The 219,272-nt window shown below is 46.1% G+C and overlaps 10 protein-coding genes, 1 non-coding gene and 1 pseudogene across 34 annotated transcripts; 6 read left to right on the top strand and 6 right to left on the bottom strand.

Annotated features, from left to right (window-relative positions):
* The first annotated feature begins 17,876 nt into the window (after positions 1 to 17,876).
* Positions 17,877 to 25,837, top strand: SLC39A13 (solute carrier family 39 member 13). 3 transcript variants are annotated; one of them, XM_059931570.1, is made up of 10 exons: positions 17,877 to 17,980; positions 19,463 to 19,771; positions 21,666 to 21,779; positions 22,086 to 22,210; positions 22,597 to 22,701; positions 22,813 to 22,902; positions 23,689 to 23,739; positions 24,067 to 24,199; positions 24,371 to 24,470; positions 24,562 to 25,837. In XM_059931570.1, exons 2-10 carry the CDS (start codon positions 19,471 to 19,473, stop codon positions 24,635 to 24,637), a joined length of 1,095 nt encoding a protein of 364 aa, XP_059787553.1. In that variant the 5' UTR covers positions 17,877 to 17,980; positions 19,463 to 19,470; the 3' UTR covers positions 24,638 to 25,837. The 3 variants fall into 3 exon arrangements, with proteins under 3 accessions (XP_059787553.1, XP_059787556.1, XP_059787554.1); XM_059931573.1 differs by having other exon boundaries at positions 24,067 to 24,195; positions 24,562 to 24,651; XM_059931571.1 differs by lacking the exon at positions 22,597 to 22,701.
* A 2,147-nt stretch (positions 25,838 to 27,984) lies between these two features.
* Positions 27,985 to 34,267, bottom strand: PSMC3 (proteasome 26S subunit, ATPase 3). Its single transcript, XM_059931578.1, has 12 exons — positions 34,053 to 34,267; positions 33,698 to 33,781; positions 32,945 to 33,070; positions 32,074 to 32,178; positions 31,902 to 31,964; positions 31,497 to 31,634; positions 30,918 to 31,061; positions 30,646 to 30,794; positions 29,655 to 29,751; positions 29,283 to 29,428; positions 28,329 to 28,410; positions 27,985 to 28,173 (listed from the first exon to the last, which is right to left on the bottom strand). The coding sequence occupies exons 1-12, from the start codon at positions 34,077 to 34,079 to the stop codon at positions 28,063 to 28,065; spliced, it is 1,272 nt and encodes a 423-aa protein (XP_059787561.1). The 5' UTR covers positions 34,080 to 34,267; the 3' UTR covers positions 27,985 to 28,062.
* A 5,003-nt stretch (positions 34,268 to 39,270) lies between these two features.
* Positions 39,271 to 49,093, bottom strand: RAPSN (receptor associated protein of the synapse). 3 transcript variants are annotated; one of them, XM_059931576.1, is made up of 8 exons: positions 48,742 to 49,093; positions 47,827 to 48,165; positions 42,658 to 42,816; positions 42,006 to 42,104; positions 41,807 to 41,929; positions 41,255 to 41,308; positions 40,030 to 40,229; positions 39,271 to 39,581 (listed from the first exon to the last, which is right to left on the bottom strand). In XM_059931576.1, the coding sequence occupies exons 1-8, from the start codon at positions 48,931 to 48,933 to the stop codon at positions 39,509 to 39,511; spliced, it is 1,239 nt and encodes a 412-aa protein (XP_059787559.1). In that variant the 5' UTR covers positions 48,934 to 49,093; the 3' UTR covers positions 39,271 to 39,508. The 3 variants fall into 3 exon arrangements, with proteins under 3 accessions (XP_059787559.1, XP_059787558.1, XP_059787557.1); XM_059931575.1 differs by having other exon boundaries at positions 41,210 to 41,308; XM_059931574.1 differs by having other exon boundaries at positions 41,198 to 41,308.
* A 6,507-nt stretch (positions 49,094 to 55,600) lies between these two features.
* On the top strand, positions 55,601 to 58,808 carry LOC132370209 (cytochrome c oxidase subunit 7C, mitochondrial-like; annotated as a pseudogene).
* Positions 58,809 to 60,313: 1,505 nt separating this feature from the next.
* CELF1 (CUGBP Elav-like family member 1) lies at positions 60,314 to 132,427 on the bottom strand. Of its 14 annotated transcripts, none has more exons than XM_059931587.1 (17): positions 132,271 to 132,307; positions 95,689 to 95,729; positions 91,897 to 91,968; positions 90,486 to 90,637; positions 81,841 to 82,028; positions 80,257 to 80,339; positions 79,839 to 79,887; positions 77,227 to 77,358; positions 76,615 to 76,694; positions 76,130 to 76,291; positions 73,612 to 73,675; positions 71,977 to 72,105; positions 71,139 to 71,252; positions 70,210 to 70,395; positions 67,243 to 67,386; positions 66,637 to 66,803; positions 60,314 to 63,293 (listed from the first exon to the last, which is right to left on the bottom strand). In XM_059931587.1, exons 4-16 carry the CDS (start codon positions 90,554 to 90,556, stop codon positions 66,676 to 66,678), a joined length of 1,530 nt encoding a protein of 509 aa, XP_059787570.1. In that variant the 5' UTR covers positions 90,557 to 90,637; positions 91,897 to 91,968; positions 95,689 to 95,729; positions 132,271 to 132,307; the 3' UTR covers positions 60,314 to 63,293; positions 66,637 to 66,675. The 14 variants fall into 14 exon arrangements, with proteins under 14 accessions (XP_059787570.1, XP_059787572.1, XP_059787566.1 ...); XM_059931589.1 differs by having other exon boundaries at positions 71,139 to 71,249; positions 132,271 to 132,306; XM_059931583.1 differs by having other exon boundaries at positions 73,612 to 73,687; positions 132,271 to 132,306.
* On the top strand, positions 69,402 to 69,508 carry LOC132371188 (U6 spliceosomal RNA). Its single transcript, XR_009504809.1, has one exon. It is a non-coding gene; the product is annotated as a U6 spliceosomal RNA (small nuclear RNA).
* Positions 132,428 to 138,309: 5,882 nt separating the features above from the next.
* On the top strand, positions 138,310 to 142,752 carry PTPMT1 (protein tyrosine phosphatase mitochondrial 1). Its single transcript, XM_059929677.1, has 4 exons — positions 138,310 to 138,839; positions 138,941 to 139,021; positions 140,977 to 141,168; positions 142,467 to 142,752. Exons 1-4 carry the CDS (start codon positions 138,444 to 138,446, stop codon positions 142,623 to 142,625), a joined length of 828 nt encoding a protein of 275 aa, XP_059785660.1. The 5' UTR covers positions 138,310 to 138,443; the 3' UTR covers positions 142,626 to 142,752.
* A 422-nt stretch (positions 142,753 to 143,174) lies between these two features.
* KBTBD4 (kelch repeat and BTB domain containing 4) lies at positions 143,175 to 147,826 on the bottom strand. Of its 6 annotated transcripts, none has more exons than XM_059931594.1 (4): positions 147,733 to 147,826; positions 146,191 to 146,811; positions 145,217 to 145,323; positions 143,175 to 144,769 (listed from the first exon to the last, which is right to left on the bottom strand). In XM_059931594.1, exons 1-4 carry the CDS (start codon positions 147,749 to 147,751, stop codon positions 143,909 to 143,911), a joined length of 1,608 nt encoding a protein of 535 aa, XP_059787577.1. In that variant the 5' UTR covers positions 147,752 to 147,826; the 3' UTR covers positions 143,175 to 143,908. The 6 variants fall into 6 exon arrangements, with proteins under 6 accessions (XP_059787577.1, XP_059787582.1, XP_059787578.1 ...); XM_059931599.1 differs by having other exon boundaries at positions 146,191 to 146,829; positions 147,629 to 147,795; XM_059931595.1 differs by having other exon boundaries at positions 146,191 to 147,013; positions 147,629 to 147,795.
* A 30-nt stretch (positions 147,827 to 147,856) lies between these two features.
* On the top strand, positions 147,857 to 152,681 carry NDUFS3 (NADH:ubiquinone oxidoreductase core subunit S3). Its single transcript, XM_059931601.1, has 7 exons — positions 147,857 to 147,984; positions 148,093 to 148,158; positions 149,308 to 149,405; positions 149,739 to 149,888; positions 150,787 to 150,912; positions 151,045 to 151,164; positions 152,430 to 152,681. The coding sequence occupies exons 1-7, from the start codon at positions 147,906 to 147,908 to the stop codon at positions 152,595 to 152,597; spliced, it is 807 nt and encodes a 268-aa protein (XP_059787584.1). The 5' UTR covers positions 147,857 to 147,905; the 3' UTR covers positions 152,598 to 152,681.
* Positions 152,682 to 154,256: 1,575 nt separating this feature from the next.
* Positions 154,257 to 155,843, top strand: FAM180B (family with sequence similarity 180 member B). The gene is made up of 2 exons (XM_059929678.1): positions 154,257 to 154,354; positions 155,413 to 155,843. The coding sequence occupies exons 1-2, from the start codon at positions 154,282 to 154,284 to the stop codon at positions 155,841 to 155,843; spliced, it is 504 nt and encodes a 167-aa protein (XP_059785661.1). The 5' UTR covers positions 154,257 to 154,281.
* Positions 155,844 to 156,981: 1,138 nt separating this feature from the next.
* Positions 156,982 to 162,456, bottom strand: C1QTNF4 (C1q and TNF related 4). Its single transcript, XM_059929679.1, has 3 exons — positions 162,180 to 162,456; positions 161,138 to 161,566; positions 156,982 to 158,123 (listed from the first exon to the last, which is right to left on the bottom strand). The coding sequence occupies exon 3, from the start codon at positions 158,116 to 158,118 to the stop codon at positions 157,144 to 157,146; it is 975 nt and encodes a 324-aa protein (XP_059785662.1). The 5' UTR covers positions 158,119 to 158,123; positions 161,138 to 161,566; positions 162,180 to 162,456; the 3' UTR covers positions 156,982 to 157,143.
* Positions 162,457 to 177,634: 15,178 nt separating this feature from the next.
* On the bottom strand, positions 177,635 to 200,506 carry MTCH2 (mitochondrial carrier 2). 2 transcript variants are annotated; one of them, XM_059931602.1, is made up of 13 exons: positions 200,208 to 200,506; positions 197,917 to 198,001; positions 197,662 to 197,768; positions 189,980 to 190,006; positions 189,719 to 189,781; positions 187,774 to 187,831; positions 187,153 to 187,204; positions 186,654 to 186,761; positions 185,412 to 185,505; positions 184,393 to 184,440; positions 183,399 to 183,466; positions 181,124 to 181,199; positions 177,635 to 179,168 (listed from the first exon to the last, which is right to left on the bottom strand). In XM_059931602.1, the coding sequence occupies exons 1-13, from the start codon at positions 200,292 to 200,294 to the stop codon at positions 179,082 to 179,084; spliced, it is 960 nt and encodes a 319-aa protein (XP_059787585.1). In that variant the 5' UTR covers positions 200,295 to 200,506; the 3' UTR covers positions 177,635 to 179,081. The 2 variants fall into 2 exon arrangements, with proteins under 2 accessions (XP_059787585.1, XP_059787586.1); XM_059931603.1 differs by having other exon boundaries at positions 186,654 to 186,713; positions 200,208 to 200,504.
* Positions 200,507 to 219,272: the final 18,766 nt, after the last annotated feature.

Genomic DNA, 219,272 nt, shown 5'->3' on the forward strand with positions numbered 1-219,272 from the left:
TATGCAAGTGTACGTCTAGGATAAATTCCCCAAAGTTGAAATACTGGGTCAAAGAGCAGTGGTTTTGTTTTGGTTATTTTTCCAGGGACGCTAGAAGGGAGTGTCCACTGGAATAGTTGGGGGAAGATTTGAGTTAAAGGTCGTTTGCTGGGCTGGATGGACTGTAGTGCCGGCTCCAGGTGGCGGTTCTCATGCTTTCATGTTTGCTTGCTTCTAAAAAACATCCTTCAACAGTAAAGAACAAAACATATTTTTCCGCCTTAAATGAAAACTATGTAGGAGAAAGTCCTACTTCTGCAGAAGTAAATGTTCAAAGGGAAAGAAAGTAAAATGCTATAAATTCTTTCTCTATATTTAATTTTCCAAGTCTAATTTTGACTATTAAGAGAGTGATAGTGAAAAGAAAATCACCGCAACCAAATGCAGGCTGAGTCAAAAACCCTTGTGCACCTCCCTGTAGACACTAATAAATAGGATCAGAAGTTACCTAAAATAGAAATAAAAAGTCCTTCAATTATAAGTAATATGGAAAATGGTGGATGAATTGGGAGATTGGGATTGACATATATACACTAATATGTATAAAATAGATAACTAATAAGAACCTGCTGTATAAAAAATAAATAAATAAAATTCAAAACAAGCACAACAACAACAAATAGAGAAAAAAAAAAAAGAAAATGGCATAGCTTTCGATCTTAACTCACTGGAAAAGAGACCAGATAATTATTTAGATGCTCTAATGTAGGTGCATGGAAACTTTTTTAATTTAAAAATTTTTATTTTTATTTTTTTATTGAAGTATACACAGAATTTTTAAAAATATTTATTTATTTATTTATTTGGCTGAGCCAGGTCACAGAAATTTTTGACTCACCTCTTTTGATGTCAAAGGAGACATATTTTTAAAAATTGAGGTATAAATGGCATATAACACTGTATTAGTTTTGTGTACTGCATTTTTAAAATTTTATTTATTTTTTTGTCTGCATTGGGTCTTCATTGCTGCACTCAGGCTTTCTCTAGTTTCGGCGAGCGGGGGCTACTCTTCGTTCCGCTGCGTGGGTTTCTCATTGCGGTGGCTTCTCTTGTTGCCGAGCACGGGCTCTAGGCGCACGGGCTTCAGTAGTTGTGGCTCGCAGGCTCAGTACTTGTGGCACACGGGCTTAGTTACTCCGCGGCATGAAGGATCTTCCCGGACCAGGGCTCGAACCCGTGTCCCCCGCATTGGCAGGCAGATTCTTAACCACTGCGCCACCAGGGAAGTCCTGTACGGCATTGGAAACTTTTAAGTAGGTAGGTAGATAAATATAGAGATATTGTCACGTTGCCCTGGATAAAAGTTGTAGCAACTTACACTCCTACCAGCAGCACATGACCGTGCTGTTCCCCACCCCACTGGACGAGTGGGTGGCCATGTAGGGCTGGCCCTGCAGAGTGACAGGGAGGTCAGGCAGGCCTGAGTGGTGGAGCACCAGGTGTCCTTTGCCCCTACTGGGCTGGGTGGCTGATGGGGTAGGCTGGGTGCTATTGCAGTCACAGGGTAGACAGGCAACAGGAAACATGGGCACTGTGTCCTCGAAGCTGTGTCCACCTGGGGGACATGATCCCTCATCACACAGACCCCTCAACCTCAGCCCAAAGAGCTCTAAAAGGAGGGAACAGCACTCCCCTCACCCCCGCTTCCTAGCCACCGGTCCCCATGGGGCTTGACGGGGCGTGTGGGAAAACTCAGGCCTCAGAGCATGAGCTGGGCAAGTTGACCAAAAAGAGCTGAGCCCGTGTACAGAAATGGCCGTCTTGCAACTTCCTCTCACAGTTGAGACACTGGGAGAGGCTCCTTGGGCCCCTCCGAGCTCCTCGAGCTCTGGTCAGAGTGCTGGGCTGGCTCTTTAGCGCATTAGGACATCCAACAAATATTTGCTCAGGGCCTCTAAGGGCCAGGTGACAAAACAGGCAAAAATCCCTGTCTTCCTGGGGCTTGTTCTGGAGCAGGGAAGGCAGGATATATGCAGAGTAGGTGAGAAGGCAGCAAACGCTATACGAAAGAGGATGACCCAGCTGGGGAAGGGGGCGCCATGTGCAGAGTGAAGAGGGCAGCAAGGGCAGGCCTCAGGGAGAAGGGGACACCTGAACAAACCCTGGGGACAAGTGAAGGAGCCAGCCAAGCAGACACCTGGGAGAAGAGCTCGAGGCAGGGGGACCAGCAAGGGGCCAGTGTGAAAAGAATCAGTGGTAGGAGGTGAGGGAGGTGAGGGTCTGGTCAGGTAGGGCGCTGGGGGACGTTGTGTGTTGTGTGGAAGTTGGTTTTGATTCCGGGAGATCAGGAGCACCACTGCAAAGTTCATTTCCTTATTCAGATCTGAAGTTGGGGCCGTTATCATCCCTGTGGTACAGATGAGGAAACCGAGGATCAGAAGGGGCCCATGATTCAGCCAGTCGAGGGACAGGCGAGGCTTAAACCAGGTCTGCTGGAGACCCCGGGTGGTATCCACCGCAGGCTCTCACCAAGTGCCGCGAGCCAGGACAAGGCAAGGCGAAAGGCCCAGCATCGGCTGAGGTGATGCAGTCAACCAGCATTAACTCGCCCCACCTCCCATGACCCTGTGAATTTACTGTCAGTGCCATTTTAATGACAAGGGTCACGTGGCTCAGCTGGTGAGAGGACTGCCCAAGGACACACACAGCTGGCCAGGGGGTGGGAGGTGACTGCCACTCTGAGTGGCCCTGGGACATGGGCTTCCGCTGCTGCCTCTATCTCGAGTTTCTCCCATGGGTGTTTCCCTACCTAAAAATTGTCCTTGGCTCTGGCTTGTTCACAGGCTGAAGTCCAAAGCTCTGAGGGCTGTGCTGGAGCCCCCAGCACCCAGGAGTCCGGCCAGCATTTCCACCCTCCGCCACCCCAAGTGGACCAGCCCCACCCCCACCTCCAGCCAGAAGACACTACTCAACATTCCCAGAACCTCTTTCTCAATCTCCCACGGCCTTTGCTCACAGTCCCACCCCCTCCCACACCCTAAGATCTCCCTCCATCTTTTGAGGGCTCGCCTCCTCCAGGCTGTCCCCCCAGATTCTCCTTTCCCAGTTCACCCCCATCTCTCCCCAGCCTTGCTGAGTCCCTCCTTGCACTCTGCGCCAGCTCCTGCCCCCTGCTCCCCAGCCCCAGTGGCCAGTAGGCACAGATTTCCAGAGCGGCCTGACTTCCTGCATGCCCTGAATCCCATTGCCGGCCCCCCCCCAGACCCTTGTCTCCTGCTGACCAGACCTGCAGACAGGGAGCTCACCTCCCGGCCACATCACTCAGCCTCCGGCACCTCAAACCCACCGCCACCCACAGCGACTTCCTCCTGCTCACCACGGGCATCACCCCCCCACTCCCGGCTCGCTCACTGAGGACAGGAGCCACTTTCCCCCTCTAGGCCCCCTCTTCTGTGAAGCCCCTGACACCATCCTCTTCTATCTAGGTATCCCTGGCTCCTTCCTTACGATTGGCTGTGTGGCCTCTGGGCAAGCTCTTTCCCCTCCCCGAAGCTCACATGCCTCAATTCTGTAGAGGGGCCAACAAGACCCAGCCCGCAGCATTGTACAGAGGGCAGAACGAGACAATCTGTGTGAGCCTTCCCTTTGTATACAGTAGGGTTTCAATCAGTCCACGTTTCCCTCGTTGGCCTCCACAAATGCTTACTGAGCCTTGTGGAGTTTAGGACTATGGCTCTAGAGACCTTGACTCGGATCCTATCCCTGCCCTTTGTTTGCTGAGTGGCTGAGGGCAAGTCACTTCTCAGAGCCTCGGTGTCCTCATCTGTAAAATGGGGGCAATAACAGGATGCACCTCACCGGGCCGTGAGAATTAGAGGAGCCCACATGTGAGATGTTCATGTGTGACATGCACACCCGGCATCCCTTGGAAGGAGGAAGGCTCGACCCTGTCCCTGAGAGCTCAGGATCTCTGCAGCCCTCAGCTCCTTGGAGCTCCTGTCCCCTGGCCTCTCCAAAGCCTCCTTGGAAAAACTGAGAAATGTGGGGAGTCGAGAAGCTGGCGGAGGAGAGCCTTGAGACAGCAGCATCTCGCCCTTCTTTGCTCTGCCCATACTTCTCTCCTTCTCCCTGCCTGAGCAACCAGCTCTCGGGAGGGGAAAGCCAGCCAGAGAAAGGGGGCCCAGGTCTGGAGTAGGGACCTTGTGATAGGATGAGGGGGCCTTTGCAAAGAAGGAAAAGTAATCATTATTGAGCTCCCATCATGGGCCCAGCACACTGGATCTTTACAACAAAGCTATGGGACAGGAATCACCTCAGTTTTATAGATGAGAAATGGGTCTCAGAGCATATACTTAAACTGCTCCAGGTCACAAAGCAGAAAGGGCCAAAATCAGGTTTGGACCAGGCTTATCTTACTCCAAAGCCTGTGCTCTCAGCCCAAAGCTGCCCCAGTGTGTGTGCCAGGAGCAGGTGTCTCTGTGCATAGGATGGGAGTAGGAGGGCCCTGAGGAGGCCAGTGAGTGAGGGGCTGACTTGATTTCCAGGTTGTGGAGCCCAAGATTAGTTTGAAGCTGCCTAGGGGTCCCGGGTGGGTGTGAGGGGCAGCCCAGGGTGCAGGAGTAGGAGGCACGGACCCGGAAGGAGTTAAATGCATAAGGAGCCTGAGTGAATCAGAGGCTCCACAGGCTGAGATGGAAATTCCCTGTGTATGGCGTGTGGTCACCCAGAAAAGGGAAACGGTGCTTTTCGGAGCAGAGGACGGTGGGGGCTTGAGCCCGGGAGCAGATGCCTGCCTGGGTGGGGCTGGTGAGGGCATAGTGACCGAGGAGGCCTGACCTCCGGGTGTGCTCAGGTCCTGGGTGGGAAGAGGGAGGTGAGGAGCCATCAGGCCAGACCAGGCCTGGTCATGCTGTGGTGTGTCCATGGGTCCTGACAGATGGATAGGAGTTTACCGGGCCCAGAGGAAGGAAGGGCACTTGACTCGGACCGTGGCAACTACTAGAGCCAAGGCACAGGGGTGTGACTCAGCATGGAGAGCCAGTCCCCCAGCTTTTGTTGGGGAACTCTTTCCTATCCCACCCCAATGGCACCCTCCTCACCCCGGGAAGCACTCATCACTTGTTCTTGGTGTCTCACAGCCGCAGTTTCCCTCTCGGAGTACTCAGGATCTTGTAACTCATCTGCCTTCTCCACAAGACTGTGGACAGGGCCATGCCCTAGTTCTAGAGATTGCTTGCACCCAGCCTAGGGCTGGCATCAAGTAGGTGCTCTGTGTTTGTGGAATGACAATTCATAGAAGAGGATTCTGAGGCTCAGAGAAGTTAGGTGAAAGGCAGCCAGCTGACTGTGGCTGAGTGGGGCTAGGGCTCTGCCTCAGCTGGGACTTAGTGGGAGGCAAGGAATGGGGCAGGGAAGGCGGCACTGGGCACTGACGAACCCCATCTGGTAACTCCGCTGTCCAAGGCCTGCTTCCCCCTCAAGCTTCGGGACAGCCCCGCTCCTGCCTTGTCACAGTGCTGGGAAACTCCTGTCCTCCTGGGCAGGAGACTGAGGGATGAGATGGAGCGAGGGGCAGTCAGACGGAGACAGAAGGGGACTGGACGTCAGGAAATCTTGAATCTCAGTCCAGACACTTTCTAGCTGTGTAGCCTGGGGCACGTGACCTCCCCTGTGAGCCCGTGTCCATTTATGATGGAGATAATGGGACAGGCTTGTTCTGGGGACAGAAAGAACTGACTTCCTCTGCACCGTCGCAAGGGAGCTCGTCTATTATTAGAAGTATTACTTATGTTGTCTGTTGTCTCTCCCTGGAATAGGCCCCTGCTACGGCACCATCCTGCCTGCCACTTCCTAAGCAGCGTGTGCCGTGGTCTCGGGTCCAGTGTCCGTCTGTTCCAGCTCAATTCTGACCTGCACAAGGGCCTGTGACCCACACCAGCCGGATGAGTGGGCCGAAACCAAACTCAAAGAGAGAGATGGCTGGGGCCTCCTGCCCAGAAACATGCCCCCTTAAGGCCCCAGGTGCCCCAAGTTCCACCACAGCACCCCAGATTACTTGGCGCCCCCCTTGAAGGTCAAGGTCCCCTGGAGAAGCTACCCTCAGGCAGGGCCGGGCAGCATCATGGTGGCCATTGGTGCTGGAGCTTTTCCAGCCACGAAGGGGAACTGAGAACTGTGGGAATGTGCTTTGGGCAGGCCACGGTGGGCTGGGCCTGGGTGGGAGGGGGCTGCTCCAGGGAGCCCAGACTGATGGGGTCCTGGGGGGTGAGGAGTAGAAGGGGATCCCCCCCCCCAGGCAAGTGGCCATGGGGCCGGGGGTCACCATGAAGTACTGGCAGGTTGTCCAGAGAGACCTGGCCGGGCAGCGGGAGGTTGGGGAGCTGTGTGGGGAAGGAAAGAGGAAGCCATGAGGAGGGGGGATGGGCCTGCCGGGGATGGAGCGGGACTGGGGGCTGGGGGCCTGGAGCCACTTTGGCCGCAGCCGCTTCACTTCTCCCGGTTTCGGTTTGTAAATAGCGGCTGGCTCCGGGCAGGCGGGATGGGCCCTGCCCCTTCCGTGGCCTGTGTCCAGGGAGGTCCAGGTCTGAGTAGCTGCAGACACCCCAACCCTGGATTTGAGGACCCCTGCAGGCATCAAGGCTGGCCCAGCCTTTGGCCTGGGCAGGCAGGTTCTGATGGGCCTGGTTCTGGGCAGCCCCAACCTGTGGTCACTGAGGTAATGCAGCTGGGACAGAACTTGATGACTTGGCCACATTGGGCTTATTTATAACTGGGCCTCCGTGGGCAGAAGCAGCTGCTGAGCCGCCAACTCAGCACTTAGGCTGACCCAAGGCACCAAGGCAGGGGACAGGACGGTGGGGGCCAGGCTGGCCTGATGGCCCCTCAGGCTGGGCCTCAGAGTTTTGGGATCCTCAAGGCCTCTTTGGCTGGAACCAGTCCTTGGCTGTCTATGATGGGCAGGCCTTGAGATTTAGGAGGAACCACTTGTGAAGTGGGCACCTCAGAACCTCCTGGGCCAAGTGTGTGGCTGAACTCAGTCCGTGGACTGGTCAGTTCCCAGGGGGCTCAGGCCTTGGCCTTCCTGCAAAGAAACTCTTCTTCCAGAGGTCAGATGCTGTCAGCAAACTCAACAAGAAGCAAAGTCATCTCCCCTCCCCTTCTTGCAATAGCAGCTTAAAAACAAAACAAAACACATTCGGGAACAGGGCAACGCCAAATCCTAAGGCCTCGCCTTAGGTTCGGAGAAAGGTTCGGATCCCTCCTGAGGCCCCTGCATCACAACACATGGGCACCCATCTCCTTGGTGAATGGATGAGAAGGGCTAGCCCTGCCCCCCACCCCCATTGCCTTTCTTCTGAGGAAGAATGTGAGGGGGTATCAGACACTTTCCTAACGTTTGCAGGAATAAAGAGGATCCTAAAATTCTTCTCCTGCTTTGAATCCTTCCAGATCAACCTTGTCGCCTACCACTCTCCGTCTGTCCCATCAACACCCTATCTCCCAAACCCAGTCCCGGCCTTCCCACCTCCATGCCTTCTTCTAAGTCTGGTTCCCCCACCTGGCGTGCCCTTCTCTCTCCCCAGTCTCTCCAAGCCCCTTTCTGTCAAGACCTATGCCAAGCCCCCCTCTGAGGGTCCCAGCCTCAACCCTGTCCCCAAAGCTGAGGCTGTTGGGATGGAAAAATCAAGGGAGGTCAGAACTGGGGCAGAAATGGGTGAGGGATTTTAGATGATGGGTGCCATGATCACCACACAAAAGAGGAAATCAAGGCCTGGATCGGGTCAGGGATGGCCAAAGGCACTCAGTGAGCAAAGGACAGAGCTGAGACCAGAGCTCCCACCCTTGGACCTCTGACCTCCTGGACCACCTGCTCAGCCTTGAGTGATAGCCCTGCCTGGCCCCTTCCTCTTGGCGGAAGCTGTTGGGGACAGGAAGGATGGGGGCCTGTGGTGGTGGGGGGGGGTGACTCGGGCCATCCACTGCCCTGGGTCGGGACCTGGGCTGATGGGCCCACTTAGGCCCCTCTGGGCAGGGTCGGGGCGCCCGACCTGGAGCCACCCGGGCTGCAGCTGCCCCTGTTTCCACATCGGCAGTAGCAAGTCCGGCGCCTGAGAAAACAGGAAGCGCCCAGTCACCACAGGAAGCATGTGTGTGCAGCCTCCCCACCCCCGGCCATTGCAAAACGCCAACAGCCCCGTTACCACAGGCGCTGCACAGCGGCGGCCAGGAACGCTCCGGCCGCCAGGCCCGCCAAGGGGCCGGACAGACAGACTCCAGCCCTCACCTGCCTGCACTAGGCCACGGGGTGAGGTCCAGCGGTGGCCTTGAGGAGCCCCAGGTCTGGGCACGGGGGCCTCACGCCTTCCTCTGGGTTCTCAGCCCCATCCCCAGATGCACCTGCGCCAGGCCTGCTCTGGCCACCATTAAATCCGAAGATGGCGTCAGGGGTTGCAGAGAAGCCATTTCTCTGACCTGGTGGGTAGCGTTCGAGGACACTGCGTGCAGCCCTCGGACCTGCCAGGACTTGAGAGGCCATTGGCCCAGAGCCTGCCACCTCCACAACCCCAGGGAGCTGTCTGCTGTCAAGTCCACACCTGCCACAGCCTCTGCCCGGCCCCAGCCCTTCCCAACCGAGACTGTGCCGGCCCCTGCGGTCCTGCCCAGGCTAGCCTTTGGGGGGTCGGGGTCCCTCCTCGTCCCTCCCTTCCTGCCCTGACTCACCTCTCACTTCTGGGCCCCCCAGGCTCAACCTTTGGAAGGAGATGGGAGTCCAACAAGGCCAAGGCCCCGTGCCTGGGAGGCCTGTGCTCCTCCAGCCCCGGGGACAGCAAGGAAAAGAGAAGAGAGTAGAGCATTTCATGGCTATAATAAATCAAAGGGGGAAGTCGGAGCAGGAGAAATAAGAAACTTCCCTACCCTGGGCACAGGGACCTGCCAGGCGGCAGCCCCCGGCACCCCATGGCCTTCCCTCCTCCCTCCTGCATCCCTGGCTGGGGCCCAGATCTGGTGCCCTCTCCCCAGGCTGAGGCACCCCACCTGCCCAGAGATCCCCCTGGGCATCCAACAGCCCTTCTCATTGTGCATCCTGGAGGTCCAGCATCTCTCAGCTCTGCGCCTCCGTTTCTTCCAAATGGGCATGGAAATTCCCCAAGTCCAGTGCTCCTCTGGGGAGGTGAGAGGTCAGACTGGCCAGCAGAGAGGGCTGAAGACGGGTAGTGTCTCTCCAGACAAGGACCCTCAGGGCATGAAGAGGGGGGTGAGACATTCTGAGAACTCCCAGCGGGAGAGTTGGACTGGGATGGACAAACCTCTGTGAGAGGAGATGGGAGAGCCAAAGCAAGAGGCAGGAGCGTGGAGCAGAGGTGGGGAGAGCCCTAGACCGAAAACAGGCAGGGCCTTGACCTCAACTCTGTCCCTGCACTTTCGCAAACCAGACCAGAGGGCCAGGGCATGGGGTCCACGGTGCAGGCAACAGATACACACAGCCAGTAGAGGCACCACGTCTTCCTGGACTGTCCACTCAGATAGAGACTGAGAGTGGAAACTTAGTTTAAAAAAAGAGGAGGGGGAAGCCCACATATTTAAAAGGATACAAATCTGTATGAATTTTTAAGATAAAAAGAAGGAATTTCAGAAATATTTTGGCTAGCTTTGGCCCCATTATGAGTCATGCCTCCAGATTCCCAGCTGTTGCGGAGACACGGGATGCCTCTACTTGAACCCTCCTGAGATGGCGTGCTCGCTCCCTTACTCCAGGGGTCTCTGCTCTCACTGTGAGCAAATTCTCCTGCGCCCCTGTCCCGGGTCTCCTGGTGATGTCTCCTGGACAGCTGCCAGCCTAGAGCTTGGGGCTCCTGGGAGACAGCGGCAGGGTCTGGGATCCCTCTGAGCCTCTGAGATCACGCTGCTTCACTCACAACCTTGTCAGGCAGATGAGATAAGAAAGTGGCTGTGACTGTTGGAGTCCAGGCTGCAGAGCCAGACAGACTGGGGAGCCTGCAGTGTGTGACCCTGGGCAAGTGATCTCACCTCTCTGAGCCTCGGTTTCCCCATGTGGGAAATGCCTAACTTGAAAGTGTGCAATGAGGGACAAAGGAGGTCATGGAATGGGGCCTCGGGGTGATTGTGTGGCCGGCATCACACAACAACCGCCACTCCCATCTCCTCCCAGAAGCCCCCACTTCCTCCCTCCTTTCCCTTTCACCTGCTTGAGAACCTTTGCTCCCTGCTCTTCTCTGAGGCCCCTGACCTCACTCTGACCTGTCCTCATCTGGGAGAGTACCAGAGCTGGGGTTCCCAGCCCTACCCCAAAGCACTCCATCTGTGAGACGGAGACCTTAGAAGCCCAAACTCCTGCCCTCGCAGGACTCCCCACTTCTGCTTGCACACCTCCTGCCCTCCCAAGACACCCCCTTCCATCCTCAGACCGCCTGTTTTAAAAACTAGTAACATTTACCAGGCACTCTACGTACACAACATATTGTAATCCTTGCAGCTGCAGGTATTCTTATCCCCATTTCACAGATGAGGAAACTGAGGCTCAGAGGGGAGGAGTGACTGGTGTGAGGTCAGCTGGCTAGAGAGGGGCAGCTCTGAGCTGAGAACTCAGTTCTCTTGTCCACCAACCCAGGAGAAATCCTATGCAAACCATGAGGCAAAGTAGCGCCTCTTTGTTTGGAAGAAGACTTTGAGTCCTTTGGGATGCCACTGCTGCCCAGGCTCATGGTCATGGCCTATTCCCAGCTCCCCTGCCCTGTCTCCATCACCAGAGTCTCCTGCTTCTCCTGGTCCAGGTTGTAGGATGCCAGAGTTAGAAAAATTCCAGCCTCAGGTGCCCATGAGAGCAAAGAGATTATAAAATCCAGAAAGGTGAGCAACCTCCTGAATCAAATGTTCCCCTTGGCTCCCTGCCCTGGGCATGCACACCTAGCAGTGGCACTTAACTCCCAGGGGAGACAGGCCCAAGGGGGCAGTGTTTCCTGGTGGTTAGAATCAGGGCATTGCTGCCAGACATTCATGGGTTTAAATCTCAGCTTTGCAACCAAGAGACCACCCCCTGGGTAAGTGACTTAATCCTAATATGGAGAGAAAGATGCCTCTCCTGACCTGGAGATTTCACAGAAGGGAAATTTGCTTCTAAAAGCCAAGCTTCGTCATGCATGGCCTCATTTAAGCCTCATTACAGCTCTGACAAGTAGGTACTATTATTACTCCCATTTTACAGATGAAGAAACCGAAATGAAGGAGTCTTCCCAAGGTCACACGGCCTTGCAGTGGCTTAAAACTCAGTCCCGTGTGACTCCAAGTCAGATGCACTTACACTGCCTCAGGCAGGTTCCCCCTTCCTTTTTTCCTAGGAATTTTCCCTACCACTGCCAGCCCACAGGGTCAGAGGCCCTGAGTGGCAAGTAAACCTTGACTGGCTGGTACTCAAGGGTTTGGCCCTGCCCAGCTGTGATGCAGTCCCCAAATGCCTGCCCGCTCTTGCTCTTGGGTTGGGCTGGCAGAGGGTTGCCTAGGCATATGCAAGGGGTATACGCATATGCTGCCCAGCTGCAGCGGGGACTCCTCCAGGCCCCTGCTGTACTATCTTGAGCCTACCCTGCAACTATGTTGGTGTCTGACCCTCTCCTGGAGGAGGGGTGTAAGCCCTTCCAGGGGGCCTGCAGGGTGAGGCCAGGAAACCAAGAAGTTGGACTTGCGCTTCTCACTTACTTGGGCCTCTTCCAAGGCCCTGGGAGAGGCCTCAGCAAATTTGTATTTGTGATTTTGTAATCTTTTTCTTAAAGAGGGCCCCCAGATTGTAGAGTTCCATTCCCCTCCCCACTTGCTTCCTGCTGGCTGGCTCTGTGACTTAAGGCAAGTCCCCAATTTCCCATCTATACAACGGGGATGAAGCCTGGAGAGTCAGCGGGTACAGCAGGGGCAATGAGAGGAACTCAGGGTACCCATCCTTTACAAAAGGCCCAGATCTACGGAGGGATTTCACCAGCCTGCACCTGTTCCATCCCTAACGGCCCTGGGGGGTAACTGGAGACTCCTACCCCCATGTTCCGGCTGCGATGACTGAGGTTTGGAACGGAACGAGCAGGCCGCCGCACCATCCCTCACTGCTCTCTGGGATCAACGCCCAGGATGTCGAGCCCCGGGTTGCAGGGAGGGGGCCGCTGGGCCGACCGTGGCTCGGGGAGTTGGGAGCAGAGGGTGCGGGGGCGGGCTCGGCGGAGGCAGCGTCCCGCACAGTCTCGCCGCAGGACCGACTTCGGCCCTTATCTGCTCGGGCAGCTTCCGCCCCCCATCCCAGCCCCCGCCGCAGGCCTGGCCCCCGCCTCCGCCTCCGGAGGGGCCGGCCCGGAGCGCCCCTCCCCCGAGGCCGCCCGCCCCCAGGGAGCGCCCGAGCTGCCGCGGGCTGCTGCCCAGCCGAGCAGAGAGGCGCCCGGCCCCCAGGTGAGGAGCCGGAAGTGATAAATAACTCCTGGGGGGGGGGGGAACCATCGCAGTGAGGCCCTCCCTGCCGCAGCGTGCCCACCCCAAGCAGACTAGACAGGGGCTCCCCATCCAGGCCGCCTCAGCCAAATCTGGGAGGGAGATTAGGGTCCCTTAAAGCCCCAAGGAGCAGGAGGAGCGGTGGGGTTGGTCTGCACGGCGTTCTGAGGGACACGAGCCCCCCATCCACACACACGCGCACTCGCGTCCCAGGCCCAAGCGTGGGAGGGAAGAGAGAAGTGGAGACACCTTTGAGAAAGTGAAAAGCAAGCCACAAACTGGAGGAGACGTGAGACGTCTGACGTCTGCCATGTACAACCCGCAATGGATAACCATCAAAAACACATAAAGGTCTCTTGGAAATCCATGGGAAAAAACAAAAAACAAGTAATCCAACAGAAAAATAGATAAAAGACGTGAACAGGCCTTTTTACAGAAGAAGAAAACACATTTGTCCAATGAACATGTAAGGGACGCACAAGCTCATTGGTGACGAGGGAAATGCAAATGAAGACCACAATAAGATGCTATTTTATACCATTTGACGGGCAAAAATTAACGTGTCTGACAGCACCAAGTGCTGGAGAAGAGGTGGAGCCACGGACTCTCCAGTGCATTGTTAGTCAGAGTGCAACTCCCTACAACCTCTGGGGAAAACAATCTGGCCTTATCTTATAAAGCCGAGGCCCAGCAGATCCCCCTCTAGGCTTAAAATCAAGAGAAACTTGGGCATGTGCTCCAAGAGACAGAAGGGAGAACATTCAAAGCTGCACTGTTCTGAACAGCAAAAATCTGGAGAATAACCCAAATGCCCACGGACAAGAGAATGGGTAAATAAATTACAGAGGATTCATTCACACAGTGGCACATCGTTCAGTAGCGCAAGCAAATGAACCAGTTTCACCCCGTATCATGAATGAATCTTAGTACCCGTATCGTTGAGTGAAAAAGCCAGTCCCAGAAGACAAATACTTCCTATGAAGTTCAAAACCAAGCCAAACCATATCTCTACAAAAAACAATGTTGGTTCCTTCCTTTTCATACTTTTGTTATTAGGAGCTGACATGATTACCCACCTAAAAGACTCAAGAGTAATACTGAGAAATGATTAGAACCAGTAAGAAAATGTAGTTGGCTTACCAGGTATCAAAGGGATACATAAAAATAATTTGCCTTCCTGTGCACTACATTTAAAATGTAATGGGAAATATGTTCTTTTAAATACCCACAAAATGTAAAATACCAAAAAGTAAACTTATTAAGAGTTATGCAGGACCTATATGAGAACAATTGTAAACATCACTGAATAACGTAAAAGAAAACCTTAAAAGAGCTTTTTTCCTTATTTAAAAAGAAAGGCCAAACTGGACAGAATATTGTCTGTTATGTTTATTAGGGGAAAAAAAGGACTGTTAACATTCAGATTCTTCCAAGAAGGAAGCAGTGAGATGGGATGGGGAAGGGGTAACAAGTAAGCAAATCTATGAATAAACATAAATTAAATAAAAGAGAGCCCTGCAAAGGCTCAGACTCCTGTGCATAGTGCACAGGAATTTCACCCCACTTTGTGCTCCTGAGGCAGGAGAGGGGAAAGGGAGACATTAAATTCATTTGAACAGACTTCTATTCAGGGTATAGGCAAGAGCTTGTCTTTCTTTCCGGAAGCCCACAGCGGGAATGGGGGTTGGGAGGGTGAAGAAGTCCCATTGTGTTCAGGGTACAGGGCTCAGGGCTCCAAAGACACAACACTGAGGGCCTGGACAGACCCAGAAGGCTTCAGAGAGGAAGTGGCCTTGTAAACGGGTGGGATTTCAATCGACAGAGATGGTGGAAGGGGAAGAACAGGCCAGGCCTGCCAGGGCTGGGGTGGGAGTTACAAAGGGGGTTGTAAAGGCAGAGAGGCCAGACAGAAAGTAGTGAGGCTGGGCTGCCCAAGGAAGAGTTGCTGAGGGTGGGGGAGGGGGCTGCTGTGGAGTCACTGGGGCATCGTCAGGCCAGGGCTGGAAATTCAGGGGAGAAAGCACCCCAGGAACTCACGAGGGAGCTAAGGCTGCCCTGAGAAGAACAAGCTGAGAGAGGGTTAGGGTCAGGGGTTCCAGAGGGGCAGGTCCAGTTTGGAGAGGCAGAGCTGGAGGCCACAGTACAAGCAGCAGGGCCCTGGGTGAGCACTCGGCTCTGCCTCACCTCCTCAGGGTGACCTTGGGCACCCTGAGCCTCAGCTGCCCTTCTACAAGAGCTTGCTGCCTACCTGCAGACCCCCACGGAAAGCCCTGAGAAGGCGAAGGCCTGCTTTCTCACAGGAGGCCATACTCTGGAAGCAGAAGTAGTGTGCCCATCCCAGAGCCTCTAGCCCTTGACCGCCAGAGGAGGGGGAGGGTTGTCAGAGCATCGGCAATGCCAGTGCCAGGCTGTGCTGGTCTCACAGCCGTCGCCTGGTCAGTAGGCCCAGGAGCAGTCCCACGTTCTAGAAATAGGGGGCTGAGACCTGGTTGCTGAGAAAGGCCAGATCAGAGAAACTGGTCTGCAGCCCCTCCAATCCCAGACGCCTCCCAACCACGCAGAGCCAAGCAGTGTCCAGGCTCACCCTGCCCTGCTGTGGTTTGTCTGCCCAGTGCCATGACCCAGGAAGACCCTGAGGCCTTCAAACCAGTTGATAAATGTGTTGGAAAACATTCATCTGTGCTCAGCAAGGAGTGGAGAGGGGTGGCCCCCACCCTGTGTCTTTATCTGTTCTTTTCATTACTGTAATACTTTCTTTATACTCACGTGTCCACACATGTAAATAATAATAACATCTAATCCTCAAGTAGAACTTCCCATGTGCCAGGCATTGTTCTAAGTGTTTTCTGTGTTCATTCAATTTACACAACTACTTGATATAGCAATCCATTTTACAGATGAGGAAACTGAGGCATAGGGAGTTAAGTAAATTAATATATATATCATATATATTATATATTTAATTTACATATGATATATATAAAAGCTTTTACATATCTTTTTTTACATAATTGCATAAATTATGATCATATACATGTTTTAACATGTTTTTACAAATTTTCCTTTTATATTTTAATATTTTGTTCTCCCCCCACCATGGAATCCATGGTACCATTCTGACGTGAGATCTTCTATATTTTTTATTTACTCACAATTATAAATGGACTTATATATGCTAATACCGATAGTCACATGTACCTATACAAGTTTCCTTTTTGTCGTTATTTTAAACTAGTGGATTATAGTAAAAAAAATTTCTGCATCTCTCTTTTCTCACTCGCCCATATTTGGAAGCCCCTGGCAGATCTAATTCACTGGTTTTCTTTGTTTGTTTTTTCCTCCAGAACTCTTCTTTTTATTTATTTATTTATTTATTTATTTATTTATTTTTGGCTGCGTTGAGTCTTCGTTGCTGTGCGTGGGCTTTCCCTAGTTGCGGTGAGCAGGGGCTACTCTTCATTGTGGTGCACAGGCTTCTCACTTCGGTGGCTTCTCTTGTAGAGCACAGGCTCTAGGTGTGCAGGCTTCAGTAGTTGCGGCGCATGGGCTCAGTAATTATGGTACGCAGGGCCTTAGAACACGCAGGCTTCAGTAGTTGCAGCATGCGGGCTCAGTAGTTGTGGCACACGGGCTTAGTTGCTCCGCGGCATGTGGGATCTTCCTGGACCAGGGCTCGAACTCGTGTCCCCTGCAATGGCAGGCGGATTCTTAACCACTGCGCCACCAGGGAAGCCCCTAATTCGCTGTTTTTAACAGCCACACACTAGTCCACCGTCTTTCTACTTGGCCCTCCCAGCTCATGGTCATCCTCTAGAGTCCCATCCCCACCCCCCAATACATTAGGGAGTCTGATGGTGGAAATTCCAGGCCAGGTGAGAGGAAAGGGCAGTGAGAAGGCAGCAAGTGGTGTTTCTAGCTGGGTCTTGCCCATCCCCTTGCTGGTGGCCAGCAGCCCTCAGCTCCTAGAGGCAGGAATGCTGTGTTATTGTGAAATCATTTGTATATTGTGAAGTGCTTTGCATATGATGGAGTGATTTGCATATATGGGGGGCGCATCTTAGAGATCCCTGAGCAGCATCCCTGGGTGTCTTCCTCCCTTTGCAAAGTAACCAGCTCGGGGCTTCCACTTCAGAACTCAGGGAGCAGAACAGGAGGGCGTCCCTGTAGACCTGTGGGCCTGGCGGGTGAGGCAGACACGGGGCTTTCAGAGGAAAGCTGATCCCGCCTGGTAGGAGTTGGGGGTCTAGGAAGGGCAGATGTTGGAGTGTGAGGTGGAATCGGGCAACTGGTGCAGCCTGTGAGAGCCCTGTGCCCTCAGAGCCCCTGGTAAGGGAGAGTGACACAGGACGGACGAAGGAATTACCACATGAGGCAGATGAGGGTCAGAGGCTGGGAGACTCCCACCCTGTCACAATCTCTGCCCCAGTGAGTACCCAAGTGCCCCTTGCTGAGTATTATATGGTCCTGGCTGAGAAGAATGCAAAGTGTAAATGCCAAGGCAGATTCCCATGACCCTATAAGTGAGAGGTGCTATCACATGCTCTGGGTTCAAGGACACCCAGGTTTGAATCGTGCTTCTGCCATCTGTGCTATTGTGTGACCCTGGGCTAACAGTATCCATCTCAATGGGATAGACTGAGGATTCAGGGAGACAATACACGCAGAGTGAATGGCACGTCGTAGGTGTTCAGTAAATTGCAGTTATAATAATGCTATTGTTTGCTGCCCCAGTCTGAGGTGAGGAAAGCACAGAGCCTTTGCTCCCCCAGGTTTGGGGTTACCAGCAGCAGTGTCAGGCCACTGTGCATTGGACTCCAAAGGGTTACAAGCCCTGGAGACAAAGGCCTGAGGTTCCCAGTGAAAAACCAAAGCATAAAAATAATTCGATGAGTAAGAATAAAATTCCCTCTTCTGAGGTTCCCGGGGCTAGGCCCCTCCCTGCGGCAGGCACTTCCCCTTTCCCTTGCTCATGGAGGAGCCAGGCCGGGCTGACTCAGAGCAGGAGCGCCACAGCCATCCTCCTACCCCGACCCCGTCCCGGGACGGCGCAGTCTGGTAGCAGAGCGCGCCCCCGTGCGGCCGCGGCTGGGGCTGCCGCCCGAGAGAGGAAGCGGCGGGCAGACCCGCAAGCGCAGCCACCCAACTGCTCGCAGTCCCCGCTGGGCCGCCGTCTCCGCCCTGCGCAGCCGGACTGTGCTGTGTACCCACGGGGCCCCCACTTCCGCCCGACCCTCCCCGCCGTCCCGGGCCCGCCCGAGCGGAAGTGCGCCAGCCTCCCGGGTCCCCCATGGCCTCGAGGCGGAAGCGCTCTCCCACCGCCGCTCCCCACGACCCCGCGGCGCTCGGCGCGTCGGGTTCCGGGCAGGTCCCGTGTGACGTGGCCGCACGCTGGGGGCGGCTCCGGGCCGGGGGCCGGGCGGCCAGGCCGGGCGGGGCCGACCCGGGGCGGGGCGCTGTGCCGCAGCTGGATGGCCGGGGCCGTCCGGAGCGCCTCCGCCGCCGTCGCCGCCGCACGGTGAGTGACCGCCGCACCCCCAGGGCCAGAGTCCCTGACGAGACGGACTCTGCCGATCCCCTTGCCCCCGACCCGGCTTGTCCAGATCAGACCTGGGCCTCTCGCCCAGAGCCCGGGAGTTAAACTTCCTTGGGCTCTTCTCTCCTGTCTCCCCACGCGTCGCTCCCCATCTCTCCCTCTCTCTCCGCCTCCGCATCCGTCTCTGGTTTTCTCACTCTTGGCTCTCCCGCTCTTGCTTTCTGCTTTCCCTCTGCTCTCCGACTCTCTCGGTACCCCCTCTCTTGTCCCAAACTTGTCCCCTCACCTCTCCTGTCCTCAAACTTGTCCCCTGACCCGCCTCTGCCTCCAAGTCCGGCCTGGCGCAGTCCTGCCTTTGGTCCCCAATGGAGCCCAGAGGGTTTCATCAGGGTCCCGTTAAGGCCTGGAGGTCCTAGACCCGAGCATCTTCTCCAGCTGCTTTCCCTCCCTCCCACCTCCATCAGCAGATGAGGAAACTGAGGCAAGGACATCACTGGCTCAAGGTCACAGCCAGCATGAGGGAGGGCAGACCACAGTTAAACCTCATGCCTGAGTTTCCAGGTTGAACTTCCCTCTTGGTTGACTCACATCCAGGTCCTGTGATCCGCCCGCTGGGTACACTCCTGCTGCCTGGTGCTCCTGGGCTCCCGCAACATAAGGAGGGTTCTCTGTGCCTCCTCCGTGCCAGGCACGCTCACCTGCTTAGCAAGCTCATCTCATTTTCACCACTGTGTGAGGGAGACAATACTTATCTCCCTGCTACAGACGAGGAGACTGAGGCTCAGAGAAGGGCTTTAGGGACTTGTCCGCAGTCAAGCAGCTGTAAATGCAGAGCGCAAAGTCAAGGGCGGGTCTTCAAAGCCTGTGCTCTGCACATCTGTGAGGCAGCTCCTAACTGAAGAATCCTCTTTCTTCATTCCCACCTCCTGTCTGTCTCCGTGCCCCAGGGATATTGGACTCATTTCCTAGGAAGAAGCCCTGATGGTCTTGACCTAGCTCAGCTGCTTGGTTTCCCCACCTGCACCTCCTAACATTGCCCCATCAAGCTAGACTGTGCTGGCCGCCATCCCTGGGGGTGTCCTCACTGGGGCGCATCCTGGCAGCAAAGCCTCCCCTGGCAGCCAGACACCCAGCTGGGCCAGGCCTACCGGTGCCTGAGGGGAACCCAGCCAGCGCCTCACCCTGTCATTAAGGAAAGTTTAGCCTCAGGCGGACAGGCTGACACACAGCCTGGAACTGGCTCCCAAGGAAAAAATGTGTGCTCCTTGGGAGTGGGGTGTGGAGGAGCAGAGCCTTTTTGCTCTGTGCACCCATCATTGGGCTCCTCAGAGGCCCTGGGGGAGGCAAGCAGGAGGGCGGGTGCCATGGCCACTGGGAGTGGGGGGAGGGTTAAGATGCCACGTTTCCTAAGCAGGTGTGCGGCCAAGGGTGGCAGCTCACGTAAGTGGCCTTTGTGTTTTTCAGCACGTGGCATGCCTGGATGTCCCTGCCCTGGTTGTGGCATGGCGGGACAGAGGCTCCTCTTCCTCGCTGCTCTTGCCCTGGAGCTCCTGGGAGGGGCTGGGGGTTCCCAGCAGGCCTTCCGGAGCCGGGGGGTGGCAGCGGCCTGTCGCCTGGACAATAAGGAAAGCGAGTCCTGGGGGGCCCTGCTGAGCGGAGAGAGGCTGGACACGTGGATCTGCTCCCTCCTGGGCTCACTCATGGTGGGGCTCAGCGGGGTCTTCCCATTGCTCGTCATTCCCTTGGAGATGGGGACCACGCTGCGCTCAGAAGGTGGGTGACCCTCCTCTGGCACCAAGGGGCAGCCGATGGCACGGGAAACATGCTGCTGCTCTTCCTGGGAGAGCCGGGTCTCTGGTCCCAAGTGGCAGTGTGTCTGTGGTGGAGGGTGGGGACCCAGCACAATTCCTCACCTTGGTCCAGTGAGCCAGGGTACGCCATGCTCATTTGTTCATTCGTTTGTGCATCTGTTTATTCTGAAAGATGAAAGTCAGCAAACATTCACTGTGAAGCAAGAAACAAGGCTGGAAATAGGATGCCGGGCTGCCTGGGTTCAAATCTTGGCTCTGCCACTTACCAGTTGGGTGGTATTGGGCAAGTTCCTTAACTTCTCTCTGCCTTAAGCTCCCAACCTTAAACATGAGGATAATAATAGTATCTACCTCATAGGTGTTATTGTGACGATTAAATGAACTAACATCGGCAAAGCACTTAGGAGACTGCCCGGTGCAGGGAAGGGGCTCCGTGTTCACAAGCTGGTGCTGGGTGTCAGGATGCAGCGGCAGCGTAGCGCTGCCTCTCCCTTCAGTCCCTGCTCACAGCGCAAAAGGGCGCTCAGACCCAGAGCCCCTGGGGCGGCCTTACCCAAGAAGACGCGAGAGGCTGGTAGCTGGCCTGCCTCTGGAGAGGGGGTCTGGGAGGTGGGCGCAGGCCTGGCAGAGGCTTTTCCTTGGCTGCGCGTGTGTCCACAGGTGACATGCTATAATGAAAGATAAAGAAGATCAGATGGGGAGCTGCTAGAAATGCAGGTGCCTGTCGCCCCCACCCAACAGTATGACATAGTAGGTCTGGACCAGGCCCCGGGAATCTTTGAAATGAGGGTCCCCCAGGGGCTTGTGCTGCCTGCCAGGCTCCAGGAGCTGTTCATTCAACAGATGGTTATGAACACAACTGTGCCAGGCACTGGGCTGAGGGCTGGTGCCCCAGAAGTGAACAGGGCCCTCTTCTGCTGTCTTGCCTGTGTATCAGTTCAGCCCCTCTCATAGCATCCCTGAGAGGTCAACCTAGGGAGGACTTGGATTATTAGCTCTATTTTACAAATGGGGAAGCACAGGCACAGAGAAGTTCTTGGAGGAGCCCAAGGTCACACAGCCTGGAAGCAGCAGCTTCCCCCCTGGGATCCCACCCCACCACCAAGCTACCTCTTCCTTCTGGGCCTCAGTTTGTCTATCAAACCAAGGGTTTCGACATGGCCCCCTTAGGGCACTTCTAACTCTGGATATTGCACATCTGCACAAGTCCTCAAATCTCTGCCACTTTTCTGAGAGTAACAGTGGCCGAGAAGAGAAAAATTCCCACTTAATAAGCACTTGCTATATGTATTGTTGTTTAATTCAGGGGTCCCCAACCCCCGGGCCGCACAGCAGGAGGTGAGCGGTGGGCAAGCGAGCGAAGCTTCATCTGCCGCTACCCGTCACTCGCATTACCACCCCCGTCCGTGGAAAAATTGTTTTCCATGAAACCGGTCCCTGTTGCCAAAAAGGTTAGGGACCGCTGGTTTAATTCACACAAGATCCCTATCAGATAGATAACAATTGTCCCCAGTTTACAGATGATGAAATTGAGTCCCAGAAGTAATCTACCCAAGGTTACCAGCTGGTGGGTTGGGGAGCTGGGACCTGTCAGGCTCCCAAGCCCAGTCTCTTAACCCTGAAGCAGTAGTGGCTCCACGGTCGGCCCGCAGGTCGTGGTGTATTCCTGCTGGGCACCAGCCCTTGCTGGGACTGAAGGGTTGGGGACCCAGGAAGGCCAGCAGCCCATGTCCAGCCTTCCGGAGACTTGAAGTCTGGTTGGGACCACAGTAGGAGCCCAGTAAGCTGGGTGGGGCAGAGGTCAGGCCAGGGGCTCTGGTGCCTCAGCTCCCAGGTCCCGCATCTCTGCCTTGTAGCTGGGGCCCGGCGCCTGAAGCAGCTGCTCAGCTTTGCCTTGGGGGGACTCCTGGGCAATGTGTTTCTCCACCTGCTGCCCGAGGCGTGGGCCTACACGTACAGTGCCAGCCCTGGTGAGTGAGGCCACAGGCTGGGGGCAGGAGGGTGGCAGGCGATAGGTGGGAACTGGTGCCCATGCCCAGGGATGGCCTAGGCCCTACCTGCTCTGCAGAATGACTGTGAGGGGGTTCTGGACATCTGGCAGGGAACTTGTCCTGGTCCCAGTGCCCTGGTCCCTGTGGGAGCTTCTGGGGCCCAACTGCCCCACCAGCCAGTCCTGGCGTCCTGCCCCTGTCACTGCCCTGGACTAGGTCCCATCCCAAGTGGCCCCCGTTCTGTGGCCCTGGCTTGGCCTGGTGTGTCAGTGCTGCCCCCTGCAGGTGGTGAGGGGCAGAGCCTGCAGCAGCAACAGCAACTGGGACTGTGGGTCATTGCTGGCTTCCTGACCTTCCTGGCGCTGGAGAAGATGTTCTTGGACAGCAAGGAGAAGGAGGAGACTAGCCAGGTGAGCCCCAACCCCCAGAGCCTACACAGGTCAGCCTCTGCTCTGTGGTGGTGCCAGGGCCTGGAGGCCCAAGTTCTGAGTCAAGCCCTGAAAAGAGTGTCTCTTGGCCCTTTCCCGGGAGCTCTGGGAGGCTGGGCCAGCTTGTTTGGAAGGATCTGGGCATCAGCCCCTGCCGTGGCTTGTTCTCATAGACTAAGAGTGATAGCAGTGCGGGAGGCAGAGGGTCTGCTGGGTTTGGGGGCACCTGGCTGATTGAGCAGCAGAGTCCAGCCAGATAAAAGGGGTGTTCCCTTTTTATCTGTTCTCCATCTTTCACTCCCTTTCTGTCCACCCTGGCCAAGTGGGGGGCATCTAATGTCACGTCTCCCTCCTTCTCCTGGCCCTAGGCCCCCAGCAAAGACCCTGCAGCTGCGGCCGTGCTCAGTGGAGGCCACCATCTGGCCCAGCCAGCTGCAGGGCCCGGCCTGAGCGCCGTGGTCCGGAGCATCAAAGTGAGTGGCCCGCCCAGGGCCCCCTCCTCCTGCAGCCGCCCCACCCCGAGTGGCCGGCCCGACTCAGCCCTGCCTGCCTGGCCCAACCCAGCTTTCTCTCCCCTCACCCAGGTCAGTGGCTATCTCAACCTGCTGGCCAACACCATAGACAACTTCACCCACGGGCTGGCTGTGGCTGCCAGCTTCCTTGTGAGCAAGAAGGTGAGTGGGGCTGGGGCAGTGGGACCCAGGCCGTTCGGTGGGTAGGGCGGTGCCTGCGTTAACCAGTTGGCTCTGCCTCCAGAATAGGTCCCCAGGCATCTCCTCCTTGCTCCCTCCATCACAGCACCCTCATCTACGCCTCCCTGCTGCTCTCCTGGACACGGCCTCCTTCTGTCTCCACCACTGACTGGTCTGTTCTTGCTGCGAACACTCCTTGTTGGGATCACAGGCCTCTGCCAGGCTGCTATGCTTGGCCCCTGCCTGCTTCTAGATGCTTCTGCCCCCCACCTCCTCCCTCTGCCCTCTGCGCTTTGGCCCCAGGCTCTGCCTACTCTTGAACTGGCCAACCTCTTTCCCCTCTGGTAGCCTCCAACTCACTGTTGCCTCTGCTTGGAATGTTCTTTCTTCCACTCTTTGAACTGCTAGCTCCTCATCCTTCAGGCTTCAGCTTAAAGTGTACTTTCTCAAAGAGGCCTTTGCTGACCCCTCATCTCAGTTAGGCCCATCATGTCCCATGGCACCCAGTCCATCCTTTCCCCATAGCACCTGCCATGGTGCGTGATCACATGGTTCTTTGTCTGTTTACTCAATCCTTGCCTCTCCACTCCAGGCTGTTAGCTTCTTGAGGGCAGGTTCCCTGTCTGTTTTATTCACTGCGATATTTCTAGCAGCCAAATGGTACCCAGCCAGGGCACCCAGAGCAGAGTAAATGTTTGTAGAATGAGCGGACAAGTGGGTGCCCTAGCCCTCAGCACAGACCCCACAGACTCCCTCCCCTCCCTGCAGATCGGGCTCCTGACCACCATGGCCATCCTCCTGCATGAGATCCCCCATGAGGTGAGTGCCAGAGGCTTCCCATGATCAGCCATGTGGGTGTGGAGCTGGCGGCAGGGATTCAGGGTGGGACTACCCAGGAATGGTGGGCTTGGGCGGCGGGACCACAGAGGCCGGGAACTGCTCAGCCTGCGAGGCTGCAGCCACTGTTTCAGCTGTGCTCCAGCGTGCTCGGGACGGGGAGCCCAGCCGAGGGGATGCGGGCTGGGGCACGGGGTGGTCCCAGCTACGGGGCGGGTGCAGGGGGCTCGGTGTGCGTGTCCATACCTGAGATGCTCAGGGGATCTGGCCCCACTGGGGCCCAGAGTGATCGTCTGGACCTCCCCTCAGGTGGGCGACTTTGCCATCCTGCTCCGGGCCGGCTTTGACCGATGGAGCGCAGCCAAGCTGCAGCTCTCGACGGCCTTGGGGGGCCTGCTGGGCGCCTGCTTCGCCATCTGTACGCAGTCCCCCAAGGGAGTAGGTACGGGCGTGGTGGGTGGTGGCGGTCAGCAGAGGGGCCCCAGCCAAAGGGCACAGCTGCCCTGACCCTGGTGTCCAGGCCAGGTTCTGCCCCCGGTCCACCCCGCGGGAGGGAGTGTAGTACATGCGGCTCCCCTGGACCCCCAGCCAGTCAGGGCTTCTCCTGCTGCAGAGGAGACTGTGGCCTGGATCCTGCCCTTCACCTCTGGCGGCTTTCTCTACATCGCCCTGGTGAACGTGCTGCCCGACCTCTTGGAGGAAGATGACCCATGGTGAGCTACCCACTGGCACTGCCATTCGCGGGCCTCTGCCCCCCGCACCTCGGCCAGTGCCCCCCCTGAGCCCCTGCCCCTCTCCCCACAGGCGCTCCCTGCAGCAAGTGCTTCTGCTCTGCACGGGCATTGTGGTGATGGTGCTGTTCTCGCTCTTCGTCGAGTAACTGTCCCTGACGCCCCACCCCCTGCACAGCGATAAGAGACTCAGATCGACTCTGTGACCGTGCGTGTGTGTGTGTGTGTGTGTGTGTGTGTGTGAGGCAGAGAGCGAGCGAGTCCTCCGACCTGACAAGAGGACGGGGTGTGTGTGTGGTGTGCACATGTGACCGTGTGCAAGACCGACACTGTGATCCCTCGTGTGCTGGGCCCAGGGCCCGGTGCCCACGCCTGCCCCCAGCCACACTGTGGTCTTCTCTCCTTGCCACCCTGTCATCTTGCACCTCCTGGAGTCGGCAGTGAGGAACAGGAACACTGGTCCCAAGCAGAGGCCTCTGCCCACCAGGACGCCAGGAGGAGTGAGAGCAGCCCAAGGAGGCCAGGGCTGCAGGGAGCCCCAAAGCTGTCTCCTGCTGGGGCCTCATGGGTCCCTGGCCTGAGGGAGTAAACCTCTCTGCACATGCACCCAGCTCTGGGCAGCCAGAAAGCGAGGCTGGGGCGCCTCCTCTCTGCTGTGTCCAGTGTTCTGGCCCTTCCTTCACCAGCTCCAAGGCCAAAGAAAGGAGAGGCAGGTGCTCGTGTAGCCCCCAGCCCCACTCAGCACTGACAGTCCTACCCCTCCCAGCATGGAGCCGGGAGATGCTTTCTAAGACCTTTTCCCCGTGGCTGCTTGCCCTGGCCCAGCTCCTGTTCCCCCAGGGAATGCTCCCTGGCAACGCCAGCGGCTCTGCCACCTCCAGCTGCCAAACAGCAGCCAGCAGGGCAGCGAGCAGCCCTGGGCCAGAGGCTTCCCAGTCGGCTCAGGGATGCTCGTGCCAGCACAGGGTCCAGGCAGACACGCTGGGGGCAGGAAGAGAGTGAGCAGTGGCTGCCTGCCCCTGCCCCTGCCCCTGGCTTGGGCCCCTCTTCCTGTCCCACTGTGGGTGGGGTTAGGCGGGGGTGGCGAGGGCTCCACGTTGTCAGCACTCAGGAATGTGCTCTGGGGATGCTGAAGCCATAATCCCCAGCTATTTCCCTTGGCTGACGCCCAGGTACTCAGCTGGCCCACTCCACAACCAGGCTCCAGCCCTGCTGCTTGACCGTGGGCGTCTTGAGACGTAGCCGTCAAGAGAGTCTGAATGGTTTTATGGCAGTTTTGCTGTGGTTCCATTTGTATCTGTAAATACCTGTTCTATAGATGAGATGCAAATAAATATACACAAACTGGCTGCCTCTGTTCTGCATACTAGAGCCGATGGTCGAGCAGGGCTTTTCCGGGCCCCCCGTGCTCCAGCCAGGTTGGCTGCTCTGCGGGCCCCAGCTCCTGCAGGCCGCCCAGCTGGTCTCCACTGTCATCCCCGCCTTCTGGTCCTTCTGCTTCGTCTCTGAGCTGTTACTTTTGGGGTGCTTCTCAGAACAGGGTATACATTTCATGTTTCCCTGGTTTATTTCGTTGTTAGCTTTTTATGCCAATAAAACAAGCCTGGCTCTAGGCCGTTACAGCCCGCGTCACCCCCAAGGGTGGTGTCCTCATAGACCTACGAACCAAGGGCTTTTTCCTGGCCTGCCCCCTGAGTAATTTTAACCACGGACGGGAGCTCCATCCACAAAGTCATCTCCAGGTTTGGCCTCCATGAAATAGTTATTTTTCATTAAAAAGAAAGAAAAGAAAAAACGAGATCTTTATTCTAAACCATACCCTCACCTCCAGTGAATAGGCTGAGAATGAAGACAGCATCAGGCACGGGGGGAGCTGCTTCCCCAGTGCTGTTAGGAGAGAGCAGGAGGGGGAAGTGGAGTCCCACTTCCTCTCCTACCTTCCGCAGGCTGTCGGTAGACAGCGCGTCCGCGCCACAGCACGGAGGCCGACACGGGGGCTGCGAAGCCCCGATGGGCTGTATCCTCAGCTGGGAGTGCCTGGCCCTGACTCAGCATTTTCAGCAAAAAGGGCTCTGCTTCACCTGATTGACACGCCCAGGACCTGGTGGGTCCAGGCCTGACAGAAGCGAGGAAGGAAGCCAGGGCTGTCCTGGGGCTCCTCGTGTGTTGGGTGGCAGATGCACGTGCAGTCATGGCACTCAGCCTGCTGGAGGCAGTGGGGCCCCATTTATAAATGAGGACCCCAAGGTCAGGGGTGAGGGCGGTGCTTGCAGCTTCATGCAGGTGGGCGCAGGGGGTCGGGGTGAGAGATGCAGGAGCGGGGGCAGCTAAGCCCAGGACAGGGCCAGAACAAGAGCACTTCTGAGGCCGTGCTGGGGCTGCTCCGGGGGATGGGAAGTCAGTGGGATCACCAAGGAGAGCGCAGTGGGGGTGCACCCTGACACTCAGGATGGCGGCTTGGAGGCGGTGGGACTGGAGAGAGGGTAACTCCAGACAGGCCGGCGGTCAGTAGCTCTGTGACTGTGGGCATGTCCCTTGAGGGGAGGTGACGGGAAAAGGAGGGTAAAGGGCTTCTGCCAGGGGGCAAGTGAGAGCTGATGGAGAGTTCTAAAGGGCTGCTGCTTTGAAAGGCCATTCAGGGGGTGGTTAAAGCTGCTAAGACAGCACAACATAAACTAGGCTTTATTCTTAGTCCTGGGTTTGAAGCCTAGCTATGCCATCTAAGAGCTGTGCAATCCTGGCCCAGTTGCTCGAAATGCATCTATAAAGTGGGGCTACCCTATTGGTAGTTACTGTGATTAACTAGATAAAATCATGCACACGACCTGCATAGCATGTGGCTCAGGGTGAGCGCTCAGTGAACAGTGAACCACTAGGTCAGATTCCAGGTCGGGGAGCTGGAAGGCTGGTAGAAGAGGACCAGCAAGATGGTAAAGGAAGCTGACAGGATATGGGGCCTGACGGCAGAACTGGGGGTGGGAGAGAACACAGCATGACCACGCTTAGGCCTAGAAGGGCTCTCAGAGCAGATCTTGCTCAACGTTCATTTTTCAGCCAGAGGAAACGGGCCAACAGCTAAAAGGAACGTATAGAGAAACAGGAGGCTTGGGGCCAGGAAACAAGGGAGCAAAGACCCAGAGCCAGGGCTTTATAAGGAAGCAAGGCCTGGGGTCAGAGCACCAAAATTCAAAAAAGAAGGGAAAAACTAGTTTGGCTTCCCTTCATGCCCCTCATACTAGAGCTGCAGCACCACAGGCCACAAAAGCTCAGAGAGGCGGGTCAGGGAGGGTGGAGAGAGAGGTCTGGAGGGACATGACGGGGGAGGCAGAAGACCCCGGGGAACAGCTGTGGCACACACCCACCCCTCCAAGAGGGCCTCACCCTGGCAAGGCGTTTGAGGCCCCCGGCTGTCTCGAGTAGCAGCACCTGGGGAAGGGGCCTCCTGCATCTGCCGCCACTCCTCTACCCAGAGCCCAGGGAAGGCGAGCCAGACAGGTGGCAGGAACCTGAAACCATCCTTTATTACGAATTTTAACCAGCAAGAGGCCAGAGAACAGGTGTGGCAGGCGACCCCTTAGGCGTAGTACTGCAGGTTGGCTTTCTTCTTGGCCTGTACCTCCAGGATGCCCTCCATGTAGTCCTCGTGGGTGAGCTCTGTGGCGCCCCTGCGCAGCGCGATCATGCCCTGCACCCAGGACAGACAGGCTCTAGGGTGCCTCCCCAGACCCCCAGCCTGGCTCCCAGAGGCCTCCACCTTCTCAGCCTCTTCCCCTCAGCAGCCTCCAGCAGCCTGTGCAGGGGAGGAGGCACGAAGCACCCACCCGCTCAGCCCACACTCACCGCCTCCACACACACGGCCTTGCACTGGGCCCCGTTGAAGTCATCTGTACAGCGGGCCAGCTCCTCGTAGTTCACATCAGGACTGCGAGGTGGAGGGGTATCACAGGACTCAGCTACTTACAGGGAGCAGGTGGGAGGAGCCCACGTCCTCCCACGTGCCTCCATCAAGCAGCGAGGTCAACTCGCCGTGATCACAGGCGAGTCCCTTCCCCACTGTGCCTTGTTCTCTTCTCCACACAAGAGGGGGAGAGGAACACAGGTTGGTCAAAGCAGATTAGACCAAGTTACTTCTAGTGTCTCTTGAGCGCTAGCATTCTAGAAGTCTGCACCTGAGACTCGGGAATTCAGCCTGAGGCGGGGGAACAGGAGGTTGTGGAGACAAAAGAGCCATCTCTCTGCCTCCCAAGCAGCGCGGGCCCTGCATCAGCACAGCACTGCTGCTGCCACTTACTGATGTCATGCGCCAAGTACTGCACTTGACATTGCTGCAACCCCGTGAGGTCGGAGCCCTTATCCCCAAGTCCCAGATAAGAAAACTGAGGCTTAGAGAGGTCACGCCACCTGCTGATGGTCACACAGATCTGAACCCAGGTCCATCTGGCCCCTGGCAGGATTGCCCTGGGCCATGCTGGGCTGCGTTCATCTGCTGGGGCAGGGGTGGCCAGGAAACAGGGCCTCCAGCCTGCACACCTTCCAATCCTGGGGGAGGGCTGTGGGGGGGGTGCAGGCGGACTTGGAGGAGCAGAGCACCTTCAGTTAGGGCCGCGGGCCCAGCACGATTCGCTGTCAGGCACCCGGGGAGAAACGGAGGCCCGCACGTGGAACAGCGCTCTGTGTGAGAGGGACACGGAGAGGGGGAGAACCTAGGCCTGGGGAAGCTCAGCACAAAGAGGACAGAGACGGCTCTGCTGCTGCCCCTTCAGGTCGCAGCGCCTTGCTCGTGTCTTTGCCCACCTGACATTCATCTTTCGGGAGTGGATCTGCATGATTCTGGCCCGGGCCTCCTCGTTGGGCATCGGGAACTCGATCTTGCGGTCCAGGCGGCCTGAGCGGAGCAGGGCAGGGTCCAGGATGTCCACCCTGTTAGTGGCTGCAATTACCTGAGCAACAGGAGAAGCGGAAACTTGAATTGAGAAGGAAGGGTTCACAGACAGGCAACAGTCATGGCCACGACGGGCAAAGAGGTAGCTCAAGGGTCCACATGAAACGGCAGGGAATATTCAAGACCGACCCCAATTCTAATTCTAGCTCCATCAGCTAGATGACAGAGAAGATCCCCTGACCTCTAAGCCCCACGTTCTTCACCTGTGAAGTGACAATACTCACCTTCACTTGGGTGTTCGGCTGGAACCCGTCCAGCTGGTTCAGAAGCTCCAGCATCGTCCTCTGCACCTCCCGGTCCCCGGCCTTCTCACTGTCAAAGCTGGGGCACACAGGAGGCCCAACACACCGGTGGGTGAGGACACAGCTCAGGGAGAGCCCTCCCCTCCTCCACCACCAGAAGCCCAACCCAACCCATCCAGGGCAGGGAAAAGTCTCACTCAACTTGGGGCCCCCAGCCCAGGGACCAGCACAGAAAAGGTGTCAGGGACTGAAGAAGCTCCTGGGATCAGGTGCTGGGCTTAAGATAAAACAGTGAGCAAAACCCACTGCCTGGCCTATGACCATGATGAACGTGTCATCACATCTGAGCTAAAACTTAGAAATACAGAGATCTGGCCCAGACTTGGCACGTAACAGGGAGCCCAGGCAAGCGTCCCTGAGGAAGTGTCCCTCAGGCTGAGATCTGAAGGCTGAAAACACATCGGCTGGGCAACCAGCCAATGGAGAACAAGGGAAAAAGAAAAACACATTCCAGAGAGGAAATAGCAGGTGCAAAATCTCTCCCACCAGACTGGGCCTGCAAACTGAGGGGACACTGTGGAGGGAGTCCAGAGGGAAGGGGAAGGGGAAGGGGAAGGCAGGGACAGCATGAAGCTGGAGGGGAGCAGGGGCAGCCACACGGGGGCCTTGCAGGCCACGGCAAGCCCAGCATTTATCCCAAGAAGCAATGGGGAGGCCCAGGAAGGGAAAGCAGGATCTGTTTGCGTGAGGGGCTGTGGGTGCAGCTGAGTGAAGTTTTGAAAGGAACATGCTGGCAGCTGTGAGGAGAAAGGATGGTCAGGGGAAAAGAAACAAAGCAGGGAGGCCAGTTAGAAGAGAATTAAGAAGTACAACCACAAGAATAGAGCTGCCACCATCCCAGGGGGAGCAGGGAACAGGGTGGGAGAGCTGGAATTGAGAACAATCCCCTTGGTGGCACTCAGCACCCCCTTACCGCTTGGTGCCGATGGCATCCAGCTCATCGATGAAGATGATGGATGGAGCTTTCTCCTTGGCCAGGGCAAAAGCATCCCGGACGAGCTTGGCACCATCCCCAATGAACATCTGCACCAGCTGGGGGCCAGCCAGCTTCAGGAAGGTGGCCTGGGGTGGGGGTGGGGTTGACAGATCAGGCCAAAGGCACGATGAGAAGCCCCTTCGATTTGAGCCCATTGGCAGAGCTTTAGCTCCCGCCCATCTCCTCCTCATCCCTCCCAAAGCACTCACCTTGGTCTGTGCAGCACAGGCCCGGGCCAGCAGGGTCTTCCCCGTACCTGGGGGCCCGTACATTAGCACCCCCTTTGGAGGCTGGATCCCTAAGTTCTCAAACTTCTCCTTGTGGTTCATTGGCAGGACGATGGCCTCCACCAGCTGCCAGGAAGAAGTCCTAGGTGAGGAGAGTGAAGCCCTATGGGCTTCTACAGCCCAACCCTGAATAGCTTCAACCCCTATCTGTAACCCTCCAATTCAGAGACACTGCCCTCTCCTTCCCCCACATCCAGAGGACACAGAATGCTCACTCCCACCAAGGCTGGCTATGGACTCCCCAGGAACAGATGGATATGGCAGAAAAGACACTAGGCCAAGAAAAAGGAGCCTGAGTTCCAGTCCTGGCTCTGACCCTAACCTTCTGTGATCCTGGGCAAGTCATTCAGTTTAGGAGATCTCAGTCTCCTAAACTGTTACATGGTCTCCTCCTTGCCTCCCTAGGATGCTATGAGTATAAGACGCACACTGGGGGAAAGTGCTCTGGTCACTGAAGTAGAGAAATACAAAAGGCTGGTGAGGCTGCCACGCCTCCTTAACCTCCTGAATCTGCTTATCCAGGCCCCCGATGTCACTGTATTGCTCTGTGGGCCTCTCGTCCACCTCCATGGCCTTCACACGCGAGTCGTACTCTGTGGGCAGGGTCTCCAGGATCAGATAGGAGTCTTTGTTCACACCCTGGGGACACAGCACGAAGACTTCAGATTTCTCTCAGCTCAAGGCCTACCTAAGTGGCTGGGTGACAGGTGTCTACAGAATGAAAGGAAAGATATGAGGGTGGGCAACACAAGAATCAAAGAGCAGGCAGACATGCTCTCAGACTCTGCAGGCTGCTCTGCAGACATTCAGGACCAACAATGACCTGGGCCTGGGGCAGGGGCTCAGCTAATCAGTGGGAGAAACCTCGCTGGAAAAGCCCTGCCTGGGCTCAGGGACACCACTCACCACCAAGTCTCCTGGCTTCAGCTTTTCAGCATCCACCAACCCAATCACAGGCAGGAAGTATGTCTGTAGGAAAGATTCCAGGTGCAGCCTCAGTTACTGCCCTTAGTAAGGCTCCCTGTCCCGCATCCACCCCTCACCTTCCTCAGTTCTCCTATGGCTGGGCCAGCCTCACCTGTCGTGTAGAGGTTTTGATCACTGCACACTTGCCCTTCCTCTGGGAATCCAGGTCAATATTGGCACCATCTTCCTCTTGATCGTTGGGATCAACATCTAGAAGCTGCGAAAGGAAAAAGCTCAGATCAAGAGGCCCACGGGGCTTCCCTGGTGGCGCAGTGGTTGAGAGTCTGCCTGCCAATGCAGGGCACACGGGTTCGAGCCCTGGTCTGGGAGGATCCCACATGCCGCGGAGCAACTGGGCCCGTGAGCTACAACTGCTGAGCCTGCGCGTCTGGAGCCTGTGCTCCACAACAAAAGAGGCCGCGATGGTGAGAGGCCCGCGCACCGCGATGAAGAGTGGCCCCCGCTCTCTGCAGCTGGAGAAGGCCCTCGCATGGAGGCGAGGACCCAACACAGCCATAAGTAAATAAATAAATAAATAAATAAAAATTAAAAAAAAAAAAAAAGAGGCCCAGCTCAGCTCCTTGAACTCTCCAGAGCCCAGTGCTTCTGAGGCTGAGACAATCTCAACACTGGCAGGGCTGGTCATCCCTACCTCACTCCTCAGACTAGCCCTGAGCCCAGCAATGGTGTGGTTAATAAACCAGATTAGTAAGATCTCTGCTCAGGTGTTGCTTCTCTGCACGGAGCTCATCTACCCCCAGGGAAAAATAACCAGTAGAAAAGGAAACATGTGAGGCTTCCAAGGCTTTTTCAGGCCCTATATATCTCCCTGGAAATGCACACTGGAGAGGAAACCCTAGGAGGTTTAGCTCTTACATGCAATTTAGGCCTCAAAACGCCCACCCTCTCTTTCCCCAGTGGGCCCATCGCAGGCTGTCCCAAGCCCCACTGACCCCTCTCTTCCCCTCCACATACACACACACCTCGATGACGTTGGAGACCAGGTACGGCAGAGTCTTGTTCACCTTGATTTTCTCACTGTTCTCTTTGATTTTGTCCTTCATGGCTTGGAGTTCGTGGGTGACTCGCAACACTTCGCTCTTCATGATCTGGGATGAGGGTGATTGGAGGCAAATATTCAGGCTTAGCTCAGCTTATCCTAGGGCCTTGTAATTGGTGAGCCTTATCCAGGCTGCCTGGGGGACCCTCCTGCCCCCCTTCACTCAGCTCTAAGGCTCTCTGAATGCTCAGCACCTGTGTCCACAACCAGCAGAGGTCAGAACAGGAGGCCAGTGTGGAAACCTCCTGGTGAAGTATTAGTTGTACTAAAGGGAAAAGAGGAAGACTTTGAGTCACGCAAACACAGATTTTAGGTTCTGCCTTTTGTTACAGGCTGCATACTTCACCACAGTAAAGCAAACAAAAACTCTCTGAGCCTCAGTTTCCTCATCTGTAAAATGGGGATTTCCTAAAAGAAGGATTCTTGAGAGGAATATTTAAAGACCTTGCTGGGAAAGGCAGTCTGATGATTCCTTCTCTCAGGCCTGGTTTCCCATCACCCTGTCCCTCTTCTGGTCCCTTTTAAAGCTTAGTTTTCTTTTTTCCTGGTCCGAGAAGGAAACCGCGGTCCCCACGCCTCGTCTAGGGAGGCCGAGAACGACGTGAGCGAGGCAGGTGGTTCACCAGGGCCTGCTGTGTGCGGGCTTCACTGCCTACCATAGGGGCTGTGCGCCCACCTTGATTTCACTGTCCAGCAGCCGTGTGCGCTGGATGATCTCTTCTGTGGACATCTTGAGTACCTCCTCCCCGATTCCATCTTGCTGTGAAAAACAAATTTTTCTTTCTTAAAGTCAGGGCAGTTAACTCAGGACTGTGATTAAGCCCACTCACAGCCTCAATTAGCCCACTCCCCGCCCATAAAACCAGAATGGAGGAGTCGGGACGCCTGCCCACATCCCAAGCGGTCCCAACCCCGGGACCGGGTTAGACCTCGAACCCCCCCCCCCCCGCCCCAGCCACCGCCTCCGCTTCCGCCACGTGCGTCTCTGCACTGGCCCCGGCTCCAGGGCCCCCAGCTCTCCCGGCGCGCACCTCAGCCTCATCCCACACGGTCGCCATCTTCTCCTGCCGAGTCACTGGATTCTCGAGTTTCGGCAGCAGATTCACCTCCTGCAGGAGAAGGCCGAAGATCAGACTGGGCAGTAGCTGGGGCGAAAGGTTAATATTATCTCTCCCACACCTGCTCTTGACTAGTGCCAGACTCCTTCTCCAAGTCCTGACTCTTGGCGGAATTAGCTTAGGCCAGTTGCCACAGCGAAACTGCTTCTCCGACTTAAAAGATGAAGCCGAGGCCGCAGGACCCGCCCCCACGGCTCCTGAAACGTTCCCGCCCTCGTCCTGTTGATGCCGGCGCGAGAGGCGAATTCGCTATTGGCTGGCACGAGCAGTGGGGCGGGGCCTGAGTAACAAATGGAAAGGGGAGGGAGAAAAGACGACAGTCCCCCGCAGGGCCCTTGGGAAATGTAGTCCTAATCTGGCGGGTAACGGAAAGGGTGATTTTGAAGGGGGTTTTCAACCTCAAAATCTGGCCCAGTTAGGAATTAGGGGATTCCCTAAAGTGGGTGGGCCTCGTCCAATCAGTTGAAGGCCTGAATAGAACAAAAACCTGACCATCCCCCTAGATAGAGGGACCTCCTCCTGCCTGACGGCCTTGAGCTGGGACATGGGTCTTTTCCAGGCTTGGGACTTGAACTGAAATATCATCTCTTATAGGGTCTTGTGTCTGCTAGCTTTCAGACTAGAATTTACACCATCAGCTCTACTGGTCCTCAGGCCTTCTGATTCAGACTGGAACTAAACCATCAGCATTCCTGGGTTTTCAGTTTGCCAACTTACCCTACAGACCATGGAGATTTCCCAACTCCATAACTGTGTGAGCCAATTCCTTATAATAAATCTCTTTATATATATTATATATGACTCCTATTGGATCTGTTCCTCTGGAGAACCCTGATGAATATACTTCTTAGAGTCTGTTATTGTGAAAAATGTTAAATATATTAAAAATTTGAGAGAATAGACAATGAGTGCCTGTATATCTTTCACCTAGATTCACTAATTGATTACATTTTGCATTTGCTTTTGCTCTGTTTGGGTATGTGTGTTTTTCTGGACCATTTCAAAGTAAGTTGAAGACAGCATGACACTTCACTTCTAATATTTCAGCTTGTGTCTCCTAAGAGTAAAGACCTTCTAATACGTAACTACAACACATTATAGCATAATATATTGTCATACCTAAAGAATTTAATATATTGATGCAATAATATCTAATATATAATCCATATTAAAATTTCTCCAGTCATCTCCAAAACATTCCTTACAGCCTTTAAAAAAAAATCCTGTATCAAGTCAAGGATCATACACTGCATTCAGTTGTCAGGTCTCTTTAGCCTCCTTTAGTCTGGAACAGTCCCCCAACCTTTTTTGCTCTTTCATGACATCAACATTTTTGAAGCATCCAGGCCAGTTGTCTTGTGTAGTCTGTTCTCAACACAGCAACCAAAGGAATTATTTTAAAGCCTCATCAGATCATGTCACTCCTCTGCTCAAAACCCTGCAGCAGCTGCGAGACTCACTCAGAGTAAAAGTCAAGGTCCCTACAACGGCCCCAGGTCCCTACAAAGGCCCCAGGTCCCTACAAAGGCCCAGGGCCCTGCAGGTTTTTGCTTTCCCATGATTTTCTCCAGGACCTCGACTCCCACTCCTTTCCTCCCTGCTCACAGTTACAGGGCTCCTTGCTGCTCCATGACCAGGCCAGGCCAGCTCCTATCTTGGACTCTGTTCCATTCTCCTGGAATGTTCTTTCCAGGATATTTTCTTGCTTCACTCCCTTACCTTTGCTCCTTCAAGTCTTTGCTCAAATACCTCCTTCTCGTCCAGACCCACACTGACAGCCTTTTAATGCTGCAGCCTGCCCTGCTGGGTCCCTCCTGTCCCCACGCTCCTTAACCCCTTACCCTGTGCTGCTCTTTTTTTTTTTAATTATATATTTTTAGTTTGAAAATAATCTCAAACCTAAAGAAAAGTTGCAAATACAGTGCAAATAATTTTTTTTCTTGCATCATTTGAGGGAAAATTGCTGACGGGATACCACATCACCTCAAATACTTTGGTGGGAATTTCCTACAATCAAGGACATTTTCATACTTAAGCACAATACAACCTTCAATATCAGGAAGTTAACCTTGATATGTTTCTAGCATTTAATCCTCAGACTCCATTCAAATTCCACTAATTGTCCCAATAATGTCCTTCACAGCATTAAAGGACATACTGGATCCGGACTTGGATCCAGTCCAGAATCAAGACCAGAATTAGGCATTGTATTTAGTTGTAGTTCTTTCGTTTCTTTCAATCTGGAATTGTTTCTCAGTCTTTCCTTGGCTTCATGACCTTGACACTTTTGAAGATTACAGTTACTCTGTAGAATATTTCTAAATTTGTGTTTATCTGGTGTTTCCTCATGATTTTACATTCAGGTGATTCATCTTTGCAGGAATATCACAAAAGAGATGCTGAGTTTCTCACTCCATTCATTCAGGTAGCAGTTGATTTCATTTTGTCCCATTACTGGAGATGTTAACATCTCTCACTTGATTAATCTCGTATCTGCAAACCTTCTCCACTGTGAGGTTAATTGTTTTCCCCTTGAAATTAATAAGTATTTTGTGGGGAAGTACTTTGGAACTATGTAAATATCCCATTCTGCTTCATCAAATTTTTAATTTATTCATTTATTTATTTACATCAGTATGGATTCTTGTTTTATCCAATAAATCATTGCTATGGACTGAATGTTTGTATTCCCACCTCCAAATTCATATGCTGAAGCTCTAACCCTCAATGTAAGGTATTTGGAGATGGGACCTTTGGGAGGTAATTAGGGTTCAATTAGGTCATGAGGGTGGGGACCTCATGATGGGATTAGTGACCTTATAAGAAGAGGAAGAGAGGAAGATCTTGCTCTCTCTCCCTCTATACATAAGCACAGAGAAAACGCCATGTGAGGACACAGTGAGAAAGTGGCTGTCTGCAAGCCAGGAAGAGGGCCTCACCAGGAACCAACCCTGCTGGCACCTTGATCTTGTACTTCCAATCTCCAAAACTGTGAGAAAATAAATTTCAATTGTTTTAGCCACCCAGTGTATGGTATTGTGTTATGGCAGCCTGAGCTGATTAAGACAGTCATTATTAATGGGCCAGTGGGAGCCCATTCATTCTGGCTCCTGTGTCCTTTTGGGTTATCTTCATCATTCTTTCAGCTTTCTTTGCTTTCTGACATAAGATATTCCAGGTTCATTTTGTACTTTCCCTGGTCCAGGCCTAGAATCAGCCATTTCTCCAAAGAGTCTTGGTTCTATTAGTGGAACATGGTATTTAGAAGCCAATATCTGGGCGCTAGATGTGCTCATTGTTACTGGCATGTCACTCCCAGGCACGAGTGTTTGCGCGCACACACACACACGCACATTTGTAACTATATTTATTTCTCTATTAAGTTATATATTTAGAAATCCAATCGTTCACACTAATCTCTACAATTCCAATTCAGTATGACTGGGTCCCTTTGGTTTTCTCCCTTTCCTTATTTGTAACTCTCTTCTTCCATAGTGACCTGTCACCCATTACCTTTAATATGTTTACTTATTTGATCAACCCTTCTATGTAATCAAATTCTCATTGCCACTCCCTTCCAGGCACAGATCTTTCTTCAATCCAAATGCCCCAAGTGCATGCCCTATTTGCTCTACTCAAGCTCTGACAGGGAATTCCCTGGTAGTCCAGTGGTAAGGACTCTGTACTTTCACTGCTGAGGGTGCGGGTTCGCTCCCTCATCAGGGAACTCGGATCCCACAAGCCACGTGGCTCTGCCAAAAAGTTAAAAAAAAAAGAATGAAAGAAAGCTCTCACACCTCACACCCAACCTTCTCCCACTTGGGTGTCTCCTTAGCCCACTTAGGCCCCAACAGCCCATGCCAGCTGCCCTCCTTACCTGACTTGGTCTCTGACACTCTGCACTGGACCATATCCCACCCACCACCACCACGTGGATGCTCTCCTCACCTTGTTCAGGCGCCTATGCTAGGCCTTTCTCCTCCAGGGTGTCCTCATCACCCTGCTCTGACTCTGACACACCACACCAGTCTGCCCTGTGCATAGCTACCCTCCTTGCCCTGTTCAGGCTCCAGCTCCCAGACTGCCCACCTGCATGGATGTCTGCCTCACCTTTCTTGGCCCCAATACCCAGCACCAGGCCTTGTCCTCATGTGAACTCCTTTCTCCCCTTACTTGGGCTCTTACACTCCAGGATGAGGCACCCATGTGTGTGGGGACCCTTCTCTCTCCACACAGGCTCTACCTCCCCACACTGGGGCTTCCCTTGTGTGGACACTCTCCTCACCTAGTTGGGCTCCGATATCCCACACCAGGTCACCCCTCCACATGGATGCCTGTCTTGCTCTATCCCACCTAATGGTTTTAGGACTGACAAGAAGAGAAGGGAATGAAGATGAGGAAGAGGAATGCTGCTCTATTCTTTATTGTTCCAAAGCACTTATCACTTTTGTATTAGTCTGCTAGTTTTTGCCATTAGCTTCACCATAACAAAATACCACAGACTGGGTGGCTTAAACAACAGAAATGTATTTCCTTACAGTTCTGGTGGCTGGGAGGTCCAACATCAAGGTGCCAGGAAATCAGGTTTCTGGTGAGACCTCTCTTCCTGGCTTGCAGATGGTTGCAGTAAGACTGTGTCCTCAGTCTTTTCTCTGTGCAGCACAGAGAGAGAGAAAGCTCTCTGGTGTTTTCCCCTCCTCTTATGAGGACACCAGTCCTAACAGATTAGGGCCCCATCCTCATGACCTCATTTAACCCTAATTACCTCCTTAAAGGCCCTGTCTCCTGATATAGTCATGATGGGGGTTAGGGTTTCAACACATGAATCTGGGGGACACAATTCCGTCCATAACATCTTTCTAACAGGCTTTCTACGTTGCTGGTTTACTACGTTTACTGTTCATCACATCTTCCTCTCCAGCCCTGCATGTCAGCATTTAAAGGTGCTCCTCACCTGCAGTATCTTGCCTCTGGCTCACGGTGGCAGCCCCAAAACCTGGAAGGGCAGCTGGAGGAACTCCTACATATGGGCATAGAGACACGTGTGTCTGAGGAAGCTCACATGGGGAACCTCACTCCCACTCTCCTCCACCCGTCAGACCTCGGGCAGGGAAAATCAGAATTGCTGGGACCAGGTACAAACGGTTTATTTTTCTGTAAAGATCAAAGTACAAAGGGGTGGGGGAGGGCAGCTGGGCCTGGAGGAGCAGCAGTGGGCAGGCCCCAGGCCCTGGCTGAGGCCAGAGGAGGCCCTGGAGGCTGCCCCAGGAGTAAACAGGCACTGGAGGCGCAGCTGGTCAGGGCAGCCTCCAGCGTGAGGCTAGAGAAGAAGCAGGGGAGGCGAGGCAGAAGCCCACGACCTGATGGGGTCACACAAAGCCAGGCTTCATGGATGACCGGTGGCAGTTGGGGCAGCTCCGTGTCCCGTTGTTCTGCAGGCACCTTGGGAAGCAAAGGGCCCTGTCCACTCAGCGGGCCTGTCCTCTGATCCTGGGCCTGGCCCTCTCTCCTCCCCCCTCCTCTGCAGGTGCAGGAGGTATCCACAGCCCCCAGGCTCCTGCCAGCAGCCCTGCCGGCCCCTCGCACTCTGCCTGGGGAGGCCTCCAGGGCAGAGCCTGGGCTGGGAGTCAGGAGGTTGTGATGGAGGCAGCTCTGGCCCTGGGCATCTAAATCCCATGACCTTTGAGATGCTTCTCTGGTCCTCTTTGGGGAGAATAATAGAATATCCACCTCATAGGGCTGCTGGGAGGATTCAATGAGTTAATAGGAAACGCTTAGAACAGGCATGGGATGCCGAAAGCACTGTGTAAGTCTTTGCTGTTCGTATTACTATTGTGACGAGGCCCCAGAGAGGCCCCGAGTGCCTCGTGCCTACCGGCGGGGCACTCACCTGAGGTGGAAGATGTGGGAGCAGGGCAGAGCCTGCAGCCGGCTATTCTTCTCGCCGATGGACTCGCCGCACAGGCCGCAGTAGAGCTCTGTCTCCTCCACGCACTCGTGGAAGCGCACGACGTGGGCGCGCAGCTCCCGCTGCAGACCTCTGCTGCGGTAGATGCTCTCGCTTAGGCAGTGCAGCTTGAGCTGACCCAGCTGGGGCCGGTGCGGCCAGGAGAGCGGGACGTGGGGATGAGACAAGCCAGTGCTAGTGAGCAGCTGCCCTGCTTCCCTCCTTGCCCAGTCCAAGAAGCTGTCCCCACAGGGCCACCGGGTGGTCAGTACACAGGGGTCCTGTCTTGGCTGCATCCCTGCCTTGCTGGTGGGCCTAGGAAAAACGTCTTGCCCTCTCTGGGCCTTGGTTTCCCCTCACGCAGAAAGGTAGGTGAGATGGGTGATCCTTACTCCTAGAACCCGCTGGGGACTCCATGTTTTTGAAGGATTTTATTGACCAAACCTGCTGCACTGACTTCATAATAATTAATTTTCTTTCCTGTCTTTGTTAATTAAATACACACAGCAGCTCATCAGCACTTCTGAAGAGCCCGCGATATCTGAGTAAACCGGAGCAGCTATCATCCAGCCAAGGCACATATATCTGGCATGTTAACTGGACTGTAGACCTGATCCCTGAGAAATGCACATCTTCTAGAAGACTTTGAGAAACACTGAGGTTATTTTCAACATTTAAAGGTTTGGATATGATTATCAAATCTGGAGAGGCCACATATACTATGAAAGGAACACGGGCTTTGGAGTTAAGACAGACCAGTTACCAGGTGTGGGACCTTGAGCACATATCTGAGCCTCACTTTCCTCATCTGTAAAATGGGGCTTGCTGTACCCACCTTGAAGGAAGCCAGTGAGGCCTGGAACCGATACCTAGAAGAGCCCTGTGATGCCCACCTCTGTATGAGTGGAGGCCACTGTTAGGAGTTTTAATGACCATCAAGACACCTCTGAGTAATTCTGATATCCCCTGAGCTATGGAATTCTTGCCCTGCCCTCTGAAGTGCTCTCTGGGTGGAAGAGAAACAGCCAGGGTATGGGAATGATGGGGGCAGCTCCTGGAGATCAGGAGGGGCTCAGGGCATGAGCAGGCTCAGGGGGGCCTCCCCACGCACCCAAGATCCCACCTTGGGCTCTTGACTCCAGACCCAGCAGACGGACTCAGTTCTGACCTTGTTCCCCACCTCCTCGGCCAGGTCCTGGGCTCTCTCGATGGCATCCAGAGCCTGGAAGGTGAGCACAGGCCAGAGCTGCAGGCAGAGCTGTCTGACAGAGGCCTTGGCTCACAGGGAAGGAAGGGGTAGGGAGGGGTGGGTCTGAGGAGGGCAGCACCGCTGGGCAGCTGCCCTGTGTGTGAAGGTAAGAGGAAAAGGCTGGGGTACACTCACCAGAGCTGCCTCAGTTTACTCAGATATAGAATGAGAAGAACATTCCTATTTCATGAGGTGTTGTGAAATCATAGGAGGCAGTTAAAGTGTCCTGAGTGCAAACCCCAGGCCTGGCCCTTTACTAGCTGTTAGACTGGGCAAGTCATGGACCTTCTCTGAGCCTGGAAAATGATCTGAAATCCCCTGGCCTCATGGGACCAGGGTGAGGCTGATGTTAGACAAAGTGTCTGAAAGAGTCCAGCCCAGAACCAAACCCACACGTTGTTGGTTGACCTACTGGCCTCAAGTGGGAGCACTGGGGGGAGCTGGGGGCTGCAGGAAAGGGGTCCACCTCACCTTGTCCAGCGCCTTCCTGGCCACCCAGCACTTGGCCACACCCAGCAGCACCTGTACCTGCCCCAGGCGGTTTCCAATCTCGGTCATGATGCTCATGGCAGAGTCGTACCTAGGGAAGGCTGTCTGCACAGCCAGGTCAGGGGTGGAGTCAAGCCAGGCCAGGCTCGCACCACCTCCCCCTGCATCCCGGTGACCTCACCTCCAGGTCCCCACGGCTCCGGTGGATGTCAGCAAAGCAGAGCAGGCAGAGTGCCTGCAGTGGCCGGTCCCCATGCTGCAGTGCAATCTTCATAGACTCCTGTGACAGAGGCCGGTCACTCAGACCCGCTCGTCTGCCCCCCACCACTGGGGTGCCTCCACCCATTGGGCCCCTCTGATGGGCAGTCCAGGGTCACCAACATCCTCAGAGCCCAATACACCTTTCATGGTGCTGAGGCCCATGCACTGAACCACTGAGGTCTGACAGCACTGGAAACTGAGGCTCTGAGAACAGAAGTGACTTGACCAAGGTCACCAGGTTATTAAGTGGCAAAGTTGGGATTCGAACCCAGATCAGTGGAACTCCAGAGACTGGCTCTCTTCCTACTTAAAGTGCCCCATAAGGGCACTTTTTCTGGCAGGGGTGGGCGGCAGAGGGAAGTGCCCTCCCCTGAAAACAGACTAGAAGGGAATGAGGTTTGGGGCAGGGGGACTGGGGAACAAACACATCCTTCAGGGGCACAGCTGTAGAGAGGAGGGGCCAGGGGCAAGGCTTGGGGGCCTCAGTGGGCTGAGTTGGCAGGAAGAGGCCCTGGGCCCAGACCCCGCCTACACTACCGCCCTCTAACTGCCCCCCTTCCCCGCTGCCCCACCTCACAGCACTCCATGGCACTGCCCAGGTGACCCAGCAGGCGATACGCCACAGCCACGTGGTACTGGCTCATGGCCCGGTACTTGAGGCTCCAGCCTTTGCCATAGTCGTTGACGAGCTCTGCAGCCTTGCAGGGGAAGAACAGGGCTTTCTCGTAGTCCTGCAGGGGACACAGGGAGGGGGTGGGATGGGAGGCGGCGCACTGAGTGGCAGGAGCTGCCCCTAAGAGGAGCGCTCCACTGCGTGTTCATTCCTTCATTCATTCATTCTGGTGTCCAGGGAAAGAGTGATCCAGACAGAGGGAACAGCCAGTGCAAAGGGGTGGGCTCCATGAACACAGGGGTTTTCATGTGGTTTGCCGATGTATGGCAAGAGCCTAGCACAGTTCCTGGCACTTAGTAGATGCACAGTAAGTATTTAATGAATGAATGAATGAGAAGGAAGAAAATACAGTTGGCTTCTCCACTCACCCAGTCCCAGTTGGGCCCCTCGGCTTCAGAGACACACAGAAGGGTGGTGGTGGGGATATCAGAGCCCACTCCAACCCCACTGGAGTTTGCCTCCTGGCACCCAGTCGTCACTGAACGTTCGGTGACTGCCAGCACAGTCAGCTCAAAGAACATTGGGACAGACTCACTGAGGCAAAGAAATCATCCTCTCACCCTTTCTTTCTCCTCAAGCTTCCAAATGTCTTCTCAACGTGTCCATTATGAGCACATGAGCTCACCTTATGCACCATTAAGAAAACAGAAGAGGGACTTCCCTGGTGGCGCAGTGGTTAAGAATCCGCCTGCCAATGCAGGGGCCCTGGTCCAGGAAGATCCCACCTGCCGCAGAGCAACTAAGCCCGTGCACCACAACTACTGAGCCCGCACGCCACAACTACTTAGCCTGTGCGCCACAACTACTGAAGCCCGCGCACCTAGAGCCCGTGCTCCACAACAAGAGAAGCCACCGCAATGAGAAGCCTGCGCACCACAACGAAGAGTAGCCCCCAGTCGCTGCAACTAGAGAAAGCCCGCGTGAAGCAACAAAGACCCAACGCAGCCATAAATAAATAAATAAATAAATAAATTATTTTTAAAAAAGAGAAGAAAATCAGAGAGGAGCTCCCTTATCCACCTTATCCATCAAACCCACCAGATCTGTTCCCACTCTGCCTCCTTCCTGCTACTCCCTGCTCCTATCAAATTAAATATGACCCCCTCCATGTGGGCTCTGGAACCCCCTCCCCAGTCTCTTTCTACTGAATCATTCCTATCAGTGTAAAATCACAGCCTGGCATTTCTTATCTCATTTGAAAACAAAAATAAAAATCAAATAACCTTCTTTGACCTCATGTCCCATTTAGCTACAGCCCCACTTCTCTGTTCTTTTTTGTAGAAAACCTATTTGAATTTTTATTTAATATCTAACAAGTTAATATGACCAAAAGAGAACTCTCAGTAACCCTAATAAAAACCTGTTCCTAACATACTTAATTTGTACTATGTACTTTTTATTAATTTATTTATTATTTATTTATTTATTTTTGGCTGCATCGGGTCTTAGCTGTGGCACGTGGGATCCTCGTTGGGGCATGCGGACTCTCGGTTGCGGCACGCATGCGGGAACTAGCTCCCCGACCAGGGATCGAACCCGGGGGCCCCCGCATTGGGAGCACGGAGTCTCACCTGGACCACCAGGGAAGTCCCTACTATGTACTTTTTGATTTGAAGCCATGTAAATGCTTTACAGACTTTAAAATATTAAATTTAATTTTAAAAACCCTAAAAATAGAAAATGGAAACAAATGACCTTAACTGTATATCATTATATTAATATTATAATCAATTCTAATCATAAGTATATATTATAATACAATCAAGGTATATTATAATATTATATCATAGTATATTATGATTGTTTTATAATATATATTAATATATTATATATTATATATGTTATATATGAATATAGCCATACAGAAAAGTTATTATTTCAAAGGACCTTAAAATATATACTTGAACAGTTCAGCCATAGTGGGATATATTATAAAGACAAAAGAATGGCAAAGAAATCAAACCTCATTCGTCATTTTTTTTTTTTTTTTGAGTAAGACAATATTGGTGTTGTCCTTTGAAATTATTTTATGTACTTTGTAGGATAAAGTAAATATTTAGAAACCAAGATTTTCAGTCTAAGAGAAAAGAGAATCAAGTCTGAAATGAATCAAGGCAAATCCTGCAACACTGGATTTGAATTGGAAGTATCAGTATACAGTCCAGTTGTCCTCACAACGGGAGAGATTTAGTACCAACAACAACCCAGTAGCCATGAGCATCCTGAGAGCCCACATTTGGTCTTTAAATACCATTTCCTACTAAAAAAGGACCCGGAGGAATGGCTGGCTCCAGGTTTGGAGCAGGAAATAGAGTGGGCCCTCTGTATTCGAGGGTTCCACATCCTTGAACTCAACCAACCGAGGGTTGAAAATGTTGGGGGGAAAAAAATCCAGAAAGTTCCGAAAAAGCAAAACTTGAATTTGCCACACACCAGTTTATATTTACATAGCATTTACATTGTATTAGGTATTGTAAATAATCTAAAGATGATTTAAAGTATGGGGTGGAGGGAATGTATGTAGATTTTATGCAAATACTACACCATTTTATATAAGAGGCTTGAGCATTCCCGGATTTTGGTGTCCTGGGGGATCCTGGAACCAATCCTCCGCAGATACCGAGGGACGACAGTACACAAAATGAGTGTGGGACAGGCTATTGTGCCAGAAAACAAGAATGCTTTCTTTCAAAGACTAAATGAAGTCTCGTCAAAAGGACACAGGAGCCATACTGAAGAGAATTCCACTGACTAAAATTAAGATAATATGAGCATCAAAAGGAACAATGATTGCAACTGACTGACGAGTACTGAATATTTTTTTAAATCCATGATTTCACAACGATACTCCAAAAAGAGGAAGCAAAACAAGTAAGTGTGATCATTGAAGGCAACTATCACATCAACTCATTATTCTGGAAAGTGGTAATTAAAGGAAAGGGAAAAAGTATTTATTCTGCCTTTCCTTAAGGAACTGTATTTCAGAGTAATCAACTAGCTCCAATTAATGAGGGAAAGTTCTTCCTTATAGAAAAATCCCAGCTAATAACTGCAGAAGGCATGACAGAACTTGGAAATCACCATTTCATGAGAGTTGAAATGAAAGAATTGATTCAGGCAACAAACATCAATGGATGCTCAAACCATTACGGAAAATGTTGTTGCAGAACTGAATATTCACAACCGAAGTGTCACCCCACAAGTTAACCTACTGGTCGTGAAAGGAAGACGGCAAAGCTGAAAACAGTGGGATCAGGTGGTCACTCCCTTAACTACCGACATGATGTAACATGAAGCACGCAGCCTCGCTTGTATAGTATTCTCACCAAAAATGCGTGACCTAAATCCTACCAAGTCATTATGTAAGTTCTAGTTCATAGAGAGTAATGGAGACAAAGAAACAACTTACATGACTCCTTGAGGAAGCAATGAGACAAAGAGATGGAACATTCTACAAGGCAATTAATCCGGCTTCTTCAATAAACCATGGAAAATAAAGGGAAGGGTAGGAATTTTCCATAGAAAGAGACTCGGGAGACATAATAACCACTGCAATGTGTGGTTCTTGTTTGTGTTCCAATTCAAACAAGCCGAGGATAAAGGCATATTTTCAGGATAAGTAGAGAAATTTAAGAGATAATTGTTCACTGTGGTGTGTGTGATAAATAGTATTGTGATTATGTAAGAAAGTGTCCTTATATCAGAAAATGGTCTTTTTTTCTTTTTTCTTTTCCAGAAATGCATACAGAATTACTTCGGGGTAAAATATCATGATGTCTATAATTTTGTATCACAACACTTCAGTGAAAAATATGTAAGTCAAATATGGCAAAATATTAATAATCGTTAAATCTAAGTAGTGGGTATATGGAGATTCATTATATTATTCTCTCTGCTTTCCTGCATGGTTAATTTTCTTCATAATAAAAGAGGTTATAAAACACCCCTATCCCTCTCCAATCCGACTGCATCTCACTGAATGGCTTCCCCATACATCTAGTTGCTGAAAACAAAATCCTCAGTGTGATCGTGGATGACTCTCACTACCTCATACTTCCACCTCTGATCCCTCAGCATTTACACTCTCCAGGATTTGTTAAGCAACTACTATGTGCCAGGCACTAACATCCCCCACGGGCCAAGCACAGCCTAGATGCCTAGGGGGAAAGAGAGCAAATGCTCAGGACCAAAAGCCTGAGGTCACTGACCCCATCAGTTTCTTCCCAATCTGCCATCTCCCTTCCCCCTTACCTCTCTGACCCCACCACCGCCTACCTTCTTCTCACACACCTGCTGCAGCCATGCTGGCCTCCATCCTTCCTGGAACATACTGGGTAAGGTCCCCCAAGGGCAGCGCTGTGCTTTAACTGTTCCCTCTTTTTCATTCTTTTGCCAGATTTCTGCATGGCTCACCCTCTCATCTCCTCCAAGTCATCAGACATCACCTCTACAAGGCCTTCCATCCACCCTGTTTGAAATTGCAACACGTCATCCTCAGCACTTCCAACTCCCTTTCCCTACTCGCCTTTTTCCTAGGCACTTTCCACCATGCTGTATACTTGATTTGCTGATTGCATTTATTTGTCTTTCTCCCCCAGCTAGAATGCAAGGTTCATGAACCCAGGGACTTGTCTGTTGTTTTCACTGCTGCACCCTAGGCCAACAGTGCCTGGAATATCATAGATGCTCAGTACATATTTGATGAATGAATCCTTACAACCACGCTGTAAGGTGGGTTCCATTCTCCTTCATTTCATAGGTTCAGAGAGGAGAGGTGACTTGCCCAAGATCACACAGCAAACACGTGGCAGTACAGGTTCACGGCCTGTCCTCACATAGGAGCTTCCCATCCCCCCAGGAAGTCAGACAGATCAAGGCTTGAATTCTGGCTCTGCCCTGCCTGGCCATGTCCTTACTTCCTGGCTGTCTTTTCCCTCCCAGGCTTCCGTCTGCCTCATCCCTACCTAAATGGGAGGACTGAACGAGGTGATGCAACAGGGAGCGTGGCTCACGGGAGACTCTCGGGGAGCCCGAGCCTCTACCGCCCTCCCTGGGGGACCGGGCCCACCTTGACCTGGGCGTAGAAGCTGCCCAGGCTGCAACAGACGCGGCACTCGAGCATGGTGTCATCGTTGTTGTGGGCATAGCGCAGGGCCTTCTCGAAGCTCTCCAGGGCCTTCTGGAAGAGGCTGAGGCCCAGGAAGGCGTTGCCCATGCTCAGGCTGACCTGGCCTCCGAGCTGGGTGGCTGCCCTGGTTCCGGGCAGGCCGAGGCAGGTCTTGCAGTAGGAGATGGTCTTGTGAAACTCACACAGCTTCTCGTTGCTGCGCGCCAGGTTCAGGTAGCTCTCCAGGAGGAAGTCGGCATCCTCCAGCTCCCGAGCCGTGTCGATCTGTACCACAGCAAACTGCCCGCCAGGGTGGCAGGCCGGGAGCGTCAGCCTGGACCCTGAGCCTTGGACCCAAGCCTCCGTCCCTCCAAGCCTCACAGCCCAAAGCCTCAGGCCCAGAGCGTCCACCCCCGGCCTCAGATGCGTTCCCTGCTCCCCAGTCCCAGAAGCCCCGGAAGCTGCAGCCCAGGAGCCTCCACCTCCCAAACCCAGACCCACAGCTTTCACCTCTCCATCCTGAGCCTAGGTCTGCAGTCTCCACCACCCACCCGTCCCCAGCCTCAAACCTGGAGCCAGCGCCCCCTAGGCTCAGACTCAGAACCCCAAACAGGAAGGCTGGAACCTCGACTCTGAGACCTGGCCTTCAGCTCCCCGAACCCTGAGGCTGAGAACCTCGGTCTCAGAGCTTCAGACACCAGAGCTCAAGGCCACAGGCCCAAATCCAAAGCCAAGACCCAGTGGGTTCAGAGCCTCAGGCCCCAGCCACTAGCCTGTGGGATACAGGGGAGCCTGAGGAGGTGGGAGGCGGGCTGGGAGGCCTGGGAGAAATCCCGCCCCGGCCCCACCCTCCCAGTCCGGCCGCGGCGCTCCCACCTTCAGCATCTCCTTATAGCGGCCCATCTCCGAGTGGGCCGTGACCAGGCAGCCCAGCACGCGGAAACGCCCCACGAGGTCCGAGCTCTTCTCCAGCACCTTCGTCCACACCTGCAGCGCCTTCTCTGTCTGGTTAGACTGGTATAGCTGGAGCCCCTTCGCGATCTGCTGCTTCGTCTGGTCCTGCCCCATCCTCCCAGCGCCCCGAGCCCCCTCCAGAGAGACCTTGGTGGCTCCGTGCCTCTAGACACTCATGGCGGGGGGCCCACGGCGCCAGCTGCCCACCGAGCCCCCAGAAGGAGCAGGGCCTGGATGGAGAGCAGGCGCCACCCTGCGAACAAAGCTGGTCCGGCCGCTGTCCGCAGCTGTCCCTGCCAGTTGGGGCCACGTGGCCGCCAAGGAATGTCAGCCACAAGGTCACGCGGGGCCTCTGCCACACCCAGCCCCGAGCTGGGAGGAAGGTGCCTGCCCCCCGGGCATCCCCTTGGGTGTCTCTTCAGCACCTCTGACACTGGCCCGGAGCCTCCTGGCAGGGTAGACCCTCCTTGCAGCCTTACCAAGGAGCCGCCTCCAGGGGTGGGCTGAGAGCTGGAAGAAGCAGGGATGAGGCTGGGCACACAGGCAGCAGGGAGGCTGGGGCCTCTCCCCATCACAACCTTCCCCCCAGACCCACCGACCCCAGCTCTGTCCCTGTGAGTCACTGGGCGCCGAGGTCCCTTACCCGTGCACATGCCCACACCATCCCAACGTGTCCTAACCCGCAGTCCGACCCCAGCCAACAAGTCGTTCACCTCTCTGGGCCTCAGTTTCCTCATCTGTAAAATGAGGCTGTAATAGGCTAATAAACCCTAACCCACAGGCTTGCCATGAGCAGCACAGTGTGGTGGGTAACAGCGTGGACCCTGGAGTCAGGCTGCCAGGGTTTGAATTCTGACTCCGCCGTTTATTATCTGTATGGGCAGCGTGACTTTGGGCAGGAGAATAAGGGTTCCTACTTTACTGGATTTTTTTTTTTTTTAAGATTGCTTTCTTTTTGATGAGGACCATTTTTTAAAGTCTTTATTGAATTTGTTACAATATTGCTTCTGTTTTATGTTTTGGCTTTTTGCCCACGAGCCATGTGGGACCTTAGCTCTCTGACCAGGGATCGAACCCACACCCCCTGCATTGGAAGGCGAAGTCTTAACCACTGGACTGCAGGGAAGTCCCTTTACTGGACTGCTGGAACTAAATGACTTAGTAATTGACAAGGACTTAGAACAGTGCCTGACACACAGGAAACACTATGTGACAATAAGCAAGAGGTTATCTAGAGCTGCGTCCGTATGCTCCATGGCAAACTGCCCATGAGGAACAGAAGTTGCTCTTTGAAGGTTTAAAAAATACCCAATTCCAATCCCAGTCCCAGTTTGAAAGTGTCCCTTACAATGAGTTTTAATGCCAGACACAGTGGAGAAGGGCAAAGTCTTATATAGGGAGCAGACCAGTGAAGTACTGGGGCTCATGGGGTTGAGAGAGGCTCCTGCCATCCCCACCAGCTCGACTCACCCCATCTTTCTCTTCCCTCTCTGCAAACCAGACTCCTTCTTGCCCCAGGGCAAATTTGTCCTTTCAGAGTAGACAGTGGCTTTTAGTATACAAGCATACCTCGTTTTATTGCACTTTGCAGATATTTCGTTTTTTACAAATTGAAGATTTGTGGCAAACCAGCGTTGAGCAAGTCTATTGGCACCATTTTTCCAACAACATATGCTCACTTCTTGTCTCTGTGTCACATTTTGGCAATTCTCTTTTGGCAATTCTCATATTTCAAGCTCTTTCATTATTATTGTGTTTCTTATGGTGAGGTGTAATCAGTGACCTTTGATGTTATTACTATGACTCACTGAAGGCTCAGAGGATGGTTAGCATTTTTAGCAATAAAAGATTTTTTAGTTTAGGTCTGAACATTGTTTTTTTAGACATAATGCTATTGCACACTTAATAGACTGCAATATAGCACAGACGTAACTTTTAGGTGCACTGGGAAACCAAACAATTCATGTGACTTGCTTTATTGTGATGTTCGCTTTACTGTGGTGGTCTGGGACCAAACCTGCAGTATTTTCGAGGTGTGCCTGTATTCACAAATTTGTGCATTGATCAGCACTAATATCAGAACATTTTCATCACCCTGAAAAGAAGTCCTGTGCTCATTAGCAGTCACCCCCCATTCCTTCGTGTTATGGGGTGCTGAATTGTGCCCCCGTTCATATGTTGGTGTTGGTATGTAGACCGCACCCCCCAACCTTGGAATGTGACTTATTGGAGACACCATCTTTTTTTGGCTGTGCCACCTGGCTTGTGGGATTTTAGTTCCCTGACCAGGGATCGAACCCGGGCCCTCTGCAGTGAGAGTGAGGAGTCCTAACTACTGGACCGCCAGGGAATTCCCTGGAGACACCATCTTTAAAAAGGTAAAATGAGGTCATTAGAGGGGGCCCTGATCCAATATGACTAGTGTCATAAGAAGAGATCAGGATATAGACACACAGAGGAGGAAAAAGAGGGTCACCAACAAGCCAAGGAGAGAGGCCTCAGAATGAAACCAACCCTTTTAACACCTTGATCTCTGACTTCTGGCCTCCAGAACTGTGAGAAAATAAATTTCTATTGTTTAAGCCCTCCAGTCTGTTGCACAGTGTTATGGTAGCCTGAGCAAACGAATACACCCTGCAACCACAATCTACTTTCTATGGACTTGTCTATTCTGGACATTTCATATAAATGGAATCATACAACATATGGCCTTTTGTGACTGGTTTCTTTCACTCAACATAATGTTTTTAAGGTTCATCTATATTGTAGCATGAATCAGAACTTCATTCCTCTTTATGGCTGAATAGTATTCATTGTACAATACACCATTTTGTTTATCCATTCATTAGTCAATGGACATTTGGGTTGTTTCCCTTTTTGGTTATTATGAATAAGGATGCTATAAACATTCATGTACAAGTTTTCATGTGGACATATGTTTTCATATCTCTTGGGTATATACCTAGGAGTGGAATTGCTGGGTCATAGGTAACTCTGTGTTCAACTTGTGAGGAACTGCCAACCTGTTTGCCCCAGGGCCTTTGCCCCTCGTGGTCCCTTTCCTCCTCCCTACCCTGACATTCTGCCCAGTTAAGTCCTAGTTGGGGTGGATCAGCTTATTACACTCATAGAGAATTACATTCCATTCTGATACAAGATTGATCATATTCATTAATGAGGTTATTGGCTTAGTGTCTGTTTCCCCCACTCAGATGTGTGGGCAGGGACTGCATCTCATTCATCACTGACTATGTCTCCAGAGCAAGACCTGGCACACAGTGGCCACTCAATAAATATGTTAAATTAATGGGGAAAAAAAGGGGAGAAGTGAAAGTTTAATTTTGAAATTTAAAGCAACCGCTCCAGGCTTACAGCCGATCTGCCATGTCTGCCTCATCCTGGGGAAAATGAGTAGAGGCAGAGATGACTTCCTGTTTACTGCGAGCAAAATGGGTCCAGAGTGGGGCAATCTGGGAGTGGGGCGGGGGTGCATGCTCAGCATAGGTCGAGGGGATGCAGGAGTAGGCCCTCGGGACTCGACAAGGATACTGGGACGCCCCAGGGGAAGTGCTCTTGAACCGGGACCACAGGAAGCTGGGAAAGCGGGGGACAGTCGGGGAGCCACTGGCACAGGAGAGTTGGCTGGGATCTTCCTCTCAGCTGGGAAGGTGGGTCCTGGGTTGAAGTTAACCTCCAGAGGGGAAGGAAGCTGGGCGCACAGGGCAAGTGCTGAAGAGCCAGCAGATTCTCTCCCATTTGTAGACCAGATATAGTCCAGTCACGAGTTTGAGTCGAGTCTTTGACAGCAGGGAAGGGAGGTGGGCAGTCTGCCTCAGCATCCCAAAGGAACCTGGAACCACAGCCTTACGGGTACCTGGGAACACGAATGATTGCAAAACTCAAAAACTTGACAGTTTCCTCTGCCCCAGAGTCAGCAATTTACTGACCACTGCACACAGTTAAGTCAAGGTCATGCTCCTTTAGGGCAAGGGTGTGGTCTTTGTACCACCAGCACCTGCACAGCTCCTGGCAAAGTGAGAGGAGACCAACAGAAGTGTAAGAACTAACATTTCCTAAGCTGAGCATTTCTTCCAGTTTACAGATAACTGGGAGGCACGCAGAGGTAAAGCCACCTGCCCAAGAGCACACTGCGACCTAGAGACAGAGCAGGGACTGAACCCAAGCAGTGTGACTCTAGTGGTCGTACTCTTAACCATGATACTGTCCCGGAAAAGAGGAGAGGGAGAAAAGTGAAGGGGAACTGGACAGCCGCCTTCAGGAATCATAGTGATTTTCATTGGACACACTCAAGCCCACTGGGAATGCTGTCCAAGGCTCTGGCCTGGGTGAGCAGAAGAAATGTATACAAAGAAGGCTAAGGAAAAGGTGAACGGAATCAAGCCTTGCTCACCAAAGCCCAGCAATGAAGGCTGACAAAAGGCCCCCGGAACCGGGAGGGCGAGTCACAAAATGAGTCTCTTCTGGGCCACTTAACCTCACAGGGTGATGGGACAGCAGGAGCCTGGGGGCTTGTTCCAAGTGCCCACTGTGTCAGGTACCAGCTACGTGGCCTGGTACACTTTATTATTTTATTTTATTTTTATTTTTTTCTGGTACACTTTAGATCCCCGTTTTAGAATCGAAAGTAGAAAATGAAGTTTGGGCCTGAAGCAGGGCTCACAATCTGGCATGCAAGGGCTGATGATTTCCAAGTTGGTTGGCTACACTTTTTATCTGGGAGATTTCATATAAGAATCGGCATTTCCTGCTTCTGCTGAAGACTGGAAGCTCAAGCAATCCCTGGGCCCATGAGTCTGCATGTCAACCAGTCAAGTGGTTGGTGTCTGGCCTCGAGACCAAGAATGTCTCTCGTTCGCCCACAGTCCCCACCTCTTGCTATTCTTGCCTTGACACTGAGCCAATTGTCACTTGTCATCTTAGATTGGCCTTCTTTCACATGCTTGCATCACCTGCCTGGCCCCTGCAGGCACCTGCACTTATAGCCCCTACACAACAAATGTAACTGGAGGGGACAGTCCCAGGCCCCTTCTGCCACGATTAGTGGGATCCTTGGGACATCTATCCCTCTCGACAAATTCGTTTTCCTAGTTGTAAATGGAGCTTTACCTTTCTGTCAAAGTTTCTGTGAAAACCAAATGAGACGATAAAATAAGAACTTGCTTTGAAAACAAGATGTTGCACTAATGCCCCTCTAATGGACCTCCTGAACCTTCCTTGAATTGGCTCTTACAGTTTATAATAGTGAAAAATCTAGAAATAACCTGTGTCCAATAGGACAGTCGTTGAGAAACCATGAAATGCTATGTAGTCTCTAAAAGTGAAAATGGTAGATTCCAGTGTACATGTCCAGATGGAAGGGTGCCCGTGACAAAGTAACTGAAAAAAATGCAAACATTCTGTACATTAAGGTATGATCTCATTTTTATTAGCAAACATCATTATATGTGTACATATTTTTGTATACAGAGAGAAATTCTGGAAGCGTACTCCCCCATCTGTTTGACAGTTATCAAGGGGCTATGGGATGGGGAAATGCTCACTGTTAACTCTGATGTACTTAGGGTTGCTAGCGACTTGAATGAGCATGTCTGCCAAGGGTGGCAGTGTGCTAAACGTTGGAGACACGCTCTCATCTTCCCGGCCCTGCTGGGTGGGTGTTTTCATTTCCATTTGGCAGGTGAGGAATCTGAGGCTGAATCAAGTCACCTGCCCAAGGTCACACAGCTGGTATTATAATCAGATTAAGAGACTCCTAAACCCAAGCTTTTCCCACCACACGCTAAGTCCTAGTCTATAACATTATGTTTTGGGGAAAAAAAACCTCAAACCTTAAAATAACTTTAAAAAAAAAGCCATTGTGTCATGTAAGCTCCAGGCTCTGGGCACTTTCCACTTCAGGAATGACCAGGTCGGTGGCACTCCCAGGGCTGGAGGACCACACGTAGGTTCCCCTCCACCAATTTCCTCACAGGGCAGGAAGCTGTATTAGCAGGATTCTTGTAAAGTGGCTCTAAGGGACTTGGCCATCCTTTGTTTCACAGCCACTGGGGGCCTACAGAGAATTTGGGTACTGGCTGGTAGCTAGTATCTATAAACAGGCATGAAAATAAGTTATTCCCTTTCTGGAGTGGATAGAAATTTCTAAATAAAACTCGAATGTAATGTAGTTGGGGAAAAAAGCATGTCCGGAAGCTCTTGGACAAAAGCAGTCACCTTTTGATATTTATTTGTTCATTTACTCACTCATTAAACGTCTCCTGGATGCTTATTATCTACCAGCCCCTAAGGCTCCTGTGAAGAACAATACGTACATGGTCCCCGCCTTCATGAAGCTCCACTCTAAAGGTGGAATGTAAACCAGGGCCCCCAAGGTCCACCATTCACTCCCAGAGGAATATGCTCTGCAGGGTTACTGGAGTCAGGTTGACCAGGGTGAAAATCCAACTCTCCTAGTAGAGCTGTGACAGAGAACTGCAGTGTCTCTGTCTCAGTCTCCACCTTCCTATGCTGCCAGTTGCTGGGTGGATGAGTACAGGGGCTACAACTCATAAATGGTAGCTGTTCTGTTTTCTTAAAAGCAAAGTAACTCCCCAGAACAGTCCCAACCACCATACCTGACTGTGACGATGGAAATGTTCTTTGTCCTGCACTGTCCGACATGATAGCCACTAGTCACGTGTGGCTTCATGGTGAAACTGAGAGATGAAGTTTTTAATTTTAATTAATAGCTACAGTGGCTAATGGGTAATCGTACTGGACGATGCAGGTAGGTCTAGAAGACTGCCAGACTCAGGGTGAGGCAGATGACACGGCAGGTAACAGGAGGAGCTGGGAGAAGGAGAAGGGACAGGGCGCTGCACAAACACGGCTGGAGTGCGAGGAGACGAGCTCAAAAGCGCTAGAAATGGCAGGAGCAGGTGGTCCAAGGCTACTGCTGTGAGCAGTTTCCAAGCATGGGGAGGGAAGAAGAAAATGCCGCAGGAGGTAAGGCTAAGTGAAGGCCAAACGCAAAAGACACGTACAGTATGACTGCATTTATATGGCAAATCCAGAACAGGCAAAGCTACGGAGCAGAAAGATTAGTGGTTGCCAGGGGCTGGGAATGGGGATGAGGAGGGGAAGGGGAGTGACTGCTAATGAGTATGGGGTTTCTTTTTAGGACGATGAAAATGTTCTAAAATTAGGTTGTAGGGATGGTTGCACAACACTCAAAACCAGACCTGGATGCTTTAAGTGGGCAAATTGTATAATGTGTGAATTATACCTCAATCAGACAGTATAAAAACACCCAAAACCTCAGGAGGCCTCAGGTCACTGGGACCCTGCATGGGGGGATGGGGGTGTGGGGAGGGAAGCAGGGCCAAGGTCCTATAGACTTGGCTGCAGGAGTGTCGGGACAGCCGTTCCCGGCTGAAATGTGTTCATTTCCCCATCCCAAGATCTGACTTTGATTGAAAAGAACAACAGTCCTCTCAACAGCTGGAGCCTCTACCAGTAAAGAGAAAGCCAATGTATGCAAAAGAAATTAAACACCAGATGGTGGCGGGGGGGGGGGGGGGGGGGTAGGAAAGGACTCCCTAGAGAGAAGGAAAGAGCTTGAAAAAGGCAGAAGGTAAAAGAAAAAGCCATCTATGATCCCTCCTGGAAGGACAATGTTATCAGACATTAGTTTGACATTCCGAGAGGTGAAGGAACAAACCTGCTCTTTCATTTCCTTCCCGATGGCTTTTCTTCATCAGGGACTGAGATGCTCAGGTGAGCACAGCATGGAAAGTACCTGGGAGAGTTAGGGAGGCCATGTACTGACCGAGAAAGCCAGTAAGCCGGGAACCAGGAGTGTGGCAATTAGGTGCCTAAGGAATCTATTCAAAAATAAAAGGTGACTGCATGTGGGTTTTTAGAAGAAATAGTTTAATTAAGACACAGATATATGATTATAAAGATGCACAAGTCTAAATTTTTTTTGAGGTTAAAAATAGTATCTTTGGCATAGTCCCCTTTTTTGGTAAATTTTAAAGAGAAACAACAGCCTTTAAGTATGATGTTAAACTGGAAGATATTCAAATTGTACTTAACATCCTTTTTTTTTTTTTTCTGGCCGCACCACACAGCATGTGGGATTTTAGTTCCCTGGCCAGGGATCGAGCCTGCGTCCCCGGCATTGGAAGCGCACAGTCTTAACCGCTGGACCCCCAGGGAAGTCCTCATTCTATTTTTATATCAAGTTCTATCTCAGGAATACAGGAGTCCTAAGACGAAGATCTACCACCTCAATTGTGAGTTACAGAACATCTGTGCTAAGTGGGAGACAATTTCTGGTTCAACCACCCTCTACTCATAGAGGAAACAGATACGGGAAGGGAGTCCATGGGGAAGCCCCTGACTCTCCACCCTGACTCAATTCCCCAAAGTGTGAAACAGATCTCTTTGAGAAGCCACCCCATGGACATTTTATACATACTGATGGTTATGCAGGTTAATGTGTATTTTATTTTATTTTGGCTGCACCGCTCGGCATGCGGGATCTTAGTTCCCCAACCAGGGATCGAACCCATGCCCCCTGCAGTGGAAGTGTGGAGTCTTAACCACTGAACCATCAGGGAAGTCCCTTAATGTGTATTTTATTTTACATTTTTAAAATGTTTATTTATTTATCTTTGGCTGCGTTTGGTCTTCGTTGCTGTGCACGGGCTTTCTCTAGCTGCAGTGAGCGGGGTCTACTCTTCATTGTGGTGCGTGAGCATCTCATTGCGGTGGCTTCTCTTGTTGCAGAGCACAGGCTCTAGGCGTGTGGGCTTCACTAGTTGTGGCACGCGGGCTCAGTAGCTGTGGCGCACGGGCCCAGTTGCTCTGCGGCATGTGGGATCTTCCCAGACCAGGGCTCGAACCCGTGTCCCCTGCATTGGCAGGCGGATTCCTAACCACTGTGCCACCAGGGAAGCCCCAATGTGTATTTTAAAATAATGTGTATTTTACAATTAGGACACCAAACTTGTAACTTCACAAATACTAATGGTCAGAATGAGGTGAAGTTATAAAAGGTGGATTTCAAGTTGATTTAAAACATTAGGTGGTGATGGTTGTACAACACTGAATGTACTGAATGTCACTGAACTGTTTACTTAAAAATGGTTAAAACAGAAAATTGCTATATGTATTTTTACCACAATGCAAAAAAAAAAAAAAATTAAAATAAACACGGGGTAAAGAATAGCTTCGGTGGCAACAGATCTAGGAAAGAACTGCGTGGCAGGAGTGACATTTAAGAAGCACTCCAGTCCTCATGGGAAGTGGCACCTTGCAGGGGCATGCTGACACCAACAACTTGGAGCGCTGAGTTACCCCTTTAGCACCGAGACAGCCGCTCTGAGGGCAAAGCTGAAACGATGCACCACCGAGGGAGCCACAGAGCTGTAGGCGCCCTCAAAGGTCCCTTCCCTAGAGCCTAGAGGACAGCATGCAAACAGTGTGTGATGGGACTGCGCAGGCTAACTAAAGCACACTAATTCGCATTTACCGAGTTACTTCTCCTTGGGAGTAGTTAAGAGAAAGGGCTTGGAAGTCAGGAGGACCTGGTTTGACTCTCAGTGCACACCACTTTCCAGGAGCAACCCAATTTCTTCTTTTTAGTTTGCTCCCAGTCTTATTTTTAAAATGTGTGTAGGAAAAAGACTTAATGAAATCTAATAGTAACTTTGGACACAGGGGAACAAGGAAGGTCATGAGGGAAGGAGGTCTTGGTGTGCTGCCGCCATTTCTTCTGCCTTCAGTCTCTGCGCCTGGGATAGAGCATCTGGAGGTTCACTACCTCTGTGGTCCGTAGGAGCCACTAAGAGGAGAGTCCAGGGAAGAATTTGCCATTTTCAGTGGAAGACAAGTGGCGGTTACTGGCTATGATGACTTTGTACTTTGGATCTCGATTTACTGCACCTTTCTTTATAGTAAGACACCAACTGCTTAAAAAATAATCCATGAGGGAATTCCCTGGCGGTCCAGTGGCTAGGACTCCGCGCTTTCACTGCCGAGGGGCTGGGGCTCAATCCCTGGTCTGGGGACTAAGATCCCACAAGCCCTTGGGTGTGGGGGGGGGCGGTGTGGGGATGGGGGGCGGGGAATCCATGAGACATATGAAGAGGAGCATTTTAAGAGGTGCACTCTCTTTGAAAAAAGGATCAAACTGTTGAACTCAACATACTAGATACGTTTGTAAATAAATTTATGGCATAAAAAAATAGTAACTCTGGTTATTTTTGGGGGGGGAGGGTGGGATTAATGCTTTTTTTAAAAAATACAACCCGATTTTTTTTTTCAAATAAAGTATTTTTATTATTTTTATTTATTTATTTGGCCATGCCATGAGGCATGCAGGTTATCTCAGTTCCCCGACCAGAGGGATCAAACCGTGCCCCTTGCAGTGGAAGCACGGAGTCTTAACCACTGGACCACTGCGGGATTCCACAACCCCATTTCTTTTAACCTCAGTTTGCTCATCTGCTAAATGGGGATGAAAACCGTAGCTCCCTCCCAGGGGCGTTGTAAAGACTAGAGCATATAATGTGTATCGAGTGTTTCCCACAGCACTAGGAGGGTGGTGAAGAGTCAATAAACATTAGCTAGGACAATTACTGCATAAACATTTCATGGGCTAGTACCCAGTACAACCCCCACTGGGAAATACTACTCCAGACACACCCCCCACAGAGCGACTCTGATGAGAAGGTTGAGGCCTGGCCCACCCACAGGCCATTGCTGGTTGCATGCCCCTAGACAGGCACCAGCTTCACAAAGACTGGCCTCCCGGAGGATGAGGATGGCAGTGGCAGCTAAGGAGCAGACAAACTTATAATTCAGCCAGAGGGCCTGGGACTCCTGGCCCAGGGGCTGACTGAATCTGCAGTTCACAGAGGTTTGAGGAGGCCCAAGTATGGGCCTCACTCAGAGAGTGACCTAGAATTACTGAGTAGTAAACCCAAGAAGTCTTAGAAATGCCCTTCTGTGACCCTGTTCTGAGGTCCAAATGAGGGGAAAGGAGCTGCAGCACTTTGGCCTGGAGCGCTGAAGACCTAGAGAGGAAGAGCCCCACGCTCTGGGCCTCAGTGCTCGCTGGCTGCCTCCCCAGGTGCAGGAACTCCACAGCAGGAAGGGACGTGCACTCACAGGTCTGGGCCAGCTCTGCAAGGCGGCAGCCACTACTGGCAACAGAAGAAGCACAAAAATGAAGGCTGCCAAAAAATTGTAAAGCGCCTCCCTATTAGCGGGGATGCTGAGAAGAATGCAGGATGACAGAGAAGGCAGTTTTCTGGAAGAAATTCTGTTCTTTCAGGAGCCTGGGGTGGCTCCACTGCATGTTAACAGGTGCATCAAAATGAAGCCGCACCGGGGCGCCCACCCCTTCCTCAGGAATGCCGCCGACCCCTCCAGCCCCAGGGCTGCCACCTACCCCAACAATCAGTAACTCTGAAGACAACGTCAGTTCTTCTCAAACAGTTTAATAGCAAATAAACAAAGGAAGGTACCACACTTGGCAGATACAAAATGACTTTTTGTCCGTGTGTCTGTGCAATTAAAACAGATTTAGGTTCCCTATTGGGACAAAAGGAAAAACACACAGAAAAGGAAGGAGATTCCTTTTAGACACATACTCCCTTGCTCCAAACTGGTAACAATTTTTTTTCTTTTTTAATCCACTACACAAACTCTGTGATCAGGTCAGAAAAGCGACAAGGGCTCTTCTTGCCTTTTTTTTTTTAAACCATTAAAGTAAAATCCATAATTTTCTACATAGTACAACACAAGTTCACACAAAAAAGACATTTTCTTTTGCAAATCAAAACAGAAAAGAAAGGAAAAGCTCAAACAAGGTAAAGAAAAAGCATTTCTACGGCTGAATCACGACTTTGAGTTGATTGAATCCCATTGTTGCTGCAGAACAGACTGTGCGTTTGGTCATAGTGGCAATTTTTTTCTCTTCACATTGTGAAATCACTTTACATTGTTTTCTAGTAGAAAAGGCAAAAAACTGTACAAAACCCCTAGTGTTAAATACAACGTTTGTACCAATAAAAAACTCACACAGGTTTGTCTCCAAAATGTAAAGTTTCTTTTTTTTTTTTCTTTTTAAATTATTCACAAAAAGCAGCTGGAAATCAGAAAGGCAGCTGCCGCTCCAGGGTCTCAAATCCATTAAAACCACCACAGAACAATTAAAACAATCAGAGAGAGAAAAGGAAAAGGAAACAACGTCCAACGTTTGGCATTTGGTTTTATCCACAGGTTTTCCCAGAGCTCCTCTTGGAATTGAAAGCAAAATATATTGGCAAACATGGGTTCTGAACACACAGGAAGGGGAGCCTCAGCGCCTTCTGCCAACAGAGGCAGCTCTGTGCAGTCAGACTGTGGGGTGCACGGCAGTCTCGCTCAGGCTGGGGTTCCTGGCCTCTTTCCATCCAATCACCCCTTCGAAGAAATTAAGCAGCCTACCGTACGCTGGGCCTCCACCTGGCCGCCCTTTCCTTCTAGTAAGAGTGGCTTCAAGCATAATACTAGGCAACCTGCCAGGTCCCAGAGCAGAAACTCTGCTGAGATCCCTTCCTTTATCAACCCCAGCATGGAGGACGCTAACAGTGCTTCTACCTTCCCACCCCCCGCCCCCGAGTCCCTCGGCTACCCCTCTCCATCCTTCCCTGGAAATCCTACTTCGCAGCTCTCTCACCCACCAGCAGCTTAGGCCTGGGTGGGATCTATCCCAAACTCCTCCCTCTGCAACCTCTTACCTCCACAGATCCACCTTGTGACCTCTCACCTCCTCTGACCTCTCCCTCTGCCCTTCACATTCTTACTCAAGTCCCTAAGATCCTGAGGCTGGATGGTGCCACAAGAGAGGAGGGCAAGTTCCCCTCAGGGAACCAAGGAACTGGCTTGCCTGGCACCCAGGGACAGTAGCTATTTGGCTCTTCACCCAATTAAAACAAAACAAAACAAAACAAAAACAAAAACAAAACCAAACCCGCCCTAACCCCCACCCCACTAGCTGAGCAAGAGCCGAGCTGCAGTGAGGAGCCAGTGTGGGGTGGCTGGTGCCCAGGGCTGTAAACAGTGTGAAGACTGTAGTATTGTGCTTGTCACCTAGGAGAAGCGCTGCAGATGTACTGCCACTTGGGGCGCAGACGGCCTCCTGCGAGTGGCTAAGAGCGCCCTCCTTCTTCGGCGCTGAGGGTGCTCACTAGCCTCTCGCCCGCCCACAGCCGCCTTCTGAGTTCTACCTCTGCCCCTGTGCCTCTCTGGACCCTCTTCCCACCCGCCTCTGAGCAGAGCAACCGGCCTCCTGAAGGCCCCGCCGAGACCCGGAGGCCATATGAGGTGACAGTCTAAGTGCACAGGCAAACGCTCTAAGGGCAATAGAGGAGAAAGTTGCCACTTCAAAATAAAAATAATACAATCTTGGAAAAAAAAAAATTAACCCCACAACAATTTAAAACAGCTTCTTTGAAACCCTTTTAAATCGGTCAGTTTCTGCACAAACTATAGAAAACAGAGAGGTGAAGGTGATATATACGAAGGTGTGAAGAAACAGCAGGAAACATGCAAAACTTGTTTTTTCTGGGCATAATCTTAGTAGGAAAGGAAAAAATTCAAAACAAAAACACAAAAACAATACAAAAACAAAAAAATCAAAGCATCACATTTTGCTGTGGAGACTGTAGGAAGAAGCATGGAGGTGGGCACAGCAGGGCTGAGGGGAAGGGGCCAGAAGGATCTGCAGACTCCCGGCAGGGTTGCTCCAGGGAAGAACCACAAAAGAAAAAGGGCTGGCTGGGGCCCAAACTGCAGCCGGTGGTCAAAAAGGAAAAAGGGTTCAGGTGTTTTCTGCAGTTGAGAACTCAGAAAAACAAAAATAGGAACACATGCGGTCTCCTCAAGCCCCACAAACTATATCAGCAAAATGTGCTCAGGAGCCTCAAAGGTTTTAGTGACATCTTTTATTTCATTGTTTACTTCAAAGTTGTCTTTAAAACTAAGCACACAGAGAAACAAAGCCTAGAAACAGACTGGCTGTGTGTTCACAGAAATACAAACACCACGCGGTATGTGCTAGTAGGGCTGCTCTGAAGACAATTACAAAGAATTGGAATCACAAAATCAAGTGGTTCTTATGAAGTTCTAGAAAAATAGATTTTTTTTTTATATTCAAATGCAAGTTTAAATATTTCCCCTTCAGCAGTCGTTCTAGCAAAACCAATTTGGCAGCACAAAAGAAAAAAAAAAAGGAAAGAAAAAAGAAAAAACAAAGAAAGAAACAAACATAATAAAAATACACGTCAGCATCAAAGGTCAACACAAGGTCAAAGGTGAGAGTTCAAGCATCAGAGAAGCTGAAGAGACAGGGATTTGGACGATGTACTTGACGCCACATCGACATGCTTTAGGCACAACGATGAACAAACGGCAGGAATCTAGAAAAAAAAACAAACCAGAAAGAGGGAGACCCACTGAGTTACACAGAGCAATACATCCAAACAAAGAGAGAGAGAACAGGAACACTCACTGTTGTACAGCCCTGAAATGAGGAGGCGGGCGGGGTAGGGGCTGGGTAATGACAGGGAACTTTCGCACATGCTAACAATGGACACAGGGAAAAGTCAAAAAAGGACATGGAGGACACCGAGAAAACATCCAACTGCCAGAGACAGAGGGAACCTAAGGCTTGGATTTCCCAAGAAGCGCCCAAACACATCCGAAAAGGTCTCTCTGGTGGAGCAGAGCCTCAGCCTCTCCCTCAACTCCTGGTCAAGACTCAGGGAGAAAGTCAAAGCTGCAGGCTGGGGTGGGGAGAATTCTTTAGGGAAGAGGGCCAGGATTTCTCCTCAATCCTACGGGGATGGCCCTTTGTTCCCGGAAATCCAAGCTCTTAGCTTCCACGCAGGCCCTGGCCACTCATGTTGGACCCAGGAGACAGTGTCTGGCTGCATTCAAGGTAAATCACTTTCATGATGAAACCCAAGTAAGAAACAGAACTACAGCAGAAAACACTTATACACGTGAGACCCCCACACAACAGAAAAGGGCTGCTTAAGACTTGACTGCGAGTCTCCACTCTCCGAGCTGACGCTTTCACACTGTGAGACTTGTAGGGAAGCAGCTTCTTCACAAAACCATCTTTGGCCTAGGGAGAGAACTGTGCTCAAGGGCGGCACTGCTGTGGGAATTCGCTGGGCAGGGGACAAGAGAACAGAGGGAAGCGCCTGGGCTCACCAGCTGGCCGCTGTGGCAGCCCGGGCCCTGCTGAGGTGCACGCTCCTTTTAGAAACAAGAACCCACAAGCAGGTATGAAAACCTCAGAGTGTGGTATCAAAGTGGGCTGATTACACCTTTACCTTTCATGTCAATAGGGAAGGGGTTTCATAAGGTCCTGGAGCCCAGGGCAAATCGTGTACAAATAATAGTGAACTGGGAGAGGAGGGAGAGAAAGGGAAGAAAGTGGGAAGAAGAGTGGAGTTCTGGGCTTTGGAAAGCCCCACAATGGCCAAGGAGGGAGACAGAACAGATTAGCGATCACAGCACCGGCAGCACCCTGGGGAGCACAGCTCTCTCCTCCGCCAATTCACAGCATTAACTCCTTCCCCCTCTGGCAGATTAGCTGGGCTGCAAACGGCCACAGAAAGTCAGTAGTTTCAATCATACACAGCACCCTGTGTGTACAACAATCACATTCTGGATTCTACAAAATCCTGGCCTTTTCCAGAGATATAATTTAGGTAATAAATATTCTCCACCCCGGAGCTGTATAAAACTTCTATAAAAATAGAAACGACATTCTTGGTTCCAGCTGGTTGGGATTCAGAACAGCGCCTCCCCAACCTAGCATTTTTTTCTTTTTTTGTTGTCTTTTTTCTTTTTTATTTTTATTTTTTGCATTTATTTAAAAAATCCCATCATGACCCTAGAAGCCTTTGGAACAGTTTTATCCTTGAAACACAGGACACATTTCTCCCAGTGCGTGGAATTCAAGTTTACGTGGTTCAGCTTAAGAAGTACGTTTCACGTTTCTTAGAGGACAACAGACCCAAGTTATCACTATGAGAAGGGAACAGCTGTCCCAGCTTCAATGGGATAATCCAACACCACCAACTACCTGCACAACAGCAAGACAGTCAATCCTTGTCTGTGGCCCAAATGGACAGCATGACAAGGAGAGAGCCCCCATCTGACTTAATAGCCAACCAACCCCTTTAATCTCACCTCTGCTGCTAGGGGTCAGGACTGATGTTTGTGAGGTTTAAGATCCCAGGGACCCGGCCCCTGGCCTTGGCTAAGATCGTATCTTAACAGGGCCACCTCTGCCCAGGTACACATTCCCAACAGCGTGTTCTTTCTGGCTCTCCGCCCCCGCAGCACTTCTGGGAGCAGAGGCAGAGCCCAGAGGCTGTGTGGGTCACAGGCAAGGGCTGCAGTGAGACCTGGGGGAGGCAGCAGGGAGCTAACTGTAAGCACGAGGACAAAAACGAACACGGTGATGCTGAGGTAAATGAACACTAAATCCATATGGAGGTTGTAAACGTCCTGTTGTCTCCTCTGTCGCCAAGAGCAGAAGATGGGGCTGGAGCGGGCAGAAGAGGGGCCTGCCTCCGTTTTGACACTACATCTGGGACATCTCAACCAAGGAGGCAAACATGGATTTCTTAACCCTTTTAAGGGCTGAGCGCTGGCCACTGGCAAACGCAGCACTGGCTTAACGGGACCTTACGATTCAGGTACACCAAGAAGCAGGCTCCTCCTCCCCCAGCGTGATGGCTTTTGGTCAGTCTGCTCAGGAGAGATGCTCCCTTCAACTAGATGCTGTAAGCCCTTCTTGGATCTACCCTCGTGAGAAACCTGTGGCTGGGGATGGAAGAGACATTCCTCACTGTGGTCAACTATAAAGAAGAGACCAGACAGTGTCTTCCCCAGAGGCCTTCTTTAAAGGGACCTGGTAGAAATGGGCCACGGTCTAATAGTTTGGTGTTGAAGTAAACTAAAAACGACCTCTTTGACCGGCTGCTGCTTCCTAACAGCCACCAGCCAGGAGGGCAGGGCCAATCCAACACCAGTGGCTGGCTGGGAAAGCTGGTAATGGGTGATATATCCCTGCTTTTTGCACATATCAGGCTAATTTAACAGGTGCTTTATTTCCAGAGAATTGTTAGCCCCTTCTTAGGAAAGAGGGGCAGAAATCCCAGACAAGAATCTAAAAAATAGGTGGCAAGAACTCAGTATTTCCACAGAAGGCAGCTATGGAGGAGTTTCAGCCTCCAGCTCCCAGGGCTGCTGGGTGTCAAGTCACTCTCACTCTCCAAAGCCAACCCCACCTCCTCCGCCCCCCAAAAGCTCTTGGATGTCAGTTCTCATTTCACCCACTCTCGCGCTCAGGAAGATTCTGGGGGTCAATTTTTTGTTTCACTCAGTCCTCTCTCTTTGGGTAGTTTGGGGCAAATTCTGATCTTCTTTTTTAATGTTTCTCCATTCCCCCTCCTCCCCCAGGGCAGTTTGATGTTGGTCCTTCTCAACACACTGGTTACAAACACAGCAAACTTTTAAATAAAGAAAAAAAACTCAGGATATGGCACCTAAACTCCAAAGTAAAACACTGGAAACCAAAGCACAAACTTGTCCTCTGTACGAAGCGAAATTCCCACAGAAGGCAGTAGCCGAGTCTTCAGGGCAAGCTGTGCCTGCGAGAGTGGCAGGGATCAGGGTCCAGGGCTGTCAACACACAGCCTTAGGGCTTCGAATCATTAAGGGTGCTCCTCCCCCACTTACCAGAAGACCCTCTCACTCCAGTCTCAGAGGGGAGCACGCTCAGTAGGGCTTGCTGTCATTCTTCGAACGTTTGAGCTGCACTTTAAGCCGCTTCATGCCAATCTGAAAGCCGTTCATGGACTGGATGGCAGCTTGAGCCGAAACAGGATTGTCGTAACTTACAAAACCTGTGTGTCCAAGCAGAAACCTAGGTGAGGGGCATAACGAAGCAGGAAGGTTCTCAATCCTCCTTATGCAAGAGATACCTTATGAGCTTAGTCTCAAATCCCAATTTTTCTCAGCAGGGACAAGAATTCTTGAAATTATATCACATGAAATAAATCAGGTTGCTAACAGTAGCAGTTGACATCTACACAGTACCTTAAAGTTTTTTTGGCCAAGCCATTTTCCATACATTATTTTTACCTCTGGAGTGACAGTGTGGGTAGAAATCATCATTCCCACTCCAGAAATGAAAAAACTGAGGCTCAAAAAGAGGTAATGTAACCTGCCACGGGCTAAGTTAAACTATAAACTCAAACTCAGCTCTTTCTGCTATCAGCCCCTTCTCTTTCTAACTGGTAAAAATACTTAACCCTCCCGACACCAGAAGAAACACCAACATACCAAAACACTTGCTCAGGTTTGTCTGCTTGTCTATGAAAACCTTGGCAGACACGACATTCCCAAAGGGCATAAACATCTGCAGCAGGTCCTGGTCTCCAAACTCCTGGGGCAGGTGGTAGATGAACAGATTGGCTCCTTCTGGACCTTCAAAATCCCCATTGATTGAACAGGTCAGTGTCAAGCACACTCATCCTCTGCACCAACTGACTCTCATTTCCACCTGTGCTAAAACTCTCAGCATCCCAACAAACAGAAATTCACCTGGAGAACTAAACAGATTCTCTAAATACAAAGCAGGGAGCTGAAGCGCGATCACTGAAACAGGTTCCTGCCCTCTTTCCCGTTCACCATTCTCAAGCTCTGTCTCATTGACAGAGGTCAGAATTCGACCTTGTGGGAGGATGGTGTGCTGGGACAGTAAGTAGGCAGATTTGCGTGTGGTGCAATAAAACCAGAGACTACAGGGTTGTAGAGGAACAACAGAAAAGGAGGTAGAGCTTATAAATAAAACAGGTTTCAAAATTGTGCCTAGAAACTATAGGGACAGCAAAGAGATTGGTAACTGCCAGAGGCAGGTGGGGCAGGGACCTACTACAAAGAGACATGAGGGAATGTCTAGGGGTGATAGAAATGTTCTACATCTGTGGCGGCAGTTACGTGACTACGTGTGTTCGTCAGAGCTCACAGAGCTATATTCCCAAAAGGGTGAATTTTACCATACGTAAATTGTGCCTCAGTAAAAACATATTTTTAAAATGTGCCTATGATAAACAACTAAGCTCAAACCTAGAATACGCTTTCCTCTTCAACCATTTACACTCAGTGATTTCCTGACCAAAGAAGAGGTTTTTTAAAAAATTTTTATTGGAGTATAGTTGATTTACAATGTTGTGTTAGTTTCTGCTGTACAGCAAAGAGAATCAGTTATATATATATATATACATATATCCACTCTTTTTTAGATTCTTTTCCCATATAGGTCATTACAGGGTACTGAGTAGAGTTCCCCGTGCTGTACAGTAGGTCCTTATTAGTTATCAATTTTATATATAGTACGTATACGTCAATCACAATCTCCCAAATTATCCCTCCCCACCCCCTTTCCCCCTGGTAACCATAAAGTTTGTTTTCTACATCTATGACTCTTTCTGTTTTGTAAATAAGTTCATTTGTACCATTTTTTTAGATTCCACATATTAGTGATATCATATGATACTTGTCCTTCTCTGCCTCACTTACTTCACTTAGTATGATAGTCTCTAGGCCCATCCATGTTGCTACAAATGGCATTATTTCATTCTTTTTATGGCTGAGTAATACTCCACTGTATGTATGTGGCACATCTTCAAAAAAGAGTTTTATTACAATCGCAGTCCAGCCAGTCTCCAGCCACCCTGGCCTCCCTGCTGTTGTCAAACACATACAGAACACTGCTGCCTCAGGGTCTCTGCACTTGCTGTTCCTCTGCCCCATTACTCTTCTTCCTCTAGATATATGCATGGCTTGCTTCCTTCCTTCCTTCCTTCCTTAAGGTCTTTACTTAAACGTCAACTTAGAGAGACCGCCTTCTCTATATAAAATGCTATCTTTCTGGCACTCTCTACTCCTCCTTCCTGCTCATCATTCTTCAGAGCACCATTTGGAACACCTCATGCTTCTGTTTATTGTCTGTCTCCAGAGTTCCATCAGTTCCCCCACTACCACATCCTAGGGCACATAAATGTCCAAGTTAGAGCTGGTAAGGATGCACTGCACTAAGGCTCCTTGCTGCTAAAGCAAGAGAGGATACTTGTCTTTTTCCTACATTCGTGCTTAAATCTTGCCAGCTCCTGGTTATGAAAACCCAGTCATATATGAGCACAGAGATGTTGGCAGCACCTTCTATTCATACAAACCACTTTCAGGCCTCTTTCTGCTTAAAAAGCCTCTCCTGAATTTAATACCATTTATGTCAAAGCACATACCTCCCACTCCATCAACCCCTGGGCCATAACTCTTCCTGTCTCATCACCTTTCAGTTTGTCCCCAATTAGGAAAAGCATAGATCAGAAAGTGAGGGAAATGCCAAACGACAGAGCTAAAAGGGACACCTAGACAGAAGATATCCTCTGACAATTTATAATCCAGAGAGAAGACTTCCTAACAAAGACAGACTGCCAGTGCTCGCTTCAGCAACACGTATACTAAAACTGGAATGATACAGAGAAGATTAGCATGGCCCCTGGGCAAGGATGGCACGCAAATTCGTGAAGTGTTCCATATATTTGTGAAGTAAGCCGGAAAGAGAAAAACAAATATCATATATCAACACATATATGTGGAATCTAGAAAAATGGTACAGATGAACCTATTTGCAAAGCAGAAATAGAGACAAAATGTAGAGAACAAATGTGAGGACACGGTTGGGGGGGAGGCGGGGGTGTGGCATGAAATGGGAGATTCGGATTGACATATGTACGCTGCTTGGTATGAAACAGATAACTAGTGAGGACCTGCTGTACAGCACAGGGAACTCTACTTGGTGCTCTGTGGTGACCTGGATGGGAGGGAAATCCACAAGGGAGGGGATATGTGTTTACATATGGCTGGTTCACTTCGCTGTGCAGCAGGAGCTAGCACAACATTGTAAAGCAACTATACCCCAGTAAAAAACAAAAACAAACAAAAAAACAGACTGCAGACTGCCAAATGGTGTCAGACACAATAAAGCCAGTATGTTTCTTCATCTAAAAACTGCAGCCCCATCTCAGGAGAGAATACAGAGGTTCTGACCTGAGCTACATCCAGAAAGCAGATCACAGTTTCTCAGTCTACCCTTGACACTGCCAAAGAGAAGTGTTTAAAAAAAAAAAGAGAAGTGTTGGCCTGACCACCTACATGGCTCTCCTGGGCTTTGCCCTGCTTTTCAGTGCTGGTCAGATGGAGCACCCACCCCTGTCCCTGACTCCAGTTTCCCTTGGCACTCACCTTCCTTCTGGCTTCCAGCAGCGCCAATACTCTGCTGTGTCAACAAGTTCTGGTTGTACAGAGTGGGGAGCGCCGCTGCAGCATATTGCTGGATCCCCGAGTAGGCCTGCGTGAGGGCCTCCATGGTGCTCCCAGTGCCATTAGAAAGGCCACTGCTGCCCAGCCCACCATTTAAAGCAGCCATCCCTTGGTTGGGGGTGAGGGTGGGGGGAAGAGCAGGATTAACAGATTGGAAAGACTCAAGCGATGCCAAAGACAAACTCCAAAGTACGCCCTTTCATCTCCTTCTTAGCTTCTCCCTGAGGAGGAATATTCCTCTGACTGGTCAGATTTTGGGACACTCACCAGGCCTTGTGGCTAATAGGGACATTTAAAAATGCCACACCTAGGTGCGGCTCTCCCCATTATCTTCTTCCAACCTGTGCAAGAAGTGATACCACTTATACAACTTGCCCCATTTTTTTTTCTTTGGCTTTGCTGCCATCTTCTCACAAAGAGCTGGAACGTGGTAAAATAAGAGCCCCAGGACTGGGGACTAAAAGGGATACATATGGTCTATGACAAGATGTGGGCAAATCCTATCATCAAAATAGCTGCTAACATTTATTGAGCACGTACTAGTTGCCAGACACTGTACTAAGTAATGTGCTCAGCACTTTACCTATGTTCTCATTTAACTTAATAACCCTCAAAGTATTCTATTCCCACTTCACAGATGAGAAAATGACCTTAGAAAGGTGGTCTTCAGTTATAGGTAGTTAAGGGGCAGAGATGGGATTTAACTCAGGTCTGACTCAAACTCCCATGATCACTTCTAACTTCACTGGGCCACCCCAATCATTCATTCTAACGGCACCCCTACCAGAATTGTTTAAAATGTGCTATCTGCACAAAGAATGGCTCGATGACATCCAGGGACTGGCCCTCACCTGCCAAAGAGCTGACGTTGAGGCCTGCTGTTGCTCCAGCTAGTGTCTGTAGGGCTCCAAGGGAGGCGATGGGATTGACAGAGCTGCTGCTGCTGGAGCTGGGTGAGGACCCTGCTGTCAGACATCCAGGAGTTAAACTCAGACCAACACTTACCTTCTCAGGTCAACAGGAACCAAAGCACAAGTTATGTTACTCAAGTATTCTCTTTATAAAGAGGTTTTTCAGTTACTGATTTTTTCCCCCCAGCTGCTGATTTTGATAACTGTCCCTGCAGGACATAGAAGCAAGCGATGATTACAACAAACTAAAAACTACGAGATTTCTCTTAAGTCAGAAGATGACATCTGAGGGCTTCCCTAGTGGCGCAGCGGTTAAGAATCCGCCTGCCAATTCAGGGGACATGGGTTCGAGCCCTGGTCCAGGAAGATCCCACATGCCGCGGAGCAACTAAGCCCGTGCACCACAACTACTGAGCCGGCGCTCTAGAGCCCGCGAGCCACAACTACTGAGCCCGCGTGCCACAACTACTGAAGCCTGTGCACCTAGAGCCCGTGCTCCGCAACAAGAGAAGCCACCGCAATGAGAGGCCTGTGCACCGCAATGAAGAGTAGCCCCCACTCACCGCAACTAGAGAAAGCTGGAGTGCAGCAACAAAGACCCAACACAGCCAAAAATAAATTAATTAATTAAAAAAAAAAATGCCATTTGAAAATTTACTGTACGTGATCTGACCCCGTTGGAAATGGGTGTTAACTACTCTCCAGAATGACACGCTCCTCTCTTGGGCTTCTGCCCGAGGCACACAAGGGCACACTGGCCCCTATTATACATGCTTACCTGAACTGGTGAGTACGCTGAGGGGACTGCTGGATGTAGTGAGAGCATTGGTACCACTTGGTGTGTTCTGAGCTGCACTAGCTGCAGCAGCTAGTGCAGCCAAATTCTGTAACTGCATTGCATTTAACCCTGCAACATCCAAAGCAAGAGATCAGCCAGCAGATAAGGGTGCCTCATATCCACTCCAGCAATGACCGTGCACACTGGCAGAAGGCTGGTCCCAAAGAGGAATTGTTCTAGATACAGGCAATACTACAGAGCTCCAAAAAGATTCAGATCTCACTCAACTCATTCAGACACTGAACATTTCCTCAGATAAGAGATGTCTAATCCAATTGCATGCCAGCCCAAGTGAGCATTAATAAACGGATGGGCAATTAGGAAACCAGAAAAGAGGGGTGGATCCTACGGCCTACCATGGAGCCTGGTGTCTAAGAGAGCAATGCCGAACCCTGTGGCAGAGAACGGGTCTGCATCTGAGCCCCTCACTCACACTTTACAGGGGCTCTGTTCTCTGCAATGGAGGTGAAAACGCAGAAAATGTAGTAGAGATCCAGAAGGCAATGGAGGAGATGACAGGGGGATACACGTGAAAACAGCAATAGTAGAGAGAACAAAGAAGAAACCACCACTTGAATAGTAGATTAATTATCAGAAAAAGAAGAGAGAAAAAACACTGAGGAAAAGACTTCCAAGTAGAACCTAGGCAACACAGGTAGAAGGAGAGCAAGAAATCTGAACTACACTGACAATGTGTGGCAAACTTTTTACTAGATAATGGAAAGGCAGGTGGGTGAGGGTGGAGAATTAATGAGAATAAAAAGGCTACAACACAGATTTACAATCTAGCAACTTTTCGAAAACACAGCAAACTTTAAGTCTCTGGGACAAAAATGAACCACTGTCAAACTTTTCCCAGTGGCATAATGCAGTTTTCCTAAGACTAGCCCTTCCTCAGATGCACCTGCCTAGCCCTATCCTGCTGCAGCAGAGCAGAGGCAGGCAGCTCTGGAACGGTCCCCTCCCTGCCTCCTTAACTTTCCTGACAGCCCCTGCCTCAGGTTTGTCTGTGGAGCCTCCTTTTGTTATAAACTCAGGTATCTGCCAATTAAGTTTTCTGTGCATGTTAACACCAAAAAACGTAATTCACCTAAGAAATAACATGTATAAGACACTAACTGCCTGGGTTCTAGCAGCTTCACGGAAAGCCATGCACACTGAAGCCATCTTAGACTTTTCCTCAGAGAGTCACTGAAAAAGTCACTTTACTGTGGAAATAAAGAATTCCTGCAATTTTCTCCTTATCAAAGTAGCTGCAGATAGTCTGCAGATGCTAACAGCTCCTCCTTTCCATCTTTCCATCCTCCTTTCCAGCTTTCCATCTTCCTCCTTAATAGAGACTTAAGGGGGTGAGGAGCAGCAGACAACCGCAGAGCAATACGACATCAACAGCTAAAAGAGACACCTTCTACAGACAAGGTAGTTGAATCCTAGGATGTTCATCTTATGTCAGGTTTACGTAATGAGTGGAAAAAAATTTTTTTTCTGCACAAACGGTAGGAAACCCTCAGACTGCTGTTAGCCGGGTCTGCTGGCTTGGCGGCTGCCGCTCCTCCGCAGCAGGGAGACACTTACCTCCCATGGGGTGGAGGCTGCTCAGGGTGTTGAGGTTCCCAGAGGAGGCAGTCTGCTGAAGGAGCTGCAAATAAAGCTAGACATTACACCAAAAACAGAACAAGAGTGAGAGTGAGGGCTGGTTCTGCATCTGGGGTAACTCTACAGCACAGCAAAGCGAGAGTGCAGAGGCCCCCAGAGAAGAAAGTTGAAGACAAGAACCCAAGCCAACACAACAAAAACATGAGGCTATGACAGCACAGGACAACACAACACAGCTAAAGCCCTGGCCCAGAAGACAGTTGTGTTTGTTGAGTACAAAGCCAAGCTCAAGTCCCTGGCAACAGAATGCAGCACAGCAGAGGACAGAGGTAGAGGAGAGAACTAAACTCAACTCAAGCAGCCATGTAGTCCACTTAGAGGAGTGTCTGCATATTAGTGACTGCCATTTCTAGTTCCTCTCCCAAATTCTCCTTTGTTAGGTCCACACATCTTATTTTGTAAGTTGTTCCCACCTGGAGACCTAATTTCTGCTTCACACAACTATTTAAAATACCAAACCTGACCATTTCAGAGTATTTCTTGGAGTCATCCTTTACCGGCCACAATGAACCTGTGACTAGATCAATCTTGTCATAACTAGAATGCTACACATTCATCTAGCCCCATTCATCTCACTGTTGCAGATGACCAAGTGATTGCTGGATCAGTCCATATCCGTTCAGCGTACATTCTCTTTCAATGGTTGTTCCATAACAAATAAAACAAGAGGACATGCCCATTAGCTTATGACCTCCATGACCTTACTCTGTACCTTAGCAAACTGCAACCCTCATCTAACCAACCTGCTGAAACCTTTTGTTCCATTCAAACCCAATCACTGTTCCTTATGAACAGCTGGTATTCTTGTTTCTGGATTCTTTATTCAATCTGTTATTCATTCCCATAAACATCTGACCTGGTTCCTCTGTCATCAGGAATCTCTCTATTCCATATGTGTTTCAGCAAGTCCACAAACTTCCAGAGGCAGAATGAAAAAATGTACATACACAGAATTTTTACCAGCTTCTGAAAGGGGTCTGCTACCTCAAAGATTAAGAACTACTTGCTCTAGTTCTAAGTCCACATATTCCAGTACCTCGTAATTAATGATGATGTACTATCACTTTCACAGTCCATTAGCACTCACATGTCTTCATTTCTGTCTTCTTAAATACCTTGGGCAACGAGTTCAGTCCCAACTGGTGGACTGTGCATATTGTACTTGGCACTTCACTTCCTCCCTAAATGAGAAGAGCTCTTAGGGCGGGGATCATGTCTAACTGAAATGAAGAGACCACAGCTCTCAACATACACCATCGTGTGCTTGCTAGATGTGGCAATGACAACAAAATGGGGAGTCTTCCCTAAAAGAAGACTCCAAAACTCTCTAAAAGCAAATGCACATCATGGAAATAATTTTCAAGGCATTATCATTTTGGCAGAAGACCTAAAATCTCTCTGAATTTTCTCAACTTACAAGCAATGTTCTAGCACCGAGAAACAATTTAATTTGTAGGAATATAACAACCATCTACACTTTTTGACTTCAGAGAATTACTAGTGAGGGTAAACTGGGATTTCTTCTAACATTTTAGAAACATGGAAACCAGAGGGCATCAAATTAGCCAAAACCTAGTACTGGGGGATAGAAAACATTGCCTTTCTTCTGTTTCCATATAAAATAATATTTTAAAGGATGAGGAGTGAATGACTATAATTACTTCTATGTGTATATTTCTAACTATCCATACTAATCTAGTAGTTTCACCATTTATTTTCCTTCCTTGTTAACTTCACAGATGACTTGTTCTTTCTGATTCAAAGATGAGACAGTTTTAAGTGTCTTGTGCTATCCGCAATTCTTTTAAGGGTTAAAGCAGTGATAATCCCCCATAACGTACATTGCAGATCTAATAAATCTAACCAATTGGAGCCTGCCCCTCTTTTGGATTCCATGACTCAAACTCAACAAGAGAGTAATCAAAGGAAATCTATTTACTATTTAGTGAACTCAAATATACACCTGTAACACTCATTTAATAATGTCCATGGTTAATCTCTTGATCTCTCAGTCAGTGGAAACATTTACTATCATACTCTACAGGGAAGACTCAATAAGGATTTTAAGGATGCCCTCTACAATCTACTAGAAAGAGATATGGAGAAAGATATTTGGTAGCTAAGATTTCCTCAGGAATTTTTTTTCTTGGGGGCAGGGACATATGAGATGTTTCTAAATTTTTTTATTAGAAAATTAGGATTTCACTGTAATTGGAGCAGAAGCTCAAGATATAACCAAAGATATGCGATGAGAGAGAGAGCGTGTGCGTGCACGCAAGATTAACGTGACAAAGAACATTTCATTGCCTGAATTTTTACGTAAAATTTTGCTATGCTAAAAGTTGTGACTGCCATTATGTATGTTAGCTAGGGACAGCAGAAGAAGAAACAGCTGGGAGCTTGCACAGCCTGCAGAAAGCAAACCACAAAGACTCACTGCTAAATACTGGGGTCCAAGAGTATTTAGACCAGCAAGGTTTCCCCACACAGATGCTGCGCTGATTTGCTGCATCTGCTGCTGGAGCTGCTGGGCCATTCTCTTCTGCTCTTTGTCCTTCTGTGTATCAGCAAATTTTACCACCATGGGGGAAGAGCAGCCCTATGAAAACACCAAAATCAAAGGGTCAAAATCCTCATTCTGGGTGAAGGGAAAAATCCTCCTTTCTAGTGACGCATAGGCTGCATTCCAATTTCATTCACTGTCAAATGATTCTCTTCCTGATAGACACAAGTGGCAAGATATAATTCAGTTTAGTTCCAATATGCTAATTTTAAAGAAAGCACCAGTTTTTAATTTAAAGACGTTTGGTCTTCTTAACTTTTAGGGCAATCAAATGCTATACATGCTACCGGGCTTCGATTGTCAATTGTCCTACCGCTCTCAGACCAAGGAACTTCCCCCTTTCATTCATCTGCCCCTACCTCCATGGTCTGTGCTTGGTGCATTGCCTTGATAGCTGTCTGTGCCATGGCTCTTGTTGTGAAAGTCACAAATGCACAACCTGGTAAGAGAAGAATCAATAACTCATCCATTCATTTGTTTAATTATTTATCTGACATTTACTGAGCACCTACTGTGTGCCCAAGTACCATGCTAGCAATACAGACATGGTTCCTGCCTTCAGGGGTTCATGATCCAGTGGAGAATACAGATATGTTATGACAGAGTGATACGTGCTTTAATGAGAAACCAGGGATGCACACAGGGGAAAAAGTGCTTGAGGGATAAAGGAGGAATCATATTCTCTAGCTTCTCTTGTGAAAGAAGTGTTTCCGTTTTGGCATGGAGAACCTCTCCAAGGACTGAAACAGAGAATTTTAATACATGACACTTAACTGCAGAATGTAGACTCCTTGAGGGAACTGGGATCAACTGATAGGAGTTGTGACGGGACCTAAATATACAACACCAAACCCAACCCTCTCCATCATGACAGTGCCATGTTGGCTAGAGATCACTGGTTTCCACTGATCCAATTAAAAAGAGACTCCAAATTTAAGATGAGTACTTTTAAAGGCTAAAAATGTACCCACCTCGGCTCAGGCCATCAGGTCCCCTCAATATCCGGCATTCTTCGATCTGTCCGAATGAAGAGAACATGACTCGGATGTCATTTTCAGTGCACTTCTTGGAAATCATACCAATAAACAGCTTCCTGTCTTCCACTGCTAAGACAGTAAAAAACAAAAGGCTTGAACATTACTACTACAAGAGGTAGTGCAGCACAGAGCTCTGTGCCTTTATACCAGATTTCACCGATTTTAAGATACACATTTTTTCCCCATAATTTAGCACCTACTCTTACCATCAATGGTATCTTAAAATTATAATTGGAACCATTTAGACGAAATATAGTACCTTCATGATCTTGTGAAAGTTACCTAACCATTCTGTACCTGCTTCCTCATGTGATTAACAGAGATAACTGAGTTTACCTAAAAGGTAGCTGTAGGTATTAAATGCCAAGCACTCAGCATCTTGCCTAGCACTTGACAAAGTTTGCTCTCATTAGCAATACTATTGTACCAAAGAAGGACGAGGTTTCATACTGAATTGACATGACAAGAGAAACAGAACACACATCTCAGTGAATGTAACTGTCCACTTTCATTTTCTGGTTATTCTCTTGAGGACTAAGTTTTCCTTCCTAATTTGTTCAGTTCCCCATTTCACTCCAGTTCATAAGAAACTGCGTTGATCAAAGGCATTCCAGTTCACTCTAAAATGTTCTTATAATATTTCCCTGTCAACTCTATCTGACTTATTTGCCATACTTATTTTAAAGAAAAGGACAATTTAGATGACAGATTATTTACAGCACTGATTCACTACCTTGCACCATACACAAAAATTAACTCAAGATGCATTAATTCCGAGTAACTAATGGATTAACTGAATCTAAGACCTGAAACCATAAGGCTTGGTAAGCTCCTTCGCATGGGTCTTGGCGATGATTTTTTGGATTTGACACCAAAAGCAAAGGCAACAAAAGCAAAAAATAAACAAGTGGGGCTATATCAAACTAAAAAGCTTCTGCACAGCAAAAAACAAACAAAAAACCGTCAACAAAATAAAAAGGCAACCTACTGAATAGGAGAAAGTATTTGCAAATCATGTGTCTGATAAGGGGTTAATATCTAAAATGTATAAAGAACTTGCAGAACTCAACGGTGAAAGAAAAACAACTTGATTAAAAAATGGGCAGTGGATCTAAAAAGACATTTTTCCAAAGAAAACATACAGATGACCAACAGGGACATAAAAGATGCTCAATATCACTAATCAATGCACTGATCATTTGCATCGTAGGGAAATGCAAATCAAAACCACGAGATATCATCTCACCTGTTAGAATGGTTATTATCAAAAAGACAACAAAGAATAAGTTGGTGAGGATGTGGAGAAGAGGGAAGCCTTGGGCACTGCTGGTGGGACTATATGGTGCAGCCACTGTGCAAAACAGTATAGAAGTTCTTCAAAACATTAAAGTTAGTACTACCATATGACCCAGCAAGTCCACTCCTGGATATTTATCTGATGAACACGAAAACACTTACTTGAAAAGACCTATGCACCCCCATGTTTACTGCAGCATTATTTACAACAGCAAAGATATAGAAGCAACCTAAGTATCCATCAGTAGATGAATGGATAAAGAAAATGTGGTATTTTACACACACATGAATATCATTCAGCCATAAAAAAAAGAATGAAATCTGGCCATATGTGACAACATGGATGGACCTTGAAGGCATTATGCTAAGTGAATTAAGTCAGACAGAGAAAGATAAATACCGTATTGCTCTCACTTAAATATGGACTCTTTTAAACAAACAAACAAACCGACAAACAATTGAACTCCGAGATACAGAGAAAAGACTGGTGCTTGTCAGAGGCAAGGGAAAGAAGGTAGGCAAAAAGGGTAAAGGGGGTCAAAAGGCACAAATTTCCAGTTTTAAAATAAGTTAAGTCATGGGGACATAAGGTACAGTATGGTGACTACAGTTAATACTGTATTGCATGTTTTTTAAAAAAAATAAACTTATTTATTCATTTATTTTTGGCTGTTTTGGGTCTTCATTGCTGCGCACGGGCTTTCTCTAGTTGTGGCGAGCGGGGGCTACTCTTCATTGCGGTGTGCGGGCTTCTCATTGTGGTGGCTTCTCTTGTTGAGGAGCACGGGCTACAGGAGCGTGGGCTTTAGTAGTTGTGGCTCGCGGGCTCTAGAGCGCAGGCTCAGTAGGTGTGGCACACGGGCTTAACTGCCCTGTGGCATGTGGGATCTTCCCGGACCAGGGCTCGAACCCGTGTCCCCTGCATTAGCAGGCAGATTCTTAACCACTGCGCCACCAGGGAAGCCCTGTACTGCATGTTTAAAAGTTGCTAAGAAAGTAGATCTTAAAAGTTCTCATCACAAGAAAAAAAATTTTTTGTAACTATTTATGGTGACAGATGTTAACTAGACTTATTGTAGTGTCGTTTTGCAATATATACAAATATTGAACCATTATTTTGTACAACTGAAACTACCATGTCAATTATATCTCAAAAGATTAATTAGAGCACAATACAATCCAAATGCCATGAGAACAGCAAATACACAGGAAGAAACATTATAAGGGGAGGGCTTTATATACTTGCTTACCATTGTTCTTCTCACTGTCGGCAGGTTTCATCTGTATAGGATGATGCATCTAAAAAGCAAAACACATGAATATTACTATTGAATACACCAAAGGAATTCAGAAACATAAATGAAGACTCTAAAGGAAATACCAAAACTGACCTTAAGAGTTGTCTCTGAACTCTTGCCTGCCTCATTATCTCCCCTCCACAAAATATCAAAATAGAATGTGAGTCAACAAGTCAAAATTCTCTTGGTTGAAAGAGAATTACTTTCAGCCTATCTTCTTTGAAACATTCCCTTTATGTCCTCCTTTACATCAATTCCTGTGGCAGTCACCCTTTTCCCCAAATGGCTTTCAGTGTGTGCCTGAAATGTATAAGTATGTTCCATATGTCAAAACCACCACAGTTCCACTTACTAGTAGGAGCTTTCTTACCCCTGGGAGGACCTTCATGTTGTGAAGAGCATTCTGAGCTTCTAATGCAGCTTTTCGGGTGTAAAATGTAACAAAACAGCACCCTGCAACAAACAACACTTCAGGAAATCAAACCAGTCTTTTGAAAGCAGATAATTCCTAGAGCACTCCCTCCTCCGGCTATATATTGAAAATTAAAAGAGAGGGCTGGGTTTATTAAAATTGGGGGGGGGGGTGGGGGTAGAGGGAGGGAGATGGAGAAAACCTAGCAGGGGGGAAGAAAAAGATTTTCTATCATTTTCTTCATTACTGTAGTCTCCTGGTTTTATTAAAATTCTTCTTTAACTGCTCTTATAACTTCTTTGGGAAAGATGACTTTCCTTACAAAGGTCACGTCACCATGCCATTCAACCTGCCCTACTTGGAGCACCAGGTAGTATTCTGGGCAAGAAGACTCAGCTACAAACCAGACAGACAGAGGCCTTGCACTCTTGCAGCCTGTAGTCTACAAATCGTTCTTTCACAGAACAAGCCTTACACTGTAGCCAATTTCTACCATATGCCTCAAACATAATTATCATTTATTAAGTTATAAAATGACTTAAGAGCAAGGACCTCAATATCTTTTTTTGGACTCTTGGTTTTCATCAAATATCATCACATGTCTAACAGCACACGGCACTTGACTGAGGAGATCTGGAGATTTTGTGCTCTGTATCTTTAATGGGGATTGGAGGGGGGAAGTATGTCTTGTAAATCTTGGGTCCATAGTCCCATAAGATATGGTACAGATTTCTTTCAAAATCACCCTGCAATTAAGATTTTAAATTACTGCATATTATATTGACAATCATTTTCAGGAACTATAATACTTTATATTCTTGGTTAACTATGCCACAAAGAGAAAATAATTCTTCAGCTTCTAGGTCCTCTGCTATTAAGCTGGTTTCAAACATAAAATCATGCTTGCGTACATCTGCACTGTAGAACAGCTTTCACAGAAAATTACTCTGAAATGGGTCATTTGGGAAAACAAGTGTATGTCTATGTGGTATGGGGCAAAGCTAACACCTTATCTACTATCAGGCCTATAAAACTTCCACTCTGCTGGGTATTTCTGGAAGCAGCTTGCCTTTCTTCTCCTGTTCATTTTGTAGGCTACAACAGGTCACCTACAAACAAGTTGCTCCTAGTTGCTAAGCCATCCCAGAAGGCCTCTGTAACACTAACAGAAACCCACGGGTACCTGGACAGTCTTTCTCTTTCCACTTACTCTAGCCAAAATACTAAAGAAAACCTATGTGGTTGGTTTACTTCAACTTTATTTTTGTCATTCCACTCCCAAGATCAAATGAGACACTCACATGATTCTGTCTCTTGAATTTACAGATCTCAGAAAGGACTGCCTAAGATCCAATTTACAAATTATCCTCATGATGTCACCTTAAGTTTTTACTTTTAAGCCATTAAACGTGTTTGGACTCGGAGATATAGCTACAACAAAATGACAGGTTTTTTTCCCCCCTGTATGACCACAAGAGCATTCTGGCAATGAGAGAGAGCATGCACATGATTAAAAATACATATAAAAGTCAAAGCCCTTACCTTTGCTCTGAGGAGGGTTTTGGCTCCTATCCCTTAGGACGTTGATTTCGTAGACAGCACCATACTGTTCAAACAGTTCCCTCAAATCCTTCTCTGACCAGGTCCTTGGAACCTGGCCCACAAACATCTTGATAGCATCAAGATCCGGTTGGTCTGGGTGGTCCAGGGTGCCGTTCATTTTCTTTGAGCTGCGTAAAATAAAATAAAACTTCTATTATGTATTCATGTTGCTTCCTAGAGAATCTTCTTTTCTTTAAAGGTCTCAACTACTTCCTGATAAAGTAGGGGAAAAAAATTCTACTTCCTTTCACTACTTCCATTCAATTTACCAAAGTTCCCTGGTCCTCCCTCACTACGCCACCCCTTCCATTAGATTCCCAAACTAAAGTCACCATTCTGATTAGGACACCCTGGGCTTTAACTAAGGAATTGAGTGTCAGTCATTCCTTGTCTAGCTAGAGAAGTCTCAGAAGAACTTAAGAGGTAAAGTTCCTAAAGCAAGTTTTAATCATTTTTAAGCGTAGCTAATAAAACTTTTTAAAATGTCCATAAAATCACAAAGGACTACTGCTTATGGATAAGATTCAGGACTCTCAATCTACACGATGATGGGTGAAAAGTTTCTTTCAGTAGATATTAGAGCAGAAGCACATGATTTCCAAGGCCTAAGCTAAGAACTGACTAGAATGTTAGCCTTTGGATGTTGCTGTCTCATGCATAATCCTGATGCTCTTGAGTGAGCCCCCACATCAAAACAAAGCTTTGCCTCTTAAACTTTCACAAATGACTGTTATATAAACAAAAACAATGATGTCATCATTCTAGGGTTTTTTGTGTCTAAGTTATCCAATTTACTGCTATTTCTCCAAGATTGTACCAGTTAATTCCCTTACCAACTGTAACCATTATAATGTCCACAAATTCCTCCAATCCCATCACATCAAACCTGTAACACTCCTACCTAAATAACTTCATTCCTACCCCTGCCACTGCCAAGAACCATGGGGAACTCCTGCACTGTAAATGTTTCCACTCAGAATGAATCAAAGTCCTTCTCCTACCACCTTTCATAAGAATGATCTTATTCTTAGCATGTATCCAAACCAATAACAACTTAAATTCCAAATAGTTAGCATGTTTAACTTTTGTTAGTGTTTGCTAAATCCAGACATCACATCATCATGTTCAAATGTGCCATGTTCTAATATTCAATCCCAAATAAAATGCCACTTTTCTTTAAAGGAAAAACAACAGTTTTTTCACCACTGCTATCCTTTGAATAGTATTTGAAGATCCTTGAGAATGCTGAATCCAGTAGTTCAACCTCTGTTAAATTCCTAAATCTCTTGTAACTGAATACAGGGCTATTCTCATGTCACCTGTGCTGAATCTAGCACTAACTAAACATCTAAAGCTTTAAGACAAATGTCATACAGATCAACCCTTGCTGCTACGTCTGTGAAGGTTCCCCATACTCTTTCAGGTTAACTAGTCAATTTCATCAGGACTCAAATAGTACTAAATTTCCAACTTCACTGTAGTATTTAACACATTTTAGCATAACCTGGCTCTGTCTACCTCTCCCAACAAGACTGAGAGCTCCTTGAAGGCAGAAACTGTTTTATTTCCTATTCATTCTTATAGCCACACCTGGTATGGTGCCTGATTCAAAGTAATTACTCAGATGTGGGATGGGAAGAACTTCTTGTTCTCAACAATTCCCCCATTTAAGCAACTAACCTTTATAAAAATGCATGCTGTGCACAAAGAGGGCTCACAAATTAAAGAGCAGATATTATCTCCTATGACTGTTTGACTGTCACAAGAGGAACCTACTCTTTTTTCCTTTTTAAGTATTTTGGAATACATTGTTTTATTAGTTTTCCTTTATTAATTTAAAACCATGTATGGTAAGTTGTTGCACAAATATAATATAGCTGCTTCTAGAAGCCTAATCCCAACATTCTAACAGAAATCATTCTACCATGAATTTTTTTAAAAAGTCCTATGACTAGTGAAAAAATGGGTGTCACTCCCTACAACCCATTCCCAACAACTTTAATTACCAGTTTTAGTATTTTATTAAAACGTCACTAAGTTTAATCACATTTCTATTCTAGGGAGGGTTAACACAGAACCCAAATAAATGGTGCATAGAATGTTTTGACTATAAAGGAAGCAGACAGTTATTTCTGAAAAGAGGCAGGAGTTTATTAGTTTGTATTACATTGGAGGCAACCGCGCTCAATTTGTCCCTTCCTTCTGTATTCGTGTGCCGTTTCTAAACTAAATATATCACTGTTTAGTGCAAAAGCATAAACACAGTCAGTATATGTGAATTGTGATTTACCCAAAAGTTCAGTGGGGACTCAGCATTCCAGACAAGTGCCTTTCCTTTCTCTCTTTACTCTCCAAATCCCTCTCCATTTCTTCATGTCCACCTACTGCATGAATCACCCCTTCCCGCCGTGTATACCAATTCAAGAGCCAGAAGAATCCCCCAAGGACCAGGGGCAATCTTCAAACTTAACCATTAGAAACTTTTACAGCAATCACACTGCATAATTTTATGTATGTTCTATGGAATATTAAAAAGATACGCAAAATGCAAGCTTACACCTCATTATTTTGTTTTTCTATGAAATTATCGTATTGTATTTAACAAGCTGGGTGGCGGGAGGGACAGGACATGGTCCTTCACCAGTTTAAGAAGCACTTCTAGAGCACAGCAAATGATCAGGCCAGGCTCAAGATGCAGTGGACATCATGCAACTGGAGTTATGCACTGACTTATTTCTTCCTCCAATTAATACTGAGCTCTTATTTATACAGGCCAAGCACTGTGTTAGATGTGGTATATATCAGTGAAGAAAGGAAAACATGAGGTATTTCTTTGGAGCACATGAAGACACAGTTAGTGCCAACATCAGCTAGAGATAAAAAAGAGAAAAGCAACCACATGTGTACCTATGTATATGTAATAAGCAGTCACAAACTTTCTCATAAACTTGTTATTGTGTCTGAAGAGATGAGCAACAATGCTCTTCCATTCTGAACCTTCCACACATACTCCCAGTATGCATGTTGTCCTTAAAAGTAACCACTGCATAAAAGAGTCACCTGGGGACAAGACTCCCAGTGTGATATGCCAAGGATCCCACAACATCTGGGTATGGCATTCAGTCTACATATCACTGAATACATTCTCAAATTTGTGCCTTACCTCCCCATTGATGAGAGCTCCTCAGAGTCACTGATCATAAATTATATATATTTATTATGTTCACTCAAGAACCAATGAATTCAGCAGCCCCTGGAGAAGTATCTATACTGTCCCTGTCATTCCTAAGGGACAAGTCTGTGGAAATTCTTATCGTCTGTGGAAGTACTGACAGTACTTCAGTGAAGTATTAACCTGGGAGTAGGATGGAAGAGAGGAAAAGCATGGCCTGCAGCAATGAGGGATGAAGGGAGATGAGAAGGCAGCAAGTATTTTAGGGGAGAGGCATGACACCAACCCACTTCTTTTTATGTTTCTGACCCAGCAACTGGCGAATCATTAAGAATGAGAAACTATGAGAGATCACGACCAGAGGCTGCCTTGTCTACCTGATTCTCGATGGAACATGCCATAGGAAAATGAAACAACCAGTTTGGAAGAGACAGGGGAGGGAAAACAAAGAGCTTTATTTTCAAAGCACACTTCCATTCAAAACTCTTAAACCCTCTCTTCTCTTTCTCCTATCAAAACTTCCCAGCACCAGGCCCAGCTCAGAGGGCAGAGTTAATGTTCCATCCCACTTCTTTCCCATTCCTTGGCCCCAGATGACTAGACCAGGAGGTGGATCTTAACCCAACAAGCTGATTCACTGGCTGGCTGGAAACCTAAGACTGTGGCCTATGCTTAAAACAGAAAGATAGGCCTGGCTAATCAAGATCCTCTATAGCTGCACTGAGCAACACAATAGCCACTAGCCACAGGTGACTATTTAAATTTAATTTTAAAAATCCAGTTTCTCGACTGCACTAGCCACATATGACCAGTGTCTACTGCATAGGACAGCAGAGACACAAGTTTGTTTGTTTTTTTTTCCTAGCCGCATGGCTTGTTGGGATCTTAAGTTCCCCGACCAGGGACTGAACCCAGGCCCTCGGCAGTGAAAGCCCAGAGTCCTAACCACTGGACCAGGAGGGAATTCCCAGAAGAACATTTTTAACATCACAGAAAGTTCTATTGCACAGGACTGCTCTACAGAATCTAGAACGGGTTAACAGAAACAGGCAGTCAGTGGTGAAGTTGGAAGAGGAAAAGCTGCAACTTGGGACAGCACGAGTTAAGCTGATAAGATGAAAGGGCAGTGGCAAGAGATAATAGGAGTCATGCTACAATATAGATGAAGCTTGAAAACATTATGCTAAGTGAAAGAAGCCAATCACAAAAGGCTACATATTGTGTGATTCTATTTATGTGAAGTGAATAGGCAAATCTATAGACACAGAAAGTAGGTTAGTGGTTGCCTAGGAATGGGGATTAGGGGTAGGGAGAAAGGGAGGGAATGATTACTCATGGGTACAGGGTTTCTTTTGTGGGATGAAAATGCTCTGGGGGGGTGTCAAGACAGCCTGGAAGGGCAATGGCAAAGCCAAGCCGTGCTGCAACCAAAATTATCTGGTAGATGAAGAACAGAAGCAGCAGCGCATGCAGACAGAGCAGAACGTGTGCCCTGGGTCAAAAAGATGGAGTTTGAGTCTTTCAGCTGTAGAGTTCCTGATTATAGTCCAGTCCACTTGTGTCCTTACAAGAAAACCCTTTCATATATGCTAGCTTGAGTGGTATCTGTTCCTTGCAGTCAGACGGGTTGGCAAATACTACCTTCACATCTGTTTAAAAATCATTTCCAAAACCGTTAATAACTCAGTTTTTTCACTCTCCCCTTCTCATTACTTGTTGACCTCCATTTGCTCATTATACAAACAGAAAAATTTCAAATACTTACCAACCCCTCCACCTCCCCAGCAGGCATATATACTTGTCACATCCCAATCTCCAGCCACCACCCACCCCTACCAGGTCCTCTGGCTCACAATGTGCTGTGGAAAAACTGGCACAGAAGAACATCAGAATGAAAAGGACCCAGAAACACTGGCCTAAGTTACTCACTAGATGTTCCCTAGGGGAACAAGACTAGATGCATCTATGCTGGAAGGAAGGAAGGAATTTTAATTTGAATAAAGGGAGATCTTCCTGTTAGTTGAGGTGTTAGGTACTAGAAAAAGCTATCAATAAAGATTTTTAAGTCACCATTCAACGACAGAACAGTAACAATCTGCTTGTGAAGGTTTTCAGCCTTCTTCCCTGAGGAAGAGAGATAACGTCTGAAGACCTTATCTCAGTAATCATCTCTAATTATTAAGAAAAAAACCTCACAGGGTTTATCATTCATTCAACTGTACTTCCCAAGCTCCTGCTGTGTATCAGATACTACACACTATAGGGGCTATAAAAGCGGACTGAGCAATACCGGCCCTGTAGACAATGGCACTGAACAAGTGGAAGGACACAACTACAATATGCTACAAATGTTTTAACAGATTTATAAAAGTTCTGTGAAAAAATGGCTAATATGGTTTAACTTATTTGGGGCAGGGGGTGTGTGTGCACAGGGATTTAAGCTGAATGGAGTAAGCAGCTGGAAAAAGTGCTATGTAGCATGGAGGTATGAAAGTCTAAGGGGTGATGAGGAAATGGTAAGGACTCAGAAGGGAGAGAAGAGTGAGATAACATTAGAAAGGTAGGAAAAGGACTTGAGAAAGTTTGGGGGGGGGGGAGTATAAAAATATTTTTTTAAAAATTAGAAAGAGAAAATTGATGAGAATAAAGAGGTTGAAGAGACCCAGGAAATGGCTTTCCATGTTATACTGATAGGGCTGAACTTTATTCCAAGATTTTTAAACAAGGGGTGATTAGATTTGTCTTTTAAAAGACATCTGGCAATAATCTAGAGGATGAATAAAGTGGGGAAATATGCAGATCAGGAGGCTCTTGCACAAACCAGATCCTACGATTAGGAACCATTCCCGCAATGTTGAGAAATTTGGGCGGCAGGACTCACTACAACTTGGAGATAATCGATAAAGGAGATGAGGAAAAGAAATTATTGATCACTCTTGGATTCTAGTACAGACAGTTTGGGGAATTGTTTTTACATGGGGAGATCTCCAGATGGAGGTATCCAATGGGCAGTATTTAGAACAAAGTCATAGAACTCGGGGGACATCTGGGGGATAGATAAAGATCTGAGAATCAGAGAAGCACATCAGTGCCCCCTTAAGCAATGGGAAAGCTAAGAGGAAAAGGTCTGAGATACAATCCCTAGAGAACACCTATGACCTAGTGTGTAAGCAAAGTAAAAGGAACCAGTGGAAGCTGAAGAGTATTATTTATTACAAATAATAAGTATCTGTAATATCTATTATTATAAATAAGAAAGGGAACTAGGGATGAGGTCCCTCCAGCCCTTCCACAGCTCCTCCAGCAATTTTTCTCTGTTGTAAAGAAATTTTGGAATAGATACACTGCTAGATCATATTCTCAGGCAATATCACTTCAGAGAGAAAACTAATGATTATCAAGCCTACTGCTAAAGTAGTATGAGTGAAAAGAAGGGCTGAGAATCCAAGAAAGAGGTGGCAAGCACACACCATTCTGTAGAACTTTCTTCTTCCCAACTCTGTGGGGTTTGGGTGTGTGGTGCCCATGGAAGTGGGCCAGAGGACTTGCAATAATGAGAAGTGTTGATGGTTAACTGCTTAATGACACCTGAGGCAGCCAGGTCTAGGGGGCAAAAATACAGAGGCTATCATTAAACTTGCATTTTAGGCCCAAGGTTGATACCAACTGTCCTCAGTCAAGTCAGGTATAGCCTCTCTCAACTGGGTTTCTCATCTGTAAAACAGGGGCAATAGTTTATGCCCAATTAACCTCACAAAGCTTCTGTGAAGCTGGATGGCTAAAACAAATGCGAAAGCTCTTGGGAAAAAATAATATAACAGTGTACTCCCTGATTACCTGTACTCAGAATGAGCACTGTATTCAGTCCATTAGTTCTCTAACTTAAGTGTACACAAAAACCACATGGGACATTGTTAAAATAGATTCTTGGGCCCATTCTAGCATGAGAGTATCTGGGCATGGATCCAGAACCTGCGTTTTTATACTCCAGGTGACTTTCACACAGTGGTCCATGATCCAGATTTCATGGGATACTGAATTAGGTCGACCTTGTAAAAGATGAGAAACAGGCTGAGGAAAAATGCTGTATCTAAGGATTGAACACTAGGCAGTTGCAACGCATAGAGAGAAAGTGTTACAGTGAAAGATAATTTGAGCCACAAAGTCCTATTTCTAGGGACCATATATCTGGTACATGGGAATATTTTTATTATGTATTAAGTCTTTATGATGGATTCATTGTGATTTCACCTGTAATCTACTGATAAAGTTTTATTTTAGCAGTAAAGAGAACTCTCATAAAAAGACACATCTAAATTACCATTATTTTGGAGACTATAGAGAAGGCACAGGATCCATCCCAAATCAGCAAGCCACATAACTTTGAGCTCCCCCCCACGCCGCCCCAACAAACTATTCCACAAAGAACTGTTGAGAATCTGCTATTACAACACCTGTTACACCTAATCCCAGGGCAGACTGATTTGCACATGGAGGCCTAATCTCAAAGACTTGCACTACTGTTATCTAGGGAGTAGTCTACCATTTAATATTCTTGGCTTTGAATAACCTAAGGCTCTTTTACTTAGGTTCCAAGGTACTATGAAGCCTGGTTAAAGAAACTGAAATCAAGAGTTAGAAGTGTGTTCTTTTCTACAAAGCCCACAATTCAGGCCCCCTATAGGTATAGCTCAGAGCTAGGTTGGTGTTTTAGCTGCATACAATGGCAGTGTCACTTCTTGAACCCTAGTACTGCAAACTGATTAGGTTTCTCATTTCCACATTCAAAATTTATTAAGGCAAATTCCCAATCAAGATTAATCCAGTTTGCCCCCCTTTGGGGGGGCACATATGATGTCCCCAGAATCATGTATTGTGTTGCATTTTCAACTAGATTGGGGGGTGTGGAAATCAAGGTTCAGGACTAGTTTACATGTCAATACAGCGTCCTGTATATACTACTAAATACACCCTAGCTACCAGTCCTCTGTGATAGGAGTCTAAGAATTTGATCATTAAAAATAAACAAACATACAAATAAATAGCTTCCCAAAACATTATCTGAAGTTGTATACCCAACCCAAAGTAATAAAACTATGGTTTAAAAAAATACCTTGGAATCTATCAGATGGGAAAACTACAGCTTAAAGGGACTGGAGCCAGCACACTTGAGCTGATGTTGCTGGTCATATATCAAATGCATCCTTATGTACAAAACTTTTATAGCTAGAGGAAACCAGCAATAATGAGAGAGAATCAGACTACAATAGAAAATAACAATAGTGTGGACTTTGGCTTCCTCACCCAATTTTTTCTTCCCTCTTTTAAGGAAAGGGACCAGTTTTATCAAATAACAAAGAAAACAGCCCAGTTCCTCTACTTATGATAAAAATGAGACAACAAAAATACTTACACGGGACTGGAATTCAAAGAGCAATGATCCACCATCATTTCTGGAAGGAAATCCAACTTAAACGCAGCCATCACCTCACTCTCCCCTTCAGAAGCCAATGTTATTAACTTGCTGCACTTGTCTGATCCACAAATACACACAGCTTTAGCTTCCTGGGCCCCACAAAAAACACAAAGTGGAAACAGGAGCTCAGGGAAACCAGCAATAAGTGCCACAGAAACAGGCAGGACTGGGGAAGGGGAAGGGAGTATTGGATTAAAAGGGGGATGTGACCATGTGAAGGGAGGCTCAGCCCAGCACACAATGAAAGTGCTGATGCGCCAGGCTTGTTTTGTGTGATTTTCCCTGGCGAAGCAGTACTAAGTGCACTGTCAGATAAATAGAGTGTCAGATCCATGAAGATAGCAGTGGCTAACAGAGCAGAAGAAACACAAGCTTGTTTCACATCTTCCAAACTCCTCCCTGAGAATCAGTTTTTGAGGACCCCCAAAGCCTGAAACTACCTGAAGCAAAAGAAAAGGGGGAAAAAAAAAAGTTCACTTCATGTGGTCTGAAAATGTTTTTAGAAAGAACTGGGTTGTTAGCCTTGGTTTGAACTTATTTTCCACGTGCCAAAGACAGCAACGAACGCACTATTTGGGTTCCAAACTAACCTCAGAAGAGTCATTTAATGGTTCAGACCATCCATCAGAAGCAGGCCAGAGGCAAGCTGGCTGAAGAACTGGCCACCAGAAACATACTGCTCTTATACTACTACCTGCACTGGACCAACCTTGCTTTCTTGATGGTCTTGAGAGCAAAATATGCTACCTAATGGTTCCTCATCACAGTGAAAACTTTAAAAATTGCTGTTTCACTGACATTCATTTAGATAGCACAGGGCAAAACTTCTTTACTAATTCTGAATCTTAATTTGCCAGAAAATTTAAAAAGTGAAAAATAAAAATGGAATAGTATATTCTGCCTCTTGATAAAGTACTAAGGAACACTGTTTTTTCAGTAGTTTGACCTTTCTAGAGAAACAAAAAACAAAAGAAAACTAAACAAAAGCCACCACAGTGATAATAATGAAAAAGAACTGGGGCCTACCAGGGACAAATACTCAAACACTTAAAGGAAGGAAACAGGAATGTAGCCTAAGTCTCTTCAGCGGCTGCCCTCTTTTAAACTGTTCCTAAAACCAAGATTAATGAATGTGCACATAAAAATTCTATTATGGGTGAGCAGCAGAGATGGATATATTTAGCAGTCGAGGCAGATGTGGTACTCCCATTCTCAATTTAGCTCCACATCCCTCCAAACAACAAATGGTGGCATTTCAATATTTAGGCAGTGACTCTAAAACTGTATCTCTGAAGGCTCCCAAATTTCACAGGCCTTCTTTCCATTTTTATCATTAGGGTTGCCTTACCTCAAAGACTTCACTTCACTCAAGCTCAGTTCACAATACAGGGAACTTTGAAAAAAAGAAGTTATGTTCAGCCTGTAAAGAGGTAAACAGATGAACTCCTAAACATAGAGAATGACTTTAACAAAAAATAATGAAAGGCAGTAATGTCATGGCACAGGCCTAAATGTTCTAGTCTGTGTAACGATGGCTGACACCTGTCTGCATCTGACTGAGGAAGGTAGAAACTGTGTCTTCTGTCCAATATCCAGACATAACTACCCAACATTTAGAACTAAAATAGCAGATAACTGCTTTTCTGTTTTTTTCAGAGCCCCTGCCCATCTGATCTACTACTTTAGAGACAGAAGTGACAGGAGCTCTCTTCCACCCTATTAAAAGAGGAAGCAGACACAGGCTGCAAGTGAGAGGAGACTGTGCAGCTGGCACACAGCACACACAGTTCACCAAGCCCTGACTGCCAGACAAAAAGAAGATGTTAACCCAGGCTGGGGCTGGCTGAGTTACTGGTTAGGCTGGTCCTTGTTTCTAAGTACACTGGAGTCGATCACAAGCCTCTTCCTATAGAGAACTACCTAGACTAAGGAGCAACTTTGTGAGGCCAGTTAACAACCAAATTAGATTTTTTAGTTTAAGGATTCCTTTAAAAAGGAATCAAGTTTTCAGGAAGGCCACTGGTTGTTATGCTTTTATTATTCACTAAAAATACATGACTACTAATTACATCTCTATTTTCATCAGAATCACATCTATAACAAAAGAGTACTGCTCAGTGTATGAAAGATGTGCACTCCTTACAGTAATCTTTACCAAGCCAAAGGCTGTAATGTTTTAAAATTCATTTACGATTTATAAGGCTGCACTGTTTTTAAAACCTACAAGATGGAAATGTTATTACATGAGGGAGGGTGATTCTCTTCAGGCAGGTCACAAGAATTATCTCAGTATAATTAAATTCAACATGCTTGTGTGAAGAGAAAGAACAGAAATTAATCACAAGTCACTCAATTTTAGAAAAGGGTTACAAAGTTAAGTGATGATAAAAAAACAATTATAGAAATACAAAAATGCAGCTGTTAGGGGGAAATTAAAAAGTAGAATTAAAAGTTATTCACAGAAAACTGTCCATAAGTAGTTGTTTTTTAAAATTTCTTGCTCAGAAACACATTCCAGGCTTATAACCCAGGGTCCACTGCAAAAGAAGGCCTTAACTTTCCCTCAGTCTCTTTTTACCACATGTCTGTGAATTTACACTCATGGTTTTCTCTTCTGTCCCTGGTTGGCTGTCTCAGTTTTCTTTGCCGTTAATATTCTCTACTTTTTTCTAAGGGCAACAATTTAAAGTCTAATTGTGTGAGGGTAGGCGCTATCAGCCTGCTGTAACATTAATAACCCAAATCATTAAAAATGATCAGAGGATAAGGGAAACCCTCCAAAGAATAGCACACCCTGCATTTAGAATATCAGAAGGGGTGGGATGAATTGGGAGATTGAGTATACATATACACGTATATATACATAGTGTATACATATATACGCTAATATGTATAAAATAGATAACTAATAAGAATCTGCTGTATAAAAAATAAATAAAATAAAATTCAAAAATTCCAAAAAAAAAAAAGAATATCAGAAGGGAATAAACAGTTTAAAAACTGGATTAGAGAGAAAAAAAAAAAAAAACTGGATTAGAAGAGAGAAATGCTAGAAATCACAGCATTTGTTTTGTTAAAAGAGTGAAAGAGCAAAGTAAAGCATAGTTGAGCAAAAAAGCCCAGGTGGTAGGTGCAAACGACAGGCTGTCTATCTTGACTGATGTAACCAGGGAAATCAGTGACAGGTGAAGGGATTTTATACTTCCATCTCAATAATCTAAATGTGTTTTAAAGGGCAAAAATGTGCAGTATGGTTATATGAGCATAGAGGAAATTAGAGCCTACTACTAAATTATAAAAGAGAGCCTATGTCATTAAAAATCCCCATCATTAGTCTATTTAAGGAAAAGTACAAAAACCTAGGGAAAAGTCATAACCTAAGACAGTTAAGTAGACTGGCTTTCCCCCTCAACCCCCCAGAGCTTCTGGCAGTTAAATGGTACATAAGGGATGTAGAAAAGAAGCAACCAATTGATACCACTTGAAAATAACCAACCAGAATAACTTAAAATTTAGCCTAAAACCTTTATGGACTTGAATTTCATTTCCAAAATTTAGTACTTCTAATGTAATTAGTGGGTCTCCTAAAACTCCCAAGCTAGTACCTTGCATATGCAAAAATATACTGACCTAAATTGCTAATTATTTCTGTGACATCTCACTTTGTGGGAGACTTTTTGCAAAAATGTGACAGTTAAATATAATTTAAAACAAAACAAAAAACCTTTGTTGAGTTTCCATGAGAATCTATACAATGAAAAAATTCCTGAAAGGGGGGAGAGGGTTTTAAAGAAAAGAAGGAATAGAATTATTGTTTTAAAAAAAAAAGTTCCATTTCTATCTGAAATCCCCCCATGTTTAAAACCTGGCAATAAATTAAAAATCTGAAAAACACTGGTGCCCACCAAGGATCTCTACAAGTTGGATTTTGTTCCTGGGCCTCCCACCTGCATTTTTTGCTTTTTGGTCTTGTATGCCCTGCTGGCTAGGCTCAACCACTTCTAGTAATTAAGGCCTGCTGATAGGATGTGGGCAGAAAGCCCCCTTCCTCCTTCCCTAGGGCTTATGGTATTTCCAGATTGTGAGCAAATGCATCCAAATTCTGTGACAGGAGTTTCATTTTAGGTTGTTAAGATACCTCCAAGAATTGTAAAGCATATCTTCTCTGGATAAAGTTAGAGTTTCCAGTTTAAAAAAAAAAAAAAAAACTTCCATTCCAAATCTAAAACCACTGTAAGACAAAAAGCACTAAGTTTAGTAATTGTTGTGTGCAAGCTAGTTTGCCTGTAAAATTATCATATATGGTATATGAGAAGATAGAACAAGGTTGAAGGGAAGAAAATTTACCTTTTTTGAAATCTAAGTTTTCCATTTCCTCTCCCTATCCTTAATCACTACTATCTTCTCCCCAGTCAGTGTCAAAGGACTAGCAGAAAGACATTCTTCCGTGCTTAGTGCTCTCAGCAAAAGTGTAAGCTCAGAGCCTTCCTTGGAGTTTCTCGGACTAACCCTGACCAAATAAACTGTCCTGTCAAATTGTGACCACCATTCAAATCAGGTCATATTTTCAGGTCCCAAACTAGTTCTGGAACTTAAGTGTAGTTGTTAGTTGATAACAATATACTATAAGCTTAAGCTTTATTTAGGCTCCAGTGCTGATTTAAAAATCAGTATGTTGAACAACTTCTGGTTCCAGGAGTGTAATATTATCTGTGTGAAATCCACTACGTTCTGTCCTCATCGTTGTTCTTGTTTACTTGGGGTGTTCCAGCTATGAAGTGCAAAGGGGAAAGAAAGCTAGCTGGGCAGCTGCTGTGTGCAGATGTACATACATACACATACATACCCTCCCCCCCTCCCCCCACCTCTGCCCAGCCCCAACTGTTAGGACTAGGCAGCAGCTAGTTCAAATGGGAGATAAGCCTGCCTTGGGAAACAGCTAAGGAGAAAGAGGAGAAAGAGTTCGAAAAGAGGAAAAAAAAAAAATCTAGCTTCCTAGGAACAGGAAATTTATCCCATAATGTAGGAAAAAAGCCATCATCTTTCTGAAGGCAATTTTTTCACTTCTGCAAAACAGGCCTCATGCAAGAAGGTTAAAAAGAAAACCACAGAGCACAACCATCCAGCAGTTAGCCCATACCTGTAGCTTTCCACCTCCCTCTCTGGACTATTGTCTTCACTCTAAAAAACCAAGGAAAGAAAAATAAGTGGGCCATGCCTATACTTCTCATAATCCCAAATATGTAGCTTCTTTCCAAGGAAAAGCCCCTTTGTCACCAAGACTGAAGATAAAAAACAAACTCTCCCTCTCCCATTTTTAAAGTATACAATACCTTAACGATAAATTACATTTCACATCTCAAAGTTAATTTAAGAACACCATCAACTTAAAAATGGAGAACTAAAGTACTAAAAGGCTTAAGAAGAGGCTTACCACAAAATGTCACAACAAACAGCAAAACATTGACTAGGATTTATGAAGTTGAACCGCAGCACAGCTAGGTCACCAAAACAATCATTTTTTAGCATCTGCTTTTGGGTGGGAAACTACAATAAAGCTAAAGGTTGTATAATCCTTTTAGCAATTAACGATCATATTGTTAATGTGAAGAGGCCATGATATTTCCCCAGACCAACCTTCCTGAATAGGCTGGTGCCAGGCATAAAGCTCTTAAAAGGCAACCCCAAGTTCCTGCCTTGTAAATGCATATTGGTGGCCCCAGGACGGTGGTGAACCACTGAAACCAACAACAAATCGGAAGATGGGGAAGTTAATTGAAGGTAAAAGCAAACAGAGGAACCACAAAACCAGTTTGTTTCATTTTTGAACATTATTGAACAATCTTGCAAGATTGATTCTATAAAAGCTGCCCAAATTCCTACAAACTTCCATCTACAACTCCTGCCAACTGTACTTTCTGTCTGGCCCTGGCTACAGACAGAGAACTGCTGAAAGTCACCAAGTCTACTCTGGAAAGTGTAAGAATTCTCAAAGACAAAGCTAGAACCAGAACTCACTGTGAGACACTGCACTCTACCTACCCTCCGTGAACACAAAGACATTTCTTGACTGACATAAAATGGGTGCTTGAGTACTTAATTTGACTTTTCATATGGACCTAACTGGTCTTCAATTTTGCTAATGAAGTAATGATGCTCCCAACCATTTTAATGCAAAGTCTACACTAACAAAAAAAACTTCTAAAAGCACTTTCTTGGACCTGCCTACATCATCAAGTTATTAAGTGGAAAGGAACTTACATTTTCTAAGTTCACAACACCTCATTCAATCCTGTATCATTATAACCATTTAAGGTGGGGATTACCCTAAGAATTTAGATGCTAAAATAATCTACATGAGGGATTCTAACTCCAGAGCCCATGGTCTATCTCTCTTGAGAAATGTGACCATCTAGGCAGTATAAACTTTTATTGAGACAGTGTGTCTTGAGAGGGTTCTGAAGTAGTTGTTACCTTGGAGGGTAGAGAACAAGTTAAATGTCTACTTGTTAGTTTTATTCTGGAAGATATAAAGGGTAAATAAAAGACCAAGGAGTCATGTTTCCCAATATGTTGCATGGAACAGTTGAGAAACACTGCTAGTGTGTGACCCTGTGAGACCAGACTCATACTGCATGCTAGCTGGGGAATCTCCAGGATACAAAGAGCAAAAGGGAGGCTTGGGGGCTTCCCTGGTGGCGCAGTGGTTGAGAATCTGCCTGCCAATGCAGGGGACATGGGTTCGAGCCCTGGTCTGGGAAGATCCCACATGCCGCGGAGCAACTAGGCCCGTGAGCCACAATTACTGAGCCTGTGCGTCTGGAGCCTGTGCTCCGCAACAAGAGAGGCCGCGATAATGAGAGGCCCGCGCACCGCGATGAAGAGTGGTCTCCGCTTGCCACAACTAGAGAAAGCCCTCCTCGCACAGAAACGAAGACACAACACAGCCATAAATAAATAAATTAATTAAAAAAAAAAAAAAAGGGAGGCTTGGGGTTGTTAAGAAGGGCCATTATATTAAAGTATGAAGGACACACATCTAGGTCCCAGAGAACATAGCAGCCCTATATATAGGGGGCTAAGGAACAACCTTAGTTGCATAGCCAAGAGAAAAAGGAAAGTGAATTATTTATTTAAAAAACAAACACATAAGCAGGATATTAATCATCCTACTAAGTCACCCAAAGACTTTTGAAAGAAAACTTAAGCACACAAAAAAAGGACACACCGTCTTCCTCCACACAGGCCCTAGTCACTTGCAGGAGGACAGTGGGAAGACTAATACACAAGAAGGTATTTTCTTTTTTAAAAAATTTAATTTAGTTTTTTTAGCTGCATCGGGTCTTAGTTGTGGCATGCAGGCTCTTTCATTGAGGCACGCAGGCTTAGTTGCCCTGCAGCATGTGGGATCTTAGTTCCTCGACCAGAGATCAAACTCGCGTCCCCTGCATTGGAAGGCGGATTCTTTTTCTTTTTTTTAAGTGAATGGTGTTTTTTTTTTTTAATTTATTTATTTTATTTTTGGCTGCATTGGGTCTTTCTTGCTGCGCATGGGTCTTTCTCTAGTTGCGGTGAGCAGGGGCTATTCTTCGTTGCAGTGCACAGGCTTCTCATTGCAGTGGCTTCTCTTGTTGCGGAGCACGGGCTCTAGAGCGCAGGCTCAGGAGTTCTGGCGCACAGGCTTAGTTGCTCCGCGACATGTGAGATCTTCCCAGACCAGGGCTTGAACCCGTGTCCCCTGCATTGGCAGGCGGATTCTTAACCACTGCGCCACCAGGGAAGCCCTGGAAGGCAGATTTTTAACCACTGGGCCACCAGGGAAGTCCCAAGAAGGTATTTTCTTTAAAAGCTTTGTCATTCCAGCTTTAATTTTCCTACATTTTGTTGCCTTGTCTGTAAGAAAACAGAAATGCTTTGGGGAGAGAGGAAAGCTAAATGGAAACTAAAAGCTTCAGGTTTGAGTTTTTCACATCTTTCATTTCTGTGGGGAACCAAACTAAATGCATTAAGATCTGTGAGGAAGCCTGAACTACCTTTGTCCTGTACTTCCCTGGAGCTAAAGAGAGTCTATTTCTATTAATCTTATCTTCATGTTCTTAATCACCATGTGTAGAGGCATAAAGGTGGTTCCAAAGAGGGGTGAAAAGAGTTAGGGGTGGAAAGGAGCACCAAAAAGGTAGGTGGGGTGGGGAGCAACGCAACAGACAAGGATGGAGGGAAACGAGCAGGACTGTCTGCTTGTGATATGTTTAGATGTTCCAAACATGACCTGCCATGATGTATTAAAATTGTACTTGGCAAGTCAATGGTACAGGGGACTCTGAAAGGCAAGTACCTATCCCACACTGTAAATAATTTATATTTGGTTTTGGAATATATCCTGGAACTTACATGTTTCAAGGATGCAAGAGTGAATGAACGGTATCATCTCTCAGGGCTGAGAGGAAAGGTCTCAGATCTCCTACACACCTCCCTTAGTGTAGGCAAGGTAATGAACCTTTCTTATTTTTCAGAGTTTTCTGCTGGCCTGTATCTTGAGTAAATAACAAAACACAGTCCTTTACAGGAAGATAGATGGTCACTGACTCAATCACCATCAACAGCTCTTACATAGTATGCACTGAACCAAACTCCAGATACAGAGGCTGGTAACAGGCACAGTAATTCTCAGTGGCCTACATAAGGCCTGAACCCATGACCCTAGCCTCATGAGCATGACTCACTAACTTACTAACAATTGTTAGTAAGTGCTCTCAATAATACCTGGATATAAAGCAGGGAGCTAAAGAAGAAGTGAACTATCCAGATGAGAGGTTTTTGAAATGTTTTTAAATGCAGTGTTTTTCCCATAAACATAAAGGTGAAGCTGTTCAGGTTGAAGATAGAGGGGGGAAGGCAGATCCTACCTGTTTGCCTCTCCTGGCCCTCAGGGTAACCATAGGTCTCCTGGGAAATTTGAAAACAGGCCTGGATAGTTCAAAACAATAGATAATTCACTGATTTTATATCCAGCATTGAGATGAATAGTTTTTTGCACAGATTTTTCTCTTCGAATCTAACAGGTTATCACAAATCAAGGAATTTAAGATGCCATCAATGATAATAAATGCGTGCATCCTCAAATTGATGGTATATGCTATTTAAAATCTGCACACCTTATCACCGGAAAGTAGGGAGAAATGTCCAGTCATTTACAAGTGGCTACAATTATAAACGCTAACATGTTTTGAGTATTTACTGTATGCCATGCGGTGTTTTCAGTCCTTTATATTTAATGCTCCTACCTATTCTATCTCCATTTACAGACGAGAAAAGACACAATGAAGTAACTCTCAAGATCACATGAATCCAGGCAATGAAGGAGTTGGATGGAATGAATATAATGCCAGGCAGTTGGAACCTTGGTTGAAAGCCTGACAGATACACTGAAGCACACAGTAAACTCCCTTCTCCTAGCCACATCTTTCCCAGAGCATCTCCTTCCACTGTAATAAGTTGCTCTACATTGAACAGTCTGGGTCCTGTAGAACATCAGGTTAAAAACTGTCTATAAGGAAGATCATGCACGCAAACCACAGAAAAGATTGTTTAAATGCTGAGCGCCATAAAGTTGAATCTGACCATTTTTCTTAGGCAAATCTTGTAAGTAGGTAAATGTCCAAAGTCTCAACTGTCCTGAGAGAGATCTGATTAAGGGTAGTGAAAACTTCCTGCTGTTACTCAGTAGATGTGTGACTCTGATCAAGTTCATTAACATCTCTTAAGTGTCAATTTCCTCACCTGTAAAAGAGGACTTAACTATACACATTATCTCAAAAGGAACCAATGGATGCCCAGAATACACTCAAGCCACTGTACAAATCTCTAACTGGAAGAGGAGACAAATAATAGGAATGACTTGGGAAAATCGTGCTTTTAAAAAATGTTTCTTACCTTTAGACTGTTTGCAATGCCCTCACTTCTTTCTTTTTCCTCCTGTTATACGGCTGGCTCAATAAGAAGGTTGGGCTTACTGCTTTGGAAAACTGCATGTCCTCCCACCCACATACCCTAGAAAGCCAAATAACCAGATAAAAGGATCAACTTTGGAAGCTATCCTAGCTAGCCAAGCTCTTCATGATGCAGAACTCCACCAGGGATTAGTGCTAAATCCAGTTGAGTTTGTCTGGATTAGCCACTCTACCTGTTTTCCCTAGGAACCTGCAGCCAGGGAATAGCAGCTGCCACCAGATTCTAATTCAGGATCCTGGGCACACACATCACAACTAATAGTGAGTAGAATCTACTCAAAGACTAGAGCATCAAATGAAATAAAATGTGTAAAAGTATTCAGCAACAAATAGGTGGATTCAAGACTGAAAAACTATTTAACCACTAACTGTTTTTGCTCATCTGTAAAATGGGGGTGATTAGGTGGATTAAACAGATACAATGAAACACACAGTAAATGCCCTTCTTCTATTCTTATCATTCCCAGAGCATCTCCTTCCACAGTAGTAAACTGTTCCATGTTAAACAGCCTGAGTCCTGTACATCAGGCTTAGTTCTGATTTGTCTTGGTCAGCAGGGATAAAACGTGACACTTCCTCTGTGGGGTATATAAAAACCATTCCCCCCCCCCCCCACTTCCGACACTTGCTCTGTGGCTACTATTTCCATGATTCACACTTAAGTTTGGGGCTTCTGATTCTTTACTGACTGAGTCATCTACATGTGTCCTCTCCCTGACCCTAGGAGAGAAGATTATAAACAGACCTCAACCTCATCTCCTTCGCCACTGGCCAGTATGCTCATCCTCTCTTTAGAGGCAACAATTTTTCCCCAGCTTTAAAAAAAAAATTGTGGTAAAAAAGACACAGGAACTTCCCCGGCGGTCCAGTGGGTAAGACCCCACACTTCCAATGCAGGGGGAACGGGTTCGATCCCTGATCAGGAAACTAAGATCCCACAAGCTGCACACAGTGCGGCCAAAAAAAAGAGAAAAGGTTACTATCTAACCATTTTTGAGTGTACAGTTCAGTAGTGTTAACAATGTTATGCAAAATGGCAACACTTTCTTCATGTGACAATTATAAACATTTTCTTGTGAGCAGCCCATTTTTTTTTTATAAAGTACATGCACAGACTCTAGACAATGCTATACTTTTTTTAAAAATTTTTATTTATTTATTTTTATTTTTGGCTGTGTTGGATCTTCGTTTCTGTGCGAGGGCTTTCTCTAGTTGCGGCAAACGGGGGCCACTCTTCATCGTGGTGCGCGGGCCTTTCACTGTCGCGGCCTCTCTTGTTGCGGGGCACAGGCTCCAGACGCACAGGCTCAGTAGTTGTGGCTCACGGGCCTAGTTGCTCCGCAGCATGTGGGATCTTCCCAGACCAGGGCTCAAACCCGTGTCCCCTGCATTGGCAGGTGGATTCTCAACCACTGCGCCACCAGGGAAGCCCGAGCAGCCCATATTTAAGAATCAAGAGTCAGGGGGCTTCCCTGGTGGCGCAGTGGTTAAGAAGCCGCCTGCCAATGTAGGGGACACGGGTTCAAGCCCTGGTCCGGGAAGATCCCACACACCATGGAGCAACTGAGCCCATGTGCTCTAGAGCCTGCAAGCCACACCTACTGAGCCCACGTGCCACTACTGAAGCCCACACGCCTAGAGCCCACGCTCCGCAACAAGAGAAGCCACCGCAGTGAGAAGCCCTCGCACTGCAATGAAGAGTAGCCCCCCACTCGCGGCAACTAGAGAAAGCCCGCATGCAGCAACAAAGACGCAACGCAGTCAAAAATAAATAAATAAAATAAATAAATCTATTTAAAAAAAAAAGAATCAAGAGTCAGAATTGGCATAAAGCCTGACTTTGCCAATATCATCCTTATCTGTATGTCACAAACAATAAATATAACACCTATCTGACAAAGCCAACATAATATTTTTCTTTTTTTTTTTTCCGACTTCTTTCCGGATAGTCTACCGATGACCCCAGAAGGTTGATTTTTTTTTTTAAATTTTATTTATTTATTTATTTATTTATTTATGGCTGTGTTGTGTCTTCGTTTCTGTGCGAGGGCTTTCTCTAGTTGCGGCAAGCGGGGGCCACTCTTCATCGCGGTGCGCAGGCCTCCCACTATCGCGGCCTCTCTTGTTGCGGAGCACAGGCTCCAGACGCGCAGGCTCAGTAATTGTGGCTCACGGGCCTAGTTGCTCCGCGGCATGTGGGATCCTCCCAGACCAGGGCTCGAACCCGTGTCCCCTGCATTGGCAGGCGGATTCTCAACCACTGCGCCACCAGGGAAGCCCCCAACATAATATTTTTAAAATTTATTTTATTTATTTTTATTTTTGGCTGAGTTGGGTCTTCGTTGCTGGGCGTGGGCTTTCTCTAGTTGCGACAAGCAGGGGCTACTCTTCATTGCAGTGTGCGGGCTTCTCATTGCAGTGGCTTCTCTTGTTGTGGAGCACGGGCTCTAGGCATGCGGGCTTCAGTAGTTGTGGCTCGCGGGCTCTAGAGCGCAGGCTCAGTACTTGTGGCGCACGGGCTTAGTTACTCCGTGGCATGTGGGATCTTCCCGGACCAGGGATTTAACCCGTGTCCCCTGCATTGGCAGGCGAATTCTTAACCACTGCACCACCAGGGAAGCCCCAACATAATTATTAAATCCTCTGAAACTGCTACAAAAAGTGGTTCACAAAGTTGAATGGTGGTGAGTTGGACTTTGTTCTTCTTCCTTTCCCTGATCTGCCATCTTATCTCCTGTTTAGTTATATAATCTTTCCATATGACTACGTACACAGCTAAACAAGAGTTCATCTCACCTAAGAGGCATTCCATTTTGGAGGTGCTCAGGTGAGGCAGACAGGGAATGCAAAATACATTTTTAAAAATCTCTTTTCCTACTTCCTCCCCAAATGCCTATACTCTCCAAGTAATTCTCAAATCTCCATTAAGTATTCCCTCTCTCCTCCCCATACAGCTCTCTATTGGGGGGGGGGGGAGTAGGAATCTCATTCTGTCTTTAGCTCCTCCTGTTTCCTTGGCAGCACTGTCAGCCCTGGGCAACAAAATTGCTGGATGTAGCAGCAGCAATTTACATATGGTAGCTAAGCTAATGTGCAGCTTTCTCTGGGAAGAATTGCTAACTGTCCTATGTATCTTTCTAGTTTGAACCCAATGTTCCAGGCATATCAGTGTTAAATATTTGCCTAGCAGCTTCTACTTCCCAAAGACACAGGGAACCGTGCACAGAAGTCAGAGGCAGCAAAGGTTCCCCACTGTGTGGAAGAAGTGGGGGCTCTAAAGATACAGAGGGCTACAAGGACTGAGACACTGACAAAGCACCTAATCCACACCCAAGGGCTCAGTCATTCCAATTTCCCATAATATTCATGTATCATTTGCTGAAATCTGGCATGTTCAAAGACCACCAGTTCCGCCTTAGTTTCACTGCCCGGCCATAAGGCCAAATCTGTCTCATCTAGTGAGTCACTACTGCTCCTCTCTCCAACTGCATTTTGATTTCAGCCCACTTGTGCAGCTCATCAGGGCTGCACCATATGTTAGTACCATGTAGGCAGAATGTGACTAATTTTTTTTCTAAAACACTGTCAGAGTTACTTTTTAAATTACCTTATAATCTTCATGTCTCTGAAGAGTCATTTCTATAATACATAACCTTCTGGAAATGACTTTATTCTCCTGAGTGCTCAAAGGAGATTCTTCAGCATTTTCATTCCCATTTTCCAGATGAGGGAACTAAAGTGAAGATACTGGACTAAGCGACCCAGGTTCCACAAGCAGCCAGTAAGACTTTTACTTTCTGGAGTCACAGCACTCTATTTGGTAAAATAAGCCAGTCTGTAAAATGCTTTTTTGGAGGAGAACTCAAAATATTAGTTTGCTTTTATTTTTCTGAGGTGATTATTAAACTTTAGGCATAACAAGTACTTGGAATTCATAGGCTGATTTTGATGACTGGTCTCATGATATCCATCTGAGTAGTTTTAAGGGAAAAGGACTGAATGAGACATGGACCACAAATGTTTTTCTAAGGCAGAGATCATAAATGGGTGGAACTAACATTTTGAGAGTAAAAGAAATATATCTGGCTTGCAGATTCAGCTACCATCACCATGTCCCCTAAAAATTTTTTAAAAAGGAGGGGCTACTCCTCCCTACTCTAGGCAACATGCCTCTTCTCCAGCAATAATGGTTGCTGGTTTTGATAGTTCAACTTATCTCAGGACAGTCTCTGTAGATCTTTCCTTTCAGGTCATATGATCATTCCAGTAACTGTTTGGGGTAGTAGTTTGACTGCCATTGCATTAAGATCTTTCTATTCTGATGATAAACAACAAGGTACTACTGTATAGCACAGAGAACTGTAATCAATATGCTGTGATAAACCATAAGGGAAAAGAAGATGAAAAAGAATTTATATATGTATAAATGAATCACTTTGCTGTACAGCAGAAATTAACACAATGTTGTAAATCAACTACCTTCAAATAAGCTTACACCTGATGTACACAAAGGGGCATACATAAGAACATTGTTTATAATAGCAAAAACTGGAAACATATATGCATATCAGTTGGGTGCTGGTTAAATAAACTATAGTACAGAGACACAATAGAACACTCTGTAGCTATTAAAGAGAAAAAAGCAGTTCCAATGTACCACTAAGGACTGATCAGGAGGATATATTTATATAAGAAGGGATTGGGAATTCCCTGGCGGTCCAGTGGTTAGGACTTAGCACTTTCACTCCCGGGGCCCGGGTTCGATGCCTGATCGGGGAACTAATATCCCTCAAGCATCGTGGCGCAGCCAAAAAAAAAGAAAGAAAGGATTTACACATGGCTTGTACATAAATAGAATATCTCTGGAAGGATAAAGAAAAAATTGCTAACAAGGTTGCAGAAGTGGAATACTGACTGAATTGTCTACATATGGATATGTTATCTATTCTACAGAAATTTTTTTTTTAAAGAAAACTCTTGAAATTATGAGGGACAAAGAAAAATCCCAACTCAAGCTCTGTTACAAAACAAGCACCTTGTTTTTGTATTTTTTTTTCCTGCTTTGCCAGAAACTTGTGTGTGGAAACAGCCAATGTCCAGGTTAACCAGCAGTATACCTACCACATGTGAGCTGAGTAATTATATTACACCATTTGAAATTATCCCAGCAATTCAATTGACTGCAAACGTTACAGCTGGACTATTTACAAAGTTTGGAGCTATTTTCAATCACTCAGCTGTATATCTATGTGTACATTTCTTCAATCAACCTTTCCTGCCAGGCAGAGTGCAACATTAGCTGGATTCCAGTAAGGAAGGCAAAGGACAGGGTGAGATAATGTGTCAAAACCAGTTCTATAAATACAGCTTTTGGCCTAGTACCTCAAAAAGGAATCAAAACAGCTTCAAGCTTAAATAGAAAAATCCTACAGTCCTGCAATATCTTACTTGAAGGCTCTAGAGAACAGAAGAGGCCAGGGATCTGGAATCTTGTTTCTCACACCATATCTTGTGTCCCCCTCCCTAACCTCAGAAGGAGGTTAAGATCGAATTGCAGGTTATCAATCCAAGTCACCATCTCCCCACCTCTTCCCTTATCTTACCCCCAACACTACCAAATACATCAATATCCTCTCACTGAGCTCACTCCAACTCTTAGGCTAACGTGCCCAATATACACAACATATAACAGTTCTTCCACAGTACCTAACATCTAACTTCTATCATCTCCAGAATCCTTGACCAAGCAGCCAGGAACCCTGCCTGTACCATCTGCCCCAACCTCACCCTAAACACATGGGCACTCAGCAGGATGCTTCCATATGGTCTTGTCTCAGGAGGTTTGTCCTATTCTGTTGAAAAGCAGGAAACTCTACTCAATCTCTTTCTGTTCTTAAGGTCATAATTCTACAAAACCAGAAACCACTTCTTTCTGTAGAGATGCTTCCTGAGATAGATAGGTTTTATGCCAGAAAATACAAAAATTACACCTTTGCTTCAGCCAATCAGGGCGTATGTTCAGCATGACTTGATTCATCCCAAAGGATGTGCAGCCCAAGGGCAAATTCTAAATATCTCTTTAATATTGTCACTTTAAAAAAAAGTGGCTTCAATTACCATGCTTTCATCACTTTCTAACCGTGCTCCTCACAATTACCATGCTTTCATCACTCTCAAATTGTGCTCCTAAAAGTGCTTCTCACATTTAAATACCCATTTATATGATCTCTGTCACCTCCTTCAAATCACTCCTAAAAAAAAAACCCACTGTTCCACAATATTAAACTTGTCAGTGCTTTGATTTCATTTTTACAAAAACAAGCTCTCTGTAAAATGGGAGATCTATCCATCAAAAAACACATAGAGAACATCCAACTCTACACCTAGAAGCAGAGAGGATACAAAAAAGGCCCTATCCCCATCCCTGTTCAGAAGACAAGATTTACACAAACAAAAAACATAGGACAGCATATACACAAGGGAAAGCATATATGGTTAGAGAAAATCTGTCATCAATTTGAGAGAGACAAACACCTTAGAAGAGCTGATTCTTCCCTGTCTAAATCAAACTTTTGTGCTATTTAATCACATTGTCTAAGATGGAACAACATTTTTGCTACCCTCCACTGAAATTACTCAGCCTACCAATAATTCTCCCGTCATAATTTCTTTTAAACACATCTCCCTATTATCCTGTTACACTCACACAGATTACAGCTAGTGGATTAGGTAAAATTTGCCAGTCTTCCCTTCCCATGCTCCCCTATGAAGGTCTCTCCTGAAGATATGTAGCGCAGGGACCAAGAGTTAAAGAACCTAAAATTAACTCTGCTTTCAATATCTTCAGTAAACAGTCTGGCACTAGCAGAGATAAATTAGTAATTTTGGGAATGCTTCACAGACTCACTATTTGCCTTCCAACTTTTTATCATCAAAAAATGAATTAGTTGACAGACCTGCAAAACCAAAGTCATATACTGTAGTCATTTTCAGAAGGAAATTCTAAAATGAAACTGGGTTAAACTGATTCATGATTCAAAAATCCCCAAATAAAATTCAGAACGTGTTAATAAAATTAATAGTCAAATATTGACTATAAGCCTATAATACACCCTACACTCAGACTCTGGAGTCACACCATTTTTTTTTTTTTTTTTTAATATATTTTATTTTTGGCTGCATCGGGTCTTCGTTGCTGCACACAGGCTTTCTCTAGTTGCGGCGAGCGGGGGCTACTCTTTGTTGCGGTGCGCGGGCTTCTCATTGTGGTGGCTTGTCTTGTCGCGGAGCACGGGCTCTAGGCGCGCGGGCTGCAGCAATTGTAGCACGTGGGCTCAGTAGTTGTGGCTCGTGGGCTCTAGAGTGCAGGCTCAGTAGTTGTGGTGCACGGGCTTAGTTGCTCCATGGCATGTGGGATTTTCCTGGACCAGGATTCGAACCCGTGACCCCTGCTTTGGCAGGTGGATTCTTAACCACTGCGCCACCAGGGAAGCTCCCACACCACTGCTTTTGAATCCCAGTTTTGAGCTTACTAGCCAGGTTTAGCTTTGGGTAAATTGTTTAACTTCTTTATACCTGTTTTCTCATCTGCCAAATGGTTATGGTAACTGTATCTACTTTAGATGTTTGTTAGAATTTTAAAACTCATGTATGTAAAAGCATTTAGAACAGCGCCTGGCACACAGAAACCACTCAATAAACTTTTGCTATCATTACTATTCCAGGCACTAAGGTTGGTGCCTATGGTGGGCGAGGATTGTTTCTCTTCAAAATGGAGTACCTAAGATTTTAATTTAATTTTTTTCTATTCTTCTTCAAATTCCTTTCCCATTAAGGTTATTACAGAATACTGAGCAGAGTTTCCTGTGCTATACATTAAGTCCTTGCTGGTTATCTACTTTAAATACAGCAGTGTGTAGATGTCAATCCCAACAAAATGCAGTACCTAAGATTATACAGAAATATTTCCTATTAGAAGGAGAGGGAGGGGTGTAGATAAGAAGGCAATGACTGGCTGACAAATCTTCAACTGGGCCTGTTGGCGTCCAGCGTAAGTGGAATCTTCATTACGAAATACTGAACCACTTGTTCTAAGAGCACTTACTTATTTATAAACATTTATTTACTACCCTCCCGCGTCGTATCAAAAAGGATTTATGGAAGCTTTCAAAAAGCATACAATGAAAAAAATAACAACTAATGAGACCAGGAAAATTATAAAGTTTTTTTAAAGATCAAGAATAAAGGGAAAGCTGAAATAGAGATGTGCTAAACCACAGTGTCCTTTACTGAGGTTGAGCAGTAAAATCAGAGCTGCCACTGATTTTAATCTCCAATGACAGCCCCTAAAGAGAGTATATAGTGATTCATGGTATAAATGAGAAAACATAAGTAGAATGGCGAGATGAGACAGGCACTAAGAGTTGCCAAGGGGAAGCTGAAGCCCATTTAATGCCACACTCAACAGAATTTTATAAAGTCATCAAGTAGGTAGGCCCCATGAGAGACTCAGCACCAGGTCCTAGGCCCTACACAAACACATACACCTGAAGCCAACAATGGACAAGTCACAGAACAACAGACTCCTAAGTGGTTCAAAGGGAGAATACACCAGTAAATGGTCACATGGAACCCTGCAACCACACCACACAGCCACAGAAGAAGCTGCCTCAGTGAATGTATTTCTCCAGCATTTTAAGTCCTTTACTCTCCTCATGGGCCACAGTTACAAGTATGTGCAGAGAACTGTCTCATCCCTACTCAGCTGACAAGTTCTATTCCCAACTCGGCATGCTTATGACTCAGGGGGGGGATGGGGGAGGGGAGTAAAAGGAAAGGGTAAAACAAAGAAACCAACTTGAATTTAGACTTAAGTTGATCAAGATCGAGCAATTCATTTATCTAATTAGAATATCTCATAACAAAGCAAGAGAGTACTCCTTAAATATATAACAAATCCAATACTCTTTGGAAATAAACTGAAATCTGTCTGCATGTCATGTCCCATACTATTCCTTAAATAGACATGACACCAAAAAACATTACAAGCCCTCTGTAAGGCCAAACTTTACAAAGCACTCTGAATCTGTGCAAACAGCATAGGCCTCTGCAAAGCCCAAAGCAACAGGGCATTTCCCACAGTCCCTCTCCCAGCAAAAGGCCAAGGGAAGAGGCTTAGCCCCTACTGTACCCTCTTCTAAAAAGATGTGTATGAGGTCATTTCTTAAGGGGGTAAACGTGTCTCAGCCTTTTCTACTCAAATCTTACATCAGGAAATTTGTGTGCCAGGAAAGGAATTCATTTCCACCCCTAAGAACTGGGCTTTGTGACAAGTGAAAAACAAAAGGGAAAAAACACTACTACTTTAATGAGAAAAGTTTCTAAGAGAACCCAGAGACCATTTCTGACACTCTGTTTACCAGTTTGGCATCCTCTCCCTAAAATATATTTTGTTAAATAATACAAATCTTGTCTCCTCACCCCATCCCCAAGATTCTGAAACATTCTTTACCATTTATAATTGACAAAACAAAACACAAAAGACAAACCGGTCACCTCTTTAACTTGAAAACCTCAGTCCTCCACAGAAATGTACACAGACAGACAGATGGACGCACGTAAGAACACAAATTGCAAGCCCTGGCTGAGCCCTGAGCAGGCCAGAGCCAGGATGGGCGCACAGGGCAGCCACGCGGCCGAGCTAGTGGGCTGCTCCTGCTGTTGCTGTACAAATATAGAAAGCTGAAAAGTGGAACAGCAGCTTCAGCAAAACAGGTCCTGCTCCCTGCTCTGAGAGGGAGGAGCAGGGACCTGAGCAGCTTTATCCATACATGGTTGCTGAAAGGGGGCCATTAGTGAAAGCCCAATTATCTCACACACATGCACTGTGTTCACATGCTCCAGACAAAAAACAGAAACACACAGGCTGGTACTTGAAGAAAGGTTTGAGATTCTATTTTGGCCAAGGAACTTCCCGATAATTTCAGTCACTTACACCAAGAATCCCTCTGCCACAGCAAACAGGAAAGACACTGTGAGAACTTCAGCAGGCTGCACTCTTACCAGGCCGGCAGCAGCCATGAGGCTTAATTTATCATTTAAATCCTGGAACTTAACATGCAAAAAAGGTTATTCCGCATGTGTGTGAAGGGTCCTAGGCTTCACGGGCCCTTTGCTGCTTTCAGAATGAAGGTCTCATTCCAACTCTCAGTTTTAGGTCTCTCCTTTTCTTTTCTTCTGATTTACAAGTTAAAATAAATTTGATACAACTTTTAAAATATATTTCCCAGGATGCTGGCTTATATAATCAGAAGTCAAATGTTTATGTTCTAAAAATTACTTTGCTTGGAACAATTCATTCAGATTCATCTCAATGTGAAATATATGAAAAGCTTAATTTCTGGCCAGAGTGAACTCTCCAAAGATAAGAAATGCATGGTTTAAAAAAAAAAAAAAAAAAAAAGGCAGGCAGGGAATCAAAAAAGGAAAGAAAATGCATGGTTGATGGGCTCAAATGATTCTGTACTTTAGCTCCCAATGAATCAACCAATACTTACTGTGCATTTGAGATCTTTGATTACAAAATACTTGCTAAGTCACCCAGTCGCGAAGGGGAGCTCCAGAGAGGAGAGCACTGCCTAGGTCCTTTCCATCACTGACATGTCTGGTATATGTGTGTGTACAATCCTCCAGCTTACGGGACATAAATAAACATACTAGGTTGCACCCCAGCAAAACGCTTTCTCTAAAACTGAAAAAAAGGAAAGCCTTCAAATTCTTAAAATTAATTGGTTCACCATAATTATTTACTTTAGTATATTTTATAGGCAAATTGACCATTTGAAATTTTCTCTTTACCTTTTGTAGGTAATGTAGTAATGACGAGCAAAAGATGCCAAATTATAGCAAAACTGATCTCTCAATCCCACCACCTAGATCTCATAGTGCAAGGCAGAGCCTTGTCCACACCCTGTTTGATGTGCTGAAAAAGAAAAGAGCACAGGGGGCTTCCCTGGTGGCGCAGTGGTTGAGAATCTGCCTGCTAATGCAGGGGACACGGGTTCGAGCCCTGGTCTGGGAAGATCCCACATGCCACGGAGCAGCTGGGCCCGTGAGCCACAACTACTGAGCCTGCGCGTCTGGAGCCTGTGCCCCCCAACGGGAGGGGCCGCGATAGTGAAAGGCCCGCGCACCGCGATGAGGAGCGGTCCCCGCACCGCGATGAAGAGTGGCCCCCACTTGCCGTAACTAGAGAAAGCCCTCGCACGAACCGAAGACCCAACACAGCGAAAAATAAATAAATAAATAAATAAATAAAGTAGCTATAAAAAAAAAAAAAAAAAGAGTAATAGTTTTTCCATCATTCTAGGTGGGTGTTAAAAAAAAAAAAAAAGAAAAGAGCACAGGGACTTCCCTTGTGGCTCAGTGGTTAAGAATCCGCCTGCCAATGCAGGGGACATGGGTTCGAGCCCTAGTCCGGGAAGATCCCACATGCCATGGAGCAACTAAGCCCATGCGCCACAACTACTGAACCTGCGCTTCAGAGCCCATGAGCCAGAACTACTGAGCCCGAGTGCCACACCTACTGAAGCCCGCGCGCCTAGAGCCTGTGCTCCGCAACAAGAGAAGCCACCGAAATGAGAAGCCAACGCACCGCAATGAAGAGGGTAGCCCCCGCTTGCCGCAACTAGAGAAAGCCGGCACTCAGCAACGAAGACCCAACGCAGCCAAAAATTAATTATTATTTTTTTTTAAAAAGAGAAAGGAGCACAGCAGAATTCCAGCAGTAGAGGCATTTTCATGTCCCACAAAACACAGACATGCAAGTGTTCAACATTTTATTTAAAATCTCTTAACTGTGGTTAGTGGCTTATACATTTTTTTTTAATACATTTAATTTTTCTGAGCAGGCCTGTTATAGCAACTTTGATTTCCCAAAGTGTATTTTATTGTGGACTACTATGCTATTTTTTGGGTGAGATCACAGCTTTAATTACCCATTAAGATTACTTACGTAAAGATAAACAACACAATGCAAAACACCACAGTTGTATACACCAAGGGTGGTTAAAGTATAACCACAAAATCAAAATGGCTATACACACCTATAGTATGGCCACTGGCAAGTCATTTCTTTCCTGTTATGTGCTTCCTCAAGTGAAAAATGGTATTGGACCAGATCAAGAGTCCACATCTAGGGTCCACAGACCTATAGAATTCACGGATATTTCATGGATCCCATAAACCCCACTATATTATGTGCAAAATTTTATATATATGTAAAATATATTTATGTACTTAACTTAGGTTTATAGGGAAATGGGTCCATAGCTTTTTACCAGATTTTTAAAGGGGTCCATGATCCAAAACAGGTTTAAGAACCAAAGACTAAACAATATATAGTTTGTTCCATCTCTAACATTCTGTCATCTCCTCTTGCACTTCCTAGTCCAATAAGAAGGGAATCTTCATGACTAAACCTAGTTAAGAATAAACAAGTCACCCTGGCCAAGAAATTATTCAAAACAATATATCACAATTCAAAAGAACCTGAATTGTTTTAGATGCAGACTAACATAATGCCTTTTAAAAAAAATTCTCAGACTTCCCTGGTGGTCCAGTGGGTAAGACTCGGAGCTCCCAATGCAGGGGGGCCCAGGTTCGATCCCTGGTCAGGGAACTAGATCCCACATGCATGCCGCAACTAAGAGTGCACATGCTGCAACTAAAGAGGCCACACGTGGCAATGAGGATCCCATGTGCCACAACTAAGATCCGGCGCAGCCTAAATAAACAAATAAGTATTTCTCAAAAAAAATTCTCGAGCTACTGTAAATCAACCATAACCTCAATTTAAAAAAAAGCCTCAGGAAAAATTTCTTTTTGTCCCAAGCAAATTTTACTACGACAGCTCATCTCAGGAGGCTTACAGGAGAGTGGAATTCTGTAGATTTGCTTAGGAACATCCCACTAGATACTTCCTCTCTTACCAGATGTACTTTTTTTTTTTTTTAAGAAGCTAAGGCCTCCAGTTTCCTACTTCTAATTCTAACCTGTAGCAAAGAAAGTAATAGGAGACAGGTAGAGAGGGAAAAAACTAGAGCATGGAAGATTGGAATAAAGAAGACCGATAATAGGCAAACAAAGAAGCTACCCATCCTGTCAGCAAGACGTGGTATCTGAGAATAGCCACTGCCTAATATCTCAATTTGTAAAAAGTATATTACATAAAAGAAAAACCTAGCCTTCCTCTAAGACAATAAAGGGAAAAAAATGTGTCTGTTACTGCTGAACGATTTAAGCCTAAAATTTTTAGGTTCTCATGGCAACCTAAGTCATCACACTGCACATACTGTATATAAAACACATATTTAGAGGCTTAACTAGTAAACTCAAAATGTGACATATGTGCAATGTGGGCGACAACATTATTCTGGGAACTTTAACTTTAAAATCTTCCAACTTTTATTTTGCAGCTTCAAAGATGATATAATACAGTCAACTATGCAGAAGGTGCAAGCTCAAGGAAGAGGTACAAAGAACATAAATAGAAGCAAAGAGATGAAAGACAAAAAAAATCAGGCTATCAGAAAGTTTCGGAACATGGCTCTCCCTCCCACTGTGAATCAACCTGTAAATGGAGACTTAAAAAACAAGATTGCTAGTGAGGACATATATCAAGATAGCATTTGGGACACACTTTAATGTGGGCCCAGTCAAAAGAGGACATGGTCACAGAGCAGACCATTTGGTAAAAATGGCACTGACTGCAAGGCAGCCAAAAGAGACTGGTGATTTCTTTCTCTCTCTTTTCTGGGAGCTCATGGAATATGGCTGTTTAGAATTAAGAAGCAAAGTCAGAGCCAAAAGGATGGCTGTGGGGCATGGGAGTTGGAAGATGGGGACCAGACTTTAAGAAGAAGGGTAAAAAAAGGGAGATGGCAATCTTTCATGTCACATCATTTCTCACTAAGGAACCAAATAAAGATGTAACATCCAGTTTTCTCACCTACTAAATGACCCGTGGGAGGGATACCCCCACCTATCTGCCCATAGGAACTCCATGCATTTCTTTTTAAAGACACGAAGATGCTATGAATGCCACCTACCTTAAAACCTCATTTCCATGCCACTTCTGCTAGGGTTACATCACTCCTACTTTTCAACAAGAAAACAGGTAAACAGTTTAGGTAAGGTACACAAACAGTATCTTATCAGGGCAGCTAAAAGATAGGCCCATTTTTTCCTAACTCAAAGGTAAGAACTTCTAAAATGAGGCAATGAATTTACATTACTGATTAACAGTTAAAAATTATACTACCACATGAAAAGGAGTGGTTACAAAAATAAATTCTTTTTTTTTTTTTAATATTTACTTATTTATTTATTTTTGGCTGTGCTGGGTCTTCATTGCTGCACGCGGGCTTTCTCTAGTTGTGGCGAGCGGGGGCTACTCTTCATTGCGGTGCTCAGGCTTCTCATTGCAGTGGCTTCTCTCATTGCGGAGCACGGGCTCTAGGTGCGAGGCTTCAGTAGTTGCAGCACTCTGGGCTCAATAGTTGTGGCTCGCGGGCTCTGGAGCACAGGCTCAGTAGTTGTGGTGCACGGGGTTAGTGGCTCCGCAGCATGTGGGAATCTTCCTGGACTAGGGCTCGACCCGAGCCTCCTGCATTGGCAGGCGGATTCTTAACCACTGTGCCACCAGGGAAGCCCAATTATTTCATTATTTTTATGAGGCTTAGCCTCTAAAAGCAAGAAAAGGAAAGGAAAATTGCACAGAATTTGGAGTGTGGACTCAAAGCCCAGCCCTGACCTACCACTTGATAGCTGGATGCCCCCAATAAGTTACTATCCTCCCTGAGGTTCCTAACCTCAAGTCTCCTTGTCTACAAAATGGTACGGATGAAACCATCTCCCTCTTCCTCTCTCTCATTCCCTCCCTTCCTCTCCTCTTCGTTTCTCTCTCTCACTCCCCACACCTCCCACCCAAAACATGAAGTCTAACAGCTAGTTTCCGTCATTACACTGTAATTCAGCATACTTTCTTATCAAGAAAAACTGTGTGATGAACTTTTAAGCAAAAATTCACTGGTCAAATTAAGAACCAGAATAATGACAAAAATAATAAATATGTTTTGGAGTAAATGAAGGAAAAGGGCACTGGGTTGAGGCTACAATTAGAGATTTCTTTCAGAGGCAGGCCACACCTGCTGATGACTAAAATATTTGATTACCTTAATTACCCTGGCTGCACAACAAGAAGGGCTGGTGGTCATGAAATTCCAGAATATTAAAAACTCAGCCACATTTTCATTATAGCATTCTCTACTGTGTTGAAGTCAAGACAGCAAAAGACTGCCAACAGCATTTTCACTTTAACTTTCTGGTAAGACCGAAAGAAAAATTAACATTGGAGCCAAATTCTCCATTTTTAAATATGGTAACTTCGAGGAAAAAGTATCTGTGGTTATAAGAAACTGAAAACATTTCTGTATACCTTATTAGAAAAGATGCATTTATGCTTTGCTTAAAAGGTATAAAAAAAAAATCTCAAGCTAATAATCTTAAATGTTTACCTGTTACTACCTTTCAAGCAGTTAGGAAAGAAGAAAAGTGAAATAAAGGCTGAAGCACTTACTGAAGGGACATTAAATGACTGGCATATTGAGCAACAATGACATCCAAGAAATGGACTTAAAAAAAAATTCTTTTTTGGTATGTGTAATTAATAATTACCAAAATAATGTTGGTTTTGAATCCAAAACTCACTTCTGTGTAAATGAACCTACTCTAAACAATGACAAAAACAGTCACAAATGCACCACAAAAAATACAAAACAGCTTGCCTATTTGGCTTTTGATTTTGTTTTAAAATATTTTGAGGCCTCTTTTGATACTCTTTAGCTCACCGTCATCTCATCTTATTAAGCACGTTATAAAATACTTTAAGCTGAATATAGCATTTATCATCTCTTCCCTCCCAGCTGTTAAAGGACTAGCTTGTTCCAAATATGGCATTATCTTTTCAAAGTTCTAGAGTTTAGGCATGACATAATTCTTTTAACGAATTATCTGCCTTGTCATGACTGACAAGCATGACTTAAACGGAGATCAACAGGCTAATGAAAAACATTCAGGTCTGATTTTCAATTGCTAATTTATAAGGGGAGAAAAACAAAGCTTATAGCTTTAAAATGGGAAAGCCATGTAAAACTATCTTCTCTTTGAAGTCAGGCAGTGAGGTTTTTGCTAACTAGATAGGTAACCCCCACCTGAGGGAAGAGGCAGAGGGCACCTGCCCAGGATGCTGTAGAAGGGATTCCTCCACTGGGTAGAAAATTCCCCTGCATGACCTCTAAGGTCTTTTCCTAACCTCAGAAACTGATACTTGGTTTTTGAAAAGTAGAGGCATAGCAAATGTGATGTGTGGGCAGAGACAGCAGAACCGTCCTGGAAAATGAGAAGATCTGGGATGGAATCCTGCTTCTGCTTCTATGTGAACTTAAGTAACGCATTTCACTTCCCTCATTTGCAAAATGAAAGGTTTAGAGAAGAAAATGAAGGTCTTAACATTTGGAGCCTATGGCTTCTTCCTAAGCCTTTCTTGGCCACCCACCACCTTCCCACTACTGCACCTTACCATAATTAGGCAGCTTTTTAAAGCATCTAATTAATGGAACACAGAAACTTTAACTTTCTATTTCTGGCTTGTTGCAAATGTGCAACAGCATTTTACCAAGGAGTAGCTAATGCCGCACAATTCTTGATATACTGGCTTTTCTTTGAACCCCAGTGACAGTTACACAGTGACAAGTTGTAAGCAAGGAGGTTGTTACCATGGGGACCCACGAGGATTCCTGGGGGTGGATCCAGCAGGCTTTTTTTTTAAATTTCTGGCTGCGTTGGGTCTTTGTTGCTGTGCGCGGGCTTTCTCTAGTTGCGGCGCACGGGCTTCTCATTGTGGTGGCTTCTCTTGTTGCAGAGCACGGGCTCCAGGCGCCTGGGCTTCAGGAGTTGTGGCTCGTGGGCTCTAGGGCACAGGCTCAGTAGTTGTGGCGCATGGGTTTAGTTGCTCTGCAGCATGTGGGATCTTCCCGGACCAGGGCTCGAACCCGTGTCCCCTGCATTGGCAGGTGGATTCTTAACCACTGCGCCACCAGGGAAGCCCGGTCAGAGCATTTCTGATGGTCTGCATCTAGCAATCCAGAAAGCCTGATCTAATTTTTCTTCAGCAAGCTGCCTTCAAGAAATATAGCAGGTCCAAAAGGGTTATTTTTAAGTAGTTTCCCAATCCCAGCACAATCTATAACCCACATTAGTTCAGTAATTTGCAAGGTTTAAAAAAAAAAAAAAAAGGACTTGTAAATGCATCATCCAGAGGCTATTAAACAAAAATGGCATATGATAAAAACAATAATGATATAATAAACCTGGTGTCTTTCCATGATTATTTCCCATATAGTATACAATTCTGAAGAAATACTAACTGTTTTAGTGACTCTCTTGCAAGAGTTAAATATATTCAAGTTTTAATCTCCCTAGTCATAAAAACAATTAAATAAATACAGCTCAATAAAGTTTCAGTGACCTATGTATGCTTCCATATCCTTCCAGATCACAATACAGCATAAATTATATTCAGTATTTTCCTATCAAGACTTCAAAGTTCTCCAAAGCAAGTTTCTACTCAAGAAATTTTAGCTTCCCTACATGATTATGTCAGAAACATATCACACAAAATAATTATAATAAATAAAACTGATTATAAAATAAATCACACTGATTAGACCAGAACAGAGTTTAAATTGCAAGTCTTGCCTCCAAAACTGCTGTGTATGGACAAAGGGGATGTAATTCAGGGAGATGAACTGTCACTCCCAGCTAAATGTGCGCTGGCGCTCAGCTCCCCTGAGACCCATTCTGTTAGAAGATACCTTAAGAAAACAGATCATTTACAAATCTAATCTGTGGATCTGGTTTGTTCAGAGAAGTGAAGCAGTCAGAATTCAAAAGAAAACATTCCTCTATGTCTTACTTAGCCCAGAGCAAAGTTACACCAGACAAATTAACATTAATAAATAAAAATAGAACTTGATTTCATAGTAATAATCTAAAACTTCAGCTTTCCTAGGCCTGATCCACAATAACTGGAGAGCTAGAAAGCATCTGGAACAAAGCTCAAGAAGTGTCCCTGTGCTCAGAAAAATCTTTCCCTGATCTCAAACTAATAATTACTGAAAACCCTAAATATAAATGCCACTAAGATAAAATGTGTTGAAACGTAATTCATAACCGTACTATAAAAGTAAAAGACAAATCACAAATTCACAAGTCTAAAGAGAAAAAAAAAATGGACCTAAAGAGACAAGATATACTGTCAGCTAAAGGTAAACAGGAATCAAAATATTCCAGAGGGACTTCCCTGGTGGCGCAGTGGTTAAGAATCCGCCTGCCAACGCAGGGGACACAGGTTCGAGCCCTGGTCTGGGAAGATCCCACATGCCGTGGAGCAACTAAACCCATGCGCCACAACTACTGAGCCTGCGCTCTAGAGCCCTCGAGCCACGACTACTGAAGCTCACGCACCTAGAACCTGTGCTCCACAACAAGAGAAGCCACTGAAATGAGAAGCCTGCGCACCTCAAAGAAGAGTAGCCCCCGCTCGCAGCAACTAGAGAAAGCCCTCGTGAAGCAACAAAGACCCAACACAGCCAAAAATAAACAGATAGACAGATAGATAAATAGATAGATAAGATTAAAAAAAAAAAGAGAGAGAGAGAAACTTCTCTTTCCAATGCAGGGGCTGCGTGTTCTATTCCTAACTCTGGTCGGGGAGCTAAGATCCCACATGCCTCACGGCCAAAAAACCAAAACAGAAGCAATATTGTAACAAATTCAATAAAAACTTTAAAATTGGTCCACATCAAAAAAAAGATATTCCATAGAAATATTGTATCTGGTTTTCATATATTTACTCACCTAAGCTTTCCTGTAGCAGGTCCCAAAGGGTTATTTTTAAGTAGTTTCCCAATCCCATCACCACAATCTATAACCCAAATTAGTTCAGTAAAGAAGTCTGCAAGCTTAAAAAAAAAAAAAAAATTGGACTTGTAAATGTATGCAGAGGCTATTAAAAATGGCATATGATAAAAATCATAATGATATAATAAATATGGTGTCTTTCCATGATTATTTCCCATAAACTTTAAATAGGAAGTGCAGAGGACAAGCCCAGAGCACAGTTTTGCCACTTTAGTTTAATATTAGACAGTCTAAGAGACTCAGGGCACAGGACATGAGAAGAGGCAAACTCTTGGGTGGTTTATTTGTTTTTACTACTGGTTTACGATTTCCTTGATTTTATTTTTAAATGCATGTCTTGGCCCAGAAAAGCAAAAGAACATAGACTGCCAGTAGTATCAGATTCTCCTTTTCTTATTTTCTGGAGCTACAGAAAAGAGTCAGAATCAGGGTTGTCTAGGAGCCTTCTGATGTTGTCCAGGCAATATACAATATGAGGTTTTAAGATACATGAAGGCTTTTACAGTACAAATCTTAGCCAACTTAATGTCTTTCAATGGAAAGCTGCTTACATTTTTTTCCCCAGAAAACTCCTTGGAGCTTTAAAGTACTGATTATTTTCAAAAGACAATGATTTGAAGAAATGGATTCACAGAATTTCAATTTTAAAAGTTTTCTTCCTATTTCTAGTCCTTAGTACTGAACTGTCTCAAAACATAAAATTAAGTGCCATTCAACATATAGTACTCAACAAATATTTATCAACTACTTACTTTGTGCAGGGCCCCATACCAGTAAACACTATGGACTCTAAAAACGTATAACTTCTTCCATGAACAGCCCTTAGTTCAATACTATATACACACTACAGTACAGTACAAAGGCATAACACTGTTTAGGTTTATATTCTCAACAATTCGGCCTCCCATGTAAAATAACGACTTCCAGCTTTTTCTACCCTGCAAATCTATTCCTTCCTAGTAGTATACAAATCCACATTTCTTTTTAATTCCTGTTTTAATATTACAGAGAACTTTTACATTTCTCTGGAATAAAGTCTTTCAACTTAACAGAAACCAAATGATCACAGGAAGAAAAAAAAATCAAATTAAACTGTCCTTCTCAGAGCTTCCCTCTCTCCCTCATTAACATTTCTCAAAGAGAAAAACACCACTGTGATGCTCCTATTACAGATCATTCATGAAGTTACTAACTGAGCTGAGACCAGACAGACTCCATCAACTGGGCACACAGCCATTCACCATTACCCTTTGTTTAAAGTCTCAACTGCTGTTCAACCCGCATTATTGTGTTCCACTCAAGTCCATCAACTTTTTTTAAGAGGAAACAAGCAAATGTGCTACTTTAGAAATGAAGAAAGGGCCTAATTCACATGCCTCACAAAAAATTCTTTAAAAATGATGGCTCGCTTTAAATTTCCTACCTGAAATAGTATTATTGCTTTATTATCAGTCTTACATGCCTAAAAAGAACTAGTTGTACACAAATAATCATTAGAAACTTGTTTTAAAAAAAAACCCAAACCCTCAATCTTGAGCTGGCAAAGCACCAGAGAGAAGCACTCTGTGCACCAAAAGGGAAAACACAGATGAATGTCTACACTACAGATGGAGAAGCCAAAACCCCAAGCAGCCTAAGCCTGAGGGTGAGGAGGCTGCTGGGGGAAAAAGGGCAATCTTCCAAAGAGCCATGATCCCAGGCTTGACTATTCTAAAATTCAAATCAGTTTAAGAAATGTTGGGCAGAGTTCTGCACTAAGCATTTTATTAAAAGCTCTTTTGGTTGTAATTAAGAGAACTTCCTCCAAACTAGCTTAAGCAAATAAAAATGGCATTAATTGAAAAGATACTGGAGTATCTCATGGAACCCAAAGGCAGAAAGTACACCAGGGCCACACCTGCAAAGCCTTTCTGCACCCAGGCTTCTATTCTGCATGTGCTTCTAGTCTGCCTCTCTCTCCAGAGCTACATTTCTCATCAATGCTTCTTTCTGGATAAATGTACTTAATTCTCCCTCCCTGCAGACTGGCCTTCACTGCTTCCACATGTATTAAGCCTGAACTTGGCTGTGCCCCAGCGTCTGAGTCTATATGTTTCAAGTTCTCTGAATAGAGGTGATCTGTTTGTTCCCTAAAGACACGAATCTCAGTTCCAATCTCAAATTCCTAGAAGAAACTGATGTGCCCAGCTTGGGCCATGGCCCACTAAACTGCTACAAGAAGGGCTAGATCACAGAGTATAATTAGGGTAGGGGCTGCATGCCTGACTCCTTAAAAGATATATAACACACTAAATAAGCAATAAGGCAATCTCCATCCTCAAAAAAACCTTAAAATCTCACTGAAATGAAAAAAAAATCATTAATACTAAAATAACATCCTATGATACAGTATTAGAACGAATGGACATGAAAAGCTTCATGACAAAGATCAGCTGGGCACTACATGACAAACAGAAATTGAAACATGAGCAGGGAAGGGCTGAAGAACACAAAATGCAATGCCTGCTCCTCTTGCTCTGGCCATAAATCTAAGAATTATGGACCTAAGGAATACACAGTCTTTTACCACATAAACAGCTTCCAGTGAAATATCCTAGTTGGAAGCCTGCTATAAGGTTTAAAATGACTATATAACCACAAAGCAGTACTGTTTCAATGTGCAGGAATAACCAGGTCGCTGATGAATGTCAGTCATACATTTTCAAGGTGCTTGCCACCACCACCCTGACTTCCTTTCACTCCCTGGACCCCCTAAGACTCTTGATCAGACAGCAGCGTTCAGAATCAGGCAGGCAGCCAGCAGGGACAGCAAAGGTGTTTCTCCCTGGTAATATCCCACCCAACTTAGCATGGTTAAGTTAGCAACACCATGCAGACAACTCATGCAAGAGAGAAACACCAGCTAAGCTATGTAATAGTAGTGGGGGGGTGGGACTGGAGCAGAAGAGAATGTTTCCCACACACACAAGCTGCAAGCACAAAAAAACTGGGAAAAGCCTACAGTAAATTATCTGTACAAAACAGAAAGTAGCAAAAACTGAACAGATGTCCAAATAATACTGGGTTAAAAAAGACAGTCTACTCACAGTAGACAATCAGTTACCCCACATTATCACCAAAATATCACACATTCCCACAGTCTCTGCAAGAGCTTGCTTCAATCTCACAGGAAACAAAAAGGTAAAAAGAACAATGAGAAAGTGGTGACAGTTTCTAATTTAGTGATTCCTTTGCTGAAAAGTAGCAATGTTATGTAAATGAAAACTACTGACCTATCAAAATTAAAAGTGTAACACTATAAAATTAAACGGCTTTAGAACCAAAAATCTTCATTTTGTATAATCCCCAAACTAAAGACATTTCCCAATTTGGGAACATAATTTCAATGGAGTTTCAACATGGCGGGGGGGGGGGGGGGGTGGAGGGGGGCGGGAATGATTTTAACTCCATTTTGTCAAAGCTGAACATAGTTATGGAGGTCAGAAAGTTAGTGAACACTTCTTTCTAAAGCTACACTCCTAACCTATGAACACATCCCCAAAGTGGCATATTAAAATCAATTAAGTGAGATCTCACTGCAGCCTCTAAACCAGAACTCACCATTCCTCTTCATATTTGCTGCCATATTTTCTAAGTGGAGGAACAGAAAAATCAAAATGTTACAATCCATAAGCTGTTCTGAAAGTGAGTCCATTTCTTGTAAAGCGGGGAAAAGGTTGGCTGACTGAGGGTCACATCAGAACTTCACAAAGCTCTAAGAGTTAAAATGCTTTAAATCATTAAGATATTTTATACTCACAGTCTCCCCTAACTAGGCTTTCTTATCTCTTAAGCACAAAGTCTAATTTTAATGTAACTTTTATGAATTTCATGTTCTCTGTATAAAAATTGAAAAACAATGGCAAGTATGAAGAAAAAAAAGTTGCTCATGTCCCAATGCTCAGAGAAAATTTTGGTATTTATCCTTCTAGCCTGTGAGATAAGGTTTTTAGAAGAATTAAAGATTTCCTTAGCAGAAAGAATGTGTTAATAAGTCAATGTGCAGTTTATGACGAATATAAAACATTCTTGAAATTTTTTACAGGTCTGGAACTCAAAGAAGTTAAAAATAAACAAATTTATGCTCGTGGCTTCCATAGCATAGCAGAGGTTAAAAAAGTAACTACAGAACACAGGAATTCCCTGGCGGTCCAGTGGTTAAGACTTGGCGCTTTCACTGCAGTGGGTCCGGGTTCGATCCCTGGTTGGGGAGCTAATATCCCGCAAGCTTCCTGGTGCGGCCAAAAGAAACCAAAACAAAACAAAAAAAAAACCCTACAGAACAGCTATGCTGATTAATTCTGCAAGGAAACCAGTACTTCAAGGAGATTCTAAAGCCAATTTCATGACAAGGACAAGTTACAATTACAAAGATCTCATCAAGAAAAATGTCTTAAAAAAAAAAAAAAAAGAAAAGAAAAATGTCTTTATCAAATTACAAAGCTCAGATAAGGATTCTTGATACAATATAGTTTACAAAGCAAAAAGCTAAAACTGATTAACTCTTTCATCTACATTACAACTCTAAATATTAGAGCCCACCCTCTCTCCAAGCCTAAAACTAGTTACCTATAACTAGGAAGAGACCCAGGTGTCCCTACAGCAAACCCAATAATATATTCATCTGTATTTTTCAGTTTCCTATGAACATAGAAGACTCCCTATCAACAAACTCCCACGTGAAGTGTAGACAGTGAAGATGAATCTAGGAAACCACCTTACCTGAGCATTCCACAGGGAACAATGAGCTTAAAGGTTCTATGGGAAAGGACACTCTTCATAGCAAAACAATTCAGATGCACGAATTGGACTTCAGGAAACAATCTTATCCCTAATCCACAATGGACAAAGGAAAATGCAAAACAAAATACACCTAAAAGGGGAAAGGAAAGGAACACTGACAGTAGCTACTGTCTGTGTATGGCACTGCTACTCATTTTAACAGTGTCTTTTACTTGGTTGAACTGCATTACTGACCCATGAGATAAGCAGCAGGCCCATTTTTACAGATGAAAAAAGGAAATAGCATTATCAACACTGTACCAGGCACTATTCAGTGCCTAGCTTAAGTTATCTTAATTAATTCTCACATTACATTCCAAGTTAGTTATCTCCATTTTAAAGATGAGAAAAAAGACTCAGAAATGTTAAGGTCACACGGTGATATTACCAATTTTTAAGCCCAAAGGCTGGAGCTGTCAAACTTACCCTCCCAAGCAATGCTTATAAACCCCAGTCAAGTCACATCATTCTTTCAAACCACAGGTTTCAAACCAATTTTAAGAACTCGAAATATCCTAGAATCAACTCTCAATTATGAGAAGACTAATTCTGTAGATTTTGTTCAAAATTTCTTGTTTTGGAGTATAACCTTTAAAAAATTGTGAATCACTATGTTGTACACCTGAAACTTATATAATTTTGTGAATCAACTATACCCCAATAAAAAAAATTAGCATAAAAAATTTTCTTGTTTCATTTTACTTGCTCTTTGACCATTTCAGAATGCCATAGCACAGTGTGCAGGTAAATACAGGATTATATTAATAGCAACCAACTAGCAGAATCTGTATAAGTTCCACTCAGAAAACCTACATAGAAAGTTAATTCTTGTTTCAAACGTATAGTGAAATACCTAAACTTCCATGATACATTCTACTTTTAATTACCAAAAATAATCAAGAATCAAGGAATAATTCTGGACAAAAGAATGGTTCACGTTGTTTGAAAAAGAGGTATACAGGGACTTCCCTGGTGGCGCAGTTGTTAAGAATCCGCCTGCCAATGCAGGGGACACGGGTTCGATCCCTGATCTGGAAAGATCTCACATGCCACAGGGCAACTACGCCCGTGCGCCACAACTACTGAAGCCCGCGCGCCACAACGAGAGAAGCCACCTCACCACAATGAGAAGCCCATGCAACTGCAATAAAGAGTAGCTCCCACTCGCCGCAACCAGAGAAAGCCCGCATGCAGCAACGAAGACCCAACGTAGCCAAAAAAAGAGAAAAAAAAAGAAAGAGAGGTATATAAATCCTCCCTAACACAAAAATAAAATCCCATGTGCTAAGTACTGTGAGGCCTGTTATACAGTAAGTCCCCTACGTACGAACCTTCAAGTTGCGAACTTTCAAAGATGCGAACGTGCCCCTGTATGCCAGCTGTTGTACTCTACCACTGTACTCTTCAAGGTGCTGTACTGAAAGATTTAAAATGTTTTTTCTGTTTGTTTTTTATGCATTGTGTGAAAAGTATTATAAACCTATTACAGTACAGTACTGTATAGCCGATTGTGTTAGCAGGGTACCTAGGCTAACTTTGTTAGACTTATGACCAAACCGGACTTACGAATGCGCTCTCAGAATGGAACTCGTTCTTATGTAGGGAATTTACTATACCTCTTTGGGACAAAAGGGTTAACCAAATAAAACTTTCAGTTCATCCCATGTCCCAAGGATTAATATTAAACTCCTTTTATTACTTACTGGGGAGGAGGAAAATGGGAGTTGGAGGCTAGGTCCAAAAAGCAAAGAGAAGAAAAGTAGACAATCAAGCAGCTCAAAACCAGTTATGAACCTCCAAAAAATTAAGTAAAAGCTCACTTTAAGAAGAAAGCCTTGAGGGGCTTCCCTGGTGGCGCAGTCGTTGAGAATCCGTCTGCCAATGCAGGGGACACAGGTTCCATCCCTGGTCCGGGAAGATCCCACATGCCCAAAGCAACTAGGCCCATGCACCACAACTACTGAGCCTGTGCTCTAGAGCCCACGAGCCACAACTACTGAGCCCGTGTGCCGCAACTACTGAAGCCCGCGTGCCTAGAGTCCGTGCTCCCCAAGAGAAGCCCATGCACCACAACGAAGAGTAGCCTCCGCTCATCGCAACTAGAGAAAGCCCACGTGCAGCAACAAAGACCCAACACAGCCAAAAGTAAATAAATAAATAAATTTATTAAAAAAAAAAAAGAAGAAAGCCTTTCATGCATGAGAATACTCTGAATATACTAAAACAAACTGGGAGGCTTATGATAACCTTCAAAATGCTCTTACCCTCAAAGTATTCGTTATTAATTCTAAGCAGGCCATTAAATGCCAGGTTTATAAACTTTATACAACATGGAATACCTGGATATCATTCCACCGCTCTAACAAAAAACACTCATATATTAATTATACAGCAAAAGCAGAAACTTGCCTATACCTTCTCTTTATGTGACATTTCTTCTGTACATAATCTGTATTTTGAAAATGACTAGAAATTATCATTAGATTAGAAATTAGAAATGATGCTGTTAACCGTGATCTGCATTACTGTTACATACTTTTAAGCACACTGATACGTTTGAATTTTTCCAGAGATTTGAGCATGTCAGTGGACATCCCCCGGTAATTGGTAATCCACATGAAGAGCATGAATTCTAACCAATTCAAGAGCCTTTATGGAGCACCAAGAGAGAGCAAGATACCAAGATGAAAGAGACATCCCTGACCTCAATAAGGAGAGGAATTCAACCACAAAAAGGAACAAAGTCCTGATATGTGCTACAAGTGGACAAACCTTGAAAACACTGTGCTAAGTGAAATACGCCAGACACAAAAGGACAAATATTATGATTCCAATTACATGAAATATCCAGAATAGGCAAATTCACAGGGACAGACAGTAGACCAGAGGTTACCAGGGGCTAGGAGGAGGGAGCAATGGATGGTTATTACTTAATGGTTACAGAGTTTCTCTTTGGGGTGAAGAAAACTTCAATTTTCCAAACAGAGGAGTGGTGATGACTGCACAACACTGTGAACGCACTTAATGCCACTGAATTGTACTCTTAAAAATGGTTAAAATGGGGGAGTTCCCTGGTGGCCTAGTGGTTAGGATTCCAGGCTTTCACTGTCATGGCCTGGGTTCAATCCCTGGTTGGGGGAACTGAGATCCTGCAAGCCAAGCAGCATGGCACGGCCAAAAAAAAAAAGGGTTAAAATGACCTTAACCTAAAACTATAAAACTCCTAGAAGAAAACAGGGTATAAGCTTCAGGGCACTGGACTTAGCAGTGGTTTCTTGGATAAGGCACCAAAAGCACAGGCAACAAAAGCAAAAAACAGACAAATGAGACTCCATCAAACTTAAAATTCTGTACATCAAAGGACACAACAGAGTGAAATGGCATGGGAGAAACTATGTGTAAATCATATATATCTATTAAGTGATTAATATTCAGAATACATAAAGAACTACAACTCAACAAGAATGACAACAACAAAAATCTGATTTTTAAAAATGGGCAAAGGGGGCTTCCCTGGTGGCACTAAGAATCCGCCTGCCAATGCAGGGGTCACGGGTTCGAGCCCTGGTCCAGGAAGATCCCACATGCCGCAGAGCAACTAAGCTCGTGCGCCACAACTACTGACCCTGTGCTCTAGAGCCTGCAAGCCACAACTACTGAGCCCACGTGCCACAATTACTGAAGCCCGTACGTCTAGAGGCCATGCTCCGCAACAGGAGAAGCCACCACAATGAGAAGCCCGCGCACTGCAACGAAGAGGAGCCCCAGCTCGCCGCAACTAGAGAAAGCCCGCGCACAGCAACGAAGACCCAATGCAGCCAAAAAAAAAAAAAAAAATTAAAAATGGGCAAAAGACTTCTATAGGCATTTCTGCAAAGTTGACATACAAATGGCCATCAAGCATATGAAAAAATGTTCAACATCGTTAGTCAGAGAAATGCAGATCAAAACCACGAGAGACCACCTCACACCCATTAGGACCGTTACTATTAAAAAAGAAGAAAAATTCCATGGCGGTCCAGTGGTTAGGGCTCCGAGCTACCACTGCAGGGGGTATGGGTTCGATCCCTGGTTGGGGAACAAAGATCCTGCATGTCACGTGGCGCGGCCAAAAAAAAGAAAAAAAAAACAAATGTTGGTGAGGATGTGGAGATATTAGAATCCTTGTGCACTGTTGGTGGGATTGTGAAATAGGGGGATCGTTATGGAAAACAGTATGGAGGTTCCTCAAAAAATTAAAAACAGAACCACCATATGATCCATCAATTCACTTCTGAATATTATCCAAAAGAACTGAAAGAAGGGGGACTTCCTTGGTGGTCCAGTAGTTAAGACTCCACGCTCCCAATGCAGGGGGCCCAGGTTCGATCCCTGGTCAGGGAACTAGATCCCACATGCATGCCGCAACTAAAGATCCACACACTGCAACTAAGACCTGGAGCAGCCTAATTAAATAAATACTAAAAAAAAGAAAAAAGAATTGAAAGAAGGGTCTCAAAGAGGTATCTGCACACCCATATTCATAGCAGCACTAGTCACAATGGCCAAAAGGTACAAACAACTTGTGTTCATCAACAGATAAATGGATAAACAAAATGTGGTATATACATATAATAGAATATTATTCAGCCTTCGAAAGGAAAGAAATCCTGTCACATGCTACAACATGGATGAACCTTAAAGATATAGTAAGTGAATGAGCCAGTCACAAAAAGCCAAATACTGTTGTGAATCCACTCATACCTAAAAGTAGTCAAATTCACAGAAGCAGTAAGTAGAATGGTAGTTATGAAAGGCTGGGGTGGGAGGAGGGAGAAAATGGGAGTTGTTGTTTAATGGGTATGGAGTTTCAGATTTAGAAGATGAAAAGGTTCTGGAGATCTGTTTCCCATTAATATGAATGCACTTAATGCTACAAAACTGTACACTCAAAAATAATTAAGATGCTAAATTTTAGGTTATGTGTTTTTTATGTTAAAAAATGTAAATATTAAAAAATGGTTAAAATGGAAAATTGTTATATATATTTTACCACAATTTTTTAAAATTAATAATGCAATATACCAAAACTGTTGAAGTGCATGGTATGTGAATTATATCTCAATAAAGCTGTTAAAAAAAAAAAGGCAGAGCACACAGAGTTTCACCGAATCCAGTGAGCTTCACTCACTGGTTTACAGAAAACAGAGCAGTTTGTTGGAAGTACCCAAAGCCTTGAGCAGAGGAGCCTATGCTCCTACTTCCTCCAACTTCTTCACCCTGGCCTCCAGGTGACAGCTCTTCTCTTTCCCTTTCCAAGGCACACCACCACCACCTTGTAACTTCCCAGTTCCTTATTACATCTGGCCTCACAGGAAAATTAAGTTAAAGAAGCTGCAGTGGCAGTCACAGGAGGGGGCATGGAATTCACGACTCACACTCCACGTTTACCAGCAGAGCCCAAATATTAAAAAAAAAAAAAATCACACAGTAGATGTACAATAAACATTAGGTCTCTGTCCTTCCTCTTCTCTTCTTCAAGCCCAGCATGTTTAAAACAGCAAATTCTCTGCTCCCATGCTGGGATATCCAGTGGCCTAACTCATATGTGCTGGAGCTTAAACACAGTGCATCATTTAAAATGTGGTTGTCAATGCCTATCACCTACTACTAAACTTAAAAACATATCACAAAACTGTAACTAGGATAAGCGTATTTTGTTAAAATAATAAACATTTCTACAGCATATAAAAAGGATAATAAGATAAAGACCACAAATATTAACAATCACCTCTGAGTGGTGGGACTAAAGGTGAGTTTCTCTCTTTTTTCTGGCTTATCTGCATTTTTAATAATGAATCTGTAACTTCTGTAATAACAAAAATAAATGTAAATCTTCAGAAAAATAAATGATTCTGGCTCAAAATTTCACTACCTCTTATACTACAGACACTTTCACACATTACTGCACTGAAGCTGAATTGGCACCATGTGAAACAGACACGATTTCCTCCATTTTGCAGATGAGAATGAGCTGAGGCTCAAAACAGTGACTTGGTCAAGGTTGTAGAGCTAGTAACAGACCAAGGATTACAATTCAGGCCTTCAACTCCAAGCCTGGGGCCCTTTCCATTCCATCACATCTTAAAGGGCAATTTGCATTATTGCTCATGATATTGTATTTTTAAAAAAACAAAAAAAACCTATGTTGAAACTGTTGTAAGAGCACCTGCTACATAATCTTGGGCAAATAACCTCGGGAGCCTCAGTTTCCTCATCTGAAAAGTGAAGTGGTTGGAAAAGATATTCTATCTCACCAGCTAATGGATTTTAAGTCTAGATACCATCTGAGGAGAAAATAACCCCATGGGCAAAAATCAATGGTTGGAGAGAAGTTGAGGCCTATGCTCTGGGCCAAGGGCCATTCTTAATGGAAACAGGTGGTGGACAGTCAAGAGGAAAGAACCGCTGGGGAAACCATAAACTTCCAGGTTAAAACAACAGCTGAAAGCTCCTGCTTCGCTTTCCTAACAGCAATGCTTCAATCCTGGCTAACTCATGATTAGAAACCACATACCTTAAGTCAAGCTAGAAGAATATAAAAACACGGGGGGAGGGGAGGGACCTGTAGCGATAGTTTATGCACGCTATGGTAACTGGATGATTTTCCAAGTGGACTCATTAATGTTAAAACAGAAAAAACCCTTGGTGGTTCTTAGAGACGACTCTTCCCCAGCAAGAATTTAAGGAGAAACTGAAAACTGCGTACCACTCTGAGAGATGCCACACTTGTGGAAAAGAACCAACCCAACACTTATGGAAAAGGTGAAAGAATGAAATTAAAACCTCTTCGATCTACAGAGAATCAAAGAAAGCGAAGAGACCTTTCTTAAGGGTGAAGTTCCTGTAAACGATTCATCGGGTACCTGTTACCTCTTACACTGCAGACATTATAAAGCACTCCACGCTGACACTATTATACAGCCTTCTCCCTCGAAGGTAATAAAACTACAGCATTAACTTTGCTGGCGAGAAAAAGATTCCATTTTGCTAAAGCAGGCTCCGACCAAAATCGCACCACCTTCCCCTCAACTACGGGGACGAGTCTAAACCAAGGAGAAGCTGCTTAGAGCCTGTGCAACCGTCTTAGAGAATTAAAACAACATCCTGTTCCGAGGACCACAACCAAAACACCAGCGGCTTTAAATCCAAAACCAGTTCCTTAGCGAAGAAAGCTCCTCACCGTGCTCTCCGCGCTCCCGGGTGCGAGAATCCAGCCCCGCTACTAGGCCATAACGGGTGAGCACCTGACGTGGGGGGGAGGGCGAGCCAAGGCCCTAGCGGATCTGGGACGAGGAAAGGGGGGCTCTCGAGGCTCCTGAGGAGAAGCGCTGCGCTCCAGAGGCGGGGGTCCTGGGGACCCCCCCCAAGGGTAAGCACCAAGAACACGTGGGGCGACAGGAGCAGGGAAAGGGTGTCCGGGGCAGGCAGCCTGGGTCTGGCACGGCGGCCGGAAAAAGGAGGACGGAGCTACCCCTGGGCAGGGAACGGAGCCCTCAGAGCCCGGAGAATGAAGGCAAAGGGCGCGGAGAGAGGGGCAAGGCCACGAGGAGGGCGGATCTCCCTGGGCGCGGGGGCACGCGTCAGGCCGGCGCGGCGGGACGCGGGTAGCTGAGGACTCCGACACAAGGCAGGAGATCGCTGACCTGTCTCCGAGGCGCGGGGAACCAGGAACGGGCGCGCCCGGAGGGCCCTGTGACCCGCGGCCGCCCGGACCGGACCCGCCCCGCGGCGCCTCCCTCCTGCCCCTTTCCCTCCCTCGCTCCCTCCCTCCCACCCGCGGCCCGTTATCCAGCCGCCGCCGCACTCACCAGCGGCTGCACCTGAGCCCGCCGCTGCCTCAGCTGCTGCCTGCTCCTTCGCAGCCGCCGCCGCCGCCGCCGCCTCCTCACTGCTGAGGCCGAGTCCCGGGGGAGCCTCCGCGTCCCGCCGCCGCTGCCGCCCGAGCAGAACACTCCAAAATGGCGGCACTTCCGGCACCTACCACCGGCGGGGAGGGCCGACGAGGAGGGGGAGGGCGGCTTGAGGGAACGTACCACAGTGGTGCGGCCGGCAGCGCCGATCCGAGCGGAGCAGTGCTCAGGGGCGGGTCGAGCGCCCGGCGCTGCAGCGCCCCCTCGGGCTGGGGAGTGGAGAAGCAGCTCCGCAGGAGCCCCCGGGGCCTCGGGCGGAACCCTCAGCTCAAGGAGCGGCAAGGGCACATCTCTTTGTCTCGGAGCTCTGCTGGAGGAAGACCCCCGGCCTGAGACCCTGAAGTTCTCGGCTCTCCACAGGAGTTCTGGATGAACTAGTGGGCAAGGACCTCTGCTTGGCACTGAATATGCGCATAATAAAATATTTGATGAATGAACGAATGAGTGAATGGGATGGTGCTTGGCCAGCGCTGGGCACATGACACACCCTCCTTTCTACCCCAGCAGATAAGCAACAGGATCCAGGCCTTCCTTCTCTGATGAGATGTGGAATGTGAGTGTATTGCAAGCTTTCAGAGTTAGGGGAATGCTTTCTAACGGCATGATCAGCTGTGTGAACTCACAACCTTGCAAAAATCCTTGCAGCGCCCGGAAGCTCATAAGGGTTCTGTTAAGAGACTGATGTTCCAGCCCTAACCTGCTTCTCCCCCAACTAAAAAAAAAAAAAAAAAAAATCAATAACCCAGGTTAGGTCCCTGAAGACCTCCTTCAGAGTGACCCAGGAATCCCAGGGTCTAGGTGGAATGCAAACAGTACAATAGTTCATTCCTTCGTTCATTCGTTTGTTTAAAAGGTCATTTATTCCGCAAGTTCTACACCTTGTGGGACAATAAAATGCAGATAGAGAAAGAAAACTTAGTTCAGGGACTTTTTGGCCCCAGACATGCAAATAACTCATGGGTTTGCAAATGATTTCTCTGTAACATCTGGCTTCCCAGAGCAAATAATTCTTCTACCCGCAAATACTGATTATACCCAACCTTACTGCAAAAAAATAAGTGGACTCCCAAGCAGAAGCCTCAAAGGCTTTCCCATGTGTTGGAAGCACCTCTTTCTCCCGTGGGGGAAAAAAAAACTAACCACAGTGTTTCTGGTACCATATAAATCTGAACAATTAGCCCCTAAATTGTACACTATCATATTCCTTAGTTGTACTGTGTAGTTTATCATTTTATATACATTTGTAATACTGATATATGATCTTGTTCTTGTTAATAGTTTTATGTGTAATTTACTGAAAACATCTTACATTTATAGACCATTATAGCTTATAGAATGTTGTCACATACATTACCACAATTAATTTTATATTTGTCTCCCAGCTGCTGTAGATTGTAGAAACCTTTTAAGCAGAGAATCTGTCCCGTTCCTTTTTGTGCCATAGAATCATCCAGATATCCATGTGGTTCACCTCCTCACCTCCTTCAGGTCTTGACTTAAATGTCACCTTCTCAGTTGGGCCTTCCCTGACCACCCTATTTAAAATTACACACACATACATCTGTGTTTCCAGTCCCCCTTTGCCACTTTGTTTATTTTTTTTTTAACATCTTTATTGGAGTATAATTGCTTTACAATGGTGTGTTAGTTTCTGCTTTATAACAAAGTGAGTCAGTTATACATATACATACGTTCCCCTATCTCTTCCCTCTTGCATCTCCCTCCCTCCCACCTTCCCTATGCCACTTTGTTTCTATCCAAAGCACTTATCACCATCTAACATAGTATATTTTGTACTTCATATTTTACATATTTTATTTGTAGTCTTCCCACACCAGAAGGTAAACTCTATGGGGATAGGGATCTTGTCTGTTTTATATCCTCCGAGCCTAAAATAATGCCATGTAGGTGCTCAATAAATACCGTGTTTTTTTTTTTAATTTGATTTCCATATATTGTGAAATGATTACCACAATAAGTTTAATTAACATTATCTCATACAGATACTTTTTTTCCTTGTGATGAGAATCTCAAGATCTACTGTTAACAACTTTCAAATATATCGTAAAGCTATGTTAACTATCGTCATCATGTCGTACATTACATCCCTAGTACTTATTTATCTTATAACAATAAGTTTGTACCTTTTGACCACCTTCATCCAACTCCCCAATTCATCAATAAATATTGTTGAATTAATGAATAGACATATCTTGGTGCTGAGTATGAAAAAAGAGAATGAATTGTTTAGCATTCAGAAACTTCCTGCAACCTACCATGAGCTAAATGAGAGCGGGGACCACACCTGTCTTGTTATCCTCTTGTCTCTCCAATGCTTTTCACAGTGTCCAGCTCAACAGATATTTCTCAAAGGGCGACCAGTAACTTTCCCCATTTTACCTGCCCCTTGACTTAGGGCCACTCCTTGCAGGGCGCTAGTGTCATTCTTGCATATAGTTACCAAGGAAGGCCAGAGTCCATTACCCCAGAGTTGGGTGGAAGAACAATTACATGAAGAACACACATTCTTCTAACTTCAAAGGGCTTCCCAATATAGACAAAACACTAAACAGTCCAAATACAAAAAAGCCTGATGTGAGATATAAATGAGTATAAAAAGCTCCCTGCTTCATTTTTTGCCTTCCAAATTGATTAAGATTTGTTTTTAAAAATGTTAACAAGGGTTCGGGGAAGCAAGCCTTTTCCAAGTGCTGGTGGGAGTAAAATTCAGATAGTCTGGCTGGAGGAATTTGAAAGTTTACATATCTTTCTAGGAGCTTTGCTTAAGAAAATAATCAGGATAAGAGCAGAGATGTACTAGTACTTCCCTGGCGGTCCAGTGGTTAAGACTTGGACGCTCCCAGTGCAGGGGGCATGGGTTCCAACCCTGATCGGGGAACTAAGATCCCACACACCACACCATGCAGCAAAAAAAAAAAAAAAAAAGCAGAGATGTACTGATGTATCATGGATCATAACATTGTTAGAATAGCATAAAATCTGATACAAAAGCATAAAATCTGATACAAAAATATACACTCGATATACTTCATCAAGTATATCGTATACTTAATAAAGTATATGATGTAGCCATAGCCTAGAATATTATATATATTTTCAAATAATGATACAGAAAAATATTTAATTGTGGGCAAATGTTCATGACACATGCTTAGTGAATAAAGCAGGTAACAAATTAACAGGTACAGAACGATCCCATTTTTGTTAGAGAATGTGTTTGTTGAAAGAGACAAAACCCAGAAAGAATATTTATTAAAATATTAACAGTGCATCCTCATCATCACTTGGTATTATCAGTCCTTTAATTTCAGTCATTCTGGTAGAAGTGGAGTGATACTTTACTGTGGTTTAAATTTCTGTTTCCAGACTTCCCCGGTGGCGCAGTGGTTAAGAATCCGCCTGCCAAGGCAGGGGACACGGGTTTGAGCCCGGGTCCGGGAAAATCCCACATGCCGCGGAGCAACTAAGCCCATGCGCCACAACTACTGAGCCTGTGCTCTAGAGCCCGCGAGTCACAACTACTGAGCCTGCCTGCCACAACTACTGAAGCCCGCACACCTACAGCTCCTGCTCTGCAACAAGAGAAGCCACCGGAAAGAGAAGCCTGTGCACTGCAATGAAGAGTAGCCCCCACTCACCGCAACTAGACAAAGCCGGAGTGCAGCCACAAAGACCCAATGCAGCCAAAAATAAATAAATAAATAAATTTATATAAAAAAATACTCTTAAAAAAAAATCTGTATTTCTGAAAAGTGGGTTTGGGGGGGTGAGGAAGGAACTTTTCAGGTTATATACTTTAAATAAAGCAAAAACTGTAAATTATCTTTTGACACAGTAATTCCACTTTTAGGAACCTATCCTAATATAGTAATTCTAAATATAGAAAATACAGAAAAAAATCCCATGCTAGAAATGTTTTATAACAAAAATTTGGAAATATCCTGTATGTCTAATAATAGAATGATCACATTATGGTATACTAATTAGGTTTATTATAAATGACAAATACAATGTAGCAATATTGAAAGTGCATATGGGGACTTCCCTGGTGGTCCAGTGGTTAAGACTCCATGCTCCCAATGCAGGGGGCCCCAGTTCGACCCCTGGTTAGGGAACTAGATCCCGCATGCCGCAACTAAAGACCCGGCGCAGCCAAGTAAATAAATAAATAAATAAATATTAAAAAAAAAAGAAAAGAAAGTGCTTATGGCACATTTAGTGGGAAAAAAATCGTGATACAAAACTTTATCAACATGACATGAATGACTTTTTTAAATGGTACACATAAATCACATAGCATTATCATATGGCCCCAAAATTCCACTCTTAGATAGATATCCAAGAAAAATGAAAACATAAGTTCACACAAAAACTTGTATATGAATGTTCACAGGGGCATTATTCAAGATTACCAAAAAGTGGAAACAACCCAAATGCCTATCAACTGATAAACGGAGAAACAAAATGTGGTATATCCATACAATGAAATATTATTTGGCAATAAAAAGAAATACAGTACTGATATTGCTATACCATGGGTGAATCTTATAAACATTATGCTAAGTGAAAGAAGCCAGACACAAAGGACACATATTATATGATTCCATTTATTTGAAATGTCCAAAACAGGCAAATCTATAGAAACAGAAAGTAAATTAATGGGTACCTAGGCCTGGTGGGTTGAGGGGAAATGGGGAGTGACTACTAATTGGTATGGGGTTTCTTTGGGGGATATGAAAATATTCTAAAACTGATTGTGATGATGGTTGCACAACTCTGCAAATATACTAAAAACCACTGAACTGTACACTTTAAATGGATGAATTGTATGGTATGTGAATTATATCTCAATAAAGCTGTTATAAAAAAAATTTTAATGGTACACATGGAAAAGAAAACTGGAAGAAAAAACAAATGTATTTGAGGTGGTGGGATTATGCTACTTTCCTGTATTTTCCAGTTGTTATGAATATGTATTATTTTTATAAGGAGATAAACCTTTTTAAAAAGCACAAGGGGCTTCCCTGGTGGCGCAGTGGTTGAGAATCTGCCTGCCAATGCAGGGGACACGGGTTCGAGCCCTGGTCTGGGAAGATCCCACATGCCGCGGAGCAACTAGGCCCGTGAGCCACAATTACTGAGCCTGCGCGTCTGGAGCCTGTGCTCCGCAACAAGAGAGGCCGCGACAGTGAGAGGCCCGCGCACCGCGATGAAGAGTGGTCCCCGCTTGCCGCAACTGGAGAAAGCGCTCGCACAGAAACGAAGACCCAACACAGCCATAAATAAATATATAAATAAATAAAAAATTTTTAAAAAGCACAAGATGCACGTTTCAGAGTACTATTTAAATATAAATAATCAGCATTACAACTATTCCTCTCGCCTATTTGCAGGTTGTGGGTTTTATATTTAAGTTTATCAAAATATGTTTAATATTAATATATTTTCATAAATAGTGTAGATATCATTATATATATATATATATTTCACTACACACACACACACACTGATTGCAGTTTGTGCAGGAGGAGGGAGCCGTGAATTCAGGCAGATGGGGGATGTGTTGGGAAGGAAGGGCCAGATGAACCCAGGTCCCCTGTTTGTCCAGGATCAGGGCCTCTCCACCAAGCTTCTCTACTTAAAAGCTCAAAGTCCCTTCCACTCTCCCCTTCAGGGCTCCCCCTACCAGAGAGTCTCCTTGTCACGTCTCCCCTTTGGTGGGGTCACACCCTCACCTGGGATAACAGTCCCCTCCCTCTAGCCGGTAGCTGGGGAAGGTGTCACAGGCCCACTGGCCACTGGCCAGGGCCCCGCCTCCCTCGGTCGGGGTCAGAGTTTCACACTCAGGGGTCAGAGACCTCCTCACCTGGAGTCACAGCCCCCTCCCTCGGGAGGGGGGGGGTCAATGGCACAGGCAGCGGTCACAGTTTCACACGCGGCAGACTCACAACCTTGGACCGAGGACGCGCCCTCCCTCGTCAGGGGTCCCAGTTTCCCGCCCGGGAAGCCCTGGTCCCTCCCCCGAGGCCGGCGGCCCCTCCTCCCGTGACATGGTGCCGGTCCCACTGGGCCCAGGCTCTCCCGAAGTGTCCCTGGGGGCCGGGCCCGAGGTCTCGGCGCTCAACAGGCCCGCGCCGGCCGTATCGCCTTCGCTGGAGGCCGCGGACGACTCGCAGTCCTCGGCCTCGTCGCTCTTCTGGCCCTCCTCGCGGCCGCCCCCCGCGAGCCCGGGAGTGGGCAGGTCTTCGCTGCGCCGGGCCGGGTGGGGCAGGATGGCGGCCGGCACGTTGCTGGAGGCCGGCCTGGCCCGGGTGCTCTTCTACCCGACGCTGCTGTACACACTGTTCCGCGGGAAGATGCCGGGCCCGGCGCACCGCGACTGGTACAACCGTATCGACAACACGGTGCTGCTGGGCGCGCTGCCGCTGCGGAACCTGACTCGCCGGGTGAGCCGGGCCGGGAGGCCGGGCCGCGCCGGGGCTGGGAGCCAGGCGAGCGCCGCCCGGGCCTCGGCGGACCTTTCTGAGCCCCCTCTTTGCCTCGGCAGTTGGTACAGGACGAGAACGTGCGAGGGCTGATCACCATGAACGAGGAGTATGAGACGAGGTTCCTGTGCAACTCCCCAAAGGTGAGGCGCCAGGGTCCGTGGGCAGAGCTGGGGCCGAGGCGCCCTGCCGGCCTCGCCCACCACCCAGGGCCTGGCGAGCCGGAGGAGGTTGGGGGAGGGGGTGCTGTAGGTGACCTTGCCGCAGAGACAGGCGTCCCAGGCTTTTTTGCCTCCTCAGGAGGAGGATCTGGTCCTCTAAGCTTAAATGGCTGCTGCTGGGGGTAGAAACTAATTGTGAAATAAAAACTGATGTGAAAGGCATTTAAAAGTAGAGTTGACAAACTTTGATTATTCCTTTGTGCACAAATGTATTCTTAATTTCGGTAATTCAAATCAGTAACCAGAACTGAAAGGCAACTTTTCTGTGGCTTGCTTTCATTCATTTGACACTTACTAAGCACTAAGTATGGATCAGACACTGTTAGATATTCAAGATGAAGGCCCTATAAACTGTAAAAAGAAAAGCTACGGCCAATCCCTGGTAAATTTATCATAAAACAACCCATTGCAAAAACTGCATAGGGTTCATTTGGTTTTGATTTGAGGGAATTTTATTTATATGTCAGAGATGATAGTGGAACTCCAAAGCACTGTCACAAATAAAGTTCAGGCCTAAAACATAATTTTCATTAGATGTGAATGCTTATTTGTGGAACTGTTCATAATGGTTATTAGATGTTGCCCTATCTTTATAGTGTTTGACTTCTGTTAGCACTGCACAATTATCTTTCTTGTTTACTGTACTGATAGGGCCTAATGAACATTGCAGTTATTTCAACTGTAGATTTTTTTGAAATCTTAAAAAAACTGTGACTCACATTTAAAATATATTGATCAGTGATGGCATACATTTTTAAAGAATGGGTAACAGTTCCTTGGATTTCCCACAGTATTTTGCCACAAGACCTCAGGAGTTATTAGCCAAAATGGTGAATGTTCCTTAATGTGGTCCGTCCTGTGGAGCAAGTCACAGAAAGTGCTTGTCTCTGGGTGTGAGGCAACTGACATTTGTAAGCAGCTATCTTATCCCACTAGCCTAGAGAAAAGAAATCTCCAAGGCAGTGGTTCTCACATTTTAATATGCCTAAGAATTACCTGGCAGTCTTGTTAAACTAGCAGATTCCTAGGTACAACCCCCAGAGATTCTGACTCAGGAACTTTAGGGTGGGGTCCCAGGAATCTGAACATTTAGCAAGCTCCCTAGGTGTTTCTGATGTAATTGACGTATAAGCCCCATGCTGCCAGATTTTGCTGTTTTTTGTTAATTTCATGAGCTATATAAAATATTGACCCTCGTTCAGAGTCATAAGTTTCTGGTTTGCTAAAATGATTAATATCAAGAGTAGCTGGAGCCTACCTGAAGTCTTAAGGCAAAATAAAAAATAAAGTTGCCCAGTTTGCCAGAGGCCTTATTTCTCCTGTTTATTCTTTTCTTCCTCCTAAGTGATAATATTGCACTAACAAAAGTAGGTGCATTATTTTAATTTTAAAATAACTCTATTTTCTACCACATACCCTCTCAAAAAAAGTGGTAAAAAAGAGGAGGCTTATGGACAGAGAAACAGAAAGTTCTTGCAAAACGTACTAGTCCAGCCTTGCAGCTGGATCATGCAAAACTAGTTACACAGCTTTTGTAGATGAATTTTATACAGCTCGTATTTTGTAGCTAAAGATTCAAATACTTTAGCTTTGGTACTAAAGCTACTAATGGTACTTTAAGAACACTTTAAATCTTGGACATAATCCTAACTCAGTAGCATTGCTGTTGTGTGATGAAAGACCAGCCATGTAGGTCAGCCATTTTAAAGACATTTCTGAAAGAAGTTTCTTTTTAGGCAAACAGTAAACAGTATATTCACATTGTAGTAAACCGTGAAGCTTCCTTGTTGTTTTGCTGCCTCTTGGGAGCCCATCTTCCTACCATTCACATCAGGCTTTTTTCATTTTCTTTTCTATGCTGGTGGACCTCGTTCCAGGAGTGGAAGAATGTAGGAGTCGAGCAGCTGCGGCTCAGCACGATCGACATGACTGGAGTCCCAACCTTGGCTAACCTCCAGAAAGGAGTCCAGTTTGCTCTCAAGTACCAGTCGCTAGGCCAGTCTGTCTACGTGCATTGTAAGGCTGGGCGTTCCAGAAGTGCCACTATGGTGGCAGCATATCTGATTCAGGTAGAAAATGTCTTTCTGGACCGGTCCCCTTTACAGCAGATCTCCAGTCTACTGGCAGACCTTGCTAGGAGCCATGCTCCCAATTTCAGGCTGTTGGGAGGTGGAAAGCACCTGAACTTTGCAGACAGGCTGACCTCTGGCTTCGTCACCGGCCAGCTGTGTGACCTTAGGCAAAAGTGGCTTCCCCTCTCCATTGCTCAATTTCCTCAAACTAAATGTGTTGTGAAGCTTGAATGAGAAAGTATGTCAAGCACTGACCTAGAACAAGCACTCAAAAAGTGGAGTTGCAAAGGATGCTACTACCAGCAAAAAGCTAGAAACACTTGTTATAAACGTCAGGAAATCTAGTTCTGTAGATAATAGTGCTGATCACTTACAGCTCTATAGGACTCACGTTTCTTTAAGTATTTCAGAGTAAAGTTCTGGACATTAATTTCTAGAAACAGTGGCTCCAACAGAATTTTGCCTATCAATTTGTTATGATCGGCAGGTGGGATGCTTTTAACAACATTTAGAAGCCAGTACTGTAGTCCATCCTTTCCTGTTACAAACCCCCGGCTCATTTTTGTTACCTGTGAGGCCCCTGCAGAGCATTTACTAAGTAACGTAGATAGTTTAAGGAAAAAGGAAATGTAAAGATAAACAGCCTGGCCTTGTGTTACTGTGGACTGGTGAATATATGAATTAACAATACTAAAGCTTTGGTCATTAGGACTCTGTTTTGCTGGAAACTGGGTGTCAGGAGATATTTTGGGCAAAGTGAGAACTGAACCAGCAGGCTAAAAATCAATACTTTCTTGGTTCTATTGAGTTCTAAACCAGTAAGTATCCTGAGGACACAAAGATAGCCCTCCTAGTTAAATTTTAAAAGTACTCTTTTCTAGACATGGTGACAAGTTGCATAAAAACATCGACTGTGTACTCTTTCCAGGAAACTCTTGTAACCAACAGCCTAGCTCAGAGAGGACATCTAGTAGGCCTAGGCCCGCTTGAATTTAGGATCTCAGCTTCACGTGTTCAACCTTCTAGTTCCAGGGTTTGGCAGAATAAAAATTAGATAGACTGATTTGTGTCCCCCCCTCGCCTCCCCCAGCCTATTGCATAGAATTGTGGGACTTTGATTGAAGGGGTTAAAGTGCTCTCCCACTTATAATATGTGGGGCATGGCTTCTAACTCCCCGCAAAGTGGAATTTTTTAAAAAATGAAATTCTGAGAGCCCTTTAGCACTTGTTATTGGGTCAAGGACACCTTAACACCTGGTCCTTTCTTTCTCTGATTTCCCAACCCTGCACTTCAGGTGTACAACTGGACTCCAGAGGAGGCCGTAAGAGCCATCACCAAGATCCGGTCACACATCTACATCAGACCTGGCCAGCTGGAAGTTCTCAAAGAGTTCCACAAGGTGATCACTGCAGGAGCAGCAAAGAATGAGACTTGTCACACATCACAAACGTGAAGTACATGGATTAGAAAGAACTCAGGACAACCCTGGCTTGCTACAGAATGAAAATGTTTAACAGGACCAAAGGGGCTTAAGCCCAAACTTGACATAATAGAAATGTGCTAAGTAATGGTTAATTTCACTCACTGTGTCTTGTTTCATTTTCTTGAAATAACACTGTTGTGTGACTAGGAAGATTTAGTGTGGCTTCTATTCATGGGGCCTGGGGATATGGGACAGGGATAAGGGTTTATTTCCAAAGGTCAAAGAAATCTGTCGTGCACCTGATGTTGTGCCTAATGATATTTACCCCCATAACTCAAAGACGTTTAACACTAGGAAAAGAGAAGAGAAATACTCAGCTATGGCTCTTTGCCACTGTCAGAATCCTAATTCACTGGCCCTCTGGGGCTCTCCTCACTTTTGGAGCAGTCATCCTGTATGCAGACAAGCAAGTATGGGATTCAATCAGTATTGTGACTGACTTAGAATTGTGTGGGTATGTAATTAGTTTCCCTTAGGAAGTCACCGCTTCAGAATTCAAAACAGACACACATATCCCTTCAAAAACTTTTATTTGTATGAACAGTTCCTAGCTCTTGGCTTAGCTTAGAGCTTTTAAAAGAGTAGAGACCTTATATATTTGAGTTTGAAAAAAGTTTCTGTGATTAATCAGAAATAATCCTTTCTACTTCTTTCTGGCTTACTCCTTGGAACAAGCCAAAAATAAAACCAAAGTATACATTTCTTGACAGACAGATGAAAAACAACAGACGAACGTCCTGAATTCTAGGGTAGACTCTTGCTGGTGAAGGACACCTTCAGCTTAGTCCATTCTCCCAGCCAAAGCCTGAAGGAGAACTCTAACACCTAATTCTTCGTGGAAAAATGACCAATTAGCCACTTAACAGGCTATGGAAAAAAAGGAAGACTGGGCATCTTTCCTTCTGTCCCGGGATCAGGGGTGCTTCTATTTAACACTGATCAGGTAAAGAGGGGAGGCTGTGCCTAAGGGCGGAGAAGAGGCTTGCTCTACATGCTCTGTAGGGAGGCACAGGATTACAAGGGGATGGAGAACAGGCTGGCCTACTCTCAGTTCAAGCAGCCAGCTGAGAAGCAGCAGTCTAAAAAGCCCCAAACGGAACACCCTTATGAGTTCAAGGGTTTAGGCGCTGCCTTTCTAACATGTGCCAAAAAATAACATAGTACCTGAATGGGGGCCTCCGGGACTTTGAGTTTGGATGGGTAGGTGCTGGAGAAAGGGAGGGCAAAACTCAGCTGCTCTTCCCCTCACAGCCTTAGGCCAACACAAACTGCAAATTGGTAAGCAGCACCTTAATGCCTCTAGTGACAGTTACAGCTGAAGTGGCAGGATCAAGCTTGTAGGTGTTGGCATCCCCCTTTTTATATCGGTCCCGAAAAACATAGATGCTCCCATTACAGCTGGCGATCTTCCAGAGGGATGGGGCAGAGCTCCAGGCCTCAGGAAGGCAAAGCCGGGTAAAGCTGTCTAGCAGGGGATTGTAGCACACCAGGGAGTCCCCTTCAGCCACGATGAACACCAGATCCTTATGCACAGCTGCGTGCATGCGGCCAGCGAAGGGCAGCACATAGGGTTTCACGTGACACTTGTCTGTCTCTGTGTCAAAGCACTGGATGAGTCGAGACGGTTTGGTAAAGAAGTCCAGGTCATTCTCCTCCCCCCCTAGTAAGTAGATGATCCCATTGAGGTTGGCACCAGCGGCCCCTGACACAGCCACCTCTAACTGGGTTGTCTCAGTCCAGACGTTATCACCTACCCGATAATAGATAACTGCATTGGAGAGGGTATCCTGCAGTGTCTTGCCACCCAGTGAATATATGGCATCTTTCCCAGGCACAGACACCAGGGTGTGCTGGAGTCGGTCACGGGGCAAAGGCGCACACCATTCCCAGTCCACAGTGGCATTGTTGCACTTCCACATGCGCCGTGGGATGGACCCTCCCACCACGTACAAGTCTCCGCCATGCTTGCAGGCTGCAGTGATCTGGTGGCACAAGCTGTTCTGGCCACTTACACTGATGGAGTCATCTTCTGCACAATGTAAGGACACAGCCAACGAGTGGGTACGAGATGACTCTTTCCCAATCAGGTAAATGTGTACATTCTCCCCAATTTCCTATTGGTGAAATTAAAGGTATAAATGGTATCTATCAGTTCTAGGCTAAGGCTCACTTGAGACACATATCCTTAAGGTCCTAGACCACACACTTGTACCTTGCTCTAACCTACTTGGCTCTAGTTACTGTGTGTCATCCTGACTCTCCTCTAATCACTTTCAGGCATCTTACGCTGGAACAGAAAACCTGTTACACTCATTCCAGCTTTTTTTATAACTATCATGAGCTGGTACTTCGGATTACTAATGTAATGATGAGAGTAGTTCTCTCAAGGAGCTTTGGAGCCCAGAGGCTGGTGGCTTCTGGTCTCACACACACATCCTCCTCCGCAGCTCTTATCAGTTTCAAGCCAGAGACTTATTTACCAGCATCAAAGAGGCCAGGCCAATAAATGGCTGGAGTGCATGGATATCATGGTGTCCCAACCCTAAAGATATCTGCCTTACCTTCAAGCTAGTCCTGAGTGACTCTGAAAAAGCCTCTCTTTCTTCTTTATTAAAATTGATCCAGGCTTCTATTGCCTCTGTTGGGTTCTGGGAACATGGAACTCCATCTGTAAATACCAGAGGAAAGGTATGGTCAATGGCAATCTGACAATCCAAAAGGGAAATTTAGAACAAGTGGCTTTAAAAACGTGAACCTCTTTGTTAGACTACCACCATGTATGTATATGTATGTGTATGAGAAATTAACATAAAATTGCCTTTTTTTCTTGTTTTTTTTTTGGCAGCATCATGTGGCATGCGGGATTTTAGTTCCCCGACCAGGGATCGAACCCGTGCCCCCTGCAGTGGAAGCGTGGAGTCCTAACCACTGGACTGCCAGGGAATTCCCCCAAATTGCCTTGTTTCTTTTAATCAAAATGGATGATTTGATATTCTCCTACTTGCCATGGAAGCAATCTACTAGGCTACAAAACTCACACTTGAAGTATGGTTATACCTCACTTGCGGAGTCAGGATTGTTACCTAAAAGTTGGCAAATCACTTGAGAAGCTTCTTATTTAGGTATCTTGACTCACTGTCAATTTACTTACGTATCTAGTCCCACAAATACCTGCAAAGTACAGAATGGATGAGACCACTTATGCACAAGAGAGATTAGAATATAAATGCAGATAGCTCCTCACTACCTTTTGTGGCTAAGTGCTGCTTTTTTTTTTTCTTTCTAATCCAATATTTGTATATACTGTGAAATGTTGCTTTGTTTTCCTAGCCTCTTCGTCTGGAAGGGACTCTGTCTCTGATATCAGCTACTAAATCTCAACTCACTCTCTCTCAGAAGGTATCTAAATTCTTATCAAGAATAATAATGTAAACTAACACCAGGAAGCCTGAGGGTACCCTTCTCCTAAACTAGAACATTCACTGAACATCATACCGGTGTAGCTGGGTATGATGTTCCCCCTCTCTCAACTTACCAGAGATGATATCAGTGAGCAGATGGTGGGGCAAGTGGAGAAATTCCTCTGTGCTCTGCAGCTGGGCCAGGTGGGCCTTGGCACAGTGCTTGGCAGCAGTGTAGAGCTCAGGATCACTGTGTCGATCTGCCAGCCACATCACCTGAAGGCAGTTGCCCACCTGCACTGTGCGTGCCAAAAACCGAGAACACTCCTCAAAGAGAGATGTCAGCTGATACATGTCTGACACCTCATAAATTTCCTGCAGCTCCTCAGCTCGAAGTTTCACAGTCCCATGGTAGATATAATCAACCAGGAGCTGGAAAACAGACTCGCTGACATCCTGCAGCACAATTACCCGGTTGTGGGCCTCCTTCAGGTTGGAAGTGAACATGGACCGGAAGAAGCAACTCTGAGCTGAGAGGACCAATCGGTGGAGCTGAAACTCCCGGCCTTCCACTGAAATGGTGACATCAGCAAAGAGCTCTTCCTCCAAACACAGTTTCATGATGCCTTGAGCCACGCGGCCTGAGTGTGACCGATCTTTGAAAGTGTAGTTCACAAAGTAGTTCTCATCCATGGATGCTCCAGGCTCCTCTGGTGATTCCATGGTAGTAGCCCACTTCTCTCTCTGCCAGCTGTCTGCAAAACACCACCACCCTGAATAACTTAAGTAATCCATAGCCACAGTCTATGAATCCAATTGTCCAATGCAGGCAGGGAGAAGGGAAAAGTGAGGGCACAGTCGGCCCAGATTAGCCTTAGTCCTGGCCCTGTTAATGACATCTCTGATGTTCTCCTTCAACCAAAGCTGGACTCATTCTCTTGCAGTGACATCACATTCCTAATGAAATAAAAATTTCGTACTCTGGGTGTTTCCCTGAGAAAACACGGAATACTCCTTTTCTTTATGAAACAAAAGGCCTGGTATTTAGGTCAACACATGAAAGCGAGGGATTGGAGGAAGCCTATGATTTTAAAAGCCTGGCAAAAAGCCTTACTAACCAAATAACCATTAGCATAAAACTTGTGAGGCTCGGGGCAGCAGAACCTGACAAAAAGATCCCCATGTCCTTGTGGCCAGGCCCCTCTTTCCCCGCGCAGGGAATCCAGACCTTACAATCTGAGGTTTGTCCCGGGACATCTCTCAGATCCACATTTGCTCTTTTCTGAGCCTCTCCCGGGCACTTCCCCGCTCGTCCTAATGACTCCCCAAGGCTTCATCCCAGAACTCGAGACGGAGCCCAGCCGTCCCTAGCACAGGGCCCGAGGAAGCCCACCGCCACGTGCAGTGTTCCCGCTTCACCTGGAGTCGCCTGGGAAACGGTCGCTAGGGAAACCGTTCGTCTCTCCCCCTCCCCCTAGCCTTGCCCGCCGGCCCTCATCAAAAGCTTAGCTCAGGGAGCGGGGGAGGGGTGTGGAATGTGGAACCCAGACCTCTCGCCCCTTCTTCTCTCACCAGTCTGGTTCCTTAGGATCCTTGCCTTCTCTCCAGCCTCTGTCACACCAAGCTAGGGCACGTTCACCTCACGGTTTCCCCACCTGCGGGCTTCGCTTTCTCACCTGCCTTCCCTCCTTTCATTCCGAAGCCCGGAACCCGGAGCCCGGAACCTCTGCTTCCGACTCCGCGTCCGCCCAGAAGAAGATCTGTTGCACACTTCCGCTTCCGGTCCGTGCCCTTGGGGCTCCGTGTCCTACAGGTCTGCCCTCGGCTACCTGGAGTGCATCCAGGGAACATGGCGGCGGCGGCGGCGGCGGCAGCAGCGGCTCGGGGGTGTTGGCTGGGGCTCGTGGGGTCCGCTGCGCTGGCCAGAGGTGAGCAGTGGACAGCCGGCTGAGGCCCGGGGCAGGAACGGCTACACGCCCAGCGCAGGGAGTTCCTCAGGCCTCACCCTGCGCTTCGGTGTCTATCTTCCCATGCAGTGGCCTGGAGACCCTTGGTGCTGTTGCTGCCGGTGAGGAGGGAAAGCACTGCGGCAGACACGCGCCGTGAGTATGTGCGGGTCCGGCCCTTCTCGGGACTACAGGCGGGGGCCCCGTTCATTCCCTTTGTCAGATGTTTGCCCTTGTCCTGGGCTGCCCTCCTCTGCGTTTCCTGGCAAGTCTCTGTTCGTCCTTAGAGAGCTGACTCCAATGGTCCTCACTCTGCAGGCAGAATCGGGCCCTCCCTGTGCCCTTAGGCCTCTCTGTTATGGTCCTGTTGCCCCTTGTCCATTTCCACGATTCCCTTTTTCTCTGATTAAACTGTCAGCTCTTTAAAAGCAGGAAACCTAAACTTTGGGCCTCTGAGTCTTGTTATAATAGTAGCCCACGTTACTTGAATGCTTATTGTGTGCCAGGCACCTTGCTAAGCGATTAATGAATGATTATAGTCTTCACAACAATCTTATGAGGTAGATAGTATTATGCTCTTCTACTGTAGAGCAGGAAATAGTCCAGAGAAGTAACTTGCCCAGGATCACAGCACTAGTAAGTGACAAAGTAGGCCTGCCTGCTGCCAAAGGCAGAGAAAACTTAACAGTTACTCTGCAGCCTATGATGTGTGGTTGCTCAGTGATTTAGTGTTGTATGAATGAGTGTGCGGAGATAAGTTACAGTCAACATAAGCCAAGTGGGAGTCAGGAAACCTGACATCTCTCCCTTTTTGGGCCTCAGTTTCCTCATCTATGTCAAAAAAAAAAAAAAAAAAGTTTCAACTACATAATCTGTGATGGCTCTTCAGCCCTGAAGTTCTTCGCTGGAGAACCTGCTATGAGCCAGATGCTAAGGAGATAAAGAGAAGCAAAAGTTCTGGTTCTCACGCTGAAAGAGCTTCTAGTGTGGTAAGAGAGCTGAGACATATGCTGCTTTAGCAGAAATGCAGGCATTGTGAAGGAAGAACCATGGAGTAGTTTTGAGAAGAGTCAAACACCCCAGCTGCAGTAATAAGGTGAGGCTTTGTGGACTGTGTAGGTGGCATTTTCCCTATGTTTTCATCACTTCCTGTTCCATGGAAGAGGAAGCTTCCACTTCACCTTTCTCAAGGTTCTGCAGGGAGTCCTGACTGGGAAACAGCACCCCTTACAAGCTTGAGAGACTGAATGCAGGGCTAGCTGCTGCCTTGTACTTTCCTTTCTTAAATATGCCTTCTCCTTCCAGCCACTGTCAGACCACGGAATGATGTGGCCCAGAAGCAGCTCTCAGCTTTTGGAGAGTATGTGGCTGAAATCCTGCCCAAGTATGTCCAACAAGTTCAGGTAATATTCACTACTGTTGTTTGGGTTTGGGTCAAGAAAGAACCATGTTGAGACTTCCCTGTCGGTCCATTGGTTGGGACTCCGCACTTTCGATCCCTGGTTGGGGAACTAAGATCCCACATGCCACATGGCACGTGGCAAAAAAAAAAAACAACAGTGAAAGAAAGAACCGTGTTCTCAGGGCACGTGGGAGTGGGCAGCCTGGAATCAAACCACAGATTCCTCCATCCCAACTTGGTCATTTTTCTCTGCCTTAAACCAGGAGACTCCAGCTGAAGTTAGCTGCTCCCTCTGTAGCTTTGTTCCTTCTCCTCTCCTGTTCCATGTCTGCAGGTGTCCTGCTTCAATGAGTTAGAGATCTGTATCCATCCTGATGGAGTCATCCCAGTGCTGACTTTCCTCAGGGATCACACCAATGCACAATTCAAATCCTTGGCTGACTTGACAGCGGTGGATGTCCCCACCCGGCAGAACCGTTTTGAGGTCAGTCAGGAGATTTGAGGTTTGGAGAGTAAAGGAGGGAAAGGGGACAGAACAGTTTTACGGTGATAGCTACCTTTGGGAACCATAGCCTCCTTAGTTTCTGTTCAGGTCAAACAATACAACACAGCAGTTAAACCAGGGCCTCAGAATCAGGCAGACCTTGAGTTTGAATTGTAGCTTTGCCATTAGTAGGCTGTGTGGCTTCAAACATTTTCTTTGATTTTTCTGGCTTTAGTTTTCTTATGTGCAAAGTAAGTACAAAAAAAGCGTAAAACCACCCTATCTGATAGGGTGGTTGTGAGGATTAAATGAGATGGTACAGGTAGACTGCTAGCACACAATAAGTTCTCAATACATATAGCTATTGTTATTGTTAGTATGGTCATCTACTTTTTGCCAGATGCTGAGATTGAGAGAGAAATAACACCCAATACCTGCCCTCCAGGAGTCCCCCACACTCTTAGTGAGGAAGAAGGACACATAAAACAGTTTACTGTAATAACATAATTCACGGGATGTTATAAGAACACAGGCGAGGCATTTAGCCCTGTCTAGGAGGCTTTTATGAAGGGAGAGAGAAAGTTTGTGCTGAATCTTAATGGATAACTAGGAGACCAGGAATTAGCCCAGTGAGGGAGGGCAGGTCGGGAGGCATCCAGTAGCATGAGCAAGACAAGCATGCTGACAGGCTGAGCTATAGTGTGGCTTAGGCCTTTGGAAGTAGTTGCGAGTATAGGAGCATCTTGAGGTTTTGAACTTCGGGACAGAAGGCAGGTTCACAGGGTGGAACTTTAACCCACCCTGTATCCTCATTATTATGCTCCCACTCAGGGACTTCTGTACCACACCCCTCAGCCTGTGGTCCTCTTGGTCCACCAGCTCCCTCCATTCTCCCTAGATTGTTTACAACCTGCTCTCTCTGCGTTTCAACTCCCGGATCCGTGTGAAGACCTATACAGATGAGCTGACACCCATTGAGTCTTCTGTGTCTGTGTACAAGGCAGCCAACTGGTATGAGAGGGAGGTGAGTTACTGGACGTGGTGGACCCGCCTCTGGGCCGGAGTTGCAGAACTGATTGAAATTACTGGATACAGTGCAGCCCCTCACCCTGTGTTGGCTGTGATGGCTGGTTGCCTGAGTGCCTCTTTTTTCTAGATTTGGGACATGTTTGGAGTCTTCTTTGCTAACCACCCTGACCTAAGAAGGATCCTAACAGACTATGGTTTTGAGGGACATCCTTTCCGGAAAGACTTCCCCCTGTCTGGCTATGTTGAGGTAGGAGCCTTGGAACTGGGCAGCAGTCTGGGCAGGGAGGACCTGGTAGGGATCCTGGGCAGGAATTATGGCCATTGGATTGCGGTGGCTTAAGAGCATCAGTACTGGATTCCGTCCTAGCTCCACTCTGACACAGTTTTCTCATCTGCAAAATGGGACCAATAATAGTACTTAACAGTAGTAGATTTGCAGAAAACTAATTGATGTATGTTTAAAAGGGGAGTATTGTAAATGTTCAATTGATGTTAGCCATTATTTTAATGGTCATTTTAATGACCAAGGCAGACTTGAGGACACAGTTTGTCACCAAGATCTGAAAGTGGAGCATCTTTTTACCCTGCCCTGGATCTCTGAGAAGGCAAGACATTAAATGTTCAGCCCTTGAGAATGGCCAGAGGCAAGGCCAGTAACAATTGCCTATAAGAGCCTTATAAAGAATTTCAGTGCTTTACTTTACCACTGCAACATGTTGCAGGTTATTAGCAGGAAGATGGTTTATTATATACATACACACGTGCTTTTGTAGCAAAGTAACTTTTTAGAAATGTTGAGATAGTGGCAATCCAGCCCATCACTTCACACCCAAATGCTCCTGTTTTCTTAGTGTTTAGCATGGTCCCATTCCCAGCACCCAGTTGTCCTTACCTTATCCAACTGATCTTCCAATAACAAGAAAAGCCATGCCACATTTATTGCCTTGCATCGTGGCAGTGATAGTGCCAAGGCCACAGGGCCTGAACTTGAGTGCTTGCCAGCTTAGGTTTATTCTTTCCAGCCACTAACTTGCTCCCTCATCATGGGCAAATGCTTACCGTCAATTTATAAGAGTGTGTGGAGGGAATTCCCTGGCGGTCCAGTGGTTAGGACTCCACGCTTTCACTGCCATGGGCCGGGGTTCAATCCCTGGTTGGGGAACTAAGATCCTGCAAGCCGCACAGTGCAGCAAAAAAGAAAAAAAAAAAATGTGTGTGGATGGGTGAGCAAAGTCAGTTCTGGTGGAAAAGGAGCTCAGAGCTCATGATGTGGGGATGGTGGGCAGGGGGGCCTGCCTGGGTGATGGCAGGGCATGAGATAGAGGCCATTTTAGACTGTGGTTGGGTTGTGATCTGATGGGTAACACAGATGAGGATGGAGACTTAACAGAGGCTGGGACAGGAGTCAAGGACAGAGAAGTAAAGGGGCTGAGGAAGGCTTTGGGAAAGTGGGCCTCTAGTGGCTGTAACAAGGTCTTCCTCAATGCTCAAGCCTGCCTTTTTCTTCTGCAGTTACGCTATGACGATGAGGTGAAGCGGGTGGTGGCCGAGCCGGTGGAGTTGGCCCAAGAGTTCCGCAAGTTTGATCTGAACAGCCCATGGGAGACGTTCCCTGCCTATCGCCAGCCCCCTGAGAGTCTCAAGCTTGAAGCTGGAGACAAGAAACCCGAAACCAAGTAGTTTCAGGGAAGGCATGTGTATCCTAGAAAGCGCCATATCTATCATTGAGTGTCCCTGTAAATAAAATCCTACTTAGATTCACCACTTCCTGTGTGCTTTTCATGAGTAGAAGTGAGGCTTTGACTCAGGAGAGCAGGGAGGTGCAGGCAGGGGTTTTGCCGACTCCCTTAGACTCTTCCAAACAGGGAGTCTATTTTAATGGGACTAAATAGTGCAGTTGCAGACATGGTGACCTGCAGGCCTGGATATACTTCTGAGAGAGAGATTCTGGAGCTGAAATTGAAAGTTCTCACAATCCACAGGGCTCAGGATGGGTGTGGCAGGGCCTCTCCTGAGAATTGGAGGGGTCTCAACAACTGCTGGAGAAAGCCCCTTGTCACAGCATACTGTCTGGTGGCAGCTGATGGATCCAGGGGCCTGGGTGGAAGTAGGGCAACCTCCACCCACCCTCATCCTCATCCTATCCAAACAATCACAGGGTTCCGTGGGCCAACAGGCAGAGCCAAGAAGAGCTTCAGCTCATTTTGAACCCTGTGTCCTGCTCCCTGCAACCTGACAGTCCATCATGCTTGGCCTAAGGGAATCTTCCTGCACTCTGGCCTGAGCTGAGAATGCTGTAAGCAAGCAGAGGGGGTCCCAGTCTGGGGCAAAAGACAATCAGGAGCTGCAGATCTGTCTGCCAGGAAACAGTACTCGCCACCCCAGCTAGTCTGCAGTCTGTTCAGCCCATGGCTGAGTGCCTGAGGTGGAAGTGTTTCTCTGCCTGTCAATGGGCCGCTCAGCCAGCCCACCAGGCAGTTGAAAGACCAGGCTTTGCAGCTGTTGTTCTTGGCTAATGAGGGGCTCCCTGGAGGCTGGGCCGGACTGGGCTGGGCTGGACTGGACTGGGTGTCAGGGGCTGGACTCAGTTGCAGAATGTTTTGGGGGTGACGACAGATAGTAGTGTAACTAACTGCCTGGGCTCTTGCCTACCTTTTTTTTTTTTTAATTTTTTTATTTTTGGCTGTGTTGGGTCTTAGTTGCTGCGTGTGGGCCTTCTCTAGTTGCGGCGCGTGGGCTTTCTCCAGTTACGACGCACAGGCTTTCTCTAGTTGCGGCAAGCGGGGGCTACTCTTTGTTGCGGTGCGTGGGCTTATTGCAGTGGCTTGTCGCGGAGCACGGGCTCTAGGCGTGCGGGCTTCGGTAGTTGTGGCACGTAGGCTCAGTAGTTGTGGTGCACGGGCTTAGTTGCTCCGCGGCATGTGGGATATTCCCAGACCAGGGCTCAAACCCGTGTCCCCTGCATTGGCAGGCGGATTCTTAACCACCGCGCTACCAGGGAAGCCCCCTTCTTGCCTACCTTTTGGGAGGGCTAAGTCAGAGCTGTTTGCTACCAAACACCTTCTTCCTATTAACTAAGCATCCCGCCCATCTGCGCAGGAATAGGCTAAGGGCCTGACAAGCCAGGAGCCAGGCTCTTACTGCCAACAACCAAAGATTCCACATTTCTGTGGGATGGAAAGAGCCCCTAGGAAGCCAGAGCCAGCCCCTCCCTGTTAAGCACGGAAGAATGACACTCAAAACAGGGAACGGCTGGAGCCTGCAGTGGAAAGTTGGAGCCCTGGTGTGTTGCAGGCGGACAGAGGTGCAGAGAGCAGCCGGAGAGAATAAGACTCAGAGGACGTGGTGGGCCACGGCTGGGACAATGCAGTTCCTGGCTTGGTTAATGGTAGCCATTTGCTTCCTCCCTGGGGTGACTACAACCCAGCACCGTGCAGGTACCGGGGCCTTAGGGTGTGGTGGACAGGAGCCAAGGAAGGCTGCTGGCTGACAGCAGTTACACTTGGTCCTATCTGAGCCTAGCAGGGCTTAGGGACTGAGGGCATGACAGGTGGCAGGCTGACCTGTGCTGTGGGTGGGGGAGGGAAAGGTGTGGGCCCCACTCAGAACCAGAAAGGTCCGGGTGAAGTGAGGGGAGATAGCCCTAGGTGCTCTCAATGGGCCTGGGGCTTATTCTGGCTGGTGTGCAAAGGAGGACCTCTTAACCTGCCCTGGGCTTCGGACAGTCATTCCAAGGGTTAGGCAGCACCCCAGAAGAGGGGTGAAGGAAGCTGCAACAGACATCCTGCCTTGCCTGGCCTCCCTGCCTTGCACACGGTCACTTACCGAGGAGCAGGAAAGAAATAGGTTCTTCTCAAAGGGGTCCTCGACCTTTGGGGAGGGTCACTGGCACTGTTTTAGGTCATGCTGTCCCTAGATGATTATAGGGAGGGGAAATGGGAAGTGAAGTGTCTTGTGACCCGTTGGCCTGGAGCTCTTGGCCAAGTGAAGTGTAGAAGTTCAAGGAGGAGTCCTGGACATTTGCCAAGACAGTATCTGGGTTTGGGATGATGCTTTGGGATCATAAGACCTATGCCTGAGAGAGTGAATGTCAATGTGCATATGTGTGTAGGGGGAGGTGGACATGGGATGGCGTTCCTGTTCTTTTGTAGATAGAAGAACCTCTAGGCACCCCTACCAGGCAGCTTGAGGGGCACCCCTGGGAGGCTGGGGTGTTCAGGGAGGAGCTTGGCAGGGCCCTGACTCCTCTCTGCTGCCCCAGGGCAGCCCATGGACAGCACCAGCGTGGGAGGTGGCCTGCAGGAGCCAGAGGCCCCGGAAGTGATGTTTGAGGTCTTTCCTGCAGCCTGGGACATGGGGGTGGGAGTGTCCAGATGTCCCTAAGCTCAGGGTTGGGAAGGGGGATGCCTCAAGCTGGGGCTGCTGGGGGAGGGGAGCCAACCCAGCATGGGTCCTACTGCCTGCTTATGCCCCCCACCCCGGCCCCGCTCCCTAGGCCCCAGCCCACCCCTTACATGGCTCCCCTTGCAGCTGCTCTGGTCTGGGCTGGAGCTGGATATCATGGGGCAGCTGCACATCCAGGACGAGGAACTGGCATCCACACGTCCAGGCCGCCGGCTCAGTCTCCTCCTGCAGCACCATGTGCCCAGTGACCTGGAGGGCGCTGAGCAGCGGCTGCAGCAGTTCCAGGACCTGCAGAAGGGACCCCCTCTTAGCCCTTGGGACTTTGAACATTTGCTCCTCACAGGCCTGTCCTGTGTCTACCGGGTCCACGTGGCTAGTGAGGCTGAGGAGAGAGGTCGCTGGGCCCAGGTCTTCGCCCTCCTGGCACAGGAAACACTCTGGGACCTGTGCAAGGGCTTCTGCCCCCAGGGCCAGCCCCCTTCTCTGGGGCCCTCGGCCTCTACCCTTGACCCCTTCCCCTAACCCTCCCCTTCTGCCTGTCATTCTCACCCCAGCCCCCTCCACCCCACCCCCTACCTGAGCCAGTGCCCTCCATCTGGCACCTGGTTCTTCCCACTGTGTTCGGGCCTCTGGGCTCAGCTTGTACCCCGGACCCCAGCTTACCCCTCCCCCATCTTCTTCCTTGGGCCCAGGCTCTGGGTCCCAGGCAGCAGGCACAGACCTAAGGGCAGGACTTGCAGGCAGTGTGGGGGGGGGGGCGGGCGGGAAGGGTCAGGGTTGAGAAGTGTGTTTAACAGATGCTGAAAGGGAAGCTCCCAAGTAAGGCCAGGTCAGACCCTCCAACTCCTACCTTGGCAGTCCATGAGAGGCAGGATCTACAGGAAACTCGTAAGTGCTCAGTGCCCAGTCCTAATGTAGATACCTCTTTTAAACCCAACCAAGGCTCTGGGGGTCCCTAAGTCTCCAGGTACCCCATGTGGGCTAGGAGAATAGACTGGACATTTTTAGTTCAGTCTGCTGGAGGAATGGAGGGAAGCAGGTGGAGGAACATTATCTTCTGGGGGGCAGGGAAGTGAGAAATGTTTTTTGGTCCATACCGACAAGGCTCAGAGGAGGGAGTAAGGCTGGAAGGGGACTGAGGCTGGCTGGTGTAGTCCTGATCCTGTGTAGCTCATCCCATAAAATGTTCTGTTCTGGCCTCCTGCAGCCCTGTGTCCTTCTGTGTCAGAGGAAGTTGTTTAACCCGTGCCTTGAGCAAACCACCCTCCCCATCCCGGGAGGGCAGGAATCAGGGCAACCAGATATCTACTGCTCGTCCGATGCGCACGCCCTACTGGGAAAAGGAATGTACCGTTTCCTTGAATCCCATAGCCCCAGTGAGGCAGCGGGGTGAAGTCCCTTGTCACAAAAAGGAACCAGATGGGCCCTAAAAATAACGTCGTAGGTCAACGGGGAGGAATTACAGGGACTGACTGGAAAGGGATATGAAGGGTAAGCCCACAACGGGGTTAGGCAAGTAGGGTTCAATCAAATTCCCACCTCCTCGCCCTCCCAAGGCCTGACCGAATCCTGCCCTCTGCCCTCCGACGCCCACCCGGGGCCAGCTGTAGTCAGTCCCTCACGCCCCGCCCGAGACAAAAGCGTCGCAGTCAAGACAAAGCGCAGGACCCCGGCAGACAGGCGCCGGCGCAGGCCCACTTTATTGGCAGAGTCCAGCCACGCTGGGCGGGCCGTCATGCTCGCGCCGGCGGGACATTCGGGCCGCGGTCCCGGCTTGGCATGCACGCCCCGGGCCGCCCGGGGCTCGTCTCCGGGTCGTGGCTCAGAGCTCCGGAGGCCCGAGGCCGGGCGGGCCGGAGGGGATGAGGTCGGGGTACACCAGGAAGCCGGAGAAGGTGATGTACTTGCCATGGTTGCTGTAGGCGCCGTAGCCGTCGTGGTCGTGGCTGAGCAGCCAGACGGCGTCGCCGCGCCGCAGCGCCAGCATCACGCTCTGGCTCTGCATCTCGCGACGCCGCGACGCGCCGTCGTCGTAAATCATGGCCTGCACCTCGTCGCGGTTCTTCATCAGCTTCACCGACAGCGTCTTGCGCGGCAGCTTGCCCAGCGTGAAGGAGAAGAAGTAGGCGCCGGGCAGGCGGCAGCGGAACACGCCAGCCGCCGCGTCGAAGTCGCCGCCGATGTTCACAAGCTCAGTGTCGAAGGCGAGGGGCCGGTGCCGCGGCCCCGGGCCCGCGTCCGAGCCCACCAGGCTGCGCGTGCGCGCCGCCGAGAAGGCCGAGCGCGGCTCCGGGGGCGCGGGCGGCCCGCGCGCAGGCGCGTCGGCGTCGGCGTACACCAGGTAACCGCTGAAGGTGGCGCCGGGTGCCCCGAGCGCGTACTGCTGGGCGCCGTGCAGCCGCAGCCACACCGTGTCGCCGTAATCGAGCTGCAGCATGGCGCTCTGGCTGGCGGCGTGCCGCGCGGCGGGCCGACGCTGCTCGTCGAAGGCCAGTGCCTGCACCTCGTCGCGGTTGCGCACCAGCATCACCGACAGGCTCTTGTGCGGGGCCTTGCCAGCCGTGAAGGAGAAGAAGTAGGCGCCGGGCACGCGGCAGCGGAACTGACCGGTGGCCGCGTCGAAGTCGCCCCCGATGTTCACGTACACCTTGTCGAAGGTCACCGCCATCTCCGACGTGCCCTCCAGGGCGGTGGTGCGTGCGGCCGAGAAGGCCGAGCGCAGCTCTGTGGAGCCCGGAGCCGGGCCCAGGGCCCAGCAGGCGGCCGGGCCCAGCAGGCCCAGCAGGAGCGGCAGCATGGCGCCTGGGAGGGGAGGCACGAAGGGAAGGAGACAGGGGTTGGGCAGGGGTGGCCTGGAGACGGGTTCCCTTCACAGACCCGCCCTTGACCCACAACTAGGACTCCTAGTTTCCTCCTACGCGCTTGGACTAGGTCAGTGGTTCTTAAAACTTCATGGGGCCTCAGTGTCACCTGGAGAGCCTGTTAAAACACGCATTGTTGGCTCCCACCCCCACCTCATCTAGTATGCGGCCCGAGAATTTGCATTTCTAACAAGTTCCCAGGTAATGCAGAGATGCTGCTAGTCCAGGGACCACACTTTGGGGACCATTAGATTAGGCCAGTGTTTTTGTTTTTTTTCTTTTCTTTTCTTTTTTTGTAACCACCGAACTCCTTTTTCAAGTGAAAGCTCACAGACATATACCACAGATGCAAGCAGAAATGCTCTGGTCAGAGGGTCCTATAGCCCTGTCTGCTGGGCTTACACATCCCCTCCTCCTTGACACCCAGGGGCCCTGAAAACGCAGAAGGTGGTCAGGGGGTCTCTGAGTTTCCTTCAGCCTCCGAGTTGCTGCATTTTCCTGTGTCTATTCTATGGTCCTTACTTAGCCTGCCCCTCACTCAGGCACTGGCTCTCTATACTGATATCCTCCATGACGGCTGCTGGGTAAGCCCCCCATTTTGGCAGGGAAGGAAATAGCCGCTCCCTGACCCATTTCCTGGCCTCTGACCCAGTTAAGGGTCAGCTCCCACACTGGACCTCTGGACTCTCCAGGGGCCCTTCTTGCACTAAAGAGGAGAGAACAGATGGGCTTTGAGGTAGTTCCCTCCCCCTGTAAAATCAGAGTAAGAGAAAGAGACTCCTTCCTCTGGGCTTGGGGGCTGGTCACTGATGGGAAAGAGAAAGCCAGGGGCTGCTGGGGATAGAGTGGGAGAGCAACAGTTCCAGCACGGCTTTGGCAAGTCTGTGAGGTCAGCAGCTCGGTTCCTCGGTAGTAGTGGTGGAGTGGAGAGGACTGACAGCTAAACCTGGGCCCAGGTCCTGGCTCTACCCGTTACACGCTGTGAAACCTTAGGCAAGTTCCTAAAGTTCTCTGGGCATGGCTCCCTCTGTAATTGGGGAGGAGACCTGCCTCACAAGCTTACTGTGAGGATGCTCTGAGAAGGCAGGTGTGAACACCTTCGTTGGATGGCAGTGCAGTCAATTTTTTGAGAAAATCGATCTGGTCAAGTTTGTTTTTTTTTTTAATTTTTAATTTTACATTGGAGTATAGTTGACGCTCAAGTTCTTGACATAAGGGGTTAGGGTTCAGTAACTCCTACCCTTGGAAACTTGGTAAAGGCACTACTTAACTCAGAGGGCTAACTCTCCAAGGGTAGGATTACATAATGCTTCCTAGTAGGGCATAGGCTTTGGGGATTGAATACCCTGAGGACCTGAAGTGGAGGCAAAGCAGAAAAGAAAATGAGCTGATAACAGCCTAGGCCGTGGGCCTCTATAGGAAGTGCCCGGGGAGTGTGTGTATCTCTGTGTCTCTTGGAGACACCGGGGACCTGCCAAGAAGGGTTGCCAGGTGCAGCAGTGCAGATGTGCTGCACAGCACGAGGACGTTCACCTGAGGGTAGGTGGGTGCTGGAGTCCAGCCCACATTCTACTTGCCCAACTGTGTGGAACTGCTGCCCTTGGGGGAAAGTGTGCCTTTTTCTAATTCTCATAGTAAGACCCCCAAGTCCCTAGCCCAGCTGAACACTCTCTCTTTACACAGGAAGTACCTTTTCTCATTCTTACAAAGGTGCCCCACGGGCTAGCCAGTACCCTTGGTGAGGGCAGGGGCCGGGAGGGGGGGCATGTGCAGTAGTGAAGATTGCACCTCACAGTATTCAGTGCAATCCCTTTCACAGAGCTCTTTGGACACATCTGGTGTCACAGCCAACCTGCGAGACAGGTGGGCCCTCTCCCATTTTATAGGGGAGGAAGCCAAGGCCCAAAAGGGGGAAGCATTTTGGCCCAAGGCCACCCATGGAGCACTGAGGCAAGCCTTGAGGTCTTTTGACTCCAAATTCAGTGTGCTTTCCTCTCCACCACCTTTCCATTCTAAGCACAGCTTTTTCCAGCCAACCTGTCATCTGCCTCAGTTTCACTTTTTGCAAAAATAGAAGTGGAATGAGTCTTGGGATCTAGGGTGAAGGGGAAAGAAAGCAAAGCCAACCAAAAAAATATTCTTAACGTTTTTGTCTTCTGGGAGTATGGGAACATCTCAACTCTTCCTGACCCCGCTGCTCTCCTAGCAGGTCTTGCCCCAGGAGCACCTGCCCACTCCACCCTCAGTAATCTTCCTGCCAAGCCTGGTGCACCCTGCCAGTGCCAGAGGGTCCTCCTGTGTGTCCAGTACCCAGCCTCCATTTCACCCACCGCTGCCCATTTCTCAGATCCGTAGGTCCCCATCCTTCCCTAAACCCACTTCCCGGAGCAGGTCAGAGGTGAGAGGGTGTCAGGTGGGCATCACAGCTCCAGGGAAGGAAATGGCTGTTCCTAGCTCCATTCAGGTGAGGCTCAAAATAATCATCCTCAAAGAGAAAAAACTAGGACACAGTGTGCTGGACAGACCCAGAACCCTAGAACCAGGGTAGAGGTGCAGCCATGTCAGGCTAAGGGGATTCTAGAGACCCCTCCCTACCAAACCCCAATTCCCAATCACTCCCTCCCTCAAGCTCTGCCCAAACCTCCCTCCCCACCTACCTTGAAAACCCTCAGGCTCCCAAGAAGATAAGTCCCCCTTTCACAGACGAAGCCAATTAATCCTTTCTCATAAAAAAAAAAAAAAAAAAAAAAAAAAAAAACCCTCGGAAAACGGTACCCCAGACCCTCTCTCCCCCAGACCTTCCTTTATCCATCCCTTCGGAGTAAAAGCCCTTGAGCCTCTTTCATGAAAAAAAGCTCCCAGGTCCTCCTTTCAGGGAAAAAGGACCCAATTTCCCGGCCCCCGCTTCCAGTCAAGGAGAAAGCCTGGATCCCCGCGCCCCAGAGCAGCCCTCACCTGGCTGGGGGCGGCGGTCGGTCGGCTTCTCTCCGAGCCTGCGATCCGGCTCCCGGCTCCGGGCTCTGGGCTCCGGGCGGGCGCCGGGCTGCGCACTGACCGCCCGCGCTGCGGCGGGGCCGGGCCTGGCGGGGACGGCGGCGGCGGCGGCGGGCGGGGCGCTGGGACCCCGGGGTGGGCTCGGGGTGGCGGGGCAGCGAGGGAAAAAGGGCTGCTGAAGAGCGAGGCTCCGGGGCCGCGCGAGGAGGGGCGGGGTAGGGGCGGGCAGGGGGAGAGGCGGGAGGGGAAGCGAGAGGGAGGGGCGCGCCGAGGCCGGGGAGCCGAGCGGCAGGGCCCAGGGGCACCGCACGAAGAAGGCCCCCCGCGCAGGCAGCGCGAGCACCGGGCTCTTCCTCCTCCGTGACCTCCCTAAAGCTTCATCCTCTGGGTCTGGAGAGCAGGCATCATTAATCCAAGTTAGCAGATGGGGAAACTGAGGCAGAGGCCAAACTAGCGGTGGCTCAGGGCACTCTACAGACCAACCTTCTCCCTGGATTGAGGAGAGGGGACTGGAGCAGGGCGCAGAGACTGCACTAGCCTCTGGACTGCAAGGACAGTGGAAGGTGAGAGTTTGGCTGGGACAGACGTCCAAGCTGAGTGGCACCGGGGGAGGGGGTCGGAGGGAAGAGAAGGATAAATGGATCAATGCTGCCAGTAAAGGGCGGGCTTACAGTGACCTGTCATCTCACCTCCAAGTCGGAAAATGCCTATGGTTGGTAAGGAAGGAAGGAGGAAGACAAAACCCCCAGACATCAGAGGGTCAGCCTGTGCCCCCTGGGGAGGGGGTGAGGAAGGAGGGGAGTCCTTGGGGCAGAATTGAGTGTTGGCAGGAAGGCTGCTTCCACAGCGTCCGCAAGGAGGGAGAGGGTTGAGAAGGGCAATGGGAGGGCTCCAAGGGCCTGTTTGCAGAGGGACACTGACACCCTGCCTAGCTGGGCCGGGGTGGCAGGACCCAGCAGGACACCAGGGTTGGGAACAGCTGTCTTCCCACTGCAGCACTCACCGAGGCCCTTCCATGGCTTCCACTCTGGGCTCTGGCACCACCTCAGGGAGGCTGCGGTCCTCTCCTGACAGCTGTGCAGGGGACGACCTGCCTGGCACTCAGTCGATGCTGACCGAATGGATGGCTTTTGAAGAGCCCCACTCTTCAGCTGCCAGAGCAGGACCCCTCTGCCTAGCCCCCCCACCCCGATTGACTCAGGGGCCCTGAGCTCTGCCACAGACCCTCTGTGTGGTTTCTGAGAAGCCTGGTGCCCCGTGAAATCCCCTGTCCTCTGGAGCTCTCCTTCTGGAACTCTCAAAACTTACACGACCCCAGTTAACCTAACATGGGTTAGTCCTGAAGGTGTTGACGGTGATGATGAACTCATTAAGTATTCTCCAGGGTGCTGAGGGAATGATAAAATGAATAGACATGTGCCTCAATAGAAAGGGATGGATGGAGGCGTTTTGGCCTGGGCATGGGGGCATTTGGGGACAGAGGGTGAAGCACCTGTCTAGCCCTTCAGGACCATCTTTTGCCTCCTTCACCAGCCTGAAAAGGCCTAGGTGGGGTGTGGGGGGAAGCCTAGGAGGGCTGGGGAAGACAGGAAGCCAATCTGCAGCAGCCACAAGCCTTCTTCTGGACAAGGAGGTCGGGGTTGCCATCTTGAAGGTGCATTTTGAAGGTGTGATTCCAACAGTGGGAGGAATGGGAAGAAGGCAGGACTCTCAAGGCAGAACAGTTAAATGCCAGTGGGGGTCTGTCTCAGGCTGAAAGCCATCTGACACTTTCCCTGGGTCCACAAAAGCATTTCAGCAGAGAAATGAAACGTTCATTTCATTTCTCTGGAGACAGGTGGCTGAGGCAGATGACAGCAGGGTTTTTGCTTCAAGGGATGGGACAAGGTGGAGGCCACTGGCAAAGGGATACGGAGGAGGATGCCATGTACTGGTGGGCATCTAGGGCAGGCTGGGGGTGCACCGGAATGAACTTAGGAGGCAGCAGGGTTCAGAGAAGAGCCCTAGGGCTAGGCTGTAGCTCCTGTCTGCTCCTACCACAACACAGTGATAATTTTCATAGCAAGTTCCTTTCATAGGGTGTAGCAGATGCTACCAGTGACCCCAATCAAGCCCCCAGGCCTACTCGGAGGTCACCTGCAGACAGCTTCTGAACTTGCTCCCTGTGTCTCTCCTGTGGCATTCCCAGCTTTGGACGTGAGTGTGGGGCAGGCTGGAAGTGGGGAATTAACGCCCCCAGGGGAACCCTCAACCAAGGAGGGCCCAGAGTTAGCGGATAAATCCTCTAGCTTTCAGTCCCTCTGAAAGTGGGATAATTTCCAATGCCCAGGCCTGTTCCAGTCTCAGAAAGACTCCAGCAGAATGGAACCTAAGTTGTCCATGGGGAAAGCTTGCTTATCCCTGTATGCTTTGCTTGCTTTCCTCTCTTGCTTGTCTCACTTCCCCACTCTCTCACCCTGCTTCTGGGATCACCTCCTAAATAAACTACTTGTATCCAAATCTGTCTCAGGGTCGGCTTTTGGGGGGAACCCGAACTGAGACGATGAACGATAACTGTGTTAAGTGCTTTTTCATTTCGCCCATTATCTTATTTAATTTCTACTTATTTGTTTGTTTATTTTTAAATTTATTTTTGGCAGCGCCGTGAGGCATGCGGGATCTTAGTTCCCAGGGATCGAACCTGTCCCCCTGCAATGGAAGCATAGAGTCTTAACCACTGGACTGCCAGGGAAGTCCCCTTATTTCTTAACATCCCCTGAAGTAGATGTCACTAACCCAATTTTACAAATGAGGAATAAAGAGGTTAATGCAGAGGTAGGATTCAAAGCCAGGTCTGTCTAGCTCCAAAACCCAGTCCTTACCCACTATGCTCTGCGGCTTCCCTAATTCTCTGATCCTCTCTGGGCCTTAATTTTTCATCTGTAAAATGAGGAATGGGCTCTTGAGTTTGAAGGGAGGCAACGTACCCATTGTCTCCAGCAGCTAGGCCTGGTCAATGAGATGTAAGCAGAAGTTATTAGGAGGGACTTCCCTGGCGGTCCAGTGGTTAAGACTCTGCGTGTCCACTGCAGGGGGCATGGGTTCAATCCCTGGTTGGGGACCTAAGATCCCTCGTGCCGTGCAGCGTGGCCAAAGAAAAAAAACGAAAAAAAAAAAAAAATGATGGTGAGGATTTTACGTAGTGCTGCTAGAGGAGTAAGGGAATGGGATCCAGTCTAAGGTAAGAGGGTGAGCAAAAGTGTGGAGGTAGCATAGATCGGCCTGTATGTGGCTCAGTTGAAGAGGGAAGGGTTTGTGAAAGAGGCCTGGCAGGTGAGGTGGTGTAGGGCTTAAATGCTGAGCTGAGGAACTTGGTTTATCCTGCAGCAGGGGGTTAGGGCTCAGAGCAGTATTTAAGATTACTCCTACCACAGAATGAAAGGCAGGAGACAGAAGAGGTGAGGAGAGGCAGGGAGATCTCTAAGGAAGAGACAGATGGAAGAGAGACTAAGAAGAGCTGCAGAGACTGACAGAGAGAGCGCGCGCGCACAAGCTCACAATTTAATTAGCTTCCTGGCTTGGCAGTGGCTTACAGGGGAATTAGCAGAGCTCAGAGTCTAGGGACCTTGCTGGGAGTTGAAGGGAAGCTAATAAGAAAGACAACAACAAGCCCCAGGGAGAAATGAAAGAGGAGGAATCGTCAGCCAAGCAGAGATGCCGGCAGGAGAAGCAGATGTTAGGGGGCGCTGAGTCCCTGCCTTCCTTCGAGGTTTCAGCTTTCCAGGGCAGTAGACATTTAGAGCCCCTGGGCTGGCCTCCTGGCCCCACTGCCCCTGGTTCCAACCCCTCTGAGCACCTGGTAAACAACGCAGAATGGGGGCAGTTGGGAGTGGCTGTGACAAGTTCCCCTCTGTTGGCCCTTTTCCCAGAAGGGAACCCCCAGGTCCCTTCTGCAGATGGGGAGGTTGAGGCCAGAAATGCGGAGGTGGCCTGCTCCTGACCAGATGTGGCAAACTGCATCTTCCAAAGACAGCTGTGATAGCATCTCCCATCCCACCCTGCTCTTCTTACACCGGGACCATGCCACTCCCCTCTGAGAGGAAGACCTAGGTTGGGCGTAAAAGGTGACACTGCTTCTGCCTGGCGCTCTCTCTCTTGAAACTCACACTTGGAATCCAGCCATCATGACGTGAGAAAGCCCAGGCCACATGGAAAGGCCATGTGCAGATGTTGTGGCCAACAGCCCCAGTCAGGACCATTTATCTAATTTTCAAGGTCCAGTGCAAAATGAAAAGGTAGGGCCCCTTGTTCAAAAATTAAGAATTTAGGGCTTCCCTGATGGCGCAGTGGTTGAGAATCTGCCTGCCAATGCAAGGGACACGGGTTCGAGCCCTGGTCTGGGAAGATCCCACATGCCGCGGAGCGGCTGGGCCCGTGAGCCACAATTACTGAGCCTGCGCGTCTGGAGCCTGTGCTCTGCAGCAAGAGAGGCCGCGATAGTGAGAGGCCCGCGCAACGCGATGAAGAGTGGCCCCCACTTGCCGCAATTAGAGAAAGCCCTCGCACAGAAACGAAGACCCAACACAGCCATAAATAAATAAATTAAAAATAAAAAATAAAAATTAAAAAAAAAGAAAAAAAAATTAAGAATTTAGAGGGTGACAACAGCATTAAACCACGCATGGAGCCCTTCTAAGTGTGGGAGCTCGTGTAGCTGTACAAGTTGCATCCTGTGAAGCTGGCCCTGACCGCAGCTGAGGTTCCAGCATCCACTGTTTGCGGTATGAGCGAGGAAGCCTTCCAGATGACTCTGGGCCCGGTCACTGTCTGACTGCAACTGAACGAAGGACTCCTGGCTGAACCCAGTGTATGTCCAGACCCACTAGGGACAGAAGTGATTGTTGTCGTTTTAAACCAGAAACTTTTGGGTTACTGCAGCAATAGATAGTTGGAATACTGGGGGAAACAGAACGTGTCAAAACTGGACTGAAGATGCAGTATAGTTACTGAGTTTCTCCCCAAACCCAGGCTGATTACCTGAGCTACCGTTGCTGGACCTCCTTGACCCATGTTGGCAGAGGAGGCAACAGGTAACTCCAGACCCTACCTATGGACCTCTCACTATGGAAGATGGTGGAGCCATTTGGAGTCCTCTGTTTCTTGCAGTTAAAAGCACTCCAACTTTTACAAGTTATTTCCCCTCTCTGGGTCTTGGTTTCTTCGGATGCATATGGAGAGGACTTCATAATCTAGGGCCTGTGAGTCTCTGGAGGGAAAATACAGAGGACTTGGTGACTAGAATGAGAGGGAGGAGTGAAGGAACTGCAAGAGTCAGAAGGTGTTTACTCCACCTCTTGCACTGGGATCTGGCGGGGACGGGGAAGGAAGAATGTTCAGTCTGGGTCAGATGACGACTAGTTCCACTTTGGGCATTTAGATCACACTAGATTTGGGGGATGGAAAACTGGGGGGGGGGGACTTACATAGTGTCATCAATTAGGTAGAGAATATAATTATGCAGGAAAAGATTGGATAAACAGCAAAATGCAGGAAAAGACTGGAAAAACACCAAAATATTGTTATTTATGGTAGGTTCAGGGATGATATTTATTTTCTCTGTGAAATGTTTTCTATTTCCTAAACTTTCTACAATGAATACTTATTCCTTTCATTTGAAAAGTAATTTGAAATATCAATAAAAACTTTAATTTCTTTCAAATGTATCTAAATACATATTAGAATTAGAATATTATAAAAGTGGGAGCTTAAATTAGAGGAGAAAAGATACATGATTTAATAAACTGTATGGCAACAACTAGGTAGCCATCTAGAAAACTTTAAGTTGGATCCATACATCATACCTGATACCAAAACAAATTCCAAATGGATCACATATTTAAATGTAAGAATGAAACCAAAAAAGTACTAAAAGAAATCAAGTGATATTAACAAAAATTTCAGAGTAAAGAAGTTTGAAGTATGACATAAAATCCAGAATTCATTAAAAAAAATTGGTGGATACTTTTTACTACAGCTTAAAAGAAAAACATATTAACATGGCAAAACTGCCAGAAACAAAGTCAAAAGACAAACTACAAACTGGAAAATATATTTGTAATTCATATCACAAAGAGCTCTAAGAAAAAGACAACTGAGTAGAAAAGTGGGTAAGGAATATAAGCAGTTAATAAAAAATAAAATACAAATAACTGTTAGAATAAGACAATTACAGTAAGATGCCATCATTTTTTTTTACCTCTCAGGTTATCAAAGATCTATAGATTTATAACACACTCTATTGGTGAGGAGGTGTAGAAACATTCACACCCTGTTAGTGGGAGGGTCAACTGGTACCGTTGGACAACTGGACAATATCTACCAAGCTTTATAATGTGCATGCCCTTCAACTCCATGATTCCACTTCCTGAAAAGCTGTTCTTCAGACACATGCCCACATGTCTGAAATGACATGTTATTCATTGCAGCATTGTTTGTAATAGCCGTAGAGGACCCATCCAATAAATTCTGATACATAGAATACTACCTACCCTTTATAGAAGAATGAGGAGTCATTTTGTATACTGATATGAAATAATCTCTAAGATTTACTGTTAAGTGAAAAAAATACAAGGTGTACATTTGTTTTGAGGGAATTGGTATGTAGCCGAAATAAAGCCCAGCCAAGCTGTGGCCATCTGAAGCCTCTCAAAGATGTTTTATGCACCCCTCAAATCATTGATTATAGCAGGTTCATTCTAAATGTACCTTTTCTATTCCCCCTCACAATTCACTCCCCTGTCTAATACATTATTATTCAACTCTTGGCTTTCTACATGAGAGTCTTTTACCGCCTTTATGTGTTAGCTTGAATATCACCATATGAGAGGATATCTCCTAACAACTGGCTATGACCCAGTCCTAGTCCCCCATCTCCCCTAAAAAAAAATAAATAAAGCAAACAACTTGCCATTTTCTATTTATTATGGCATTTATCATTCTAACATATTTTTTAGCTATCCACTATAGAATATGACCTCCATAAATATTTGTTGAAAGAATGTTGGTTAAGTCTTCTGCTCTATAATCCTCATATGTATTCTTTGAAAAATTTATTTTGCCACTGTAGTGAAAGATCTAAACTTCCATACAGACTACTCATCAGGCTTCTTTTTCCATAAGTCCACTCCAACTGTACTTGGCCCTCAAAGTCATAGCTTCTTATAAATGGAGAAAAGAAAGTTTCATGGAAGGAAATAAGTTTACCTCCTTTGCTTTCCCAATAAGATGACCTCTTTCCTCCTCTGACTCTTTTATTTATTCATTCATTCATTTATTTATTTATTTTTGGCTATGTCAGGTCTTAGTTGCGGCACGTGGGATCTTTCGTTGCGGCGCGCAGGCTCTTTGTTGCGGCGCACAGGCTTCTCTGTAGTTGTGGCACGTGGGCTCCAGAGGGCACAGGCTCAGTAGTTGCGGCCTGGGGGCTTAGTTGCCCCGCAGCATGTGGGATCTTAGCTCCCGACCAGGGATCGAACTCCTGTCCCCTGCATTGGAAGGCGGATTCTTAACCACTGGACCACCAGGGAAGTCCCCCTCCTCTGACTCTTAAATTTCCTAACATTTATTTTTTTAATCCAGAGTTCCATTTTTCCATTGATGCTTTCTTGAAAGAGTTCCCTTGAGTTTACACTTAAACAAGAAGAGGAGTTTGGGACCAATCCATTACAACATATTGGAAAATTTGTTAAATGTTATACATTTTATATTCAAAACTGCTTGAGAATTGCTTTAAGTTCAGGGCACCATGCTGTAAGAGTTATATCTATACTGTTAGTATAATAATAATTTTTGTAATTCTAATGTAAATAGTAATACTTTATTAGGCAAGAGAGGTCCTTTAAGACCATTTCGGAGTATGCACTGGGTCCACATCTTTGAAATTTAAGTAATGACTCAAACAGGTTCATGAAATATGAAATAAATATTGATTCCAAAAAATACAAGGTGTACAGTATGCTACCATTCTATTTTTTAAAAAGTATGCATTTGCTTTTATGTGCATAGAATACCTCTGAGAGAATCTTCTAGAAACCATTAACAGCAGTTGCCTCCTGGGAAGAGGAATGGTTATGGGAGAAAGACATACTTTCCACTGTTTTACCCTTTTGTACCTAAAATTAAAAAAGGCAGGGAGGGACTTCCCCGGTGGTGCAGTGGTTAAGAATCCGCCTGCCAATGTAGGGAACACTGGTTCGAGCCCTGGTCCGGGAAGGTCCCACATGCCATGGAGCAACTACACCCATGTGCCACAACTACTGAGCCTGTGCTCTATAGCCCGTGAGCCACAACTACTGAAGCCCGCGCGCCCTAGAGCCTGTGCTCCGCAACAAGAGAAGCCACCGCAATGAGAAGCCTGCTCACCGCAACTAGAGAAAGCCCGCACGCAGCAACAAAGACCCAACACAGCCAAAAAATAAAATAAATAAATAAATAAATTTATTTTAAAAAGGCAGGGAGAACCAGTATCTTTTTGAGCAGCTGCTTGGCTCCTGCTGGCTTCTATTCAACCTGAGGTCGGCTGAAAGCCCTCAGCCTTTTTCACAAGCACCGTCAAGCCAAACTTCCTTCATCCTGTACTGGTGCAGCTCATGTTTTAAAATACGTATAAATGCAGGTCTTTCCACTTCTTTTAAATTCATCCTGTGGGTTTCAGCCCACTGTTTCAAGATATTTTAGAATCTTGATTCTGACATCCAAATATTAGCTTTCCCTTCCAATAGTGGTGCCACCTGCACTGTGAGTGTGGCAGACACGATTAACTACTGAGCTGACCAAATACAGAATCTAGAAGCATGAAATTTAAGACTTCTCCCCGGATTTACATCAACTGAATAACCAACTTGGGGGGAGGGGCACAGTGGTTAAATGGGCTAGAAATCCACCCGACTGGGCAATCGTGGAGGTCACTGTTTTCCTGGCTGTCTCCTCAGTTGGGAGGCACCTGATGTCTAACTGGAAACGGGGTACACTATGTCCAAGGAAATTTTCCTAGTAGCCTTCCAAATAAATAATAACAAACTATATTATTGTTGACATTATTATTTACTCTATCTTGCTTTTAGTGAAGGTACCAATTCTTTTTCTAGGTGTTCTCAAACCCACAGTTTAATATGATATTCTAGAATAAATTTGGGAATTCACCTGAAGTATACCCACCTAGAGTTTCCAGAATCTACCTCTTCCTCTTTTCTAACACCGGGACATTTGCAGCCATCGGGCATTGGGGCCCCTTTCCTTTTGTCCACAGCTTTATCAGCTATATTGGCAAGGGTTCCAGGATCTTCTCTGCAAAGGTTTAACACCTTGGGATTTGCACCTCCTTTTAAATGGCTGGGTGCTTAGGTTTACTTCTCTTCTCTCCCTTTGGAGTTTCAATTTCCTCTATCTGAAGTTTTGCTTGACTCATTCCAGTTTAGAAATGCTTTTCTTCGATGGAGAGTGAGGAGAATCGGGGTTGAGTATTCTGCTTTCCGACAACTGCTAACCTGACACCTTTTCCCCAAGTGGAACCCTATCCTGTCTTTATTACTCTTGCTCTGAACATAACCAACAACGTCTTTTACTGTCTGCACTTTTTCCGAGTCTCATTTTATCAAGGACTTCAACCTTCTTCTCTTATACCTGCCTTTTCTTTTGTGAGCCTGTCAGGGAGCTCTCCGTACAGCCACGCTGGTTTCTTCAGCTCTCCCCCTTTTCCTGTCCAAGGATTTTCTGCAAATGGGCTCTCCTCATTTCCTATTTCAGAGCCTCCTGTCTCATGGGCCACATTCCCATCTAAATCTCTAAACGTGAGATAGTAACTCTAATCTCTTCAAGTTATTTTTCTAGGACTATTTATTTATTCGCTCACCCACTCATTCCATGGCCAACATGCCCTTCCTTCTTGATTCGACTTTGCCCTGTGGTTCCTGTGCCACTGACAGCTCCAGGCAGTTCTTTCCCACGGTCAGAGCTCAGGTCGGGGGAGCTGCTTCCTGGCAGTCGTGTCTGCCCACGGAGAGAGGAACCGGTCGCTGATGCTGTGAACCTGCCCAGCTGCTCAGCTCGCAGCTGCGTGGGACTGTGGCTGCCAGGGCAGGGCGGGGGCAGTGCCCTAGCCTGGGGCCGTCCCGCCCTCAGAGCTCGGCTGGGCAGGTGGAAGTGGACTCCCGCGGGGCCGTGGCTTCCAAGCGCTCACCTGTCAGTTTCACCCAAAGGCTCCCCGCCGGGGCTGGCAGTGCGCCGCGGCGGAGAGCAGAAAGCACACAGGATTCGGAGTCAAGCACATCCAGGTCTGAATTCTAGCTCTGCCCCTTCCCGGCAAGCTGTTTAAATCTCTGAGCTTCCATTCTTCTCACTTGAAAAATGGGGATATTATGCGGTTGATGGGGTGATTGTGCATAGGTTTCAGTACCCATCAACCCCTGTGCTCATCTCAGGTTCACGGTTTTCACAGGTTATGTCCTTGGCGGACTGTGCTGCTTTCTTTCCCTTTCTGGTCAAGCTGTTTCTTTTGGACATGCTGCAGTATATGTCTATGCCTGGTGAACCTTCCTTTGATGAGCCATGCCCCTGCAGCCCCAAGTAGAGTAGACCCTTGAATCTGTTTGGTTGAATCTGCAGATACGGAGGGCCAACTGTATATGGTTCCAGTGGAGCTGACCCTGGATCCTGACACCTTCAGGCTGGACCTGACTCAGGTCTGGCCAGTAGAGTACTCCATCCCACAGGCACACCGAATGGAATGGTTTACAGATGGATGTGTTTCAAGCCAGAGTCCTCCAGGGGATTCTTGCTGGAACTTCCCTAAGAGACATTTACTCATTCTCTGAAATTACAAGCTCTAAAAAGCCATGTGAGTGAAGATGCCATTTGTCATCTTGTCGCCAAGTGGAGTGAGCCTGTCTGAGAGGGAAACCAGGCAGAGGTGGGCCCAAGGGATGGGGCGAGTGGGAGTTCCTGATGCCTTTGTTTGAACCACCAGATTAACAACTGACCATTTCTGTTGCTTGAGCCAATAAATTCCTTTTCTTAATTAAGCCAGTTTGTTGGGTTTCTGAGTATGCACCCATGATGTACAAATTGACCCTTTCATTGTTATAAAATCACAAATTCTCTCATCAAGTTGCATTTTTACCTCGTTTATATCTGTTCCCCTATTTTTATGTAGGAAAAACAGAACTCAGTACGTGTGCATGACATATTAGAAATTCCCCAGACTTGCAGACCCAGCTCTGAATCCTGGCTCTGTCATTTATCAGTCTTGGGCAAATCAGTTAACCCTTCTGAACTTCACTTTTCTATCAAAAAAATGGGATTATATTTTGTTTATATGGCTGTTTTATGGGTTGGAGCTAATGGATATATGGCCAGGTCGTGTAGGAGGCTACCAATAAATATTCTATTATTAGGTGGTAAGTACATTTATGTTATCTCAATAGCTTTCACTCTGTACAGTTGTCTATAGATGCACTACTTTCCAGGTGACATCTCTTTTTAACCACCATGGTTTCCAGGTTTATCATGGCCGGGACCAAGGAGAGCGTAAGAACTTTTGGGAAAAGATGGAAGATGAGGAGGTGGACAGGAATTTCTAAGCTCAAATGGAGGAGAGATGGAATTAGCCTTTTAAAAAACATTTGCAACTGCAGAACTTTACACCCACTTTCTATTTATAAATATCCTTGTCTCTCAGCTTGGCTCCTTCTGCACCAGGCTCCAGCGGAAGATAACAAGCACAAAGAGCAGCTGCTAATGAGGTACAAATATGCAGAACAGAGGAAGCTGGAGGAGGAGCGTTGGGACTGCATGACGTAGGCTTAGGGTGCATGGATTTAAGGATGCTACAGCAAGAATTCTTAAGAAACTTAGGTCAGAAAGTATTTTATCCCGGGTAGGAAGCTTGTATAGGCAGAGAGAAGTTGTAGCCATCCTCCATAACCAGATCATACCATACAGTAGCTCCAGCTTTATCTACTGCCTACTGTCTTGCGCTGGTGGCAGGAAGACAAGATAGAAGCCTGCTGCAACAGCTGAGCAGAGATGATGCACCAAGGCATTGGGGACGGAGGGAGGATGACAAATTCAAGAGGCATTTCTGAGAATCTAGCAGTGACTTCTTAGAATAGCGAAGGGTAGAGAGGATTCAGTCATCTCCAGGGTTTTAGCTTGGGAAACAGGGTGATCATGAAGTGTTTAATAAAATTTGAGAATGCAAGCACCACTGCAGGCTTGGGGAGAAGGGTTGCGATGTAATTGAATTTGAGGATCCTGAACAAACATTTACTGAGAACTATGTGTTAGGTATTGTTCCAGGTGCTCATTATATGGCAGAAATACAGCTCTGAAGAAATGTTATAGGACTGTCGTTAGAGATGCAATTCCACTTTCCCTCAACTCTTGGCCTTTACTAGTTCCATGACTTTGCCCATATTATCTATATTTATAAAGTATCCCCTTACCTTCTAATTCTTAAATAACCATAACAGCTACCACATTCCAAATATTTACTGTGACACTGTACTCAATTTAATGTCCCAATAAGTATTATCCTCATTTTAGAGATGAGGAGCCTGAGGCTTAATACGATCAAATAACTAGTCCAAGGTCGCACGGCTGCTAAGTGACAGGGCTGGAAATTGTTCCCTTTCCACCATCCTGCCTCCCAGTATCCTGCCCTTAGAAAACCAGCTCAAGTGCTACTCCTTCATGAAGTCTTCCCTGAGTTCCCCTAACTGGATGTCAGCTTTTCCTCTTGTGGATCCCAGGGGAGCTTGCTTTCAACTTCTGGCACATCCTGCCTGTCCAACACCCATCACATCAAGTGTTTGGGAGACTCAGTGAGAACCCTTTCAGTGTACCAGGCTTTGCTTTCTTACACATGGTTCCATTTAATCCTCCCAACATTCTTAGTTTTTATGTTCTCGCCAGACCCTTCCTCAGCGCCCAGTAATGCCGTGGAGGACGCCGAGATTTATTACATCCTCCTCTGCCCACAACCCAGGGCTTTGCACTCAGTAGCTGAGGCTTGTATTTATAAACTCTAAATGTGGGCCCCTCAGGGGAGGAAGGGCATGAAATGCTGAATTCCAGGAGGAGGTGAGCAGTCTGAAGTGAGGTACGGCTCTGTTGTTTCCACTTTCACCCTCCTTTTCTGTTTCCAGCCAAAGGACACTCTCACCAGTCTCTGGGATGCCAGGAGGGCAGGTGTGCAGACGGGATAGAAAGCGACTAGGCGCACTTCTGTTTCTTGTCCTTATCTCACCTCTGGCTCCTCAGGCTCCTCAGTTTGGAAATAAACTGCAAAGCCTAATAGATTTTTCCATGGAAATGTGGCATTACCAGGGAACAGTCCATTCTTCTGGCTGCCTTAGTGAGGCAAAAACTGGTGCTAGAAAAGGTTCTCTCACCCATGGTGTCATCTTGGGTTTGGGAGGGGGCAGGGTTTGTATCATTATTTGCTCTCCCTCTTGGGAAGTTGGCGAGTCTTCTATACCTCCTCCAGGTCACATTTTTGTTTCTCCCCCTTTTCCTTGACACGCTCCAAAGCACTGTTCTCCAGCCATATTTTGGTGTGATACTAATCTGAATCTATTTGAAAACATTCTTTTTCAGGATGGCAGTAAATTGGTTCTGGAACAACTGTGGTTTTAATACAAAATCTGGCTAATTGGTCCCAGACAGATTCGGGGCCCCGACTGCAGAGGAATCCACTTACGAGAGCGAGGCAAACGGGCTTTTCAACATTTCATCTCACGGCCATGGAATTATGGCAGTGTGTGTGGAAGACTTGCCTCCCAAGACAGCCTGGGGAGGCAGCAAACAGATGAGGAAGCTGACTCATATGGACAAAACTGGTTGGAGGGGAAACACTTTTAGTTGCTTTAGAAAATTGATTGCTGTTACCCTCTAAGATATTCTCCTGAAAAAAAGGTTGTTTTTGTGGGTTTTTTTTTTTTTGGTTGGTGGCAAAAGAACCTTTCATTTGCAACTTTCCCTCTAGGACAAAAATCAGAGTTCAAGATTCTAATTCTCTCAAGTCTGAAGAGATAAGACGAGGGATCAATGGAGGTGGAAAACATAAAATGTGACATCCTTAAATAAGCCTAAAAAAATCTCTCCATGGGAGATAAAACACCCAACTTTGTATTTAAAAACAAAAAAAACTCCATGGGAATTCCCTGGCAGTCCAGTGGTTAGGACTTCGCACTTCCACTGCAGGGGGCACGGGTTTGATCCCTAGTCAGAGAACTAAGATCCTGCAAGCCACATGGCATGGCCAAAAAAACCAAACCCCCCCCCCCAAAACAAAAAAATCTCCAGATACAAATTACTATGGTACTTAGGGCAGCAGCCTGAATGAACCCATCCCATATGCAAGGATGTTCTAGAAGAATCCATTGAGGGAATTTCCAGGTGGTCCAGTGGTTATGCTTTCACTGCTGACCGTTCAGGTTCAATCCCTGGTTGGGGAACTAAGGTCCCACAAGCCGCGGGGCAGGCCCCCAAAAAAAGAATCCATTGAGGAGCTGACATGTAAATCACTTTCAAAAAATGTTAACCTTCAAATGTAGTAGGAGTTCCAATACATTGGACTGATGGTACTCCTAGGAAAAAATCCTTCCCGTACAGTAACTTAGCTTTCCATCTGCATAAATCATAATAGTATACAAAAGTAATGGTGATCATCTCTATTTTCAGTTGCTTCACCTATTTATCATTCTGCAGAGGCAAAAAGTGTATCTTTCCTGATTGAAGACCATTCTACTCTATTCTGTGGGAGGCTTGTTCTTTGGTTCACTGATCTGACTAAAATGCAGGGCCTTTGTCCTCAGATGGATCACTTATCGTTTGGTTCACTGGCTACTTTATTCTCAGCATTTCATTGCTTCTGTGAAGCAGTAAACATGCCTTGGAATTTGAGAGACTCAGGTTTGAACTCTCCTCTAAAACTTACTGGCTGTATAATTTTGAATGAGTTACTTAATCTGAGTCTCATTTTCTTTATTTCTAAAGTGGGTATACCTACTCTACCAAAGAGTATGAGAACTAAAGCTTATACAACAGGCTTGGCAGTCATTACTCCCTACTGTTCTCTCTTCTTGCTTCCCCTTACCTGCCATAGTACCTTAAACTGACCCGACTTCATGCACTGCTACTTCACCGGCTAGTTTTCCTACAAAGCCCAGTGAGGCTGTTTTGGTGGGCCTGTTTTCTTTTTTAAATTAATTAATTTATTTAATTTTTTTTGGCTGTGTTGGGTCTTCGTTTCTGTGCGAGGGCTTTCTCTAGTTGTGGCAAGTGGGGACCAATCTTCATCGCGGTGCGTGGGCCTCTCACTATTGCGGCCTCTCTTGTTGCGGAGCACAGGCTCCAGACGCACAGGCTCAGTAGTTGTGGCTCACGGGCCTAGCTGCTCCGCGGCATGTGGGATCTTCCCAGACCAGGGCTCGAACCTGTGTCCCCTGCATTAGCAGGCAGATTCTCAACCACTGCGCCACCAGGGAAGCGCCGGTGGGCCTGTTTTAAAGGGCCAAATATAATTTTTTTCACAGATTTTCAGATCAGAGAGAAGTAATGCCACTGCTGTGTAAGCCTTGAACTTGGTGTTGGATGTGGTTTCTGTTTTGTCAGTTTAGTTTGCAGTATAATTACGAGACTTAGGGGAGAAGTCTGAAGGCAAAGATCTCATCTGGTTGGGAGGACTAAGAGAGACTTCACAAAGAGATGGCACTAGAACTGAATTTTACCATATAAGAAAAATTTCAATGGGGAGAGGGAAAGGAGGACACTTCTAAAGTAGGAAATCATAGCAAAGCTAGGGTATGTTTAGCTGGGATATAGGACTATGTTTAAAGTTTCTTTCGTCCTAAGGTTGCTTGTATACCCTGGTACTTTTACAAGCACCCCAAAGTTCCAGGGAACCCCACATTCTTTTCTTCAGTCAAGCTTCAATGACCAGCAGAGCCCCCAGAGGGAATATTTCCTGGCAACTTCGCTCAGTACTGCCGAAGCAAACCACTTGCCCAGTTTCACAAGTGCAGCTTAGTAGATAATCCTTATCTAGGTTTACATGATTTACATATATGAGTCAGTTCAGTATTTCTTGCATGTGTATCTTAAGAGTACCTACCTACCTGCATTTACTAGCCCCTGAATAAATTTCAGACTCTGAGTATGTTAACGGCGTATAAAATTTTATGGAGGACCACGGGTATAGTACTCTTATTGGACTTACAGCTTAGATGCAGTTAGATTGATCAGCAAGTACTCTGAATAATGCCAGGCCTTGGTGAAATTTTTCCACAGCCCGACTTTCGTAGGCAAAACCAAAGCCTTGGCGCCCGCTGGTGGTAGACTGGTTCTCACAGTCAGACAAGCTTCTCAACTAGGCAGGCGTAGCGTGTATGAGAACAGAAGCCACAGGATAATAAACATGGCACATTTTCCTAGATCATCTTTACTTGAAGATTTTTTTTGGGAAAAAAAGTAGGTAATGCAAAACATTTTTATATTAAAACAAATGCAGATAATATTGAATAGAATATAAAATTTACATTCCTTTTTGAGACAAAGAGACATCAAAGACATTTCAAGGTAAGCTACTCAGGAGCTTCAGGCTACATTCCTAAACCCCGGGGGAGGGAGGAGACCCTGCATGCCCACTCTAATATTGTGGGTGCTGCAGCTTTGATAGGGAAGTAGCAAATTCTTCTGAGAAACAGCAAATTCAGTGCTTATTCATTTGGCAACAACCCAGTGGATTTAAGTAAGTGAAACCAAATGCTTTCTCATTTTAGAGCATTTTAACCTGCTTTTAAAAGACCTGAGTAAATAAGATCTTTATGCTTGAGTGGAAATTTATTCCCTTCTAAAATGATCTTTTCCCCCTCCTATGAATGCTACCATGCCTAACTGAGGGTATGACATGCGAGGTGGTCAATATCCTAAGAATCCTGTGGACTTACGTCTGCATTACCAGACGTGAAGTTACAAGTATACCTTCCAAGTGTGTCATTAGGAATGAAAAACAAACTACTCACCTTCTGCAACAACAAAAAGCAAACAAAATAAAAAACAGCAGCACAAAAGATTATATACAATTAGAACTGTATAATGATGTAATTTAGGGATTGGCAAAGACTTAGCTCTTAGAGAAGGGGACTAATGCCGCAGTATTTGCTTTTCATATTTTATATGATAATAAGAATTTCTTTTGGGAAAAAAAAGCCATTATGCTTCCTTTCCAAATCTTGCTTATTCTAACTGTCCTTTTTTTGTTGTTGTTGGCAACACAATTTATTGCTTTGCAATAATAGACTGAAGGCATGGATGCCTCATGCAGAGATTTTCTAGGGTAGATTAGCAGTGTATTGTCCTTTCTTTGAAGTATGAGAGACAGGGTTAATTAAATGTGCTTAGAAGAATATACTGGGAGACAGATTCTGGTGGATGCTGCTGAGTTTTTAAGGTCTACTAAAGAAAAGGTAACTTATAACCTCCCATATCATTTGCCTTATTAATTTTCTTAAGTTTCACAGAATTATTTCTCTTTCTTCACAGGATTGTACTCTTCATTTTACAAAGCCTTAAACTAAGACTCAAATTGCATGACAGCCTGCCTGTACCTTTAGGTAAAAGCAACTTCCTTCTTTAAGTAAAATAATCTGGAGTAAAAATGTTTCAGAATAACTAAAGGGGGAATATCAGTGGTAAATTATGTTGTGCTGGAAAAAAGAACAGAAAAAGGCAGACACCAAACACCTCCATTTTCCCAAGGTTAAATGATTATTAAAAAAGCGTGCCACACTGTATAGAAATCAACATTCTCTCCCATAATTCTGTGCATCTGGGACTATAGAAATGTCACTGTCCCTGCCCCACATCTTCAAATTAACATTCTCAGGTCACAACAATAAGTCTTCCCAAAGGGGACCTTCCGGAAAAACAAGCTATTTCCTCGGCTCATATTTCCCTGGAAAAAAAAAAAATGATAAATACAAATAAAGTCTAGTGTGAAAATGAGGTCAGCCAGTCCAAATCAGCAGAGACAACTGGACATATTTCTGAGAAACATGACTAAAATGACCAGGATGAAACCGGGACTATCACCACAGAGCAGCAATGTGTGTTCTCTGACTTAAGCTGAGCGTTTGTGGAACTAACTACAATTCTGACACACGGATAAAGGCAAGTATTACTTACCTATTTAGACAGAATTCCCAGTTTGGATTCTGGCTCTGCCACTTGCTAGCTAACTGGATTATCAAATGAGTCAATTCATATAAAGTGTTGAGAACAGTCCTATCACGCAGTTAAGTCCCAGCTTTTGTTTGTTTGTTTGTTTTTTTGACCGTGTGGCACGTGGGATCTTAGGTCCCTGACCAGGGATTGAACCTGAGCCCCCTGCAGTGGAAGTGTGGAGTCTTAACCACTGGACCGCCAGGGAAGTCCCTGTGCCAGCTTTTATTTGTTTTGAATGGAATGGTAGATCTCTAAGGAGTACTTATAAAATCTTATAATTAAAGTAGTAATGTTGTGAGTTTAAATGAGTAGACTCTGAAGTTAGACAACCTGCATGTAGATCCTGCGCTCCCAAACACTGGCTGTGTGACCTTGGGTTACATAATTGGTATTATTTAACCGTTCAAAGTCCCCGTTTCTTCATATGTGAGGTGGGATGATAAAGAACGGTACCTATCCTCACACGGCTGTTCTGAGGGTTACGTGAGCTGATACATGAAAAACTCCTTGCATAATGCCTCATATACAGTAAGTGTTCAATTAAGATTTGCTGTTGTCTTGAGCATTTAAAGGACTAACCGTTCCCTAGGTAAGGTGTCTGATACCCTAATAATTTTCTAGTTGCTTTCTTCCTATAGCAGGGGGCTGGTTAGGAAGTGGGGAAAGAAGGGCCACCTTTCCTTTTAAATGGGGACCACAAAAGGAGATTGCCCAACCGAGAACGTAAAACTCAGAATGAAACCCAGAATGTTCATGTTAGGTCTGTCTGGCAACCATCCAGGTGTCCTGGCCTGGGTTCACAGAAGGGCTTGTTGGGCATGCTGAGCAAGAGCCCCCCCAGCAGCACTTAGGCCTTTGCGTTCAGGCTGGGAAGCCTGAGCCCTGTGAACAAAGGCCTTTCTCGTATGTGTCACCAGTGCTATCATATAATGCAACAAAGAGTTTCCTCATACAATTTCTTCTACAATCCTTTAAAAAGTGCTTCCCATTCAAAAACAGCTTTCAACTGATGGCCATTTTAGTGATTCCATGTTAAATTTAGCCCACAGCCATTTATCATTTTGGTTCCTAATAAAGCTCTGCCTAGATTCATCAAGAATTTTTGGTTGGAGATGACCTACACCTCACAGCAATAACAAACAATAAATTGGAGTCTGGACAAAATCATCCACTAACATGACTCTGGAAGTAAGAGATCAGCCCTTTCAACAATATTGTGACAAATAATGTCATAAATAAATAACTTTTTATTTCTCAGCTTCTCTAAATACTGTAGGAAAACACCTGAATATATTAGGAGATTCTGAAAAGTTACAAAAAGGTGAGGTTGGAAAAAATAATCTGAAATCAAGGGCATCATTTTAACAACCAGGATAACTGTCTACCCAGACCTTATTTGCAATTTGAATGTGATCACCCAAATGGCTCCCAGATCACATCTAGGAATTCTTAATTCTTCACTACCTCTCCTGATTTCCAAACAGCACATTTTATTACTATGCCAGAGTGACATATGGAACACTAAAAAGGGTACATTAATTGGTAACTAAAGGATAACCTACAAGAATTAACCTGGGATTCCAGAGACATTTAAGAAAACAAACAAAAACAAAACAAAATAAAATACGAGGAGGGGAGAGGGAGGGAGGGAAAGCGGGAGGGAGAGAGAGAATGAGAGAGAAGTACCTCTTTTTGCAGCAGGCACCAGCAATCTATCCAAGAAGAATACACTGGGGAGTAGGGAGGGCATCCACCAGCAAGCCTGAAATAGAATAAAAGGTTAGCTACGGAAGTCAACATTTATGAAACATTCTCTCAAGAGCTCAGTAAATCTTTGTCAAAACATTCTTCCTGGAAAGTTCCCTGAGAAGCAATTTTAGTTCTGAAGAAACAAATTCTATTGGAGCAGGTGAAAGACTGAGCATCCAAAACGGACCGCCCTCCCTTACATTCAGGTTTTGAATCAACATAACATAAACAGAAACTTCAACCAGTTATGTACTTTCTAAAACATCTAGGCTTAAATTTGTGGACAAATGAAATCCTAGAACATAGTAATTATACGATTAAAAAGCAGGGAAAGAGAATTTAAAAACTAAGTAGTATTCAAAAGACTCCAAACATGACAATGGACAGTGGCGTGAAATGGTGGTGACTACATGCTCTTACTCAGGTATAACGCCTTGTCACTTCCTCTCTCAAAAAGTGCAAATAATAATAGAAACAACAACAAAGACAACAACACCACACTTAACCAATCCTTCAAGCCTGCTCTGGGCCGAAATGTGGCAGCTGCTCCACAAAACACAAAACAAACAGAATATGGTAACTGTGCTCAGAACTCCACACAGCTATCAATTAGATATCTTGTTTGAAAACAATGACATGTATAATGGCATATTGTGGTAGGTACTCCAGAGGAACAGACTTTTGAAATAAATCAAGAGGCAAAACTTCTGGGACTTCCCTGGTGGTCCAGTGGTTAAGAATCCGTGCTTCCGGGATTCCCTGGTGGCGCGGTGGTTAAGAATCCACCTGCCAATGCAGGGGTCACAGGTTCCAGCCCTGGTCCAGGAAGATCCCACATGCTGCAGAGCAACTAAGCCCATGCATCACAACTACTGAGACTGCACTCTAGAGCCCGCGAGCCACAACTACTGAGCCCGCGTGCTGTAACTACTGAAGCCCGTGCGTCTAGAGCCCATGCTCCGCAACAAGAGAAGCCCGCGCACCGCAACGAAGACTAGCCCCCGCTCACCACAACTAGAGAAAGCCCGCGCACAGCAACAAAGACCCAACACAGCCGAAAATAAAATAAATTTAAAAAAAAAAAACACCATTCACTTTATAGCAGTACACCATATATACTCAATAAATATTTGTTAATCAGTAAATATTAAAAAAAAAAAAAAAAAAAAAGAATCCACGCTTCCACTGCAGGGGTTGCAGGTTTGATCCCTGGTTGGGGAACTGAGATCCTGCAAGCCACACAGCGTGGCTAAAAAATTTTTTTTTGAATTAAAAAAAAAACGAGGCAAAACTTCTGTCCAACCTGGTAGAGTCAGATGGCACCTAGAAGCTGGAAATCAGTGGTGTCCACCACCACACCCACCCCCTTCCCCAGCCAGTACATGAAAGGTCAAGAAACTTTCCATTTTCAACCAAATTTCCTACTTTTCTTACTTGAAAACTCACTTTCTCCATGAAGCCCTGAGGAAAAACAGGTACAGGTTGTCATTCAATCCCTGACATACTTTTTGTAACTTTTGAAAGAGAGGATAAGGACTTAAAACAAAGGAGGGACTTCCCTGGCGGTCCAGTGGTTAAGACTCTGCTGCGCTACCAATGCAGGGGGCATGGGTTCGATCCCTGGTCAGGGAGCTAAGATCCTGCATGCTGCACCTCATGGCCAAAACTAAATAAAAAAGTTTTTTTTTAAAAAATTGTGGGGACTTCCCTGGTGGTCCAGTGGTTGAGAGTCCATCTTGCAGTGCGGGGGGCGCTGGTTCAATTCCTGGTCGGGGAACTAAGATCCCACATGCTGCGGGGCAACTAAGCCTGCGTGCTGCAGCGAAAGATCCTGCATGCTGCAGCTAAGACCTGACGCAGCCAATCAATCAATAAGTAAATATTAAAAAAAAAAAAAAATGTGAAAGTAGAGCAATTTGGTAATTTTCCCACCCTTTTCAGAAAAGAACCTAGACTACTGGCAAGTGCACATTATTTATAAATGCTTGAGAAATATTATTTGTGCCCTTCTCTCTTCCAAAAAAGGATATGAAGTGGCTGCTTATAATATAAATTGATGGGACTGCTGGTACATGGGGCAGACAGAGAAAAAAATTAGGAAATCTATTAACAGCACCAACTGTACTATCCTCCCCAAATTTCTACCAGGACTGCCCTACCTGTCAGGCATACAGGTAGCCAACTAGTAAGACAAGAAACGCAAGGCACTTACCCACAGTTGTTGACAGCCATAAGATTAGAGACAAGCACAAAGGGGTACGTCAACATACTGGCAAAAAACTGTAAAAGAGTAAAAAGACAGCTAAGTTACTAACTCATTCCTAGTCTCCTTTATTCTTCTCCCTTAGTCTTAGTGCCACTGTGGTCAAATACTCCAACATCGGTTTTGCTTTCTCAGTATCCCAGGAGAGACTAAATTACACATTTTTGAGCCTGCAGATGTTTCCTCCTCTTACCATACCACTACATGCAACCTTTTAACCAAAGACCAGAAGGCTTCTCTTATTCTGTGATTGAGCCCTCATTCAAATAAAACTGAACCTCATCATTTGAAAGTAAATACAACTAAATACAATAAGCATTTCAAAATAGCCCTGAAGAAAACAAGACAACATGAACATCCTTCCAAAGACAATGGAAACTACTTCAAAAGTCAACTACTGGAAGACTCCACATGATTCAAGAGGGTGAATTTTCCAATACAGGTTCAGCGTGATACAGTGAGAAGCAGGGGCAGATCTGTGATGAGAAATGCCCACTTACCCCCTCTGAAAGCTAAACAGCACCAAATTATGGAGGCTTGTTATTACTGTTACTGTGATGCAGGGACTCTGGGTTATTCTTACCTCTGAAAAATATTAATAAATTTGAGAGACTCTCCTGTGAGACAGCTGGTTGCTTTAAAGCAGTGACGACAAAGAAATTGAAAAGAAAAGAGAAGGGAAGAGAAGAAAAGAAAACTACTCCTAAAAAGGGACTTCCCTGGTGCTCCAGTGGCTAAGACTCCACGCTCCCAACACAAGGGGTCTGGGTTCGATCCCTGGTCAGGGAACTAGATCCCACATGCTGCAACTAAAGATCCTGCATGCCGCAACGAAGATTCCACGTGCCACAACTAAGACTCGGCACAGCCAAATAAATAAATATTAAACAAACAAACAAACAAACCTACTCCTAAAAGGCTCAAAGGATTTTTAAAAACTTACTCCTGTGACAGCTTGGGAATAACTCTTCATTTCATTCATGGTGGAAACCTAGAACAGGAAGAAAGCCTTTATTAGAACGAGTAAGAAAATTAAGCTGATATAACAGCTAATTGCCCCCAACCATATCAATATATTCTATCTCTGCATTATTAGTTTCTTTGACAACTTGAAAATTAATTTAGAGGATGAAAACATAAAACATTATAAGCATAAAAAGGCAGTGATCAAAATGATCAACCTGATTCAACATTAACAGACAAGTTCATATTAGACTAGGATGGAGTAGGAACTAATATAATAGCCTCAGGATTTCAAAAACAACAGAAATGCGATTGGTAACCTTTTCCGATGTCTTAGAAATATTGAGACAATCCCTGGAAACAACACTGACGGTATACTGAGGGACAAGTCACTCCCTCCGTATACACCTAGCTGTGTACCAGATGCTGTGGGGAAGACGAGTCTCAGTACTCAAGAAACCAAGCACATGGATTTTTAGTCCTACCCCTGGCCCGGGTGTGTCCTAGTTCCCACCATGCTTTGGGGCTGCCTGTGTTCCAAGAGGTATACAATTGCTGAGGCTGGAGAAACACTGCTTTTAGGGAAGGCTGATTCTCACCCCCCACCCCGCCCCCAGGCTAAGGTTTCTAGAAAGCCCAATACAGGAGTTCCCTTAACACTTCAGATTAGATGAAACACCTGCATACACTATAAAACTATCCTGCTTCATAGTGTCCTCTAACATTAGGCATCAATAAAGAAGTGATCTCCTTGCAGCATGGAGAAAGGTAGACTCTTAGGCTCACTCTGCCACACCCTAGGGACTTTCTAGGTGCATCTCTCTATAGTAAACAGCATAGGTCATTCCATTAGCCTTTAAAATTTTGACTATTAATATATAGCTATATAATGACGAGTCTGGCACATAACCAACTGCCATCTTACTTTAAAGCTAACCTAGCTGCCAGGTGGATACAATGAAGTCAGCACCAGCACATCTCATCAAGGGCACAACCTACCCCGCTGTCCAGTGCATAAGTATTGACGAGGTAGGCCAGTGAGTTACAGAGCCACAAAGAAATGATGTCACCTAGGAGGCGAGGAATAAGACCCCTACACGAAGAAACAATAAAAATAAGCACCAAGAAATGTGATCAGTAAAAAGGTAATTCACTCAATATAAACACTTCTCAAAGAATTAATTTCAAAACATTCTAGAGAACTGAAAAGACACTGAATACGAGAACCTAACCAATTCATTCTAGTTAATATAACTGTTCTTGAGGCTAATCTCTAATGACTTTTATTCTCATTTAAAAAATGCAGGTCAGCTATACCCCTCTAAGATATGGCCAATGGCTCACCTTACTATTAATAACTATAAGCAGGGAGGCAAAAAGTGTGCCTATTTCGGAGAAGAGACTTAAATATGATTATTGCTAAACTACTTGATATTCAAATTTGGCAGGGCAAAAGATGAGAAAAATTACAAAATGAGAATGGCTCAAACACAGATACAGGTGAAGAGCATCAAAAAACATGTTTCCAGGGCCTAGTTAACCGAGGTGAGGCAGTGTGGAAGAGTGGGACAAACATTACCTCACAGACTGAAGACCAGCGTTTAAATGCCACTTCTACCACTTATCAGCTATGTGACGGGCAGCAAATGAACTTCCCAGAGCATCAGTTTTTTTTTAATCTCTAAAATGAGAATAATAATAGCTGTCTTGCCTACTTCCCAGAGTATTTATGATACTCAAACATAAAATCAACTATGTGGAAACACTCTGAAAATTAAAAAGGACCATTTGGTTAATAATGCGGTTTTTGTTGTTAACAGAAGAACAAGGGTAGTAGCCTAAGTTCTTCCAAAGTAAATTCAAGGGAATGAATACAGTGCAAAAACGTATTCTCTCAGGATAAGGAAGATACATGGTAGATAATTTTCCATTTTTCAAAAATGAACTTTCCTCATTTCATCAACTATATAGTAATTGAGAACTCACTGTAAGGGTAGAAACTTCAATGAATTTATCTGTTAAAAAAAAAACACCCTCACTTCAAACATTTTAGATGTGCAGAACAAAAGTTTGGGATCTCTACAAGAGAATTTAAGTCAGATGGGCCTAAATGGAGTTTAACATGAAATAAACCCAGAGAGTACATTTTCTCCGAGGTTTAAACAAGGAGTCATGTCCTCGTTCTCATTAAAGCTTTCTACGCACACAACAATCACACGCACAAATCAGTAATTTACTCACGCAAAAAACCCTAGGATGCCCTCTTCCCGATAGATAGTCGCTATGGAGTCACAAAGTCCACTAGGTTCAGAAGAAAGAAACGTGAAATACGTCAAGATTATTTTGCAGCTATCAAAAAAAAATGTTCAATTACCACTTCTGACAAGGTGAAACTTACACCTCCACCCCTGCTCCCTTTTCTACCACCCTCACTCTGCAAAGACAGTTGAATTTAGAGATAGAAGTGGAGATATTAATACCTAAGGGTGTAGTCACATGCAGTCAGGGTGAATTCTGGCTTCAGTGGTCCTGCAACTTACTCTGAGATCCTGGTTAGGCTCCTAAACCTGTCTGGGCTTTTTTCTTCTATTTTACTGTTTTTTTGTGTGTAGATCAAATGACATAAGACATATGAATTTGTTTTGTAAGCTCTAAGGCATCATAAAAATGTAAAGTATTATTATTCTAATACTTTGGCTTCAACAGATCTCCCTGAATACTTGAAAACAGAAACACTTACCAGTACTTGGATTCTCTGCCAATGAATTGTACCATAGATCTCAGAGTGATCACTATAGAACACAGAGAAAAGATTTTTAAGCTACATTGAGATAAATTTTAATAGCCCTGGGGAAAAAAAAAAAAAAAAGGTTTTCCCACCTAAAGACACTACGCTATCTGGATAAATTGGATAAAAGCCAAAATAGGCAAACAAAAAACAAACAGGCAAGGCACTTTAGTGAACTCCCATGTCAACCTATCTAAGTAGTCAGGAGAGATCGTGATATAAAAGAAAGATAGGGCTTCCCTGGTGGCGCAGTGGTTGAGAATCTGCCTGCCAATGCAGGGGACACGGGTTCGAGCCCTGGTCTGGGAAGATCCCACATGCCGCGGAGCAACTGGGCCCGTGAGCCACAACTACTGAGCCTGCGCGTCTGGAGCCTGTGCTCCGCAACAAGAGAGGCCGCGACAGTGAGAGGCCCGCGCACCGCAATGAAGAGTGGCCCCTGCTCGCCACAACTAGAGAAAGCCCCTGCACAGAAACGAAGACCCAACACAGCCAAAAGTACATAAATAAATAAATAAATTTGTAAAAAAGAAAGATAAAAAATCAGATTTCAGTTATCAACTGCAAACATACCATGGAAGGGATGTGTGATGAGAGTAGCAGCAGAACGGGCCATCATCTCTCGAGTTGTCTAGAAACAATCAACACACACTTGTGAAATCTAAGTAAATGACACTCAAATTCCTGAGAGAAGTCATGTGGGTGGACACTGTAGAATAAGAGAGTGAGTGACAGAGCACTCCTGCCCTTCCTGGAGTCAGGAAGAGTAGCCTGAATGGGATGCAATATAATACACTATCATTCTAGCACAGCTTTCACTCATGGATTTCAATACTGTTATAGCTACTTCTCAAAATTTCTCTGCAAAGCAGGTTTCTGTTATCTTCTCAAATTTAAAGATGAGAAAAACAAAAGCAAAGAAACAGGGAAAGGGACTTCCCTGGAGGTCCAGTGGTTAAGACTCCACGCTTCCAATGCATGGGGTGCAGGTTTGATCCCTGGTCGGGAACTAAGATCCCACATGCTGCAGGGTGCGGCCAAAAAAACAAAAACAAAAACAAAACAAAAAAAAGAAACAGGGAAAGTCACCAGCAAACAGTAACCTAGCTGGAATAAAACTATGAGGCTTGGGGCTTCCCTGGTGGCACAGTGGTTAAGAATCCACCTGCTAATGCAGGGGACACAGGTTCGAGCCCTGGTCTGGGAAGATCCCACATGTTGTGGAGCAACTAAACCCGTGCACCACAACTACTGAGCCTGCGCTCTACAGCCTGTGAGCCACAACTACAGAGTCCACATGCCACAACTACTGAAGCCTGAGCGCCTAGAGCCCATGCTCCACAGCAAGAGAAGCCACAGCAATGAGAAGCCTGCGAACCACAATGAAGAGTAGCCCCCACTCGCTGCAACTAGAGAAAGCCCGCGCGCAGCAACGAAGACCCAATGCAGCTAAAAATAAATAAATAAAAATATAAATTCAAACAAACAAACAAACAACTATGAGGCCTGTATTTAGACTATTAAATTGCTCTCTCATTGTGAGTGATTTCAGAGACTCTGATACTCTAATATCTACACTAGACAAATGTCAGGCTCTATTTAATCTGTACCAACGTCTCAAGGAGAACACAATGACGTTCATCTGTTTTTCGACCAGAGCCCTGTAACTGTGCAGTATCTTAGAGCTCTATATTTACCCTAGTTTATCTTTCTTGTCCAGGACTCAGTAAAGAGGTTAGTAAAAAATTCAATCACAATACTTGGAGGTAGGCTGTAAATATAGTAGGTCCGTCGTTCGTTTTTGCATTTAAACATTATCTTCATTTAGTTAAGAGATCTCTCACCCCTACTCTAATGGTAGTTCTACGAGCCTTACGATGAACTAAATAAAGTTAAGAAAATATAAAACACATTAATACATGCATCTCTACTTTTAAATAAAATCACTTCATGAAAATTTACAAAAAACAAAGTTGACTCATCTGACATCTTGACCTATAGTGATGTTTGTTCAGTGATATATACTTTAGAAGGCAGCTTTCAATGAAAAATTGTGACATCTCTATAGACAATTAGGTAATGTAAAGACTAGAAATAAAAGAGTATTATTAAGTCAGGCATGCAACAAACTCCAATGGTAGAAGACAGGAGTGGGAAATGGACGATAAGGACATCTTAAAGTCAGAATAATGTTGTAAAAGCATTTCTGGATATATAATATCCAACACACAAAGGCCCTGGCCACTATTTTAATACTTTTGGGCCAGAGATTTCCAACTCTATTATAAGAGGTTTCAGTACCTCCTCAAGTTTAAAGATGAGTGGGCAAATTATGTTTCCTTGAAATTCCAAACAGCAAGCAATGTTTTTTTCTCTCTTTATGTTCTACATGCAGTAAAGCCCATATTAAATTGAAAGTTTAATTTTGTTTGGAACAGACACTGAACATACAGGCCTGATGATCCTGATTCCACAACTGCCAGCTTGCTCTGATTTAGAGAAATCATAATCATCTTACCTCCTTGATAACTCGGTCAAAGGAAGATGAAACTTCTTTCTGTACATTTCCAGATCCTGACTCCTGGAAATCAAAATGAAAGAAGATAGATATGTTGATGGTTTTAAATAGAACTGTTCAAACTGGTGGCCACCCCGTATAACAACACTCTCTACGATGAAAGAAAAGCTGACTGCTTGTCCCTTTTCCTAAAGAGGACCAAAGAGCAACAGTAGCTTGCAGGGAAAATAGACTCAGGCATAGAAATCGGCTCCAACATACCTCAGCCTTGTCACACTCCTGGTAATGCTACAAAGGAAGAGAAAAGGAAAGGATGATTAGGGCTATCATAGTGTTATTGAGACAGAACATAAAATGAAAATTCTATTGATTGGCAGAAATTAAAATAGTTGATTTTTTTGGCTGTAAATCTCCAATTAATTTCTACTTCTAATTAACACTTGGAAATAAGTGTCTAAGATGATCTTGTTGCTAAGTTTAACATACTGATTGATCAGCTCATAAAAGTACTTATCTAAAAGAAGAAAAAGGAGGGGCTGCCCTGGTGGCGCAGTGGTTGAGAATCTGCCTGCCAATGCAGGGGACACGGGTTCGAGCCCTGGTCCGGGAAGATCCCACATGCCGCGGAGCAACTAAGCCCATGCGCCACAACTACTGAGCCCACGCTCTAGAGTCCACGAGCCACAACTGCTGAGCCCGCGTGCCACAACTACTGAGGCCCGTGAGCCCTGGAGCCCGTGCTCTGCAACAACAGAAGCCACCACGATGAGAGGCCCGCGCACCACAACGAAGAGAAGCCCCTGCTCACCGCAACTAGAGAAAGCCCGCACAGCAACAAAGACCCAACACAGTCAAAAATAAATAAATAAATTTAAAAAAAAAGAAGAAAAAGGAAAACAAAGCAAAGCAAAAATCCAAGAACATTATTTTTATTTATTTATTTGAATTTCATTTATTTATTTTTATACAGCAGGTTCTTATTACTTATCCATTTTATACATATTAGTATATATATATGTAAATCCCAATCTCCCAATTCATCACACCACCACCCCCCGGCCCCGCCTCTTTCCCTCCTTGGTGTCCATATGTTTGTTCTCTATATCTGTGTCTCAAATTCTGCCTGCAAACTGGTTCATCTGGACCATTTTTCTAGGTTCCACATACATGCATTAATATACGATATTTGTTTTCCTCTTTCTGACTTACTTCACTCTGTATGACAATTTCTAGATTCGTCCACGTCTCTACAAATGACCCAATTTCATTCCTTTTTATGGCTGAGTAATACTCCATTGTATATATGTACTACATCTTCTTTATCCATTCGTCTATCGATGGGCATTTAGGTTTCTTCCATGACCTGGCTATTGTAAATAGTGCTGCAATGAACATTGGGGTGCATGTGTCTTTTCGAATTATGGTTTTCTCTGGGTATATGCCCAGTAGTGGGATTGCTGGGTCATATGGTAATTCTATTTTTAGTTTTTTAAGGAACCTCCATACTGTTCTCCCTAGTGGCTGTATCACTTTACATTCCCACCAACAGTGCAAGAGGGTTCCCTTTTCTCCACACCCTCTCCAGCCTTTGTTCTTTGTAGATTTTCTCATGATGCCCATTCTAACCGGTGTGAGGTGATACCTCACTGTAGTTTTGATTTGCATTTCTCTAATAATTAGTGATGTTGAGCAGTTTTTCCTGTGCTTCTTGGCCATCTGTATGTCTTCTTTGGAGAAATGTCTATTTAGGTCTTCTGGCCATTTTTGGATTGGGTTGCTTTTTTAATATTGAGCTGCATGAGCTGTTTATATATTTTGGAGATTAATCCTTTGTACGTTGCTTCATTGGCAAATATTTTCTCCTATTCTGAGGGTTGTCTTTTCGTCGTTTATAGTTTCCTTTGCTTTGCAAAAGATTTTAAGTTTCATTAGGTCCCATTTGTTTATTTCTGTTTTTATTTCCATTACTCCAGGAGGTGGATCAAAAAAGATCTTGCTGTGATTTATGTCAAAGAGTGTTCCTCCTATGTTTTCCTCTAAGAGTTTTATAGTGTCCAGTCTTACATTTAGGTCTCAAATCCATTTTGAGTTTATTTTTGTGTATGGTGTTAGGGAGTATTCTGATTTCATTCTTTTACATGTAGCTGTCCAGTTTTCCCAGCATCACTTATTGAAGAGACAGTCTTTTTTCCATTGTATATCCTTGCCTCCTTTGTCATAGATTAGTTGACCATAAGTGCGTGGGTTTATCTCTGGGCTTTCTATCCTGTTCCATTGATCTATATTTCTGTTTTTGTGTCAATACCTTATTGTCTTCATTACTGTAGCTTTGTAGTATAGTCTGAAGTCAGGGACTCTGATTCCTCCAGCTCTGTTTTTTTCCCTCAAGATTGCTTTGGCTATTCGGGGTCTTTTGTGTCTCCATACAAATTTTAAGATTTTTTGTTCTAGTTCTGTAAAAAATGCCATTGGTAATTTGATAGGGATTGCACTGAAACTGTAGATTGCTTTGGGTAGCATAGTCATTTTCACAATATTGATTCTTCCAATCCAAGAACATGGTGTGTCTCTCCATCTGTTTGTATCATCTTTAATTTCTTTCATCAGTGTCTTATAGTTTTCTGCATACAGGACTTTTGTCTCCCTAGGTAGGTTTATTCCTGGTTATTTTATTCTTTTTGCTGCAATGGTAAATGGGAGTGTTTCCTTAATTTCTCTTTCAGATTTTTCATCATTAGTGTATAGGAATGCAAGAGATTTCTGTGCATTAATTTTGTATCCTGCAACTTTACCAAATTCACTGATTAGCTCTAGTAGTTTTCTGGTGGCATCCTTAGGATTCTCTACGTATAGTATCATGTCATCTTCAAACATTGACAGGTTTACTTCTTCTTCTCCAATTTGTATTCCTTTTATTTCTTTTTCTTCTCTGATTGCTGTGCCTAGGACTTCCAAATCTATGTTGAACAGCAGTGGTGAGAATGGATATCCTTGCCTTGTTCCTGATCTTAGAGGAAATGCTTTCAGTTTTTCACCATTGTGAATGATGTTGGCTGTGGGTTTGTTGTATATGGCCTTTATTATGTTGAGGTAGGTTCCCTATATGCCCACTTTCTGGAGAATTTTTATCATAAATGGGTGTTGAATTTTGTCAAAAGGTTTTTCTGTATCTTTTGAGATGATCATATGGTTTTTCTTCTTCAGTTTGTTAATATGGTGTATCACACTGATTTGCGTATATTGAAGAATCCTTGCATCCTGGGATAAATCCACTTGCTCATGGTGTATGATCCTTTTAATGTGTTGTTGGATTCTGTCTGCTAGTATTTTGTTGAGGATTTTTGCATCTATATTCATCAGTGATATTGGTCTGTAATTTTCTTTTTTTGTAGTATCTCTGTCTGCTTTTGGTATCAGGGTGATGGTGGCCTCATAGAATGAGGAAAAATGACAAATAACATACAAAGGAACTCTCATAAGGTTAACAGCTGATTTCTCAGCAGAAACTCTACAAGCCAGAAGGGAGTGGCATGACATATTTAAAGTGATGAAAGGGAAGAACCTACAACCAAGATTACTCTACCCGGCAAGGATCTCATTCAGATTTGATGGAGAAATCAAAAGCTTTACAGACAAGCAAAAGCTAAGAGGATTCAGCACCACCAAACCAGCTCTACAACAAATGCTAAAGGAACTTCTCTAACTGGGAAACACAAGAGAAGAAAAGGACCTACAAAAACAAACCCAAGACAATTAAGAAAATGGTAACAGGAACATACATATTGATAATTACCTTAAATGTAAATGGATTAAATGCTCCAACCAAAAGACACAGACTGGCTGAATGAATACAAAAACAAGACCTGTATATATATGCTGTCTACAAGAGACCCACTTCAGACCTAGGGACACATACAGACTGAAAGTGAGGGGATGGAAAAAGATATTCCATACAAATGGAAATCAAAAGAAAGCTGGAGTAGCAATACTCATATCAGATAAAATAGACTTTAAATTAAAGAATGTTACAAGAGACAAGGAAGGAAACTGCATAATGATCAAGGGATCAATCCAAGAAGAAGATATAACAATCATAAATATATATGCACCCAACACAGGAGCAACTCAATAGATAAGGCAACTGCTAACAGCTATAAAAGAGGAAATCGACAGTTAACACAATAATAGTGGGGGACTTTTAACACCTCACTTACACCAATGGACAGATCAACCAAATAGAAAATTAATAAGGAAACAGAAGCTTTAAATGACACAATAGACCAGATAGATTTAATTGATATTTATAGGACATTCCATCCAAAAACAGCAGATTACACTTTCTTCTCAAGTGCGCGTGGAACATTCTCCAGGATAGATCACATCTTGGGTCACAAATCAAGCCTCAGTAAACTTAAGAAAATTGAAATCATATCAAGCATCTTTTCTGACCACAACGCTATGCGGTTAGAAATCAATTACAGGGAAAAAAACGTAAAAAACACAAACACATGGAGACTAAACAATACGTTACTAAATAACCAAGAGATCATTGAAGAAATCAAAGAGGAAATCAAAAAATACCTAGAGAGAAATGACAATGAAAACACACGATCCAAATCCAAGAACATTATTTACTAAACACACACATATAACAGAAAATAAATTGATAAAAACATAGCTTAGGGGCTTCCCTGCCGGCGCAATGGTTAAGAATCTGCCTGCCAGTGCAGGGGACACAGGTTCAAGCCCCAGTCCAGGAAGATCCCACATGCTGCGGAGCAACTAAGCCCATGCACCACAACTACTGAGCCCGTGCTCTAGAGCCCCCAAGCCACAACTACTGAGCCCACGCGCCACAACTACTGAGCCCACGTGCCACAACTACTGAGCCCGTGTGCCACAACTACTGAAGCCTGCGCACCTAGAGCCGGTGCTCTGCAACAAGGGAAGCCACCACAATGAGAAGCTTGCGCACCACAACGAAGAGTAGCCCCTGCTCACCGCAACTAGAGAAAACCTGTGTGCAGCAACAAAGACCCAACGCAGACAAAAATAAAATAAATTTAAAAAACCCAAAAAACACAAAACATAGCTTAGGACGAAGGCTATGGAAAAAGCCTCAGGGCTTTTTCATGGGAAAAGCAGGTCCAATACCAAATTAGGGCAAGATGCTTTTCTTCACTGTACAAAGAACAGAGAATTGGTGCTAAGTCTGAATAGCTGAAACCACCTCACTCCCACAAAAGAAGATGCTTTTTTCTTTTGGAGAAGAGAACATGAAACTGCCAGAGCTCAGACTGCACTGGAAGAGGAAATATTATTTGTGGGATATTTCAGAAATAGAAGATGGGCTAGGTGAAATACAAGAACCAGACGACTGACCTCCTAGTCATAACCAGATTTAAAAAATAGAGAACACTGTCTTTTACAAAAAGAATTACATTTTAAAAATAAAATCAGAGGAAAGAGAACAAACAACATGATTAAGCAAAATGATGGTTTTGGGTCAAATTCCAGGTCTTTGACAAGAATTAATTCTAACAGTTTCAGGAGTTTTAAAAAATCCTCACTCATTTCTAGACTTTGGTTTTCACTCCATTAATAAAATTTTCAACCTGTCTCTTCTACATTATTCTGAAGAGATTTCAATTTAATTCTTGTTCAGATATACAGAACTCTTTCTTGTTCAGAAAGACCTGAATTGGTCTTTCTTCTTGATTGATTAGTTGCTTTTGATACTAAGTATAGTACCAATACCCTGTTCTATTTCATTTGGCTACATGTGAAACACATATTCCAGGTACTTGGTTACCTCAAGTTTGTCTTACTTTTCCTTTACATAAAGGAACTTGATCTCAAGTAGTAATTTCACTCTTGGTCTATACATAAACCTCTTTGAACTAGATGACAACTACTTTCCCACATGAAAATCTAAACCTCATTTAGGTAACAGGAATGCTTTCACTGAGCCAAAGTACAGTGTGGCTGGAAAGGAGAGTAGTAATCAATCCACCAAAAACATTGGCCCATTAAAACTCCATCACTCTGACCCATGGGCCACCCAAAATGCTGCTTCTAACATTCAGTCCACACGCATGATGACAAGAGTAAGTACAATGAATAACAAAACTGCTCCCATGTGAGGAACTAACTGGAAAAGCTCTCCAACTCAATTCAACAAAGTCTGAAGAGAATTTAAAACCTAAGCCAATCAGATCATGAAACTGATTAACAAAACCACGATTTGCTCATCAAATGATAAAAAAGTAGAACTGGGGCAACATTAAAGCCTTAAAAAATACATGGAGGATTGTACCAAGTACTATTGGCAGTGGTTTTTTTTGGCTGAGCCTTGCAGAGTGTGAGATCCCAGTACCCTGACCAGGGATCGATCCCATGCCCTCTGCAGTGGAAGTGTGGAATCCTAACTACTGCACTGCCAGGGAATTCCCTGGACTGAGTACTACTGAAATAAACAGTCACAAATAAACACTATCCTGACTTTAACGTTTATCTTGTTAAGTTTAAAAAAAAAAAAGTTTGTAACAGAAAACATTTACTAGGAGTAACACTAGGAATAAGAGGAAAATAACATGAGAAAGAAATGTATGTTTTAACCAGCTTCCTTCCTCCTTCAAAGAAATAAAATGAACTACACAGGAGCTCAAATGAGTGTACTTAATTTCTGCTCAGAACAACTGGTCCAGAGGAAGAAGCTTGCGTAGATCAAAATCAATTACTTCATTTTATACAAATTCTCCTTGCTTCCCAGGAAAGAATTAAGAATGGGTATTTCAAGTAAATGTTTTTCAAGAGGAAGAAGGGCCATGGATGTAAAGACGTATATCTTTGAAACTGCTCTTGATCAGTAAAACAAACTGTACGTAAAAGGTTATCTAGGGCTTCTCTGGTGGCGCAGTGGTTGAGAATCCGCCCGCCAATGCAGGGGACATGGGTTCGAGCCCTGGTCCCGGAAGATCCCACATGCCACGGAGCAGCTGGGCCCGTGAGCCACAATTACTGAGCCTGCGCGTCTGGAGCCTGTGCTCCGCAACAAGAGAGGCCGCGATGGTGAGGGGCCCGCGCACCGCGATGAAGAGTGGCCCCCGCTTGCCACAACTGGAGAAAGCCCTAGCACAGAAACGAAGACCCAACACAGCCATAAATAAATATAAATAAATAAATAAAATTTAAAAAAAAAAAAAAAAAAAAAAAATCAATTACTTCATTTTATACAAATTCTCCTTGCTTCCCAGGAAAGAATTAAGAATGGGTATTTCAAGTAAATGTTTTTCAAGAGGAAGAAGGGCCATGGATGTAAAGACGTATATCTTTGAAACTGCTCTTGATCAGTAAAACAAACTGTACGTAAAAGGTTATCTAGGGCTTCTCTGGTGGCGCAGTGGTTGAGAATCCGCCCGCCAATGCAGGGGACATGGGTTCGAGCCCTGGTCCGGGAAGGTCCCACATGCTGTAGAGCAACTAAGCCCATGCGCCACAACTACTGAGCCTGCACTCTAGAGCCCGCAAGCCACGACTACTGAAGCCCGTGCGCCTAGAGCCCGTACTCCACAACCAGAGAAGCCACCGCAAGGAGAAGCCCGCGCACCACAATGAAGAGTAGTCCCCACTCGCCGCAACTAGAGAAAAGCCCACGCGCAGCAACTAAGACCCAATGCAGCCAAAAATAAATGAATAAATTAAAAAAAAAAAAAAAAGGTTATCTAGCTCTGTGCTTTGTGACCACCTAGAGGGGTGGGATAGGGAGGATGGAAGGGAGACCCAAGAGGGAGGAGATATGGGGATATATGTATAGCTGATTCACTTTATTATAAAGCAGAAACTAACCCACCATTGTAAAGCAATTATACTCCAATAAAGATGTCAAAAAAAAAAAAAAGGTTATCTAAATCTATGGGAAGATGGATTGATTTTCTTCTTACCTGTAAAACTTTACCATGGACCACAGTTCCAAGGACCCCTGAACACAGTCTTGGAGTTAAGCCTGTGAACAACCCACGCTTCCCATCGATGCTTGCAATGTGCTGAGCTAAGAACACAAGTCGGAGATTTACATTCTAGTTGAAAGTAATGGTTACATAGAAATTTCAAGGAAACATGCTTTCTATATATTTTTTCAGTAACTCCTATCACACCCTTCAATGTCCTCCAATTCCAAATAAATCAAAGACACTTACCATAACAAAAGAGACCTGGAAGCTGACAAACTTGCCGCCCAAAAATATTTCGTCCTATTGTTGGAGGAAGAGGCTCATATCCCACCTTTAGAAACAAGAGACTATATCAATACTAAGCAACATTCCCAGGAATGCCTGGGTTGCAAGGTCTTGAATAAAGAACAAATTTAGAGTTATAATTTTTAACACAAGTTAAAATGCAGTGTATATTTTCCAAGACAGTGATGAAGTATCATTCTTGTCAGTTGTGGTGTTTTTTTTTTTTTTTTTTTAATTTTGTCACTTGTTTAAGACTGGTTTCAATAAAGTCCAAGTTTTCTTTTGGTTCAAATTCTACAAAGTAAACCATGTAGCTGAGATAGACTGGTATCAATCTGAAAATAGAATAAGGGAATTTTTGTGTTAACAATGCTACAGTTTACTGAGGACGCTCAAAAATATTTTCTAAAGAAATTCAAGCACATTTTAAATATTTGGACGAAGTGAGAAGACTAAGCCAGCATCAACTTCATATTTGGCTAGCAAAACAAACCACTCAAAAGGCAAATGCAGATACAGCTGGGGATAATTCATTTGGGAAATAATTACAAGCTAAGTCCATGTTAAAGGAGCAGACTGTCATGAACAATCTAATGAGTCATTTTAGAATTAATGTCATCATTTTATTTCTACAATATATTCAGACTCTTTAGTGCCAAAGGGATACTTGAGAGAATGAACGTTGTCGGACATGGTTTTGACTCTCCTGCTGTGATTCTCAACCTGTTCAATTAAAGAACTCCTGAAAGTGTCACTGTACAACTATTTTTAAAACTGAGTATTTGGGAATTTCACCAAAACCCCTGAGACACTTGGCAACACAAGCATGTTGTGCAATCAGGATTAAGGAGTTTTTGAGGCAAGAGCTCTGAATGTCATTAGAAAACCTTGCCTCCTGGATAAGGACTGAGTAATGGGCTTATATCAGATTTACTGCAAAATGCTTTTACCTCAGATATTATCTAGCTACAAATGTGCCAATTCTGTTTTAGATGTCACAATACATTTCAAAGATTTTGTTCTTTCTTTCTTTCTTTCATTTTTTGGCCACCTCTAGTGGCTTGAGGGGATCTTAGTTCCCAGATGAGGGATTAAACCTGGGCCTTCAGCAGTGAAAGCGTGGAGTCCTACCTGACCACTGAACCTCCAGGGAATTCCCTTTGTTCTTAACTTAAACAACTTATTTTACAATAGTTTTTTTACATATAGGTTCTGAATCCACAACGGTCAACTCAGCAACACATGATATGGATTAGTATCATTAACTCAAAAATAAGAAATGAGGCCTTCCCTAGTGTCTTGCATATTTTTGACAGAAAGGCAGATGGTGAGGACAGGGGTTCTATCCTTGGTACTATGCATGATGTAATTACGTCAACGCTCAACGAAAGTTAAAAAAAATGAATGACCTGCCCGTCACAGGGAAATTCAGAAAGGCAACTGAACAATACTACCTAATGGTCTATTGTCAACTATAACCGGGTGAACTTGCCTGTGAATATAAAATACCATTTAAGAATTATTTCACAGTATATTAGAAACTAACATATATACTTAAACTCGATAAAACTTTCAGCTGAACTGATTTCACATCACTCTGACATGTGATTTTCACTGTCATGAGCCACATGGGCTGCTGTTGAAGAGGGTTCAGTGGATCCTTCCGAAATTTGACTCAGCAATCGCTTGATTATCACTTCTGAATGAACTCCTTGTGTTTCTCTGGGTATCTGGTGCTAAAATCTCAGAACAGAAGAGCAGTAGTAACAGCAACAAAAAAAGAGAAAACAAAAGCTAATAAAATGTTGGCTCCCCTCGAATTTCAAATTTGTCTTCAACAGATTTCACGTTTTGCGTTTGGGGCCGGGGAGGAGAGAAGGATGCTAATTTCAGAGCAGCGGAGAAGGAAAGGTTGGCAAGCCCTTGGCGGCGCCCAGCCAGGATCAACCTCAGGGAAGAGAAAACAAAGTTCAGGGGAGCCATCAGGCAGGGCAGGGCGGCAGCCGGATACCGGGAAAGGAGCGGACCTCACGGCTTGGCTGGGAGGCGAGACCTCGGGAAGGCCCACGGGCAGCGGGAGCTCAGCGGGCGGTGGAAGTCGTCCCTGCCGGGAAGGAAGGGGCGGGCAGCAAAGAAGGAGCAGCATCTCAGGAGACTGAAGGCCCGCAAGGTTGGAGCCGGTTCTCAGGCGCCTTGGGCAGCGGCGACCGAACAGGGCGCCGGGCGAGGAAGGGAAAGGCGACGACTCATACCTGGATGAGCATCTTCACGTACATGAGCGGCTGGGACAGGATGGTGAGACCGGAGCCCAGGAGCACCTGACTGGCCGCGTCCGCCATGATGGCACCCGCGGACGGACAGACAGACGGAGCCACCAAGCTACCACGCCGATCCGAGATCACGTGCCAGGGCCGCCGGCTTCACTGGCCCGCCCGCGGCGCCGGAGCACGCACGCACCGGCGCGCGCCTCCCCGCGCAGTCCCCGCCCCGAGAATTGGCAAGGGCTCGCGAGCGGGCGCAGAGGTCGGGGCGGGGCTTGCGGGCCCGGGGCGCATGCGTTTTGGGGTGGAATCCGCGCCCTCCACTAGGAACAGCAGTTTCTCCTGCGCTTGCGCAGGCTGGAAGCATCCGGGGGCAGAAGAATGGGCGTGGCGGTGGGGAGTGACCCTGGCGGCAAAGGCAAGGTCAGAGGAGTGAAATGAATTGGAAAGGATTCGTCGATGTTCTTCGCCACTGCCCTTGCCCTTTTGGCATCAGCAACATAAGCTCCAAAGAGTATTCAGCATCAGAATCATGAACAATCTACTGGCCAACAAAACTAGATAAGTTTGAAAAATGAATCCATCAGGGGGCTGCTATACATGCACTCATTCATTCAGTTAATGTTAACTTCTCAGAGACGCCTTCTCGGGCGTTTATTTAAACTTACCTCCCCTTTATTTCCTACTCCATAGTCTTGAAACACTTATCATTGTCTGAAATTTATTTTTTTGTCTCCTCCACCAGAATGTAAACCCCGTGAATCCAGGAGCCGGGACAGCCTCTGTTCCTTGTATGTTCAGTGCCTGGCACATACTAAGTGCTCAATAAATATTTATTGCATAAATGAACAATTACTTCAGTGATTACCAGGCTACAGGTTATTAGAGGCAAAAAGAAAATGGCATTGTCCTCAACCCTTCAGTCCCAGCTCACATGTTCTATATCAACGCTTAGGCAGAGCCTGGTGCAGAGAATAAAGTGCGAGTGGAGACTTGCATTTCAATCTTGGCTCTCTTTCGTATCAAAATGAGTCAGAAGTCATTTTATCTTATTCAGTTTTCAATTTTTGTATCTAAATCTAAGGATAACACTACTACCTGCCTCTCAGGATTATTATTGAGCGTTAAGTGAAATTGTGCATAGGATAAGATTTTTAAAAACTGTATATTGAAATACAAATGTTAGTTTTAATTAATATTGTCCTGGATTCAGCATGGTGCTAGAGAGGCAGTTTACAGAGCAGGAGGGAGCCTGGACTTTGGAGTCCAATTGACCTGGTCCAAATTTCACTTCTACCAATTATTAACTGTGTGACCTTAGGCAGGTCACACTTCTTTGAACCTTAAACAAATGAGTATAGTAATGTCTACTTCATACTGTTCTTGTGAGAATTGAATGAAATGATATGCCTACCCAGCTTGGCACATGGAAATATAATACCAAATTGTAGCTTTTAGAGTTAAAAGAAACTTACAACTTGATTCTAACTAAATCCAGAAATTTTGATATCTAACCATAGAGACCATTTAGCAAGGGGACATTTTTTTCTGATTTTTTAAATAATTAATTAATTAATTTTTGGCTGCATTGGGTCTTTTTTTTTTTTTTTTTTTTTTTTTTTTATGGCTGTGTTGGGTCTTCGTTTCTGTGCGAGGGCTTTCTCTAGTTGCAGCAAGTGGGGGCCACTCTTCATCGCGGTGCGCGGGCCTCTCATTATCGCGGCCTCTCTTGTTGCGGAGCACAGGCTCCAGACGCGCAGGCTCAGTAATTGTGGCTCACGGGCCTAGCTGCTCCGCGGCATGTGGGATCTTCCCAGACCAGGGAACCCGTGTCCCCTGCATTGGCAGGCAGACTCTCAACCACTGCGCCACCAGGGAAGCCCCTGCATTGGGTCTTGATTGCTGTGCACGGGCTTTCTCTAGTTGCAGAGAGCGGCAGCTACTTTTCGTTGTGGTGCACGTGCTTCTCATTGCGTTGGCTTCCCTTGTCGTGGAGCACGGGCTCCAGGGCGCGCGGGCTTCAGTAGTTGTGGCTTGTGGGCTCTAGAGCGCAAGCTCAGTAGTTGTGGCACACAGGCTTAGTTGCTCTGAGGCATGTGGAATCTTCCCAGACCAGGGATCAAACCCGTGTCCCCTGCCTTGGCAGGCGGATTCTTAACCACTGTGCCACCAGGGAAGTCCCTGACTTTTTTTTTTTTTTTGAAGTGTAGTTGATATACAATATTATATGTTACAAGTGTACAACACAGTGATTCACAATTTTTAAAGGTTATGCTCGGGCTTCCCTGGTGGCGCAGTGGTTAAGAATCTGCCTGCTAATGCAGGGGACACGGGTTCGAGCCCTGGTCTGGGAAGATCCCACATGCCGTGGAGCAACTGGGCCTGTGAGCCACAACTACTGAGCCTGTGCGTCTGGAGCTTGTGCTCCGCAACAAGAGAGGCCGCGATAGTGAGAGGCCCGCGCACCGCGATGAAGAGTGGTCCCCGCTTGCCACAACTAGAGAAAGCCCTTGCACAGAAACGAAGACCCAACACAGCCATAAATAAATAAATAAATAAATTTAAAAAAAAAAAAAAAGGTTATGCTCTATTTATAGTTATTATAAAATATTGGCTATATTCCCTGTGTTGTACAATATATCTTTGTAGCTTATTTATTTTATACATAAAAGTTCATACCTCTTATTCCCCTACCCCTATCTTGCCCCTCCCCCCAGCAAGGGGACTCTTTATTCATGGATTTGTGCATTAGTGGTGCCAAGAAAATATCCACTGTGTTTGCCCCACTGTTGTCTGTGGGCACTGAGAGGTACAGAAACTCTTGCAGGAGTGTGTGGTTGCAGGGTACAGGCTACTCCACCACATTCTCCAGTGGTGCAGGGCAGAAGCTGCCCATGAAATTTTGGGAAGAGCCTGCAGAGAGGGAACTGAAGTTGTTGGCATAAGTAAGAGAAGTGCAAAAGGTACAGGGCTGCTAACTACAGCTGCCCAAGCTGTGCACTACACAAATCCAAAGGTGCCATTCACAAGGACTGTGATTTAAATGAATGGTGTTTCCTGGTCACAGTTCAATATGGTGACCATAAGATGGTTGTACCTGGTGACCCATATTCGGGTGGTGAGAGGAAGAAGAAAAGTTAAAAGGGGCAGAAATCATTGGGAAAGGAAACAAAACTAGAACAGCATAGTGTCACTGAAGTCAAAGGTTTGGAAAAGAAAGGATGTCAGTAATGTCAAAAGCTGCCAAGAGGTCAGTAATAATAATGAAGCCCAGAGAAAGATGAGTGGATTTGTTGGTTAAAAGACTCCTGGGCTGGAAGGCAGTCTGAGAGAGATCAAAGGTCCTATACCTTTTTTCCCATTTTCCAAATCTGATTCTACCACTTGGCTAGTTGACAGCCTTGGATGAATCATTTAAACAGCTTGTGCTGAAGTTGGGGTGAATAAACCCTCCTTTACTGGCTCATTGTGATAAATTTCAAAAGCTACCTGGCATTCCTTATTTCCCCTCTTTGCTTTATTTTTCTCCCTAACCTTTATCACCTTCTAAAGAATTATATAATTAAGGACCTCCCTGGTGGTCCAGTGGTTAAGAATCTGCCTTCCAATGTGGGGAACACGGGTTCGATCCCTGGTCGGGGAACTAAGATCCCACATGCTGTGGGGCAACTAAGCTCGCACGCTGCAACTACTGAGCATGCGAGCCACAACTAGAGAGCCCGTGTGCCGCAACTACAGAGCCCTCGTGCTCTGGAGCCTGCGCCTGCCACAAGTAGAGAGAAGCCCGTGTGCTGCAACAAAGAGCCCATGTGTCGCACTGAAATATATAGCAGGCTGGAATGAAGATCTCGCATGCCTCAACTAAGACCTGACGCAGCCAAAAAAAAAAAAAAGAATTATATAATTAATTTTAAAGTTTGTTCTGCACCCGGCCCCCCATCATACTAGAATATGAGGCATAGGAGGGCCGGGATTTTGTCTTTTTTTGGTTCACTGCTGCATTCTCAGTGCCTAGAACCATTGCCAGGCACATAGTTACTCAATAAGTATCTGTTGGAATAATTATTCCAGTGGAAACCTCTGGAATTTAGAGAGAGAGTGTATCAGTTTCCCTCCCAGGTCCAGACTGCTCATTCTTCCTCTGAGTTCCTTCCTCTTCCTCAGTTAACTATAGATAAGATTATATCTCACAGTCCTCCCTCATAGGTGTTTTTAAACTGCCTTAGTCTCAAGTGAAATACTCATCTGTTCTCTTAATTAGGACATTCTGTGTGAGGTGACATAAAATCTCACCCAAACTGGTTGAGGCAGGAGGTGAGGAGAGGAAGGGAATTAAGTCAATGGTTTCAGGCATGGCTGCATCCAGTATTTTAAAACATGTTGCCTAGACTGGGCCTCTTTCTCTCAGTTCTGCTTTATTCTTTTATTTTTTTAAAATAAATTTATTTATTTATTTATTTATTTTTGGCTGCGTTGGGTCTTCGTTGCTGTGCACGGGCTTTCTCTAGTTGCGGTGAGCGGGGGCTACTCTTCATTGCGGTGCGCAGGCTTCTCATTGCGGTGGCTTCTCTTGCTGCAGAACATGGGCTCTAGGCGTGCGGGCTTCAGTAGTTATGGCACGCAGGCTCAGTAGTTGTAGCTCACAGGCTCTAGAGTGCAGGCTCAGTAGTTGTGGTGCACGGGCTTAGTTGCTCTGCAGCATGTGGGACCTTCCCAGACCAGGTCTCGAACCCGTGTGCCCTGCATTGGCAGGCGGATTCTTAACCACTGCGCCACCAGGGAAGCCCCTGCTTTATTCTTTATTGATTTTATTTATTCTCAGATAGGATTACTCCTCAGGGAGGTGTCCTGCAGCTTCTGCCTTATACTATCGAGGTCCTGAGACCTGACAAAGGAGCTAGTCTCAACCCAAAAGTCCCAACAAACATGCTGGGGATTTGGATTGGATTGTATACACACTCCTAAATTACTCACTGTGATCAGGGGGATGGGATATGCAGCTTAGCTGAGAACAGGCCACATGCCCTTCCTTGGAGCTGGAATGGAGCTTACGTTCTAGTGGGGAGCCCACCCAAAGTACATGACTGAGAGTGGCACAGTTTCCCCCAAAGGAAAATTGGGGTGCTGTTATCAGAAGAAAGGAAAATGACCACTGGACAGGCAGAAACAGCATTATATTTTTAAACTAGAACGGTGCTATGAGAGTTAACTTATGCCTGGAATGTGGTAGGTTTTCAATAATTGTTGGTCCTCACTGTTTAATCAGTCAACACAGTTATTGAACCAACTGTAATACCAACACCTTATATTTTTAGAACAGGTTACAATTTCCAGGGCTTCTTCACACATTATTATCTCATTTGATTGTCATAACTACCCTGTGAAGTGAGCAGGCAAGGGATTGTCCCTGCTTGTTTGTAAAGAGATGATCAACTTTAATGAGAAGACAACTTCAGAAAGGTTAGTGACTCTATCAAGACAGCTGGTAAGTTATGCTCTTACAACTAGAAATACAACTGCCAAACACAGTGCTGGGAACTGAATTTCATATCATATGGCTCCTGCAGAATGTATGATCTAGTTAAGGACAGAAAGCTAAGACCCATGAACGTGTTGAGGGCTGAATTGTATCATAAATGCATAGAGAGGGAATTCCCTGGTGGTCCAGTGGTTAGGAGTCTGCACTCTCATTGTCGAGAGCCGGGGTTCAATCCCAGGTCCGGGAACTAAGATCCCATAATCCACACGACACGGCCAAAAAAAAAAAAAAAAAAAAAATCATAGAAAACAAAGAAATCTTTGAGAGAAGATTTAGATCTGAGTAGGCTTCTGAGAGGAAGCAGGACTTGAACTAAGGTTTGAAGGAGAGCAGATTTACTCATTCATTCATTTATTCATTCTCTCACGCAGCAAGGATTTTTTGAGAGCCCTCATCTAGTGGTTGGGTCCTGTCTAGAGAAACCCACATGGGCAGTGCTTGAGCAGCAAGGAGCATGATTTCAATGGAAGGAAATCTGTGTAGCAGGGAGGGTTAGGACTGAGGTTAAACAGGTGAGGGAGGAAGGTCTGGGATGTTATTTATTTATTTATTTATTTAGGCTGCGCTGGGTTTAGTTGCGACATGCGGACTCTTAGTTGTGGCATGCATGTGGAATCTAGTTCTCCGACCAGGGATCAAACCTGGGTCCCCTGCATTGGGAGCTCAGAGTCTTACCCACTGGACCACCAGGGAAGTCCTGGTCTGGGAAGTTTTGATTGTGAGGCCATAGGGAGCTCTACTGGCTTTTAAATGGGGAACAGACAGTACAAGTGGGAAGCCCACTTGGCTAGGAGTCAGAAACCCAGAAGTGCTGCTCTTATTTGCTTTAAGACCTTGGGTTCATGTCCCTCTCCAGGCTTGAGTTTCCCCATCTAACAAAATAGCAAGGCTGAGGAGCTCCAGTGTACCATGCAGGTGAAGATCTCTGGGTTTGTAGGACTTCAGCAGAAGACGAGTTCTGGGCTCATGACAAGGATGAACTGGACAGCAAAGATGCCATCCTGCTTCTTTCCCAAGACCACCCTCATCTGCAGGCCTGCTTTCCAGCTCTGCTCCTCCCTCCCCAAACAGGAACCATCCTCTCCCACGGACTTTTATCTTGCTCACTCTCCAATACTAACACAGTCAGAGAAGGACAAGAGGGGGTTCTTTTTCTATGGCTCTCTTTTTGGAGGAAGAAAACTTTTCCCAGATTCCTCCCCTGGTAGACTTCTCCTCATGAATCACTGGACAAAAGTGGGTCACCTGCCACCCGCTGACCCAATGGTTGGCCCAGACCAGTGGTTCTCAACAGGGGGTGATTTTGCCCCCTGGGAGACATTTGGCAATACCTGGAGACAGCAATAGTGCAGCTGTTGAGAAATCCTGGCCTAGTCTAAGGTGTGTTATTCTTTAAAATTCTCTTAGATTTGATTCTGTAATATTTTATTTGGGATTGTAACATTGATACAAGTGAGGTTGGTCTGTAATTTTCTTTTTGTGTGCTGGTGCTGTCTTTGGTATCAATGTTATACAATACAGTATTGACTTTTTTTAAAAAGAGGCTATTCTTTTTTAATCCTTTAGAACATTTAAATATTGTTGCAATTATCTTTTTCTTAAAGTTGTGGTAGAATAACCCCATGAAACTATCTGGGCTTGGGGCTCTTTTGCAGGGGGGGGGGTTGCTTTTTGACACATTCCTTATTTCTTTTAAGGTACTTTGTTTCAATTTTCCATCTCTTTTGATAATTTATATTGTCTAGAAAATTATTTCATCCAAATTTTCAAGTTCAGTTACATATAGCTAAGCAAAGTAGCCTCTTATGATTCCTTTTTTTTAAGGCTCCTATATATTTTTTCTTTTTCATATACTTTTCCATTATGGTTTATTACAGGATATTGAATATAGTTCCCTGTGCTATACAATGGGATCTTATTGTTTATCCATCCTGTGTATAACAGTTTGCATCTGCTGGTCCCAAACTCCCACTCCAACCCTTCCCTGCCCAACTGCCTTGGCAACCACAAGTCTGTTCTCTATGTCTGTGAGTCTGTTTCCGTTTTGCAGATCAGTTCATTTGTTTATGATTCCTTTTTAATATATGCTGAATCTGTGGTTATTTCCCATTAAAATCATTGCTTATCTGGTGTCTTTGTATCTTCTCCCTTTTCTTTCCTGATTAGGTTATCCAACATTTTAACTCTTCCATTGCTTTTTTCCCCCCAGATGATCAGTATACTGTTGGACAATGTCAGTGAGAGCAAATAAAAGCTCTTGAGGCTGGCAGATAAAAACAAACGTTTTAATGCAGAAGACAGAAAAGCTAGAAAGAGAGTTAAGCAGATCGACCTGATAGAATCAGAGCCCCTACTGGTGCTCAAAAGGAAAGAAGACCATGTAGCAGAGTGAGTGGCACTTACAACTTTTCTCACAGCAAAGAGAAAACAATTATTTTGGCAGCCCATCTACTAGTTGGGATTGTTATACTTTAGAGATTACAAAGGTGGCTAGTTTTAGAACCAAGCCTGCCTGTTTTTAAAAAACTTTTCTTGTTTAAGAATATGCATTTTTGGGCTTCCCTGGTGGCACAGTGGCTGAGAGTCTGCCTGCCAGTGCAGGGGACACGGGTTCGAGCCCTGGTCTGGGAAGATCCCACATGCCGCGGAGCAGCTAGGCCCGTGAGCCACAATTACTGAGCTTGCGCGTCTGGAGCCTGTGCTCCGCAACAAGAGAGGCCACGATAATGAGAGGCCCGCGCACCGCGATGAAGAGTGGCCCCCACTTGCCGCAACTAGAGGAAGCCCTCGCACAGAAACGAAGACCCAACACAGCCATAAATAAATAAATTAAAAAAAAAAATTAACTGCTTCCACTTGAAAAAAAAAAAAAAAAAAAGAATATGCATTTTGTCCTTTACTGCTTTGCCTATCCTTGGCAACTGGCCCAACAGAGGCTCATGAAATTGAGGAAACCCTTTGGACTCCCTGCCAGGTTATGTAGGAGTCATTCCAGTTCAACTAGCTCTCAGATGTATTGACTGCTTTCCGTTTGTCCCCCAATTAATCATTTCTATTACTAACTCTGGTAATTCCTTCCATCTGCTTTCCTTGACTTCAGTTTTTCTAAGTTCTTTTTTTAAAATTAATTTTTATTGGAGTATAGTTGATTTACAATGTTGTTAGTTTCTGCTGTACAGCAAAGTTAATCAGTTATACATATACCTATATCTACTCTTTGTAGATTCTCTTCCCATATAGGTCATTACAGAGTATTGAGTAGAGCTCCCTGTGCTATACAGTAGGTTCTTATCTATTTGAAATTTATTTATTTAATTTATTTATTTTTGGCCTCGTTGGGTCTTCATTGTTGCATGTGGGCTTTCTCTAGTTGTGGCGAGTGGGGGCTACTCTTCGTGCGGTGTGTGGTCTTCTCATTGCAGCGGCCTCTCTTGTTGCGGAGCGTGGGCTCTAGGCACGCGGGCTTCAGCAGTTGTGGCATGAGGGCTCAATAGTCATGGCTCTTGGGCTGTAGAGCGCAGGCTCAGTAGTTGTGGCGCATGGGTGTAGTTGCTCCGCAGCACGTGTGATCTTCCTGGACCAGGGATTGAACCTGTGTCCCCTGCTTTGGCAGGCGGATTCTTAACCACTGCGCCACCAGGGAATTTCCTAGGTTCTTATCTATTTTATATATAGTAGTGTGTATATGTCAATCCCGATCTCCCAATTTATCCTTCCTCGCCTTTCCCCCTTGGTAACCATAAGTTTGTTTTCTACATCTGTGACTCTATTTCTGTTTTGTAAATAGGTTCATTTGTACCATTTTTTTAGATTCCACATATAAGCGATATCATATGATATTTGTCTGTGTCTGACTTAACTTCACTCATGTTCTAACTTCTTAAGTTAGATGCTGTGTTCATTTCCTATTGCTCCCATAACAAATTGCCACAAACTTAGTGGCTTAAAAAGATACAAGTTTATTATCTGACAGTTCTGCAGGTCAGAAGTCCAGGAGGAGTGGCTGATATCCAGCTCTGGGTCCCACAAGGTTGAAATCAAGACATTGGCCCACTGGGTTCTTATCTAGAAGCTTTGGGCGAGAAGTTACTTCCAGGCTCATTCAGGTTGTTGGCAGAACTCAAGTTCAGTTCCACATAGTCATAGGACTGAGGTTCACATTTCCTTGTTGTTGTTGGCCAGTTTTCTCAGCTTCTGGAGACTGCTAACAGTTCCCTGACTTCATCTTCGTAAGCTGGCAATGGTGGGTCCAGCCTTTCTCATGCTTCAAATTTCTCTGATCTCCTGCCTACTAATCTCTTCTGCCTCTTCTTCTACCCCATCTTTCTGATGAAGTCTTCTACTTTCCTCTTCTGCTTTTAAGATTTCATGTCATTACACCTGACCTACCTGGATAATCCAGAATAATTTCCCTATTTTAATGTCAGCTGATTAATAACCTTAATTCCATCTGCAAAACCCTTTCATAGCAGTACCTAGATTAGTGTTTTGATTAAATAAGCAGAAGACAGGAATCTTGGGGGAGACCTTTAGAATTCCGCCTACTATAGAGGCTTACTTCTTTCATTGTTACCCATTCGTGTTCATTACCATAAGCATTGAACATCATTCTTTTTTTTTTTTTGGCCGCACTGGGCAACATGGGGGATCTTAGTTCCCCGAGGAAGGGATCAAACCCGTGCCTCCTGCAGTGGAAGCAAGAGTCTTAACCCTGGAACCACCAGGGAAGTTCCCCCATCCCCACCAAGCATTTAAGTATGAATTTCCCTTTGAGCACTGCTTTAGCTCATAGATTCTAATATGTTCTTCAATAGTTAGGAATTTTGGTTTTGTTTTCTTCTTTGACCAAAGATTTGTTTGAGAGAACTTTTTGATATCTTAGTGGCAGTTTTCGTTTTTACCTCCCGGATAATATTCTTTACTAGTTTTATTGTTTTGTGTTCAGAGAATGTTGACTTTTCTATTTATACTCTTTGAAATTTTATTTATAAATTGATTCATTTGCTTTGTGACTTAATATATGAGTGATTTTTGGTTGTTCCATGAGCATTAACAAAGGACATTTTGTTTTTCAGGTTTAAATGTTTTGTGTGTGTGTGTGTGTGTGTATTTTAGTTTTTGTCTACTTGATCAAAGAAAAGTGAAATAAAATCTGCAATATTAATGTGTATCTGTCTAATTCTTCTTGCATTTCCAGCAGTTTTCTCTTTATAATTGTTGATACCATGTTATTTGGTATAGAGAATTTGTTAACTACTAGAGCTTCATTGTATATTGCACCCTTTCCAATAGTTTGTCTTGTTAAATGCTTTTGGCCTTGAATTCTACCTTATCTCATGCTTAGACTATGGTCCTTTATATCTTTTTGTTTGCATTTACTTAGTGCTTGTCTGCCCTTTCTATCTTTCTCTCTTTTTTTTTTGTCCGCACCTCGACAAGTCCTAACCACCGGACTGTCAGGGAATTCCCCCTTTCTTTCATTTTTAATCTTTCTTGGTTACTTCGTATTAGGTGTCTGTTTTATATGCCATATACTTGGTGGGTTTTGTTTTGTGATTCAACCTGAAAATCTACAGTCATTCCACTGTGTCCATGGGGTCCGCATCCGTGGATTCAACCAACTGCAGATCAGATTCACGGATTGAAATTTTCTTTTAATAGACGAATTCAGCCAATTTACATTTCTTGATATGACAAATACTTTTGGTCATAGTTTTGTTATTATGCTTTACAAATTTTTTCCAACATTAAAAAAAGTGTTTACAACTTTAAAAATAGTTTTTTGTTGATAGCTTAAAAATAAGCTTTTACGATATGAACTATTTCTTTTTGAGTGTGCGTAGGTATATTTGAAAGGTTTCTGTTGTATATATAGTGGCTATTTTGGTGACCAAAACTTTATATACTATACCTTATTCTCTCTTTATTAGGCAGTATCTATTCAGTCCCTACTCTGAGCACTGTTGAAATAAATTTTTATTCACTTCTTTCCCTTCCCCATCTCCATCATCTTCCTGCCTTCCAGGTTCCAGTTAACCGTATTCTTGTATTTCAGTGTTCACACATGGTATCTCTAAGTGTTCATATTTATAACTTTAAATATACTTATTACTTGATTTATCAACTTTACATATCTTTTTATGAAATCAGCATCATCACACTACTTTTCACCTTTACTCCTCTTTCTCTCTCAACTATTGTTATAAGTGTAATTAACATATTGCAGGTTTGGGAATTCCTTGGCAGTCCAGTGGTTAGGACTCTGCACTTTCACTGCGGAGGGTGTGGGTTCAATCCCTGGTTGGGGAACTAAGATCCCACAAGCCACCTGGCCAAAAAACATATTGCTAGGTTAATATTTTCATTCCATTTTATAACAAAAGACATTCACATTTTTAAAAGTCCCAGGACTAGAATAAAATAAAATGGCTTTCATATTCTCTGTGAGTCCTTTTGGTGAAGTTGTCTCCATTCATCTCTCGGTTGACTAAAGTTCATTATCTAGCAGATTTTTTAAAAAAGGATCATGGGGTACTTCCCTGGTGGCACAGTGGTTAAGAATCTGCCTGCCAATGCAGGGGACGTGGGTTCGAGCCCTGGCCCGGGAAGATCCCACATGCCGTGGAGCAACTGAGCCTGTGCGCCACAACTGCTGAGCGTGCGCTCTGGAGCCCGCGAGCCATAACTACTGAGCCTGTGTGCCACACCTACTGAGCCCGTGTGCCACAACTACTGAGCCTGTGTGCCACAACTGCTGAGACCCGCGTGCCTAGAGCCCGTGCTCTGCAACAAGAGAAGCCACAACAATGAGAAGTCCGTGCACTGCAGCGAAGGGTGGCCCCCACTTGCCGCAACTAGAGGGAGCCCACACACAGCAACGAAGACCCAACACAGCCAAAAATAAAAACAAATAAATAAATTATAAAAAAGAAAAAAAAAAATCTGCCTGTCAATGCAGGGGACACGGGTTCCTGGTCCGGGAAGATCCCACATGCCGCGGAGCAACTAAGCCCATGAGCCACAACTACTGAGCCTGCGCTCTAGAGCCTGTGAGCCACAACTATTGAAGCCTGTGCGCCTAGAGCCGGTGCTCCGCAACAAGAGAAGCCACCGCAATGAGAAGCCCGTGCACCGCAACAAAGAGTAGCCCCTGCTCACTGCAACTAGAGAAAGCCCGCGCACAGCAACAAAGACCCAACGCAGCCAAAAATTAAAAAAAAAAAAAAAAAAAAGATCATGGAAAATACATTCCTTCACTATATGCATGTTAAAGATTTTAATCTTTTTGCCTGGATGCCTTAATTTCACTTTGAATTTCAATACCTTTATGAAGGCATGTCTTAGTGCAGTTTATTTTTGTTGTTATTGTTAATTTTTCTGAGAGGTGTGATCTTTTAATATGCAGATTTTTTAATGCTGGTAGATTGAATTATGTCTTTTTTTTACAATTTAATACTATTTTTGCATATTCTATTTATATAATTCAAAAATAAAAACATATGAAAGGTGAGGACTGTTAATTAAAGTAGGTTGTAAAGCAATGTATACAATATGACCTCATTTAACGAAAATTCATTTTTTAAAAAAGAAAAAGATCTGAAAATATTAAAAGTAATTTGTTAACTATGATCATCTCTGGTGATAGCAATATTGTGTTTTTATTTCCTTATTTTTGCTTAACTGATTCTCTAATTTTCTATAATAAATCTGTATTGTTTTACAATACTAAAAGGCATGAGGGGAAATCCTTTCCAGGGCTTTTGGAAAGGCTTTCCTAGCCATCACCGGTGATGTCATGTAGACAGCAAGTGCTCCTGATATAATGTGATGAGAAGGGCATTTGGCCTCTGTGACATTCTTTCCAAAAACCCATAATACCAATCAAATCACAAGCCCAATTTGAGGACTATTCTACAAAATACCTAACCGGTATTCTTCAAAACTGTCAAAATCATGAAAAATAAGGAAAGACTGGGAAATCGTCACAGACCAGAGGAGACCGAAGAGACATGACAGCAAAAAGCAATGTGATGTCTGGATTGGATGCTGGAATAGAAAAAGGACATTAAAGGGAAAACTGGTGAAATTCCAATGAAGTCTGGAGTTCAGTTCATAGCAACGTACCAATGTTTTGTTGGTTTTGTTGGTTGTGATGTACGACAGCATCAGGGGAAACCGAAACTGAGCGAGAGATATACGGGAACTCTGTCGTAGTAATTTTTCTGTAAATGAAAAATTATTCCAAAATAAAAAAGGTTATTTTTAAAAAGAAGAAGAAGAAGAAAAGACACACAGGAACAGATGTTCTTTCACTGGGTGTTGTTGGATCTGGTGGTTGCCTGGGTCTGCTATAGCCGTACAACTAACAGAGCGGAGTTCACTTGAGGACGAAGTTGGCACCGAAGGTGACAGATAGATGATGATGATAAGGAAGATGATAAGGCCTGAATCTTTGATGAAGCCAGTGAGCTGCTAAATAAATTAAGCAGTCTTGGAGCTGCCCTACATCTGGACTTCTTATTTGTATGAAGCAATAACTGTGTTTTGTTTGAATTTTGTTTTTCCTCCTGTGGACTGTGGTTGAAATCATTCTAGTTAGGAAAGGCAGCTGAGGGACTTCCCTGGTGGTCCAGTGGGTAAGACTCCAAGCTCCCAATGCAGGGGGCCTGGGTTCGATCCCTGGTCGGGGAACTAGATCCCACCTGCAGGCTGCAACTAAGAGTTCGCATGCCACAACTAAGAGACCGCAGGCAGCTGAGTAAACAAATTGGTGCACTGAAGTGTTTCAGGTGCTGAGGTCAAAGTCTCCAGAAGGCAAAGGAAGGACTGGTGAGCCCTACCCGGGAAATGGCAGCAAGAACAGTTTTGCAGAGTGGGCTACTATTTGGGCTGAGTCTTGAAAGGTGACAGGTGTTTGCTAAGTAATGAGGTGGGGGGTGTGGGAGGGAGCTGGGAGGGGCAGTTAATGTTCCAGATTCCCAGGGAGTCAGAGCTGGAGGCTGAGGTGGCAACAGGGCCCTATCAGAGATGGGCCCCTGCAAGGTGACCAACGTGATCAGACTGGCCTTGTAATGGGCTCATCTTGGCTGCTCTGCCAAAGAAAGTTCAGCTGGGAGACCGGATCTAACAGTTTAGGAGGACGATGACAACTTGAACTAAGTGGGTAGAGAGAAGTCTATGGATTTACTTAGGAGGTAGAGTCACCGGTACCTGATGAGTGTGGAGGTACAGAGTTACATGGTAACGATAGTGGCACTTCTATCGAGAGAGAGAAGACATGGGAGGCTCCTGTTTAAGGAAAAGATAACAGAATAATTTCATTTTGGACGTGTTGCCTTTGAGGTGCAGAGGGAAACTAAGTGGAGATGGAGGGGAGACGGTTGGATCTAGGGGTCTGTGGTGTAGGAGGGGCTGACGCAGTGTCATCATGGCTTACAGGCATCAAGGATGGGTGGAGATCACCCATGTAGGGTATGTAGAGGAAGAAGCCCTGGGACACATTCAGGGAGCTAAGATAAGTGGTGTCTCAGGAGACAAGAGGCCATATTGCGTTGTGAGATGAATATCCTAGAACCGTGCTGTCCAATAGAGATATAATGCCGGCCACAATACATAATTTCAATATTTTTAGTAGCTACATTAAAAAAGTGAAAAGAGGGAATTCCCTGGTGGTCCAGTGGTTAGGACTCTTTGCTTTCAGCGCTTTCACTGCTGAGGGCCTGGGTTCAATCCCTGGTCGGGGAACTAAGATCCTGCAAGTCACGTAGTGCAGCCAATAAAAAAATTTAAAAAGTAAAAAGAAACAGGTAAAATTAATTAATAGTATATTTCACCCAAAATATTATTTCAACATGTAATCAATATAAAAATATTAATGAGATTTTTACAAGTCTTTTTTTGGTACTAAGTCCTTGAAATCTGATACGTATTCACATCTCAGTCTGGACCAGCCCCATTTCAAGTGCTCCATGGCCACCTGTGGTTTGTGGCTGCCGAATTGGACAATTCGAGACTGAGGCAGATCTAGGTTCAGATCCTTGGGGAGACCAACTTTTCTCATCTGTGAAATAGGGGCATAGTATCTATCTCCCATGTAAAGGTAAAGCTCTTGACACATCGTGGGCCTACAAAAAATGGGAGGTGAGAACTTTTAGAAGGTGGGGAGTGGAGACAGCAAGGAATGCAAACTTTACAGGACATGACAGAAGGTTTTGTCTTTTCTTTAAAGATGAGAAGGGCTTGGCATGTTTTTGGGCTACAGGGAAGTTGCCGGTAGAGAGAGAGAAATACAGAAGAGGGAATAAACCAAAGCAGAAAGTTTGAGAAAAGTTGGGGAGATGGAATTGAAACATAGGTGGAGAGGTTAGCCTTAAACCTGAAACTGGGCACTTTTTTCTCTAAAAACAAAGGAAAGGAAGGCAGGGTGGACAAGAGTAACGGCCACTAACCATTCCTGAGAGCCTTTTACGTGTAGGGCACTCTAATAAGTGCATTATGTGCATTCTCTCATCCTGAAAGGTGGGTCCTGCTAGTGTTCCCATTTCACAGATGAGGAAGTTGAGTCTTTGAGAGAGTAACTTGCCTAAGGTCATAAAACCAGTAAAGCCAGCATTTGAACCCAGACATTCTGATGCCAGAGTCTAGATTTTTGTTTTAGGTAGAATGTTCCTTATTTTGCCTTTGTCTCATGTTTCATGATTAGATTCAGGGTATGCATTTCCAGCCAGAATACTACATATGTGATGTGTTCTCAGGTGTCGCATCAGAATTACACGATGTCAATCCACTCCTCAGTGGTCACTCAGTCAAGATGTTGTCCAATTTCTTCATCACATAGTTAACTATTTTTTCCTTTACAACTAGTAAGCAATCTGAGTGGAGACACTTTGAACCCATGCAAATATCCTGCTCCTCATATTTCCTTCTAAATTTAGCCTCCATTGGTGATTCTTGCCTGACTCATTTTACTATGGTGGTTGCAAAATGTTGATTCCAACTCCAGCACTCCCTCTGCATTCACCATTTGACTCTCAGCATTCATTCTACTTTCTTTCTCTTCTCTCTCTCTCTCCCTTTCTCATTAATATGAACTCACTGATTCCTAATTTTTTCAATGGGTTATAATTTATGAATGTCCTTAATCATTTTGGTACCTAATATCCCAGCTTTGGCTGGTGGCAGCTCCTTCAAGCTGGCCCCTTTGTCCTATGAAATGCCTCCTACTAGTTTTTTTTTAAAAGTACTTTCTTACTTTTTGGCATAACAAAATATTCCAGGCTGCTCATCTCATATTTGCAATGTACCAGCCCTGGAAGCAGCCATTTCTCTAATGAACCCTGATTCCCTTCAGAGGGGAACGGTATGAGAGTACAAGATCTCAGTGCAAAATATGCTTATTGTTAATGGGGTGTGTCTGATTTTAGGCCCTCTTAGCAGACAGAGCTGAATATATATACATGTGAATATACATACCTATACATATTTTAGAAATCATGAGTGCACACTGATATCTCCAATTCCAATCCACTTCCACAGGGTTTTTTCTTGTTTCCCTCCATTAAATATTTGTATGTTTCTTTTTCCAGATTGAGAACCCTGGCTCCTAACAACATCAACACATTTATTCATTTGCCCAATCATGTAATATACCTAAAATAGTTTCAGAATCATTTTGCCAATACAAGTACATAAACAAATCTACTAAAAAGAGTTGAGAGTTTGTTTGTAGTTTTCTCCCTCCCCCACCCCACCAGAGCCTAGCTTCTTTCTTGACCACTTCGTCCTAACAAGACTGTTTGCTGCGAGGGAGCGGGGACTTGAGGAAAGGGAGGGGGTGTAAAATAGCCACGGAGAAGGAAGGGTGAGAGAACTTCCATTTCAGCAGCACAGGATACATTTCTGAGGCTGGAGGAGACACATGAGCGGTGGCCCCGGTTTGCTCAAGGACAGGTTTTCCTGCAGCCATCCTGGCAGCCTGGGTGTAGGAGTGGAGAAGACAGATGGTCGGGATGGCTGGAAGGAGCCAAAGTTGGGGAACTACCAGGTGGATGTGGCAGAAGCACAGAGGGTGAGGAGTCTGGGGTGCTGGCAGGGAAGGGGTTGATGTAATGCACCCTGGAGTCTGGGCTGAATGGGGGAGGAAGTGAAGCCAAGAGAAAGGAAGGGGAGTGGCTGGAGTTTGAGCTCAGCTGAGAAGGGGTTTACTGAAGTGATTTCTGGTCACTGAATCCAACGGTTCAGGGGGCCGGGGGGAGAGACGGCTTGTGCCACGCTTGGGGGGGGTGGTGAGAGGGAGGGGGCTGTACTTAGAGCCACCAAAGTGGCTTTGTTTCCCCGAGGACCAGAGGCTGGGTGAGAGAGGCCCTAGCTGGTTCAGGCCCGAGAGGGAAGCTGTTTTAGGCACCTTACTGCAATCCATGATCAACAGCTGGGGGAAGTATTCAAACCAACGTGATTTTGTAAAAATGAAGGGGCCTTAGAGATCATTTCACCTGGACAGTCACTTCACTTCAGGTCAGAGAACGAAGGTCCAGAGCTGTTAAGCAACTGCACCCACCACCCCTGAGCCTGGGTGGGATTCAAACCCAGGTACTTCACATTTCAGTTGGTGGCTCTCTTTAACCCACGACAACGTTCTAAAGCTATAGCAGAGTGTCTTACTGACAGGCTTGCTTTGGTTCACTAATCTGTTCCCACCTGGGCTTTAAGCACAGGCATGGAGTCTGACACATCACTGCATTCTCCTTAGTTCCTAAGTCACTGCTGAGTGCACTCTTTCTGACTGATGAATTTGGGGCAAGAGCCCATGTCTTAGGGTAGGAGTGCCAGCAGGAAGTTGGAATTTTCACATAGCATTATTTCTCGCTATAGCCGTGCACCACAACTACTGAGCCTGTGCTCTAGAGCCACAACTGCTGAGCCCATGTGCCACAACTACTGAAGCCTGTGCGCCTAGAGCCCGTGCTCCGCAACAGGAGAAGCCACCTCAATGAGAAGCCTGCGCACCACGACAAAGACCACTCGCCGCAACTAGAGAAAGCCGGCGCACAGCAACGAAGACCCAGTGCAGCCAAAAATAAATAAATAAATTTTTTTAAAAAAGATATGTTTAAAAAAAAAAGCACAATGAGAAATGATAGACATATTGGCTTAGATGCTGTAGCATGTAAATGCCCTGCGGGGCACTTTCTCTTAATCTAAGCAGGCAAACTTGCCCCTCTTTTCTAAAGAAAACAAATAGCTACTACTTTACAGGACTGACTGTGAGCTGGGCAGGGCCCAACACTGAACTGCCATGGCCTTTCGGCAATTAGTGGATGTGGAGGCTGTGCCTGGATTGCATTGGATTCTCTCCTTTTTGCCCCTTTGATATCTTAGCAGCCAAACCACAGCTCTCAGGAAGCTTTTCACTCTCAAAAAGCACTTAAAAAAAATCTGATCATGTATTCTAGTTTTTTATTCCAAAAATATCATACTGGGGTGCTTTTAATAAACTTCTTCCAAAATTATTTGGAGCA

The sequence above is a fragment of the Balaenoptera ricei genome, chromosome 8, assembly GCF_028023285.1.
Source record: "Balaenoptera ricei isolate mBalRic1 chromosome 8, mBalRic1.hap2, whole genome shotgun sequence".
Lineage (NCBI taxonomy): Eukaryota > Metazoa > Chordata > Mammalia > Artiodactyla > Balaenopteridae > Balaenoptera > Balaenoptera ricei.

Excerpts from the sequence above, each read along its gene's own strand:
- CELF1 (XM_059931592.1), bottom strand. The coding sequence starts at position 90,556 with ATGGCTGCGTTTAAGTTGGATTTCCTTCCAGAAATGATGGTGGATCAT. Across the intron at positions 79,888-80,256 it reads ACATGAAGGTCCTCCCAGGG|ATGCATCATCCTATACAGAT; the intron begins GTAAGAAAGCTC and ends TTTGCTTTTTAG. Across the intron at positions 66,804-67,242 it reads AAACCTGAGCAAGTGTTTTG|GTTTTGTAAGTTACGACAAT; the intron begins GTATGTTGGTGT and ends TTGGACACACAG.
- SLC39A13 (XM_059931570.1), top strand. The coding sequence starts at position 19,471 with ATGCCTGGATGTCCCTGCCCTGGTTGTGGCATGGCGGGACAGAGGCTC. Across the intron at positions 22,211-22,596 it reads AGAAGGAGGAGACTAGCCAG|GCCCCCAGCAAAGACCCTGC; the intron begins GTGAGCCCCAAC and ends TCCTGGCCCTAG. Across the intron at positions 24,471-24,561 it reads TTGGAGGAAGATGACCCATG|GCGCTCCCTGCAGCAAGTGC; the intron begins GTGAGCTACCCA and ends CTCTCCCCACAG.
- C1QTNF4 (XM_059929679.1), bottom strand. The coding sequence starts at position 158,118 with ATGCTGCCGCTCCTGCTGGGCCTGCTGGGCCCGGCCGCCTGCTGGGCC.
- RAPSN (XM_059931574.1), bottom strand. The coding sequence starts at position 48,933 with ATGGGGCAGGACCAGACGAAGCAGCAGATCGCGAAGGGGCTCCAGCTA. Across the intron at positions 42,817-47,826 it reads GCTTCTACGCCCAGGTCAAG|GACTACGAGAAAGCCCTGTT; the intron begins GTGGGCCCGGTC and ends TGTCCCCTGCAG. Across the intron at positions 42,105-42,657 it reads GTGCCATGGAGTGCTGTGAG|GAGTCTATGAAGATTGCACT; the intron begins GTGGGGCAGCGG and ends CCTCTGTCACAG.
- KBTBD4 (XM_059931595.1), bottom strand. The coding sequence starts at position 146,851 with ATGGATTACTTAAGTTATTCAGGGTGGTGGTGTTTTGCAGACAGCTGG. Across the intron at positions 145,324-146,190 it reads GCTCACTGATATCATCTCTG|ATGGAGTTCCATGTTCCCAG; the intron begins GTAAGTTGAGAG and ends TGGTATTTACAG. Across the intron at positions 144,770-145,216 it reads CACTCAGGACTAGCTTGAAG|GAAATTGGGGAGAATGTACA; the intron begins GTAAGGCAGATA and ends TTTCACCAATAG.
- PSMC3 (XM_059931578.1), bottom strand. The coding sequence starts at position 34,079 with ATGGCGACCGTGTGGGATGAGGCTGAG. Across the intron at positions 32,179-32,944 it reads TGGTCTCCAACGTCATCGAG|CTTCTAGATGTTGATCCCAA; the intron begins GTGTGTGTGTAT and ends TTCCTTTCGCAG. Across the intron at positions 29,429-29,654 it reads AGCCGAACACCCAAGTGAAG|GTAATTGCAGCCACTAACAG; the intron begins GTGAGTATTGTC and ends CCTGTTGCTCAG.
- FAM180B (XM_059929678.1), top strand. The coding sequence starts at position 154,282 with ATGCAGTTCCTGGCTTGGTTAATGGTAGCCATTTGCTTCCTCCCTGGG. Across the intron at positions 154,355-155,412 it reads TACAACCCAGCACCGTGCAG|GCCCCAGCCCACCCCTTACA; the intron begins GTACCGGGGCCT and ends CCCGCTCCCTAG.
- NDUFS3 (XM_059931601.1), top strand. The coding sequence starts at position 147,906 with ATGGCGGCGGCGGCGGCGGCGGCAGCAGCGGCTCGGGGGTGTTGGCTG. Across the intron at positions 147,985-148,092 it reads GTCCGCTGCGCTGGCCAGAG|TGGCCTGGAGACCCTTGGTG; the intron begins GTGAGCAGTGGA and ends CTTCCCATGCAG. Across the intron at positions 149,889-150,786 it reads CCCGGCAGAACCGTTTTGAG|ATTGTTTACAACCTGCTCTC; the intron begins GTCAGTCAGGAG and ends CATTCTCCCTAG.
- MTCH2 (XM_059931602.1), bottom strand. The coding sequence starts at position 200,294 with ATGGCGGACGCGGCCAGTCAGGTGCTCCTGGGCTCCGGTCTCACCATC. Across the intron at positions 187,832-189,718 it reads TTGACCGAGTTATCAAGGAG|ACAACTCGAGAGATGATGGC; the intron begins GTAAGATGATTA and ends GATTGTTTCTAG. Across the intron at positions 181,200-183,398 it reads ATGGCTGTCAACAACTGTGG|GCTTGCTGGTGGATGCCCTC; the intron begins GTAAGTGCCTTG and ends ATTCTATTTCAG.
- PTPMT1 (XM_059929677.1), top strand. The coding sequence starts at position 138,444 with ATGGTGCCGGTCCCACTGGGCCCAGGCTCTCCCGAAGTGTCCCTGGGG. Across the intron at positions 138,840-138,940 it reads TGCGGAACCTGACTCGCCGG|TTGGTACAGGACGAGAACGT; the intron begins GTGAGCCGGGCC and ends TTGCCTCGGCAG. Across the intron at positions 139,022-140,976 it reads TCCTGTGCAACTCCCCAAAG|GAGTGGAAGAATGTAGGAGT; the intron begins GTGAGGCGCCAG and ends ACCTCGTTCCAG.